The 288,358-nt window shown below is 34.8% G+C and overlaps 1 long non-coding RNA gene and 1 pseudogene across 3 annotated transcripts, besides 1 other annotated feature; both read left to right on the plus strand.

Moving 5' to 3' along the window:
- On the plus strand, positions 2,530-3,063 carry COX6A1P1 (COX6A1 pseudogene 1; annotated as a pseudogene).
- Positions 42,396-153,429, plus strand: LINC01781 (long intergenic non-protein coding RNA 1781). 3 transcript variants are annotated; one of them, NR_125940.1, is made up of 4 exons: positions 42,396-42,583; positions 47,230-47,277; positions 150,866-150,994; positions 153,204-153,429. It is a non-coding gene; the product is annotated as a long intergenic non-protein coding RNA 1781 (long non-coding RNA). The 3 variants fall into 3 exon arrangements; NR_125941.1 differs by lacking the exon at positions 47,230-47,277; NR_125942.1 differs by lacking the exons at positions 42,396-42,583; positions 47,230-47,277 and adding an exon at positions 147,928-148,042.
- Positions 229,517-230,124: an enhancer, noted in NCBI's record as "H3K27ac-H3K4me1 hESC enhancer chr1:81188561-81189168 (GRCh37/hg19 assembly coordinates)". NCBI's record gives its function as "activates a minimal SCP1, AML or CMV promoter by ChIP-STARR-seq in primed H9 embryonic stem cells {active_cell/tissue: H9 hESC(primed)}" and the evidence as "EXISTENCE:reporter gene assay evidence [ECO:0000049][PMID:30033119]".

Below are 288,358 nucleotides of genomic sequence, written 5' to 3' on the forward strand. Positions count from 1 at the left end.
GGCTCCAAGCATTTTAGACAAAGGATACTCAACCTGTATGTGTATACATATATATAAAGGTCTTCAGCACAGACAAGAGCTCTTGAGCCCATGCACAACATTGCTACTTCAGCTTGCTGGAGACTATCTCCACGAAGGCTGAGTGGAAAAGGGAAGGGACCACTTGGAGGGGTGTTGGATCCATTGAGCAAATATCAAAAACAATAGCCAGTTTACAGTGTTTTGTATGATTTCCTCTTACAGAAGATCTTTGACTTGCTACTGACAGCCATTTTAGAAGGTATATTAGGAATTATTTGGACTTGCTCCTTTAGCCAACTAATCTGTAATTCTTATCTGATTTTATGAAAAATATATAATAAGCTATTTCTAACAAATCAAGTGTAAATAAACATCAGTGTCAGTGGCTACTCCACTATAACAAATCAATGAAAATATAGAAGAGTACAAAATTAAGTATTCACTAAACATAATTTCATGTATATGAATAAGATAAAAATGCAAATACAAAGTTATTCTTTGCTTTAAAACTTAATTGGATGTTGATTAAATGTAATATTTTTCTCATTTCAGTCAACAAAAAATGATATCACACTTTTTAAAACAGAGGAATCATTCATAAAATGATAATATACACTTATATATTAAACTGTGGACATAATATCTGAAAACCAAATTCTTTGTAAAAATTTAGTAAAAGAGGGCTGGGCATGGTGGCTCACACCTGTAATCCCAACACGTTGAGAGGCCGAGGCGGGTGGATCACGAGATCAGGAGTTTGAGACCATCTTGGCTAACACGGTGAAACCGTCTCTACTAAAAATCCAAAAAAAAAAAAAAAAAAAAAAAAAATTAGCCAGGTGTGGTGGCAGGCGCCTGTAATCCCAGCTACTTGGGAGGCTGAGGCAGGAGAATGGCGTGAACCCGGGAGGCGGAGCTTGCAGTGGGACGAGATCGAGCCACTGCACTCCAGCCTGGGCGACAGAGTGAGACTCCATCCCAAAAAAAAAAAAAAAAAATTTAGTAAAAGAGTTACTTTAAAAATTTTACAATTATCGTGCTACATTCCAAGAAATAAAATATTTAAGATAAAGTAGTATTCTAATAGTCTTTGAGGTTTCTTTCTATAAATGGTATCAAATATACTGAGTATAAGACAAATAGAATATTTAAAAGTTTATGGTAATGCCTAGTAATTTCAGTTAGAACCAAATCAGAGTTATATAAAGATATATATACATATAATGATATACTTTTATTTTATATCTTCATATAGCAGCCATTTGTATATAACAAATAACACATAATAGTTACACATTCATATATACTATAAATAGAAATAAACAATTGTACATGAGAACTAAGTACAGTGGACTATAGAGGAGAATGAATATTACAGGTATCTGTTAAGATAAGTGAGTCTCTACTAAAAAAGTACAAAAAATTAGCCAGGCGTGGTGGCAGGCACCTGTAGTCCAGGCTACTCGGGAGGCTCAAGCAGGAGAATGGTGTGAACCCGGAAGGTGGAGCTTGCAGTGAGCCGAGATCGTGCCAGTGCACTCCAGCCTGGGCAACAGAGCGAGACTCTGTCTCAAAAAAAAAAAAAAAAAAAAAAAAGATAAATGAACACACACACATTAATTCCTAATAAGAGAAATGTAAACATTTACTTGTTATTATTTTTTTCTTCCAGAATTGGTTTTATTTATTTTCAATTTAATAATAGAGAGTATTCCTTCTTTATATTTAAAATAAAATATTTCAACTCAAGTGGTATTCGGATCATCTATAGGATTAAAAAAAAAAAAAGAAACACAGCCTGTAGTAAGTAGCTCCACATCATCCTTATAAATTTTTATCAACTCTACCATCTCTTTAAAACTAACATGGTATGGGCTAAAGCTGGTAATAAAAAAAAAAATTGCTTTTTTTCTTTCCTTTTTTTTTTTTGAGACAGAGTCTCGCTCTGTCACCCAGGCTGGAGTGCAGTGGCGCGATCTCGGCTCACTGCAAGCTCCATCTCCTGGGTTCACGCCATTCTCCTGCCTCAGCCTCCCAAGTAGCTGGGACTACAGGCGCCCACCACCACGCCTGGCTAATTTTTTGTATTTTTAGTAGAGACGGGGTTTCACCATGTTAGCCAGGATGGTCTCGATCTCCTGACTTCGTGATCCGCCCGCCTCGGCCTCCCAAAGTGCTGGGATTACAGGCATGAGCTACCGCACCCGGCCCAAAAATCTGCTTTTTGTTAAAGCTTTTTTTCTTCTTCAGAACTTAGTTCTGAAAAGCATGAATACTAAAAATAAATAAATAATACTGCTTTTGTTTTTGAACTTCCTTTTTTCACTGTAGTTCACTACAGTTTGTGCCACATCAGTTTCAAAGCATCAGCTATGGCAATGGAGCAACTCTGGTTCAATGGGTTGTTATGCAGCTCTTTCTAGTGGGTTTTTTTCTTATCCATTTTATAAATACATACTGATAGAAACTATTGGGTAGAGATTTAAAATAATACTTTAACAGTTGCAGAGTCCAGGTCGAAAATGGAGGCAGCTGCAGTGTCCTGGGTTTCTTGGCTGCTGGGTCGGTCCCGCCCACAGCTGGGGTGGCCTATGTCGAGTGGCGCCCATGGCGAAGGGGGCTCAGCTCGCATGTGGAAGGCCCTCACCTACTTCGTCGTGCTCCCCGGAGTAGCATACAGCATGCTGAATGTGTTCCTGAAGTCGCACCACGGAGAGCACTAGGGACACGAGTTCATCCCCTACCCCCATCTTAGCATCAGGACCAAGCCGTTTCCCTGGGGAGATGGTAACCCTACTCTATTCCGTAACTCTAAACGTGAATCCGCTTACAACTGGCTGCGAAGATGAATAAAGAGAATCCAGACCACTAGCCGGGCACTGGGGACCACAGCACTGGTTTGGACCGTTGCTTTGCGCACGGACCAGAAAAAGTATACGAGACCTTAAGCTCACTTTCCTTACTTGTATCAGATGATGACTGGTATACTGATCTTCCATCCCTTTGCTTGTGGCAGGAGGTGGCTTAAATAAATCACTTAAACTCAAAAAAAAACAAAAAAACAAACAAAAAAAAAACACAGTTACAATTAGAATGTCACGTACCTGCTTTACTTATACATCTAAAGTATATTTTTCAAACTTTTATTGGCATTTTTACTTGACTTTAGCTATATAGACAACCACTCTTCAACTTTTCTGCAGGATTATTTCATTCTTAAATATAATTCATAACATGAGGCATAATGAAGTCCACCGATTCCAAAAATTATCTGGTTATTTCACTTAGTGGCAATTGTGAAATTGTTTAAAGGGAAGAGCTTTGTTAATATTAAGTTTAAGAAAATCAGTTATAAAAGAGAAGTTTAAAGAGAAGAATGCATTATTTCCACTATTTGAATAATTTCTTTATTCAACTCTTTTCTTATTAAAGTTTCACAAACTGCTAACAAATTTATGTCAGCATCTGAATAATTTCAAGTTTCACAAATATCACTCAATTGTGACACTAGCTCTCCAAATAATAGAATGTTATATTTCTCTTGATCTTTAAGAAATAGATGTGGTCATAAAATGCAGATAGGCAATACAAAAAATAATTTTAAAAATATTGTTATCTGCAATGCTAATAATAAATAAAACAGTAGAATACCTGACATCGTAGTCAGAAAAACAAACTCTTCATTTTGGTAATGCATGAATGAATGTGTGATGGCCTGGAAAATGGTTAGGTGAAATACATATTTTCTATGAATTTTTAAAAGGGCTTCTAAAACATTAAGCCACTAATTCCAGAGTATAAATAACAGCTGTAAGAATTTGTTTTATGTGTCATATTTAATTGAAAATAATGTGAAATAAAGGTTAAAGAATACCTTTATATTAAAAGTCATTAGAAATAAAAGCAAGTCAGTCGGCCAGGTGCTCTGGCTCACACCTGTAATCCCAGCACTTTGGGAGGCCAAGGCAGGCGGATCACTTGAGGTCAGGAGTTTCAGCCTGGCCAGCATGGTGAAACCCTGTCTCTACTAAAAATACAAAAATTAGCTGGGCATGGTGGTATGCACCTGTAATCCCAGCTACGCTGGAGGCTGAGGCAGGAGAATCTCTTGAACCCAGTAGGCAGAGGTTGCAGTGAGCTGAAATCATGCCACTGCATTCTAGCTTGGGCAACAGAATGAGACACCATCTCAAAAATAAAAAAAAAGAAAGAAATAAAAGCAAGTTTATTTGTTTAGAACTAATCCACTGTTTGTTAATTACTTCTAACATTTAATATACACATAAATATAATAAATGTTGATGTTATTTTGCCACCAATAAATATACAATAATCATTTTCATAATGAATTAAGTAAACTAAGTGAAAACTAAATACGTTTCTTAACATAAAAATCACTGTCATTTAGAAATAAAAGCATTTTATACAAAGAGTATGTAAATTGTGTTTTATATGTGATCTTTTGTTGTAAAATACTTATTTGGGATTGCTATAAAATAAATGATTGCAGATATAAAGAAAAACATGCTGAAAAATATCAATTCCTTGAAAAATCAATTTTTATTGAAAGAAGGTAGAGGACATTGTTATGCTGATAATAAAGATAATAGATTTAGTCTCTGAATTCACAGTATCATTTGTACAGAAATTAATGGCTTGATTACTTAAATAGGGCAGGGTAAATAATAGCCTATATTCATTGATGGTGTGAGAAAATGGAAGGCAGGAAGGACACACAATTTACACTCATTATTGTCACTAAAAGAACCAGCATTACCTAGTCATCACTTTAAAAATAACCGTGTTGGGCCAGGCACAGTGGCTCACGCCTGTAATCCCAGCACTTTGGGAGGCTGAGGCAGGTGGATCACAAGGTTAGGAGTTCGAGACCAGCCTGACCAACATGGTGAAACCCCATCTCTACTAAAAATACAAAAATTAGCCAGGTGTGGCGGCACGTGTCTGTAATCCCAGCTACTCAGCAGGCTGAGGCAGGAGAATCGCTTGAATCCAGGAGGCGGAGGTTGCAGTGAGCCGAGATCTTGCCACTGCACTCCAGCCTGGGAGACAGAGTGAGACTCCCTCTCTAAATAAATAAATACATAAATAACCGTGTTATTATTATATTTTTGCTACACTGTGATATAATGATACTCACATATGCAATTTGTGCATTAATGTACCTTTTTCCTGCTTGTGGAAGGCAGTAGTTGTATGTGAAATCCAAGAATGACAGCACTGCTTCTCTGGGGCAGTTCTCTATTAAAGCTTTTTATACAAGCAAAACGCTGTGCATGTTGAAATATCTGTTGCCCACTTTTGCAGCCAAAATTTCTGTATTTGTGATTTGAATGTGGAAATACCCACAGTCACTCTCAAAAGGATTTATTTAATCCATGTCCTGATATCATTAGCACTGACAGCATTTAGGGTAACACTCAGGGAGATAAACACTTTTGATATATTTCTTCAAAGAATGTGTTCTGTCAGTGAATGTGTCCAAAAGCATCAGGGCATATAAACATTCCTCAAGTGGGTTTACTTATCAAGTATGAAATGACTGGGCCAGGAGAGTACTAGGGTTTTGACAGCTTGTGGTTTGAAATTAGCATGACCCTTTGTACTCTTAAAGAGAATTTGTCTATTTTTATCTATCTTGATTCAAAAGGAAGGAGTCAATGCAAGAATTGCAAAGTAAGGGCAATTACAATTATAATTATAAAAATCAATTTTAAATCAAGATCCCAGCACTGCAAAAAACACCTTGGAATAAGGCTCTGATAAATTGCCTTCTTTTCTCATGATTTTTCAGGCACAGCTATAGGAGAAGTCTGAAGATGAATCAAGTGACAAGAAGTTTGAAACAGCTTGCTAATTTATTTTCTGAGCCATATTTCTTGGCTAAGTGAGTATGAATTTCATTACTTCCATGAACATGCTAATCATGAAACTACCTATTATCCTTTAACTAAAGGGTCAATGGTTTTAGGTTTGGGAAGTAAACTGTTACACTGTTTAAAAACACTCTTCTCTAAGGAAAAATAGTATTTTATGGCACATTAAATCATGACTAAATCTATTCTTGAGGAACTTTTCCAGAGAATTAAATGTAAACATTTTATGATAAAACTCCTATGATATAATATGAAATAGGTATCTTTAAGAAAACGAAGCTTTTATCAGCAGATTTTTCCCTCTTTCTGATGCAATGTAGTACATTTGATTAGGTAAGTTCACATTGACAAGCTAAGATAATTAATACAAATAAGTAACTTGTACAATGATAAATATTCTCTTTTTTTTAAAAAAAAGACTATTATTGAAGCAGAATGAACTGCCGAAGTATAATCCTCATAAAATTAAGCAAATATCACAAGTAATGATTGAAGTTTCAAAAAGTCTCTCCGTGTGTGCAAACAACATAGCTTCGCTGATCATTATTTTGTTCTTTTATTTTATTGAAAGTCTATATATTGGATTTTTAAACAAACAGACAACCTAAATTCATAGTAACTCTTCAATTAAGACTGAATGAATAAATGTAGGCCATCATGAGAACAAAATACTAATTTTTATCCTACCGCTTGTAAGCTCAAAATTAAGAGACCATAGACGGGGATCTTATCCTCTTTCAATTTTTTATCCATTAAATTTGGTATGATAAATTTCACTTGCAGGTCCACAGGTCAGAGTCCTAGCTCATAATGGGTTTCTTACATATTTACTATTATACACATGCATATTTATCTCACAAGTGAAAAATCAAACCTTCTCACCTTTTAAAACATTGTGTTTAATTTATTAATGGTGATTAACATTTTTATCTCACTCAATATGTGCTAATTGTCCCTGAAAAGAATATCATCTCTAGTAATGTTTCCCTTTGTCATTGTAATTAGATAGTGACTTTTACCCTCCAACTAATTTGGGCAAAGCTCTTTTCCTTCAGTCAATGAAAAGACTGTAAGAGTGAAGATGAACCCAGTACCTCAGTTGGAAATGCAGAAATCACCAGTCTTCTGCGTCACTCACACTAGGAGCTGTAGACTGGAGCTGTAAAAAGCTTATCCACCATGATCAAGTGGGCTTCATCCCTGGGATGCAAGGCTGGTTCAACATACACAAATCAATAAACGTAATCCAGCATATAAACAGAACCAAAGACAAAACCACATGATGATCTCAATAGATGCAGAAAAGACCTCTGACAAAATTCAACAGCCCTTCATGCTAAAAACTCTCAATAAATTAGGTATCGATGGGACGTACCTCAAAATAATAAGAGCTATTTATGACAAACCCGCAGCCAATATCATACTGAATGGGCAAAAACTGGAAGCATTCCCTTTGAAAACTGGCACAAGACAGGGATGCCCTCTCTCACCACTCCTATTTAACATAGTGTTGGAAGTTCTGGCCAGGGCAATCAGGCAGGAGAAAGAAATAAAGCGTATTCAATTAGGAAGAGAGGAAGTCAAATTGTCCCTGTTTGCAGATGACATGATTGTATACTTAGAAAACCCCATCATCTCAGCCCAAAATCTCCTTAAGCTGATAAGCAACTTCAGCAAAGTCTCAGGATACAAAATCAATGTACAAAAATCACAAGCATTCTTATACACCAATAACAGACAAACAGAGAGCCAAATCATGAGTGAACTCCCATTCACAATTGCTTCAAAGAGAATAAAATACCTAGGAATCCAACTTACAGGGATGTGAAGGACCTCTTCAAGGAGAACTACAAACCACTGCTCAACGAAATAAAAGAGGACACAAACAAATGGAAGAACATTCCATGCTCTTGGGTAGGAAGAATCAATATCGTGAAAATGGCCATACTGCCCAAGGTAATTTATAGATTCAATGCCATCCTCATCAAGCTACCAATGACTTTCTTCACAGAATTGGAAAAAACTACTTAAAGTTCATATGAAACCAAAAAAAAAGCCCACATTGCCAAGTCAATCCTAAGCCAAAAGAAAGCTGGAGGCATCACAGTACCTGACTTCAAACTATATTACAATGCTACAGTAACCAAAACAGCATGGTACTGGTACCAAAACAGAGATATAGACCAATGGAACAGAACAGAGCCCTCAGAACTAATACCACACATCTACAACCATTTGATCATAGACAAACCTGAGAAAAACAAGCAATGGGGAAAGGATTCCCTATTTAACAAATGGTGCTGGGAAAACCAGCTAGCCATATGTAGAAAGCTGAAACTGGATCCTTTCCTTACACCTTATACAAAAATCAATTCAAGATGGATTAAAGACTTCAATAAAACCATAAAAAAACATAAAAACCCTAGAAGAAAACCTAGGCAATACCATTCGGGACACAGGCATGGGCAAGGACTTCATGTCCAAAACACCAAAAGCAATGGCAACAAAAGCAATGGCAACAAAAGCCAAAATTGACAAATGGGATCTAATTAAACTAAAGAGCTTCTGCACAGCAAAAGAAACTACCATCAGAGTGAACAGGCAACCTACAGAATGGGAGAACATTTTTGCAACCTACTCATCTGACAAAGGGCTAATATCCAGAATCTACAAAGAACTCAAACAAATTTACAAGAAAAAAACAAACAACCCCATCAAAAAGTGGGCAAAGGATATGAACAGATACTTCTCTAACGAAGACATTTATGCAGCCAAAAGACACATGAAAAATGCTCATCATCACTGGCCATCAGAGAAATGCAAATCAAAACCACAATGAGATACCATTGCACACCAGTTAGAATGGTGATCATTAAAAAGTCAGGAAACAACAGGTGCTGGAGAGGATGTGGACAAATAGGAACACTTTTACACTGTTGGTGGGACTGTAAACTAGTTCAACCATTGTGGAAGACAGTGTGGCGATTCCTCAAGGATCTAGAACTAGAAATACCATTTGACCCAGCCATCCCATTATTGGGTATATACCCAAAGTATTATAAATCATGCTGCTGTAAAGACACATGCACACGTATATTTATTGCGGCACTATTCACAATAGCAAAGACTTGGAACCAACCCAAATGTCCATCAATGATAGACTGGATTAAGAAAATGTGGCACATATATATCATGGAATACTATGCAGCCATAAAGAAGGGTGAGTTCATGTCCTTTGTAGGGACATGGATGAAGCTGGAAACCATCATTCTCAGCAAACTATTGCAAGGACAAAAAACCAAACACCGCATGTTCTCACTCATAGGTGGGTATTGAACAATGCGAACACTTGGACACAGGAAGGGGAACATCACACACCAGGGCCTGTCGTGGGTGGGGGGATGGGGGAGGGATAGCATTAGGAGACATACCTAATGTAAATGATGAGTTAATGGGTGCAGCACACCAACATGGCACATGTATACACATGTAACAAACCTGTACGTTGTGCACATATACCCTAGAACTTAAAGTATAATTTAAAAAAAAAATAAAAAAAGAGAAGTTTTAGGGTTTGCATTAAATAAACAGGAATAAGAGTTATAAAAGAAAAAAAAAAGAGTGCAGAGTCGTGTAGCCAAATCTTTCAGTTGCTTTTATTATAGTACGCACGTTACCCCAAAAATTTCATTGCCCACCAAACAATGAAAACCAGCTATTTCTCTTTCACGTGCAATTTAAAGAAGAAACCACAAATATTCACACAAACTAAGTACACATTTATCGTGCTCTGACCCTAAACATTTAAAACATTGTCCTTTAAGACAATGTTTTAAAAAAATTACTAGTTTTTCTTAATTTACTATATGTTATCCAGGAAAAGGGTCAAAGCTTTAACTTCATTTTGAAAGAGAAAACACCTTATCATGAGGAGCAGATTGGAAAAGGTCATTTTTCCTAAGGCAAGATAACAAAAGTTTAATGGCTATCAAATTATTTGGAGGGAATGAGAGTTTCTCTAAGAATTTGATAGTCAGGATCCCTAACATTTACCTTTTTCCTTTTCTAGCGTCACTGCCTCGAAAGGAAGATGAAAATGCTCATAAGAAATGTAAGTGATCTTTATTGGTCTGTGACTTTTGTATAACCATAGTCTCTGGCGTGTGACTGCACTAAGCATTTCTTGTCAAAGCAGGTAAGGGAATTGAACACTTGTCTGAAGGAACCTGTGTCTGAAGGAAACTGTGTGTGTGTGTGTGTGTGTATGTGTGTGTGTCTGCACATGCATGCATGTGTCCACATGCACATCTGTTCAGAAAGGTAAGGCATTTGAAGGAAAAGCGGGTAACTTAGGAAAGAAAACTTAGGAAAGAAAAAGGTAATTGTTGTGCTTTTTTTTTTTTCATTTTGAGAAAAATCAAAGTTGTATAGTTTACCTAGATCATTCTTAATGCATAATCATCCTTCCTTAATTTTCCTTCAGATATTCTATTAATTTTTCCTCAAAATAATTTTTCTTCAAAGAAACATGGTTATCAAGTTGGGAATAAATTGAAAAATAGTTTCCAATCTGTAAAGACTTTCTCACATGTGATAGAACACATTGTTGAGGAGAGATAGTTCTTCAATCTGTCATGAAAATGAATGAAATTTTATCTCCGATGTTGCAAAAACACCCCATGAGAATACAGGATATATTTGAGAAGGGGAGTAAGACCCTTCCCTTTACCTGAGCCATAATCTTTTTGAAAAATAGATCGCTTAAAATACAGTCATTAAAAACTTTCTATAAATTACACGTTTTACTCAGAAAGGGAAACAGGATAGAGGAAGATGCATTTTAATGATAGATTCATTTCCCTGTAGAAAACTACTTAAACATAGTAATAAAAGCTGGGAAATTATGTCATCCAAAAAGCTGGGAAATTATTTCATCCATATTTCCTTTAACCTTTCAGGGCATCTACTCAAGTTTGTTCAGGGAGAGTCATCTTACACATACATAAGCAGACACTGTCAAATTTAAAATAAAAGATGAAAGGGAAAATCAACTTGAACATCATCAATACTCCCTGCTGTAAAATCCTACTCAATTTATGTTTTTTTCTTAGTTCACAGAAAAGTTTCATATAAAATATAAAAAAGACAACCTCGCCCTGTGCTTCCACCTGATGGTTGCTCTTTCACATCGATCTCACCTGCCTGTTTCATCCCAGGAGCTGTGGGACCAGACCCCAGCACACATTGTCAGCAGCAGCTGCCTCTCAGCCAGATATGCCTAAGAGGAAACTGTGGGGTGTTTGTGAGCCTAGAGGGGGCTGGTTTGCCCTGGTTCAAAAATTAAGCTTTATAGAGAAGCTGACACCAGCTCTCTATAAAATGTCCTACCTGGCAGCCATCTTGAAGGTGAAAAAGTCTTCCTAGGGAACCTATTTTCTGAGGAAATGAGACCTACATCGACCCCATAAAGAAATGGTAACATGCTGAAGTTAGTTCACATTTGATATTTGATCTTTTCATTTTTGGGGGGAGGGGGTGCTTTGGAAAATCAGAGGAAGGTCACATACCCCAGTCTGATTGGTGGGAAAGGATCCAAAGGCTTCCTGGAGGAGGTGATACCTGAACAGCCTAAAGAACAAGGAGCTTTTGTGTCCATCTGCTCATTCTTGGCAGAGCACTCCTTGAGGAAACAGGTTAATCATAGCTCATATCTAGTCAAATCATTTATTCTTACACATGTTTATTGAGCTCTTTGCTAGGAGAAAAACACTCCCAGAAGCAGCTTGGGAACTAGGAAGTGGCAGTCAGAAGGGAGAGAAGTGGATAAGGGAAATATGAAAGGAAATCAAGGATGAATCTCATATTTCTAGTTTAGGCGAATGGGTGGATAGTGGATCAGGGCAGCCACGTGCAGTTGTGCAGGTTGTAGACTCACAGATGCTGAAGGAGAGGTAAATTCTATGGAGAAGAGCCTTATTCTTGATCCCACAGTACCACCACTTAATATATGATGTTGGAGTGGACTACAATTGAGAAAACTGTTTTGATTTCTTAAAAGCAAGCCTGTTCTTTCTTGAGTAAACCAAGAAATCTACTTGGCTGCTATATTCACTTGGCTCCTTAATTTTCAAACATCAAAAATCTCTACTGTGAATCATTTATGTCTTCTCCCTATCTCTTCTGTCTTTAGAATATTTTGACACCTCTACCAGAGGAGATTTTAGGATTTCCTGCTTAAAGAAAGCTTGAAAATTAGGTATGAAACTGAATTATCAGTTATTAATATTGTTAATTAACAATGGGGTTATTGATATAGTTGTATCAAGAACACCCATTATTATTAAATTCATAAACAAGATTGCCATTAGTTTTTAGAATTATTTCAAGCTACAATTTGATCATCTTATAATAGTGGTAATGCCCTTGTTCCCTTCTTTTTTGAGATGGAGTCTTGCTCTGTTGCCCAGGCTAAAGTGCAGTGGCGCCACCTTAGTTAACTGCAACCTCCACCTCCAAGATTGAAGCAATTCTCCTGCCTCGGCCTCCCAAGTAGCTAGCACTACAGGCGTGAGCCACCATGCCTGGTTAATTTTTTTGCATTTTTAGTAGAGATGAGGTTTCGCCATGTTGCTGAGGCTGGTCTTGAACTCCTGAGCTCAGGCAATCTGTCTGCCTTGGCCTCCCAAAGTGCTAGTATTACAGACCTCAGCCACCATGCCCAACCAGATATTGGATATTTAGGCTACACTTCTACTGTTGTTTTCTAGAAAATATTGCATGGTCTTTAGCGTAGAAAGAGAATTGATTAAAGGTCATTAGCTTCTAACGGCTATTACTTGAACAGATGTGTATAAGCCTAAACAATAACAAACACTCTATATTTTTACCAAAAGCAACTTTATCCACATGTCTAAGGCAAATAAAGTTTGTGCCAGGTGAAAAGCTCTGAATGTTAATTTTAATGTTTGCAGTCCTCCTTAGACAAGGTTAGCGTAAGTAGAAATGGAGAGCAAAAATATTCAGTAAATGGCATGCTTATTAGCAAGACAATATGGTTTTCATGCATTTCTAGTTAAGAGCAAGCATGGGGGTGGGGCAGAATGAGGAGGCACAGATTTAGATTTAAATGTTTTCATTATAAAGTCCAAAGTCACTTTCTTTAGGCATGCAAGCTGTGGATAGCTTCAGTCTCAGCATGCAGGCTGTGGATAGCTCCCTACAGAGTCTTCTTTATTTTCATAAAGATCAACTCGCCATCCTGTGCACCAAATAACTTTGCATTTGATAAGTGCTCAGTAATTTCTTGATACATATGGTCCAGAATGTAAATCCCAAACCAAGGGCTAAATACTGTCACAAATACACAGACTGGTAGAAAAATCTGATTATGACTAAATTTACTGGAATTATATTTGGCTAAGTGAAATAAATGTCTCCATTCAAAAAAAATTTAAAAGGCATTGTTCTGAATGAAACAGAAATGTATTTCTCTCCTTTATAAGGTTCTGGAACTTGGTAGTCTAGGACCAGTATGGTGGCTCTATTCTATCAAGTCCTCAGGAATTTAGGATTCCTTCAAAGTCATTCATTCATCATCTTTTGGGTGCGTCCTTCCTGCTCATGCTCCAAGTTGGTATCCATACAGGCTGCGTATGAAAAGAGAGAGAAATTTTTTTTCTCAAGAGACTAAAGGGCATAGGCTAGCTTAATCTCAACAGAGCTTTCTGGAAGTGTCCCCAGAGCATCCTCATTTAAAACACCTCGTTTAAGTCATCAGTCACTTGACCATATCTAGGGGCCAACTGCCAAGGATTTTTTTAAAGTACAATTCTAATGGAAGGAGGGAGAACAGGTATTGGAGGATTAGAGTTCTTGGAGAATCACCAAGGTGATTCCATCGAATTGATGAAGTAAAATGCATTATTGAAATGATGTTTTTCACTACAAAGTGTTCTCTATTTCTTTTCTCAGCTGAGAGAAGACTATAAGAAAACAACACGCTGGGCGTGGTGGCTCATGCCTGTAATCCCAGCACTTTGGGAAGCCGAGGCAGGTGGATCACGAGGTCAGGAGATGGAGACCATCCTGGCTAACACGGTGAAACCCCGTCTCTACTAAAAATACAAAAAATTAGCCGGGCGTGGTGGTGGGCGCCTGTAGTCCCAGCTACTCGGGAGGCTGAGACAGGAGAATGGCGTGAACCCGGGAGGCGGAGCTTGCAGTGAGCCGAGATCGCGCCACTGCACTCCAGCCTGGGTGACAGAGTGAGACTCCGTCTCAAAAGAAAAGAAAAGAAAAGGAAGCAACACAGTGGGCATGCAAGCAGAGTTCACAAGTAGGCATTTAAAATAAGATTTAAAATCTTAACACCCTGAAATCCTCTGAACACAAGGTAAGGCGTGGAGCTGGGGGGAGAGGAGAAAGATGTGATGGCAGAGCAGTAAATGGACGTTTCAACCAATCACATGTCCTCATCTTGCACAGTGTTCACTGGGGTGCATGTGAAGAGTTCCGGTTTGTAGACAAAAATCTTTTTTCAGAAAGAAATATCTTGACTTTGAAAGTGTTTGAATCCATTTTAGAAATATACTTTAAGTCTCAGGCCAGGTGCCGTGGTACACGCCTGTAATCTCAGCACTTTAGGAGGACGAGGCCGGCAGATCACCTGAGGTCAGAAGTTTGAGACCAGCCTGGCCAACATGGTGAAACCCTGTCTCTACTAAAAGTACAAAAATTAGCCAGGCCTGGTGGCACACGCCTGTGATCCCAACTACTCAGGAGGCTGAGGCAGGAGAGTTGCTTGAACCTGGGAGGCAGAGGTTGCAGTGAGCCGGGATTGCAGCAGTGCACTCTTACCTGGGTGACAGAGCAATACTCCGTCTCAAAAAAAAAAAAAAAAAAAAAAAAAAAAAAAAAAAATATATATATATATATATATATATATATATATATCTTACACCAAATTTATAACCTTTTGAATATCCTGTCCACTTACAGTTGCATAATTAATTGACTAATTATATTCTATTACTTTTGTGGAAAAAATATGTCTGTGCTCAATGTAAGGATTGAGCATCTACCCTGTTATTTCTCTACCCACCCTGACCAAGACTTGTGGACTCTATTTGAAGTTTCCAGTTTATTCCAATAGTTCCATTTTGTTCCAGTTTTAAGTTTCATGTTTTAATATCATTTTAGAAAAAATGGAGTAGGCCTATATTTCAATATGTTAAATAGTATATTCAGCAGGGTACAACCACCGATACATTAGTCTGCAGAGTATATGGTTAGTATCATTAGGGAAAAAAAGTCAAAATCTGGCCTCACATTTCATGAAAGCTGTAAACTAAATCACTTTGATCTTCATTTTCTTCACTTTGATTCTCACAGAGTATTTACATCCTCTTATGTTTAAATGACCCCATGAACCCATGAGAGTTTCAATAGCCAGTTAAAACACACAGTATGTTTTAAAAAACCAAACATAATTTAGTAAGTCTACTAAAAGCTGATAGCATTTCTCAGACTATAACCAGCATTAATTATCCTTCCTCTTTCTTGAGTAAAAAATTAGAAGAAAAGGAAAGGGCATAACCTTAGTCCATCTCTGTAGTAAAGATTGCAACAACAATAAAACATAAGGAAATATGTTTTGTTAAAATATGAAGGTTAAGATTTGAAGACTTCCCCAGATACCTCACACGGCTACAATGTGTTTATACTGATTATAAACAAAATCAATTTAGATACTGATATTTAGCTTGATAAATATTTAAAATAATAAAGTTTAAGATAGAAGTAGATGTAAACACAGAAAAGTTATTTTATGCAAACTTTTAGTTGCAAATTCACCAATTCTTTACATTTTGGGACATTTGAAAGTGTCTCAGTTTGATTTGCTATTTAATCAAAACAATGAAAACCCTTAAGTATAATTTGAATTGGTAACTAGTTAAATTTGGGTACAAATCCTATACTTCATTGGGGTAAAATAATACAAGCATAACCCATGAATTAAGTAGCTACATAGCACTAAGACAATATAAGTGAAATTTAGAAGCTAAAAAAACAAAACAAAACAAAACAAAAAGGAGATCTTTCAGGAAATAAATAATCCAATGCCAATACTGCTATTATCTATCTATCTATCTCTCTATCTCTCTACCTATCATCATTTATCTATCTATCTGTCATCTACCTATCTATTCAAAGCCAGAAATTATTTGAGAGTTTATAAATATTTATGCAGTGGTTAAAGATTTTCTCAAAATTGAGAAAGAAAAATAAAGAGTAGTCTTTTTAGTATTGTGAATTAGATCTTTCACAGAAAGGAACATATAGATTTATCATGTCACAACAAGATTATAACACTGATTTTAGTCAAAATATGTGTAACACAAGTATTATAAATTACATTTTTTAAAATGATAATATTCATAACAACTGCCCAAAAAAGACAAGGCAATAGTTGGATTAATTTGAGTTGAATGCTACTATGTAGGGATCTTGAAGAGTAACCTGCCCTAGATGATGTCCATGTTTGGTATCTTTTGCTGCATAACAAACCACACTAAAATTTAGTGGTTTATAACAGCCATTTATTATCTGTTACTGCTTTTATGTTGACTAACTCTGGATGGTGATTCTACTATTTTACGTCATATTGGATAAGACAGCAGTCATCTGCAGGTTCAGTTAGCCTGGAATATAAAGATGGTTCCTCACATGACTAGCAGTTGATGCTGGCTGTTGAGTGGAAACTCAGCCAGAACTTTGCCCAGTGTCAGTGGGTGGCATCTTAGTGTGGCTTGAGCCTCTCATACCATGACTATTGAGTCGCAAGGAATGTTACAACAGGGAGTATTCCAAGGGATCCAGTCAAAAGCTGCCATTCTCATAGGGCTTGGGTTTGGAATTTAGAGAATGTCACTTGTGCTCATTCCATTGATCAAGTATGTCACTAAGTCACCCAGTTTCTAAGGCACAGAATTAGACTCCACCTGTTGATGAGAAACTAGCAAGATCTCACTGCCAAAGTGCACATGGGATAGGAATTATCGCACATGGGATAGGAATTATCATTGAAGATATTTTGGACAAATGTGATTGGCCATAAGAATGATTCAGAAAATTTAAGATATTACATGTACAATATCTTAAATTTTCTACATGTTGTCTTGCTCACACTGACTTGCTCTCTCCTCACTAGCTATGTGTACCAGAAAAAAAAAAAAAACAGAATACCCACTGAGGGTACTGGTATAGTAGCAATATTGCAAAAAGTTCAGCTAATCTCTCTTAAGAAAAACAGGATTTTTATTCTGACCAAATTATGTCTTTCTAATTTGGCAAGTGGTACTAAGCTGCCATTTCTTGTATTGAAATACAGGAACTGCATTAAAATAATGAAGATATTAGGTGTTTTTAAACTTTTTTCTTCTTGTGTAATAATCCAGATAAGAAAATCTGCTTAAAACAAATGAATGGCTTAATGAATTATCATTAGGTGAACCACCTTGGAAAAACCTTCCAAGAAGTGCCTTCATGCACCCCACCCAATCAGAGCCCCTTCCCTCCCTCAAATTTAACCACCACCTTGCCTTTGTAGTCATAATATTATCATTTCATTATGTTTTAATCACTCAGTACACATCCTTAGATACTACGTCCTAATCTTGTCTAGTTTTTAAAATTGGTTAGTTGGTTAAATCTTTTTAATCTGCAGGCTTCCCTTCCATCCCTTTCTTAATCTGTTGAAGAAGCTAGATTCCCTGTTTATTGCCTAATCACTTTTTAAAAAATATTAAGATAAGTTTATGCTCCATACCTATGTTCGTTAATTTGATATGAATTTCAAATATTGATATTTTGATTCTATAATTTGTTTTATATATTAAACTGAAATGATTATATAAAAAGACGCTTTATCTCATCTACTAGTTTACTTAGTAATACAGTTTATATAAAAATGACTTGATTCTCTCCCCTAAGGTTTGATATATTTACCCAGGTTTTAGATAATGAATTGATTTTCAGTTCATGGAAGGCAACTTCCAAGACGGCCCCCAATAATTCTGCCCTCGTTTAATCTGTGGGCTGGCCCAAATGATTCGCTTTTAGTAAAAAGAATATGGCCAAGTATGGAGGCCATATTTGAGATTAGGTTACCAAAAGCCTGTGTCTTCTGTCATCGTCACATTGTCTTGCTCTCTCCCTCACTAGCCATGATAGAAGTCAGCTACCATGCTATGAATTGCCCTATGGAGAAACCCATGTGGCAAAGAACTGATGTCTTCAACCAACAACTAGTGGCTACCCAAGGCTTGTCAATAGCCACATGAGTAAAATTCAGAGCAGACTCTGTCCCAATATGTCCCAATAGAGCCTTGAAACTGTGAGATAAATAATTACTAAATGGGGGGGGGGTAATTTGTTACTTAATAAGAAGTAACAAATATAATATCCAAAACTGAACTCATGGATTTAAATTGGTTGATGGTTTTAATTTACTAACATGCTTTACTTTATTGAAGCTCAGACTGCCTCATTTGGGAAAAATGGGGATCTTTGTTCATGACTATTAGTTTTTGATAGTCCTGCTCATCACATTGACAAAATTTGTTCTATGCTAATTTTGTATGTTTCCTGACCCAGACTGGATTCAACCATTTTCTAAGAAGCCCTAATTTCCTTCATTCAATGGAAAAATGGCATTTCAAAAACACAATCAAGGTTATAAGTACAATTGACCTTAGAACAACATGGGTTTGAATTGCATGTGTCTACTTACATGCAGATTTTTTTCAATAAATAAAGTTGGTCCTCTGTATCCAGGGTTCTGCATCTACATCCACATATAGAAAGTTCAGTATTCATGGGATGTGAAACCCGCATAGGAAAGGCATACTTTTCTATAGGCAGGTTCTGCAGATCCAGCTGCAGGACTTGAATATTCATGGAGTTGGTACACATGGGGGTCCTGGAACCAATACCCTGAGTATATAGAGTAACTACTCTACAGTCATTGTTACTGAGTTGGTTATTGTTTTTAGGCCCTTTAGATTAGATATATGAAGATAAAATACCTCCTGACTTTACACTTGGCATCCAATTAAAATTCTCAACTACAGGATTTTACTTTCTTTCTTCTATATTACATGTGTTTATTTTCTTCCACATTGAGAATCTGGTTCTCAGGTACAGAAGATATAATATAATTTGATTATCCTAAAATGACTCAGTTTCTTCATCATTTATTTAATGACTGCATATGACAAATACACAACACACAAACTTCAGAGTCTCTAAAGTCAAATGCTTGTGTGGGAATCCTTGGGAAATATTCCATTGTCCTATCCTTGGTAGTACACTTATTTAAAACATTTTCAACCAAGACAATCCATTATTTTAAAAATACATTCAAAGATAAGTATTTAAAAGACATACTAAGATGAATATTCAAATAAAATTTGGTAAAAGCTTAACATTTCTTTTTCAGAGAGTGAATTAAAATGCTTTGGTTTAAACCTTTTTGCCTGTATTTTTATGGACTCAGTGAAAATACAGACTTGTAGTCTTTACATAGTCACTTGCCACTTACAATAAGAAATTTTTAAAAATAGTAGCCTGCATTCTTTTCTTTTCTAGAAAGTGATTATTATTCCCCCTATTATTGCTTGTATATATATCTTTCCAAGCTAGATCTCAGCTTTATATTTCAAAGCAAATTATCCTAGCTTGTTACTGTCCAATCCATCTGTTGATCAATTAACATATCTAGAAAATTTTAGTAATGATAAGAATAACAACAACAAATGAAATATATACTATTTATCTATTGAGCATGTATTATCACTATGCTAAGCATTGTACCTTTATTATCACATTTAAACTATATATGTTAGTCCATTATCATGCTGCTAATAAAGATATACTGGAAACTGGGTAATTTATAAAGGAAAGAGGTTTAATTGACTCACAGTTCAGCATGGCTGGGGTAGGCCTCAGGAAACTTACAATCACAGAAGAAGGGGAAGCAAACACATCCTTCTTCACATGGCAGCAGCAAGGAGAAGAATGAGAGCTGAGCAAAGGGAAAAACCCCTTATAAAACCATCAGATCTCGTGAGAACTTACTGTCATGAGACTAGCATTAGGGAACCACCCCTATGTTTCAATTACTTCCCATGGAGTCCTTCCCACTACACATGGGGATTACGGGAACTACAATTCAAGATGAGATTTGGGTGGGGACACAGCCAAATCATATCATTATATATACAGTCATTTCATTTCTTGTTATTCATGATCATTATATTCTATAAAGTCACTGTGAACACTAAAGAATGCTGAATCATTGCTCACAGATGAAATACAGGGTTAGGTTCTGTGGAGCTCTTATCACAACATTTTTTATCAACCAATCATATATAACCTTATTTTTTATGTATTTCTGTTTAAAGACAACTTAGTTAATATAACTGTTGACTCATTAATACTGATCTCATGGCCAACAGTACTATAACTCATGCCTGAATGTAGCTTATCTAACACATATGTTTTCTTCATAAGACACATCATCATAGCCTTCTTGTGCTAGGAGACTCTAGACAACCCTTTAGCAATACATTTTGGGCCATTTTTTTCTTTTTATTAAAGTTCTAGGGTACATGTGCACAATGTGCAAGATTGTTACATATGTATACATGTGCCATGTTGGTGTGCTGCACCCATTAACTTGTCATTTACATTAGGTATATTTCCTAATGCTGTCCCTCCCCCATCCCCCAACCCCACGACAGGCCCTGGTGTGTGATGTTCCCCTTCCTGTGTCCAAGTGTTCTCATTGTTCAATTCCCACCTATGAGTGAGAACATGCGGTGTTTGGTTTTTTGTCCTTGCAATAGTTTGCTGAGAATGATGGTTTCCAGCTTCATCCATGTCCCTACAAAGGACATGAACTCATCCTTTTTTATGGCTGCATAGTATTCCATGGTGTATATGTGCCACATTTTCTTAATCCAGTCTATCACTGATGGACATTTGGGTTGGTTCCAAGTCTTTGCTATTGTGTATAGTGCCGCAATGAACATAGGTGTGCATGTGTCTTTATAGCAGCATGATTTGTAATCCTTTGGGTATATACCCAATAATGGGATGGCTGGGTCAAATGGTATTTCTAGTTCTAGATCCTTGAGGAATCGCCACACTATCTTCCACAATGGTTGAACTAGTTTACAGTCCCACCAACAGTGTAAAAGTGTTCCTATTTCTCCACATCCTCTCCAGCACCTGTTGTTTCCTGATTTTTTAATGATCGCCATTCTAACTAGTGTGAGATGATATCTCATTGTGGTTTTGATTTGCATTTCTCTGATGGCCAGTGATGATGAGCATTTTTTCATGTGTCTGTTGGCTGCATAAATGTCTTCTTTTGAGAAGTGTCTGTTCATATCCTTCGCCCACTTTTTGATGTTTTTTTTTTTTTTCTTGTAAATTTGGTTGAGTTCTTTGTAGATTCTGGATATTAGCCCTTTGTCAGATGAGTAGATTGCAAAAACGTTCTCCCATTCTGTAGGTTGCCTGTTCACTCTGATGGTAGTTTCTTTTGCTGTGCAGAAGCTCTTTAGTTTAATCAGATCCCATTTGTCAATTTTGGCTTTTGTTGCCATTGCTTTTGGTGTTTTAGACATGAAGTTCTTGACATTTTGGGCCATTTTAAATAGTCTTTAAAAAAATCTCACAAAAATGAGGGAAAACATAACACTACATAGATAGTAAAATGAACATTTATTTGCAATATGAGAGCTGAAAAAAGAAGGCAGAATATCACCTTGTTTGATCTAAACTGGGATTAGATCTAAGCTCAGAACATATGTGTCAGATGACTCAAATTTTTTCTCCTACTATGTGAATGTCCATAAAAAATTGCAAAAGCATCATGAGTATTAATTTTGTGAGTAAAAATAAATTTTGGCAAGTTGAAAAATTTACAAATATGGAACCTGTGAATAATAAGCAGTTCTCTGTGTGTGTGTGTGCATGTGCATATGTGTACATATATTCCAATATAAATACTTATAACTGGAAATTTATTTTACCTTTATGCATAATATACATTTGGAAGAAAACTTGAATATTAATCTTTTAATTAATTATTTTGTCCCAGTTATATTTTTTCTTCTTAATTCCAAGCTCTATTTTATTCTTTATCCAACTTTATTGAATAACTCAATTTTTATTCATCACCACTCCTTCAATTAAAAAAAAAAGTCAATGAGTTTTAGCCTTATCTTTGTGAGAAACTATGGTCTAGAAGACTGGTCAATGAAATTACAATTTCTTAGACTGGGTCTAGGCATCAGAATTTTTAAATACTGATTAAGAAGCCCTTTAGATGGTTCTAACAAGTAGCTAGGGTTAGAAACTAACTTTAGATACCAACACTGATACTGTGCTACCTAGGAATGTTCTAGAATAACTTTTTTAGAGTCACTGTTTTCTTTTTCTTTTTTCTTTATTTCTTCTAAAAAAATGGGATACATGTGCAGAACATCCAGGTTTGTTACATAGGTATATGTGTGCCATGGTGGTTTGCTGCACCTATTGACCCATCCTCTAAGTTCCCTCCCCTCACCCCTCATCCCCCACACAAGCCCTGGTGCGTGTTGTTCCCCTCTCTGTGTCCATGTGTTGTCAATGTTCAACTCGCACTTATGAGTGAGAACATGCAGTGTTTTGTTTTTTTTCCTGTGTTAGTTTGCTGACTATGATGGCTTCCACCTTCATTCATATCCCTGCAAAGGACATGATCTCATTCCTTTTTATGGCTGCATTGTATTCCATGGTGTATATGTACCACATTTTCTTTATCCAGTCTGTCATTGATGGGCATTTGGGTTGGTTCCTTGTCTTTGCTATTGTAAAAGTGCTACGATAAACATACATGTGCATGTCTCTTTATAGTAGAATGATTTATATTCCTTTGGGTATATACCCAGTAATAGGATTGCTGGCTGGGTCAAATGATATTTCTGGTTCTAGATTCTTGGGGAATCACCATACTGTCTTCCACAATGATTACACTAATTTACATTCCCACCAACAGTGTAAAGGGGTTCCTATTTCTCCACAGCCTTGCCAGCATCTATTTGCTTCCTGACTTTTTAATAATCGCCATTCTTAACTGGCGTGAGATGGTATCTTATTGCCATTTTGATTTGCATTTCTATGAGGATCAGTGATGTTGAGCTTTTTTCATATGCTTCTTGGCCACGTAAATGTCTTCTTTTAAGAAGTGTCTGTTCATATCATTTGTCCATTTTGATGGGGTGTTCATATCTTTTGTCCATTTTGATGGGGTGTTCATATCTTTTGTCCATTTTGATGGGGTTGTCTTTTTCTGGTAAATTTGTTTAAGTTTCTTGTAAATTCTGGATATTAGGCCCTTGTCAGATGGGTAGATTGCAAAAATTTTCTCCCAATCTGTAGGTTGCCTGATAGTATAGTCACTGTTTTCATATATCAAACGAACATCTCATCTCTTGCCTCATAAAATGTTGTGAGCATTAAATAAGATGTTATGTATTTAATTTTGGGTCCAGAATGAAGCATTCAATAAATACATATACGTTTTTTCTTTTTGTATTGAAAACCTGACATATCTTTCTTCCTCTGAAAGGAAAAAAGATTTAATTTCCACAATTCTTCGTAATGTGAAAGTATACCAAGCTCACTCCCTGTCTTTACAAAATAATACTCATTTTACTTTAGAGTGATACTTAGGATTTACAGATTATTTTTGCAGCCCTTCCTCCTACTATATTTCTTCAAACATTCTACCCACTACTCAAATTGAACTTACCATAGTTCTCCAAAAGTGCCACATATCTTCTCATATATGAGTATTTGTTCAACATATTTCCACTGCCTGAAATAATCAGGATCCTGTAGCTATTCCTGTAAGACTATATCCATAATTTATGCACAATGCAAAAATACCTTATTCCAAAGCCTATTCCCTTGGTCCACTTTCTGAGCATTCTACAGCCCTAAAACAGTACTAACTCAGTCTCTTTTGCAGTTCAGTGAAGTTCTGTATGTTTCTCTGTTACGGCACTACCAATTCCTCTTTTATATATCAATTATCTGTGTGTGTATAATAACTTCAGGACTAGAACATACACTCATTGAGGGTGGGCACATTTTTTATGCTTAACATTTGTTCCCATCCTGTTTCTGTGACCATGCTGAAAGAGAGGGAAACGCTGATATTGTTTTTTCCATTCTTGGCTAGTTGTTAAAGAGAAGGGTTCAATCTCTGTAGTGGTAGAGATCAATGTAAGAGAACATCAAGGACAATGGATGGCTGAGGGTTAAATTAATCTTCATCCCCTTCTAAGCTCGAGATTGTCTTTCTGAAATAATTTTCCACTCGTATCTTGGAGGGAATCTCTTTTTAATAAGGAAGTCCATTTCCATACATAGATATTCAATATATATTTGTAAAAGGAATTAATGTGTAAATTATGCCCCTTTAACCATAAAAGGATAGTCGCTATAGTGGACATAGCACACCACTTAACGTAATCACTCCTTAATTTTTACACTATCAAACCTGTATTTCTCTATTTAAAGAAAATAATTATTTATAAAATAAAAAATCAAAATCAGATGGATTGTGTCTATTCTTTTTCTTTCATTTATTCAATCTGATGAGTCTTTCGCTCAGTAGAAAATTAATTTAGTTAGCGCTTGATCTTCATGAAACAAGTAATTTTTTCCAAGCTCCTATTATTTTCAAGGATATTATGTATTTAAAATAACACCATGTCCTATTATAATTGCTGAAATATTATGTGTATAAAAACATAAATTCAAAATAGTAATATTAATCACACATATAGCCAGTTTTCTTAGAAATATGTAAGTTTTTAAAGGCCTCCTTTTTCAGCCAGCCCTAAGTGCAAAGGATATGATATATTTTTATGTCAATACTTTATAATCTGGAAAAATCAATAAATGATAAGGAATATGTGGAAAATATTTGAGAGTAAGCCTCCAAAATAATATCCTACATAATTAATTTAAAAGATAATAAAACATGAGAAAAATTAATATCAGTGTCATATTAATAAAATACATATGTGATATTATTTTGCATATTGTGTATATATACAAAATTTTTATAAAATGGCTTGTATAGTTTTTAAGCTTATAATTTAGGACATATGTTGACATAATTAATCTATGAGTGATAACTGATTTTCTTCTTATAGCATCCAAGGCATTAGTCCCACTTGCCATTTAAAAGTTATATTTCTACTAAAAGTAACCATTTTAATATATTGTAATACATTGTTTTTAATGGCATAAATTTAATAAATTTGCTTTTAAATGCCATTTACCAAATATATTCATTTATGTCATATCTTAATCTAAATTATTGAAGTTCAGAATAGTATTGGGTTTAGAAACTGGTTATCTTATTGCCCTTTCTATCCCTTAGCTGGCACACCTCTTCCCTTTAACCTGTTACAGGATGGATTGAGGATTAAATGAGAAAGTTTATGAAAACTGCAAGACTAGTGTCAAATTATTATATGTCAGTATTAAATATGATTAGATATTATGAGTTTATAAATTTAAATTACAGTAAGCAATATTATTTCTCTTAAAAACATTTAATGGCCCAATAATCAAACATAGAATCAAACAACATTCTCTGTGTGTATGTTTTCAACTATGTGCCCTGTAAATAGTAGTTCTCATAATAGAGGAGGTGTTTCAGAGAATGAATCAAGTGAACAGTTGCATCATTATATTGTGACAATCAATAATGTATTTATTTGATGTTTTATACTTCTGCTCAATATCCTGCATCACAATGATCAAGCAGTAAGTGTCAGTGTGTGTTTGCATGTGTGTGCATATATCCATACACAGTGTGCACTTCCATGGTGCTTGGGGTAAATGGATCTGTTTTCATATTCCTTACATTTAATGGGGAAAATAGAGGGAAGATATTTTCAGAATATAGGAGAAAAATAATGAAGTAGATAGTGACTGAGATTTGTGTTACTACTAGTGCCATGGCCTAGGGAGGTCTCATTTAATGGAGAGTATCTGAGATAAGATAATGTAATGAAAAAGAATAAATTATAAATTTATCTAGCCAAAAAAACCAATTGAGGTGAATGCAATGGCAAATAAAAATACTCTGAGGCTGAAATAAGTTTATTTTTTAAATTCAATATGTTTATTTTCCTTTTATTTGTCCTATGGCATGTCATTATATTTTATTTGTAATTTATTTTTCAGTGTTCTCTCTCTTCTTCCATTTACTTCTTTATTTTAATGCTTCATTAATGTTTCCTTTAAGGGTCCTCATAGTTTTTAAACTTGGTTTAGTCAATTTTATACTTCTTAGAACTTTTAAAACTTTAAATAAGTAGGTGCATGCCTAAGCAACATTGACTAAGTAAATAAACGTGCAGAGGAGGTTACAGTTCTTATTGTATGCATTCAGATCAATATAGGTAGCACATGTTTAATATAAGATGACTTAATATAAATTAAGAAAATTTATCAGAAAGGCATAGAATTCCTAAAATTATCATCCACCTGCCTGTCATCTATAAATGCTAACATCTATATGTTAATGAATGACATTTTTATGCAATCATTGTATACTTGCACACTCATTGACTGAAGTTACCATGTACCAACTGCACTTTGAGAAAATATATCTGAGAATTTCATATATTGTATTTCAGGCAGATTTTCCTCCCCATCACTAAGTACCAACCACACTTCAAATTCTGAAATTGTACAAGTGTATATAACCCAGGGAGTTTATACAATTTACTAAAAAACAAAACCAACAACCACAATTCAAAAAAAAAACCCCAAATAATATAAAAATATATGGTGAACAAAAATGGCTCAATATATGACTGATCATGATAACAAACTAGAAGGACTGTTTTGTAGCAACTGTACAAAAGGCAAATCTTTGCCTTTGGCCATCATTCCCTAAAGACCAATAGTTGTATCAAGAAACTCTGCTGTGAAAATTAATTCATTTAAATGTTCCTAAGAGACATTCCAAAAATCAAAAACAGATGGTCAGTGGTAACATTATTATTTTTTTCCTAATTATAAAGTTAGCTAATTAATAACAGTAACAACTTTAGTAAAAACATGACAACTACAATAATAGCTGCTTTCATTGAGCAGTCTCCATGTTCTGGGGACAGTGCTAGGCACTGAGTAAATTGCAAGAATTATCTTATTTAATCTTCATAAAATCTTCATGACATAAAATGCTATGATTCTCATTTTATAGATGTGGCAATTTAGAAATAGAGAGATTAAAATTTTTTCAGAGTAGCAAAGGCAGAGAATATTTGAACCCAGGTTATCTGACCCTAGAACCTTGCCACCTCCTCATCTAGTTCCAAGACATATGTATTCATTTTCAATCAAGAAATAATGAATCCATCAGATAGCTAACTTCTACAGGAATCTTGGCTGTATTACACACATTTTAATGTACATGTAAACAGTCTAAAATGTTTCCTTAACAGGTAAATTGAAAACGAATGAAGAGAAACAATAGAATTGGGGAACATGAAGTTGATAAATAAATGTACAAAAAACAAAGAGAAAGGAAAAAAGGAGGGAAAAGACAAGGGAGGGGAGGACAGGGGAGGGGAGGCGAGGGGAAGGAAGGGTAAGGGGAGGGGAGAGAAAGGGAGGGTTGGGGATGGGAGGGGAGGGGAGGGTTAGAGTAGGGGAGGGGAAGGGAGGGTTTAAGGAGGGGAGAGGAGGGGAAGGAATGGAAAGGAAAATGTAAAGAAAAAATGTGTGTCCTGTGGATGAAAATACAGTGTATTGATATAGTGTATTGACCTGTGACATTGAATTAGCAAACAGTGTTCTACACCAGAGTTTTTCCAAATGTGGGTTTAAAAAAAAAACAAAAAAACTCAGAATATAAAGTCTCACTGAGATGTACTAAATCAGAGTCTTTCAGTGTTAAAATCAGGATTGTACATTTTTAAAAAACACCCCAGCTAATTCTCTACGTCTTGAATTCAGGTTCCCTTCAACTCTCCAAAACAAATTATTTATTCATTATGAAAAAAATACTTATCCCTTTATGTAATACTAGGCCCTAAAAAAATTGGCAATCACCAAAATTTTAATTCCTGCCTCACTTGGTAATTTTAAAAACTATATGATTAAAAAATCAGTTGAAGATGCTGGGAAAACCGGATATCCATATACCAAGATTGAAATTAGACCCCTCTCTTACCACATATAAAAATAAAATCAAATTGATTAAATAATAAAACCTAAGACTTCAAACTATGAAACTGCTCCAAGAAAACATCAGTGAAACTCTCCAAGACATTAGTCTGGGCAAAAATTTCTTGAGTAATACCCCACAAGCACAGGCAACCAAAGCAAAAATGGACAAATGAGATTACATCAAGTTAAAAAGCTTCTGCATAGAAAAGGAAACAATCAGCCAAGTAAAGAGACAACTCACAGGGTGGAAGAAACTATCTGCAAACTAACCATCTGACAATGGATTAATAACCAGAATATATAAGGAGCTCAAACAACCTTATAGGAAAAAATCCAATAATCTGATTACAAAATGAGCAAAAGATTTGAACTGATATTTCTTGAAAGAAGACATACAAGTGGCAGACACATGAAAAGATGTTCAACATCATTGATTACCAGAGAAATGTAAATCAAAACTGCAATGAGATATCATCTCACTGCAGTTAAAATTGCTTGTATCCAAAACACAGGCAATTACAAATGCTGGTTAGGATGTGGAGAAAAGGGAACCCTTGTACACTCTTTGTGGGAATGTAAGTTAGTACAGCCCCTATGGAGAACAGTTTGGAAGTGCCTAAAAAAACTGAAAATAGAGTTACCATATGATGAAGCAATCTCACTGCTGGGTATATACCCAGAAGAATGGAAATCAGTGTAATGAAGAGATAGCTGCACTCCCATGTCTGTTGCAGCTCTGTTCACAATAGCCAAGATTTGGAAGCAACCTAAGTGTCCATCAATAGATTAATAGATATAGATAAAGAAAATGTGGCACATATACACAATAGAATGCTATTCAGCCATAAAAAAAGAATAAGATTTTGTCATTTGCAACAACATGGATGGAACTGAAGGTCATTATGTTAAGTGAAATAAGCCAGGCACAGAAAGACAAACATTGTATGTTCTCACTTATTTGTGGGATCTATAAATCAAAACAATTTAATCCATGAAGATAGAGAGTAGGAGGATGGTTACCAGAGGCTGAGAAGGGTAGTGGGAGGGTATAGGGGATGGTGGGGATGGTTAATGGGTAAAAAAAAAAAAAATCTTTAGAAGAATGAATAAGGTCTAGTATTTAGTAGCACAACTGGGTGATTATAGTTGATAATAATTTAACTGTACTTTTTAAAAATAACTAAAAGAGTATAATTGCATTATTTGTAACACAAAAGATAAATGCCTGAGGAAATGGATAGCCCATTTTCCATGATTGATTATTAACATTGCCTGCCCGTATCAAAGCATCTCATATCCCCCATAAATATATAAACCTATTATGTACCTACGAAAATAACAAATAAAACATAATATATATTAAAAAATTGGCCAGGCATGGTGGCTCACGCCCATAATCCCAGCACTTTGGGAGGCCGAGGTGGGTGGATCACAAGGTCAGGAGTTTGAGACCAGCCTGGCCAACATAGTGAAACACCGTCTCTACTAAAAATACAAAAATTAGCTGGGCCTGGTGGCATGCACCTGTAATCACAGCTACTCAAGAGGCTGAGGCAGGAGAATGGCTTGAACCTGGGAGGCAGAGGTTGCAGTAAGCCAAGGTGGCACTACTGCACTCCAGCCTGGGCAACAGAGGGAGACTCCATCTTGGAAAATAAATAAATAAATAAATAAATAAATAAATAAATAAATAAATAATCAATTGAGGTTATGTGATATAGTAGAAAGAACCCCAAAATTAAGTTAGAAATGTTGTGTTTAAGACATACAGCTTTGCTTTCTGCTAGATGCATGACATCAAGAAAGTTAATGTATGTCTGACATTCAATTTGCTTATATTTGAAGTGACAATAAAATGACACACTGTTATAGGATCATAAGAAGCAATGTGTGTTAATATGCCTGCTAACTTTAAAACATTATTTAAACATGTGTTATTATTAAATGAATTTGGAAGATAAGTTTACCTTGACATGCATACAATTTCATTATTTTGGCAACAATTGTACATTAACATATAGGGTCCAATTCCTTTAGTCAGTTTTCTAACAAGACTAAGGTTTCACTTTCTTTGGCTCCCAAATTTCTCTCCAAAAGAAAAATCTCTTAATTCAAATGGACAGAATATATCCAAAAGGAAAAAGGAAGAAAAAACTGGCACATTAAAATGGGGGAATAAAAAAACCTACACCAATGTTTCACATCAAAAGAATTTATTTCAGTTGAGATACAGAAAAAAATTAAAATTGCCTCTAGTTTTTATGCCACATGAAAAAAAAAAAAGGCAGAAATGGTAGTGTCATTTCTCTTTAGCTCCCAAGAGCAGATCTTGCACAGTGCACAGTTTTTTGCGTCCTCTGAAGTCACCAGGAGTTCTATATAAGGAGTCCTTAGAGGGGAAGCCAGAGACAAGTATCTGACTTTTTGTCACTTCCTGTTCCAAATTTTGTGTACAGTATAATGAAAGTCCATTATAAAGTGGGGGATAAGACACATGATTTACATCCAAATTATACTTGGCTGCACTACCATAAAAAGATGTAGCAATTCAGCTATATTCTGTTGCAATGACTGACAATATTTTTTCTTTATCACAATCCCTTTGATGCTTATTAGAAATAATAATAGATGGTCACAATAACTTTCCTTTTCATTATTTCATTACTTTGGTAAGGATGTCTGAGTGCTTGCATATTTTGTGATAACACACTTTTCCTTCTTCTGATCCATCTTTGTCCCTTCTTTCAGAATACATGGGTATAATTTCTTCATCATTCATTTTGTTGAATATGATTTCAATTGTCATGTCAATAGTAAAATATAAATTCCTTCATCCTGAAAAGAAATGCTTGTTTCAGTAATATATTTTCCCCAAGAAGTTTAATATTAATGAGAGAACCTGAATTTTTCCACACCAAGCTGACAGATTGTGTCATAGATTTCTATGTGAAATTTTCAAGAAATATAGCACTGGAAGACAGCAGTACATAGCTCAGGGCAATAATAAGTCATAAATGGGCAGCAACAATGTTGGTCTAAGGAGTAGATCAGTGTTGTGCTTTGGAAAAACATGACCTTCATTTTTTTGTATCTTGTTGTCAGTCTGAAATGAAGAAAGTAAATGTTGACCAGTGATAAAGCAAAAATAGATAGTCCTCTCCGTTTTCATATATGCCTTTGGAAAATGAGTATATGAAATGATGATAGAAAATAATCAACAATTCATCTAGTCAATTACCTTTATAATTGAGAGTGTTTTATTTATTTTGCCTGCATGAAAAGTAGTTGGGAGATAGAGAGAGAGAGAGAGAGAGAGGTCCACCAACAAATTAATAGTTATTACCCATTCAGTGGCAAAAAATTAAGTAATATTTTTATTAATTTTCAACTAATTTATTTTTCCACATTTTAGTTTGTTTTTATATTAATAATTAATGAAGACTATCATTGTCACTTCTTTACATATTCCTGAATACCTCACCAATAGTATAAAACATTTTGAAATTTTATAGTTTGTTGAGTTCAGAGCTTTAATTTCATGATCGAAGTTGAGTTTGTCACCAAATCTGCCTTTTCACTAAATCACACATTCATTGTTCCTCTAAAAGTTTATGTACAAACACTTTGTACAAGGCTGCTCTATTTTCCTTTCTCAATTACTCTTTTACCATTTACCTGAATCAACAATTATTTAAGTTTCATAATCTACTCTCCAACTATCACATTCTCTGTTGTTGGTTCATTACCATTCCCTTTGTGAATATGATTTTCCTTTTCTACAAATTGCACTAATCATTGTAATCCTTGAAAGGACCTCTTGTTTGACGGGAATATGAAATTTCATTTGTCAAAACCATACTACAAAGGAGCAAGACAACTACCAGGAATATGATCTGGCATCCAGAGATATCGTTAATCTTCCCAGGGTTCCCAGGGCTCCCAGGCTTCTAAACTGCAGACTTACTACACTGAGGGCTGTATTCACGCTATGCTTTAATACAGAATGATTTTTCCATTACCTTTTTGAAGATGTTGCAATAGCATTTAAGTAATTAATAGGTTCTGTGAACTTTGATGGATTTACTACACCTGAGAAGTTTTCACCTGGAAAGTGTAACTACAAGAGGCTTGAGTCATGTGAACTGCACCAAAATAAGACTGAGCTTCATTTAATACTCATTATTACCCCTGAATCAGAGTACTGTTTGTTTTGCAGTGAATGCAACTGTTTAGTAGAGATGGAATTATCTTTAAAATTGAGAAACTTTTCTGCCACAGTGGTAGAATGCAGTATATTCTGACCTTTGTAGATAGAACTGATTTTATTAAATACAACTGGAATAGAGATATGTATAGATATATTGATCACCAGACTTATAAATCTATTTATTTGTATATCATCAATCTTCATGCACTTACCCAAAAAGAATACTCACACTAGTTTATGAAAGCAAGACTAATTATGATAAAGTTTAGTTCTAACTGTCCAGGATGTAAAATTCACTCGTATAAATAATGATTTTAAGAAAATATAAACTGTATTAATATAGGGTTTATTAAATTTGCTATAGCATGTAAAAGTTAGTAACTAATGGACTTAGCGAAAACATTATCTTTACATTCAAAATCAATCCTTAGGCTATTGAATTGGAGGGGAAGGAGAGAAAAGTTCTTTACTGAATAGGTTACACTTCATATTGTTGTTTTCACAAGTATTGTTACCAAAGCTACAAACTCTGATTTCACAACCCCTGTACATATTTATTGATCATCTTGCTTTTGGTAGTTATACAATACATTACATTCAAGTAATTCAGATGTCCAAAACAAAAGCAAATAGGTTTCCAAAAAAGCTTCACCTCAATTAGGAAGCAGAAGGCCTACCAGATTATTTTATTTTTCTTTAGAAATAAATAACAACATAGATAATCCATCTGTGATCTTAGTACTCTGACCATCAGATAGTAGACTTTTTTATCTGTTAATGAGTTAGGAGCTAACTCTGATAACCTTGTTGTTATTAATACCAAAGACCAAAATCCAGTCAGTATAAATATCTGTTTATAGAGGAGAGAGAGAGACTAGCTAAAATATTATCCCTCATAAAAACATAGTTGACAATGAAATCTATGACAAATCAACATGTCTCCTCATTTATAAAGCTTTGCTGCTAAAAGGTGCAAAATATATTGGGTATCTAAAATGTGATAGAAATAATGAAATACAGATTTGGGTCCTGAGGAGGACTAGAAAGATGATTTTTTTTAAGGAGCTGATTGCTAGACTCCTTAGTGATATGCACTATAGACAGATAACAGAAAAAAAAAACAATAATTTTTACCTTCTTTTTAAATAGGAAGATACCTTTTTGTTTATACATATTTTGATGGTATTTTATTTTGCAGTTTCAAGTGTTATGTTTTATTATGAAATATACCATTACACTTTAAAAAGTACATTGTTTGGAGTTCACAGTGAGCCCAGCATTTTCTAGATTAGATCAATGCTGAAACCAAATATAACAAGAATCAGCTAAACCTGGGCATTGATTTGACATCAACCTTAGCTTTTGATATTTCTTTCTGTGATCTGCCTGCTTCTAAAAATTCTGTGCTTTAATCACCAGAGAGCATGGGTTGGAAAGACTCATTTAGATTTAAGGAACTTTGGCTTTTAGCAGTTATATTGGCAAAATAAGTACCAAGATTGCCTGATAATGATTATGTCTATATGTGAACACTATCATCATTTTTTCTCACTTGAGAAATAATTTAACTCCAACTGAAGGATTGAAGGATTTTTTAATAGATTCCTTTATTTCAAAGCTTAAATGAAACAAGGATAAATAAAAAAGATCATTATTTAAACAATGCTTTGATGGAAATAATAGAGAAACATTCTTTCATGTTGGAAAAATAGTTTAGAATTGAGTCCCTTGTAACTCAACATTTATCATTTTCATTTATTTAGTGAGTATCATTTAAGTAATAAGTCCTAATACCTAAAAGGTTCATAAAAATTCAAAACTTTTTTAAACAATAAATAATTTACTTTTTATCACTATGTGTATGGTATTTTTTTTAATTCCCACTAGCTCAACAAAGAAACTAAAACACTGAGTAGCACAATGATGGTTAGAATTCTTTTAAAGAATCAGTGAAGGAAAATAATGTCTTCATTCTCAATTGATAACGCCTAAGTTGTATTTACCTGGGCCCAGCAGAAACTTGTTTGATATGCCTCTGACAACAGTTTATTACCATTTTCTTTAAAAAGATAAACACAATATTAATACCATTACATTAAATAAATATATTTATAATAATGAAAGGAAAATGTTTTACTTATGAATTTACATAATACATTGCTTAATATATTGATATTTGAACACTGTTGTGCCTTACAAAGGTTTCATTTACCCACTGAAATGAAAACGTTCATAATGAGCATAAGCTGATACAAATATTTTACAGAAAGCTAAATATTTTATAGCATCTACATTTGTTGAAATTTAAAGAGGCTATAATAGAAGAACTTTTGGACAAATATAATCTAACTGCTTTATTATCTAAATCTCGGTCTTTGATAAAGCTCATTTCAAATGTATGACTCTAACACATTCAAGTATTCAGTAAATTGAAATGAGGCAACGGACTCATATGAATCCTGCTAGACTCATTATTGATGACAAAAAAGGGAAGTTAGAGATGTAATTATGTAAAGGATTTATCAACAAGATAGCTGCATTATCAACAGTGCAATGATCTTGACCAAGAAGATACACTAGAAGACATTTTTGTTCTCCATGTTCTTATTCTTTAGGTTTCTTGCCAGTTGGTTTGCACTGGAGACATGTTACTAACTGTGTATATATGATGTAGACGAATGTATGAGAAAGTGCAGGGCTTACTAGAGTGGTAACCATCATGCTGTTTCCTGTCAATTCTAGAGCTATGCAATGCATAGAGCCTTAAGGGTATTTTAACTTTATACAATTTTATTTCATTATTTTATAACCTAGCACTACTAAGTAAGAGCAGTACTGTGGCCTCCCTGTTCTGCCTAGCTATTACCATGGTCATATTACAAGGATGATTTTCAAAATGTTTAAAAACTTACAGCACTGACACCAACCAATTGCAACAGATATCAGACTTTTCACCACATGATGCAGATGCTTTACCAAGAGAATATTAGAAGAATATCATAGTGATACAGGTTGCTCTTTATGCAAGAAACTGGGAATTGTAGGTGAGAAAACACGTAAAGGAAACATAGATCTCTCAATTATCTGTCAAAATCAAAAGTCCAAAATAAAGTTGTTTCCTTTTTTGAGACAGAGTTACACTCTTGTTGCCCAGGCTGAAGTGCAATGGCGTGATCTCTGCTCACCGCAACCTCCACCTCCCGGGTTCAAGCAATTCTCCTGCCTCAGCCTCCCTAGTAGCTGGGATTACAGGCATGTGCCACCATGCCTGGCTAATTTTGTGTTTTTAGTAGAGATGGGGTTTCTCCATTTTGGTCAGGCTGGTCTCGAACTCTCGACTTCAGGTGATCCGCCCACCTTGACCTCCCAAAGTGCTGGGATTACAGGCATAAGCCACTGTGCCCGGCCCAAAATAAAGTTTTACTATAAAAAAATCATAGAAAGCAACAACAGAAAGGTATATATTTTCCGGAGAGAAATAACCCCAAGTTATTGCCTTATCTCCTGACTGACTTTACATTCGTGCACTCCATAAAGATAGCACAATGTGCAGATTTTCATAGCCATCGCCAGTGTGATACTTTCTTTGCAAAGTAATAGATTTGCCACTTGGGCCAGGCTCTTTGACTTGGTTACTACAACCATATGTGGAGTCTCTACCTCTAGGGTACATTTTTAAAGTAGCAAGATTCTAATTCTCCATTCCCTTGAAGGCATCGTTTGTTTGGAACATAAGCTAAAACTATTTAAATAAGCAATTTAGAGTTGTAGTTTCAAGTAAAAATGGCAAAATTTGATACAGGGGTGTCAATTTATAATACATATTTCTTAAGTACTCTCCAAATCCCTCAGCAGTGCTCTGTGAATGTTGTAAATTCAAAGCAAAGAATTAAATAGCAATTCTGAAAGCTAATAAGGTATCAGGTAAAACACCAACTAATTATAGAACATGGGGCTGACAACGCAGTATCAGGTGTGGTGTGCTTTTGTAATGTTTAAGTGGCTTTACTGAAACATTATTCAAAGTTCTAACAATAACATTAAAAAATAGTAACCATGCCCTAAATCTATTCGGTTTTTACTTGAAGAATAATGTTTCAATTACAGATTAAACTTTAGTAGATGAATCACATTTCTTGATGCATAAGAACTTTTTAAAATATTAATTCCAAGCATTTCTTCAAGTTTTAGAGTTATACTAGTCAAAATATGCAACCCTAGGTGGCTTAAGGTATTGGTTACTTTCATCTCCTTACATTGCTGGATAAATGTAATCAAGGTTCCCACTCGTCTATTTTCTAAGAGAGACTGACATTGCCGAAGCTTACTTTATATGGTTCGGAAGTCTACACTTGAAATGGCTCATATTTATAATCCTCTGGAAAGAAAAAGGATTAATTTAGAATGCAGGTGTTAATGTGTTTGGACCATGCCTATGTCTCTACTTCTGTGATACTTAACACATTTATTATTAGTCATTTTATGACTGCTCCTATTAATATGCAACAACACTATGCCAAGATCAGCACCTTTCTTTCCATTTCACTCTTGAAAGGACTGAGATATACTGTAAAGAAAGAGGAAACTTACCTATCTGCTATTAATGTTTTCTGTTCTTTTAAAAGAATACTTCAGATGCCTGGAGTATTCTTGCACTTACCACAATCGCTGCCTTAGCTTAATAAAAAAGAATAATTTTATTAGTTTTTTTCATTATTTCCATATATCATGTTGAATATTGATATTACAGCAGTCAAAATAACTGTGAAGTGTTTCCCTTGATATCTTGAATCTCAGTAGAAAGTGATTTAACCCTGCCTTTGCAGACAGACCTGAGTGATAGAGCCTGAATATATCTGGTCAGGCCTCAAACAGCTATATCTACATAACCTAGAAAAATAATTGTTGGAGGCAGAGTATTGTTAATGTCCTATAATTGACTTAGAAGGTTAAGTGACCTCTTAAAAGAATGTGAACTTATGAATTAAGCAGTTCTTTTACTCTCATGGGGCAGTTTATTCGCCAAGAAGAAGTAACTGTTAATGAGCTCCCTAGCTAGCAAAAGCTAGATGTAAAGTATGTACAACTTCAGAATGCCTAGTACTTCATACAGTAACAACAAAAGTTAGGTGTTGAGTTCATTCAGATCTTAATGGATCAAAAGAGAATAAGGGAAGCTTGTTTTAAAAGCTGAATAGCAACAAAATTATTTTGGAGTTTTGTATTCATGATAATTATTATAAATATAAAATTTTTAATGCCTTTAAAGTTTTCACACAAAACATGGAAAATTTTGAACTTTTTAAAGTGGAAATTCATTATTTCTTCTCTACCACAATTTCCCTTGGAATTTGAAGGTACTCAAATCCCATGTTAAAATATTATTAGAATAGAAATTGTCATTCAAGGACGGAATTGGTTTTAATTTAGTAAATAGAAATTTAGCACCCACAATGAGTTAAATTCTGTGCTATGCACTAGGGACACAATGATAAAGAAACTGTGGTTTTGTTTGATGAGGTTTTTTTTCCTCCCATCAAAGAGCTTCCTGTCAAGTGAAAGATTCAATAACTCAGTAGAGTCAATGCCAAGAAGTAAATGCTGTGTTGTGGTTATACCAAGGAAATTATGGAAGTCAGGCCCACTTCTTTTCCTCTACACAGATTGGATCAGCATGAGTGATATCACTCTTAGTTGCTTTTGTTTTAATGTGGACCTTTGGGCTGGGAGTTATAGTCTAACGAGGACTAACTTTTCACTACTCAAGTACAGAGCATATACTTAGCCATGGGTTGGACTGTCATTTCTTCCTGGAGTTCCTAATCATATAAATTACAAAGACAAAGTTTTTTTTTAAAGCCTAATAAATCAAAGAAAGGAGCATGGTTGGCTGAGTCAAAGGTTTGGCAACAGCAACCACTATGAGTAGGAAACTGAATAAAAATATTAAATAGCCATCTGCTAAAAAATAATAAAAATATATTTGTTTCATGCTTAATATGTTTAATAAAAATATATTTGTTTCATGCTTAATATGTTTAAAAACAAGGTCATGAATTAGATATCGTGTTCAAATCCAGAACTGTGGAAGGAATACAAGAGTTGGATGCAGAATTGCTAGCTGTTCTTTTTTTTTTTACTTTTCTATATTTCCTGTAAGAGGTACATTGAAGAGCATCACACTGCTTGATGGCATCCTCTAGGACTAGATGACTGGTCTACTGAGGCTGAGGCATCAGATAGCAGAGAATCAGAAGCATTACTATGACTCTTCTCAATGTCTGATTTCTGAACCTTCCACTGCTCTAATATAGTTTATATATTTCCAATGTAGTTCTATATAGTTCAGTGTTACTTAAAGTATAATCTTGCAGCCTCATGAGAGACCTTGTTAGAAATACAAATAATCAAGTCTCACCCCAGACTTAATCAGAATCTTTCCTATATGGGCCCTGCAACTTGTATTTTAAAAAGCCCCCAAGGTGATTCTGATCCTTAAATTTGAGAAGCATGACTATCAAAGGGTATATGATCCTAAGAATTTATTTGGTAAGAGCTGAATTTGGTAAGAGCAACAGATTTGGGTAAGAGCAATACTTAAATGCTCCAAAACCATTTCTTATGGTGACCTTTTTCTCTCAGGCTAGTGTATACACAAGCACAAGTATTTATTTGGAAGGAATAGGAGCTACAAGAAGTGGTTTTGGAGCACTTTAGTGTTGCTCTTACCCAAATCTGACCCAATTCAGCTCAGGATATTACTATATAAAGCCTATTAAAATAGTGATAGTTTATTTCAAATATAGGAAATTATATAGAGTCTTTTGACATAATGGGATAGCCAGATGAGTAATAGAATTGGAATAATTTGTCCAAAAAAAGTAAAAAGTAAAAAGAAATTTAGGAAATAGAGAAATTGATGATTAATTGTGGAAAGCAAGAACTTTCACAAATGGCAGAATAAATTCTTAGAACCGTATACCCTAAATACTTTTTTGGAACGAACAGAGGATATAACATTATTCATATATATAAACACGCACCTTTAGAAGCAAATGAACATTACCAAGAAGATAAAGCACCAATAAATGCTCAAACTTCTGTATACTTCCTTTAGGAATCAGGAACATAGAAGATATAAATGACACCAAGCAAGAAAACAAAGCCCAATGATAATCTAGTTAGACAAGGCAAATCTATGCATACTTTTCATTCATTTAGGAAAGATCCAGCTGTCTCTTACTATGCACCCAGCACCATGCTAATTTAGAGAGAGAAAGCAGTGAAGCAAACAGGAACAATTCTTTCTCTCTTCAATTTTAGAGCCTTGTCACTGAGGCAGACATTGTAACAAAACAAAATAAAACCAACCCCCCTCCTCCCTATACCTCCAAAGTACACACTAGGTTATAGGCTGACGGCAGGGGGACCAGGGTTTGTATTTTTGCTCTATCATTGACTAGCTCTTTAACCTTGGACAAATCACATCTTTAAGCTTCAGTGTCTATAATGAAAGGTTAATAATAGACCTCAGTATTCGAGTTATTGTGAAGATTAAATGATTCATGATAAATTGCTGACTCATTGACTAGCACATAGTAAGTATTTAATGTTAATATTTTACTGTATAAGTAGATATGCTGTGTTAATTGAAAGAAAAACACAAGGTGTTTTGAGAATATATAACCAAGGAATCTAATTAAGATTCCATACAAATAGTGCAATCTTATACTAAACTAAAACTACCCAGTTTTCTGTATACTTATGCTTTCTGTAAACTATATGGAGTTGAGGCTTCCAGGGACTCTATGTGAGACTGCCAGCTTTGGTTTTTCTAATCTGACATTAGTAAGGTAACACTGAACGATTTACCCTAGTTCTGAAGCAGAATCGTAACATAAAGGACTGCCAGTATGTCCCCTGGTCTTGTTGGCTGGAAATGTTATTTTCATACAACCATTTTCATTTTTAGTCGAGCAGCATTGAAACTTTCCAGATTCCTTGCTGTTTGGCAAATGTTTTAATTGGTTATATTTTGCTACCCTGGGCACACTATTAGACAAAATTGCAACAAAAGACATCAATAAAAAGCAGAAAGCTTCAGATTGTTAAAATCGTGAATGTTATTAATACTATTAAAATGCTAATTGCTGTTTAGAGGAGATTCAGTTGCAATTCTAAAGGAGGAAATGCTTAGGCTGCAGGATCTGAGGCATGGATTGTTTGTTCCCTAAAGGGGAGAAAATTCACTTTTGTTTAATTTATAGGAACAAGAAGGCATTCCAAGGAGGTACACTGAAGTGACTGTAGACCTCCTAGGGTCAGAGCCACCTTCAGCTTCACCCCCACCCTAGGTGGTCCTTAATTGCCACTACAGACTGCCTGGCTGGAACTTATTGTTTGCACTGCACATGACCTTGGATGAAAACTAGAGCGCTATGAATTAATCCCTGTAATATTTTGTGTTTAACATCTGTGTTGTCACCAGCTATTATTCAGAGGACAAGAAAAAAAAATAGCCAGATCTATCTCCTATTACATTTTTTTTTAAGTCTACACTATTGTTTCCCAAGGACTCCCTAAATGGATCACCTATAAATGAGTGAATCCATTCATTTTCTTTATTTTCTGAAACAAAAGTCTACAGAATTTAGGGGATAATACCAAAACCAAATAAGACTATTTTTTCAATAATAGGAATCCCCCAGATATCTGTTTCCTCTATCTATATTGCTATCATCTGTCTTTTCTTTTCCAGTATCTGTTTTAAAATAGGGGAGGATTCCAAAGCACATATATCAAAATAAAATGATTTCATGTATCAGTTACGGCTTTATTCATTGATGAAATGTAGTCACCACAGGGAGAAATGTAGCAACAACTTAGCATCCAGAAATAATACAGAACACTGTGCTGCATTAAATGAAAAATACCTGCAAGAGGAAGTGAGTTAATAAAAATTCAATTACTCAAATGGGAACTTTTCCAAGACCCCAGGGTTAACACCTAGATTAAACTCTCACTCTCACTCTCTCTCTCTCTACACACACACACACACACACACACATGCACACACACACACCTGGCTTTATTAGTTGTCAGAAGTGTTTAAAATACTCCTTTTCCTTTTATATAAATACAAGAGATACATTTATGGCTAAAATAGTTTTTATATCATCAAGCTGAGAACTAGTTTTACATAGGAAGCTAACAATAACAACAATAATAATCACAAGGATTAGAAAGAAAATGACAAAGTGTGTTGGACACGACACAGAACATTTGAAGGCAGACCCCAACACTAGGCTGTAAAATTAAGTAATGAACAGTCACTGTAGAGGGCAGAGTGACTCACAGAAGAGTCAGATCTTTGGTCTTTGATTTCATAGCTCCTTCTTAGATCTTCTCTTAGAGGTTATGGAAAGGAATGATCATCTTGTGAGGCTATTTAGGGAATCTGAACATAAAAGAAAATAGAGTTACAGATGGGTGTTAAGAGACCATTTTACTCTACTTCAATAATGTGAAAAACAGAGTAATTAGCATGGAGAAAAAAATAAGTAAATATGAGCCTAGAATACATCCTATACAGAACTTGAAATATTTTTATAGCCCTAATGTGTACTGAACTTATGTGGAGAGAATAATTTCAGAATGATATATTTAGTTGGGGAGCCACACAAACTGGGCTCTCTTAGATGCTAACTGATTATGGGAAGCAAGAAGTGAGCAGCATGGAAAAGAAATGGTAAGAATTTAGTTGGAGGAGGAAGACATCTGGAGGTTCGGCCCCAGTTAAAAATTCATAGGCAAATCCTGCTGGAAAGGGAGTTAGCAGTTTAATGAATAAGTTATTATCTAAACCCCAGGAGGTTAAATGTTAACAGAAAGGACTTCAACAATGATGTCTTAAGTGCTCCTAACTAGACACATAATGTTTAGTGTGCTGCCATTTTTTCTGAGTGTTAGTTTTAAATAGACTATTGACAAATTACAGATTTTTTTCACGTATTGAAATTATATTCCAGATGATTTTGAGATTTACTGGTATAATATTCTCCTCATGAGGTAGGATGGAAGGGAAGAAATAGAGAAAAAATGTTCTGCTCTGAAATAAATGTGGTGTTTCCTGACAGCGTTTGTCAAGGTAAGGTGTTGTCTTTAAAATGGGACATCTAGTTTCAATTTACATTATGCTTATTTCTAAGACTTCTATTTTTTGAGTTTTATGAGTAGATTCTGCTTTTCTCTATCATTTATTCAGATTATGACCACATGTGGCACTTTCTTGTATGGAGTGGTGAAAGTGGGGAAGGAAGAGAAAAGATATTTTACAGTAATGTCATATAGTAATCCTGTTAAGATTGGAGTTTATGAAAAAAAACACGAGATAAAACATTATTGTGATATTTCTTATATCAAAGTAGAATTTTCTTTCCCTCAATTATTTTTATGTTTTAAAAATGTTTTTCCCTCTTTTTGTCAAAGGCAGCCTCAATAATAGTTATCATATCTCAGTGTTTATGTTCTTAAGGCTTTCAATATTATTAATCAATCTTTCTATTTTTTTAGTAGATCACAAGTTTTAAAGAGTGTATTTTAATATAATACTCCTATTATAGGCCTATAAAATATTTAATTAAGAGAATATAATTTTCTTACTACGTTTCTGTGATTATTCATACCCCGCTCCCTCTTCCCAGAACACTTACTTGCTCCATTAGATTCTTACACAGGACCCTTTCTTTTTCCTATCGTAATTCCCAGCATAATGTGTTATCTCGCAGCCACTTTTTCAAAGTATATTTCCTTAGACTTAATTAGATTAAGAAAAGAGCAGTAACTAAGGCTTCTACCTCTTAATGAAAGCTTCCTTAGCTTTACAAATACCAGGCCAGATCTCTGAAGTTACTGTTTGAAAAGGCCCGATTCTAAAGCACTTTTATCCACATTTGACTCTCTTGAGGCATTTGTTTTTTCCACTTCAACTCACTTAATTGCACATGTCCCCAGTCAGACTGCCTAAAGAGAATGACTGTGTCTATCTTGGTCAGTTTTTACCCCAGCACTTAACACAGAGTCTCAAATAATGCAGGCAAACAACAAATATTTGTTATATTAATTCAGATTCTATATAACGTAGAAAGCAGAATCAATCATCAACGTAATAGATTCTGCTTAATTATAAAGAAATAATTTAAAATAACAATAATAATGATGATGATAGTTAACATTTATCAAATCTTCCCTAAGTGCCTCAGACTTTTCTAACCATTTTGTACAGATTAAGTATCACAAGTCCAAGAGGTAAATGCTATTTTAAACTTTACTTTATAGAGGAGAAAACTGATCACAGCAAGTTTGAGGACATAGTCTTTAGTCAAACACCCAGTAAGGGGTAGAGGTGATACTGACACTGTGTTAACACTTTTAAGCCTCTGACATTTTATTTGTAAAGCAGCTGCTTAATATATCTAAATAACTAAACCTCCCTTGCATTCCTTTTACTACCTATCATGCAGTTACTAATTCAATAAGATCTTTATTATGCCTTAATATTCTATATTTCTCTTCCTAATTTTCTTTTAGAGAAGTGAACTGTATACAAATGAACTATCCTAATCATTTTCAAGTTATTATGCATGCCCCTACTCATTTGTTAGAAAACTCTTTTCTCTTAATTATCTTTTCTCACAATAAATTGATTAAAGCTCATATTATACATATTAGTTTCTTAATTTCTTCCTGCTAAGATTAACCCATGATTATTTGAGAAACCTTCAGATTTGTCCTTGCAAACTTGAACTGCCTCTGGTTAATTGGTTCCTTCTACAGTTCTTCCTTTCTACCACTGACTTGCAGTTACCTCCAGTTATTGAGCAGCTACTTACAAAGTTATTTGATATTTGAATCCCTCTTTTCTAGAAGACATGCAATCTGTTACGCTTTAATTAGCAGGATTATCCTAGGCTATACCTGTCTTCTTCACTAACAGAATTTCTACCTCATATTACTTCTGATTATCAACAACTGGCTTTCTTAGCATCTAACACACTGGAAATTCTGTGTGCTTGATCCCATTTTTAACAGTGCCAAATTTAAATCAAATGTGGTTCATGTGGCAAGGATATTTATTTTTTCTATTTTTTAATTAGTTTTATGCTTTCAGTAACTAGTAGATCAAGATGCATTTCATACCCCTTAGAAACCTGTAGTTTCTGTATGGTAGAAGATTTAAATAACATTGTTATTTAGGGAGATGTGTTTTTGTTTTCTGACTGATTTTTTCTCCTCCAAATCATAAAGGCTTTGTAAATCACTCTCAACATTTTATGAAAGTGACTTGCAAAATAAGATACTTAAATGTAAAATCTTAGTTGTCAGCCATCAGTAAAATAGGCTGTATTGGCTGGGGTCACTCAGTTGCACAGTGTCATCTGGAAGTGAAGAATCCTTGGAAAGTTTTCTCTACTATCACCAAAAATTTTGGAAATCCATATACACATTCCTGATATTGATACAGATGGTCTTCCCAATAGTAAGGTATTTTACTTGAGACATTGAAGATTTATCTTGTTCTTTATAACAGTATAGATTGCTTAATTCAGCCAAGATATTTCAAAAGTTGGAAATTATATTTCCTCTATACCTGACCCAACAATATATTTGTAATTTTGAGTGACATTTTGTTTCTTACACATGAACTGACAATGCATCTTCTGATCAGTAAAGAATGCTAAATTGTGTTAACCAAATGCCCTACATGTTAAATCTATTTCTAATTTTCAAAACAATTTACAGTGTCTACTACTTTTAATTCTAAATATGTAAAATGCTCTAAAAATGTACGTTAAACACTCATCACTGCTTCTAAAACCTGCCTCCATTGATAGCAACCTGATCCATTTCACTATCATTGTTTTCCCATATTACTAGTATGATAACTAGTTGCCTTATTATACCCATGATGTATTCCCTGCAGTCTGTTCTCAACATAGAAGTCAAGTGAGTTCATCCCTTCTTTGCTCAAAACCCTAAGGGCTTCCTATCTGAGTAAAAGAGACAAATTCCTTTTGATGACAAGATTATTTTTAATCTATTCTTCCATAACTTCTTTGACTTCACCTTCTTCTAATTTCCTACTTACTCTTCTCCAGTGCCATTGGCTTACCTGTGCTATTTTTTTTATTCCTTTTCTTTTCTTTTTCTTCTTCCTCTTTTTTCTTTAATAAAAATAAATACAGACAAAATTATTTTCCCTTGTTTTTATTTCTGTCTAGAATGTTGCTCCCCTCAGGGGGCTCACTTCCTCTCCCACGATAAGAGAGAAAAACAGGAAGGGTAACTTGGAAATAAGTTAGTTTTAGAAGCTGTGAACATCTAATTTTTAATAATCTAGGATTGAATTACGATAGATATTTCTTAATACACAGGATTATTTTCAATATCAGTCAACATGAACATTTGAAAATAAATGCTTGATGTGATGTATAATACAGACCATCCTGCTTAATATGCACACTAATCCCCTTCTAGTATGTTTTCTTCTGCTGAAAAGACTGGAAAGATTTTTTTATTTTTATATTTTTTTTGAGACAGAGTCTCGCTCTATTGCCCAGGTTGGAGTGCAGTGGCGCAATCTCGGCTCATTGCAGCTCACTGCAACCTCTTCCTCCAGGGTTCAAGCTATTCTCCTGTCTCAGCCTGGCTAATTTTTAAATTTTTGTTATTTTTTTTTAGATGAAGTCTCGCTCTGTTGCCCACATTGGAGTGCGGTGGTGCAATCTCAGCTCACCACAACCTCCGCCTCCTGGGTTCAAGCGTTTCTCCTGCCTCAGCCTCCCGAGTAGCTAGTATTACAGGCACACACCATCATGTGCAGCTAATTTTTTTATTTTTTGATAGAGACAGGGTTTCACCACGTTCGCCAGGCTGGTCTCGAACCCCTGGCCTCAAGTGATCCACCCACCTCGGCCTCCCAAAGTGCTGGGATTATAGGCGTGAGCCACTGCGCCTGGCCACTAATTTTTGTGTTTTCAAGTAGAGATGGGGTTTCTCCATATTGGCCAAGCTGGTCTTGAACTCCTGACCTCAAGTGATCCACCCCCCCTCAGCCTCCCAAAGCGCTGGATTACAGGCGTGAGCCACCGTGCCTGGCCAAGATTTTTTTTTTAATGCAATGTATAGTTTCCCTTATAATTATGGTTTTGGAAGTAAGACTTCGATTTAGAGCTTCATGGAATGAGAGGCAGGACAGAAAGTGTCCATTTTTGCTGCTGGAGAGTGTAATATTGGTGTGCAGTTCTGGACTAGCAAATATAGTTGAAATGTCCCAATTCTATAGTTAGCCTTCTGATTCCACATCTTGCCTAATCATGGTTGGCTGAGGCAGCAGTCTCCTTGATGGTCAAGTTCTAAAGTGTGCCTTTGTGACTAATTGCCTGTGATAAGTCCCTTTGTCTTTAAAGTAGAACAGATTTTGTTCTCTGTGACACTGCGGACTGAAACAGTTGGTGTGTTTTTTAAATTTTTTTTCTTAAAGTGCAGAAGATTGCATTATCTGTTAAAATATGCCTTAATCTTTGTGATCTGAACATGATACAGAACTTTGGGAATATGCCAGCATACAAAAACATTTTTGTTTAATCATGACATTTAAACTAACCCTCTACCAAGATAAAAGGAGAAAGTGATGTACTAGTAGAGCAGAAATCCACTAGATTGGTTCAAGTTTATATAGCATAAAGGAGTACTACCTTTTGTAACCTCTTTGATTTTTTTCTGCTTTTGAAGAAGGAAAGGTCGAAAATAAAGCACTGATGGAAATACATGATAAATAAGGTAGGTCTCATGGCTACACATCATGAAAAACTAAGCACAACATTAGAAAGAGGAAAATGTGTCAAATATATTCAGTTAACTATACTATGTTAAGATTAAGATATACTACTGTGCTGGAAACACAAAACATCAAGTATTTCACAATATGATAAAATCTTTCATCCCTGCTAGTGACTCAAATAAGTATGTGTTCCTTGCCATTTACAGAAAGGGCATGTCTTATTATTTCTCAATATTATGAGTATGTCAAATGCATCTTCACATATATGTTAATAAAATCTTGAGCAGGTCATCCTTTGGACAGTGATTCTATGTATTTTCACAATGGATATGCAAATGTAGTTATACATACATATATATGAACAATAAATACATATAAACAAATCATCATTTCATTATCATCATCATCATCATATCTTAGGTGTTTAATGGGCACCTATTTGCTTTGAAGTTCATTATGTAATGGAATTCAGGTAAAAAAGCAAATGGCTTCTCATTGTAAGCAGCTTGAAGTATATTTAAGAAAAGAAAACATAACATTTTTATTTTATGGTTTACTGGCTTACTCTCTACTACTCACCATCAGAAGTAACAGAACATAATTTAGCATCCTGGAAATTATATCTAAAAAAGATATTGCAGTAATCTATGGTGGGTATATATGATTTAGCAGAATCACCTGAGACTAAGACATGTGGATTTAATATAAAGTAAGATAAACTTGATATGATCATCAACAATGTAATGAAGTTTGAGGCTGAAATGCCAGAATTATAATATTTAAAACAAAAGATAATCATTTTATTGTAGTTAAATAATACATTTAGTTCTAAATATAAGACACACACATACACACACAGACAGATAGATGGATGGATGGATGGATAGACAGATAGATAGATAGATAGATAGATAGATAGGTAGATAGATAGATAGATATTCTCCTGGAATATTTTTAGGCAAGAAAAATAAGTATAACTAAAATACCTGAAACTCTGAAAGCTTGCTTTGCCCAGAAAAAGGAAGACGATGGTAGAAAGGATCAGGAAATAGTTGCCAGGTATGAAAGCAATTTGACATATTTAGTCTCAATTAAAAACAAATAACTTTCTCTTAGAGATGTCAAGAAGTAAAATATACTTAATCAAAGGATACCAAGCTATCTGTCAGAGGAGCTGTTCAAGCAAAATTTATTTGACAAGTGGGTTGAAATGATTCAAAGGAAAGCCCGACCTCTGAAATCTATCGGACCAAACTTTAATTTCCCTTTCAACATCAAAATACTATGCTTTTGAAACACACATTAAAATAAGCATACAAGTCAATAAATGCCAGTCACAGATAATTTGTAAGTGCTAAGAGAGTTTAGAGATGGTAGAGAAAATAACTTCTATGGTGGAAAAAAAGCCTCAAAAAAGTAATGGGATTTTAATTGGACCTTTAGGGGAAAAAAAGGAGTACATGTTGCAAACATTCCAATAAAGGGAAGACATCTGATCAAAGATAAGAAAAACCCAAATATGTGTAGAATTTTCAGGGGAAAAAAATGATAAAATATTCCATTTGTATAGTTTATACCAATTTTCAAAATTCAAAACAAACATTACACATTTTATTCTCATAGTGTCCCTGTAAGGAGATAATGTTACCTACACTGCAAAAAGAAATGAAAACTTAGGCTGGTCACAGTAAAACTGCAACTAGGACCTGTACTTTCTAACTTGCTTACAAGTGTTCATTCATTCTACTCTATCTTAAATGACATTCCATGGAGCAGAGTGTAATCTTCTTTTCATAGTAGATGTATATATGAGTCACATCTTGGAACTCGCAAAGAAGTTCTAAATTTTGAGCACTGTGTAATACATATTTATTGTCCCACAATTGAATATGTGTTTGCATGGGAAATATGTTTCTTTGAAGGTATTCTTTGAATCCAGTTATTTCAAAGACAAATAAATTATATGCCATTATGGCTTCCTTCATGTTGCATGTACAGCTATTATAAAATCCTCTTGTGTTAAAGTTAAAGCAATTCATATAGTAGTAGTTATTGTTGAACTTTTAAGATGCTATGCTTATTTTTGCTATGTGGAGGGAGAAAGTCCAAGCCTTCTATTTATGTTCCATCTCCCTGGAGCACCCATCCCCTTGTTCTTTTTGCCTGAATAACTATTATTCATCAAATCTTAGTTTAAATGTTACTTCTTCAGGGGAGTCTTTCTGAGCCCCTCTTAGAGATCTAGTAAGTTTCCCTTTTGTATGTTTTACAGCACTCTGTATTTCCCATTTGTAACATAAATCATAATTGTAACTAAATATTTTGCAGAGTTATGATTTGTTTAATATCCAATGTCCTGAAAGACTGAGTTCTAAGAGAGCAGGGACTTCTTTCCTCTACATCCCCAGCAACAAACACAACAACGTGCACCTGTAGACACCTAACTATTTTTGAAGCAAATGAACAAATGAATGAGTGCTAAAATTGAGTGAACCATTAAAAAAAAAGTGCTGATGATCTTTTAATTAGTAATTATTGTTAAGTGATAAGTTTCATTGCAGCATAATTTCTTATTTTTTTCTTAGAAGCTGTTTCTGTTGAAATTTAGTAAGATCCTCTTTTCAAAACAATAACAAAAATGAATATATTTCCCTTAGCACACTTTTCATAAGGTGACTCAAGAAATTGGGATATCCTGTAGAATATCAGGTACAGCAAGTGTTGGAATTATGCAGCAATCACAGGATGGAATTTTTGAAACATTTTTAGATGAGTGTAAAGAAAAGAAACTGAATGTGTGCTCCTGACACAGGAATAGGTATTTAATAAAATAAACATAGTTTATAGATCACATGAGGCCTTTCTGTGACTGAAAGTAGAAGCATTGGCTGATTTTAAAAAAAAAAAGTGAAAGTAATTGTGTTTATTTTCATTAGTTTAGTCACTCTTAGTTAAGACTTTGGTGTAGGCTACCTCTCCACAGGATGAGCTTCAGTGAAATCATATTTAAATGCAATCGCAGCACTTCATTAATTTACATACATAAATTATAAAATATACACATATACACAGTCCCATCTCTAACAACCTTTTTACAAAATGCTACTTGAAAAAATTTTAATAACGTTAACCTTTCCAATGACAAATGCTTTTTCTTCTTATATGTACACAAGTCATCAGACAAATTTACCAGGGGTGTTCCACAAATAATGAGGAAGGATACCATTTGTGTTCATAAATTTAGTCAGTTTGTCTAGGTGGAAGGATCATATATCATAAGTCTATAATTTTATTTAAGGTATGTGGTTTACAGACTTCTAATAAACTTGATATGCATTAAAGTAGAGAAGAGTAAGCAAAAAAAAGTTTTCCTAAAGATCCAAGTAGTTTTTGATAACTGTTTAGATGAATAATAATCTCACTAGAGGTGATATTTCACATATAAAGATATTGAGATACATGTTCAAAATATCAATATGTTGCATAATATTTAAAGCATATTCAGTAACAACAGTTTAAAAAAATTCTAATGAGATACATCTCACTAAGTACATTTATAAATGGAAAAGCAAAATTTAAATGGCGTTTGAGATTGATTTCATGCATTCTATCTAGTATTATCATTTTATCTCAATACACAGATTTCCACAGAGATATATAACTAGGTCATAATACAATCTCCACACTTATTACTAATTAATTATGTGCAAATGGAAAGAGCACTGATGGCAAAAATTTGCCAACCCAACAACACTTGAACCATGGAGGGTTACATTGCCAAGTGTTGAATTTGTCAGTTCTCAAATTATAAAAGATTAAGTCACAGACAGTATTCATATTACTGCATCATATCTGTAAAAAACTTATTATGATTTATTAATGTGTTAGTCGTTGGTCATCATTAACCCTATAGAAAGTCAAAAGTGTCAGTCAATTAATCCCTATTAGAGGACTAGCCATGGAAAAAACCCTTGGATGTCTCAATCACCTAACATAATAAATTTTTATGGCCGCATTTACTTACAGTAAAATACACTCTACCAATATGTAGCTAAAATATTATTGAAATATAATGCTACTACATGAGATATGGATGGCAGACTAATTCATTGAGACATCAAAATTATAGTGGCAAAGCATTTTATGTGTTGTATAATTCTTGCACTGTAGCAGCTTCTTTTTTTTTTTTTTTTTTTTTTTTTTTTTAAGATGGAGTCTCACTCTGTCACCCAGGCTGGAGTGCAGTGGCACAATCTCCGCTCACTGCAACCTCCACCTCCCAGGTACAAGCAATTTTCATGTCTCGGCCTCCCGATTAGATGTGATTACAGGTGCCTGCCACACCATGCCTGACTAATTTTTGTATTTTTAGTAGAGATGGGGTTTCTCCATGTTGGCCAGGCTGGTCTTGAACTCCTGACCTCAGGTGATCTGCCCGCCTTGTCCTCCCAAAGTGCTGGGGTTAAGGCGTGAGCCACCACGCCAGGCCTGATGTAGCAGTTTCACTTGGTTATTAAATCAGTAAAAGTCTAGGAAAATGGTGACTTTTCTTAATAAAATCTCTCTGCTATGCGCCCATGAGGATGAACAGTGAGCAACTGAATTTATTTTGTAATGTCATAATTTGTCTTGTGTTGAGAAGACAATATAAAACAAAGGTGCTTCTGAGCTCAATACTACATTGTTTATGATGAAACCAAATATTACCTCTTCTAGTTCAGGCAGTTGTTATCTTGGTAATACCCATCCTAAGTCATTAAAACAGTAATTGAAAAATACTTGTTAACTACTATAATTGTAGGTTTTATTATTCATCAAAATAAAGGACTGCTCACAAAGTACATCTTGTGTCATTTATGACCAATAATTACTACACTACAAAGCAATTGAAAATACCTATTTCCATGAAAAATAATTGTAAATATATTTATTAATATAGTTCTAATGGATTTTAAATGAAATAGCACAATATGCAAGAAACTCATATTTGCCTAATTCATCCCCTGAAAGAGCTAATTGGAATTCCTTGAGCAAACATTATTTTTAAAAATATCAAACCCAAAGTAAGTACTTCTGTGAAAATAAAAGAAAATCAAAATAAATGGCTTTCCCGGAAGACAAAGAAATATGTTCTAATATTTGAAAAATAAATATCAAAAACACATTACATTGCTCCTGGCTGTAATATATAAAATGTGATCTCAATGTACTATGAAAACTAAGAAGGTGATTGGCTATTGTAGAGTTTGTAAACTACAGTAGGATCTGTGTTTCCTGTAAGTTAATGTCATACATTCTAAATTGAGATTTTTTTAAGGATTGTACAATGTAACATAATTAACTTCCATATGCTATGAATAGCTCAATATTATACGACAAATCCAAGAATTACAGAGTCAAGAGATTTAATGTAAAAGTTAAGGGTATTTTCTAATTAATTGATACTTTAAAAGTAAACCTATTTCAACAAAACAAATAAAATGACAAAATAAATGCAAAAGCAGTTTTTAAATTAAAAACAATTTAAAGTTTGAAAAAGTAGTATTCAACTCTTTCTCACTTTCTTTGCCCACGTTTAATTATGAACTATTAGAATATGAAAGCATTATTAACCACTATAAATCAGTGTAAAAACCAGTGGTATAGGTTAGGAGCTACATTTTTGAATTATGTTTAAAGCAGTTGAAAAGGGTGAAGGATTGTGTGGGAAGTGGTGAGGGGCTGATGGAATCAGGCCAGGTTTTGCTGGACTCTTGCCTACAGTTATAATTAGATGAGTTAAACCTTATTACTGGTACAGAATGTATCTCTTTTAGAAGGAATTAAGAATGTCCTTAAAATTTTACTCAACTCAACATTTTACCTATTAAAAGCATCTAAGTTACTCCTATCAAGTAGATACAACTTTATGTCCACACCTAGAGATAGGTGTTGATATGGGCCACTTTATTTGTAATGTAATGGGCATTTTTAATGTAATTATTAATTCAAGGAATGGTTATGATCTTAAGTGCAGCAGAGTAGAACAAGACACGATGAATCAAATATATCTTAGTTCAAATTCTCACTCTATCATTAATGTGTGGAGTGGCCTTGAAAGTTCTATAACATGCAATACATTATTCATCAGCATGTCTGTTTTATTCACAGCTGATAATGCCTACAACGTAGGTTAGTGTCTGACACATGCTAGGTTCTCACTGAAAACTTATTCCTGGCATGCAATAACATGAAATCTTATCCTTTAAATCATGCATCAGCTCTATTAATGTTTAATATGAAGCAAAAATGACAGAAGTCTTTGGGAAATAGTCTTCTGTAATTCGGTACTTGACATTTGGCCCCTTAAGAGGCTTCAGGGAATCTCTAACACTTTTATGTAAAATTTACATGTTATGTAAATTTGTATATTCTGTGTAAATTTTCTAGAGTTTTATGACTTCATTGTTTATTGAGATACCTGTTTCAAACCTCTTCCATTAACTTGCTGAACTTCTTTGTGCTTCAGTTACATAAACTTGAAAATTATAGAATGAATGAGAAATTAAATGAAGTAATATATGTAAAGTACTTAAAGAATGACTGGTATATAGTAAAGGTGTCAGAGGCATGTGAACAAAAACAACTTCATCTTGAGTAGGAGCTGGGTAAAATGAGGCTGAAACCTACTGGGATGCACTCCCAGATAGTTAAGGCATCCTATATCACAGGATGAGACAGAAGGTCAGCACAAGCACGGTGGCTCATGCCTGTAATCCCAGCACACTGGGAGGCCGAGGCGGGTGGATCATGAGGTCAGGAGATCGAGACCATCCTGACTAACACGGTGAAACCCAGTCTGTACTAAAAAATACAAAAAATTAACCGAGCAGAAATCAATGTACTTTACGTTCTTAGCTCCCACAATTTAGCCTAAATATTTGCCCTAGCATTCTTATACTAGTCCAAGCAGGCATTAGGTCATAGCCTGTTCCTCTTCCTTATCTGAAGATGTTTCTACCTTTCTCAGCATTCCACAAATTACTTCCTCCTTCCTTTGTTCTCCTCTGCCTTTGCCTCGTTTAAAAAGTTCTAAGTTGCTAGACAATCAGAACAAACAGAAAATGTAAAGTCCCGTTCCAGCCAATAAAAACCAGACATGGCAGTAAGGTGGACACATCAGGTTATAAATGACCCTGTCTCCTTTGTTCAGTGTACTCTCATGACAAAACTGCTAGCAAGTGTACCTTTTCTGCAGAAAGTAAAAAAAAAAAAAAAAATAGCCTTGCTGAAAAAAATAAATTTATGTTCAAGTGCTATTTCTTTGTGACATCAAAGAACAAACATTTCTAACATGGACCAAACCAATGTATTTCTCAAATGTATTTGATGTCTCATGCCTATTTAAAATGTATAAAAGCAAGGTGCATCACAACCACCTTGAGCACATGTTCTCAGGACCTCCTGAGGGCTGTGTCATGGGCCACAGTCACCCATATTTGGCTCAGAATAAATCTCTTCAAATATTTTACAGAGTTTGACTCTTTTTGTCTACACAACAAAGGTTAAAAACCACTGTTATGAGTAATAAGAATGGAAATTGTAGGAAAAAGATCTCTAAGATCTCCCAAATTTTTCTGTTTCATAAAAACAATGAAAGCACTGGCAAAAAACATTTTACTAGAACTCTAGAAAATAATCTAACATGTGCAACAATCCAAGGATCATTTAATGAAGAAAAGCAGTTTAATCTTGTTTAAAATAGTGAATTTTGTGGTATTTTAACTTACCTTATTTTTATCCTCCTCTTTCCAACTTCATGGTACTCTTGAAAGTCAACAGCTCACAATTACGGTGACAATGAGCAGCCTAGCAGCCACTGGAGATGACTTAACAGATTTGTAGCTCTCCTAAATTCCCTGGAAAACCCAAATCTCAGTATTTGCTTTTATTTGGCCTGTCTTATAGATGTGCTAATATAATCAGTCCTTTCCCAAGGGACAAGTGTCAAAAAAAAAAAAAAAAAAATCAGTAGCAGTTGTTTAACATCACACATGCCTGGGGCAGTGATAGCAGTTGAGGCTAACAAGAAGCTGAACAAAAACTTAAAAGGAAAAGAAGAGAATGAGATTGCCATAAGAGGATTTAAAAAGTTCTGACAAATTCCTGGGAATGCTGAAAGACACATTAATTCATACGGCTGTTCACACACCAAAGAAACACCTGAAAAGTTTTGAAGATTTCACCTCTGGCTGACCTTGGCGCTTTATGAAAGCAAATAGTACAGGTTAAGGAAGAGTTTAAACAGCCTACCTGAGTGTTGAAGGCATATCCTAAATCACTGGATCCCCTTGCCAAAGGCTAGGACACTTGTTGGCTTTCAGTCATTTAAGAAAATCTCTGTCTAATTATTAGCCAACCACTAAGCTAATTAAACAGAAGCTTCAATGGCAACATATTACAAACAATACAAACCATAAAGATTTAGCTCAGGAAAGTCATGAAACAAATAGCAACATCAGCAAGCTCTGGGTCAAAGAGAAAACTTGACTTCCAGAGATGCCACACAATATTAATTAAGATGTCCAGTTTTTTAAAATACAAGACATAGAAATAAAGAAGTATGGCCTGTACAGGAAAAAAATAAATAAAAATAAAAAGGAGTCTCATGTTAAAAGAACTAAAGGAAATTATAAAACAGTACCTCATCAGCTAGCATATAGAAAATACTATTATAATAAAATGATTTTTTAACAAGAATCAAGTACAGATTCTGGTGTTGAGAAGTATAATAATTGGAATAAAATATTACTAGAGAGGCTCAACAGAGCATTTGAGCTGGCTGAGGAAAGAATCGTAGACTTTAAGATAGGTCAGTAACTATTATCCAGTCATGGGAAAAGAAAGAAAAATAATTAAGAAAAATGGGTACAGCCTCAGAGACCTATGACATATAACATTAAGTATACCAACACACACACAATAGGAGTTTCAGAAGTTGAGGAGAGAGAGCAAAAAGCAGGAAATATAATTGAAGAAATAATGACCCCAAAACTCCTACACTTGATGAAACATTTTAATCTAGAAATCCAAAAAGCTCAATAAACTAGAATAAACTTAAAGAGATCCATATCTAGACATGTCATAATCAATCTGTCAAAAGCAAAACACAAAGGTTGAATTTTAAAAGCAGTAAGAGAGAAGATGCTCATCATGTATAAGAAACCATTAGTAAAATTGCAGGTGATTTCTAATTAGAAAAAAAAAAAAAAATCCAGAAGGCAGCGGGATAACACATCTGAAGCATCAAATGAAGATATCAGCCAAGAATTCTATATCCAGCAATGTTATTCAGTGAAAAACAAGAAGCAATTAAGACATTCTAAATAAACAAAAACTGAGAGAATTTATCAGTAGTAGGCCTTCCCTAGAAAAAAATATTAAAGAGAATCCTTCAGGCTGAAATGAAAGACTACTAGATGGTAACTCTAATTCACATGAAGAAACAAAAGAACACAAAGTTAACCACGTGGGATAAATATAAAGATAGCATTAATGTGCTTTTATCTGTAACTTTTACATCTGATTTAAAATACAACTTGTAGAAGAATAGTTATAATTCTGGATTGATGGACATATGTATAAAGTTGTAATTTATAAAATTAATTCCATAGACTAGAGTAGAGGGATTTTGGCTATATATAAAAATATTTAACAAACTAAAAATAGATGAAAACTTCCTCAACCAAGTAAGGTCGTCTATGAAAAACTCGCAACTAACATCCTACTTAATGGTGAAACACAAGCTTTCACTCTAAAGCAAGGAACAAGCCAAGGATATACACTCTTGACACTTCGGTGTTGTACTGGGGTTTCTAACCAGGGCAATTGGGCAACAGAAATAAATTTAAAGTATCAGATTGAAAAGGAAAAAGTACAGCTATCTCTATTTTTAGAGGACATGATCTTGCAAATTTGAAAATGCTAAGAAATCCACAAAAATACTATTTATTGGCCAGGCGCAGTGGCTCAAGCCTGTAATCCCAGCACTTTGGGAGGCTGAGGCAGGGAGATCACCACATCAGGAGTTCGAGACCAGCCTGGCCAACATGGTGAAACCCCATAATTACTAAAAATACCAAAATATTATCTGCACGCCTGTAATCTCAGCTACTTAGGAGGCTGAGGCAGGAGAATCGCTTGAACCCAGGAGGCAGAGGTTGCAGTGAGCTGAGATCACACCACTGCACTACAGCTTGGGTGACAGAGCGAGACTCTGCCCAATGAACAAAAAAACAAAACAAAACAAACAAACAAAAAACCTATTTATTATAGCTAATGAACAAATTCAGCAATAATGCAGGGTAGAAGACAAATACAGAAAAATAAATTATATTTTCAATAATTAGCAGTGAATAATCCAAAAACCAAAATAAGAAAACAGTTTCATCTACAATTGCAATAAAAAATAAAATACTTAGAAATAAATTGAACAACATAAGTGCAAATATTATAGGGTGAAAATGACAAACATTATTGAAATAAATTTTATAAAAACCCTAAGGTAATGAAAAGACATTTTTGAGTTCATGAATTGGAAGACTTGTTATTATGATGATGCCAATATTCCCCAAATTTATCTACAGATTTAATGCAATCTCTATAAATATCCCAACTGCCATTTTGCAGACATTGACAACCTGATTCCAACATTCATATGAAAAGGCAAGAGATCCAGAATAGTCAAAACTGTCTTGGAGAAAAAAAAATAAATAAATAAAACAAAACAAAGTTGCAGGATTCACACTTTCGAAATTAAATTTGTAATAACTCTTGAATTCACATTTCAAAATTTAATGAAGACATTGTGGTACTGGCATAAGAAGAGGCATATATAACAATGAAGTAGAACTGAACATTCAGAAATAAATCTTTACATTTATGGTGAAAGAATTTTCAATAAGGGTGCCATAATTCAATAAGAAAAAAAATAGTCTTTCCAATAAATGAGTTGGAGACAACCGAATATTCACATACAAAAGAATGAAATAGGAACCTTACCTCACACTATATATAAAGATTTACTCAAAATATACCAACTACCTAAATGAAAGAGGCAAAACTGTAAAACTTTTATTAGAAAACACAGTCATAAATCTCAGTGACTTTAGATTAAGCAACGGTTTCTCAGATATGACACCAAAAGCACATACAACAAAAAGAAAAATAAGGAATAAATTGAACGTGGTCAAAATTAAAGCTGTTGTAGAGAATACTATCAAGAAAAAGATATGGAAAGACATCTCACAGAATGGAATAAAATATTTGTAAATATTATTCTGATAAGGTTGTAGTATTGAGATTGTATATGAAGAACTGTTACAATTCAACAACAAAAAAGACAAGTAATCAAATTTAAAATGGGTGAGAAATTTAAACAGACATTTTTCCAAATAAGATACAAAGAGCCAAAGACCCCGGAACGATGTTCACTATAAATCATCTTTAGAGAAATGCCAATTAAAATCACAATGCAATAACACTTCATACCAGCTAATAATGTTGCTACAATTAAAGAGATGAGGATGTTGTCAAGGATGTAGAAAAGTGGAACACTCCTACATTGTTTCTGGGAACATAAAATGGTGCAGCTGCTTTGGAAAATAGTTTGTCAATTCCTCAAAAAAGTAAAAAAGTTGTGTCACCTCAAAACTCCACTGCTAGATATGTATCCAACAGAAATAAAAACATATGTGCACCCAAGAATTGTACGCAATTGTTTGTAACAACATTATTCACAGTTGCCAAAATCTAGAAACAACACAAATTGTTTAATTGATGAAAGAATAAACAAAATGTGGTATATCTATACCATAAAATATTATTTAGCCATAAAAAGAATAAAGTACAGATACATGCTACAACATGGATGAACATTGAAGCATTATGTATTCTATGTCAAAGAAGCCAAACAGAAAAGCCATGTACTATATTATTGATACTATATGAAATGCACAGAATAGGTGAGTTTATACACACAGAAAGTAGATTATTATTTTCAAGGAGCTAGAGGGAGGATGCAATGAGGAGTGACTGCCAGTGAGTGTTTCTCTGAGGGGTATCTAATTCCAGAAATTAGATAGTGATGATGGCTGCAGAATTATTTCAAAATAAAATAAAAAAATAAAAACACTTCTATAAGAAGTGCTAATATTTTTGTGGCTTCATTACAATAAGAAAAATATTCAATGCTTAATAAGTGCCAGGAATGAGATATGCGATGGATAAAGATACACATTTTTTAACCCTCAGTGTATAGTGTAATGTAAAAGACAGACATATGTGAGAGAATTATATTAAAATGTATCAATAAAAATACTGGTATTATGAAGCAAAGGTACAAGGGACTGTAGGAGCCGATGCTAGGGATGACTAAAAGGGGCATAACTGTTTCAAGAAACTTAAGAAAATAAATTCTGAGCACACAGAATGACACACTGAATAAAGAGAGATGAATCTATAGAATCAGAAAGGCCTTGAAGAACCTTGTGAAGATTTTCATATTTATCTGTTGAGCAAAGGGAAAGAAAGCCATTCTAGAATTTTAAGTAGAAGAGATGAAGTACTATGATCATATCCGTATGAACAGAAGGAAGGTGTAAGAAATGCAGGAGAGAAAAGCAACAGTGAAAAGAAGAAAGCCAAGTAGGAAAACACTGTAGTAATCCTGAAGATAAATGATGCGGACTTGAACTGCTACAATTACGACGACACTGGAATAGTGGAAAGGTAAATGAATCCAGGAACAATTTAGGGGGCAAAAGGGACAAGACTTAGTGATGGATTACGCATGGTGTTTGGGAAATGATACAAAGTTCCTGGAAATGTGTCTTGACTTCACAACTGGGTTTGTGGGAAAAGATTTGGGTTCATTTTTAGGATGTGATAATGTTATGGAGACATATAAATGGCATTAATAGGTGCTCAAAAAATATTTATTAAAGGCTAGTATTGAATGAATAACAAAAAGCCAATTGGTTGTAGCAGTCTGGATCTAGGCCTTGATGTAATAATTTTGGCTGGGGTCAAAGATCCTTTTTTAGTACTTGATAATAATAACAAAAATATTAAGAAAGCGGGAATCCTAATACAGAAGGAAAACCCTTTACAACTAAATAGTTAAGTAAGGAATAAATACACATTTTTTTTAAAAAGCTGGAGTGTTGTTGTAAAATTAGTTTCCAAATCCTTCTCACCAACTAATGGGTGGATATCTTACCCAAGTATAACTATGAAAAATGTCTCCATCCTGTTCTTAGGATTTCTTACTGATCTTGTTGATGTCTCATGATTGTATCATAATAAAAATGTCTCCATATATAGTTGTTTAGTACTAATTGCAGAGAACATCTAATATTTCTGTCTAGAAATTTTTAAAGATCGCTTGTTAATGGAACAGTATTTTCAAATAAGCAGTTTGCTTTTATTGTGCTCTGCGTAATGCTGGCTGATGTGGCTTTTATTCAGTGAATGGTACTTATGTTCAGAACTGTGGCTCTCTGCTTTGTGTAATTATCCTAATACTCCAATGCGCCCCTGGCTGCATTAGTTAGATGAGTTATCCTCAAGTAAGTTTTAGTTTTCCTCTCCCCCTTAAGAAAAAGCTATTTCTTTCTTTCTTTGTTCCCTTTTTCTTATTTGAATACAGTAATGAAGTAGAAGAAAATAGTAAACAATCCCACAATAAATAATGACATGTAAGATTTTGGGATATATGCTTCCAAACAGTACACTTAGTATATTATAAATCATTTAATGTAACACGTACCAGTTGGTTTCTAAAAATACATATTTTCATTTTCAATAGCTATCAAACCTCAGTTATTAAAACCTGACTTGAAATTACTAATATAAATTATATAACACTGCATATCATTAATGTATTATAATTACACATTTAATGTATTTTTCATATTTTGCTTTTATAAACTAAGCTGTAATAAGCATATGTGTGCATCAGTTCTAGCATATTTGTGTCAATATTTCATTATTATAAATTCCTAGGAGACAGTTTGCTAATTCAAAAGATATGTGCATGTGCAATTTAAGCCTTTTGATACATATTAAGAAATTTGTTTACAGGATAATGCATACATTTAGTCTCTCCCTGATAATACGTGTCTTCAATCTTTTTTTTGTAACTAGATGCTGTGCTGAATATTTGTGTTGATGATAAACATTTTAATTTTTTTTGTTTTCCTAGTAAAGTCCTACAAAATATATTTTATACTTTATATTTCATTTTAGTTTTATAGGTAATGAAGAATGCCAAATAAATTAGTAATATTGGGCATCATTCATTTCTTTTAGTAATTTATATTAGCAGTCTAGTATTTCAAAACTAAGAGCAATGATGTCTACTGATTTGTGATCTGTCCCTTGAAGAACTTGCTCACAAAATTTCCTGAAACCATCTATTTGGGAGTTAGCATTTTAAAAATTTGTCAATTTTTGGACAAGTTTTTCAATTATTATATGTCTTAAAATTAACATTGACCAATAAGATAATTATTTAAAAATTTTAAAATTTATTACCATAAAATCATATATTTTAACCGTCATATATTTAACAATTTTTGTACTATCATCTTTAGCATTTGTCATATTCTGTATTTATTTTATCTTTTGACATCAGCTTGCATTTTGTATTTGTTTCTTCAAATAAATAAATTTTGCATTTTTACTAAGTAGAATTTTTATAATTTATTATTTTATATTTTATCTTTTTTAGGACTTTTTTAAGCAAAATGTGCTTATTACTCATTTTTCTTGTTTTAGTTTTTTCTAAACACTTTATGCTATGTTTTTTCTAATGTATCTTTGATATCAGTCAATGTTTTGATAGATACACTTGTTAAGTGAGTATAGCAATAAGTTTCTATTTGTCTTTGGCTCAAGAATAACTAAAAAGTACTTTTTATTTTCCAAGTGGTTTGATTTTTACTTTCTCTTTTGATTGATATTATTTTCTTATTTGTTATTCATTTGAGATTCTATTTTAAAAATACTTGCTGTACCTATTTTTCTCTTGCAAAGATACATATTTTTTGAGTAAAGAAAGGGAAGTTTTTCTCCCAACTCCTTTAGTTTATTACATAATTGAAAGTTAATGTTGAACCATTATGTCTTTTATTCCAAATTTTATTCATGAATTTAAAAAATTACAGCATACAGTGGAAAGGAAAGAAAGACATTTAACAAAACAACTTTACGTGATACTGAGATGGCATTTTTTCAACTGGTGTCTAATTCTTGAAATTGAAGCATCAAGAAAAAATCATTTAAAAATGTTTTAATCTCTCTCGTTCAGTAGTAGCTTCAAATTAGTTTGTGATGTAGGAGAGGTATAAATGACAAATTAATGAATTCTCAAACTGATATCGAATAATATGCACAATTTTATGCATACTAAAAATAATCTCTTAAAATCTGTACGTCTGTGCCATGAAATCACTGTTCACCAAAAGCAAGACATTTGGAATTTTATATTAGGTTTATATTATCCATGGTTTTTTTTTTTGGTATATGAGGAATGAAAAAGTGAAATAAATGTTTTGATAAAGTTATCAAAAGTCATTCTATTCACACAACAAACACATTTAATGATTAAATTATCTCCTTTTAATCTGCCAATTTTCTAAATCATCTTAGAAGTTTCAATTAAAATGTTACCAAATATATATTGCCACTTTCTGGCCTTCATTTTTAGAGAAATATATCACTTTAAATAACACTGTAATGAAATGGTAAAACTTTTACTTTATCTTAGAAATATTTTTGAGGGCATTTTTATATATTTTACTGATATAGGTTAACATTTTCACATTAAAATAGGTTATAATTAGAAGTATGAAACTAAACTCTCTTGTTAAAGATAATTAAGTCTTTCTTTAAATTTTCTGACATTGTGATCATCCACCACTTTGAAGAGATAGTGATAGAGTGGAATTATGTACAGCATGGAGCATATCAGAGTGATGCAAAGCAGGAACTTAGACACTTTTGTGGCACAGTACCATATCTGGCGCCCTCATTCATTTGCAGCAGTTTTATAAGGAACAATTTCAATGCATCATTGCCAATATCCTAGACCAAGCAATTAAGAATACAACTTAGCATATCTTAGTTCAGTTTCCTCAAAGCAGCAGTAGGCAACAAACTGTGGGGAAGTTAATATCGCTCAGGGTAATCAACCTATGGGACATGGAATTGTGAATAAAAACCTCAGCCTTTACATACACTAACGAGGAAATTCGAAGTACATTCTACATATTTCCTTAGAAGGTCCCCAGCAGGATTGAGCTCCCGTAACCCTCAGCAGTAAACAGTTCATTAAAACACTCTTTCCTGGTTTTACTTCTTTCTCTGTCCCATCTTCCTCAATGCCTCCCTTCTATTTCTTGGCATCAATCACATTCTCAATAAAATACAGGTCACCAAGTTTTTATTTTGGGGTCTGTTTCAGGTGAAAACCAAACTTTTATTTCACTCAAATATTTTAATGCTTTTGAACTTTAATTGGTGATTTGAGAAAGAAAGAAAAGTACTCGACTTGTATTAGAAAAATATATACATTTGTATATGCTAATAATTGTGAGTAAAATATTATAAATAATTTTACTGATGGACTCACAGAGCCAAATTCAAATAAGTGCTTTTGGAAAATGAGGCACTTCCAGATTCTATTTTCTAAATGACAGAGTATAAATTGTAGTCTAAAAGGTTTATCAGTTTTGTTGATATTTTCAAAGAACCAGCTCTTTTCTATTTTGCGCTTCATTTATCTTTGTTATAATGTTTATTATTTTATTCCTTCTGTTAGCTTCAGGTTTAGTTTGTTCTTCTTCTAGTTCCTCCAGATACAAAGTTAGGTTGTTTATTTGAGATTTTGCTTTTTTATACTGTAAACAGTTGCAGCTATAATTTTCCCTCTCAGCACTGCTTTCCCTGCATTTAATAAGTTTTGATATGCTGTATTTTCACTTTCATTTGTCTAAGGTATTTTCTAATTTCCTGTAACTTCTTGTCTGACTTATTGGTTTAATATTGTGTTGTTTAGTTTGCACATACTTGATCTTTTCAGTTTTCTTTCTGCTACTGATTTCTAATTTCATTCCATTATGATCAGAAAAGATACTTTGTATAATTCCACTCTTAACGAAATTCACTAAGACTTGTTTTATGGCCTACCCTATGGCCTAGTCTCAAGAGTGTTTCATGGGCACTTGAGAATATATATTCTGCTTTTGTTTGGTGAAGTGTGCTGTATATATTTGCTATGTCTATTGGATCTATAGCATTGTTCAAACTTTTTATTTACCTATTGATATGATGTCTAGTGTTCTATTCCTTATTGAAAATGGAATATTGAAGTCTCCTAATATTTTATATCTGTCTGTTTCTACTTTCAATTCTATCAATGTTTGCATTATATATTTAGGAGCTCTGTTATTTGGTGCATATATAATTGTTATATTTTCTTGGTGAATTGATTTTTATCATTATATATTGTTTTTCGTTGTCTTCTGTAACAGTTTTTGACTGAAAGTCTATTTTATCTTGTATTGTTATAGTCACTGATGCTCTCTTTGGTCACAATTTTTTGTTTGAATAAAATATATTTTTCCATCTCTCACTTTTGTCTTACGTGTTTCCTATGATCCAAAGTACATAACTTATAGAAATTATGTAATTGAATATAAGCATGTTCAATAAGCTTGCTTTCAATAGTTCCACTAGAACAATCAGTTTTTTGCAGAAATAACTGCAAAGCAATCTTTGCCTCAACATCTACCTTTGTTCAATGTCGAGAATTTGACCAAGATTCATTAATAGTGCTGTTTCTGTTATTTTAGCTATCACTATTACACTGCTACCACAGAAATCTATGCAGGTGTATAACAATGGCTTTTTTTTTTTTCATTAGATTCCCTACATAATTCATCCTTCAAGTGGTAATGTTTTAGAAAAATAGCTTAGGGAATGAATTATCTCTATTTACGCTATTACTCTGGGTTTTTATAGGTCTATTTTGTTGGTTCTATCTCAGTTATAAAATTCACTTGAGTTTTCAAATGGTTTTACTTATCCACACTGAATTTTTATGAAACAGGAGCATTTGTCAGAATTACCATAATCTGTAAATGTTTTCTCTCTCTCCCTCAACTTAGATATATTTTGATTCTATAACTTCTCTTGTTTAACACTATAAATCATCTCAACTGAATATAAGATACACCCTTTTGATTTAGTCCTAATCTCCTGAGATTTGGTCATTTATTTATTTCTAGCTACTACTGGCTACACAATCACATGCAAATCGTAGGGAAATTCTAAAGTATATCACAAGGGCTTTTTAGCAAAAACAAATCTACATATCTTAAATAAATAAAAGCTTTAATGTAAAAAATGTTTGAATGCTGACTTCTCCAAGTACCACTGACATAAACTGTTAATAACACAAGCCTTAATTTATTTGTTATTACAGTAAAAATGAGAAGACCACCTCTTTTAAGCTATAGCCATGTTCTAGAGGAGGGGCGGTAAGGTCAGAATTTATTAAGAAAGAATTTAAGATGAGTCTTTCAATGCAGGGATAGATTAAGAATTGGTAAGAATTTCCTACCAAATGGTAAGGGTGAGTGGGAACAGCAGAGTGAGTTTTGAGGTGATATAATCCTATAACACAACTCTCTTAATGCTTTCCATTGAAGAGCTGATGGATCTTTCAGAAAGTTCCTATAATGAAAAACCAAATCCTTTGCCTAGGCAGGAAACTCATGAAAAAGCAAAGTACTGTTAGAAAAGACAGTGGAAAGGCAAAGCCATATTACTGTAGACAGTAGGTATTATTATTTGCAGTGTTCAGAATAAATGAGGGAGTAAATGATTTTAGTCCTCACAAAAATGCTGTGTGCCTATCAAACTTATTTTGTTTTTCCCTTGCACACTAGCAATACAGACAAATTACAATTCTCGGCTTTCTCTCCAGTAAGGTAAGTCTCAGTAATTAAGTTCTGGCCAATATAATGAGACAGAAATGTACACTGGCCTATAAAATATCTATTGTTCCTCATCTAGTGGCTGAATAAGAAGGCCTACTGCAACATTTGGAGATATAAGTACAATGTGGCAGAGCTCTGAAATTGAAGAAGCTTGAATCCTTGAGTGAATGTATACAGCTCAGAGTTCCTACCTCTGCCCCACTCCCTCCCCTAACAATGCCACAACATCTGTCAATCACATATAGTATTCTGATACCAAAAAATAATATTTAATTACATTAAGTTGCTGAATTGGGGGATTTATCTGATTTACTGTTATTGTTTGAATATGGTTTGTTTGTCCCACCAAAACTCATGTTGAAATTTGATTTTCAACATGATGGTGTTGCAAGGTGGGGACTAAGGAGAAGTGTTTGGATTATGAGGAATAATCCCTCATAAATAGCTTGGTGCTGTGTTCATAGTAGTAAGTGAGTTCTCACTCTCAAGACACTGAATAAATTCTCATGAGGATGGATTTTTTCTCTTGAGAAAGTAGGTCGTTATAAACCCAGAACATCCCTTAGGTTTTCCCCTCTTCATACGTGTTTATTTCTGCTTTGACCTTTTCCATCATGTTTTGATGTAACATGAAAGTCCTCACCAGAAGACAGGGCGGTGCCTTTAAACCTCTCAGCTTGCAGAACTGTAAGTTAAATAAACATCTTCTCTTTATAAATTACTTGATCTCAGGTATTCTTTTATGGCAACAAAAATGGAATAAGACTCTTACTCACCCTAACTTACTATGATCTTTGTATTAAATTAAAATTCTTAAATTGGCTATAATTTTCTCCATAATCCAGCCTCTTCCCTCATTCTCGATAACTTCCCGGTTATTGTTCCTAGCTATTCTGAGAATATTTTTTGTTCATTTATTTTGTTGTTGTTGTTGTTGTTTTGTCTTGTTTTTACCTCAATAGCCTTGCCTTGGTCCTTTGACTGAAAGTCAATTTTTTCCTCTTCATTCGGCTATCAGAATTCAAATTATTGAATAGATCACAGTGTAAACTTTACCTCCTCAGAAAACATTTTTTCTGATCAAATCCATCTGCAGTCCAAAATGTTAGATTTCTATCAGACCTTTTGTCATGCTGTAGTCTGTAGTCTTAAAAATAAGTAAATTTTAATAGTGTAATTTTTAATTAAACACATGCCTCACCCACTAAAATGTGAATTGCATTAAGACAAGGACTAAATACATATTTATTATTGTTATATCCCCCAGAGCCTGTGACAACCGAAATTACTGACTGAGACAAAAAGTCTCAGCTAATCAAGGTTTATTAAGCCAACTTTAGGAAGTGTCTGGAAAAAACACAAGCCACAGACACATTCGAGGCTATTTTTCTGAAGAGGTTTTTCAGGAGATTTAGTATTTATTTATTTCCTTAAAGGTGGGGGAAGGCATATAGGAAGAGAGCAGGTAGGCAGTAAGGTGAATCAATACATTTCTTAAATTGAGACTTTAGTTAGTGCCCCCCAGTAAATCTACATTTTACATAACCTAACATGAATGTTTGAAGAGAAAAAAGGAGTAAAGAAAAATTCAGTTATGGAGATGTCTCCAGGTAGGTGGAGGAATGATTGGTCCATCTTGTCTTTGTTCTGCTCCTGGGAAGATAAGCTTGTAATGGACATCATCAGTGTGGAATAAAACAGACTCTAGTTTTAGGAGCTAGATTTACAGTGTAGACCTAAAGTTACAATTGTCAGGCCCTTGTCTATGAGAGGCCAGCAAAGAATTTATTTAGGAATGATCTGTGAGGGCAGTCCTTTGTAGATGCCCAAGGCCTTTTACCTTGACAGAATCTGGCTGACACATAATCCTAGTGACAGTTATTCATTTGGAGGAAGGCATTACATGACTCAGCTTCCAAGCCTGACCTTCTCCTTTGCATAAGGAGTTTGGAGGTCCTGAGATTTTTTAACTTTCCTTTATATCTACATAACAAATAATTTTGGAAGAAAGGAAGAAAACTGAAAGGCAGCTGTATGGCCAACTAGCTACTTATTCTACAACACTGAATATACCATTTTTCCATTCTACACTCATATTCTTATCATTATCAATAAACTTCATTAAGATAAGAAAATTTATCCACATGATCTTAGTATCGCTCTCCAAATATCTGCCCTGAGAAATACACACATTTGCACACCCAGTTTGATCTGGTAATCTTATTATCAAAAATTTCTAATATCTTTGGTAATCATAAGTCTCATTTTGCCTCAAAAAATTCTTTATTTCTTTTGATAGGTATTAATAGCATTCTTTTCACTCCAAACAGTGGCCGGTTTTGATAAATTATATGCTCATTCTACTGAGGTTTGATTTATCATGTTACAGGTATTTTGAAAAAATTATTATCTTCTATCAGCTATCTGATATAAACTATGCATTTAGAACCTGCAATGAGCCATAAAATACAGTGAATATATTATTAGCTGATGTAGTTAAGCCTTTGGAAAACATTATAAAAATGTCCAAGCCACATTATTATCAATCAGTTTCTTAAACCAATAATTATGAAGCATATATTTTAAAGAGTTGATAAAACTTCCCAAAGGACTAATTTACCCCTCAGTTCTGATATATATACTGAGAGGATATGGAACAACAATCATGATGACAATCAATCCAACGAAGAATTGAGCATTTGTTCTAATATTACTCCTTTGCTGATGTAAGACTTATCTCAAAACAATACATTTTCAAACGCAAATGTAACATGAAACACACAACCACTTCTACTTTAAATATCCCATTGTATTTCATAGATATAAAAGACAATCATAATGAAAAACCAAATGAGTATAACTGAATTTGGAAGGTTTTAGAATATCACAAAATTGGTATCCTATATCTAACAGTAAACAAAGCATATAATTAATACTTGAGTAAAGCTGTCATACTTTAAGAATTTTTGGGAAAGTGACCTGAATTCATAGGGATTCCAGTGAAATGATTATATATGAGTATGCTTAAGGTTGAATTTTTAGATTTGCTTATTGTGTGTTTTTTCTTTTATTTGTTAACATATTTCACTAATCAAAAGTAAGTATGTATATTTTATGTCCAATAGGTACAACACTATTGAAGATATAAAGAAGAATGCAATCCTATTCTCAAGTTATTGTCATTAAATAACATAGAAGAAAACCCATTAAATGTGTATAGGAAATATTGAGGAGGAGTAAGACTTAAAAGACATAAAATCTAGTTACAAGATCAATACCATAATTAAAGTAGGAGTTAGAAGATTTTGCATAAGAGTGGTAATGTTAGAAACAACGGCAGAAACACATGGTTTCACATTCAGAGGAAAACTAGTAACAACTAGATGTAGGGGGTAATGCATTGTTGGCCAAAGTTCTATCAACATTCTACCTATACAAATGCCTAAGCTCACTGCCATTTGACTTTGTAGCTATTTCCATGAAGAAGTGGTGTCCCCTTTTCCAAATTAACTCTAGCATTAGCCATATGACTTATTTTGCCCACTATGACAATAACAAACTTGACACGAGTAAAAATTTGAGAAGTGCTTTCAAATTACCATTTTCTTTCCTGAATCACTGCAACCAACATGAAAACAAGCTCAAGCCAGCTTACTCTAGGATAAAAAATGGTAAGAAGCAAGGGTGAATGGTCCCAGTTAAGGCCATAATAAGCCAGTCAGCCCCTAGCCAAACTGTCGCCTTCTTGTAGCCACATGTGTGAGCCCATAACAGATCAGTCAAGCCTGACCCAAGGCAATAGAACGATTCTGATGACCCACTCGCTCCCTACAAATAATAAATAGATGTTTTATGCCAGTGAGAATTTTGTGTGTGTGTGTGTGCATATGTGTGTGTGTGTGGTGTGCTGTGTGTGTGCATTTGTTTACAGTATTATTTTATCAATAGATAACTGATACATTGGGGAGGAGTCAAAGATAAATGAGAGGTTTTCACATTTGGTAAATATCGATAACTTCAATCTCTTTATTAGTTTATCCATAAATATTTTCTAACATGCAAGGAAATACACTGTTCATTATCTCTAGAATGTAAATACAATATTAAAGTTGGATTAATGAATTTAAAGCCAGAATTTTGTTCTCGTAGTTTAAATGAGAGATCTATCATCACATAAACATTCTTTTTTTGAGAATAATTTTGTTTATTTATGACCTACTTGTAAAAAAAAAAAAGAATAATCAAGGAAATTTAACTTATTTCTGAAAATAATTTATTTTTATTAACTGGAATGTCATATGACATCAATTATGTAGCTAAAATCATAGTCAAACAGGATGCCCCACGAATCCAAAGAATTTTGTCAATACAAATTTTTTAAAAAAGTAATTACCAAATGTTAAGCTCTGCAGTAGTATGGCTCTCTCAAGCAATTATATTTAAAATCATCAATAAAGATAAGAATTTTTTATGGAATGTGTTTTTAATTATGTATTATAAGTAAATGGAGTTCTCAAAATAATAGTGTAAGAATCATAGCGTCTAAAAAATTATTTATGGGACAGAAGTATTTGGTACCTATTTTTGTTGTTGTTGTTCTATTTAGCAGTGAAATAATTCAGAGAAAACATTTTCTTATTTTCCAATCTATTTGTATGACTAGATATAGCATATACATCTTTGTAATTTAATAACCATTATAGGCCCCCATTTGGCCAATAAATTGTTTTGTGCTTAATTTCCACAACCGAATTCATAAAGTATTACAGTGTCATTCTTTGGCTGTTACGATGCTGAAGTATAAATTGGGTATTGGGAGCATTGAGAAATATCAAATGTAATATAATTCCTTCATAATCAACATAGGTAACCTCTAACCTTAAGTATTAATCTTCTTTTATATTGTAATCTTACTCCTAGACCTAAAAACCCTGGTGGAAAGCAATTAACAAAATTCTAGACTAAAGATTAATAATCCTAACTTCCCTTTAATTTTATATACCTATGGCAAAAGAAGAAGAATCCTGATACTTCAATTATTATTTCCCCAAAGATGGCATAATTAATTTTTATGTTAGCTCATGATATTTTAGACAATAATTTTTTTAAAAAATTACTGAGCCCTAGAAAGTTAAATAAATGGAAATAAAGGTCCTCTCCCACTATAGAAAAGTGTCGTTTCTTTCTTGCTCTTTCTTTTTGAAACAATTTTATTTATTTGAATTTAACAATTTCAAATTTGTTTTAAATTTAGGTTTTCAGTTTTAAGAGGATTTGGAAACCTTTGGCTTAAAACGTAGTGGATAGTGTTAGTAGATAAACTTTCTTCGCTTTGCACTTGGAGAAATTGTTAATAAAACTATGAAAGACTGAATATTAATGATGTCCCAAGTTATCAATGAATGGATAGTCTATTCTAGATATTAGAATAGATTTATTATTAAAAAGTCTTTGAAAATTTGAGGAAATTTTATAATATATTGCTCTCCACTTGAGATTTTTAAAATAATATGGTTAGGACCCTGATTCAAATTAAGATCAGTTACTAGCATGAACAGATAAGAAATTTATGAAAAAGTAACCTTATCTACTCTCCAAAGATTACTGGACTATGAGCTATGAAGCAAGACAACAACTATAACAGTTACACTGCACCCTGAAAAGTTTTCACTTAGGTACAATGTTTGAGTTGAAACTTCTGAGAAACCTGCCATGAAGGTTACATTATAGATTGAGAAAAAGTATGTTTGGATATTGTTATTATTAAAAATAATACTAAACAAAATGAAGGGCATTATATTTGCTATATTGTGCAAGCAAACAGAACACATAAAATTCAAAACACCTTCTAGGATAATTGACAGATTTGTTAATGTTCTCTCACCACATTCAACACATTCCAGCTCCTTGTAAAAAGTCAGTTCTCTTCCCCAGTGTAATTTGTGGTTCATTAACTTTCAGTTGGCTAGAAGTAAAAAATTACTGGAGGGTCAGGTAGGTTTATACCAGTTTAACAGAAACAATTATTAAGGAGGAATGGTCCTTAAGGATTTAAGTTTGTATTGTTCAGTAAACCTCCTTGAATTAACTTTCAGTGCAGTTTTAGAATGCACCACGTGTCTGTTGAAGGGGGAAAAATAAAGAAATATATTGATAAAAATGTTTTATGTGAAATCATAGAAACAACCAAATATTGTACCTGAACCATTGCCATATTTTTACTTATTAATGACTTTCTATTTTCTTCCTGTAAATGTACCTCAGCCTCAAAATCCCAAGGCAGATAAAGTAGTTACAACAAGAGATAACTAATTGTGCAAATTTTTTCCGTTGTTACATCAATAAAATCAAATTGTAATTTTGCCTCACAGTTAATAGAATGGTATTGAATAGATATATATGATTACAGGCCTGATAATGTTTCGCACTTGATTTTCACACCTACGGCTTAGAGTGTTAATGTTGACTGCTGATAGTTAAAAGATAAATCAAAGTCAAATTATAGAAAAAGGGCAATGGAAGTACTGAATTCAATGAAGTTATAGCTGTGGGAGATAGGATCAAATGCAGCCTAGCTAAGATTTAAAGGTCAAATCTGTGTTGCTTCAGTTAAGATCCAGCTGTGAAAAGTGTGATGAATTAGTGGTGAACAAAGGAATAGGGTCTTTTCTTATTGTTGCATTTATCTCCTGGATTACATTGATTGGCAGAAATACATAAGAGCAAAGGTTTCTGAAGCTTTCTCTTTTTTCCCTATTGACAAGAATGTGATAAGGAAGAGTAAGACCTCTGCACCTACAAGAGAACTGATAGGGACAAAAACAAAATTACCTAATTTTGATAAAACAAATCTTTCCAATGGTCTACAACAATTTAGACTTCAACAATTACTGAATTCTTTAAAACAGTCATTTGACTATTGGCAAGTTCCACGTGAATATGTCAGTGATCAGCAGTGACAGTGTCAATGAATTAATGCAATCTAACTTTTTCTTTCTAGTTACTAATTTGAACATATTAATAAGTATATAATTCAAGAAATAAGATTGTAAAAAGAAACTTTCTGTGAAAAAATAAAAACTATTTTGAAATTGAAATTTTAATATGATTCAATTAGGAAATCAATATTGACACAGAAGGTTAAGTTGATGATGTTCCTTCTTTTACATTAACAGATAACAATATTCAGTGAATAAATGCACTTAACTCACTAATGTGGTTAACTCATTTCTAGACCCCTTGAAACAAATGTTAACACCTCCGGGTACTTTAGTTAGAATTACTCTTGGTCAGATAGCTTTGATAAGTGTGTTAACACATTGAATAAGTGGTTTAAAGAAGTAAAGCTTTGTTTGTTTTCCCTTTTCAAAGTTTCCCTTGGTTTGCTAGATAAGTTTACATAGCTGTACTCTGCCCAGGGAAGCTGGAGTTTGAAGGAAAGGCTTAGCAAAATAAGGTATAATAAGCACACTTAAAAACTGACTATAACAACGTCACTTTCTATTATTGGATTAGCAGTTTGTTGCAATTATTCATACATATTACTACTACTAAAATTGGAAGCTATAAATGAGCAGTTTACATTTAGTCATTTAGCACTGCCCAATAAGAAAAATAAACCCAAAACTTGCAAATCACTCTTTTAGAAATAATAAAACAAAATAAAAACTTCAAGTTATAAAGAAAGTTAAAAGCCTGTTACCGAATATGTAAATTATCTTTTGTTTTCGACTCAGAATTTATGAAGTAATTGGATGTAATTGAAAGGTAGAGCTTATACTCAAACAATAATTAATTTTTAAAAGTGCTTATTATATGCTAGACACTGAGCTATATTAGTCTCACAGCAAAGCTAAGAGTCTGATACTGTTATTATTGCCATATACAACTGGGATTGAGTAATTTATAAAAAGTCACATAACAAATACATGTTTGAGTTGTATTTGTTTTTCACGTTTGTCATTGCGCACGAGCTCTGTTTTGAACCTAGGTTGTTGGATTTCTTGATTCCTTGTCTCCATTACACTGCAGAAAACTACCCTATACTAAGATACTAGCATTTGTTTGGTCTTTTAAATATTAAAGATGTTAAGAGTATAAAAAACTTTTTTTGGCATTTGTCTTCTGTTCTACTCATATGGCAATATTACACTTGATCTTAGGCCAATAACTGAGAAGCAATATTGTAATAATAGTTTCATTGCAAATCAGCAATGAATTTAGATTATTACTGACAGTATTATTTCTTATATTATCACACATTCATTTATTGAATAAAGATGTATTTAGCTTTCACTAGGTAAAATTCTATCACCGTAATAAAATGTAGTCCACTTCTAGTACAAGATACAATAGTGAAAAAGACAGACACATTTCTTACCTTTGAGGAGTTAACACTGTATGGAAAATAGACCAAAAACAACGAAATAAAGAAACTTGCCTAGCAATCTGATAGAAAATGTTGATTTTATGCCAGCACATACAAAGATGCTCCATGTTTTCTCATTCAGCACATTGAACCAAGGTCAACCCTTCTTTAGTTAATCTTCTATATAGCAATAGATGCAATATAGTAGTAGTTAAGAATTGCAATTGGAGATAGTCCTCAGTTTATATCTGAGGTTCATTAGCACCTACTTATGAGCTTTACAGACTTGAAAAAATTACATAACCTCTTTAAACCTAAGTTTTCTCATTTGGATAACATAAATCCAAAATTATCAGTTCCATAGGGTTAATGATGATGATAATATTAAGGATTTTAATAACTAAATTTAAATACTTAACACCATGAAACACTTAAATTTTTCTCCTTTATATTAAACTTTTTCATTACATTCAAATAATTTTTCTATCACTTGTGGTTGCTAGGCTTGTTCAAATAGCATTTAATATGCAATTATTGTATGTCATGCTCTGTACTATGCACTGGAGATAAAGCTGAAAAAATAATAGTAGGGGAAAGAGAGATGTGAAACAAACAATTTCAGTATAATGTAGTAATTTGCTTTCTTAATACAGAAAATGAAATAATTATGTTTTTCTCATTCTTTTCTAGGATCCCACATATAATAGTAATCAACTAGTAACTTGAACTAACTGATTCTTGTAAAAAAAAAAAACAAAAACAAAAACAAAAAGCAGCCAGGTCTTAGTAAGAGAAATGATCTCTGTACAAATACATTAACTGGAAGGCAGGCTATATTGAGCTATATCCAGAATATAAAATGATTCAATTAAATAAATATTTTGCTCAGAAAAAAATTTTTAAGAAAAGTTTCTGGCTATGTAGATAGGTTCCAAGTCTGTATTTTATCAAAATATTTAAGTTAGAAACACATCAGCATTTTTACTCTTGAGGTGTTTGGAAGACCTCAAAAGAAGACAATGCCCAACAATGAAATGTACCCTTGATATTTAATTGTTCATGAGAAAGAAAGACCATTATGGCTAAAAGGCTTCTTGCCTTTTTTATACATAGATACTTTTAAATAGCAAAAAAATGAATACTTCAAAATCTGAGCTTATTGCTTAAATTCTTTCTCAGCTTTTATTTTGAGGTTTGCAGGATATGAAAAATATGAGAATGACTTCTTTAGATCAAATTTCTTCCTGTTTAATACATTTATCAGATATCACAGGCAGTTTTTAGCACTAGAACCTCAAAATTATAGTAAATATATTGTATAACAATAGAAAAGAAGTTGCATTATGTTTTCATCATGTTAATCAACATTTCTTACCTAGATAATTCTTTTGGTTCTACTATTTCTTATTCGAACATATGTCATGTTAGTTGACTAAAAATTATTTTATTATGTCAAAATACATGAATTTTATGAATCTAATAGCTTGCATTTATTTTTTAAGGTACAAAGAGCTGCAATATAATATAAGGCCATGGATGAAATAAAACTATGAGAATAAGTGTGCAGTTTAGATCATTATATATAGCTAAGGGCATGCTTTAAAGCTACATTAGGAAATAAAGAATGATCCCAATTTTTTCACAAGGACAATAAATAAACTGAAAAGCAATCCAGATCACATATTTTGAATGTATTAGTTAATTAATACTGCCATTGTGTATAAACAGGAGCACTTCAACACATTGAGCTTCATACAATATAGCTTCACGTTCCTTTTTCTGATATGGACTTATTTCTTAAGTTTAAATGGACTGAGTCCCTTAAATCTAAGTGGGTGGTAGTAGTTTTTGTCTAATTTACATTTGAAAGGCACATTTTCATTTCAAGTCTAAGTGGTTAGATTCTACTCACAGTATTAATTAAATACTTGTTGGGTAGAGCGTGAATATTGAAATTTTCAATAGCGGGAAAAATGACACCAACACCACCGAGCATATCCTTGAATCTGAAGATTGACAGTTCACTGAATTTTGATCCAAATTATCCCTACCTGTGCAGGGGTATCAAGAGGTTAGTAAGAGGTTTAGGTTTCTGGGGAAGAACAGAATTCGGAGCAAGGGACTATTAAATTAAAGAGCATACCCTCTTAAATCTAAATGAAAAATAAGAGTTAAGATAAATGCCAAACCAGAATGAGTGTGGCAAGTTGAATTTGGAAAAAAGAAATTTAAAAATTCATGGCTGGAGAATCAAAGTGGAAATATGTTAGGATCAAATCAGTTTGGGAATTAGGTGCCACTAAATTTTGAGATTATCTTCAAATACATTTGAATATATTTGTTTAGATCTATAATTTCTTATGCTTATAGGGCAGGTAGAGATTTTGAACCATTTTTCATTTCCAGGTAATAATAGCTATTCTTGGTGCCCTATTTTCTGTTAATGACACTGTCACCTTGATGTGGATTCGTAGTCTTCAAGTCATTCATTCATTTTAATAACAATATATGGTGTCCTATGTGTCAAAACTATTTTAGGTTAGGGTTACTGTGCTGAACAAAAAAGACAATGTCACTGTCTTTATAGTTTCTCCATTCATAATGGGAAGACAAAGAAAGCAAGTTAAATATATAAATAGGCAACAGTAAGTGCTATGAAGAAGAATAAAGGAAAGTAAAAGAGTAACTGAGGTCTTGTATTTCAAGAAGGAGATAAGTAATCAGGAAGAACCTTTCTGAGGAGGTGGAAATTGAGAAAAAATTGGAATCCAATTAGAAAGCCAGTCATGTGAAGATCTAGAGAATGAGTGTTCAATTCGTGTTATGTAATATGTGTTGGTCTTCAATAAATCTTTCAGATGTTTTTGTCATCTTTCAAACACACTTCATTCAATCCATTCTGCACACCTCTGATGAATGAATTGCACTAAAACACATCTCTGATTGTGTCGCTCACCTGCTCAAAAGCTCTCAGGGCTCCTCATTGCCTGAAGAGGGAAGTCAAAGTCATCTTAACTGGTGCTTGTGGCTTCTGTGATCCATCATCAACACCAATTCTGCCCTTCTTTTCTATTCTGACCCTTCACATGGGTTCACAGCCACAAAGGGTTATTGACCACTTCTCAATATCTCCCTTTTTCTTACTTTTGTAGAATTTTCATAGCTTTTCCTCCACAAATCAAAATAACAAAACTTATCTAAGGTTTAGTTCAAATGCCTTTTATTTTATGAAACTCACAGATACTCAAAGTAGTGAATAGTCTCTTTGTTCCCTGAACTCTGTCATTTTATATCTGCCTTATTGCTTTTATCATATAAAAGAAGAGAAAGTATCTTAGCATTTTTTATAGTAAGAGAGAGTGAATAACTCTGTAAAGTTAATTTACTTAATAATCTCTTTGGCATTGTTTGTATATTTGTCTTCATCTCCAAACTGGATTATGAGTGTGTCAAAGAGTATATAAGAGTTATCATGCTATCTATCAGGTACTGAACATCCACTGGGTGGTGGCGAAAATCATAGGCATAACTTAGATTTATTGAAATCAAAGAGGTTCTGATTTTCTGGCTTATATTGGGGCATATGGTAAGTGGGTGTATATAAATTATGTGGAGGATAGCAACATGGCTATTCTCTCAGTGTCCAGGGCACTGAGCCTCTGGCTTAGAGAAGCATACTTTCTTCACTGATATGTGCAAGTGGGATATAGGTTTCATATAATGTGGGAATTATGGTTCAAGCGACAAGAATGATCCCAAATTTGGAAATCAATTAAACAATTTAACATATACTTTGGGGCAATTACATAAATTATTATCTTCATAGCATGAAAGTTTGTTGTGGCCAGGAATATCATAAATAAAAATCATAAAATAAATCATTAAGTATACTGCTGTTCCTGCTAATGGAGACAGCAGCATTTGTTCATACCAAGAATTATCTCTAGTTCAAGATTGCCTGAATTTGAATTTTACCTTTTATGACTTACTAACTTCATGATTTTAGGTAGGTTATTTAATCAGTTTTCTTCAGTTACTGTATCTATAAAAGATAATAATAGTACTTATTATTAAGCACTTGTTTTAGTTCAGGGTGGTATAACAGAATACCACAGACTGGATGGTTTATAAACAATGGGAATTTCTCAGAGACCTGGAGGCTAAGAAGACTAAGATCAATGTGCCAGCAGATTTGGTGTCTGGTGAGGGCCTGCTCCTTGGTTCATAGATGGCCACTTTCTTGCTGTGTCCTCACATGTTGAAAGAATGAGGGAGCTCTCTGAGGTCCCTTTGATAAAGGCACAATCCCATTCATCAGGGCCCCACCCTCATGACCTAATCAAGTGTGAAGGCCCCACCTGCTAACACCATCACATTGCATTGGAGATTAGGATTGCAACACATGAATTTTGGAAGTATACATGCATTCATCTATAGCAGTAGAAGGTAGTAGTGTGAATTAAGATTAGTCCTATGAAGTAGTACAAATAATGATAGCAAATGGTCAATAAACATTTGCTTTTATTCTTATGCATTCAAATAATAATTTTAGCACTCATACCATTGCGTAGTTTGTTCACTATTCATACACCAGTTAGAAAACGCTGTCAAATACAATTATGTCATAGGGTAAGGCATGGACAGTTGAGAAAAGAGTCAAAGGCAGCAAATAAGCAACTGAAGATATAAAAACTCCTTATTTTTGAAAATGTTAAAGGATTTATTATTCAGAAGAACAATGAATAAAATAAGACAGTAGCAAAATTCTTAACATGGTGCCTGTCATGTAGTAATTGCTCAATACAGGTTAGATATTGTGGTGGGTAGAAAAATACTTTCCCAGAAATATTTCTATCCTCATCTACAGACCCTGTGAATATAATATGTAATAGAGTGAGAGGGATTTAATGTTGCAAAATGGAATTAAGTTTACTGATCAGTTGTCCTTGCAATGAGGAGATTATTCTGGATTATCCATGTGGGCCCAGTGCAATCACAAGTGCCCGAACATGTGAAAGAGGGAGGCAGAATAGAGAATAGAAATTCTCTCAGTGGTATAGAGAAATGTAAAAATGCTAAGCTACTGACTTTGAAGATTGAGGAAGAGACTACAAGCTAATGAATGTAGATGACACCTATGAGCTAGAAAAGGCAAGGAAACAAATGCTTCTCCAGAGCCTCTAGAAGGAATGTTACCCTGCTGACATCTTGATTTTAGAACCTGATCTCCAGAGCCATAATGTGTGTTGTTTTTTAAGCCACTGAGTTTGTAGTAATTTGTTATAGCAGCAATAGGAAACTAATACAGATATTGCCATCATCGGTGTTGCTATTATAATCATTACAGTGGTAAGCATGCTAAGGGTGCAGAGATTGTCTAGTGATTCTTTGTAATTGAAAAATAATAAAAAAGGAAATATGTTTTTTTTTTTAAAAAAAAAAAAACCAGAAGCCTTTATAGGCTTTAAGGTTTTATAAGGGGGAAAACTTTCCCAAAGGACCATTAGATGCAGAATTTTGAGAATAAGATCATGCAGAAACTCTTAGCCTAGAGGGATATGCAACACAGAATAATATGTGCAACAATTTCACCTTGGTATATTGTAATATTCTTCTGAGGAAGAGGATGGGTTAGACCTCATTTAAAACTCTAATTCTTTGCTTAATGTAGTTGAAGATAATGATGATTAACTAGAAGAAACTTGAATGAATTCTCCACTGATAATTTCTTCCGGGAAAAAGCACTGGAGTCAGAACTCTGCCAAACAAACCCGTAAATATAGATAGAGCACTCAGTACGCTGATGGGGTCTATATGTAAACTAACTCTAACAGCAAAAACGGGAGGTGGGCTGTAAGCAATGCAGTGGATTCATGCAGCTATATATAGTCTCTCCCTCCACTTCCCAGCTGCCAGCTCCTCTGCTATGGCTTTTTTTTTCTTTCTCCTCCTCTCAATACTCTTTCTCCTTCCCTCTTTCTCTCTCCTGTGTATATCTTCTTGTTATTCTGTTGATCAATGTTGTATTGGGGTTTGACTAAATTAGTTACTTGTATCTGCATTCTTTCTGAACTTTATCTGTAGTAATTAGATAGAGCCATGTCAGGCAAGACCTACCAATGCTTTCTGACAAGAAAGTAGTTTCTGAGTGCCTAGGTGGCACCTGGGACTGTGGAAGAAGTAGCTAGAATATTAGGCAGAGAGCTACAGAATTTAATCAGAGTGTTTAGGGCAGAATATCATCAGGTTTAAAACAGTTCTTGATTTCATTCACTGGGCAATCCAACAAATACATTGATTATAATCATCAATACTTTTGGAATGAATTTAGATTAGATCCTACCATTATTCAATGGTACAAGCATCAAATTTTATAAAGTATTTCATTATAATATTTATAATGGAGGCCAGAAGACTTAGACAATCTAGTCCTTCCATGTTCCTCTGCCTGCTTTTATCCTAGCCACACTGGCAGCTGATCAGATGGTGCCCACCCAGTTTGAGGGTGAGTCTGCCTCTCCCAGTTCACTGACTTAAATGTTAATCTTCTTTGGTGACACCTTCAGAGACACACCCAGGAAAAATACTTTGTATCCTTCAATCTAATCAAGTTGACAGTATTAACCATCACAAGTCCATCTCTTGTCAACTTGAACCCATACACATCTGAGATCATACATAATCTTTAAATAAAGACAATAATAAGGTCATAACTATGCCTAATGTAATACAGCTATCATTCTTACAACTGGAAATGCATCAATCCTCAACTCAAATGCTATTACATAAAGTTAACGACACTTAAATGTTGATACGAATTCAATAAATTTTATGTCACATGATAAAGGAAAAATAAAAAAATGAAGATATTTTCCTAGTACAAATGTATGAATGCACCAACATGTTCTTAACAAAATACGGAGGAAATACTCATGACAATTACAATCCTCATTTCTGCAACTGGTCACATGGCTGTAGCTGGTATTGATGACTACTTTCTTCTACTACTCATTCTGCATTCCCCTTCCCTTCAGCAAGCACCTCAGCAGGTTGTAGTTTTTTACCTGCTGGGGTGACTAAAACCTTCATTCCTGAGGAGTCTGGGCCATTTGCAGTCTTTCCTGGATTGGGTTGTTGTAGTTTCCCATTGACATTAATCACAGGGCATGGTAATACTAAGAGATGCCCTAAGGGATCTCTTATATTCCACACAGACTCTTCCTTACCTCCATTGTAAAGTAGTATACGATTTCATCTGACAGTCAAGGTCAATCACCCCAGCCAACACTGTAACTTCCTTCTTACCCTGTTGGCTTACAGGTAGAAGGAGCCCAAAGTGGCCAGGGGGCAATCTTAACTTCCAGTTAAATGGAATCATTGTTGTGTTTCCTGGTGGTGGTGTTCCTCCCTCTGGAACTAAGACCTCTAGGCTAGCAAAACATGATCTCACAGGAACAGGAAGCAAAAATTTTGCTAGTGGGTCACTAGGGGTGATGGTGAGTGGTGCCACTTCCACTTCCACTTTCACCCCTTGATTCCTGGAACCATGAATAATCCTGGTTATGGAAGAAACAGTTACATATATCGGACGTTAATTCTGAGCATATACGACTTCTGGAAAACTTTGCCCCAGCCCTGCAAAGTATTGTCACCTAGTTGGCATTGTAATTGTAACTTCAAAAGGCCATTCCACCATTCTGTCAATCCAGGTGCTTCAGGATGCTGGGGAACATGGTAAGATCAGTGAATTCCATGAGCATGAGCACACTCCTGCTCTTCTTTAGCCATAAAGTGAGTGCCTTGGTCAGAGGCAATGCTATGTGGAATACCATGACAGTTGATAAGACATTCTGTGAGTCCACAGATGGTAGTCTTGGCAGAAGCATTGCATGCAGGATAGGCAAACCCATATTCAGAGTGTCTATTCCAGTGAGGATAAACCGCTGCCTTTTCCATGTTGGAAGAGGTCCAATATAATCAACCTGCCACCAAGTAGCTGCCTGATCATCCCAAGGAATGGTGCCATATCAAGAGATCAGTGTTGGTTTCTGCTGCTGGCAAATTGGGCATTCAGCAGTAGCCGTAGTCAGGCCAGCCTTGGTTAGTGGAAGTCCATGCCACTGAGCCCATGTGTTACCTCCAGCCCCTGCCACCATGGCCACTTCGTTCATAGGCCCATTGGGCAAATACAGGGGTGGCTGGGGAAAGAGGCTGAGTGGTGTCTACAAAATAAGTCACTGTCACAGACACACCCAGGAAAAATATTTTGCATCCTTCAATCCAATCAAGTTGACACTCAATATTAATCATCACATGCTGATACTCATGTTTTATAACTACCATTTTTCCCTTCTCTATCAAGTTGTGTGTATTCTCTTCATTATTTTTTCTTGTTCTTTACTTAAGCATCCCATGTGGCTTTAAAAATAAACTATTTTTAATTGAGTGTAATTAGACGAGTAAGAACTTTCTGGAAAATTGCCATTTAATGCATATGCATAAGGCCAAGATATTCTTTACTAATTCTCAGTGAAGCATCTTTCTTAATCAAACTAAATTTGCTCCTCAGAGATTAATTTGTATACCTAGCGAAATTTTATTTCAATCAAATGGAGAGCCTTTCAATAAAATTAATTGATTGATTTATTTTATTTGTAAGGTATATTTTAGCTCAGAATATATGTGGCTAATATTATTTCTTTGATTCTGTGAAATGATTTCATTTAAAAGTATTACAGGTAAGAGCCTACGACCTTCTGCCTCAGAATATACCTTAGGCATATAATAATGGACCAATAAATACAGCCTATTGTGTCTTAATGCCATATTTCCAATTCATTGTAAACAATTCCTTTCCAAAGATTTGCTATGAGCAATTTAGTATTTTATCTTTCTCTATCACTAACTTAATCTCAGTTAGACTTCTTTCTCTAGCAGAATGTCAACCAGTAGTTTAGCCCTTACATTTTGTTTTGCTTTGTTTTTTGTTTTGTTTTAATATTTCCTCTATAGTAGATTGCAATAATTTCTGACAGTGAATGTTCCTGATTCTTATTCTTTTATTGGGTTTCCTTTAAAACCCAGGCTAAAATACTTATTATTTATCATATGATTGGATTTTTGCTGTACTGTTTGTTACTTTACAAATGATGGTAGGTGATTAATTTTGATTTGTTTATATCTAAATTATTCTAGAAAAAGAAAGATTATGTATGACTGAAAACCTTAACATTTTTATGAAAAAATATTTTAATCAGATTTATTTTAAAATTTAATTTTGATTTTTATTTTGTTTTAATCAAATTTGCTTATTCATATTAATCAGATAGAATTATATAAACACACATAAAATTGTATGTTTGCAATGCATTTGAGTTCACAAATGCTTTGTAAGAAGTTGCTCATCCAAAAGATATTTATTGATAATATCCCATTTTTCAAACATGAATTCTGTCTTGAGTAAGCTTACAGTTCACTAAGAAAGATAAATTAGCATTGTTATTTTTCCATTTGGGTAACCACATATAGGTAGCTTAGGGTATGGAGTCAGACTGCCTGTGTTTATATTCCTGCCTTATTTGTTTCTAGATACACCACCTAAGGCAACTTTTAGTAGTTTAGTTATCTATAAAAGGGAGAATAATTATGGTACTTGCCTTATAGAGTTATTTGGGCAACAAAATATATTATTAATAATAATAGTCAAAGTAATAATGATAGAAAGCACTTATTTATTTCTCATTAAGTACTAGGCAGTGTTTTAAAGACTTTACTCAAAGTGAGAAATTAAGTAGATTGTTCCAACTCATGCAAATACTTCAAGATGCAGAGCAGAAGATTGAACCTCAAATTACCTACTTCCAAGGGCACTTGAACATCTCTCATATTATATATATATAGATAGATAGATCTATTTTATATGTATCTACACATACATGATAAATTTATTGTTATATAATTTTTGTTATTTGAGTATATACATATACATAATATATACATATATAAATTCTCTAAAGGGAATTGCTTTCGCTTTGAATGATGATGATGTTAATGGTATTATAATGATATATAGTTAAAAATGACATTCTCAACTCTATTTTCTAACTTTATCAACTGCATAAGTAAATATATAGCAAAAGTACTTTCTGTTAAATTTTGCTTTTGTTGTTTTACCTTTTCCTTTCAGTTTTGAAACATTAACTACTAGAATGAATGCATACTGTAAGGCACCTACTCCTTATTTTTCAAATTAAAACTTTAATTGAATTTGGTCCTTGATTGACTATCGCTAAACATTTGTTCTGACTAGCAATATTATGTTTACAAGTCTAATAAAAAGAGCAAAATGTCACATAAAGATATTTGTTTTGTAAAATAGTAATTATTTTTCTGCCAAGTTATATTTTTCTATGTCACTGGGCAAATTGTAGGTGGCTTGGTATAATAGAAAGTGAATTTTTTATAAAATATTGTTATAAGGAACTTTTGAAACTTTATGATAATTTCAAAAAAAAAAAGACTGAAACAGTTTTTAAGCAACCCATATTTTTAGACTGTGTGTTGAGTAAGTTGGTTATACAGTTGTTCCTTAGTACCTGTGGGGAACTGATTCCAGGACTCTGCTTGGGTTCCAAAATTCAAGGATGCTCAAGTCCCCTATATAAAATGGTATATTATTTGCATATAACCTATTCATATTCACATACTTTAGATCATCTCTAGATTATTTATAAGATAAAGTACAATGTAAATACCATGTAAATAGCTGTTATACTATATTTCTTTTGCATTCTATTTATTGTTCACTTGTTAATTTTATTATTATTCCTAATATTTTTGAACCATTGTTGATTGAATCCATGTATACAAAGGCCTGACTATTTAGATATATTAAGTTACATTTTGCCTAAAGCTGCCTCCATAAACAGGAAACTTTAACTTAATATGTAAACAAACAGCATCCTACCTTAAGTAACTACTTGTAACAAGTAGTTGAGTCTCAGCCAATCATAGGAGCCAAACTTGCAGCCAATCACAGGCTGCAAACTGCTCAGACATGTCCAAATATAGCAAAAACCAGCTCTAACCAAAAAGACTGTTTCTGTCTGTCACTTTCTTTTTCTATCTGTAAATATGCTCTGTCCTCATTGCTGGGTAGAGCTCTCTGAACCATCACTAATCAAGGGTGCTGCCCAATTCATGAATCGTTCCTTTGCTGAAATAATCTTCACCAAATTTAATTTGTCTAAAGTTTTCCTTGTAACATTTTGAATGAAAAGAAGGTGTATCTACATTCAACAAAAACCAGAGAGGTTGAGTTTTTAGAGCATTTCTTTTTTTCACTTCCTCCTCAGAAGACAATAAAAAAGGATAAGTGAACATTTCATACAAAAGCCATCATTTATTCCCTAAATTCAACACTACTGAAGTATAAAACCTATTGCAATAGGCTTTGCCAAAGACATTCAGAAAGTCTAAAACCTTCTTTTTCTATAAAAGATATTATTACTTCTGTAACATCTTCAAAGAAACAAAATGTTATTTATTTCTTCTCTTAGAGACCCTACACTTGTAGAATATATACTGGGCAAAAAAAGCAATAAGACAACGAGAGTCTCACTGCTGAAAGAGAGAGAAAAAAATAGCCAAAGATTACATATGAAAGAGACAGAGGGAAATACAGGAAGAATACATAGGTATTAAAAGTTTATACATCCATATATCTAATAGATATTCATAGATATAGATAAGGTCATAATGTGATTAATTTTTTACTAAAATATGTGAATGTGTCCATCTATTTTATATAGCTCCATTCTGGAATGCAAATATTGTTTTAATTTTTACTCAATACTGAGGCATAAAATGCTATAAAATTTTTACAAAGTTGTTTTGAAGTTTTAAAAAGTATCAATAGCACTATTCAAATGTTTAATGTGCATTAAATAGTACTTCTATGCAATCATTTTGTATTTCTAGTAGATTTAACATGTAGTATGCTTAGAGTTATGATTCTTCCAGACATACTATTTTCTTGAAGCAATTCCTTTGGTTTTAAAACATTGTTTTCCAATAATAAAAATGGAAAACTTTTTTTTTGTTTCCCAAAAGAAGTGACATTTTGAAATGAGGAATGAATATAAGCTTTAAATAAATTGCATATAATTTACAATTTCCAATCTGGCATTTAAATAGGGATACACAATTCAAAATATGTTCTCATTACATGGTTTAGGTTTCAAGTATAAGCCGTTGTTCATAATCTTGCATCTCCATTAAAATGTCTTGTTTCCATCCTAAATATTACAACAGATCCTTAAGATACAATGTAAAACATATGTCGTTAATTAGCTAAGCAATAATGGTGCATTGTTTAGTCAAAATGAAGGTGTATTTCATTTTGGAAATGCTGAAATTCTCTCTTAAAATATTGCAGCATGTATTTTATAATGATTACTAAATATGCATTTCTCTGGTATAGATTTTTCTTTATAAAGATAATTTTATCAAATATTGTTAATATATGACATTTATAAACTGTGGGCCACCAACTGCCTTGGATTGTTAATTAAAACTCTTCGTTACTCAAATGTGTTGTTCATATTCCATGTTCCTATGCTCTTAAAAATACTTATTTTTTACATATTTCTATGTTGGTTAAACAAAAAAAAAATTATTGAAAGGCCCATGGCACAAAAGATCATATGACTTAAAAGGTAGTCAGTGATTTATGACACTGTTACCACCCATCATTGAGTAAATGAGGCTTGAAACTGACTAATGTTTCTCTTCAGTTTGTTGGAAACATTTATAACTTTCTCCAGGGATTTTTCATTGCTATATTGTAAAGTAGTGAAGAAAAAAAAATATTGAACTGTTACTTAGTTTTAATTACATTTGAGAAATACTTTTGACTTAATATTATTGAGAATACTTTTGATTTAGTGAACTTCTTTTGCATATTTTAGACAACATATGTATTGATAAAGGCAAACAGCATCAATAATAATATTCATTTTAAACCATCAACATTTCTTCAAATTATTAGTTTATTGTTTACTATTTTGCTATGCCTGTGTCAAATAATAAAAAATAAGTTAGATTCTCCAAATTTCTTTAGAAACAGTTCAAGCCTACTGAAATAAAGACACGTAGATGACATTATAGTTTTAGCTGTTCCACAAAGTGGCAAATAGGATGGACATTAACTTTTAAAAGTTGTGTTACTTCTAAAGGAAAAAAAATGTATGTGAAATAACTGATATTTTTGCTATGATATTAAGAGATATCTCAATGCACATTCTCAACTTCTATTTTGTTTTGTTTAAGTATTATGCTAAAGAGCAGGACTTCATATTATCTTTTCCAAAACTGATCCTAAACTGTGGTCATGCCTCAATCTTAATGTTCAGTGCAATGGAAATTCATTTACATTAATTTCTGAGGCAAATAATTTATTCTTTGCAAAACTTACAAAGGACAAAAATTCCAGTTCAAGGACTAAGGGTAAGAAGAAGTAAGGAAGATCAATTCTAAATACAGCACCAATGCTTATCTCTCAGCTTCAGTCTTTTAGGAGTCTGAAATAAAATACAAATGATAATGCACAAAATTTACTTAAAATTGAGCAAGTCGTTGAGAATTCAAAGCACTATTATTCTGGAGAATATGTAGCAGAACAGTGGTTATGACTGAAAAATCCCGACAGATTTTGATTTGAATCAACCTCTGTTACTTTAGGTATGTGATCATGAGTCAGTTACTGTTTCTGAGGCTGAGTTCAGTATCTAAATTAGGATTATAATAATAGCTATGTTTTTGTTTACCCTCCAGGAAAAATAAAATACAATATATAAAGGATTAGCACAGTGGCAGGCACAATTAAGTTATTAATAAACTAGTTATCTAAATGTATACTATAGTATATTGTTTAAGAGCTTGAGCTCTACTTTCAGGTAAAATTTATTTTTGATCTACGCTGTGTTACTGGCTAAGAGACCTTGGGAAAGTTTTTTGAGATTTTCTTATTTAACTTTCCTCATAACAGAAAAACAGATAAGTAATAGTACCTACATTAAAGATATGTTTGGATGCAATAATGTAAGTAATGCACTTCTATGCCTGACACATATTAAGTTCTTAACAAAATGTTACTTAAATTATTCCTGCTGCTGCTGTAAGCTATTGAAATGTATGTTTCTTATTTGAGGATACAATAAACTGTGTTAGAGCACAAAATATGTTTAACAGGTTTAGCTAAAAGTTGGAGTTGCCTACATCTGGAATACTACAGAAGAAAAAGAGGATATTCTGTGTTGGCTTATTCTTTTCTTTTTTTTCTTTTTTTTTTTTTTTTTTTTGACAGAATCTTGCTCTGTTGTCCAGGCTGGAGTGCAGAGGTGCAATCTCGGCTCACTGCAAGCTCTGCCTCCCGGGTTCATGCTATTCTCCTGCCTCAGCCTCCTGAGTAGCTGGGACTACAGGCTCCTGCCACCACGCCCGGCTAATTTTTTTGTATTTTTAGTAGAGGTCAGGTTTCACCATGTTAGCCAGGATGGTCTTGATCTTCTGACCTCGTGATCCGCCCACCTCGACCTCCCAAAGTGCTGGGATTACAGGCGTGAGCCATCGCGCCTGGCTTATTCTTATGCCTTCAGTGGGCCTTGATGACACTGGTGGTTTCAGCACCAGCACAACACAGAGATATCAAAACACCATGTCACCCCCACAAAAAAAAAAAAAATGCTAGAAATCATGTGGCCATCAAGGAAAACAGCTCAATGGTGCATGTTAATACCCTTTAAGAAATCTGCCAACTATCTACGGAGAAATGGTTGGAAGTCACGCAATAGTCACAACAGGCCAAATCAGAGAAACACTGTTTTGTGTTCATTTTAACCCTAGAATAGCCTAGTACACATGAATTAAATTGCTTTTCAAAATTATTATTTCTTCCACTCTCCTTTCCTTCCATAAATCTTATAGTCATTTCATATTTGTTTCTAAAACTAGTCCTCATTTCCTCCTCACGATTATTCACATGAGATGTTCTATGTGGGAAGAGCTGAATGTGTTCCAGACCAAAACACTTCATCACCTTTAAGAACGCCAGCAGTGGTACCAACATTTCTGGTTTGCTGCCATGTGGCACAGATGTCTATAAAAGCACTAGCAACTCAGGGTGACGACATGCCACAGTCAGCTTTCCTCCTAAATAAACAATTCAAAGTGGGTGAACAAATAGCATGCTCTTTTAAAAAATAGATTGTCTCCATTATTCCATCGTTTGCCTGAGAAAAGCATGAAAATGATGATATGAAAAACCAGCTCACAATCTGACTCAAAATGATTCAATTCCAGACCCAATACATAAGAATAATGGATTAAATGCATACCTCAACTTAAATCAAAGAAAATATTAAGTGCTAGTAAGAGGTGAAGCCGGCTGTACTTCCTGGGTTGACTGGGGACTTGGAGATCTTTTCTGTCTAGATAGAGGATTGTAAATGCACCAATCAGCACTCTGTGTCTAGCTAAAGGATTGTAAATGCACCAATCAGCACACTGTGTCTAGTTAAAGGATTGTAAACAAACCAATCAGCACTCTGTTATCAGCGCTCTCTGTCTCGCTAAAGGACTGTAAACGCACCAATCAGCACTCTGTAAAAACACACCAATCAGCGCTCTGTGTCTAGCTAAAGGATTGTAAACATACCAATCAGCACTCTCAAAAAACACACCCATCGGTGCTCTCTGTCTAGCTAAAGGATTGTAAATGTACCAATCAGCAGTCTGTAAAATGGACCAATCAGCACTTTGTAAAATGGACCAATCAGCACTCTGTAAAATGGACCAATCAGCAGGACGTGGGTGGGGCCAAATAAGGGAATAAAAGCTGACCACCCCAGGCAACAGTGACAACTCGCTCAGGTCCCTTTCCATGCTGTGGAAGCTTTATTCTTTTGTTCTTCACAATAAATCTTGCTGCTGCTCACTCTTTGGGTTTGTGCTACCTTTATGAGCTGTAACACTCAGCGCGAGGGTCTGCAGCTTCATTCCTGAAGTCAGTGAGACCATGAACCCACTGGGAGGAACAAACAACTCCAGACGCACTACCTTTAAGAGCTGTAACACTCACTGTGAGGGTGTGCGGCTTCACTCCTGAAGTCAGTGAGACCATGAACCCACTGGGAGGAACAAATAACTCTGGACACGCCACCTTTAAGAGCTGTGACACTCACTGCGAGGGTATGCGGCTTCACTCCTGAAGTCAGCAAGACTACGAATCCACCAGAAGGAATAGATTCCAGACACACTAGAAATAAAAGGAAATGCAAAATTAGAAGAATAAACAAAGGATGACTCTGAGGGATCCCAGTGATGCCTAAATCGCACATCAACTTTAATGGTTAGTCTGAAGATTTAACATTTGCTTCTGGAATTGGTTCAGACTATAGACTCTAGACATAAGCCTTGGGCAGCAGTGAGGACAGTTTTCATCTACCTGCATTGGTGAGAAAAAAAATACAAAAAATTAAGACCTTTTTTACTCATGTGTAGGATATACATTACTCCGGAAGGACGATGCAGAAACCCAAAGTCAAATTAAAATGTAGTTTGGAAACAATGAAAGACATAGGACCCTGGGCAGGGCACTGACTAAATATACCTCATACGGACAATTTCACAACAAAGGGTACTGACGGAAAACAATGCTACTGCAAATGAACTTATATGACATTTCATAAACCACAGTAGAAAATGAAGTAGACTTAAAAAAAGACTTTCAGAAAAGTATGCTTAAAATCACCTAGAAGTAAAAGAAAGAAATGAAAAGTATAAGATTAGCTGCACATAGAAAATATAGGGCAACTTAATACAGAATAAAAAAAGAAACTCTAGAAATGGAAAACACAATTAAATTTAGAATAATGGAATTATATTTAAAAAGCAAAAAAGAACACAGTTGAAGGGTTTATTTAATATGATATAAAGCAGCTGAGAAGAATGTTGAGTAACTTAAATGTAGACCTGAGAAAATCATCTGGAATGCAATGAAGAGAAATAAAGAGATGCAAAATATGAAAGATAAAATGAACGTGGTATATATAATGAGAAGGGCTTCCATGTCAATAGGCATTTCAGAAGGAAAAAGTGAAGAAAATGGTAAAGAAGTAGAGTTTAAAGGGATGATAATAGAGGACTATTTCCTTTTCAAGAGTTAAAAAAAAATGCATGAGTTCTCACTCATGGACATAGAGGGTAGAAGAATGATTTCCAGAAGCTGGAAAGGGGAGTCGTTGGGGAGGGATGGGAGGAAGGTGGGGATGGTTAATGGATACCAAAAAAAAAAAAAAAAAAAATAGAACGAATACTACCTACTATCTAATAGCACAATAGGGTGACTATAGTCAATAATAACTGTTTACTTTAAAATAACATAAATAATGTAATTGGATTATTTTTAACTCAAAGGATGACTGCTTGAGGGGATGGATATCCTATTTTCCATGATGGGCTTATCTCACTTTGCATGCCTTATCAAAACATCTCATGTACCCCATAAATATATACACCTAGTACGTACTCACAAAAATTTTCCAAATTTTTTTTAAATTTAAAAAAGAAATCTATGAATTATCAGACTGAAAAATTCTACCAAATCCTGACCATAATTGAAAATGTCAAAAATATTCTACTTCTTAAAATATAAAGGTGAAATTGCAAGACCTCAAAAACTTTGAAAATCTACCAAAAGATAAAAAAGATTTCTTATAGAAAAACAATAATTAGAATTATAGCATAGATCTCATTTGGAAAACAAAAATCAGAATATGGTAGATAACTTTAACATACTGAGGTGAAGGAAATGTCCATTTTAAATGAATGATCACAGACCATCCCTTAGAAAATTACTGAAGAATTTATTTGAGAAATAGTTGAATTCAAAAGAAAGTAGTTTTATGCAACAAGTAGTAGTAAACAAGGAAATTATTAAAATACAGGTATGTTTAAATAAAAAGTAACTGAAAATTTTGTAATAATGATGAATGGGGTGCTTAAAAACAAAGTGAAACTAAATTTAGATTACAGGAAAAATTAGATGGGGGAGGAGGGAGATTTAAAGTGACTAATATCCTAATATTATTCAAAAAGAAGTTAAAAGATATTTTGTTAAGCATATATATTAAAATTTAAGAGTAACCACTAAAAGATTAGAAATAAAATTCAAATCTTTTAAAGTTCAATAGAGCAGAACGGAGAAAATTAAAACTAGGTGAGTCCAAGAACAGCAGCAAAATAATCAGGAGGATCAAATATCTCGTTTATCATCATAAACTAAAATTAATGTAACCATTCTAATATGCATTGGAAATATCTAATAATGTTTAAAATGTGCATAGTTAATGACTCAATACAGTAATTCTCTATATGTATTACAGAAACCTTTGGTTTGAATACTAACAGACATAAAGATATTTATTCCTACATTGTTTGTTATATATATTTTTGTTTGTATTTTTATTTTTTTGAGTTGGAGTCTCATTCTGTCACCTGGGCTGGAGTGCAGTGACATGATCTCTGCTCACTGCAACCTCCGCCTCCCAGGTTCAAGCAATTCCCCTGCCTCAGCACCACCACTCCCTACTAATTTTTTGTATTTTTAGTAGAGATGGAGTTTTGTCATGTTGGCTAGCCTGGTCTCAAACTCCTGACCTCAAGTGATCTGCCCGCCCCGGCCTCCCGAAGTACTGGGATTACAGGCGTGAGGCACCACACCTGGCCATTGTTTCTTATAGAAAGAAATGGAAACAACATAAATATTTGTCAGGACAGAAATAGCAATTAAAATGAACAAATTTAATCTGTGAATATAAACCTATATTGTATCTGAAAATATAAGGTTGAGTTAGCCATAGTGTATTGGTTTTCTATGCTGTCATAAAACTTAAGGTAAACTTAGGTGGTAAATGAGATAAATGTATTGTGTTATAGTTCTTTGGGTCAGGATTTGACATAGATCCCATCAGGCTAAGATTAACATGGTGTTAAGGTGTCTTCCTTTCTTTAGGTTCTAGAGGAGAATCTCCTTCTTGCTCACTTAGGCACTGAAAAACTTCAGCTCCATGTAGTCATAGGTCTGAGTTGTCTAATTCCTTGCTGCCTACAGCCTGGGGGCTCTCGTGGGTGTTTAGTGGTCTCTATCTGGTCTTCGCACATAGTGTCCACATTGCAGAACCAGCAAAACACTGCCGAATCCTTCTCACATTACTACATCAATCTTATTCTTTTGCCTTCTATCACTGCATCTCTCAGACTGCAGCCAGTAACATCCTCTAAATGTAAGGACTCATATGATTAGATTGTGACCACCAAAATGAGCCTGCATAATATCCCCATTTTAAAGTCTATAACCTTCATCACCACTGCAAAATCCCTTTGGTGCTACATAGTAACATATCCATAGGTTCCAATAAATAGGACATGGACATCTTTGGGGGCCATTATTCTGTCTACCCAAGTTCAACCTCTGGCCCCCAAAGATTCATGTCCATCCCAAATATAATTACCCCATTCCAAGTTTCCCCACATGTCAACCCATTATAGCATCGATGAAAACTCCAACAATCTCAATGAAATTTTGTCACCTAAAATCCTGAAATCTCATCATCTAAGTTAAGTATGGGTGAGTTGCAGTATAATCTATCATTAGGCACAATTTCTTTCCACGTGTGGGCCTGTGAAACTGCAGAAACATATCAAACAATTTAGAAATTGCCTGAGCCACACAAATTCCATTAAGAATAATCCTCTGCAGCTTATATGTCTGCCCTCTGGTTTTAAGGATCTGCCTTCAGAATCACCCTTTTTTCATAAAAAGGTAGCAGGTCTTTGCAGCTGAGTAGTTTTATCAACCCGTTCCTTGCTGTAAGAATTTTGGGAATTTAATTCCCTTGATTTATTTGATATTTCTTTGTTTCTTTCATTCCAAGTTGGCCGTGTTCCTGCTGATATAAAATTTTCAAGAACCCTGTAGCTCTCCCATGTATGTCACAAAGGTTCATTCCATTAGATGCGAGACTTATTCATAGATCTGCCTTAGATAATCTAGTATAATAGCATCTGTGAAAAAGTTAATATACCCATTAATGTTGTTAATAATGTTATATTATTCCTGGATAATAGATATGCAGTGAAATAAAAACATTGGCCAGAAGTATACACATTGAATTTATAATAGAATTATATTTGTGGTAAATGTTTGGATGGGAAATAAAAAAAGGGATGGTATTTTTTTTAAAGGTCTTTACTTTTATCTGAGTCTTTTAAAAAATTTACTATTCAGGGCCAGGTGCAATGGCTTATACCTATAATCCCAGCACTTTGGGAGGCTGAGGTGGGCGGATCACCTAAGGTCAGGAGTTCAAGACAAGCCTGGACAACATGGTGAAACCCTATCTCCACTAAAAATACAAAAAATTAGTCAGGCTTGGTGGCGGGTGCCTGTAATATCAGCTACTCGGCAGACTGAGGCAGGAGAATCTCTTGAACCCGGGAGGTAGAGGTTGCAGTGAGCTGAGGTCATGCCATTGCACTCCAGCCTGAGTTACACGGGAAAAACCCATCTCAAAAAAAAAAAATTACTGTTCATTCGGAGGCAAAAACATCATATGTGTTAGCATTTGTTAATTCTGAATGGTAGATATCCGGGTGTTTGTTACTTTTGGTCTTTTACATCCTGTAATTTAAAAAAATTACAACTAAATAATTGAAAAAACAATAATACTTCAGGGAGTTGTTTTGATAAATGGATTTTAGGTCAACAGCCCTACAAACATTCTCAGCTGAACATTCAGCAGCTTAACAGTGGGCTTTCTGGAGCAAGCCAAGGCCCCTAAAGATGCCATTTTGCAGAAGCAGATGGGCAGATATGTACTGCCCAAACATTTAGCATATGCTTCTCTGCGGAGATCAGAAAATGCTCTTCAGGTGTCATTTTTGCATGGCCTTAGTTAAAGAAGTAGGCGATGGTTATTAATCTCCCAGAGTATCATCATTTGTCCTATATGAATTTGTCTACTGTAGCTGTTCCAGTACTCTCTTAAACTTTTTAAGAAGCCAGATACACTAACTCTTGAACGTGCTCTTAATTAGGTTTAATTATTCATATTTTCCTTTTTAGATAGGCGATATTAATTGTAAAAATTTAATTCATAAATCAATTAAAATGATATCTATTACTGAATGTGCAAATTATATTAACACAATATCTTTATTTCTATTTATGGAAAAAATTGATTTAAAGAAACCCCACATGTTGCTAACGTTGTCATGATGATATACTCTCCCTATTACTGGTGATGATAATGATGGCGTTCACTCTCACAGTCTCCATGATTTTTGTTTGAGAAAAGAGAAGTACCAAATGTGTACCAACAGCAGTTTTCAGTTAAGGAAACGTTCCTCTCATTAGCCCAAATCTGAGAGGAGTTGGGAAGAGGCATTTTCAGGGAACAGGATAGTGTAATTCTCATTTAGTTAAAAAAATAACATAAACCATAATTCTTCATGGTGTTTCCCTATCTATCCTTTCTATTTTGCTGTTCCCTCATTAATGTTGACTGTGAAATGTATTGACTCTGCTAATTAAAAGGGAAAGGAATTGTAGGCTTACTTAATATAATTTAAGAATGTATCATTCATTTTAATTATATAGAGATCTATTAAATGTATATAGAGATGTGTTCTTTGATAGGAAAGTTATATAGAATGTATTTTATTAAACCAGCATCACCCAATTCCTCAAACAAAATGAAATTCCTTAATGCTTTTTCAGTTCACAGAAATTCCGAGAAACAGGTCATGAATGGCAGTCCAGCACAATCCTACACAAAAATAACATTGTACTATTTAACAAGCTAATCCCATTAACATTTTGGCTTCTTAAACAGTTCCAAATGTGAAAAACCTAGGCAGAAGTCCACAGAATGAAAAGACAAATGCAGGTGAAATTGCATAGAAACTGGAAGGCATAATGTGGCAAGTTTATACTAATAATTTATGACTTTGCCTCCTTAGAAAATACATATTAGAAAATTTTTAAGACAAATGAGTTTCTTGCAATTATTGTTGTCCAACTATTCTACATTTGCAACTTTGTGATATTTTTGTTAGATAAATATTTGAAATCATTTTTCAAAATTTTAATTGGTTGAGTTTTGTTCATACTTTTAATGATTTCCAGTTGTATGACAATATGCTTAGATACGTAATTTTCTGCTTTTTAAAAATTCTTATTCCGTGATTTTCATCATTTCTAATTCTAGGAGATTAGTAAATCACACTTTCATTAAGAGCTCATTTGTAGTATCTAGAAATGCTGGAATTTAACTAGAAAGTTCTACAGTATTTGGAAACCTTAGTTAAATAATCCAGCAAAGAAACAATATCAACAATATTTATAATATACATTTAAACAAACATTTCAATTATGCTACACCCCAACTACTAAATACATCTTATATAAAAAGACACTATAACCAGTATTAATCCACATTAATTCTATTCATTGAGAATTCTATAAATAAAACTTATTTTAGTAACACCTGAAAATATAACTAAAATTCTATAAGAGAAAATCATATTACAGGAGTCAAGGAGTTTTCCAGATATGCACTATCACAATATTTAAGATTATATTTGGATTTGATTTTCACTTCAAATTTAAGAACAAATTATCACCAAAGGCCTAAATTTAACTAAGGTTATATATATCAAGCATCAATTGTTTCCTTTGATAGATGTTTTCTGATTGCCAATTGTCCTACTAAACAAATCAGTTTTTCGCTCAGTGAAAACACCACTTACTACTTTGTTGTGAGTGGGACACACTGATTTTGCTTTTAGACTATTCACGGTTTCAATTACTCCTAACATATAATAATAATAATCATAATAAATAGTAATATTACTAATACTACTACTAATATTTGTCAGCTGTAGTAACAAGCTCCAAATATCAATGACTTAAGACAACAGAGATTTATGTCTTTCTCATGTTATATTCATCATGGTTGGCTACTGGTCTTCTTCAATTACTTTAATTCTGACTCTCACAGTAAGAAATTCTTATCTAGAACATTCCACCCTCAAGTTTAAGGAAAGGAAGCATTTGCTGGAAAGGGTGACGGCATGAAGATTCCAATATATGCCTTTTGGAGAACATATGCATGTAATTTTGTGGGACATATACTATGGGGTAGAATTGTTGAATCATAGAGTAGCTATATAGGCTCAGTCTTAATAGATACTGCCAAATAGTTGTATGAGTGGCTGTAATATTTTATACCCTACTGACTCTGAATGAGTTTCCAAATTCTCACCTACATGTTATATTTTTCATCTTTCTAAATTGTTGTCATGGAAGCATAATATCACATTCTGATTTTATTTTGCATTGCCCTAAAGATGATTAATGTGAGGTCGCTTTTCAGATATTTATTGGCATAACCTCTTTTGTGAAGTGTATATTCAAATATTTTACACTTAAAAGATTGTGTTGGATGATTTTAGCTTATTGATTCATAGTAGTTTTAGTACATTATTTGTCTTTTGTTGTACATGTGCATTGATAATGTTTTCTCATATTCAGTGAATTGCCTTTTCATTCTTGCAAGGATGTGCTTTAATAAACAGAGGTTTCCAATTTTAAAGCAGTCTCATTTACCAATTTTTAGTCATATTTATCAATCTCATGTCATGATTAAAAAATATTTGCTTTTCCTATCACAAAGATGTTTTTCAGTGTTTCCTTCTACAACTTTGTTTTACTTTGCATATTTGCATCTGAAATATATCTGGAATTGATTTTTGTGTATGGTATGAGGTAGGGGTAAAAAGATTCCATATGGATATCTAATTTATCATGTACAATTCCTTGAGAAGATCATTATTTTCCCTACTTCAGTGGAATAGTCTTTTTCTCTCAAATTAGGTGACTACATATAATCTGTTTTTGGATTCTCCATTTGTTCTAGTGATCTATTTTTCTATTTTAAAAACTGACTCCATACTGCATTATTAATCATAAATATGTTTGATATGTCTTCTTGTTACCGGGGGTCCTTGCTCCCAGAGCTCCTAACATGGTGGTGGGCCACTTCCAAAATGGCGGCAGGCCACTTCCAAGATGGTGGCAAGCCTCGTGTTCTCTGACCTGGGGTTCTTGGCCTTGTGGATTCCAAGGAATGGAATCTTGGGCCATGCGGTGAGTGTTATAGCTCTATTAGAAGTTGTGGGTCATGGAAGAGAACCGTGGAACCCAGTGACTAGTGTTCAGCTTGATTAGGACGAACCCAGGCACTTAGCCATGCAGGAACAATGGCAAGCCTTTAGCCTGATCGGGAGCGGCAATGGGTGCCTCGCTGGATCAGGAGCACAGCAGACACCTTGCTGGATCCGGAGGGATGGAAGTCAGCAATGGGTCTGCGACGGCGGCAAAACAGCAGTGGTGGACAGCGAGCAAAAGCTCAGCTTGAGCCGTAACAAACATGGACCAGACGAGTGCAGTTGCAAGATTTAATAGAGTGAAATAGGGTGAAAACAGAGCTCCCATACAAGCGGAGGGGACCCAAAGGGGGTTGTTGTTGCCGGCTCGAATGCCTGGGTTTATATCTCGATCCTTGTCCCTCCTGCTGTGCTCTCAGGCAATAGATGATTGGCTATTTCTTTACCTCCTGTTTTTTCCTCATTAGCATTTTAGTGAGCTCTCTGATTGGTCAGGTGTGAGCTAAGTTGCAAGCCCTGTGTTTAAAGGTGGATGCGGTCACCTTCCCAGCTAGGCTTAGGGATTCTTAGTCAGCCTAGGAAATCCAGCTAGTCCTGTCTCTCATTCTTATATAGTATTTTAAATATTTCCTGTATAAATTTCCTGTTGCTGCTGTAACAAAGTGCCACAAATGTAGTAGCTTAAAATAACACAAGTTTGAGAGGGACATCAGCAAGATGACAGAGCAAAAAATTGCAGCCCTTTTCCCTCATAGAAATACTGATTTAACAACAACATATGAACCAAAATACCTTGATGAGAATTCCATAACCTAGTTAAGAATTTGCAGTACTGTAGGCGAGAACAAATCGAAAACAACAGAACTAAAATGGGTAGAAGAGCAATTTCACATTACCACCACAGCCCATTCCCCAAGGTGAAACACCTCAGTGCTGAGAGAGAAAGCCCTACCAGTAACTACTCCTCAGGGTGGGGGTTGGGAGGGTCATGTGTCCAACCTCCTGCCTATTAGAGTGCTGCCTTAGAAACTAGTTTTTGTCTCACCTCACTTGAAGCACTAACCAAACTGGAATAGTTCAGATGCCTGGGTACCACTGAGAACAAAAGGAAGCAAAAGCGGCTTACTGTGGTTGGCAGAGCTTTGTGCAACCGAGAGAAGGAACAACACGGGAGGAGTCTACCCAAGAGTACGAGGAGTAGAGTTTGCATCCAATATTTCACTTTTGTCAGAGAATTTTCCTTGGGATGAAAAGGTGGTTCAACATACAAAAATAAATCAATGTGAGAATTGGAGAAAACGACAGATAGGAGGCAAGACTAACTTGCAGCTCCTATTTGGATAAACAGAGCAGCCTGTGGAGACTCACATCATGAACTTTTGCTCCAAGAACTACCATAGGAACATACCAGGAAAGCTGAGAGAATCCACAGATACTTTGAAGGAAGTGGATTGCTGCTGCAGCCTCCAGGAGACAGCTGAAAAGCTGTGAGTGCTCAAAGTGTGGAAAGTATGAAAGGGGGATTATCTACCCCTGAACACACATTGTCACTAGGGAACCTGAAAGTCCAGATCATGGAAGAAGGATTTGATCTTACCTGCAGCTGAGATAAATTTAGAGAGCCAAGTGAAATACAGGCGTAGAGAAAGCAGTTGGGAAGCAGTGCAGACATTCCTAGTCCCCAGGGAAGCTATTTCTGACTTTGTCTCAAGACAGGTCCTTTGGGGAAGGCTGCAAGTGGAATTGGAGAAAGACCACAGGGAGAAGGAAACTTCCAGTTGAACTTTGTAACAATTTCAATGGAACGTGACGTTTCCTGGACAGAACTCAGAAAAGAGGGCAAACCAGTTTTGTAGACATGAGCACAGAAGCTGTGGGAGATGTGCAACCAGAAATTCCTGATTGCTTTCCCAGTGGGGAGGCTGGTAGCCTAAAGCAAGGTCTCAGCCCTGCTCACTGGCTGCCTTGAAATAAATTCTGTGCTGCTGGGGAGTGTCGGTGGGGGGTGGGCACAGGGGGAGGTGGGTATGATGAGAGTGAGACCAGTCTTTACAGCTGCATGGGAGCTGGGTGAGGCCTGGCTTTTTCCCATTTCCCTAGTGACAGGCATGATGCAGCAGAGGCAGCCATAATCCCCCTGGGAAGATAACTCAATTGACCTGAGAACCACACCCCTATCCCCCACAGGAGCCACGGCAAGCCCCACCCAAGAAGAGTCTGAGCTCAGACACACTTAAGCCTGCCCTGACCTGATGGTCCTTCTCTAGCAGCCCTGGTAGCTGAAGACAAAAGAAACAATCTCTTGGAAGCTCTATGGCCCTGCCTGCCACTTGAGAAACCCGAGGTCTTCCCAGATCTTCCCTCTGACATAGTCTACCCGAATGAGAAGGAACCAGAAAAGCAATTCTGGTAATATAACAAAACAACATTCTTTCATTCTTTAATACCCCAAAACATACTAGCTCACCAGCAATGCATCGAACCAGGAAGAAATCTCTGAATTCCCAGAAAAAGAATTCAGAAGGTCAATTATTAAGCTACTTAAGGAAGCACCAGAGAAAGGTGAATATGAACTTAAAGAAATTTTTTAAATGTTACAGAGTACGGATGGAAAATTCTTCAGAGAAATAGATAGCATAAATAAAAAACAATCACAACTTGTGGAAATAAAAGATACACTTAGAGAAACACAAAATACACTAGAAAGTTTCAGCAATGGAATTAAATGAGTAGAAGAAAATAATTCAGAGCCTGAAAACAGAGCTTTTGAATTAACCCAATCCAACAAAGACAAAGAAAAAAGAACAACAAAAAAATGAACAAAGCCTCCAAGAAGTCTGGAATTATGTTAAATGACCAAACTCTAAGAATCACTGGTGTTCCCAAGGAAGAAGATAAATCCAACACTTTGGAAAACATATTTGAGGGAATTATTGAGGAAAACTTCCCTGGCCTTGCTAGAGATCTGGACATCCAAATACAAGAAGTTCAAAGAACTCCTGGGAAATTCATCACAAAACTATCATTGCCTATGCACACAGTCATCAGGTTATCTAAAGTCAAGACAAAGGAAAGAATCCTAAAAGCTATGAGACAAAAGCACTATGTGACCTATAAAAAAAATTTATCAGATTAGGTTTAGTAGATTTCTTGGCAGAAACCCTACAAGCTAGAAGGGATAGGGGTTCTATCTTTAGCCTCATTAAAACAAAACAATTATCAGCCAAGAATTTTGTATTCAGCAAAACTAAGCTTCATAAATGAAGGAAAAATACAGTCTTTTTCAGACAAACAAATGCTGACAGAATTTGCCATCACTAAGCCAGCACTAAAAGAACTGCTAAAAGGACCTCTAAATCTAGAAACAAATCCTCAAAATACACCAAAATAAAAGCTTCTTAAAGCACAAATCTCACAGGACCTATAAAACAAATACACAATGGAAAAAAAAAAACAAGGTATTCAGGCAACAAATAGCACAATGAACAGAATAGTACCTCACATCTCAATACTAACATTGAATGTAAGTAGCCTAAATTCTCCACTTAAAAAATACAGAATCGCAAAATTGATAAGAATTCACCAACCAAGTATCTGTTGTCTTCAAGAGACTCACCTGACACTTAAGGAGTCACGTAAACTTAAGGTAAAGGGGTGGAAAAAGATATTCCATGCAAATGAACATCAAAACCAAGCAGGAATAGCTCTTCCTATATTAGACAAAACAAACTTTAAAGCAGCAACAGTTAAAAAAGATAAAGAGGGACATTATAAAATGATAAAAGGACTTGTTCAACAGGAAAATATCACAATCCTGAATATGTATGCACCTAACACTGGAGCTCCCAAATTTATAAAACAATTACTACTAGACCTAAGAAATGAGATAGACAGCAACACAATAATAATGGGGGATTTCAATTCTCCACTGACAGCACTAGACAGGTCATCAAGACAGAAAGTCAACAGAGAAACAATGAACTATACCCTAGAACAAAAGGACTTAATACAAATTTACAGAACATTCTACACAACTAAGAATATACATTCTATTCATTAGCACATGGAACATTCTCCAAGGTAGACTGTATGAAAGACCACAGAACAAGTCTTAATAAATTAAAGAAAATAAAAATTATATCAGGTACTCTCTCAGACCACATTGGAATAAAATTGGAAATCATCTCCATAAGGGAACCTCAAAACCATGCAAATACATGAAAATAAAATAACCTGCTCCTGAATAATTGTTGGGCCAACCATTAGATCAAGATTGAAATTAAAAAATGCTTTGAACTGAAAGATAATACTGACACAAACTATCAAAACCTCTGGGATACAGCAAGGGTGGTGCTAATAGGAAAGTTGACAGAGTTAAATGCCTATATCAAAAAGCCTGAAAGAGAACAAATAGGCAAACTAATGTCACACCTCAAGGAACTAGAGAAACAAGAAGAAACCAAACGCAAACCCAGTAGAAAAAAAGAAATAACAAAGATTAGAGCAGAACTAAATGAAATTGAAACAAACAAAACAATACAAAATAGAAATGAAACAAAAAGCTGGGACTTTGAAAAGATAAGTAAAATTGATACACCATTAGTGAGATTAACTAAGAAGAGGGAAGATATCCAAATAAGCTCAATTATAAATGAAATGGGAGATATCACAACTGATACCACAGAAATACAAAAGATTATTCAAGTTATTCAAGGCCAGTATGAACACCTTTACATGCAAAAACTAGAAAACCTAGAGGAGATAAATAAATTCCTAGATATATACAACATTCCTAAATTAAACCAGAAAGAAATAGAACCTCTGAACAAGGACCGGTGCCATGGCTGACACCTGTAATCCCAGCATTTTGAGAGGCAGAGGTGGGAGGATCACTAGAGTTCAGGAGTTTGACACCAGCCTGTGCAACATGGTGAAACCCCATCTCTACTAAAAATACAAAAATTAGCTGTGCATGGTGGTGCATGCCTGCAGTCCCAGCCACTCAGGAGGCTGAGGCAGGAGGGTCACTTGAACCCAGGGAGCAGAGGTTGCAGTGAGCAGAGATCACACTATTGAACTCCAGCCTGGGCTTCACAGTGAGACTCTGAAAAAAAAAAAAAAAAAAGAAAGAAAAGAAAAGAAACTCTGAATAGTGCAATAACAAGCAGTGAGATTGAAATGGTGACTAAAACATTGTCAACAACAAAAAAAGCCCAGGACCAGATGGATTCACAGCTGAATTCTTTCAGACATTCAAAGAATTGGTACCTATCCTATTGACACTATTCCAAAAGACAGAGGAAGAGGGAATACGCCCTAAATTATTCTATGAAGCCAGTATCACCCTAATACCAAAACCGGGAAAGCACATAACAACAACAACAACAAAAGAATACTGCAGACCAAGATCCCTGATGAACATAAATGCAAAAATCCTCAACAAAATACTAGCTAACTAAATCCAACAGTGTATCAAAAAGATAATCCACCACGATCAAGTGGGTTTCATACCAGGGATACAGGGATGGTTTAATATACACAAGTCAATAAATGTGATATGCCACATAAACAGAATTAAAAACAAAAATTACATGTTCATCTCAACAGCCACAGAAAAAGCGTTTGATAAAATTCAGTATCCCTTTATGATTAAAACTCTCTGCAAAATCAGCATAGAAGGGGCATATATTTATAAAAGCCATCCATGAAAAACCTACATCCAACATTATACTGAACTGGAAAAAGATGAAAGCATTCTCCATGAGAACTGGACCAAGACAAGGATGCCCACGTTCACCACTTCTATTCAATTTACTACTAGAAGTCTTAGCCAGAGCAATCAGACAAGAGAAAGAATAAATTGCACTCGTATTGGTAAAGAGGAAGTCAAACTGTCACTGTTTGCTGATGATATGACTATATATCTAGAAAACTCTAAAGACTCATCAAAAAAGCTTCTAGAACTGATGAATAAATTCAGCAAAGTTTCAGGATACAAAATTCATGTACACAAATGAGTAGCACTGCCTTGCACCAACAATGACCAAGCTGACAATCAAATCAAGAACTCAGACCCTTTAACAATACCTCCAAAAAAATAAAATACTTAGGAATATATCTAACCGAGGAGGTGAAAGAACTCTACAAGGAAAACTGCAAAACACTGCTGAAGGAAATCATACAAGACACAAACAAATGGAAACACATCCCATGCTCATGGATGGGTAGAATCAATATTGTGAAAATGAACATACTTCCAAAAGCAATCTACAAATTCAATGCAATTATCATCAAAATACCACCATTTTTCACAGAATTAGAAAAAATTATCCTACAATTCATATGGAACCAAAAGAGAACCCACATAGCCAAAGCAACACTAAGCAAAAAGAGCAAATCTGGAAGCATCACATTACCTGACTTCAAACTATACTATAAGGCCATAATCACCCAAATAGCATAGTACTGATATAAAAATAGGCACATAGACCAATGGAACAGAACACTTAAATAAAGCCAAATATTTACTGCCAACTGAACTTCAACAAAGCAAACAAAAGCATAAAGTGGGGAAAGGACACCCTATTCAACAAATGGTACTGGGATAATTGGCAAGCCACATGTTGAAAAATAAAACTGGATGTTCATCTCTCACCTTATATAAAAATCAACTCAAGATTGATAAAAGACTTAAGTCTAAGACCTAAAACCATAAAAATTCTATAAGATAATATCGGAAAACACTTTTGTAGTCATTGGCTTAGGTAAAGACTTCATGACCAAGAACCTAAAAGCAAATGCAACAAAAACAAAGATAAATAGATGGGACTTAACTAAACTAAAAAGCTTCTGCACAGCAAAAGAAACACAGCAGAGTAAACAGACAACCCACAGAATGGGAGAAAATCTTCACAATCTATACATCCAACAAAGGACAAATATCCAGAATCTACAACAAACTCAAACAAATCAGCAAGAAAAAATACAAACAATCCCATAAAAAAGTGGGCTAAGGACATGAATAGACAATTCTCAAAGAAGATATACAAACAGCCAACAAACACATGGAAAAACGCTCAACATCACTAATAATCAGGGAAATGCAAATCAAAACCACAATGTGACACCACCTTACTGCTCCAAGAATGGCCATAATCAAAAAAATCAGAAATAATAGATGTTGTTGTGGATGTGGTGAAAAGAGGATACTTTTACACTGCTGGTGGGAATGTAAACTAGTTCAACCACTGTGGAAAACAGCGTGGAGATTTCTTAAAGAACTAAAAGTAGATCTACCATTTGATTAGTAGTAGCAATTCTACTACTGGGTATCTACCCAGAGGAAAAGAAGTCATTATACAAAAAAGATGTTAGGTTGGTGCAAAAGTAATTATGGTTTTGACCACTACTTTTAATGGCAAAAACCACAATTACTTTTGCACCACCCTAATACTTGCACATGCATGTTTATAGCAGCACAATTTGCAGTTGCAAAAATATGGAACCAGCCCAAATACCTATCAATCAATGAGTGGATAAGGAATATGTGATACACACACACACACACACACACACACACACACACACACACCATGGAATACTATTCAGTCATAAAAAGGAATGAAATAGTGGTATTCACATCTGAACAGTTGGAGACCATTATTCTAAGTGAAGTAACTTGGGAATGGAAAACCAAACACCATATTTTCTCATTCATAAGTGGGAGATAAGCTATGAGGATGCAAAGACATAAGAATAATACAATAGACTTTGGGGACTTGAGGGAAAGGGTGGGAGTGGGGTGAAGGATAAAAGACTACACTGCTCAGGTGATGGGTGCACCAAAATCTCAGCAATCACCAGTGAAGAAATTACTCATGTAACCAAACACCACCTGTTCCCCCAAAACCTACTGAAATTAAAAAAAAAAAAACTTCAGACCAAAACTAAATAAAAATCAACTTCCAATAAATAAATAAATAAATGTGATACATCATATTAAGAGAATGAAGGATAAATATCACATGGTCATTCCAATAGATGCAGAAAAGTTGTTTGACAAGATTCAATGCCCATTATGATAAAAACACTCAACAAAGTAGAAATAGAAGGAAACTACTTCAACCTAATAAAGTCTATGAAAAATTCATAGCTAGTGTCAAAAGTGAAAAACCAAAAGCTTTTCTTCTAAGACCAGAAACAAAGCAAAAATGTCTACTGTAGCAACTTCTATTCAACATAGTACTGAAAGTCCTGACCAGAGCAATAGTAAATAAAAGAAAATAAAAGACATACAAATCAGAAAGGAACAAATAAAATAATATGTTTACCCATGATATAATATTATGCATAGAACACCTAATGATTTCATTAAAATTAACTTGTTAGAACTAATAAGTAAATTCAGTAAAATTGTCATATCCACAATCAACTCACAAAAAAGTTTTGTTTGTATACACTTGCAACTATCTGAAAAGACAATAGAGAAAACTATCCCATTCACAATAATATAAAACAGTTAGGAATAAAAATAGGGAGATGAAAGAGTTGAAAACAACAAAACATTGCATAAAAAAACAAGACACAGATAAATGCAAAGGTATCCCATGTTCATATCACTGTTTTATAGAAATATTAAAAAGTTCTAAACTTTACATAGAACACAAAGGACTCTGAATAGACAAAACGATCTTGAGAAAGAAAAAAAAAGCTGAATTATTCACACTTCCTGATTTCCAAATATGTCAGAAAGCTACAGTAATCAAAACAGTATGGTACTGGCATAAAGGCAAGCATATAGACCAATGGAGCAGAAGAAAGTCCAAAAATAAACCCATGCATAAATGGTCAATTGATCTTCAACAGGTTTGCCAAAAATACACAGTAGGAAAAGGATTGTCTCTTCAAAAAATTGTGTTGAAAAACTGGATGTACAAATGCAAAGAAATTAAATAGAATTATTATCTTACACTATATTAAAAATTAACTCAAAATGAATTAAATACTCAAACCTAATACCTGAAACTGTAGAACTAAAAGAAAATATATGGGAAAAGTTTCATTTAATTGTTCTTGGCAATGATTTCCTGAATGTGACACCAAAAGTAAAGGCAACACAATTAAATATAAACAAGTGCAACTATATTTAACTAAAAATCTTCTTTATGTACAGCAAGGAAAACAATCATGAGAGTTAAAAGGCAACCTACAGAATGGGAAAAATATTTGCAGACCACATATCTGATAAAGGATTAATATCCAAAATATATAAGAAACTCTTACAACTCAATAGCAAAAACAAATAATCAAATTAACAAATGAACATAGAACTTCAAAAGAGTTTTCTTCAAAGACAACATACAAATGGCCAGGCTGGGTGCAGTGGCTCACAGAAAGTTTGTAATCCCAGCACTTTGGGAGGCCGAGGCAGGTGGATTACCTGAGGTCAGGAGTTCAAGAGCAGCCTGGTCAACATGGTGAAACCCTGTCTCTACTAAAAATACAAAAATTAGCTGGATGTGGTGGTGGACACCTGTAATCCCAGCTACTTGGGAGGCTGAGGCAGGAGATTCACTTGAACCTGGGAGGTGGAGGTTGCAGTGAACTGAGATCACACCATTGCACTCCAGCCTGGGCAACCAGAGTGAAACTCCATTCTCAAAAACAAACAAACAAACAAACAAACAAACGGCCAATAGTTATGTAAAAATGATCAACATCACAGTGTTAGTCCATTCTTGCATTGCTATAAAGATATACTTGAGGCTGGGTAGTTCATTAAGAAAAGAGGTTTAATTGGGTCATGGTTTTGCAGGGTGTACAGGAAGCATGGCTCTGGCATCTTCTGATGAGGACTCCAGGAGTGTTTACTCATGGGGAAGCTGAAGTGAGAGCTGGAATGTCATATGGCAAGAGAGGTACCACAATATAGATAAGTGGGAGGTCCGAAACTCTTTTAAACAATCTGATTGTGCATGAACTAACTGAGCAAGAACTCACTTATCACCAAGGGGATGGGGCTAAACCATTCATAAAATATCTGCCCCCATGATCCAAGCACCTTCCACTAGGCCCCATATCCAACATCGAAAATCACATTTCAGCATGAGATTTGGAAGGGATGAACATTCAAACCATACCAATCACTAATAAACAAGGAAATGAAAATTAAAACCGCAATGAGATATCATCTCACACCTGTTATGGTGGTCATTACCAAAAACAAAAAAAGGAAATATACAATGTTGGCAAGACTGTGAAGAAAAGTGAAACCTGTGTCCTCTTGGTAGAAATTAAAATGGTGCAGCCATTATGGAAAACAGTATGGAGGTTCCTCCAACACTTAAAAGTAGAACCACCATATTGTTCCAGCATTCCCACATCTAGGTATTTATCGTAAAAAAAAAATGAAGTCAGTGTCTCAAAGAGGTATTTACAGTCTCATGTTCATTGCACTATTATTCACAATTGCTAAGATATGGAAACAACATAAATGTCCATTGAGAGATGAATGAATAAAATTTGATACACACATAAAATGTAATATTTTCAGCCTTAGAAGATAAATAAATACTGTCATATGTGACAACATGGATGAACCTTGGCAACATTATGCTATGTGAAATAGGCAAGTCACAGAAGGACAAATTCTGTATGATTTCACTTATATTTGAGGTGTCTAAAGTACTCAAACTCATAGAAGCAGAAAATAAATTGCAGTTTCCAAGGCCTAGGGAGAGAAGGCAATGGAGTGTTGGTGTTTTATAGATACAAAGTTTCAGTTATGCAAAGTAAAAGAAAGTCATAAATACCTGCTGTGCAACATTGTGCTTACAGTTAATAGTGTATTCTACACTTAAAAGCTTGTTAAGAGAGGAGATTTCATGTTATGCATTGTGATAGTTAATTTTAGGTGTCAACTTGATTGGATTAAGAAACATCTAGATAGCTGGTAAAGCATTACTTTCCGGTATGTCTGTGAGAGTATTTCTGGAGGAGAATAGCATGTGAGTCGGCAGTAGAGAAGATTCACCATCAATGTAGATGGACAGCACTCAATTGACCGGGGGCCTGGATGAAACAACAAGACAAAGTCATGGCAAATTCTCTTTCTTTCTCTTATAGTTAGGATGTCCTTCTCCTGCCCTTGGACATCAGAACTCCAGATTCTCTGGCTTTTGAACTTCGGGACTTGGAGGAGCATCCTCATTTCCTTCCCTGAGTTCTTTGGCTTTTGGCCGCAGACTGAGAACTACACCATTAGCTGCCTGGTTCTGACACTTTTAGACTTGGACTGAGTTCTCCAGTTTGCAGACACTCTGTCATGGGCCTTCTCAGACTCCATAATTGTGTAAGCCAATTACTCTAATAAATCTACTATCTTTCTCTCTGTCTGTCTGTCTGTCTGTCTATCTATCTATCTATCTATCTATCTATCTATTGATTCTGTCTCTCTAGAGAGCCCTGACAAATATATGTTTTTCACCATAATAAAAAATTAACAAACATAAAGTTATTATTATATAGTTATGAGAGTCAGAAGTCTGTAATAGGGTTCACTGAATTAAAATCAACACATCAGCAGAACTGTGTTCCATGTGGAAGCTCTTGGGCAGGACCTGTTTTCTTATCTTTTTCAGCTTCTAGAGGGTACCTGCATTATATGGTTTGTGGCCCCTTTCTCCATCTTCAACTCAAGCATCCTTAGATCTCTCTCTCTTTCTCTGACTCTCTTGCTTCCCTGTTAGATCCGTTGTGATTACATTGGATCTACACGGACATAATTTGCTCATCTCAAAATCCTTAATATCTTCATAGTCTCTACTGCATGCAAGATAACATATTAAAAGGCTTCAAGGATTAAGAGATAAAGAGCTTTGGGGAGAGGGCATTATTTGGTTTACCTCAGTCTACTCTCTAACCTTCAAATAATCTGTTCATCAGAATATTAATATTAATACTTTAATCCCACGCCAACATACCCAATGTCTCAAAATATTACAACATCAACTAGAAGTCCATGATTTTATATAAATCAGCTAAAAAGAACTTATCAATTTGAAATAATCAAAAGGATCAGAATCCAGTTTTAAAGAGTTTATTCAAGCAAAAGGTTGGGAATGGACAATCCAGGAGACACAGACTCCAGAAAAAATGGTTCAGTGTCCTGATGTTAAAAGTTAAGTTCTTGCTTATATAGGCAGAAAAAATAATTAATAATGATAAGATTGCAACATTTTCTATACAAGGCTAGTTTATGTGTTACAATAAGTTATTTAGATACAGCTTATTTTCTCTTTCATACAGCTTGTTTTCTTTTCTTTACAGCTAATTTTCATTTCCTTTCTGATTTAAAAGACTGTATTTAACATTCCATTGTAAGGCAATATAATAGCCATGATGTCATTGTGTGAACAAGGTAAGACGGAATTTAATCTATAATAAAGATCAACAATGAAGTGTGAAGGGGTCTTCCCTGGTGCCCTTTAGTTATTTATATTTTATAAAACAAAGTAAGTAAGGAAGAAGGCTAATCTATAACAGAGAAACAAAGTTTACAGCTACCTACATTACTGCTGCCTAGGTTACAGGTGGCTGTCACGTAACCCAAGCACCATAATCACATTCCTTTAAGGCTCAAAATAATTTAGAGTTCCAACAGCTTGGGTTATGAATTACTTATTTTTACAACCCACGTTTCATCATATAAATTAGGTGTTGTGAGTATTCGAATGAATCCATCCTGGGGAAATTTTTCTTTACTTGTGGACTTATTAACCTCAAGAAACAAATTATCTTTTCCCCAAAATACAATAATGAGATCAGCATAAAATCACAGTTGTAAACATTCATTCAAAAGGGGAGAAAATTGAAGAAAAAGTAATTCACTGGTTCCAAACAATTTTAAAATCTAGTCAGGCATCAGGTTTCAAGGCCAGGGGAAAAATCTTTTGTGGCTTGTGGCTCTGTCCTCTAAGATTGCATTGAATCTACAGATTAACAAGGTAAAATTTGACATGACATCTTTACTATATTTACTTCTTTATTTTCTTTCAATAATTTTCAGTTTTCCAGGTAGAGGCCTTGCACATATTTTGTTAGATTTATTTCTTGGTGTGTGGTGGGTTTTAATTCAATTATAAGTAATATATTTTAACATTTTTATTTCCTAGGTATTGCAGTTACAGAAATAAACAATTTTGCTTTCATAGTGACCAGTGTGCTTAATAAACTTACTTAACAAATCTAGTAGTTTTTCTGTAGATATTTTTACATTTTCTACATTACTATGGTTTGAATGTCTCTTCCCAAACTCATGTTGAAATGTCATGGTAAGAGTATTAAGAACTAGGACTTTTATATGATATTCAGGTCATATGGGTACTTCCTTCATGAATAGATTAATGTTATTTGTCACTGAAGGAGTAGGTTCCTTATGAAAGGATGAGTTTGAGCCCCCTCTTGCTCTTCTTCTCTATTGCCCTCTCTTTGCCCTTCCACTCTTTCATCATAAGATGATGCATCAAGAAGGTCCTTTCTAGATGCTGGCACCTTGATATTGTAATTTCTGTCTTTCAGAACTGTCATTCAATAAATTTCTATTCATTATAAATTAATAAATTCATATTTATTTAATATAGTCTATGATATTTTGCTGTAACAGCACAAAATGGGCTAAGACAGTAAAATGGTATCAGAGGAATGAGTGTTGCTATAAAAAGTACCTGAAAATTTGGAAGCATCTTTGGAACTGAGTAGTGGGCAGAGGCTGGAAGAGTTTGGAGGAGCAGTCTAGAAAAAGCCTGATGCCATGAACAAAGAAGTGTTATGGGTGATTTTGGTGAAGGCTCAGAAGAAGAGAGGAACTGAAAAGAAAGATGGAACTTCCTACAGATAACTTAAGTGATTATGATCGGAATGCTGACAGAAATATAGATGTTAAAGGCCATTGGGATGAGGTCTTAGATGAAAATGAGGAATATTTTATTGGACACTGAAGTAAAGGCCAACCTTGTTATGAAGTGGCAAAAACTTGACTGAACTGTGTCCACGACCTAGGGCTTTAAGGAAGGCAGAACTTAAGGGCAATGAACAAGCATATCTGGTGGGAAAATTCTTAAGCAAAATATTGAGGAAACCACATAGCTCTTTTGTCTGCATACAGTGCAATAAGAGAATACCAAAATGACTTAAATACAGAATTTATAACTAAAAGGGACACAGAATGTAAACATACAGAATATTCCCAGTCTGGCCATGTAAAGAAATAAAAACGCATTTTGAGAGAAAATATCAGTGGTGTGGCCTAGTGACTATTTGTTAAGGAGATTAGCATGGCTAGAAGAAACCAGGTGCTATTCATCAAAATAACGAGAGAATAGCCCTGAAGGCATTTCAGAGATCTTCAAGGCTGTCCCTCCCATCACAGGCACAGAATGTTAGAACCTTGAGGGTAGAAAGGGCTCACTGCCCAGTACGGCTTGGAGTCTCTACTCCCTGCATTTCAGTGCAGCACCTCCAGCCACCCCAGCCATGGCTCAAGCTGGCCCAGATGCTGCTCATGCTGCTGCACTGGAAGGCAAAAGCAATAAGTCTTGGCAGCATCCACATGGTTCTAATTCTGCAGATGGACAGAATGCTTGGGCTGTGGGGCCATGGCAGCCTTCACCTGAATTTCAAACAATGTATTGAACAGCCTGGGGATCCAGGCAGAAATCTTTCATAGGGATTGAGCCACCACAGAGAGTGCTCACTAGAGCAAACCTACTGGAGCCATAAGAGTAGGGCTGTCCCCACAACCCCATAACTGTAGATATACCAGGGTGTAGCCCCAGCCTAGAAGAGCTGCAGGCAGGAGACTCCTACCTATGAGAGCTGCTGCATGGGCTAAGCCCAGTAAAGCCATGGGGTAGAACTGTCTGAGGCCTAATGGGCCCACCCTCCTTCACCCCAGGGTATCCAGAAGGTGGCACATGGAGCCAAAGAGTATTCTGAAGTCTTAAGATTTAATGTTGCTTGTTCTGTTAGCTTTTGTATTTACTTGGGACCTGTTAATTCTTTATTTCCAGTTGTTCCCTTTTTAAATGGGAATGTTCATTCTATGCCTGTCCCAATGTTGTATTTGTGAAGTAGATAACTTGTTTTGATTTCATAGACTTAGAACTGAAGAATAATTTATTTCAGATGAGTTCTGCCTTGAGACTCATCCCTATAGGATTTAGATGAGACTTTGGGCTTTGGACTTTTGAGTTGGTGCTGGAACAAGTTAAGATTTCTGAGGCTATAGGAATGAAATTAATTTATTTGTTATGTGAGAAGACTAAGACTTTTAGGGGGCCAGAGTCAGAATGCTATGATTTGTTGAATGCCTACTCCCAAACTTATGTTAAAATGTAATTGCCATTGTGAAAGTATTAAGAGATAAGACCTTTAAGAAGTGTTTGGGTTATGGGGCCAATGCCCTCATAAATTGATTAATACTGTAATTGTGGAAGTGGGATTATTATAATGGAAGTAGGTTTCTTACGAAAAGTTGAGTTTGGCTTCCTCTTACCCTCTTTTTATCCTTTTACTGTTTGGATTTTACTCTTTGCATTTTACCATTGGATAATGCAACAAGAAGGCCCTTGCCAAATGTTGGCATCTTGATATTGGACTTCCTCATCCCCAGAACTGTCTACCAACAAATTTGTGTTCCTTATAAATTATACAGACTTTGGTGTTTATTATAGCAGCACAAACTGACTAAGATATATACACACAACCAGATTATCTGTGGAAAATGACAATATTTTCCTTAAAAATCTTTGTTTTTATTTTATTTTCTTGCATAATTTCACTAAGACTATGAGTATAATATTGAGTAGGAGTGGTGATAGCAAGTATCCAGTTTCTAAGGGAAACACATATTAAGAAAGTTATTTGCTGTAGATATATGTAGATATTTGTTACTGATTAACGACTTACATTCTGCTACTAGTTTGCTAAGAATTACTTTCATAAATGATTTTTAACTTTATCAAGTGCTTTATATCTATCAAAATAATCAACTATTTCTCTTTTATTCCACCAATGTGATTAGTTACACTAATTAAATATGAATATTAAACTACTCTTGAATTCTTGGAACAATCTCCACCTGGTTTTATGTATCTTCATTTTTTATGTGTTACCAGATCCATTTTGCTAGTATTTTGTTTACAATTGTTCACTAGCGTGACTGGTGTGTAACTTTTTTATTCCATTTTTTGTTGTTGTTTTGTTTTGTTTTTTGACGAAGTCTCGCTTGGTCGCCCAGGCTGGAGTGTAGTGGCGTGATCTCGGCTTACTGCAAGCTCCGCCTCCCGGGTTCACGCCATTCTCCTGCCTCAGCCTCCAGAGTAACTGGGACTACAGGCACCCGTCACCACGCCTGGCTAATTTTTTGTATTTTTAGTAGAGACGGGGTTTCACCATGTTAGCCAGGATGGTCTCAGTCTCCTGACCTCGTGATCCACCCGCCTTGGCCTCCCAAAGTGCTGGGATTACAGGCATGAGCCACCGCACCCGGCCAATTTTTTAATTCTTAAAATGCTCTTATGATGGCTTTGGGTCTGTCTCATAATACACTGAAAAGTTTTTGTTGTTTTTCTGTTACACAGAAAAGTATAGGTAAAGCTGGTCATTTATTTCTTAAGTATTTTTAAAGAATTTATTAATAAATTTCCCTGGTCCTAGGGTCTTTGTGAAAAACTTTTTCAATAAAAACTTCAAATTTTTAATACACATTAAACTATTCAGATGTGTAATGATTTTTAATTTTGATAAAATGTATTTCTGAAAAATTTATCCATTGTATATCATTTATCAAATTTATAGTTGTAAATTAGTTTATAGTATCTTCTGAATACCTAAATATATAAAGTTTTTCATATTATATTTTTGATGTCTATAGAATCTATAGTGATATGCTTCTTTCAACTTCTGGCATTGCGAATTTATGTTTTCTCCCTTTTTTATTATTTAGTCTTGCTTTGAGCTAACCAATTTTATTAATCTTTAAAAAAAATCTTTTAGATCTGTTGATTTTCTGCATTGCATATTTGGTTTCTATTTTATTCATTTCTCTTATAATAGTTATAAAATAAACTTGGCTGTCTACTAATTCCTGATTTAATCTTAGACATTGTATATTACAAGGGTATAGATCGTTGAGATGATACTTTGTCCACTACAGCAAGTTGCTTTCTTCTTTATTAGGGTATTTAGGGTAGAAGACTTATTTCCACAATCCAATCAGTGATTGAAGTTTGCTGGACTTGGGCTGCAGATTGTATAAAACTTAGTCAACCTCTACTTTACATTTTTTTCCTAGAGATTGATCCTTTAGGTCTTTTAATTGTGGGCCTTTTGAGTCTCTGGTTTCTTATTTTATTATTATTATTATTATACTTTAAGTTCTGGGATACATGAGCGGAATGTGCTGGTTTGTTACATATGTATGCATGTGCCATGGTGGTTTGCTGCACCCATCAACTCGTCATCTAGGTTTTAAGCCCCGCATGCATTAGGTATTTATTCCTAACGCTATCCCTCCCCTTGCCCTCCACCCCACCGGCGTGTGATCTTCCCCTCCCTGTGTCCAGGTGTTCTCATTGTTCAACTCCCATTTATGAATGAGAACATGCAGTGTTTGGTTTTCTGTTCCTGCGTTAGTTTGCTGAGAATGATAGTTTCCAGCTTCATCCATGTCCCTTGAAAGGATATAAACTCATTCTTTTTTATGGCTGCCTAGTATTCCATGATGTATATGTGCCACATTTTCTTTATCCAGTCTATCATTGATGAGCATCTGGGTTGGTTCCAGGTCTTTACTATTGTAAATACTGCTGCAATAAACATACGTGTGCATGTGTCTTTATAGTAGAATGATTTACAAACCTTTGGGTATATACCCAGTAATGGGATTGCTAGGTCAAATGGTATTTCTGGTTCTAGGTCCTTGAGGAATTGCCACACTGTCTTCCACAATGGTTGAATCAAACTAACTTACACTTCCACCAACAGTGTAAAAGCATTCCTATTTCTCCATATCCTCTCCAGCATCTGTTGTTTCCTGACTTTTTAATGATTGCCATTCTAATGGGCATGAGATGATGGTAACTCACTGTGGTTTTGATTTGCATTTCTCTAATGACCAGTGATGATGAGCTTTTTTCATATGTTTCTTGGCTGCATAAATGTCTTCTTTTGAGAAGTGTCTATTCATATCCTTTGCCCACTTTTTGATTTTTTTTTCCTGTAAATTTGTTTAAGTTCCTTGTAGTTTCTGGATATTAGCCCTTTGTCAGATGGATAGATTGCAAAAATTTTCTCCCATTCTGTAGGTTTCCTGTTCACTCTGATGATAGTTTATTTTGCTGTGCAGAAGCTCTTTAATTAGGTCCCATTTGTCAATTTTGGCTTTTGTTGCAATTGCTTTTTATGTTTTAGTCACGAAGTTTTTGCCCATGCCTATGTCCTGAATGGTATTGCCTAGGTTTTCTTCTAGTGTTTTTATGGTTTTAGGTCTTACATTTAAGTCTTTAATCCATCTTGAGTTAATTTTTGTATAAGGTGGAAGGAAGAGCTGAGTCTTTGGCTTCTTAGTCCCAAATAACTATAGAATATTAAGTTTTATTTTTTCAGAGGCATTATGGCTAGCTCAACTCTTTATAATTCTTCCTCATGTATCTTCAAACTTTGGAGATGTATTGATAAGGAGATAAGTCATATGATTTAAGCCATTTCAAGGTCACTCCAGCCTTGTGTGAATGCCAAAGTCATTATTCGTTTATCTGTCTCCAAAAAGGCCTTTGATTAGAGTCAAGCCTGGATATTTACCCCGAGTTGCACCAGATGTTGTAAGTGTCTTAGTAAAAAGTGGTTACAGATCTTAGTTGAAATTCATCACTTTCACCAGGGCTTTAATTATTTGCCTGTTTTATTTAGAAGGCTATTGCTTCAGGGTGAGTATTTGTTTCTTAATAGCATGAAACTTTGGGACATATTTTTCTCACTTTTGAACATTTCAACCTGACTCTTTAGCCTCTTCAATCTCAGATTTCCGCAAATGTGCTAAAGGGAAAATTAGCCAGGTGCCCAAAGCCCTCTCAGCTTTCCAAACTTGTTCTACCAGCCTTGTAGGACTGTGTATTAGTCTGTTCTCACACTGCTATAAATAAATACCTAAAACTGGGTACTTTATAAAGAAAAGAGGTTTAATTGGCTCACAGTTCCACAGGCTGTGCAGAAAGCATGGCAGCATTAGCTCAGCTTTTGATGAGTGCTCAGGAAACTTACAATCATGGAAGAAGGCAAATGAGGAGCAGCACTTCACAAGTCTGGAGCAGGAGGAAGGTGGGGAGGTGCTATACACTTTTAAACAACCAGATCTCATGATAACTCATTCACTTACTATCAAGAGAATAGTACCAAGAGGATGGTGTTAACCCATTCATAAGAACTTGGCCATATGATCCAATCACCTCCCACCAGGCCCCATTTTCAATACTGGGGATTATAATTTAAATTGAGGTTCGGGTAGGGACACAGATCCAAACCATATCAGACCGGTAAAACTCATCTGATTTTTCAATATTCCCCTCTACTAACTCCCACTATCTTGCCACACACACCATAGCAGTCTTCTGCATGATCATTGAAATAGGTCATTGTTATTGAGAAATTTAGCTATCCTTTTCTCACTGTCTCAACAGATATCTAAAGATTTTAAATATATGATTTTTAAAATTGATCTGAACGTTTTAGCTATTGCCGGCTTCAGTATTGGTCTCTTATCATTTACTACCCATTAGGTATCAGATAATGAATTGAAAATGTGCCATGAGCCTAGCGGAGTGGCTCACGCCTGTAATCCCAGCACTTTGGGAGGCCGAGGCAGGCAGATCACTTCAGGTTAGGTGTTTGAGATCAGCCTGGCCAACATGGCGAAACCCCTTCTCTACTAAAAATACAAAAATTAGCTGGGCATGGTGGCACACACCTGTAATTCCAGCTACTTGGGAGGCTGAGGCAGGAGAATTGCTTGAACCCAGGAGAAGGTTGCAGTATGCCAAGATCTTGCCACTTACTGCAAGCCTGGGCAACAGAGTGCCCATCTCAAAAAAAAAAAAAAAAAGGAAAAGAAAAGAAAAAGAAAGAAAGAAAGAGAGACAGAGAGAGAAGAAGAAAGAAAAAGAAAGAAAGAGAGAGAGAAAGAAAGAAAGAAAAGAAAGGAAAAAACAAAGAAAGAAAAAGAAAAGGAAGGAAGGAAAGAAAGAAAGAAAATGGGGCATGAGAGTAAGAGTATAGCTGTATGAATGGAGTTATCACTTTATGGAATAGAAAATACTAGAGTAGAACTAGTTTTGTTGGGGTAAGGGGAATTACAAGTTTGGTTTGAGTCATATTAATTTGAGATCACTGTTAAGCCTTCCACTGGAGAAGTAAAGAAAATAGCTGGATATAAAGCAATTTTTAAAAATGTTTGACATTTGAGAAATATGTCTGGTGACCACCAACATGGAAATGTAGTCAGTTCTCTGGAAGTACATGGTGTTACCTAAGAAAGGAATGCAAAAAGAAAAGAGAAGAGGTTCTTAGAGGCAGACCTGAGGCATTTAGCATTCAGAAACAAGAAAGATGAGAAAGATTCAATTTAAAACCTGAAGAGATCAATAACTGAAATAAATCAGAAAGTTGACAATTACCTCCCCAAAGGCTTTGAATTATAATGATTTTATGGATAATTCTTTCCATATTTTTGAGAAGCAAAGGAAGTATTCAACTTCCAAATACGCAGAAACAAATATTATAAAATGGTTTATATGTAAATATTAGATTGCCAAAATAAAATTGCCACTGATAATATGTGTCATAATATTTACTTCAGAGTAACTCCTAGACTCTCGACTTACTCTGTATTAACAATAGGAGAGATGAAGTTTAATTATAGTTAATGCTGAACCTCAAACTTAAGCAATTGGTGGTAGATCCAGATTTAGAATCTAGCAATTCTGTCACTCAGTCTAGCATTGTTTTCACCATACCATCCAAGCTACATTTCTAAATTTAAAATGTTTCAATAAAAATGTTTCCTTTGTGCTAAAAATATCAGATAATATTTAATCTACCCATTAGGAAATTTGTTAGAAAGTTTAAAAACTGTCTTCAGTTGATTTAGGCATTTGTTTTGATATTTTTGTAACACAAAAGGAACTACCACTTGTTAGAACTAATGAGTTCCTTTAATCATATTCACTGATAACTCATAGAAGACTTGAAAGTAAGCCTGATCCAGATTTCACAGAGAATACCCAGAATTATTTTAAAGCTAAAATTGTATTCCCTATGGTTAAATTAGGAATCTGGCTGTCATTCTTAGAATAGTTTTAGTAAGATAGGTACCAGCTTTCCTTTGCACTTCTGGTAAAATTTGACTGTGAATGAAACTAGCCCTGAGCATTTTTTTTGTTGAAAGATTTTAAATTACTAATTCAATTTTATTACTCATTATTGGTCTGTTCAGGATTTCTATTTCTTCCTTATCCAATATTGGGAGGTTTTATTTTTCCAGGAATGTATTTATTTTCTCTAGGTTTTCTAGTTTGTACTGTGTACATAGACATGTTCATAGTAATATCCGATGATCATTTGCATTTCTGTGGTATCAGTTGTAATGTCACTTTTTAACATTTCTAACTGTGCTTATTGAATATTCTCTCTTTTTTATCTTGGTTAAACTAGCTAGAAGTCTATTTGTTAATCTTGTCAAATAACCAACTTTTGTTTTATTGATCCTTTGTTTCATTTGTTGGTCTCAATTTTATTTAGCTTTGCTCTGATCTTTGTTATAGGTTTTCTTCTCTTGGCTTTTGGGTACGGTTTGTTCTTGATTTTCTGGTTTCTTGAGATGTGACATTTGGTTGTTATATTATGAGACCTTTCTGCCTTTTTTTATGTAGGCACTTAATGCTATTAATTTTCCTCTTAACACTACTTTTGTTGTATACCAGAGGTTTAGGTATGCTGTATCTCTATTTTTATTTATTTCAAAGACATGTAGATTTCTGCCTTAATTTTCTTACCAAAAATTAAAAATGGTTACTTTTTTACCATAAAAAGTCATTAAATAGCAATTTGTTTAGTTTCCATGAGCTTGTGTTGTTCTAAGAGTTTCTCTTGGTACTGATTTCTAATTTTATTCCACTGTGGTCTGAGAAGACATTCAATATGATTTCAATTTTTTAAAAAAATCTATTGAGATTTGCTTTCTGGCCAAGCATATGATCAATTTTGGAAAATGTTCCGTGTAGAGATGAGAAAAAATGTATATTCTGTAGTTTCTGGGTGGAATGTTCTATAAATATCTATTAGGTCCATTTGGTCTAAAGTCCAGTTTAAGTCTAGAGTTTCTTTTTTAAGTCCTACTTTAATGACCTGTCTAGTGTTACTGTTGGAGTTTTGAAGTCTCCCACTCTTATTGCATTGCCATCAATTTCGTTTTGTAGGTCTAGTAGTATTTGTTTTATGAATCTGGGTGTTCCAGTGTTGGGTGCACATACATTTAGAATAGTTAAAACTTCTTGTTGTATTGAACCTTTTATCATTATATAATGCCATTCTTTGTCTCTCTTTTTTTTTTCCTGCTGTTGGTTTAAAATTTCTTTTATCTGATAAAGCAATGGCTACTTATGCTCATTTTTGCTTTCCATTCACATGATGTTTTTGCAACCCCTTACTCTGAGTCTGTAGGTATCATTAAACATAGGTGGGTCTCTTGTAGGCAGCAGATGGTTGTCTTGTTTTTTAATCCAATTTGACAGTCTATATCTTTTAAGTGGAATATTTAGGCCTTTGCAGTCAAAGTCAGTTTTGCTATTTGAGGCTTTGTTCCTGTCATAGTTTTGTTAGATAGTTGCCCTGGAGTCTCAATAATTGAATTGCTTTATAGGATTTGTGAGCTATCTACTTATGCATGCATTTATGATAGAGTGTGTTGTCCCCCTTCATTTCCATGCTTAGAATTCTTTTGAACGTTTTCTGTAGGACGAGTCTAGTGGTGACAAATTCCTTTGGTGTTTGCTAGTCTGGAAAATACTTTATTTCTCCTTCATTTATGAATCTGTGTTTGGTAGGATATAAAATTCCTGACTGCCATGTTTTTCCTTTAAGAAGGGTAAAAATCGGCTCTGATTCTTCTTTGGTTTGTAAAGTTTCTACTGATAGTCTGATGGAGTTTTCTTTGTAGTTGAGTTGATGTTTCTCTCTAGCTGCCTTTAAGACTTGCTCTTTCATATTGACCTTGGATAGTCTCATGACTATATGCCTTGGTGATCTTCATCTTGTGTAGCATCTTCCAGGTGTTCTCCAAATTTTTTATATCTGTATGTCTATATCAACAGTAATATTGGGGAAATTGTTCTCAGTTATTCCCTCAAATATATTTTCCAAACTTCTTACTTTTCCTTCTTTTCCCTTAGGAATGCCTATATGTTAAAGTTTTGCTGGCTTTATATAAAGTTTTGCTGGCTTTATATAAATTTTTTATATAATCCCATATTTCCTGAAAGCTTCATTTATTTTTTAGGATTTTTGTCGTTGTTGTTGTTGCATGACCATGTTAATTCAAAAGACCAATCTTTAAGTTCCCAAATTCTTTCTTTTCCTTACCCTAGTCTATTGTTGAAGCTTTCAGCTGTGTTTTAAAATTCCTTCAGTTAATTTTTTATTTATAGAAGATATCTTTGTTTTCATTAAATATATCTATCTCATCTTTCATCTCCTGAATTGATTTTATGGTTTCTTTGTGTTGGCTTTCAACTTTCTTTTGGATCTCACTGCTCTTCCTTACAATCCATATAGGAAGGATTCCTCCCTAACTCATTATATGAAACTAGTATTACTTGATACCAAAATCAGGCAAGGACACAACAACAACAACAGAAAATAAAACTATAGGCCAATATTCCTGATGAACATAGATGCAAAAGTTCTTAACAAAATCTTGCAAACAAAATACAACAGAACATCACAAATATAATTAATCATGATCAAGTGCATTTTATTTCAGGGATGCAAAGATGTTTCTACATTTGGAAATTAGTAAATGTGATTCACCACATCAACAGAATTAAAAATAAAAACCATAAATGATAAATGCAGAAAAAGCATTTGATAAAATTCCACATCTCTTCATGGTAAAACCATCAACAAATGAAGCATTGAAGGAACTGGCCTCAAAATAGTAAAAGCCATATATGACAAACCCATAGCCAGCATCATACTGAATAGGGAAAAGTTGAAAGCATTCCCTCTAAGAACAAGACAAGGATGTCAACTCTGACCACTCCTATTTAACATAGTACTGTAAGTTCCAGCCAGAGCAATAGGCAAGATAGAAATAAAAGACATCCAATTCAGAAAAGAGGGAATCAAATTATCTCTGTTGGCTGATGACATAATCTTAGACCTAGAAAATTCTAAAGACTCCTCTGAAAGGCTCCTAGACTTGATAAATGGCTTCAGTAAAGTTGCAAGATACAAAACTAACATATGAAAAGCAGAAGCATTTCTATACAATGATAGTGTTCAAGTTGAGAACCAAATGAAGAACTCAATCCCATTTACAATAGCCACACAAAAATAAAATCTCTAGGAATACATTTAACTAAGGAGGTGAAGGATCTCTACAAGGAGAACTACAAAACATTGATGAAAGAAATCACGGATGACACAAACAAATGGAAAAACAACCCATGTTCATGGACTGGAAGAATCAATATCATTATAATGACCACACTAACCAAAGCAATCTACAAATTCAACAGAATTTCTATCAGTGTGCCAGCATCATTCTTCACAAAATTAGTTTATATAGATCTAAAGGTCTTAAGGAATAATAATAATAAAAAAGAGCCTGAATAGTGAAAGAAAACCTAAGCAAAAAGAGTAAAACTGGAGACATCATCTTACCTGACTTCAAATTACACTACAAATTATAGCAAGGTACTGGTACAAATATATATACATAGATCAATGGAACAGAATGAAGAACCAATAAATAAAGCCATATACCTAAAATCAACTGATCTTTCATAAAGTCAGTAAAATTAAACAATGGGGAAAGGACACTTTATACAATAAATGATGTTTGGAAAATTGGCTAGCCATACGTAGAAGACTAAAACTGGATTTCTATTTTTCATTATATACAAAAATTAGCCCAAGATGGATTAGAGTCCCAAATGTAATACCTGAAATCATAAAAATATTAGAAGAAAACCTAGGAAAACCTCTTCTGGTTATTGGCCTAGGCAAAGAGTTTATAGCTAAGACACAAAAAGCAAATGCAACAAAACCAAATATAGACAAAGGGACTTAATTAACCTAAAAAGTTTTTGAAGAAGAAAACAAATAATCAATAAAGTAAATAACCTACAAAATGGGAGAAAAGATTTTCAATTTATGTCTCTGACAAAGGACTAATATTTAGAATCTACAATGAACTCAAATAACTAACAAGAAAAAAACATACATCCTGTTAAAAAGTGGGAAAAGGACATATAACATAATTCTCAAAAGAAGTTACACAAGTGGACAAAAACATGAAAAAATGCCCAATATCACTAATCATCAGATAAATGCAATACCATTTTACACCCATCAGAATGGTTATCATTAAAAAGTCACAAAATAACAGATCTTGGCAAGGATGCAAAGAAAAGAAAATGTTTATACACTGTTGATGGGAATGTATGTTAATATAAACTGTATGAAAAATAGCATTGAGATTTCCCAAATAAGTAAAAGATAGAACTAACATTGAATCCAACAATCTCACTACTGCATATCTACCCAAATGAAAATAAATCATTGTATAAAGAAAACACCTGCAGTCATATGTTTATCGCAGCACTATTCACAGTAGCAAAGTCATGGAATCAACTTAAGTGTCCATCAACAGTTGACTGGATAAAGAAAATGTGGTATATATACACTGTGGAATACTACATAGCCATTAAAAATTAAATTATGTCCTTTCCAGGAACATACATACAAATGGAGGCCATCATCCTATGTGAAATCACTCAGAAAGAGAAAATCTAACATTGCATGTTCCCACTTATAAGTAGTGCTAAACAATGGGTACACATGGACATAAAGATAAAAATAATAGACACTGAGGACTCTGAAAGTGAGGAGGGTGGGCGAGAGTGAGGGTTAAAAAATTACATATTGGATACACTGTTCACTATTTGGGTTATGGCTACCAAAGTCCAAACCTCACCATTATGCAATATATCCATGTAACAAATCTGCATATATACCCCCCTGACTCTAACATAAAATTAAAATAATAAAGTGTAATTTTTAAGGGGAAGTGAAATAGTTGTCTTAGCTTTGAACGAAATTTAGAATAAAAAGAGATTTTCTGCAATGCCAAAATGCTTACAGAATGAATTACTGAGAAGTCAGTGGGGGAAAGAATGAATTCACTCTTCCATTTAAATTAATCTAAAATAATTTCCATCTTATCAAGTCAATCTTTTTATAAAGATATGTGATATGGTAGATATCCCAGTACTATAGTTAAGACACTTAAACTTTCTTATTATTTAATGAATAATAAGTTGACCTTGGCACTATGGATGCACATAAAAATAACTATGCTCACATACTGAAAGGCATAGGAATAATGGATTAAAATCACAACATAAGCCATTGATATTTCTTCAGATGAGCACCATTTTATTCAAAAACATATTTAACATTAAAAATACCTTTAGTTATAAATATACCAGTGTTTCTAGTCCAAGAAAGTCTCTGATTAATGCACCAATTGCTATGGTCTTAGATGTGTGTATGGTGTTTTTTTTTTTAATTTTCCACAAAAATTTGAAGGCTTATTTGAACCTTTTATTTAATGCTATTGCTTCTTTATGCTCCAGAGAGATTTAAAATACAATCAAGTCCCTTATTCAATTCAAGTTATTGTAGGAACCACAGAAGCTCAATTAAAACATCAGCTTTCTATTAATCAGTTGTCTAGTAATTACCACACCTTGTCTATTGTATCCTGTTCACTTTCACAACTTTATCTCAATAGATTCAAATACTTGTAAGTACCCCTTCTAATAGAAAGAGCCTGGATGTACTTTGCAGGAAGGAGTATGCTGAAGTGGAGCTGTTTTAAAAGGAAAGAGTAACACTTTGAAGTAATGACCTGGCTAATTAATGCTGAATTCCAGTAGAGATCCTATTCCTACTGAAGTACTTATGACATTCACATTAATACTAAATGAGCACATCAGAATTAATGTCTTTGCAATAAATACCAAAGGAGTTGAGAATGATTAGCCTATTATTGTAAAGTGTTACATAGAAGACAAAAAAGACGGAGGCTTAAAAGAGCAGTGATTTGTTTCTGAGATTGGAGCTAATGGCATTCATATTTATCAAATAAAATAAAGACATGGAAATACATAGAATATTTCATGCACAATTCAGTACAATTTTAAATGTAAAATAAATTGGTCTAAAAGGGGTAATGTCTAAATTTCATAAAAACTGTTAATACCCTACTTCTGCTATCAACCTTATGTGTTACATCTGTATACACATACATAAGGAAAATCTGTAGAAACAGATTTCTCTTGCATACACCTTTAAGTTTCCATTCTTAAAACAATGCTGCTGTGATCACCTTAATTTATGATCCACATAATAATCTAAATAAAATCTTAAAATACCTACAGAATGTTCTAATTTAGTGATTTTCACACTCTTTCAAAACCCTGGAGTTTTCTAAAGAGCCATGCCAGGATACAAAATGAAAAGAAGTCCATGAGGAGAGAGGATTTCCTCTATCTCTTACCACACCCACTTGGAGCAGAGTGGCTCCAGTGTTATCTGTTGTAACTTTTATGATTCTGTATAAAACTTTATTGGGAAATAAGGGGTTTGAAAACAAATTTTTAAATAAGTATGAAAAGCATTTTTTAAATAGAAGGTCCTTAGGTAAATTATTTGTTATTTTATCTTCTTGCAGACACAGACATTCTCACAATCTTATGTTGGGTCTCGGTAAAAATTGAGTCATGGCATTCAGATATGTTTAAACTGCTCTTGTCTAGATTACTCAGCACTTAACTAAGCCACCTCTTTACCTTCCAGTGAATCTTCTTCCATTCTTTTGCCAGTGAACTTAAGGAAATACAGCCCGGATGATATTAGTACATTGTAATGTTCCAATTCTTCAATTGTTTCTAATGTAAACAGGACGAATCTAAACTTCTTATGACATTTTTTAACTTTTACCCCAATTCAAATTAAAAACCCACAATACATGTTTAATGACTATATTATACTAATGTATATTTCCATGTTTTTGGTCATGCTGGTTACATTGTTTAGAATATTTTTCATGTTGACCATCAGTATGGATATGCGTATAAAAACAAGCAAGGGAATCACTTCTGAGATAGCACTGAGCATAATTGGTAATGCCCTCCTTTTGTTCCTCCTGATATAGATTGTATATATTTCTACTCATACTATTCACATACTTCTACATACATATTTCTATAGAATCGCATTCTACAGCACCTAGACTATGTATGTGTGCTCTCCATTCTAGTTACCCAAGGCAGAATCTGAGCCTTATTTGTCCTCATCTTCAGTCAGTGCTTTCTGTAGATAACCTCTATTGAAATCAGCTGGGTATTAAAAATAAACAATTGTGGGTACCACTCTGACCTATCAATCACAATTTTGGATCAGCAAAATAGTGTTTATACCATAATCCTGAATTTTCAAGAAGCGAAGCAGGTGTTTTTCCACCAACAAAAGTTTGAGAATTACTGCTAATTGCCTATAAGAGTCTTTGGAATATAACAAGTGTTTAATTAGGGAATGTGCATTGATTAAATTATCAGAAGCAACCTCTGCAATTGGCCTTGACTATTCACTCTTAGTGCCAAATGGCCTTGTTCTTGTTGAAACTGAATTTCATATGCCTAGTTCTAGATAAAAAGATCTAAGATTGCTGAATAACATATTCTGCTATTACTGGTAGGTAGCCCACTACTGCACAACTACCATCTCATCTAGTAGAGCTTATCAAGTTTCCAAAAATAAAAATAGATTAATTAATTTATAGCTTTGATTATACCAATTTTTATGATGGTTCAAATTTGTTTCAAAATAAGCCAATCGTTTGATTTCTCTTTCTCATTAAAAAATGCAGAATATCCCTCACTCTAAAGCGATACTAATATTAAATTTAGTTTCCTTGGCTAAAGATTGATAGTGTCCTCCACTGAAAACTCACTGGACTTGACCAGTAGAACGTCTTGTCATTGGAAATATAACTTTCCTCTCATGTTCAGTGACAAAGGATTTTATAAGACTATCTCTATCAAAGAATGGGATATATTAGTCTGTTTTCTTGCTGCTGATAAAGACATACCAGAGACTCGACAATTTACAAAGAAAGAGGTTTAATTGGATTTACAGTTCTTTTTGGCTGGGGAAGCCTCACAATCATGGCAGAAGGCAAGGAGAAGCAAGTCACATCTTACATGGCTATCAGTAGGCAAAGAGAGAGCTTGTGCAGGCCAACTCCTCTTTTTAAAACCATCAGGTCTCATGAGACTTATTCACTATCACAGTAACAGCATGGGAAAGACTTACCCCCCGTGATTCAATTACCTCCCACCAGGTCACTCCCACAATATGTGGGAATTGAAGATGCAATTTGGGTGGGGACATAAACAAAATATATTATGGAACAAAGAGATGTTTTGCTCCCTAAACAAAGGCATTTCCCAAAGAGTTTCTTTTCTTTCCTTCTACTCTTTTCCTTAACAAATTTCCCCTTGTTCCTATATTAATAATTAGTTCTTAACTAATGTTTATTGTGTTTGTAAGCTAGCCCAAACATTCTATTTTCTGATTGTCCTTATCTTTAGAGGCTATTGAAACACTTACATTTGATATTTTACCACCACAATAAAGGCTGTGGATACTAAAACCAGACGTAATCATTTACTTATGAAAATAGTTTTGACTTTCTGATTCTTTTTTTATAGAGCCACTGTATTCTCAGCAACTCAGTCTTAAAAACCAGAAGTCATTAGAAATTATTCTCTCCTTTTGCCTTCATCTAAGAATTTCCACATTCCAGAGCATCTGTCATCCCTTAATTTCCATTTTCACTACCATCACTACTCTGCCCTTCCAGCTGGACAAGTCTGACTGACTGCCAAAGGGTCTTCTTGCTTCCTGTTTTATTCTAGATAAACTCATGCAACAGTAAACTGCCAAATTAAGTTTCTCAAATCCAACTCTTTTTAAAACACTTGACTGCTCAAAATCTTACAGTTATTCTTCAGGTCCTACTTCATTTTTACTTGTCTAGGATACTTCCATGAGATAATATTCTAAATTTATCTTCTACCACTCTTTTAAACATACCCTAAACTCTGGTCAAGATATGTAAATTATTATACCTACCCTAACCCCTCCATTATTCCCTTTAGCCACAACCAGCATATTCTGTTTCTCTTCAGGTTTGAATTCAACTGCCTAACAAAACACACCAATAGATGAGTAGGAACATCGCTTTCAATGTGGAATATGGAGGTTTCATCAGAAGTGGGTAGGAGGAGGGGCTTAGCTCTTTGTAAAACATACTGATTTACAGAAAACAATGCTGGACCTTAATATTTAAACTTGCCTATCTCTAAAATTCCAGTAAGTGCTATAATATTCTGTAATATTACAAATAAGCAACCACCCAGCAGTATCCTTTGCAGCACAGTCCAACCTTCAGACCTCACTGCTTTTGAGAGAACTGCTGTAAGATTACACCTAAGAAGTAAAAATCCTAAAAACTCCCCTGAGCAATATCAATAGATCAATAGATATGATTTATATACACATCCATTCTGATGCCAAACAATGTAGCTTTAGAGTGAACAAAGCTGAATACAAATATACTTGCCTGAGAAGTTCCCCAAAGTAAGCTGGCCCCAACATTTGTTGCTAGTTAAGTTCCTTCTGTCCATTGTTAGTTCATTTCTTTTTTTTTTTTTTTTTTTTTTTTGCTTTATTTGTGGGGGAGGTTGATTTAAATGTACAATAAATATATTGTGATGATTGTACAACAATCCTGTAAATATACTAAAAATACTTAATCGTATATTAAAATGAGTACATTTTATGATATTTAAATTATACCTCGATGAAAAGAAAAAATGATAAAAAGAATACCTATACATTTATTAAATAACATAAACATAAATAAAGGTTAAAAAACTAGGTTTGCAGTTTTGTATTAAAATACTAATTCATGATTGCCTAGTCTGACTACATCTCAAATGCTAAAACTCAAGAATTTACAGTTAACTTTTTCTAACAGAGGAAATTTGGAATGTGTTAGTGATTATTGTTCTTTTTTTTTTTTTTTGCTGCTTAATTAAACATTTATTTTTTAACTGAAGATGTGTTACATGTTCAGTATGAAAAATATAGAATATATAAGGAAGCAAAAAGAAGAACATTTAAAAGACCTGTATTCTTTTCTCTTGTAACTCATTTCACCTTTTTGTTTTCAGTTTACAGTAGTCCTCCATTATCCACAATTTTGCTTTCTTTTTTTTTTTTTTTTGAGTGTCTTTAATTTTTTTTTTTTTATTATACTTTAAGTTTTAGGGTACATGTGCACATTGTGCAGGTTAGTTCATTTCTATTAAATAGCCAGTCTTTACTATCAGTGATAGTACTACAATTCAAGAAAATGGAAATGGCTTAAGGGAATCACATTTCTCTCTGGTTCCCTAGTTCTTCTTGCAAGAGGGAATGGCTGCTTCTATAGGAGTTGACCAAACCAAAGGAGAACAGAGATCCAACCCAAGCAGTTGTTGTAGAATACTGCTCCTTGTCTGTTTCAAGCCAACTGAATGTGTTTTATTTTTCCTTTTAATGAATGGTTCTTGTTATTAGGGACTAATAATCATTTCAAGATACAGGGTTGTACAATCTAATAAGTGATATTGCAGTACTCTCCCTGCCCTCCAGCCCCCCGAAAAAATTCTGCCTAGGTGAAAAGTGACATTTAAGTTAGATCCAAAGGATAATATAGGCCAAGTACATTCTGGGCAGAGTTATTAAATGAGACATATTCAGAGAAGAAAGATCTTTAATGTGTTTTCTAGCAGCGTATGAAAATGTGATCAGGTTAGGGTCTTAAAGAAATGGATGCCTCCCTATTGTAACAGTTTATAATTTGATACTTTTGATTACATTTAGACAAAAATTTTAGAACACCAAGAGACAAACGCAAACCGAACCATTGCATGTAGTTATCCTGTAACAAAGATGTGTAAACCAATACTGATATTATCTGCATCGTCCCAGACTTGGCATATTCTACTTACTCATGGTTGAAGGGAGACCTTAGGAATTTTACCTACAGTCTGAAGCCAAGGCTTCATGAGAAGATTTGCAAAAAGTTTTAGGATCTTTTGTAATACTTTCACTGAGTCATCAATTATGATACGTCCATAGAAATATTCAGTCAAAAATGATTTTGCCTTACTTTATAAGAAAGAGACAAATTTGTGTCTAATATATTTATCAAGTCAAATAAACTAAGGATGGTTTCTAAACAAATAAATGTAGGAATAAGTTGAAGCTAGGTATTTGCATACATTATTTATTAAAATATTGAGATCATAATATTAAGATATTAAGAACAAATGTGCACTGAAGAATGACCTGCCACCAAAACTCTACCTACACATGAGTAAACCTGAACAATTTAATTTTCTTTTTTGTTTTTAAATTTAAAACGAAATAAAGATGGGGTCTTGTTATGTTGCCCAGTGTGTTCTTGAACTCCTGGTTTCAAGCCATCCTCCCACATTGGCCTCCCAAATACTGGGATTACAGACATGAGCCACCATGCCCAGTCTAATTTTCAGTTACAGAAATTTGAATGCACATTATGGAGAAAACCGTACAATCTGCAGAAGCAGCTATAGTCTAAGGGATGCATATAGAATTATATTTAAAAATCTTTAGGACTAAAAGATAAGTATGGAATGTTTTAAACATCAAAAGCAAAACCAGAAGGCAACACTATTATTATTATTATTTTGCTTTCAACTTTTATTTTAGGTTCATGTGCAGGTTTGATACAATGGTAAATTGTGTGTCACTGGGGTTTCATGTACAAATGATTCTGTCACCCAGGTAGTGAGCATATACCCAAGTTTTTCAACCCTCTCCCTCCTACCATCCTCTGCCATCTAGTAGGCCCCATTGTATATTCTCTTTGTATCCTTGTGTACTCACTGTTTAGCTCCCACTTATAAGTGAAAAGATGCTGTATTTAATTTTCTGTTCTTGTAATTTGCTTACGATAATGGCCTCCAGCTGCATCCATGTTACTGCAACAGACATGATTTTGTTCTTTTTTTATGGCTACTTAGTATTTCACAGTATATATTTACCACATTTTTTTAAACCAGTCCACCATTGATGGGCATCTAGGTTGATTCCTTATTTTTGCTATTGTGAACAGTGCTGCAATCAACATATGAGTGCATGTATCTTTTTGGTGGAATGATTTATTTTCTTTTGGGCTTATACTTAGGAATGAAATTCCTGGGTCAAATGATAGTTCTTTTTTCAGTTCCTTGAGAAATTTTCCAACTGCTTTCCACAGTGGCTGAACTAATTTACATACTTACTAACACTGTATAAGCATTCCTTTTTCTCCTCAACGTTGCCAGCATATTTTCTGACTTTTTAATAATAATCATTCTGACTGGTGTGAGATAGTATTTCATTGTGGTTTTGATTTGCATTTCTGTAATTACTACTGATGTTGAGCATTATTTTATATTTTTGTTGACCATAAGTTTGTATTCTTTGAGAAGTGACTGTTCACGTCCTTTGCACATTTTTAATAGGTTTATTTGCATTTTTCTTGACTTGTTTAATTTTCTTACAGATTCTGAATATTAAATTTTATTAGATGCATAGTTTGAAAATATCTTCACTCATTCCATAGTTTGTCTGTTACTCTGTTGATAGTTCCTTTTGCTGTGCAGAAGTGCTTTAGTTTAATCAGATCCCACTTGTCAATTTTTGTTTCAGTTGCAATTGCTTTTGGGGACTTAGTCATACCTTTATTTTTTTTTTTTTTGTCAAGGCTGATGTCCAGAATGGTATTTTCTACATTTTCTTCTAGGATTTTTATAGTTGTAGGTCTTCATTTAAGTCTTTATCTATCTTGAGTTAATTTTTGTATACAGTGAAAGGTAGGAGCCAGGTTTCAATCTTCTGCACTTATCTTAGCACCATTTATTGAATAAGGAGTCCTTTCTCCATTGCTTGTTATTGTTGACTTTAATCAGATGGTTTTAAGTGTGAAGCTTTTTTCTCTGGATCTTCTATCCTGTTTAATTTGTCTCTGTGTCTATATTTGTACCAGTACTATACTGTTTCGGTTATTGCAGTCTTACAGTATAGTTTAAAATTGGGTAGTGTGATGCCTCCAGCTTTGTTCTTTTTGCTTAAGATTTCTTTATTTGGACTCTTTTTTGGTTCTCTATAAATTTTAGAGTAGTTTTTTCTAAATCTGTGAAAAATAACATTGGTAGTTTGATAGAAATAGCATTGAATCTGTAAGTTGCTCTGGTAAGTATGGCCATTTTAACAATATTGATTCTTCCTATCCATGAGCATGGAATGTTTTGCCATTTATTTATGTTGTCTCTGATTTCTCAGCAGTGTTTTGTAGTGTTTGTTGTAGAGATCTTTCACCTCCTTGGTTAGCTGTAGTTGTAGACATTTTATTCTTTTTGTGACTATTTTAAATTGGATTGTGTTCTTGATTTGGCTCTCAGTTTAAACATTAGTGGTGTATAGAAATGCTATTACTTTTTGTATGTTAATTTTTGAATCCTGAAATTTTACTGAAGTCATTTATCAGTTCTAGGTGTCTTTTGGTGTAGTCGTTAGGGTTTTTTATATATACTATCCTATCATTTGTGAAGAGAGATAATTTGATTTTCTCTTTTCTTCTTTGGGTGCCTTTTATTTCTTTCTATTGCCAGATTGCTCTGGCTAAGACTTTCAGTACCATGTTGAATAGGAGTGGTGAAAGTGGGCATCCTTGTCTGTTCCAGTTCTCAAGAGGAATGCTTCCAGCTTTCCCACATCAGTATGATGTTGGCTATGAGTTTGTCATTGATGTCTCATTATTTCAAGGTATGTTCCTTTGATGCCTAATTTATTGAGAGCTTTTAACATGCAGGGAAGTTGAATTTTATTGAAAGTCTTTTTTGCATCTATTGAGATGACTGGACGGTTTTTATTTTTAATTCTATTTATGTGGTGAGTCACATTTATTGATTTGTGTATGTTGAACCAATGTTGTATCTTAGGAATAAAGCCTACTTGATTGTGGTGAATTAACTTTTTGGTGTTTGCTGGCTTCAGTTTGCTAGCATTTTGTTGACAATTTTTGCATCTATGTTCATGAAGGATATTGGCCTGAAGTTTTCTTTTCTCATGTGCCTTTGACAAATTTTCATATCAGAATGATGCTAGATTTGTAGAATGAGTAAGGAGGAGTAACTCCTCCTCAATTTTTTGGAAGAATTTCAGTAGGATTGGTACTACTGTTGTAGTAGTACTAATGTTGTACTAATGTTGTAGAATTTGGCTGTGAATCCATCTGTTCAGGGTTGTTTTGTTTTGTTTTGGTTGCTAGGCCCAGAAAGCAAAATTATTGAATTATATCTTAATTAATGTCATACATCTAAAATTAAGGATATGAACAGCAGACAATTTAGTGATTCTAAGATATTTGAAAATTTTAAAATATACAAGATATTAATACCAAAAAGATATTTTAAATTTCTAAAAGTAAAAGCAGAAGAGATAAAAATTTATAAGAACATGAGAAAAAGATGTGTGTAGGCAATTTACAGAGTTAACTTGAAAACCTAAGAAACAGATGAAGAGATGCTCAAATTTATTGGCATAATTCTCATTAATAATAAGAAATGCAAATTGAGCTAAAATGATATATAGCTTTACAGTTGTTATATTGGCAAAAAATTGAAAACAAAATACCAAAGGTTGAAGGTGATATGTACATGAATTGCAGGTGGGTGTATGGACTGATGCAGCCCTTCTGGAAAGCAATCTGGCACCAGTACACACATTAAGTGTATGTATATTTATAGCACTCCTACTCTTGGATATGTTACACCCCCCATCAAACAAGCAATTATTCTCTCACAAATTCATACAGAGACATATATGAAGTGGTTCATACAGTGTTATTTGTCAAGGAATTGAAAAAGACCTGGGTGTTCATTACTGAGAGACTTCAGGAGTAAACTGTAGGGGAGGTACACCATGAGCTATTATGCAACCATTGGAAATAATGAATTGGGCATATACATGGCAACATAAGAAAACCACACTGGGAGTGTCTGCCATTTTGTCCTATTTTCAAATTAACAGGTTAGTTTGCCACAGTTTCCTGTAAGCTGGCAGAAAATATGAGACTCCTCAGTAAGAGACAAAGGATTTGTCCACAATGATAAAGCAAGTTGCATGACTTTCATGTTCACGCCTATTTCCTCTGCTCTACAGTCCCTCAGAGGTGATACTGATGGGACTAGATGGAAGCTGCATATCCAGTGTGTCTGTATTAAAATCCAGCAATCCAAAGGTAAAGAAGTCTCAATCTTTCATAATGGGTTGCAAGAAATCCTGCCCCAATTTTGCCCTGGAAGAAAATATTATCTTTATTATACTGGACAGAAATTAAGTCTGCTATTTCAGAAGGAGACAATATAATTTTTTAAAGTCTATTCAAACATCTTTGACAAGATGGGTCCACACTTGGAGACATAATCTTGAGGTTGGGGGTTACTACTTCTTTCAGGAAGAGCCTCCTGCAGCAGCTGCCAAGTCAGGAGAAGGCCTTAGAGTTCTCACCAGCCGAGCCCCTGAAGGTGTCTCAAATAAGACGGGGTCCTTGCTGCTTTTGTGATCTTCCACAGATATGTGCATTTTCAATTTCTCAACCACCTTTCACTTTCTGTTGGTTTGTTTCAGGTCTCGGGTCATATGGGCAATAGCAGGTGTATCTTATCACCTCAATCTATTACATATATGTTTATTGCTTTGAGGAGAAAAAGAACTTCACTGTGGGCTCAATGCTACTTGACATGAGTGACTCCATTTTGAGGCATAAGGATAACAAAACATTATGATATATCAAAAGATACAGATGAGGAGATATGTAGGACTAGGTATGGGGGAAGGGGCACAAAACTTCCATGTGCTCTCCAGGGTTGCCACTCTTGAAAAACCTCCACATGTTTAGCTTTTTGTAAACTCTCTCAACCAGTCCTGTTGAACATGTTATGGAGACTTCATTGGATAAGCATAATTGAATCATGGACAACCATGTAGAAATGTGATTGGATCAAATGAGTATGATCTAATACTGATAGATTGAGTGAAGGAACTTAACAAGGCCTGTCTGTTCAGACTCTTCTCAGTCTCTCTGTGCAGTATTCCTTCCTCCTGGGTATGGGGAAGAACTCCTTCTGAAATTGTATCTGAAATCTTATGACCTACAATCAGACAAGGTAGGTCAGAGAATTTCTTTATGGCCAGCTCCAAGACAGAAAGGCAGGAGAAAATCAGAGAACATTTTTAGTTTCTATGGTCTGCCTTGGGGAGAAAAAGGAGCAGGTGAAAGGAGGGCAGGAGATTTGCTTCCGAGGTCTAAACCATCCTGACATTATAACAAAATACTGTCTTTCATCTTTATCATTCTGAAGCTGTTCCAGATCTGCTTCAGGTACCAATGACACAAGGACAAATACTTTAACAAAAGATACACTCATTGTTTTAGTCACGTAGGAAGTAGCAAGGGCTATAGGAGTTGTAAGCCAGGAACTGTGGGTGAAAACATATATATCTGTGTATCTATATAATAACATATATGTGTATACATAAAATATCACAATAATAGAGCTCAAAAAGCAGGAATATATAAAAAAAGAAAGAGTAAATAGAAAGATTTAACTCATCTAAAATTAATTATTACAATAACGTAAATGATCTAAATATTTCAATTGAAGGGCAGAGAACTCAGACTGGATGGCGTCATACTGGATAATCTCAGACTATATTCTGTGTAGAAGAAATCCATTACAGTTCATGCATGAGCTTCAAGTCAGCAGGACCTTCATTTCAGTATCTCAGCCTCTCACTACATTAGTGAGATCATATAGCATAGTGAAGAGCAAGAGTTGAATTAAAGCCATGTTAATAAACAGAAGAGGCTATTATGTCAATGTACTATGAATAGGGTCATTTTATCTCAGAGTATTAATTTACTTCTATATTCATTTGTACCCTTATCTATTTGTGCTAGGCTGAATAAAGATCCTCCAAAGACGTTCAAATCGTAATGCCTAGAACCTATGACAATGTTACCTTACTTGGTGGAAGAGCCTTTTCAGATGTTATCAAATACAGGATTTTGAGATGGGAAGATTATCCTGGATTATTTGCTTGGGCTCAATGTAATCACCAGTGTTTTTATGAAAGGAAAGCAGGAGAATCAGAGTTAGTAGTAGGAGACACGATGATGAAAGCAAGAGATTGGAGTGATCAGGACAGTGATCATGAACCAAGGAATACAAACGGCCTCAAGAAACTGCAAAAGGCAAATAAATGGATTCTCCCATCACAGCCTACAGAAGAAAATATCTCTACTGACACTTTGGTTTCCACTCAGTAAATCTTCTTTTGGACTTTTGACCTCCAGGAATGTAAAATAATAAATTTGTGTTGTTTCAAGTAACTAAGCATAATCCAGTGACTGCTTTCAAGGAAGTCACAGTTTAATATTTCTCCTTGTTTAGCTTTAAGCGTTTGTAGAATTTTATACCCAACACCATTTCTTTGCAAACAAAACAATCAATAAAGTATTCGGTCAGTATCTCTAATTGGATATAGAAAAAACAGTAGAGTTAAAATGGCACAGAAAGAATTAGATTTGTCTTTTTTTTTTTTGGCTATATACTAGTGTTGCAAAATTAACTAACTCCTTAAGTATTAATATACTTATCTGTTATTTCAGAATAAACATATCTGTTTCACCATGTAAATAATTTTTAAAAAGCCACTACAACATATTCCAGATTATAGTTTCATGTTCATCTAATCTTTGATCTGAGACTTTGACGGTTATTATGCAAGCTATAATGTATAAGTTAATAGTGTTTTCAACTGCATGTTACACAAACTCCCAAAAAGGTAGATGAAATAAATTGGAGTTTATGTTTCTCACATAGTAAAAATTGTAGAAGTAGGTAGGTCTTAGCATTACTTTGACTGATCACAGATACAATCAAGGAACCAGGCCCTTTCTATTTTTCTGCTAGACTGTCATTAATTCATTGGTTTTCTCATGCTTGTCACCTTGTGGTTGTGAAATAAGTGCTCTATTGTCAGACAGCACATTGTCATATCTAGATTTAATATAGAATTATATTAGGAAGCACAGTGCCAGCAGCAACCATCCCCTTTTATTAGTAAAGTAAAAGCTTCATGGAAAAATATGCCATTACCCCTCTTTAGAGATACTTGGTAAAATAGACAGCAAAGTTGACAAATTGGTAATGCAATTGTCATTTTGGTTTAGCCCACTTAGGCATGGACATATGCTATGTAGAATAACGGAATCTTGTTAGCAAGGAAGAAGCTATTAATACTCAAAGGATAGGTAGTTTACAAGTCCTGCCACATATATCAATGATGTTAATTCAAGAACTGTGGGGAAAGATACAGACCAGATGTGGAGTTGAGTAATATCGATACAGAAGGGGAGAAGGGAAGTGCTGGGAAGGCAATGGTGTGATGCTCCACCCCCAGCCTGTGCCCATGAACCTAGGTGAGGAGAGGCACTCCTGCCTTCACGCCCAAATGTTGCATTTCTCAAAGCCACCCTGGCCTGCCACGCTCCCATCCTGTGTCTATAAAAACCCCGAGACCCTAGTAGGCAGACACACAAGTGGCTGGACATCGAGAGGACGTCAAAAGGTGCACGCCTGTGGAAGACCACATGGCAGATGCTGGCATCCCGGCAGGCAGGCCATAGACTAGCGGAATGAGGCGGAGTTTGGCCAGGCAGTTGGAGGAGAGCCAGGGCTGCCTAGCGGCCTGACTCCAGGGGAAACCATCTCCCCTCTGGCTCCCCATCTCCTGAGAGCTACTTCCACTCAATAAAACCTTGCACTCATTCTCCAAACCCACATGTGATCTGATTCTTCTGGTATATCAAGGCAAGAACCTCATGATACATAAAGCCCTCTGTCCTTGCTATAAGGCAGGGTCTAATTGAGCCAACACAAGCCACCTATGGATGGCTAAACTAAAAGAGCACCCTGCAACACATGCCCACTGGGTTTCAGCTATAAATATTCATCCCTAGACACTGCCGTGGGGTTGGAGCCCCACAGCCGGCTCGTCTGTTATCTTCCCCTAGAGGTTTAAGCAATGGGGCACTGAAGAAGCGAGCCACACCCCCATCACATGCCCTGCAAGGGGGACAAGGGAACCTCTCCCATTTCAATATAGATTAAATAAACAATGTAAAGAATTCTGCCAAATGTGTGTGTGTGTGTGTGTATGTGTGTGTGTGTGTGTGTGCATGAGAAAGAGAGAGAAAGAGAAGAATAAAATATTGGTGAATGTCACAGGCCTACTAGTGACCTTTCATTTTCTCTTCCCAAAACGTCTTTCTTTCTTAATCTCGTGACTGCATTACTACCGCCTTCTAGTTGAAATTAGTCAGTCATCCTACAACAACAGGTAAGTCCTCAATGTATCTGCTCTCTGAAGAAATGTGAGAAAAAGCATCCAACTTTGAACTGTGTACATCTGAGACAGCCAGGTGGGAGGGGGTCCCTGGAGAAACTCCAACCAGTCTGCCCACTGAGGTGGAGCCCTGGGAAGTTCATGACTTTTGCAGCAGGGAGGAGCCTGGCCCCTCCTCTTCCCACGTGGGACCTGGGATTCAAGGTGCGAGCTTCACAGAAAAATATGCCATTACCCCTCTTTAGAGATACTTGGTAAAACAGACAGCAAAGCTGACAAGTTGGTAATGTGATTGTCATTTTTGTTTAGACCATTTTAACCAGACATGGACATAATGCTACATAGAACAATAATGGAATCTTGTTAGCAAGGGAGAAGCTATTAATAATCAAAGGATAGGTAGTTTACTAGGCCTGCCACATATATCAGTGAAGTTAATTCAAGAACTGTGGGAAAAGACACAGTCATTTTGATTTGCGGAGACTCCCTGTTTCCCCCTTTTCTTCTTTTTCATCCAATAAAACCCTGCTTTACTCACCCTCTCTAATCGTCTGCAAGCCTAAATTTTCATGGCTATGGGACAGACAAGAACTCCACCTTTAACTGAACTAAGGAAAATTCCTGCAACATTTTTGGTGCACAAAGTGGGAGCTCAAGAAGCGGTGAGTGAAATGGAGATTCAAAACCTCTCACTGTCGCTTCTAAGCCTTTTCATCCTCGGACTTCTGAGGGTGGGGGGAAACCATTTTCCCAACTCCTGTTGCTCCCCGGCCTTTTCATGGCCTTTTCCTTCCTTTTTCAGGACTGACCTGTGAGCAGCAGTTCCCAGCCGCTCCTCCCTCTCTGCCGGGGCTGGGATGTATGGCTCAAGAATCCTGCACTGCCACGTGGCTGGTTCCCAGCCAGGCACTGCTGCAACCTTCCCTTTCTCCCACCAAGGGGTTCAGCTCCATTGGACAATAATTAAGATTTTCTCCTGGTGGAGGAACCACTTGCCTAAGAATTAGAGGTTCTTCCCTAGGCATTTTTAAACTGTTCTTTTTTCTTTCCCCTTCTCCACCTTGTCGGGAGCTAACTTTTAAAGTTTTTTCCTTCATAAGATGTTTTACCAGGCCAGCCCTCCCCAACAAGTATCACTGTTTGTATTCTCTGCAAAGTTTTGGTTGTGAAATCAAGCCTCCATCTTGTTTTATATCCTGAGGGCGTGGGTGGTAACCCTTGGCAAGGCTTTGTTGGGCAACCCTGCCTTAGGGGATGAGCCCTCTCAGGCTCCATATCTGCACTTTTTCCTAGCCCTGTCTCTTAAAGCTTCCCACCCAGCGACTGTGTTTTCCTCTGCCTGTCTGTGTGTATACTGTGTGTAATGTCTGTCAAAATAGCTCTAATTAATTTGGCCTAAAGAAAGACAAACACTTGGATCTATTATTTTTTAAAGGGAAGTTAAAAGCTGTGGAAGCTTTCAGTTCATGTGACTTTAATCTTTAAGAAATAAAAACAGCCTTAAAGATTATTAGTAAAATGCAGGTCAGATACAAGGTTTGGTAAGTGTTTTGAGGGTGCAAACTGCTTTTGGGGTTTTGAGAACTATTTGATTTGCCAGCTTCACAACTGGTAGAGCCTGGGGCCATTTGGAACTAACCACACCCTTAATTAAGAAGGCAAACCTTGGCTGCACTTATCACACAACTAAAACAACTTACCAAGTTTTCCTTAAAGTTAAAAATTGCTAGGAGTTAACTGAAACTACTAGAAATAGATTTACTCGAAAGGTGTGTAAGAACAGTAAAGTGCGTTTTTTAGTAAAAGTTTGTAAGAAGGCATGGAAATGTAAACTTTTGTCTGGGGTTAAAGGATTGTTTTGAGTTAAATTAGGAAAAAGCTGAAAGTTCAAAGAAGCAGTGGAAGAATTGTGGAAATTCTTCTTGCAGAAGAGGTCATCTAGGTGAACATACTAACTAAATTCCAAAAGGAGTATTATATGGTTTTTCTGTAAATTGAACATTGAAATAAAAACATAACAAAGTTTCCTTAAGGTGCTAATCTGCTCATTCACAAAATTTGTAAAGGGTTATAAAAGCTTTTTGCTTCTTAAAAATTTCCAAGTCATCATTTTGGCAAAATAAATAACTTATGGTAATCCGGAATTCTATTTCATAATATCAAGTGTTTATGAAACGTATTTGACAGCCTTCCCCACATCAAACTTCAGTTTCAAAATTGTCTTCCCTGGCACCTGGCTTTTCAAATACTTCAGAGGGCCCCTGAAATGTCCAGAAAGGAGAGATAAACAGAATTATTTCACATATTTAGGTACATGGGATTGCCAACATGATGCTCAATCTTCTTTAGGTTATATCTTGGTGAATAATGCTAATATATGTTCCAAAATTTATGGGATTCCTCAAATTCTAATGTCTGAGTATGTGCTATCAATCATAATTAAGGTTGTTATGTTTAAGTTATTGTAAACCACAGAGATAACCAAACTTCTTTCTCAATTGTGTTTCTAACTGTAACTACCCTGGATATTTTGCTATTCACAGAAAATTGTTGTCTTATTTTAATGCTTTTCAAAAAAATGGTTTATAATAAGCTGTAGGACTGAAACAGGTGCTCTCAAATACAGGCTTCTGGTAACATTGGAGATTGTGATGTTAAAGGAAAATGTACAGGACTCATGAAGAGCCAAAATGTCCATGAATATCAAGCAAAACAAGAGTTAACCAATGGACTGAACTCAGAAAACTGAAGCAACCTTTTTAACCTTTGCCTGGAATATTGCTGATCCTTTTTTTTGTTTTTCAGACTCAAGGAAATTTAAACTATTTACTTAAACTATTTAAATTATTTATGGCCTTTAATAATTAAGTAAGGTTTATTCTTGGGATCAAAATTTGGAGCATGTTTGTTTTTCTCTACCTGGTTCCTCTAAAATTTGGAAACTGTCTGTGAGTATTCTTATGGCAATATAGTTGTTTGCATCAGTGCAAGAAGAATTCATTTTTCTTTTGCTACAAGACACAGTTGGAGAATCTGGTAATTTTACCAAGGCTTTGACTGGAAGGGTGTGCTTCCCTTTAAGGAGTCAATCTCTCCTTGCAAAGTCAATAAAAGCCCAGTGGGCAAACTGGCCTCATACCCTTGCCTACATGGTCTCTGTAGAGGGTTCCTGACCTGTATTCAGTTAAGAATGTCACTTTCTAACAGGTCTAGGACCTCCACGTTTATCTTGGGACCTTAAGAGGAGAGGATCACCCAACTCACAGGTGTTTGAGGATACTAACCCATGGCTGGGCTCAGCTTTAAAAGGTCTTATCTGAGACTCCTTGTGGAACAGAATTCCATCAAAGCCAATCCAAAAGGCCTATGTAGAAATAATTATTCTTGCTGCACTTAATGCAAATAATCAGGCCAAGTATAAAACGAAAGTCTATTTTGCAAACAACTCAGTCCTACAATGATTTATTTTTTAACAAACATGAGGACTGGAGAGTGAGAAATTATGTTCAAAATGTATATCTTTGTCATTAAATTCTAAACTCACTAGTTCTTTTTAAGTTTTCATCTACATTTTAGACTAATCCTGCTTGATTCTGTGAACCAACCGGCAATCCCTGGCTGTAGCTCAGAAAGAACAAAAGGGATGGGTAATGTAGAAATCCGGATAGATACTCTAGTTCTGAGCAATTATCCTGCAAATCCTGCCAAGTGATAGAATAAATAGGGAATAAATACAGTGCCCATCACCCGGAGGTTTCCTTTTTGGGAATGTAAAACCAAGGGAACTAACCAAAGCCAGGCACCATGCACCGAAATTCTAGCAAGCATAACTCTAGCTACCAGTTATCTGGATGGGTCACAAGACATTCTTTCCTCTTCCTTGTTGGAGGACTCAATTCCACAGTTTCACTTTAGCATTCAGCTTATAATGAGTCCATGTAAACCCTCAAGACACATATTTGTCCCAAACTCAATTCCATGCTTCAGGTCAAAGCCCTAGGGAGGAAAACTGGATCTGAGGGATCCAGAGGCAAATGACAACAGAGGTTAAAAGGCACAGCACAGGTGATGACAGAGGTTAAAAGGCACAGCACAGCACTGCCGATTAAGCCAACCCCAAGCCTCTTGTTTCATGGATAAAGACCACATTAATACTGATGGCATAAATGAGGTCTAGGGAACTCTAAGGCTACTGATAGTAGATGGGAAAGAGACATAGGTGAGAACAGATAATTCCTATTCTCTAGGCCCCCCTGCTTCATGGATGCAAGTCGCTTTGACACCTATGGCGACACCTACCAAGGTCGCCGGAACTGGGGGATGGAAGGACAGAAGAGGGAAAAAGGATGCTCTCTCTCCCACTCCCTTACACCTGGGTATCTGCTAGGAAGAGAAGGGAACCAGGGATGCCTGCTCCCCTCTTTCTCATCTTGAGTCTGTACCCCTTTTGAATGCATCCTCAACCCATTGAACTCCTTTGAAAAAATGCCTTCTTTTTATTCCTTTCTCCTCCTCTGTTCTCTCTTCACTAATAGGTAACTGACTCAGTACTATGGGACACTCCCCTCAGATACATCTTCCATACTGGAAAGAGTTAATTTCCCAAACCTTAAACTGGTTGGCTTAGGATAGGGTTCAGGGGAAAGGAACCCAGAAGCCTGACATGCCAGCAAAAAGGTAAAGTTTTGTTAACCAGTTGGGCTTTTGGCCTCCCTCTCCCAGTGCAAACTGGTAAAAGGCTTCAGAATTTTTGAGCTGTCCTTGCCCCTGCCCTTGTTTCATTTTGACACATGTTTCCTAATAACCCCCTCTCTGTTCTTACCCTCAAGTCATCAAACTCCAAACAGTCATGCAACGGGAGCCTCTGAGGATGGCCCCTTCTGCTGGGAACCCTTAGATCGGCCTCTGAAAGAGCTCTGACTGCTGTTTCCCCAAAACAACACCCCCTGGCAGCAGGAAGAAATTAATATTGGTCTTCGTCCTTATCCTCATGCTAACGGCAGTTAGATGTACTTCTTTAGAGGGGCGAATGAGACAGCCAGATGGGCGGGGGTCCCTGGAGAAACTCCGTCCAGCCTGCTCACTGAGGTGGAGCCTCAGGAAGATTCCACCTGTGCAGCAGGGAGGATCCTGGCCCCTCCTCTTCCTGTGTGGAACTTGGATTCAAGCTGAGGGTGGGAAGCACTCAAGCTTGATACTCTAGCCTTGCAGAGATTCCCTGCTTAGCCCTTTTTTTCTTTTTCACCCAAAAAAATCCTGCTTTACTCACGCTCTGCAACGTCTGTGAGCCTAAATTTTCGTGGCCGTGGGATGGACAGGAACCCTGCCTGCTTTAGCTGAACTAAGGAAAAGCCGTGCAACACATCCAGTAGGATCTACCTTCTATGAAGGTGAGGGTCTACTGAGGATGAGTTAAAAACTAATGTTGATTTTATAATTTTATGAGAGGTTATATTTGGTTTTCTTAACATGGTGAGTTTCATAAGTTTTGTCCTTTTTGGAGCATCCATTTTTTTATTATGTCTTTGTTCTCCAAAAGTAAAATTCAAAGAAATTTCTGAAATTTCCTCTGATAATGCTGTCATATTCCAAGAAACATTATGGCTGTTTTGTTTTTGTTTTGTTTTGTTTTTTGAAATGGAGTCTTGCTCTGTTGCCAGGCTGGAGTGCAGTGGTGGCATCTCGATTCACTGCAGCCTCTGTCTCCTGGGTTCAAGCTATTCTGCCTCAGCCTCCTGAGTGGCTGTGATTACAGGCGCCTGCCACCACGCCCAGCTAATTTTTGTATTTTTAGTAGAAATGGGGTTTCACCATGTTAATCAGGCTGATCTTGAACTCCTGACCTCGTGATCTGCTTGCCTTGGCCTCCCAAAGTGCTGGGATTACAGGCATGAGATTACGGCTGTTTTTTAAAATCAACTTGCACTCTGCTTACTAGCAGTTTGGTGGTCACTGTGAAAGTAAGTTTTTGCTTCATTTAAACATATATGATACACAGTAATTATCTTATTTGTTAAATCCCAAATAATTGTTCCCCAAATTTAGATATCTATTCAAATCCATCAGACAATAGTCTATCAACCAAAACTAAATGAAAGCAATTTGAATTTTTATTTTCTTCTCTCTTGAAAAAATTCAAATATGAGTTGATTACAAAATATTTTTAACTCCCGTCTTAAGACTCTATCTAAAAATCTCAAAAACTCTACTGTTTACTAAATCCACTTTACCTTTTGGTACTCCTGACCCATTTCTCTACTGTTTCTAGATCTATGTTTCCTAATTGTCCTTTTCAGTTGCAATTAATAGACTTTCATCTCTTCTGGTTTTTGTTCCCACACATTAACCTTGAACTTCATAATAATATTCAGGAGAAACAGGGCTTGACAAATCCTTCATAGAATAACGGTGGCAATAGCAGGGATTGGATTTGGAAGGTAAAGGAAATACCTACTACATGAGAAGATGCTGTGACCACCTGTACATTAATATCTAAGGATCTTACAATACATGATAACACTGTGTTTTCTTAATTATGTTAAACAAATCAGCAGTGGTGTATAAGCATTGAAAGACTGAAGATACAAAAAGTACTGAAAGACCTAATGGGAAATGACAGTAGAAGAAAAAAGTAAAGAAGAGGACATAAAAGGGAAACCAATAGTGAGGAAGTGAAACTGAAGAGATGCAGTTTAATGGGCGTAAAGTTTCAGTCATGCAAAATAAAAACAGTTCTAGAGATCTACAGTACAATATGATGCTTATAGTTGACAATACTCTATTATACACTTAAAAATTTGCTAAGAGGGTAGTTCTCATGCTGTGTGTTTTCTTAACCACAATAAAAAAAATCACTGTGGCATGAAAAGGGTTCAGGGGAATAAAGATTTGGATCAGCTATTTACACACCATTTCAAAACAATGGAAATAAAAACTTAAGCAAAAAGATGGAAATCACTAGTCAAAGAAGCTAAGTTAGTTCCTTTGGTGAAAGCTTGTTTGCCTGCAGCAAACAAGGAAATAAACCCTGGATATCAGTGAAAGCTAGATATTTTGTTTGGGGCAATGATGTTTAATGTATTAAGGGTGACTGATCAAAGAAACCAGTGTAAACGTCCACAGCCTGAGGTTTCCCAGAATTGTTCAGTGCCTATGGTATTCTCTCTGTTTAACAATGATTGTGCATGTGATACATTATGGCTTTTTTGTTGTTGTTGTTAAATCTCAACATAACTTTTTGGGAATAATACTTGATAAAATTCCGGGTATTCCAAGGAGTTCTAGTTTGAGTAATATTAGTTTCATAAAACTATCTAGGAGGATATATAAAAGGTGTCTCTATTATTATTCTATATATAGCATCATGATATCAGAGAATATCAGAGTTGAAAGTGACTCTGAAGGTAATTGAGGATAACCCCCTGTCTGATGCTTGAACAATCTCTACAATATCACAGACAAGGTTATGGAAACAAGTTTTTGCTATCAAGTAAGAAAGAAAACTTCATGTAAATACAAATTAAATTCTAATTTATATGTGGAATTTTCTCATAACCTGAATTATGTAAGTGCAAATTAGTTCTAATTGTTAAACAAGTAAACAAAAATAAGTAAAAGTGAATGTGAAGTCTCAACAAGAATTCATATCTGATGATATAATTACTCACAAAATGCAGCTACCATTTGGATGGAGAATATTAAAAATTCAACTAAAAATAATGTATTCTATCATATTTCAGTTTTCATTGATAATAATAAAATGTTTGATAAAAATTAAAATAGTAAGCTCATAAGTAATATAATTATTTGATATGCCAAAAATAGAGTCTCATAACGAAATAACAAGAGTGAGGGAGTACAAATGTTTCAGTGATGCTGATTAAAGTGTAACTGCTTTTCAGGGAGGAGGAAATGAAACCAGGATGTTTTGAAGAAACAATGTTGAGTTTTGCATAAATAAAGAAGTAGAATGAAATTGAAAATAATTGGGTATGTTTATTGCCGGAGAGTTTCTGCAATATGCTACTGCAGTCCATATGCTTATCAATTATGAGGATTTTTGGCTTTCGGCTCTGGAAAATATGAGAAATATGGGCAATTACTCTCTGAAGAAAGGTACTCTTTTATCATCCATATGTTATTAATGCCCAGCAAGGCAAGGCAACTTCTATTAAATGAGCAGCCAATAATGCTTTATTAACATATCTTTACTAAAGATCAATCTTTGGAAATATTGTCGCATATAGCATTAACCCACAACTGTATGCTTCATTTTATTTTTCACTTAAATAGAAATTATATTAAGCTTATTCATTACTATATGTTAATCAGTTTGCAAAGACATCTTCCTGCTTGTCCATAAGCAATAAGCAAAATTAATGATTTAATTTTTATTTTAAAATTCTTCATTGTTGACAACTACCATATGTTTTAAGCAAAGTCATTGGGGTGTGTGTGTGTGTGTGTGTGTGTGTGTGTGTGTGTGTGTGTATTTGAGAGGGATTGAGGAAAATAATGCAATTATTATATAAAGTGATAATGTATAGATTGAGGCATAAAGATTAAGTAGCTTAAGATAATGTATTCATTCTATATGTGCTTTTCTCTAATCATCGCTCTGTAGTTGTTCTACATGTAAGCACTTGAACTTGCAACAAAGTTGTGAAATAATAAATGTACTATTAGCAAAGAATAAACCTCATAGATATTTTTCAGAAACATTAATTAGGCCTAATAACATCGAGCAATAGTGATATTCTACTACTGTAGGATTTTTTTTGCCTCCCCTCTACTCCCGTTTTTTTGAAGACAAAGAAATTTCTTCAGTTTTTTAGAGTATGCTTTTGGCAGGAAAATTAAAGATATTTGTTTTGTTCCCAGGCCTGCCACCGGCATGCTGTGTGATGCTCTTATACTCTCTTTGCCTCAGTTTCTCCCATTACTGAAATAAAATTGTAATGGTTGCCACTTTAAAATCTCATAGGGTTGCTCTGAGAAATAATGAGAATAGCGTGGAGAAGTTTGACAGAATGAGGCAAGAATTCTTGAACATTAAAGAGAATTCAATATAGATGTTTTAATAAGAAAAATGTTTCTCTTAAGCAGTTGCATAGCAGCGTACTGTCTGATTTTATTAGCTATTTCTCACTAAAGCCTATTAGGGAAATTTGGTTATTCAGGCCATTTTAGAAAATAAAGGAAATTTAAATATTCATGGAAAAAGACTGTATATGACCCTTGAAAATAAAGCATTATGAACCAAATGGAAATTTTCAAATGGTTTAGGCTGTTACCTTTTTAATTCAAGCTTGCTTTATTATCAAACATTTTAGCAACTTGAAATTTTACTGTAATATCTAAAATTCTTCAGAGAAATTCCATGAAGCTCAGAAATTTCTCAGTATCATATGTAAATGTAAATGTAAAGAGCAAGAAATAATCAATTTATAACAAAGTATTTTTTGTCTCAAATTCTGAGTACCAAAGTTGGCTCTTGTTAATGGAATGTTTAGATAGAATGATTATAGGAATGAATATTGGAAATTCTTGTCCTGTTTTCTTCATTTTTTTTTTTCTATTTCTTCCCAGAACCATGAGTGAGTGATTGGGCATATATTCATTTCATGTCATATAGTGTAACAGAGAGTTTTTTTTTATTTTATTTTTCTGGAGAACTACTTAGTACATAGTAAACTATTCTCTCCCTAGACAAATATAAAACCTAGGTTACAGTAGAACCTTGAAAAGATGTCAACTGAAATAACATATATGTTTGTCTTGGATTTTTAAATTGAAAGAGAAATTGCTGCTTTACCAATCACATAATTTTGTTTTATGACTAAAGCTACTTTAAAAACTAGACTATTACTTATTTTCACAAACTGTAACCTGAGATAGTTTTAGGTACTTGAGTCAGGTATATCTTGGTTATACCTCCTCCACTACTTACCCCAATTTTTTGCTTAAAATTTTCCAAAGAGGTTCAAGAATGATAGAGGCTATAAGGTGCTTCCAAGGGATGTGTAAAAACTGAGTAAGGTATACAAAATAACTTGTGCAACATTTCTTATTGTATTCAATTTTTTCAAAGATATTTATACATGACACTTTGTAATATTGTGATCACTTTCCAAAATAGATATGACCTATAGAAAGAAGTTTTAAAATGTTTCTCATACATTACTTCTCTCTGAGATTTCAAATGCAACTTCATGATGACCTTCATAGAATAAAAGTGTTCCTATTTGTACTCTACTGTTTTTATTGTTGTAGTAATGATGGTGGCATATTGCTTTCTAAAAGACACATAGTAAAACAGGTTAAAAAAAAAGTCTCATCAACATAAAACTTTCTTTTCCTGCAAGTATACTTCCAGGCAACTAAAAATAATAGTTCCAAACTAATTTGAAATACCTATGGAGAGACAGAGAGTACAAATGAATTTGTCATAATTTGAGAGGGAAATGGAGCATTGTTTGCTATCATCTGGTGACAGAAGTGAACAGGGCTAATGTTCTTCCCATAATGAAATGGAAATGTTTGTCAATAGGTTTGATGTACACCTACTACCTATAGGAGCATTACCTTGATATTTTGCTTAAAAAAATGCTGTTTTTAACAGCATCCCCAACGACTGATGGTTTCATATCTTTCTACAGTGTGCTGGGTTGGTATTCTGGAGCCAATGCACATTTAATAATGAATGTTTTTTCTTTTATTTCTTTTCTTTCTCTCTTTCTCTCTCTTTTTTTTTTTTTTTTTTTTTTTTTTGACAAGGTCTGACTCTATTGCCCAGGCTGAAGTGCAGCGGCACCATCTCAGCTCACTGCAACCTCCACCTCCTCAGCTCACGTCATTTTCCCACCTCAGTCTCCACAGTAGCTGGAACTACAGGCATACACCACGTGTGTTAGGCTAATTTTTGTATTTTTTTTGTAGAGATGGGGTTCCACCATGTAGCCCCGGCTGGTCTTGAGCTCATGAGCTCAAGCGATTCACCTGCCTCAGCCTCCCAAAGTGCTGGGATTACAAGTGTGAGCCACCATTCCTGCCTCTATACCTCTAAAGGTATTAGTTTTCCCTCAGTTGCAAAAAATCATAAATGTAAAATCATGTTGGCTAGTTTCTCTAACTCTTCTATAAAATCAATTACTAAGTATCGTAGACTCTTCTCAGATAAGTCATCTTCCAAATATCTCATCTTTTCCATTCTCCCTGCCATTGTTCTAGTTCAGAGCCTTATTACCTTTTATGTAGAATACTTTCATAGACTTTCCTACTATCATAGTCTTGCCTTCACATGTGTCCTCCGGAAGATTAATCTTGTGAGGCAAAATATTTGACCAGGCTCAAAATAATTAAATGCTCTCCTTTGTTTATAAGAAAAGTCAAATGCTATAAACTGATGTTCAGTTCCTGCCATAATCAGGCTTCAGTGAACTACTCATTTATTACTAGAATAAAAAATGTATCTCAAATAATTTATGTGCTCCTTACCACCTCCCCCTACATCCTTACACTTAATCATTCTCAGGGGGCAATTATATCCACCATCCAAAACACAGCTCAAATCCCATTTCCCAGTGAACCGTCACTCCAACAACTGATCTGTAAGTTAGTTCTTTTAAGTCTTCACTGTTCTTACCACTCATTTGGCACTTACAGTTTCCATTTGGTGGGCTGTTACTTAAAATTCAGTAAACCTTCTTAATCTCCCTGAGGAGACTTTAAGGTCCTGGAGAAGAATACTCCTTTCTTTTGTATATTAAATTCTACAAAGTACCACTGGTAGGTTTCAATAAATATTTTTATAAAACATTTAAAAGAGCAGGAATAAAAGCAACAACAAGAAAAGTGGCAACAGATGACAAACCTTGGCCACTTTCTAAATCTGCTCTGATGAACCCTAATAACAATCAATTAACTCACTATGAGGTTTGTCTTCATGCTGATGTACTAATTCCTGATAGTGAGCTGAAAATACACACTTGAAATAGAAATTTACTTTTCCAGATATAATTCCATTGTTGTAGTTCATTTCATCACAGATCTTCTACGTGGCTCATTCTCCTTTCTTACCCTAGAAAGACTGACCCATTAAATCCCACAAAGTTCTCAAGTTAATTTGATAGCATATATGTAATAACTTCCATCTGAAAAGCTCAAAACATAACATCTAATTCTTGTTAGAACAAAAAACTAACAATTAAAAATCCGAAGTTAAAACCAGATGAGAGAATATTTAACAGAATGACCCTAGATTGCCTAGTAATATGCTGCAGAGGAAAAAAAAAAAAAAAAGAGGAGGGGAGGGGAGGTCACCTATCTATGTAGAGCTTTGCATTATAATGATAGATTTAACTTCTTTTAACAATGGAAACTTTTTGAGTTTACATTTGGAACAAAAATAGTAAACTACTCTTAAGAAGTATAGTGTGAACAAAATACAAGGGAAATCAGTAACAGAGCCATAACAGAGCCTTCCACTTTAAATAGTTTGGTAAAGTTACATACTCCAGTTTCCACTAACTAACATGTGTGAAGTCTAGCTCTCATTATCATAAATGTTTTGAAAGTATAATGCTACCTTTGTAGAGGCAACTCTGCTTATGAGATACTGGAACAAGTTGATTCATAAGGTACTGAAAATGATAATCCAACCCTCTAGAATAAAACATACAAAACATCCCCCAATATTATGCAAAACTATTTCTGATGAGAATGACTCTTCATTCCTGTCTTATATTACTCTCCTGCTCTATTCCATTTAGAGATAAGAAAATAGACCTTCTATAAAAATGTCTCCTCAGGGCTTATGAAACGTTTGTGAGAGTGAGAGAGGGAAGAAGAAATTGTTCAGAAACATAATGGAGATCACTTGGCAATTACTATTTCTACTTGTCCAGTATCCAGTTGTTCTAATTTTAGAATTGCCAAGTCGATATCTACTTCAGATAAGAATTGGAAACAAGTGAAAACCACATAGTTATGATCCTGCTTTCTTTGCCCTTTCTCCCTGCTCCCCTACATGTAACCTTTCACATATTTATTTTGCTATCCACATTATTTTTGAAGTATGTTGTTAAACCTAAGACCTCATAAAGTAAATCCTTAGAGTTGTGAAAAAAGAAAGTGAGGTCATTTTAAAGTTGTGTGGCTAATTTACAATCTGAACGTTTTTGCATTTTTCTCATGTTAAAGAAATTTTAAAAACTTATCAATAGATTTCTTTGTGGCTTTTACTAATGAAGTTGTATTTTTTTTCTACCCATGTTAGGTGTTGAATAATTTGAATGGGAATTTGAAGGTCCATGGCTTCCAAACCAGCAGGAGTTAAGGCTTAATTGCTTGGAAATACATTTTCATGGCTGATACCAGTAACAGAAAAATGTCTGTATGTCAAGAGGCTCTGTACTAATCAGTTAACCATAACATGTGCCACCCCATACCTTGGGCCAATGTAACTGTTAACAGCTTGAAGCTATTAAAAATGTACCAATGGAGAACTTTCTTATACTTTTTTCACTAATGTGCTTCTTCACTCTAAATAAAGGAATAGATAAATTTTATACTTAACTACTGTCAGAGAAAAGGAAAGTACCTTCGCTTAGTTTGAGCTTCAAAACATTACATCCAATGGTGTTCATTAAGGTAACACTTTGAAAGTCACTCAATTGCTAATATGCTCTCTCTGCGTCAACTCAGAGGCTGCCTATTAGATCTAGTTACACTCCAGAGACAGGGATTTGCTTTCCAGCTCTAGAGATCAGGTCAAGAATTGCAATAACAATTAGTAATTAGTAGTTAGATCTCAATTTACCACATTAGAAGGTCACTCCTCTGAAGCATTTGGTCTCATGAGAGGAAAGGAATACAGGAGACCATCAACTGTTGACACTTTGAAATCAAGAAAAGAATCTAAGATTCTCCTTGAAATTCTTAGGCACTTTAAGTGTAAATTTCTTAAGATCTCATTTTTATAGAATTAATTAATGGATTTAGGTCTAAATCCTAGGTATTACAGCAACTCATACTGTGTAACAAAACAATACTCTTATATTTAATAAGATATAAATTTGTCATCTTTAAAGTGGTGATCTCCCTGTGAACCTGGATAAAAGATAAAATGTGAATACTATTTTAAACACCTCCTACTATCCTCCTAAAATATTATTAAACAATTGAAAATTTAAAATAGTATAATATCAAATAGAGTCATGTTTTATGGTATGAACGTGACTAACGTATGAAAGTTTGCAGACAAAAATCTCAGTTCACAAACTAAGATATGTGGAAAATGCATTTTCTTGATTTTTTAAAGTAAGTTGTCTTCTGCTGTGTAGTCTGTGTCCCTAAGAATATAATTAACCTTAATTATTGTTTGAACTTCTATCCAGTCCTCCACTTGACAACATGTTCAAGGTTCTTGGATCTTACACAGCATCAAAACAATTGGATCATGTGTCGCAGTCTCTGTTCATCAGTTAGCAGTTTACCAACTTGGCCATGAAAATCTACCATTCACCTATTTGTGCCTGTTCATCAGGTCTGGGAGACTTGCTGACTTCATACAGTGTCCTTTAGGATATGATGACAATATATGAGACGGAATCATTGATGCTTCTGTTACTACAGCCTGAGATGTCTTTTGGAGTGTATCTTTCTGGGATCTTACTGCCTTCACCAGAACATTGTCAGAAAATAGGACCTCAGCTTCTATCACTCCAGAGCATATATAACTCTCTCCTCTTGACAGCTAAGAGAATGTCTTTTGAGCCTGAGGGAACCCTTTCTCCTTCCTTTTTCACCAAAGATGTCTATCTGTGTAATATACTAAAATTATTAGAAGACAAATTACAGGACATTTTATAGATTACTACTCCATTCAGATTCACCACATACCTCTTTTGAGGCACTAAAGCACAGAGCTAACCAACTATCTTAGTGGAGTGAAGGGAAAAAAATATTACAAGCAGAAGAATTAAACATAAGTTAATACCCCAAAGTATTATCCAGGTATATTTATAGAATCAATATTTTGAGAAGACACAGGTTTTATGAAATGTTTTGATGATTATTTTGAAAATGTTAAAAACAACATGAATTATTTCTAGTATCAGCTAAGTACTAGAAATTTTAAAGGCAAACATTAACCTTATATGTATAAAATGTAGGTATTATTAATGATATAAGGAAGAATTTTACTACTAGAATCTTTCCCAGCAAGTCTACAGGTTTCATAAAAGAATAGTAAAATTCTAGCAGGAAAGGACAGTGTATCTTTCTGGAATTAAAAATTGCATTGGTTAAGAGCTTTGGGGTGCAAGAAACAAAAGCTTTCCTTAGGTAACTTAAGTAATGGAGTTTTAATACTCCATTTTAAAGATCACCAGAATTTCCATATTGCAGGAGCTTGTGATGGGATATCTTGTTGGAAAGAAGAGCTAAGTAAGTGGTCTCATATTTGCCTTCTATAACATAGACATTGCTTTTACTTATATTGTATGAATTCTTTAATCCCACTGATAGAGCAGAAAATTAATAATAACATATATTAGTATGTTAACATCTAATATGGTTTGGCTGTGTCCCCACCCAAATCTCAACTTGAATTGTATCTCCCAGAATTCCCATGTGTTGTGAGAGAAACCTAGGGATGGGTAATTGAATCATGGGGGCCTGTCTTTCTCAAGCTATTCTCGTGATAGTGAGTAAATCTCACAAGATCTGATGGGTTTATCAGAGGTTTCTGCTTTTGCTTCTTTCTCACTTTTCCCTTGCTGCCACCATGTAAGAAGTGCCTTTCACCTTCCACCATGATTCCAAGGGCTCCCCAGCCATCTGGAACTGTAAGTCCAATTAAACCTCTTTTTCTTCCCAGTCTTAGGTATTTCTTTATCAGCAGCATGAATACGGGCTAATACAACACCCAAATAGAATAAGAGAAATAAGTAGATGACTTTTTGAAGAAAAACAGGTGTAAAACTGAAACAGAACCAATAGCACAAAGATAACAAGAGAAAAAAATAGTTCATTTTAATTTCAGTTGTTCTCATAACATATAATTGAAAGTAAAAATTTGCTTCTTTACAAAAAGAATGTTATGATTTGCATATATTTGAAAATAAAGTCAATTAGCTTTAGAATTAGCATTAAGGAAGTACCATATAAGCCATGTCAAACAAGGTGACCCAGGACACTCCTTCACCTCCTACATTGTGATGCCACGTATATAATATGTATAGGCCTAATTTTGATATGGAAATAATGAGCAATGTGGGCCACACAAAGATGGTACTGAGAAGGCACACAGAGAGGCACTAAAAAAAAAGCTAGATGTAGTTAAAAGTAGAAATAAAGGCATGGGTTTGAGTTTTACATAAATATCTAAATTCAAATATATACATTTGACAACTCTGGAGATATCTACAAATGGCTTGCTTCGATGGCTGGATTTGGACAAGTCAATATGTTTATAATTCATGTCATTATAATTCCATTTTGCCTTACATATCTGCTTAGTTGCATAAAAGAAACTATAGACTGGGAAAATAGGCATCGCCTTTTCTTTCTTATTTCCAGGAATTACAGTGATCCAAATAGTCATAGCACTTCCCTGGCTATAGGCCCTGGAGTTTAGGCCTGTTCAGATAGAAGAAGTTTAATAGTAAATAGTGTCATCAGGACACAGCAATGGTTCTGGAAATCCAATAGCAGCTTAATATATTGACAATTTTCTGTTAGTATATCAGCCAGAATATTACATTCTCAAGCAATTAAACCTTATCTCCTGCTGTTTTTGAAGTCATGAACCATCAAATTTCCTATTTTTGTTAATCAGCCTCTATTCTTGATTATGAGTGCAGACAGCTATGAGTGCAGACAGGGTGATTTGGTAGAGAAAGTATGTAAAGAGCCGACTAGAGAAGTTATTCAAATCCTCATGACTTTAGGCAAGACCATTTTCCTCAGAAGCAGTTCAGGACATTTCTAGGACCTGGAGCATAGTGGATTCCTTTGCTGTATGTGAATCTATAGAAAAGAAAGCTTAAAGGCATATCAGTTGAGAAAGAAATCTTATTATATAATAATCATTGCAAAGTGATCTTAGCATTTATGAACCAACTTTAAAACAAAAAAAAGTGTAAAATGCATAAAACAAAAAATTAAATTTTAATATCCAATTACTTTTGGAGGTATATAATGTCTATTTTATATATTATTGATCAATGTGCAAAGTATGTAGAAATTGTATATTAAACTTTTAATATGTATAATTTGTGCACTGAATAAATACTGGGCCTTAGACACTACCAAGGGTTATCTTTAACACTGAGACTGTAGCACTGCCAAAAGTATATTCTTTTTCTTCAGTGAAAAGCATACCCGATCCAAAAAAAATCCATAATAGCTACCTTATTGTGGTTATGGTAGACAATTAGAACTTTCTTTAATAAACACATTATTATATTCTCTTCCATTATGTTTCAATTTGTGATTCTCCATGGTATTTTCTGTTGGCTCCAACTTCTATCAGTGGGCACATGTTGGCGATGACTGACAGAGGCTGCTTTCAATAGTCTTATTCGCAACAACACCTCTTAGTTGAAGTCCCACATGTAGTTTAGCCATTAGTCAGCTCTTGGCAGCCTCAGATGCCTTTGAGACAACAATTCTCATTCATTGCTCTGTCAGTTTACTCAGGTAGGTTTATTCATGTCTTAATGTATATTTTTAAATTATCCTTGAGATTTCCTCTTTAACCCATGGATTGTTTAGAAGTGTGTTGTTTAGCTCCCAAGTATATAGAAGATGGAGTAGACACACTTTTTTCCTATTCCTCCATCTAAGTATAACTTAAAATCAAGACATTATATATATACAAAACAAACATAAGAAAGATCTACAGAGTGAAGATAAGAAGGCAGATTGGCTGTGGACTTTGGGACCAAGGCAACAGCAGAGTGGTGATTTTGGTGTTTTCCTCTTCCTTCCTATATCCTAGGCTTAAAGCAGAAGTTGGCAACCCAGAAACACCAACGCGTGCAGAGCAAAAAGAAAAAACAAACAAAAAAGTGCACACTTAATAAACAAACAAAAAACTCACCATCACCATCAAAAGTATGTTCTTTCTCTATCTAACCAAATAACTAGGAACTGGGCAACCCAGAATGACATAACTTTTAGACCACTCTACTTCAGTCAAATACCACAGAAAAAAATATGGCTCCCTCATCACCCATGACAGCAAAGGCTGAGTGGTGAGCTGAGATTTTGATACTCTTCAGGCTATAATGAGGTACCCCAGTACCCTCTCCAGTGTGGTGTTATATAAAGGTTTGAAGTATTACTGGAGGCTGACTGAGGAACCTAGACTTTCACACATACAGGGAAGAAATGAGGGAATATACCCACTGCTTCTACTGGGGTGGTGTCAATGAAAGCCAGCTAAAATGCTGAAGACACAGCAATAAGCAAGATAGGTTATGACTTTTTCTCTCTCCTGAATATTCTAGTGGAGATCAGGGTCCAAATGTTTGTAATATTAAACACTGTAATATTAGGTTATGTATGTTACAGAATGACTGTGTCTCTTGCTACAGACGTATAAACCAAAGGTAGTGCCTATAGCTAAAAACAGACAACTGAACAAAAATGTCGTATGTGCCAAGATGAAGAAGCAAGGCAAGAGGCAAGTACTAGAAACCAAAGCAACTTAGATGACCATGAGGTGTCCACATGTCTTGATAAAGAGTGATGACTATCTGTCCACATAGAAAATATTTCATTTAATTATGCCTAGGAAAATATATGTTTATGGAGTACTTACATAGCATAAGGCAAAAGAAAACACACCTTTTAAAGATGCAGAGCAGCTGAACAATGAATAGGTGATATTGATGACTGATATATTCTGATTTATAGTTAATTTAGATGAGCCTACTCTCCCCATAATTCTAACAGCTTTAACTATGCCACAGATTTTCTTGTGGATGAGGTTTATGTTAACCATGGCTGGTCAATGGTGGAAAGTAAGGATAAACAGGACCAAATATCTTAAAATTTTGAACTGTAGAAAAATCATAATACATTCTTTCATTAAATTTTGATATAAGATGTGTGTCTTTAAGATCCCAGTCATGAGGATTTATTATAAAATGAGCTCAAATGTAAAGCAGAACTAGCATATGGATTATGAGCATGATATTAAACGAAGATATCAAGAACATGTAATTAGTTTTCAAGTAATTAAAAAACAAGAATAAAAGTTATTTTACGTTCTGATATAATTTTTTAAAAAACTCATCTATGTCAAAGGTAGACATTCGGAGCTACACATATGACCCATTTTTAGAATATCTCACTTCCCTAGTTTTCTCTTTAGTCTTTTTTACTTGTAATAAGAAAAGCTTCAAACCCTTTGGCTAGTATTAATTGTACACAGCAAGTTGGAAAACACCTCTTATAGTATTCTTGAAAGTAAGAAAGTCTGTTTATTTTTGATGGAACATTTATTAGTTATGTTGATCCTGCAAATGTTAATGTCAAAGAGATAAACTATATGAATAATAATATTTTCTGTGAACTTGAAAAAAGAAATGGTTTTAACATTATAAAGAGAGATGCATATTATTATCGCAACATTTAAAAAGTTTTGTAAACAGTATGAATTAAAAGTCAGATATTCACAATTAAAAATAGAAGACAAATGATCAGATTTGGAAAGGTTGTTGAACGGCCGTGGCCATTTTTGTAGTGCACAGAAAGGCTAATGTTTAATCTGGTACTGTACCTTGGCACACTTATATTCATTAACAAACATTGAGGAGAATGGATTCTCATTACAAATTTTTCAAATTATGTGACATAACGGGAAAACAACATTCAATTATTATGCTAGGTCCTGACACTCCAACATTTTTGCTTTTTTATATTTCTCACAGCTGGTGAAGAATGCCTATCTTGTCATCTTTTCAATGCTGGCTGATATATATTTGTTTCTAAATCAGTTGACATTTGTACTGGAAAGGGTTCAAGTACCTTCATCCTGTTCATTGTTACCTTATGCCTGTGGAATTTTACTGTACCACTCTGTAATAAAACTCTAGTCTCTTGGCTATTTTGTTCAGAAACCTGCGGTGATTTCCTAATTGCCTTCAAAATGAAGTTCTTTAACTTTGGCCAAGCAGTCAAGCACATGGTATTTCTTTTTTTTTTTTGAGACGGAGTCTCGCTCTGTCGCCCAGGCTGGAGTGCAGTGGTGTGATCTTGGCTCACTGCAAGCTCCGCCTCCCGGGTTCACGCCATTCTCCTGCCTCAGCCTCCCAAGTAGCTTGGACTACAGGCGCCCGCCACTACGCCCGGCTAATTTTTTGTATTTTTAGTAGAGACGGGGTTTCACCATTTTAGCCGGGATGGTCTCGATCTCCTGACCTCGTGATCCGCCCGCCTCGGCCTCCCAAAGTGCTGGGATTACAGGCGTGAGCCACCGCGCCCGGACCACATGGTATTTCTAGTGGCCATCTTCTTTTTTTTTTGAGATGGAGTCTCGCGGTGTCTCCCAGGCTGGAGTGCAGTGGCGCGATCTCGGCTCACTGCAAGCTCCCCCTCCCAGGTTCATGCCATTCTCCTGCCTCAGCCTCCCTAGTCGCTGGGACTACAGGCGCCCGCCACCACGCCCCGCTAAGTTTTTGTACTTTTTAGTAGAGACGGGGTTTCACCATGTTAGCTAGGATCTCCTGACCTCGTGATCCACCCACCTCTGCCTCCCAAAGTGCTGGGATTACAGGAGTGAGCCACCGTGCCCAACCTCTACTGGCCATCTTCTTAACACAGTTATCTTCTACTATCCTCCACCTACCTCCTCGTCAACATCTGATTCTCCTAACTTTCAAGTATATCTTGCACGTGTGCCTTTCTCCACATGTATCCAGCTGTATTAGTCTGTTCTCATGCTGCTAATAAAGATATATCTGAGGCTGGGTAATTTATAAAGAAAAAGAGGTTTAATGGACTCACAGTTCCACATGGCTGGGGAGGCCTCACAATCATGGTGGAAGGCGAAGGCAAACAAAGGCATGTGTTACATGGCAGCAGGCAAGAGAGCGTGTGCAGGGGAACTGCCCTTTATAAAACCATCAAACCTCATGAGATTTATTTACTATCAGGATAACAGCAAGGGAAAAACACGCCTCCATGATTCAATTACCTCCTATTGGGCCCCTCCCACCAAACGTGGGGATTATGGGAGCTACAATTCAAGATGAGATTTGGGTGAGGGCACAGCCAAACCACATCACCAGCTGTTCCCATTCCCCTTCTGTATTGTCTTCTCCAAATTAACACCACTTTTCAAGGCCTGGCTCAAATGTCACTGTCTCCAGGTGCCTTCCCAGGTTTTTCTCATGAGTTTTTTCCTCTGTGCTTCCAGTGTTCTTGTTCCCATTACTATTTTATCTCAGTATATTTAGCCTTGTATTCAAATTTTATTTTAAACTTGCCCGTCTCCTCATTATTATTAGGGCTTGTGTTGTTTTATATTTCTATAAATTGTATTACCTTTCATATTGTGTTTTTCCTATTGTACTTCTGAACAAAATAATGTTTCACTGTTGGTCAAAATTAATAATTCATTGAAATATACCAAATGAACGCATACAAAATACGCTTGTAGGTTTAATTAGATCTCTGAATATAGCAGACCCAGACCCAGTCACAGTGTGATTTTTGCAATATGAATTGCAGTTCTTATTGCATAGATCATTCACTATCAGAGCAAGTCTGTTGATTTATGTTGAATTTTAGAATCCATGAATATGCATATATTACATATTGAGGTTAAAACAAAAATCCTTAATAGGGAATTAAGACAGGATATTTGTGAATGTTTCATGGCTAAACGGGACTATGATAAGCTATGCCAATATATATTTTCAAAGTAAGCAGAAAAACAGGAAAAGAAACCTAATATACAGGCATTTTAGACACATAATTTAGCCTTAGGACAAGGTTCTGAAGCAAACAACACAAAGTTAAATGCCTCTAAGAGGTACATAGATAACAGAGATGTGGTATGCAATTTGAGTTATGATGGGTAACCTGCTAATAAAGGGAATAAATTGAGTTTTGCCATGAGCTAATGTGGGCCAATAATACCAAACTTAATCTTTTTTTTTTTTTTTTTGCATTATTTGTCAATTTTTATATGAGTTGTCACACAAAACTCTGGGTTTTTACCTTCTCTTGAAAAAATCTAAAGATTAAAAGAATCTCATAATTAGCAGTCTGTGACTTCTGTTCAAAGGCTCTTATAAAAGGTGATTGAAAAGAGAGAGACAAGCAAAATTAAATGTAGCAGTTGGAGAGAAGTGGAAAATCCAGTATACCTGTTTTGAAGTACAGGTTGAAGATCACGAGTGATTTGTGAAAATTTAAATACAGAATAATAGCAGATATAGTCTAAGTAATGACATAACTATATTGATATGAAAGGTTGATTTCTGACTTTTGAGAGTTGATCTAATTATAACTTTTGAGAGTTGATTTTTGTTAGCATTGAGAACATTGTACAAACATTTTCTCAGTCTTCTATATAAAACCTAATGGTATCATTATTTCAGATGAAGAAACTGAGACACAAAATTAAGCAACTTCTCTGAGATCCTTGCATAGCAGGAAATTAAACCCAGCTCTTTTGTACTAGAATGTTAGTGTTCCTAGCAAACACGCTAATCTGTCTCCAATTATTTGGATCTAAAATCAGGTATATATATGTTTAGCTAGCATCTGCCCTTCACAGAGTTCATTATCTCTTGGGATTTATGATTAACTTCTTTCTGGGATTGAGAAACTAGTGACTAGCAGCTAGATGCTGGCAACTCAGCTGAAGTGGTTTGAAGAAGCTTACCAGGAACTAGCCAGTGCCCTAGTGGCCATCTCTGAAATATCCCTAGAACACCTGCCAGGCAACAGACTGGAGGGTTTATTCGTGTGCTGTTTGTACAGTTGAGAAAAAAGATACTGCCAAAAGCCCAGCCTGAAACAGCCTAAGGATTAAAAAAGAAGGAGCAAACTTGAAAGATGTAGATTGAGTAAATATGTAGGACTGATTTGGCACTCAGTCCAATGTGTACAATAAAAGAAAAAGCATGAGTCAGTAATTTGCATGAGGTTTCTCTCTTAGGATTTTACTGAGTAGAATAGAAAGGATGATTAGAAGGGAATATGAAAAGAGGTAGTATTTTTGTGTCAACAGAAATAGGTCAATAAAATATATAATATGTAGTTTGGTTATATGGGGTGATGGTTCTGGCCATATTGATGCTAATTGAATAAAAATCATTGTTATCAATTTCTAGTATAATTGAAGAGCTTTCCAAAAAATTATTCATCTATCATATTTTATTTTTAATCATTAAATTTACGTTTTTTTTAATCTGAAGGCTAAAGTTTGTCTTTTATTCTCTTGACAAAACATTGACAAGCTGAGAAAAACACACACGGAGTGCTTTTGATGGGCAAATATGAGTCATGCTGCGTTGGATGAGTAACCTATGAGTGAATTTTGGCCATTTTGTTTTGAGCTGTCAGATAAATTTCTCTTGGGCATCTTTCCTATTGCTGTGCATCTGAGCAAAATAATATTTTATTGTTGGTCATAATTAATAATTCATTGAAACATACCAAATGAATGCACTCAAAATATAGATGTAAATCTTATTAGATCTCTGAATATAGCAGTTCCAGTCACAGTATGATTTTTGCAATATGAATTGCAGTTGTATGTTAGATCCTTTTCTCTCAGAACAAGTTGAGAATTATAATATTAAAAAATTGACAAATTACTTTCTGCTTATAAATGAGAAAACAGATTTGTAAAATGTGAAATGAGCCATTCTAGCAAAGTAGACTTTGAGCTTCAAGTGTAAACAGTTCAGTTAATGGCTGGGGTTTCTCAATCTCAGAAGCTCTGGTGCATGGGGAGGGTGAAGCAGAGGTTATGGGAGCTCTTCAGCATTTTACTGAGAACATCCTTATAGGATTTAATTAGGCAGATTACCTGTTATGCATGGTGTAGTGTGCTGAACAGTTTTAAACTGGTATATCCTCGAGGCAAATGGAAGGCAAAGTCATAAGGAATTACATTCTACACAAATAACTCAGAGTATTTTATTAGTGGGCCTCATAGAAATAAAATCTTCCTTGCCAATGCACCATTTAATGTTTAACTCAATTGAGTACCAAAGAATTGGTTAAATGTTCAACGGCCATCTAGATTTATGGATCCAACCTGACCACCCTTTCAGTATTTTTTTTTTCTAGTAACAGCGTTGGAGCTTTGAAATAAAACAAAATACCTTTAGTTTATAACAGCATGTGCTTTATTCTACATTACCAGATAATAGCACCAGTATAATTGTTTACAAGAAAGATAAATCTGGTTTTTGAAAAACAGTAATATTTTATAATTAGAACTTCAAAAAGTAAAATTGCTTAAAATACCCCAATGAACAGTACTGTTTACTAATCACTTCAGGATGCAAATGTTAACTTGCTACGTATATGCTAAATTCCTGAATCTACTTAATCACTTTATTCACCTAACCACCTACAGGGAAGGGTCACTGTGTCAAGCAATCCTGAATGGTATTTTGTGTGAATTGGGAACAAAGCTTTTAAAGGCCAGAGGTTTAGGAACATAAACCAGATGTGCTCATTTTAAAAAGTCTACTTAGTTTGTGGAGGAGAAAGGTCAGCCTCTTAGATCTTTTAAAAATCTTACTGTCAAACACATTCCATGGAAACTAAGCATTTTAATATTCTTAGAGGGCTGCTTCACTGACTTTTTTTTTGATAAAATGTTTGCTCTGATCTGTGTTGTACATGAGTCTATTCTACATTTAGAGTACAATAAGATTTCCTTAACCTTTTAAAAACCCCCAAAATAAGTTAGAATATTTATTTAGACTTTTATTCCACAGAAATGATGTTGAATTATTTTTTAAAATTGTAATTCTAAACACAAATGTCTGATTTAAATGCCAATTCTCAATTATTTGCCAAGTACAAATCTAGGTCACAAATTGGCTATTAAAAGGAATAATTTATAAAGATATATTTATATAAAAGTGAATGACTTTCCTCTTTAGGGTGACGATACACATGATGTCTAGTGCTCACTTTCACTATAATTCTGTTTTAAAAGAATTTATTGAAATTCATGCTTCAATACTTCTGCAGCATATAAATTACATTGAATTTTTGTTTAGACTATTTTTATACTATTCATCCAATTATTCATGAGAAATAGGTATTTCTTTATGATAATAGTTCAGATTTACATTCTCCTAACTCTTAAGTTATTCCAGTATTTCAGCTGTTACTGGTGCCATCTAATCTCACCTCTGAAAGCAGAGTTGTGTGTATTTAGCAATACATACTCTGATATCCTATGGCCTTGGGATGAGTCCCGCATATTAGCTATATGATCTTGGGTAAAGTTAAATTTTTAAATTATTTAATTTCAATATCTGTTTCATTTGGTCAATATGACTAAATGAGAAAATACATGATATGCTAACACAGTGCCTGGCACCACAGTACTGAGTACATTGCAAACTTTTACAAAATTTTACCTACTCTATCCAATCACATAACAAGTCAAGCAGTATCTCAGCCTAAGAAACGGCTGTAGAGTTTGAAAAGTGTTGGGCTTATCTTCTCGTTCTGACCCTCTGATCTCAGGCAACATCCTTAAAATATCTTAGTCTTTTAAAGGCCTATATTAAAGCAAATATTTTAAATGCTTATATTAAAATAGGTTCTTTGAATTATTATAAAAATATGAGATAACGTTTGAAATGACCTAGTACCATTTCTCAATAAAGTTATTTAAAATTTAATTTGTAATGCTTTATCAATGTTATGTCTAGCCTCAGTTTAAATGCAGGTTATTTTTAAACTATAGTAAATAACAATTTAAAAATAACCTGAATTTAAACTGAGACAAGACTCACATCTGCATCAGTGGATTCGGTGTTTTGGCAGAGCCTATGAATTTCTTCCTGACATCTGTTTCTCCCTTTCTTAGTAATAGAATTCCTGATTTTTAGCTAGCCACATGGACATCTGGAATAAATGTTACATTTCATGGCCTAAGTACCCTGTTTACTAGCAGAGAAACGAATGTTGAACCTCTAATATAACACCATAACTTGGAGAAAACACCTACCTCCCGGTAAAATGTCGCTTACGTGTATTTTTCTTTTTTTGATAATAGAATAAGTAACAATTTGCCCATAGTGAAATACACACTTATTCTGAATGCAGATTTGTCTTCTTTGCCCACAGTGATTCTACAAACAACATTCCTAAGTTTACTGCATTCATTCTTCACTCTAAAATATCCGCATATGATTCCTTCTGACCAAGAATTTTGCTTTACAGCAAAAAAAGCAGAGCAAGGGGATAATTGCCACAGCACTAAAGAGTCATATCATGTACTCCATCATCCAGAGTCAGAGAGCCTTTTAAGAGAGTGGAAGACTATATGTACTGCTCAGTAATGTTACCAACTAGAAAATAATTTCATATGATTTGTTGATGTGTACATATGGATTATCTTCTTAACCAACAAGCATAATGGTGTTTTTTGTTTGTTTGTTTTTGTCACAGCTGAAATACATGAGTCTGGGAGGTAAGAATGGGGGTAGGAGGGTCACCTCTCACTGTTTCACTTTATGACCCATTTACAAAATGCTGCTTTCAATTCCTGTGATCTTGACCTCTCCTGGCTTGGAGATCTTAGTACTCAAGGAAGAAATTCTTCCATCAGGGAACACAACGATAGCTCAATTGGAGTCAGACTTGAGCTTGCCACCTGGCCATTCCAGGTTTCTCATGATATTTATTCAGTATTTACACAGAATGTTACAAGGTGGGTGAGTGTGATTGATCCTCATTAATCAGGGGAAATAAGGTGACCATTGTGCATTAGGGACACAGGAAATATTTGGAAACCAGTGCATTCTTTTGTGTGCCTGATAGAACTGTCATATCCATTGCAAATAATAATAATAATGGCAAAACTGTAGCATTTCAATATAAGGAAGTCTTCTAAGAACTCAGACCATTCAGATGTGAATGTTTGAATTACCCATCCAAACTCCTGTTAGGCACTGGATGAGAAGCAAGTAGAAAACGGACTTGAAGGAGCAGGACCAAAATTATAAATACCAACTATGATATCACTACCAGCTGTACAAATGAGGTCTTCAGTGGCTAACATATTGTTCCTTGTTCTGTTATGTGTATATTTTTATTAGCTAACTTTACTTTTTTCCTTCATCTCTTCCTTTCTCCTATAATTTTATATTCAGTGTGGGTGGTGGTTAACTTTATAATTTTATCCTTGGTTCAGGGTTGTGACAGAATTAGAGGAGAAATGATCACACAGAGATGAAATCAGTGCTTGCTAGAACTCATTTTAATTTATAGAGAGATATTGCATCATGTTAGCTGGCATCATATTGTGTTTCCAAATGCTCCTGTTTGGAAGCTTAAATTTGGGATGAAGGGTATGTACGGATGACAAATATTTCCAGCAGAAGTTTTGTAGGTACTGTGCCTTGGCTCCCACACAACCTCCATTCCAATCACTTTTTGGTGTGCTATCCTGTACTGAAAAGGCTAGATAATCCAAACTGTATTTCCCAATCTTCTCATCTCGGGAGTTCTGTTGTAATTTAGTGTCTGCCAAACACATTTTGTAAGTTTTAGATTTGAAACTGAGTTATGGCAAGAGAAGAAGAACCTAATGCAATCATTTCTGATGATAAAGTTTGTAGCAGAAGCATCAAGGATCCTAACTAGATGACTCTCTGCCATGATGTGGGAAGAATTCCCCATTGGGGCAAAGACAGTGGGGCTCTGTGTTCTGCCCCTTCCTGATTCAGTGGCTTCTTATAGTCGTGGGAACAGCTTTCCTGCTAATATCAGAGGCACTGTGATCAAAAGGTCTGGGGGGAATATTTGTCCTCTCTGAGCTTGATCCACTCACTCAATCTTACAATAATTCTATTTGGTCAATCTATAATTTAATTAACTTCATCATAACAATTATTCATTCTGAATCTGCCCCCACGAAATTGAAATATTAGTACAAAGATGAAGATGATGTGATGCCTTTGTTGAAGGAACTCACACTCATAGGAAGAGAGATAGTCACTATGATGCAAATCAGACTGCAATATAATAGAATTAAAAATTACATGCTATAGGAACATTGCAAGTAATTCTATTTGTTGTTGGATAAGGTTCCATACTCTTTGGGCCCTAATTAGAGTAAACTGAGCAGAATTTTAATAAAGAATTTAGGTGGTACAGGAATGGTTCCTCAGCATTTCAGGCTGAGGTATTGGAATTCTGTGGTTGGGCTAAGTGACTGTCAGATGAATACAGATGAAGAGTGAGTTTTTCCATTACTGGAAAACCCAAAGTGTGAGTGTGAATGGGAGATCTAGGGGAATAAATCTAGAAAAATAGGCTGGAGATCAGGTTGCATTGAGACCTAAATGCAATGGGAGTTTACATTTTGTTTTGTGGGGGTGGGTTTTTTTTTTGGTTTATTTTGTAGGCAACAAAAATTACAAAGCTCAGTTGAAGAAAGGAAATTATGGAGCTACCATATAGATTAAATTAAATGTGAAAACGAGAGGAGTATGAGGAGGCTAATTAGGACGTTATCACAATAGGAAAGGATATAACCTAAGGCAATAATGTGGGAATGAAGACTAGCAGATAGACTTTATAAATACCATGGAACAAAAATGAACAGGGCTTGGCTTCCTATTAAATGTGAAAGTTGATTAAATATTTGGACTTGAAAATGGCTTTTGAATCCCTGAAGGCATGAAGATGCTGGTGGCTTCAACAGGGGCAGGGCCATGAGGGGCAGGGCCATGTGGGTGTGACTGGAAATTTATAGAGTTCTCTTCTGATTTGTTGCACTAGAAATTTGTATGGTTTATAAGATCTAGCTGGAGATGCCCTGCAGATTGTTAAAGTCTAGAAGTTAAAATAGAAGCCAAGATTATAGATGCAGATTTCAGAGCCATATTTAGGAATTCGAGGTGGTATTAAATAATGCCAATCCCCACCATTGCTGTTTGTCACAGTGGGCCTCATACTGCACCAGCAATTTTTGCAACAGTTAGGAATGACATCTATGTAGCTAATAAAATGGTAAAAATTAATGAAGAGAAGTTGATAAGTATGAACAAAGTATTTTTTTTAGCTCATTGAGATGCTCCTGGGGACTCCTACTCTATATTGGTTGAGATTTGGGAGGAAGTCAGAAAAAATTTAGTTATTCCTGTTATTATAAACCTCTTTTTACTTAATACTTGATGAGGTTTGGAAAACTCAAAGTATGAAATATCAAAAAGTTTTATTTAAAAATTTTTATGGGCAATTTTTTCTCCTAAACATGTTCCTCATTCTGAATGAGTCAATGGATTTCAGCAAGCTTACAAAATTGATAGGATTTTTGAAGTGGTAGTAAAAACTCACATTGCCGTATACATTTAAATCACTTCTTCCAATTTGGTTATGCTAGAAAGTAAATCTTGTTACAACCCATCCTCTTCAGAGATACCCATCTTTTTTTCTCTTTCCTAAGATATATCTGCTCTTTTGTCTCTTCCTCTTTGTTTCTTGATAAAATAGACTGAGATTCTGTTTCTCAGTTGCTCCTTCATAAACATTCCAAAGAAAATACAAACAACCACCAAAATTTTGAAGACAAAATTGTCTGATGGTATACTCACATATGAGTTAACAATAAGCATTGAAATTTTTATTCAAAAAGAAATTTGATCTACATAACTTACTGTGAAAAGAAAAATCATAGTTCCAAACTGTTGACTTTTCCATCATTGAAGATTTTGATAGTTTTTTGTGTGTATGTAGCAGTTCAATAGATAAACACGCACACACACACACCTACAACTGCTACCTGTGATATAATTCCAATCAAAAGAAATTGCAAAGAAAGGAAAACAGTTAACAAGTGTTATCAAAAAGTAAAATATGATAATACGAATCAGTGTCGTGGGTGTACTTTTAATTAAATGGCAATATGTAGTAAATACCAGTATGTACAGAATATTAGCAAAGTACTTTGTGTTAGAGGAACAAAGTCAAAGAAATCTATCTACTTAGTGTCCTGAAAACATAGACTTTTAGAGCTGGAACTTTTCTCAGAGGCAACATAGCTCAATCCCCTCATTTCATTCATGAGGAAACTTAATGCTAGACAGGCAAAGTGATTGCCCTTGCTTTTATGGCTATTAATGTCAGATGGAAGAAATAAGAGTGGATCTACTACTTAACTGAGAACTTATAATAACCTATACAGGTATTTATTGCCTGCTTTTTTCTCTTAATTTCAAAGAAAACAACTGAGAGTTAGAAATTTGTGATAAAGATTTAATGACTTTTTTTCTCTCAGCCATAATTGGAAATATCTATATATAAAAACATCAATTGCTGAATATTCTCTGCCAATACGGAAAAAGGTTCCCATATAAATAATATGCTTTGTAGGCCAGCACAAAATGTATAGCCCCATGGTTTCCAAACTCTCTGTTAGGTGCCTTGGGTGCTACAAGAAACTCACAGAACCACTGTAAGAAATTTTTAAATTTTGAAATATTCTTCTACTCAATCTCTGTCAAATACCATCCAAATTGCTAGTTAGAGGTAGTTCAAAATTTCATCATTAGATTGTTACATTATTTGTAGTGGTGTCATATATTTGCAAAGCTAGGATTTTGGCAATTCCTGTGATAAAAAAACAAGTCTCATGCAAAAAACAATGTGTCACAGGAAATTAAGATGGTGGTATTTGATCAAATTATGCTGTTTGAGTGTGCAGTACTCAGTAGACATAGGCATCCCATCTGTATGGAATTGTATTTATCTAAAATAAAATAACATTTTTTCTTTTAATTTCTGTGCATTTTTTCAAATGCTTATTAAATTTTTTGAACTTAATTACTTAATAAATGAAACAAATATCTATTCTGGCCTCAGGGTACATGAAATAGTTATTGAAACATCAACAGTACTATCAATCTAGAAAGTCTAGAGACCACATAGGTACCATTCTTTTCTAATTTGGACAGATCAAGTGACCACCTGCAAGTGAAGATGGAGAAAATTTTACCTAAAAACAGGGTTCTGTGAAGAAATACAGAGAAAGAAGGAAGGTTTCTTAACGCTGAAAGTGGACTTGTATCCTAAACACATATTTTCATAGGATAATTTAAAATAACTTTTGCTAGCTTTTATTGCATATTTTTGCAACCCACTTCTGCTATGTGCAAGTTAACCACAATTTTCTCATCTATATCATAACAGCTTACTTCATAGGATTGTTGACAGAGAGATGATTAAAAAATAATCTACATAAAATGCTGAATATTGTGCGTGACACCTAGAAAACACTAAAATATTGTTAGTTACTACATTATGGTTCACAGAGACATGTTTCTTAACTGAGATAATGATGTACCTTATAAACAATACAGTAGAAGAAACTACAAAGATTCTTTCACTCAGTTAAATTTGTTTCCTCTTACTGTGATTTAATTAAAATTTACTAAGAAGTCAGAAAACCTGGTACTGTTCTTGGCATAAAGGGAGGTGGACCAATAAATATAATATTCTTTGACATGAATAAGTTTCAAGATACACACAGCCAACTCCCATTCTTCCATTACCTGCATCCTGCGGCATTTTATTGCCTCGTCCTGGCTCCACTCATTGTATAGCAACAGTTATGCAGAAGCATCCCCTATAGCAACTTTCTCCATTTTTTTCTAAGTTAACTTAGTTGTCATTTCAAAGAATGAATTATCCTTTGGAATTTTTGTTTTGTAATCTGTTAAAAAAATTCTGCTGAACATTAAAAATTTCTAAAGCCAAAATCATCTAGCTTATGACTATAAGGCCACATCAAAACATGGGTTTCTTCATAAAGGTTTCCAGAAAGCAACAAAAACTTTGGGGAATATGGAGCTCCATTACCTGCAACTTATGTCTAGAAAGATACTTTACAAGCTAAAGCTAAAGAAATGAGCATCAAGTTAATGTTTAGAATTCTCAAATCTGCTTGTCTATACTTCTTGCTATTTTTTTTTGGCTTTTTCTATTGCTTTGTTTTAATGCTCAGAGAAGTAATGGTCTCTAAAATCACGGAAGATAAAATCAGTAGTAAATTAAGAAAAAGATCTCTTTAGCCATTCTTTCCTGCGGTCAGGACATTACTTTAGAGGCCTTAATCTTTCTTTGGTTTCAAATGCCTGCCAATTCATAAGATAATCCTTGAAACAATCAATTCACCCATCAGCATGTTTCAGTGCCTGCTGAGAATGTAGAAAGTATTGACAATTTTAGTCCATACTTACTTGTAAACACCTGTATATTTTCAATTTTCATCATGTTTTAATGTAAAATAAATGTGATCTCATGTCTGCCTTTGAGTATTTGAGTAGCTTACTTTTCAGAAGAAGCTGGAGGTTAGATCACAGGGAACTGATCTACCACAAAACATGTTAACACACACACACACACGCACAGAGAGAGAGAGAGAGCAAGCAATAAGAAAATCCTGAGCAAAGTGTTTAGTAAACTCAACTAATATTTTATGAGGAAGATGCATCTTCAATGAGAAGCAGAAGTCTGGCAAGTATGATGAACTGTTCAGGTTACCTATGTAATTGTAAAATGGGTATATGGGACAGAACTATTGGCCAGCATACCTCCAAGTATTTCTGATGTGGAAATATGCTTTATTTATTCATGTGAGTAACCATGCATAGTAATAAGAGCTTTTTATTTGTAATATGGAAAGCAACACAAGTTTACCAGAGGATTTCCAGATGCAGGACCAGCACAATGTATGCTGTATATGATACAGTAACACATAGTCATTTCCTGAAAACCCTCTCTAAATCTGAGAAGCACAATTTATGTCAATACAGAAACAGGAAAGAGCATCACTTCAAAATGACAGCATGTGACATGAGTGTGGCCCCTTCATATATGGCTTGAAAATAATGTGGTGACTTCTCTAGAAATTAATTTGTCAAACTGTTGCAGAAGAATTTAAATAGCTGCTTCTGTTGACTCAATAATTCCACATCTATGAATCTTTTCTTATGGAAACAACAAGAAATTTAGAAAAATAAAAAAAGATGCCTTCAGATGTTCATTGCAGCATGATTTATAATATAAAAACATATAGCCTTTTAAATATTATGAAAAGCATTATAAGGAAGACTAGCTTATCCTTATATAGCATTAATTATGTAAGAACTGAGTACTTTACATTTATTATTTCATTTAATTTTTACAATTCAGAGAAGTAGGCACTTGTATTATTCAGGGTTCTCCAGAGAAACCGAATCATTAAGATACACATATACACACACATACACACACACGCACGCACACACACATGGAGATTGACTATAAACAATTAACTTTCACAATTATGAAGGCTGACAACTCTAAAATCTGCAGTGAGAGCCAGTAGGCTGAAGACACAGGAGAGCCAACATTGCAGACCCAGTCCAAAGATATTCTATGGGGGGATTCCCTCTTGCTTGGGGTGGCCTGTTTGTTTTTTTTGTTGTTGTTGTTTCTTTTCAGTTCTCCAGCTGATTAGATGAGGCCTATTCACATCTTGGAGGGCAGTTTGATTTCTCAAAGTTCACTGATATGAATGTTAATGTCATCCAAAATGCCCTTCAAGTGGACACATAAAATTAGCCATCATAGCCTTATAATTACTACCATTGAATATATATGTAAGAACAGAGGTTCATAGAACTTGAGTTTGTGCAAGGTTATGCCCCTAAAAGGAGCAAAGCCAGTAATGAAGTTTAAGTTGGTAGCCTCCAGAGTCTAAATTCTAAATATTACATAAAATATCTATGTAGAATGTAAAGAAGTGCCCGTGATATAAAACTACATGAATAAAAATAAAATTTTTAAAGGCAAGATACTAGCTTGTATATTCAGCATTACCTTATGATACAAAAAATACATAAAAGAAAAACTGAAAAGAAGTGTGTAAATAGGTACTAATATATTACAAATTATCCTTTTTCTGTTTCCTTATAGCTTTTCTACTCAAGCTTTTAATCACTCTCGTGAATAATTTTTAGTATTTTAGAAAGCCCATCTAAACTTTAAAATTACAGTAAAGTATGAATCTGATACTTAAAAAAACCTCAGCTGGACACCCATTGCTGTGTACTATAGATTTGACATACCTCAAACACTCATGGTGTCTCTAATTTTAAACACTGCTATAATCCTACATTGGCTATAGATGTGATAGACTAGTCCAATCTGTTTAAAGTAAAGCAAAATTAATTTAGACTTTTTGAAATAAATGGAACTAAAATGTCAGAAACTTTATATGCAATATTGAAATGTTAAGCATAGCAATAAGAGTCCTAATAGAAAACTTGGAAATTTTCATGTTTATTACTAAATTTGATGGTTTGAAGGGCCAGAAACAAGAGCAGGGTAGGTTCCCTGCATGTATATCTGATCTTCTGGATGACATATTATGCAGAATATAACTTTGGATATTCTGGAGGAATAGAGATAAGATGGAAATAACAGAGATGGAAACAGCCAGGCAAAGGCGCATGTTTGGGGCATGCCTAGGAATTGGAACTGAGACAGAAAGATACTGGAAAAAGAAAAGTTGGAAAGGAAGTCAGCGGAAATCAGTAGGAAATAGCATGTGCTTTGGAGGTACATTGGAACCTAATATGATAAATAAATTCCAGGTTAGCCCTATCTAGTGGTTATCAAAGTGAAAGAGGCCAAAACAGTCAGAAAGCAAAGCCCATTTTTATGACCATAGTAAATTTACTTTCCTAAAGTCTACACAGTCCCACAGGCATTCATTACAATGATCATCTATCAGCAGCAAATCTTCAAACATATATGATAATGTAAGATTTTAAAATGTTAGGTACAAATTAATATAATGGCATAGTATTTTTCATAGGTAAAGTTTTTTCCTGAATAATTTTAATTAGCAATACCCAATCATTCTCCTATAAACATTTTTTTAAAGAGCAGAGGCAGCAGTTAAACATGCCATTTTAAAAAATTGACAGTAACTTGTGAAAAGAAAACGAAGTTTTTTTGCATGTGAAACCTAAATGCTTACTTTAATCAGTATGGCATGTTTAGCTGATTCAGCAATAGCTTTACAATCTGTCAGTTTAGTCTCAGAATACATCTTTTCTTAGACATTTCAGCTGGATGTTGCAAAAACATTACTGTGACAATATTTATTTATGAATAATTAATGGCATAATAGAGAAGGCTGGATTTAATTATACAGTCATTGAATATATAAGAACAAAGAAAATTAGCTGTAATACAATTTGATTTTAAAAACCATTAATTTGATCAATGGCTTTATGGAAAATGCTTCTTTTAATTTTTTGTGCTATCTAATTTAATTGTTATGCTGAAGTAGCTGAAAGACAAAAACCTCATAGAATATCCTTCATGAAACCATATGATTTAATTTAAACTCAGGTTTTATATACTATGAATTACATGGTTGCGATTAAGCTCACAGGTAATTATTAAAAATCCTTACTTAGCACTGATTTTGTCTTTATGTAATTGTGATTGAATAGAACTTAGACAACTTATATTCTGAGAGGAGCAAGGGTAAAATATGAAAAGAAAATCCAAATGAAATCATAAAGTACTCTGAGACAAGAAGCATAGGAAGCAAAGCCTTGGTGATTGGTCATTTTGTTGGCTGGACTGGTATTTCACAAGCATGACAACCACTGAGTAGCCTGAAAATGTTTAAATGGATTCACTTTTATAATCATGTAACTTGCCTTCCTAACTGCATTATATTTACTTTCATTTCCTTTCTAAGGAATAAAGTTTGGATATTTGAATACCAGCAACTTAAATTTTGTATATTATGTGCAGTAAGTGTTCAATATCATTTACTTTATTTAACTTTCGTGTGTGTGTGTGTGTTTTTTTTTTTGGGGGGTGGTCACTCCTCTCACACTCTGGCATTCTTTTTACTGATTTTATCATTCTAAAAGCATTGCCTGTGGCTGTAACACATCTTACATATCCTGATAATGGTGTCGGTTGTCCTATTATGAGGTATCAGTAACTGAGAGAAAAAAAAATCAGAGCAACATTAACAACAATCAAGAAAAGAAAATCAAACTCTTACTGAGTATGTGTCCCAGCAGAAGGAAAAGGATCTAACAAATTAAATGCATAAGTTCATGCAAAATGTGTGGTTCAACAAGAAGGAATTTTATTTCCCTCTGAAATGAAATATACAAAATTTGAAATCAAGCTGCCAGTCATTTCTGATAAACTATTTAAAGTTACATGCTGAAAAGAACAAAAAAGCTGAATTCAATTTTATTTTGGAAAGACATTTTTTTTTAATTAATGTAGTGTGAAACACTACCTTGAAAAGTGAAGACACAGCTACTATGTAAGCATCCAAAGCAATCCCTGCAGACACTTTAGGTATACTGTTGAATATGGGCTAATCCTGTGATCTAAAACTATCAAAAATTCCTGTTGAAAATTAGACTTTCCTTAGTGATTTGGACTGATGTCAATGCTTTATCTAAAGCAAAGGAATGTTGTAGTCCTGCACATAGACACAAAAAAATTACCAATAAGATTGTTTTAAACTTCCCTTCAAGCATCAGAGAATATTATGCATCTCTCTTTTTATCTATCTAAATTGTGGATTATTTGCTCACTGTAAAATAATAGTGTCCTCAAAGATAAGTGTTTATTTGCAAGACGATAATAGCCTATGGCATCCACTTCTAAGTTCACATCAATTTTAGAGCTTTATTTTTAAGAGATACTCTACTGCCCATTTGGAATTGGCTCTAACCACCCCCTCTTCAGAGTCTTGAAGCCTCTTAGTGAGCTAGGCTGTTTCCATCCACCATTACTTTGTTGCTGAGATTTCCCTGTCACATAAAAATCCACAAACTCTATAACTGCAAACACAGAACTTGCCAATGCTACAAGTATAAGGCTGCTGTTTTTTAAACTTTATTCTAGAATTTATCAATAATATTGTTGTACCATAAAATTTAACTCAAGACAGCATTTCTTAGAATTTGAGCAATATATGTGCTTTTTAGTGGACATGGTTTACAGAGATATTCCATTCTATTTACTCAATATGTTCCTCTGCTTTCCAGGCCTAAATTCTAGATGCAATGTTATTAACAACTTCATAAAAAACTCTCAAGAGTGGAAATGACATTTGTGATTGAAACATAAACGAGAAGGTTTATGATTACATGGTGACAAATATAGCTTATAATTGAGCTCTGACTACTTCTATTTTCTTTCTTTTTTACAGACATGTAGAAAGATTCTAAACATATCATTCTGGAAAATCCATTTGTAAAATTAAAATGGCTAAATGTCTTCTAATTAGGTACAATTATCATAAGTTAAATTGTTTTCTGACATCTGAGTAAAAAATACTCTTGGGTAAAACTCAGATCCCAAACCTTAAAAGTAATTTTAAAGTACCTTTATGAAGAGCAATTATAATGTAAGTTTAGACCATACTAGTGTGTCAAGTTCTTCTTACATCTTTTCATATCCGTCCCAAATTCATTTCTGACCACAAGTTATTATCAGGGATAAAAAAGCTTGTGAATTTTAACGTATCATTTTAACCTGGCCTATATTTTAAAGCTTCTTGGAGGGAACAAGATTAGAAAACAATATCAGAAGACTAGAAAAAGAGAAAAGTATACAAAATTTCTTACTGTTACAATTTTCTTAAACATAATTTGAACATTCTATCACTTCAGAATGAATAAGTCATAAAGATGGACTAATTTGATAAATCCACACAATACATCTCTTTTGGGAGTTAGGCAAAGCTAGTGAAAGCACTACTAAATTCTTAACTAGAATTAATAAATATGTTTTGAATTAATAATGACATGAAAAGTGTTAACCCTCTGGAAATATACCATAAACCAGAACATAATAATATGCTAGGAAATAGATTTCCAAATGACATTCAGTAATAAACAACCAGTAGAGTTTGGGTTTAGCTTAGAATGACTGAACAGTTTCAGACTGGCCACCCTAATGAATGAAGGTGCAGAAAATTCTTATTGTTTTTATGTAATGCATAAGACTGTGCATAGACATGAAATGTCTGCTCATAAGTTCCTGCTACATTTCTAGATTTTTTGAAAATATATTAATTCATTTAGCTAGTATCTTCAGAGATTGTTGCTTTCTGATATTATATATTAATCCATATGAATTAATAGCCAACTCATAGATTTATTTATACATTTCTACTTCAGTCCTAAGACAGACATGAATTAATGCAATTTTCCCACACTCTTCCCCTTTTGCACAGTTGTTATCCAATTCCACCCACTAGCCTTCTGATTAATACAATGCAGTTGACTTACCAAAGCATAGCCAAGGAATAGATGGATTAATATGTCAACTAAAATTGATGATCAGATGTCTTGTGCCAGTTTGATATAATTCCATCGGGTTCTAGGATTGCTAGGTGAATTATTTTAGTCAGTAAAAAAATGCTTCGCTAAAGATATATAATTGCTTTCTATTTTGAAGATTCCTGCATACTGATAAAATGCTTATGGTAAAGGCTAAAAAGTTTGGTATTATCCCGATGTGTTATTTACATATTTTTCAACCTATTACTGTGTAGTGAATCTACTGTATTCCTACATGTGTTCATTTTCCAGTATGGAAAGAGACAAGGGAAGGGAAATACTATAAATATATCACTATAAAATGCCAGTTATAGAGTATTACAAATTTAAGTGGGCCATATGTCTTTAAGCAGACATAGAGGATTCTGACTGCTTTTTTTTTTTTTTAGACGGAGTCTCGCTCTGTGGCCCAGGCTGGAGTGCAGTGGTGCGATCTCGGCTCACTGCAAGCTCCTCCTCCCGGGTTCACGCCATTCTCCGGCCTCAGCCTCCCGAGTAGCTGGGACTACAGGCGACCGCCACCACGCCCGGCTAATTTTTTGTATTTTTAGCAGAGACGGGAATTCACCGTGCTAGCCAGGATAGTCCCGATCTCCTGACCTCGTGATCCGCCCGCCTCTGCCTCCCAAAGTGCTGGGATTACAGGCGTCAGCCACCGCGCCCGGCCTCTGACTGTCTTTTACTCAAAATTATTATGTTGGGGAAATGATTCAAAATAAAAAATAAAACATTAGTAGCCATCTGGACAAAGAAATCATAAAAGAAACTTACCTATAATATTTTCTACCTAATTGATTTGGAGGTTATTGTTTCCATTTCTACAGTTTACTTACCCCAAAACTTAGATCAAGAAAGCATACTATAAAAAAGTATTATGAAAGTAAATTAATTTGTGATTGTATGAAACCATACAAATAGCTACTTATACATTTAATGGAAAATGTTAAAATATACAAGGTAATCAGAGAGTGTTTTCCAAAGGTCAGTAGATATGTATAGAATTCGTATGTAGTACAAACTACTACTGGTGACCAGAAATAAATTCTGGAAAGTTAAATATGGATTATTCTCAAACTTATTCAGGAGACTGAATTCAGAGGAAACTTCATTTGCTAGTTTCTACGCTCGTTAAAGAGATCCATCAGCACTTTCAAGCTCTGAAGTTAAGGCATTGTATACATGGCTTCAGAAATCATTTCCAGTCACATTTTTCAAAGAGTACATTTAAAGAAAGAATCTAGGAGCAATGACAGTCAAAATTGTTCCTACAGAGAAATATAATTATTTGCAGAAGGATGGCTGAGGAAACTAGCACAAATGAAAATAAAGGATTTGAACAGGCTTCATGGTTTGCTGCCTCCATTATGTGTTCATTCTATCATCAGATGGTCAACATATTCACAGAGAACATGGCTGAACAGTTGGTTTTGACAAAATTGTAGATTGCCCCTTCTAGTTGCCTTCTAATTTGTCTTCTGAGTTAAAGATGAAGAACATAAGTAAAGAATAAGCTCTAATTATGAGGAGGGAAATTATTCCTCAACTTGAAGCATAAGAATAAAAAGTCTTTTTTCCAAATAAGCATTATTTTCTCCAAATATTAATCTGCCTGTAACTTTTTTTCATGCACGTCTTTTTTCTTCTTTCAGAAAATAAAATCTTGCTTCTGTGCAAGAGGTTAAAAAATCTGCCCTTGGATTTTCAGTAGTATATCATTGCAAGAAGTTTTTCTCCTTTCTTCTCTTCCTTATTTTTCTTACTTTTCTTTCTTCTCTTTTTTATTCTTAAAAAAGACACACCCCCAAAAAAGGTTGTTCAGTGATTATGAGTAAACTTTAAACACTGTATTGTATATTAAAAATTCTGAGCTGTGGTTACTGTTTTCTTGCCAAATAACACATACAATTCCAACTGAATCAATCTTATCGATACCTCTAACACAAAAATGCACCGTGTTTAAAATTCCATCCTCAATAAAAATTAACTCTATTCATTTGTATATACATTTTTTCTTTCATCAAAGAATGATTGAATAATTTGAGTCAGATATTCTGCCCAGGAGAGGGGAACAATGATGAATTCACCGTTTCTACAAGTAGCTCACATTTCTGCTGGGGAGAAAGACGAGTTCACATAGATACAATACATTCTGATATATGTCACATTAAAGCCTACATAGGGTGGTAAGAAATGGTTAAATAGTAAAAACAGAGACTGCTGTAGCCAGAGGGGTGTAGCATAGTGTTTCTCCACAAGGATCTGCCTCATGGAGAATCCGCACTCTGGGAGTTTTTCTTTTCTCTGAAAAATAGCAGGATTTTCTCTGCCCAAAGAGTGGCAAATATCAGCAAAAAAGAAACTAAAGTAGCTGTCCACCCAAAGAAACAACTGTTTAGAGACATAAATACAGCTAAAAACCAAAGCAAAATGCCTCAGAGTCCTGCAAATGGTTACAACCTTTGTAATCTGAGGAAAAGAAACTAGCATTTTGCAATGCAGCATAGGAAGGTAACTCCTGTTACAGGCAGTGACTGGAAACTATGCATTTAGCCCCTGGCAGTAGAGATGCAGGAACTGGGAAAAATCTTTAATTAGTAATAACCTAAATTTTTTATAAAGATTATCCCAGTTTAGATGGATGTGGAATAAGTATCTCATGGAATTTAAAACAAAACAAAACAGGAAGACTGAGGGAGACTATTGATTGTTGATTGTTAAGGAAAAGAAATGCTCCAAATTAGATCAAAGACAGTTGCTTCAGTCACACAGGCAAAGAGTTTCAAAGATTAAGTGAGGGGGAATTGGAAAATAGAATGAGAACTCTGCTACTTAATATTTTTGGTTAGCTACATGCAATCATGCTTAAGTGAATAAGTCATATATGCAACTTTTGTTTCATATTATATGATTAATCAATCCCCTTTTACACTTATTTTTTTTCTGATGCATGACTCTTATTATTCTTATGGATAGGGAGCTCAACAAGACGGACCCCAGGTTTTGGTGTCCCAAATAGGGAAAGACATATATCCAAGTAAGTACACTGAAGCATTTTTTGGCTATTGAAAACAGTCTAAATGTCAATAACAAACAATAAATAAGTAATCAATAGCTCACCTATGCAGACATTAGAAGTATAAGATATAAGGTATAAGATAAGCTATAAAGATATAGGGCAGATCTGGCTGTTCTGATGTACAAAAAGTATTACAAGTAGAGAAAATAAAGCTGTATATTAAAAAAATACGATTTTTCTAAAAAATTCCAACTGGCTTTCTATATCTGAGACTATGTGTAGCAAAAAGAGCTCTGACAGAATGTACATCAAGCTGTTTAAAATGTTTACTTCTGAACTAGGAAACTAGGGGAATTGAATAATTTTTACTTTACATATTTTCTACATATCTTTATCATGTACAACTTTAATATTTAAATTCTTTCTACAAAAACATATGGTTTCTGAAATTTAAAAGCTATTTACCAAAAACATCAGTAAAATGAAGTATTTAGAATGAGTCAAATAGATCTGAAGAATCTCCTAAAGAATGTTACTTAACCATGGTTATTCTTGTTGCCTGAGCTATTCCCCACACTCAATAAAGATAAGCCACAGGGAGTGTGAACATTCAAATAAGAGAGTCACCATGTTGGAAAAGTTAGCTGAGAGGTGAAGTAGGACAGGGCAGAGAAAGGTCAGGAAATATAGGAAGGATTCTCAGAGGAGAAAACTTTTAGAAGGGAATAGGAGTTTGAGTCGGGTTTACCATGCAGATTTGGTTGGAAAACACATTCCAGGATGATTACGTCATACTAAAAAAGAGCATGGAAGTGTGAAACTTCATGATGTGTTCAGAGAACGATGAACAATATAGCTGTTTAATAGGGTGGGTGGGAGCATAGTGAAAAACAAGACAGAAAAAGCATATTAGGATCAGACTGTAAATGTGTGAAGGGTCCCGGGTGCCATGCTGTAGATTATAAAGTTTTTAAGCAAGGCAGGCAATCTCAGACTTACGTGTTTGAAGGTTACATTATTGGCAAGCAGGAAGAAGAACTAGAGCAGGGGAATGTTCCTAGATTTTAAAACATTTTTATTTCAAGATGAGAAGGCCTTTTTGGAGGAGATGTTCAGTAAAGGACGGAGGCAATATGTCCCAGGCTTGGATAAAAATGTTTTTAAACATATGCTTTATCATTAATATCATAAAGCATATGTTCAAATCCTATATACAGCACATTCTTGGCTTGTCATAAAAAATTATTTATTAAGCACCACCTGCATATGAAATTATAGTAGAACTTATATATAGAAATTATATATAGAACTAAATCCCCTGCAAATGTCAAATATGTGTTTTAATTTGAATGTTGCATGATACGCATAAAGCATTGAACTTCCCTTCCACCCCCACCAATACTGTCTGCATCCCAGTAATTCAACTCCATTATACATTCAAAGAAACAGTCTATTTTTAAGAATTTGCTATACAATTCAATTCACTTAAGAATGCATCTTGTGGAGGCAGGGATGGGAAGATGTGTAATAAGTGGAGAATACATATCTTAGTTTGAGGAAAGTTAGAATGTAAGTGATGACGGGGAAAGAACTTATATAAGTAAAATCACTGCTTCCTAAGGCAAGATTTCAGCATACGTGTAATGAAGAAGTGCAAACTGTGAAAACACTAAAGAGATTCTTGGTTAGGAAAAGATCACCAGGAGGTGGTTAGTTAGAGAAGGTGGTGAGTTTCTTTTATGCTTTCACTGATAAAATGTGTCTAAAAGTTTTAACAATTTTCAAAAGCAGAACATCTAGAATATCCTTTCAATTACTATCCAGTTATGTAGCTCAATGTGACCTTACAGAATCACTAAGCTTTAGCATTGAATACTTCATCTCATTTAGAAACAGAAAAAAACTGTTGAACCTTATGTGGCTTGGCTTAAACTTAATGAATTTTCTGTATTTAAAACACAGTGTAATTCCAAATGAGTTTCATTTGATTCTCTTTCACTGTCCTTTTATCAACATGCCTTAAGATTTTTTAAAAATTATTTTTCTCAAAATCATGGCAGAATGAGAGCTAGAATGGTGGCAGACATGAAATACACGATGCAGGGAGGTATAGACAAGCATTATTTCCAATTGTACCGTGCCACTTACTGTCTTATCTCCTCTTTCACCTATTTTATTGAGTACTCTTCACTTTGTTGACCTGGTATTCATGATTAATGTATAATGTTAAACATACGTTTAAGAAATACACTGTTATGGTCCCAAAATACACCTGTGCCTACAAGGTTCCTGCAGGTTAATGTCTTCTGCTAGAGAAAATGGCCTCATCTGCATTGACTTTCAATAAGCTCCTGCAGGCAAACACCTGAAGCCAATCATCTGCATATACCTGCCTGCAGGCATAGGTGTGCTACCAGAGACTGTAGACTCTATATCTTCAGTGTTTAGTCATATACGTGGTGTATAACATAAAGCATGATTCACTGATTCAATGGACTGTGACTGCAAGTCCTTAATGGAAACTGGTCTTTATTTGCAATGGATGAATTTTTATCACACTCAGTGATAGAAATAAAGTTGATGATGGAAAAGAAGCATGGTCTCTAAAAAAATAATTAGTAACAGGATATGAAGGAATTATAAATACAGAATCAATGAGATAAAAGCAAATCCAAAGATAGTTGAGCTGTCTATAGTAAATAGAGGTAATTTAGAGAAAAGAAACAAAATATCTTATTTGCAGAAGAATACACTATCATTGTTTTCCAAGAATACTAGTAAATTTAAGTGTTGCCTTGTACCATTTATATTTTTTCCTTATTTCAAAATTTTCTTGGCCAAGTTACAAAAAAATTTATTCAAGTATATATTAATTCCACAAATATGTTTGAGTGTTACTATGTGTTAAACCCAGGGAGGGACATTTTTGATAGAAAAATAAATAATTAAGAAACCTATTAGGTGGATGTGAGTAATAAAAGTAAAATAAACACAGTGTGATGTGGCTGGCTACTATAATAGACCTATTTTTGGGGTAGGTCGGTGGAGGAAGTGATTGCTTCTATGCCAGCTCCTTTTCTTGCCAATCTCTAGATGATTTAGGGCTCAATGATTTAGTCCTTGAACTTCCCCTCTTCTCAATATTCTCTTTATAGGCCCTCAATTTATTCCTTGGCTTCTCAGGGTCATCAATACATTGATGACTCTCAACCTCCAAATGTGTGTGTTCAACCAGCAACTTGACATTTCCTCCTGTATGCTTAGTAGGTGTCTCAAGCTTTTCATAACTAAAACAACTTTCAATATATGAACCCCACCCCCACACTACCACACACACGCAACCTGCTCCTTTCTTAATCGGCTTCATTCACCTGGTTTCTCAGGCCAAAAATTTAAGAGATTTTCTTTGCTGCTTTTTTTCCCTCACATGTTCATGTTCAATATATCAGCAAATACTGTAGCCTATACCTTTAAAATTGATCTTGAACTTGACCAGTTTTTATAACATCGACTGCTCTCACTTTGGTTAAGCTTTCATCATCTTTCACCCATCCACTTCAATAACCTTCCAACTGGTCTCAGGCTTCTTTTCCCGACCCTTTAATCTAGCCCCAACTTGGCAGTCAAGTAATCTAAAAACAGATCTTGTGACTTGCCTTTTCAACATTTGCGATGCTTTCTGTTTACACAAAGTTAAACTCAACACTATGGCCCTACAGTGCCCTCTTCATCTGGCTTCTGGCTCACTCTCTAAACTCCTCTCTCTCACTTCTGTCCTCTTCACCACTTCTAACTTTTACAGCTCTCGTGTGTATGCGCGAACTTGAAGTGAAGGCTTAAGTTTTGCTCTTCCATTTTTCAGGCATGCTCTGTTCATGGCTGCCATAGAGCTCACTCCCTCATTCCATTGAGAAATTTCCCTAAGTGTCCTCTCCTCTCCACAGAGATGCATCCCTGACTGCCTATCTAAGATAACCTACTCACATTCTATATCCTGTATTAGTTTTCTTCATATAACACAGTCTTGGCTTTAATAGTATATATTTATATTTTTATTGCCTCTTGCAGAGACATTAAGCTTCATAAGGGCAAGGATTTTTTTCTTTCTTATTTTCATTGCTGTTTCCTCAAGACTAGAAATTTTCTTGGGACACAATGAGCGCCCAATAAACATTTTTGGGATATACGAATGAAAGAGGAGTTGATTCCTGAGTTTATCATGAAGGAGGAATAAAAAATATTGAGTGGGTGAATGACATTCTGGAAATGTACTGTAGGTAAGTGCATGGAGGTGTAAACAGCACAGAGCATTCATGAATGGTTAATAAGTCTCAGTGGATAGAGCGTTTCTGGAGTCATCACAAAGATTCAGATAATTATGCACATTTTATTTATACATGGACTTTGGATCGACTAAAAAGAAGCAACTGAGCAGAATTAAAACTTAATTGTGACCCTTCATAATGTTCTACATTATTTCCACAATCTATAAAATAACCGTAATTAAATGACAAGAAAAATGATTCTATCAAATCACTAATTAAGTGCACTTTCTTTCAAGTGTTCATAAGTTGTCTCTAAATGTCATTGACAGTATCATGATGCATATATAAAGGGGAACTAAAATCCTCGGGTGTTTCAGATAATCCTTGTGCCAACAAATAGAAGCTTAGCTAGACACTCATACTTAAGACTCGTCACATTCTGTGGCTTAGTCTCTTCATCTCTCTGACTGCATGGAGGCTTACCTCAAAAAGAGCCACCTGATGTTGTCTTGTTACATGCCAGGTGAATTTGTCTATTGCTGTCAAATTTGGGACTGTGGATAGTTATGTTGCAACATGTTAACATTTCTTCTGTCTACTCGGTTGGAGTCTTCTTCACAGCAATTCTTCTGTCCTCAATTATTTGGAATTCTACAGTCATCCAATACTCAGTGTCAAAACAAACAAGATAGGGAGTACAGAGTGCCCTGTTTGTCACAAGGTGTGAATCATTTTATCTTCCTTCTTGGTTTTATATATGGCTTATAAATAAAATGTATATAAGAGTTTGGAAACAGAGAACAAGATCTATTAAGAGAATTATAGCTTGATAATTATCTGGATACTTGTGGTTTTTTATGTTTAGAGGAATACCCTTAACAGACTAATGTGGCTATGTAGAATCCTATCCACAAACCCACAGTTTAACAAGATTAAAATTAATGTGTCATAATGAATTCTAAGGAAGAAACATTCCGAAAAGACTCAGATGTTTAGAAAAACTTAAGTTTGAGAATTGTGAACACAGAAAGAGCAGAAAACTTACCTTTCTCATTTTCTCCTAGAAATCTAGCACCTACTCTGTCTTAAAGTTTTTCATAAATATTTTAGTTAATTGGTTAATCCCAGCTCTCCCTATTAGGCAGTCAACAAGTAGGGCTTTGTCTAAAATAAAGTTTACACAATCATAGCACTATTTAATATAACTCTTTGTGATGATATAAATATTGTATAAATTCTGTTGTCCTGTATAGTAGCCACTAGATTTGTATGGCTAGTGTGGGCATGAAATGTAGCTAGTGCAATAGAGGGTCTAAATTTTTAATTTTAAAAAACGGCATTTCAACTTAAATAGCCACATATGACTAGTGGTTTACTGTACTGGGCAGCACAGATCTACAGTATTCAAAGTAATATAATCTTTTATCTTTTAGTGTGGAATGTATGTATTTTAAATTATCACTAAATCCTTTTATTTGAAATATGCACACACAAAAAAACAGCACCGAGGCCCTTTGTAATTGGAAAAAATTTTAATTTTCCCAAAGGTTTTGGTTAAATTTCCTGTTAACAATATTCCTTGGTACTCATAGAACCAATTTAAATGAAAATCATAAATTTTTAAGTTAGTACAGAATGAAGTCATTAATAAAATCATTAAACTGTCAAAACTCCTAAGTTATAAAGCATTGAGCAAAACAGCATACGTCTAATATCGTCTCTTTTTATTGTGTGTATGAAGCGGATGGCAGGAAAGATTGTCTATGTTTTTCCTTCATGACCAAAAGAGAAAATTCTCACAGATATGCGAATAGAAGAGATGTGTTACTATTTTCTTCCATAAATTGATTCATTTTAGGAAGAAGAGAATGAGGAAAGGAATGTTTTTAAACTATGTTCCAATTTTCATTAAACTGTGTATGAAGACAGTATGTTTATTAAGTTGCTAGAGACTTTCTCACAGTGTCCATTACAGCTGTATAAACTGGCCCCCTCCTCTTCCCATTGACAAGTTCATTTTAAACAAAGTTATGACCTGCTCTCCCTGAGCTCTCTCTGCCCTTTGCTGTAAAATTCCAGTTTACCTCCCTTTTAAACCCAGGGTCACAAAGAATTTTTATTGGAAAGCTAAGTAAAACCAAAAGTGCCCATGAACTTCTTTGAATGCCACTTTGCACAAAGTACTAATCAAGATTTTCTGAGATCACGCTGGGGAGTTTTTTTTCATGTATGTGGCAATAGTTTGGTGAATTTCATCTTAATCGATAAAAGACAAAGAACGTATAAGCCATGTGTAAGAAGAGGTGGCAGACTATTTACTTTATTATTGTTTAACCAGATATTTAATAGTCACACAATATACAACATTCCTGAAGTGTGTAACACTCATCAACACCCTTTATGAATAAATGTTAATCAGGACCGTGGATTTTTGTTTTATTTTGCTAAGGGTGAAATCTCTACATTGACCTCTAAATACAGTTGTTTGGAATCTTTTTATTAGACAAAAATAGTTAATTTAAAAAAAGTTTTAGGTATACACACATACACTTTTTATGCAGTAAAAATTACTGTGGATCAGTGACATGTAAAATAGTTAAACTAATTATTCTCCCATATTTCCTCCTGATACTTTGTTCATTGCCAAACATATAATTTCCAAGAACACCTTAATGTGTAAGAGCCCCTAAACTCTAGCACTGGCCTTGTCACTGAGTTATATTCTAACATTTCACCAGACTAGGATGTCCTTGAGTACAGGATGAATGCTTATTCATTTAGTTCATTTGTAAGGCCCCAGTAGAATGCTTATGATTAGGGATCAGTGCATACAAGAATTATTGACTGAATTTTCAATTGACTTCTGCAAAACTACAACTGTAATCATCACCTTCTTACATCTTTTCATTTTTCATTTGCTTCTTTCGCTTTTTAATATTTGTTAGTGTGTTACTTTCCTCTTGTCACCTATGTGAGCTAGATTCTACATCTGTCTTTGTCTCTGCCAAACAGATGTCAAATTCTGTCCGTCTTTAATAGAATTGACTCACAAATTCCGTTGATCCTTTCATGTCATTCTCATGGTCGATATCCTATTTTAGGCCTTCATTAATGCTATGTACTGAATTGTGTTCCCCCAAAATTCGTATGTTGAAACTCTAACCCCCAGTGTGATTATATCTGGAGATGAGGCCTATAGAAGGTAATTAAGGTTAAATGAGGTCATAAGATTAGGGTCTGATATGATAGGATTAATGTTCTTATAAGAAGAAACATGAGAGAGCTCACTTGCCTTCTTTCCTCCTCCACTCTTGTGTGCACAAAAAAAAAAGAGATCATGTGAACACACAGGGAGATTGTGGCTGCCTGCAAGCCAGGGAGAATGACCACACCAGAAACCAACCATGTTGGCATTTTGATCTCAGACTCCCAGCCTCCAGAATTATGAGAAAATGAATGTCTGCCACTTAGGCCACCCAGCCTGTGGTGCTTTGTTATGGCAGCCCTAAGTAAGACAATTACCTTTTGCATAGAGCTTAACTACTGAGATTGTAATTAGGCCTCTTTATACCAATCTATTTAGGATATTGGGATCAGATATTCCAAGGCACAGCACTGACTATGTTACTCTTCTACTCATATGTGCTTATTATATTCTCATTTTCATATGATATAGTAATGATAGTGAATAAATCATTGATTATTACATGCCATGCATGAAGCACTCAACTTGCATCATGACATTTAATATTCATAATTATATGACATATGCAATATACTTAACCCTCCATTTGCAGATATTATGTAATTTGCCTGATACCACAGGACTAACTAATGATAGATCCAGAATATAAACTCAGGCTTTTCTAATCCAAAGGTCACAATTTAAGCACTAATTGCATATAGTTTTTCTTGACTTGGCATTCAAGGGATGGGAAAACTCAATAGAAGACTCTTGCAATAGCCCAGATAACGTGTAGATAGTTAGCAGAGGGAATGAACAGTAGTGAACAAAACCCAAAGACACATCACAGGCAAAAATCAATTGGGTCTGGAAATACATTTAAGTTATGGAATATAACGTGGTCTACCACAATTTTAATGAAAATTTAAACTTCATAAGAACTTACAAGTGTATATTTATTTGATTTGTCAAATATATCAAGTAGTATGTTATCTTTTTAAGAAATTATAAAGCCATACTTTATATGATAGATACCCTGATTTCTTTAAGATTCATCTAAAAAATGTGACTGTGTGTTTTTTAAATATCTACCCTCACTTTACCCTTTCTTTGTTATAAGTAAGCACCTACCACTTTTGGTTTTATTTAATTAGTATTTTAATGTTTAGAAGATTTGCTTTTCTAGTTAGGTAGTTAGAATCTTATTCATCTACTTTCCATTGAATATCAACAAGTGTCTTTCTTATAACCAGTGCTTGATGACTGTTGATGTGACTCACAGAAGATAATAAAAATCTTTGGTTTTATTTGCAAAATTTATTACTTGAAAACTGTATATGGAGGTAGGACCTATAAAGGAGGAAATTAAATTTTAAATGAGGTCAAAAGAGTAGTACCCTGATATGATAGGATTAATATTCTTACAAGAAAAGACACTAGAGAGCTTGTGTTTATCATAAATTTGTTTATAAAGTCATGGAAAGATGCTTTAATACATACTTTTAAAATCAGAATTATTAATTTGGTCTTAAATAAAAGGTTTCCCATAAGGAATTTACTAGAGTTGAGGTGTTTATTCTTTCAACTTGTTTAATCTTAGAAACATCCTACTATTAACATGTTTAACAAAGTCCTTCCAAAATTTTCAAAGAAAAGCTGTTTCCAACTGAAATTCAAACTATCACAATATTATGGTGAAATATCATTGAAATGAAAAGATATATACACAATTTAGACATCCTACCTTTCATATACCTTTACGGGTATAGGAGATAATGAACAGTCATGTAGAAATAGAAACAAAGCTAGTGGCATTTTTTTGTTCTTTTGTAAAAGAATTTATTCATGTTTTCAGTAATTTTCTGAAACTAAGACTTCAAGTTTTACTCTATTTTATAGCACAAATATTGCTAAATGAGAATTGTAAAATGACTGATCAAAAAGTCAAAATAAACAGCTAATTTCTTCTAGGAATGCTTATAAACAATTCTTAATTCACAATGTATGCTCACCTTTCAAGAAAAGTAATTTTCCCCCAATGAACTCTATTATTGATAAAACTCAGAACTGATAAACTTTAAATTAGATGGGAGAGAAATAGCCACATTTCTTTTTGATTGGTATTACTTCTAGCTGCTGAAACTTATAGCAGAGATTTGTGTTTTAAACAATGACTAAAAGATATCCACTTGTAGTTGTGTTACTAGAAAATCTACAATGTTGACTAGAAAACTCTTTATTTATATTCAGAATGTTGAAGTATTGTACATGGATATTGAGGAAACTTTTCTGAAGCCAGAAATAATAGTCCATATCTCCCATTGCTGGCAGTAAGTGACACCGCTATTAGAAGACATATCAAGTTCATTAAACAGTCTAATTCTGCTAAAAGCTGTAGACAGAGAGCAAGCTTAACACACAGTCTTAAAATAAGAAAACTAATTTGGACTTGAAGAGCTCAAAAGAACTAGTGAGATCTCCCAGTCCACTTTCTCTCCTCAGAGCCAAAAATATATCTTTATTTGGATTAGAATTATATGGATTTTGCATGCCTATGTACCTTCAGCCCTAGCATGGTGCCTAGAGCCTCATGGATTTAAAAGAAAAAAAAGCTAAACGAACGAAAGAAACTAATGAGATGATATTAGAAGAAGAGAGAGAAATAGAGGGGCTCATAATCAAATAAGTTTCCCAAAACACCTCCACTCCCAATTGCACATTAACCATACTTAGAATATTACAATCTCCTAGAAGTCCTCTGGTAAGTAATAATAACAGTAAAAATAACATTTGATTGAGTGCAGCCATTCTTTTGCTGGCAATAGGAAATAAAATAATGCCCATATCAAGGCCCATATAGGCCTTGATTCATCTGGTCCCCCACTGTATTAGTTCATTTTCACACTGCTATAAAGAACCACCTGAGACTGGGTAATTTAGAAAGAAAAGAGGTTTAATTGATTCACAGTTCCACATATCTGGGGAGGCCTCAGGAAACTTACAATGACAGAAGGCAAAGGGGAAGTAAGGCATATCTTACGTGGCAGCAGGAGAGAGAGAGAGAGCACAGAGGGGGGTGCTACACTTTTAAACCATCAGATCTCATGAGAACTCACTCACTATCACAAGAACAGCATGGGGGAAGTCTGTCCCCATGATCTAATCACTTCCCTCCAAGCCTCAACCCCTGACACGTGGGGATTATAATTTGACATGACACATGACATTTGGGAGACACAGAGCCAAACATATCAATCCTTCCAGGTCCCTCCCAAATCTTTTATCCTTTTCACATTGCAAAACCAAACATGCCTTCTCAACAGTCCCCCAAAGTCTTAACTCAATGCAGTATTAACTGAAAAGTCTAAGTCCAAAGTCTCATCTGAGACAAGTCCCTTCTACCTATGAGCCTGTAAAATAAAAAACAAGTTAATTACTTCCAAGATACAATGGAGGTACAGGCATTGGGTAAATGCTTCCATTCCAAAAGGGAGAAATTGGCCAAAACAAAGAGGCTACAGACCCCATGCAAGTCCAAAACCTGGCAGGGCAGCCATTAAATCTTAAATTTAAAATCTTAAACCCGGCAGGGCAGCTATTAAATCTGGATGTCTCACATCCAGAGAATACTGATGCAAGGGGTGGGCTCCCACAGGCTTGGGCAGCTCTGTCCCTGTGGCTGTGCAGGATACAGCCCCTGTAGCTACTTTCACTGGATGGCATTGTGTGCCTCCAGCTTTTCCAGGTGCACAGTGTAAGCTGTCAGGGGATCTACCATTCTGGGGTCTGGAGGATAGCATCCCTCTTCTCACAGCTCCACTAGGCAGTGCCCCAGTGGGGACTCTGTGTGGTAGCTCCAAATCCACATTTCCCCTTTGCACTACCCTTGCAGAGGTTCTCCATGAGGGTTCCACCCCTGCAGCAGACTTCTGCCTGGACATCCAGGCATTTCCATACATCCTCTAAGATCTAGGTGAAGGTTCCCAAACCTCAATTCTAGCCTTCTGTGCACCTGTAGACCCAGGACCATGTGGAAGCTGCCAGGCTTGGGGTTTGCATCCTCTGAAGCAACAGCTCAAGCTGTATCTTGGCCCCTTTTAGCCATAGCTGGAACTGGAGTGGCTAGGATGCAGGACACCAAATCCTGAGGCTGCACAGACCAGCAGGGCCCTGGGCCCAGCCCATGAAACCATTTTTCCCTCTTAGGCCTCCAGACCTGTGATGGGAGGGACTGCTGTGAAGATCTGTGACATGGCCTGGAGACATTTTCCCCATTGTCCTGGTGATTAACATTCAGCTCCTTGTTACTTGTGCAAATTTCTGCAGCTGGCCTGACTTTCTCCCCAGAAAATGTTTGTTTGTTTGTTTGTTTGTTTTTCCTATCACAGGGTCAGGCTGCAAATTTTCCAAACTTTTATGCCTGCTTCCCTTTTAAACATAAGTTCCAATTTTGGACCATCTCTTTCTTCACACATGAGCCTACACTTTCACAAAAACCCCTGTCACTTCTTGAATGCTTTGCTGCTTAGAAATTTCTTCTGCCAGATACTCTAAATCATCTCTGTCAAGTTCAAAGTCCCAGAGATCTATAGGGGAGGGGCAAAATGCTGCTAGTCCCTTTGCTAAAACATAGCAAAAGTGGCCTTTACTCCAGTTTCCAATAACTTCCTCATTTCCATCTGAGACCACCCCTGCCTGGACTTCATTGTTTATATCACTGTTAGCATTTTGGTCAAAACCACTCAACAAGTCTCTAGGAAGTTCCAAACTTTCCCACATCTCCCTGTCTCCTCCTGAGCCCTCCAAATTGTTCCAACTCTGCCTGTTACCCAGTTCCAAAGTTACTCTCACATTTTCAGGTATCTTTATAGCAGTGCCCCACTATGAGTACCAATTTTCTGTTTTAGTCTTTTTTCACACTGCTATAAAGAACTACTTGAAACTGGGTAATTTATTTAAAAAAATAAGTTTAACTGACTCACAATTTCACATGGCTGGGGAGGCCGCAGGAAACTTACAATCATGGTAGAAGGAAAAAGGAAGAAATTCATCTCTTACATGGCAGCAGGGGAGAGAGAGCAAAGGGGAAAGTGCCACATTTTTAAACTATCAGCTCTCATAACTCACTCACTATGATGAGAACAGCATGAAGAAAATCTGCCCCCATCATCCAATCACCTCACTGCAGCTCCCTCCCCTGACACGTGGGATTGCAATTCAACATGATATCTGAGTGGGGACACAGAGCCAAACCATATCACCCCCCTCCCAAGTCCTTTTCTTTGTCTTCCCCACTCATATAAATCCAACTCATTTTTCAGGTTCAGGTCTTGGTTTTTAAGCTAAATCTTTACTGTTTATTCTATTGTAATCTTTCTTTCTTATGAAATTAAGGAAATGACATTTTTAGGACAACATTAGCATATTAATCTGTACAAGCACCTGAATATGCATTATCATTTATCATTCAAGAATTTTGTGTACTAGAACAATTATCTTGTTAAAGATATAAGTCTGAGGGTTTCCAGGGTCTATGGGTTTCTGAGGTTTGCTCAGAAGAACATACCTAACAACAACAGCAAAACAGCTATCCTTTATTGAGTGTTTACAACTTGACAAGAAGTTACATATATTAAGAATTCTGCAGATATTATACTATTTAATCCAGATATCAACTCTGTGAGATAGTATGTTAATTTTCTACTGCTGCACAACATATTTGGTGTTTAATAATACTCATTTACTATCTGACACGTTGAAGGATCAGAAGTCTTGGCTGGCTCATCTAGAAACTTTACTTAGGGCCTCACAAGGCCAAAATCAAGTATCAGCCAGGCTAGGCTCTTACCTGGGGTTCTGGGGAAGAATTCACTTCTGAGATCATTCAAGTCTGAACAAATTCAGTTTCTTGTGGTTGATTCCCTTTTCTTGCTGGCTGTCAGCTTGGGGCTACTCCCACCTCTCACATTCCTTTAAATGTGGCTTCATCCATCTTCAAAACCAGCAGAGGTGCATCAAATCCCTCCATGCTTAGAATCTCTGATTTCCTTTTCTGTCATCAGCTGGATAAAACTGCATTTATTATCTCATGTGAATAGATTAAGCCCAACCAAATAATCTTTCTTTTGCCATATAACTCAACATAATCATAAGAGTGATATTTTGTCATATTCACAAGTTCCACTCACATGCAGAGAAGATATTATACAAGGGTGAGAGTCATCAGGGATTATTCTTAGAATTTTGGCCAACATAGATAGGTTCTGTCATTACTGCCATTTTTCAGATAAGGAAACTGAGGCACAAGATGGAGCCAGAACTTGAACACTTGTTTAAATACTGTTTTGTGCTATTTCAATTAAATCATGCTTTAATTTTGCTGTTTAAGCTCTACTTCTATAAATATTGCCTTATATATCCCTATACTTACAAGTTTCCCTAGATCATTATAAAGGTCTCTGGAACATCTGTTGAAGTGAACGACCCTTGTTACCTAGGATAAATGTGTTAATTTCCTCTTTAACATCTTTCTGCTATTCTAAACGCCAAAGATAGAATCAACTCTTAGACCATCCTGCTTGTTTGATGAAACTATAAGCATTTACAGATGTTTTCAGAACAACTTTTATCTCCTGCATATTTAAACAAAGTCTGTTATAAAAAAGGAAGAAGAAAAGTTAAACTAACTTTACTCTGAGCTAGATTATAGAGATCACTGTATAACTCAGGCAGTATAATTTCAATCCCAAAGAATTCATTTTTGCCAATAGCTCTTCTGATTTCTTTGAAAATGTCACTTACTCGAACAAAATTCAAATGCAATCAAAATTTATTTGGAGTTTATCTGATAAATATTAGTCAGGCTCAGTATAGCATGTAGAGTTAAAACATAGAGTAAGGCATGATGTTGACTGCGAGGGATTTACAGTAATTAATGTGACACATGAACGTATGCTCTGTGCCTGTTTTCTCCTTATTCTTCACATATATTCATGAACTATGTCTGAGTTAAAGGCTCTGAATCTTGTGTAACTGGCTAGGAGATGTGAGTAAAGCATTTAACCTCTGTAGGTCTTGTTTTTTCTTACCTATAATTTAAAAATGGATAGAATAGAGGTTATCCTCACAAATTTCCAATCTATGGCCATAAATATGATAAATTCCAGGTGAGAATTGAGAAAAAAGAGAGCTGAGAAATATTGTATTAAGCAAACATCTCATATTTTAATTAAAGCATTATAATAGAACATATAACATTTCTTCAAGTGCATGAATAATAAGAAATAGCTATTCAGAGCTTCGTCAGCTTTTAAATCTCGCATAAACAGTTCTCATAGACATAAGGGGTAAAAATATGGTGACCCCCCACCCCGGTCACAACTAAACCCCTAGATTGATTCTGTTTGGCCACCTAGGGTTTCTTTTTTTCTGTTTTTTTTTTGTTTTGTTTTGTTTTGTTTGTTTTTTTGTTTTTTTTCTTAAAAATCAATTCAGTTTATTTTGGGTAAGACATGGTTTTGGGATCTCTATACTCCCCAGCATGTCTAGTCTGCTCTGCTCATTTAAGTAACCTGTATGGCCATCATTGAGTTTGGAATGCATGGTTACATTAAAACAACTTTGGTTAGAGATTAGGAAGACTTTATTATTGTTGACAATATAAGTATTAAAAAGGCATTCTTTTAAAAAAAAAGTTTTTTAGAGATGAGGTCTCACTATGTTGCCCAGGCTGGTCTTGAACTCCTGAGCTCAAGTGATCCTTCCATCTCAGCCTCCCAAAATGTTAGGATTACAGGCATAAGCCACCATGCCTGGCCTGAGATTTTTAAAGAAAATAATAGCATTGGATTTTCTGGAGTATTTCCAGTAAGGACAGATTCTAAATGAAAAATGATTTCCAGAAGAAAAAATTAAATTAATGCTTTAAAGCTTTCAGCTTAACATTCAATAATGAACACTAAATGCACCTTTATATAAACTACCAAAATGTGTTTCATGGGTAATTTCAAAACCTTCTACTTTACTCGAGTGACAGTCCAACAAGTGATTATGGTGGAAGCTATTGCAAAATAGTACTACTCAATATAAATTTGATAAGATACGCTTAAAACAGAAGTGTTCAGTTCATTGAAATTGTAAAGAATAATCATGATCTTCGAAGTTATAAAATAAGATACACATTTATATTTTATTTGCTTAGTTTCATCATCTGCTCTTCAAAATCTTTTTCATTATACTGTTTCTTTACTTTGAAGTGGGGTTTGTGACCCACATGAAGTAATCATTACCATGGCAAGTGTCCAGATTGCTAAATATTGGAAACCAAAACCTCATGTATGAGAGGAGCAGTCCCTAAAGCCCTTTATTATTCATGTCGAAATCAATGATATACTCTTTAGCTACTGTCATTTGTAAAACCATCTGGTTTGATCTGTTTTGAACAAAGAAACTCTTTTTTTCTTCCTAGTTTCTCCCTTGCAACAACAGAGTTTTTCTTAAGATCATGTCAACACATCCTTTATAAATTCATTACAGAAATAGATAGATCCCCAGCAAAAGACTCAAAAGGCAGAGTGGTGCTACAAATAGATTGGGATTTACAGGTGGTTAGGAGGGAAGAAGGCCAGAGTAGTGAAGTGTTAGCAAAGATCACTGATGATTCCTTTAGCTATGAGGTAATTGTACCCATCAGGGTCTTTGCCCAAATCTTCTGAGCGATATTGACAATGTTAGAGAGTTTTATTTGAAACTGAAAAGATAAATTACACAGAAAAGCAGTACAAAGTGGTTTTGGTTGATACTATTTCTTTAGATTCATTATAAGTCTGAGTTTGCACACCTATATATAAGAAGAATATTGTGAACAGTATGATGGTAACACAATTCAGAATACAGTGACATGAGTCAATATGACATGTCCTTGACCAAATGTACTGTGTTTTTTTTTTTTAATTTTACTTTTAAGCAAAGATACAATACTAAAGATTATTTTGATAACTGCAGTTTCATAGCATCTACTAATGTGGATATAGTTACAACCAGATCTATAATACTGAACTTTAGTGAAGACAATATTGGCCTTCTGTTATGCCTAAAACTATTCTAAAGTAATGTATAGATGATTGTCACATTAAAAAATTCTTTACACATTTTTAATAATATTTAGAATATATATATATATAGAGAGAGAGAGAGAGAGAACAAAATCTCTTTTACAGTTTCACTAAAAAATCTCTCATTTCTACAAGACACATGTCTAAAAAGCATCTGTTTTATGAACCTTTTGTTTGTTCCTCAAATTCTTCACACATATATCTTAGGGCATTTTTGTGTTTGTTTTAATTGTAGTCGATTATACTTTCTATGGAATCTTGTTCTTAAATTATTTGTTAGCTTATTTCAGTCTACTTAAATAACATATTTTTAAATGCAGCATATACGAACTTTTTTTAAGTTTCTACAAATACTAAACCTGAGATGGAGTAGAATATTCTTCCTCAATGGAATACTTGTTATAAATGTATACAAACAAATTTTAATAAGTATTTAAAATACAAACACATTTAACACTTGAATGAAATATTGATTTTATTTTCTGTGCAAAAAAGTCACTACTAAAAGTAGATACATGCTTCATTCATTGGACATATTGTTCACTCAACTTATATGATTGAGTGAATTTTTAATTTTACCATGTTATAAATGATATGTGGTGATAAACATGGGGAGACAAGTATTGCCAAAGCAATCTTTGTTTTACTCTATAGGTTAAACATATTATCAATTGGAGTCTGAATCAATTTAAGATATCATTATAACATCATGAATTTTATAATATTCTTAATTGTTCATGCAGAATTGTAATAATGTCAAAATGTTGTGGGCTAGAAGAAAAGGTAAGAAACTATCATTGATGCTAGTGTTTTTGACTAAACAGCAGACTGTGGGATAATTTTTTAAATGGCCTGTTTTTCTTTATACATTGAGCACAGAGAAATGACTTTGCAACTCAGGAAATATTAAAGTCAGTCCGCCATGTCATATTACATGTCACATCATAGTACCCAGCAGAACTCTTTCAGTCACACTGAAGAATCCATTACAGAACTAGAGGCACAACTTAATTCCATTTAACAAATGTGTGCTGAGATTTTAATATGAACAAATTAAGGGAATTGTTGCGCTGTTGGGAACAAGTTGTAGACAGCTTGGGTTCCACTTAGGTGGGATGGAGAGCAAAAAGTTTATGCCTTTTCTGTGGTTTCCAAGGTGATTGATTATCTGACCATATTTTCCAGTATTCTCAAGGTGCTGGATTACCGGCTCTAAAACCACTCAAAATAACCTATTTCCTTCTCTCCTTATTTTGTTTGAAGAGTCTTTTCTAATCCCCCCAAAACTCTCTATGATACACTTATTAAATGTAAACACAAAGAATAAACCCTACAGAGTGCTTTGTTATCTGAATTTGCCTTGGACCTTTGCCCTTCAGAATATTAAAAAGGATTCCAATCAAGATCATAATGTTTCAAGTCATATTTAGAGACAATTTGGTAGGGTGGCTTTGAAGAGAATAGATAGGCTGATCAGCTGTTTGCCAAATATTCATACCAATTGCTTATTAAATTAAAACCTAATGTATCAATTTTGTATTTAAGATCTTGTCTCCCAATATTCTTCCTTCTGTCAAACTCTTTACAAACCCAGGAAGAGACTTTCTCCTTTCCAAACCTCTGTCATATTATTTCCTTCACGAAAATTTTCGCCTACCACCGTGTCTTCTAAAATCTAGATATCCACATTTATAAAGTGTGGCCTAATTTCTATCTTTTATGCCAAACCACCCTTATCTTTGATGAGAGCCCTTTGGTGCCAGGCTAAGTTGGCACATATCTTAGCGCTTCTTTTCTGAGTCCAAAATGCAGATCTGATCATGTCATTTCCCTTGACATACTTTATAAGTTTTACATTAATTTGCTCTTGTTTGTTTTGGAAGCCGTGTCTTATGCTTCTAATTTGTGACAATGAGTGCAGACATTAATGGAACATCAAAACTATCACATAAAAATTACTACATGTAGAATTAACATAGTATGATATAAGCAGTGAGTGAGCGGTTATAGCTGACCCTGAGTGAGTATCTCTAAGATGTCTCCCAATGATCCCCACCTCATAGTATTCATGCCCTTATACAATGCCCCTCCTTGAATGTGAGCTGGACTTATGGACTTTTAATAAACAGAGTACGGCAAAAATGATGGGATACCACTTCTGAGATTAGGTTACAAAAAGACTGTGGCTCTGTCTTAGGCTATCTCTCTTGCTCTTTTTCTATGCTCACTTTTAGGAGAGCCAGTTATGGAGAGGCATACATGGTAAGGTCTCTGGCCAACCACCAGTGAGGACCTGAAACCTGACAATAGCCACATGAGTGAGCTTGTAAGAGGATTCTTCTCTAGCCAGATACTGAGATGACTGCAGTCCTGACCAACAGCTTGGTTGTAGTTTTGAGAGACAGTGACCCAGAGGCATCCAGTTAGCTGTGCCTGGATTCCTGATTCACAGAAACTACAGATAGTGTTTGTTATTTTAAGCTACTATGTTTTTCAGTGTTTGTTATATAACAATAGATAACTAATTCATATTTGGGTACCTGATGTTGGAATGCTAACATAACAAATATCAAAAATGTAAGAGTACCTTTGGACTGAGGGGAGAGTATTGAGAAGTGTTTTAATAAAAGCTTCAAATGTCTTGAACACACTATTCATAGAATTTTAGGCATTAAGAATGCTGCAGGTGAGGGCTTGCATAAAAGTGAGGAAAATCTTATTGAAAAGTTAAGGGAAGCAGATACTTGGTATGTGTTGGCAGAATATTTAGCAACATTGCTGTAAGAAGTTATACATAATGTAGAAAGTATGCCTAAAGAACTGTGATGAGTGATGTGGTTAAGGACATTTTGAAAATACATGTTGAAGATGCCACCTGGTTTCTTCTTGCTACTTACAGTAATATGCAAGATGAGAGAGCTAGAGGGGAGGACTAGTAAACAAAAAAGAGCTGGGACTTGGCTGGGCACAGTGGCTCACGCCTGTAATCCCAGCACTTTGGGAGGCCAAGGCGGGCGGATCACAAGGCCAGATCAAGACCATCCTGGCTAACAAGATGAAACCCCGTCTCTACTAAAAATACAAAAAAATTAGCCTGGCATGGTGGTGGGCGCTTGTAATCCCAGCTACTTGGGAGGCTGAGGCAGGAGAATTGCTTGAACCCAGGAAGTGAGGTTGCAGTGAGCTGAGATCATGCCACTGCACTCCAGCCTGGGCAACAGAGCAAGACTCCGTCTCAAAAAAAATAAAATAAAAAAAAGCCAGGACTTGATGGCTATGAGGATTCTTAGCCTCTCTACACAGCAAATGATGTTAAAAATAAAGAAATGGCTTCTGAGCTAACATGAAATCCATGGTTCTGACAGAAAATGGTGATGTAACAATGAAGCTGATAATGTGACTCTGAAACTTTTGTTAAGACCTCAGAAAGATCAAAGGTTTTGCTCAGTGTACTACTCAGTCACACAAAAGGCCATTAGAGAGACTAAATATGTGCCTCACAGATTCTTTCAATTAAACAACAGGGTCACCAGGAATTTTTTTAAATTTTACTTTAACTTCTAGGTTATGTGTGCTGAACGTGCAGGTTTGTTACAAAGGTATACTTGTGCCATGGTGGTTTGCTGCACCTATTAACCCATCATCTATGTTTCAATCCCCACATGCATTACGTATTTGTCCTAATGCTCTCCCTCCCCTTTTCCCCGATCCCCTGACAGGCCCCGGTGTGTGATGTCCCCCTCCCTGTGTCCCTGTGTCCATGTGTTCTCATTGTTCAGTTATGAGTGAGACCACATGGTGTTTGGTTTTCTGTTCCTGTGTTAGTTTGCTCTGTTAGTTTGATGGTTTCCAGCTTCATCCATGTCCCTGCAAAGGACATGAACTCATTCTTTTTTTATGGCTGTGTAGTATTCCATTGTGTATATAAGCCACATTTTCTTTATCCAGTCTATCATTGATGGGCATTTAAATTGGTTCCAAGTCTTTGCGATTGCAAATAGCAATAAACATACATCTGCATGTGTCTTTCTAGTAGAATGATTTATAATCCTTTGGGTATATACCCAGTAATGGGATTGCTGAGTCAAATGGAATTTCTGGTTCTAGATCCTTGAAGAATTGCCACACTGTCTTCCACAATGATTGAACTAAGTTTAAGGGCATTGTCCTTCAGTCATCTTAGGAGGAGCCCAAGGTACAAGAGGGCTCACCTAGAAGGGATCTGCAGGAGTGATTTTTGAGTAAACTCCAATGAAATACACAAGTGGCTCACAAAGTTTTTCAAAGAATTACAGCAGCAGAAAAACTACTAGCATGGAGTGACAGAGACAGACAGTACACAAGGAAAAGAGGCAGTTAGACTTTCACAAGTCTACTGGCCAGAAGAGGACTGAGTAAGCTACTCATCTGAAAACATTCTACCTTTCATGAAAAAGGAGGAATACTCACAGGATAGAGCCAAGAACCTGAAGAATTATTTTTCAGGCCTTGAAATTAATTAATCAAGAAACTTTCAACATTTATACCTAGCTGGATTTTAGAAGTACTATATCAATGACTTATCTATGTCTCAGTTTTAAAGATTATCTGTAGTGATTATCCTATGCCTGTCTCATCACTGCATTTTAAATGTGTGTGGATGGGGGAAGCAGATATTGCCTCCATAGGTTCATATTTCTATGGATCAAGGAGAAGCATACTTACTTAGCTATACTTAACGAACTATGCTCAAGGGGCCTCATCCACATCTAGACCTGACTTAAATGATGAAATTCTAGATTTTCAACTCCCATTATGGTAGGATTAGACTTCTGAAAAACTTTGAGATGGTGTGTGTTTTGCACAGGGAGGGGACATGAATCACTGGAGATCTTTGGATAGACTGATATTGGCAGTCTTTAAGATGGTTGATCCCCACCTTCTGGTGTTCCCATCCTTATGTAATTCCTTCTTATTGTGTATTCCTTAAACTTATTGACTAGTTTCTAATGAATAAAATACAAAAGAAGTCCTGAGTTGTCGCTTCTGAAATGTGTTTATAAAAAGACCGTGATTTCTATCTCAGGCAGCCTTTCTCCCTCTTTTGCTGGTTCACTCTGAAGATAACCAATTGCCATGTTGTAAGCAGCCCTATGAAGAGGCCCAAGTGTCAAAAAACAATATTTATCAGTGCCTAAAGGTTGTCAACAGACATATAAGTGAGCTGGGAAGTGAATCCTCCCCCAGTGGAGCTTTGAGATCACTGTGGCATTGGCTGATACTTTGATTGTAATCTTGTAGGAGACCTTGAGCCAGAGGTATTCGGCTAAGTCATTCTAAGTTATTCCTGACCCACAGAACTTGTGATGTAATAAATGTTTGTTGTTTTAAGTCACTGAGTTATGGAATAATTTGTTGCACAGCAATATATTAATAATGCAGCTTACCTGAGAAAATGTTTAAGCTGAGATATACTTTATAAGGAGACATCCAAGCACACATCAAGTGAAGAGCATTCTAGACAGTGCTTAGAGCTGATGGAAATATACTCAAATACTCACAGCACATGGTATTCAGAACCAGAAAGAAGGCCTATGTGTTTTATACACAGTGGAAGAAAGTAAAAATGGTATAAAGTGAAATTGAATAGTAGAGAGAGGACAATTTATTTAAAGTTGCAAAGGTTGTGGTCACAAATTTGGATTTATTCCAAGTTTGATGGAAAGTCAGTGATGGATTTTCTGCAGTCAAGGAATTTGTCTTAAAAATTTTACTCTTGCTGTTTTTAGAGAATACATTCTGCAGAGAGGGACGCAAGAAGGGGGACAGTTGATATAGAGATCCTTTAGAAAGCTATTACATTAGTCCTGGAGAAAGTGATGGAAACTCAGAGTGAAGTATTGGCAAAGATATTAAAAGATTTGAAATGGATTTTGGAGGTCATGCCAAGAGATCTTACCTATAGAGTGGATACGCAGAATGAATAGATAAAATGGTTGGCTAGAACTATTAGATGAAGGACTCATTTGATCTCATATACTCAACAGAATTGCAAGCACTTTATAGTTGCAAGCTTTGTATTATGCTCCCTTCAAAGTCACACAATTCCTAGTATAGAATGTTTTGTTGGTTATACAATAATACTTACATATGGATTAAATATATCTCATTTATTCTGATAGTCCTGGGTTTAAAGAAAAGAAACCTTCTCCGAGCTTCTGTGAGCTAATATTTCTGCCCTCAAAATAAAAATAGCTAAAAACAGAACAATTACTAAAGCACTTTTTTAACTTAAGGAATTAAAAAGTAAATAGAGATACATAAGGATAACAAAGGTAGCTAAAGGAAAAACTGATTATGTGTATATTGGTTGGCTCCCTTAGTGAGAGTTTGGTTATAATAATTTCTTTTGACACTGCCTGGCTTCTCAAATTTGATATTTCACCCATATGTGCTGATTGGTTCTATTAATATATTGTTAGGGCTGCAGTTTCACAAAGATGCCAGGTGTTATGAGCCTGGATAAAATAAAATTAATAAGGTCCCCCAAAGGACCATTGACTTTGTCTTAATAATCTCCATATACAGCAATTTATTTCCTCATGGTTTTCTTCAACTATTTTCAATCAAATACAGAATCTGTATTTTATAGCTTTCAGAAATTTCCACTTAAATCCATGTGTGACATTTGCCCATAATAATAATTAGCATGAGGATATCAACATGGACTATAGGAGGGGAAAACATTTGCTACTGTGCTGGTTGAGCACTTAATCATAAGCTTTCAAGGATTCCAGTAGAATTTACATATGCACCTTGCGGTGTGAGCCTGAGTATTTTCATACGTTTCCATTTCATTTGGTGTCATCTCTTCCTAGTAATCATCACTCAGATGCTTCTCATCAAGCCTTAGATTGCAGGTTAGAGACACGATTTAGCCTGATTCATTTCTTTGGATTTTGCAACTTTTGACAAATCAGAAGCAAATTTTGTTTTCTGTCTCATCTTTAAAATAGTTATCCAAAATTCTAACGTTTATTTCTTAAATGGTGTCGTTTGAAACTTGTAATTTATTATTTCTAGTATAAGAGCAAATTATAACATCAAACTCCTTTAGAAAACCAATCTACTTACTAACCAGAGATGACTTTCTAGTCTTTCTATTGCAGTTAGTGATCAACTTTTAATATCTCAATTAGGTTTCCAAATATGCAGTAGGTGTCCATACAGAAATTCCATTACTTTTTGTTTCAAAATGTCGTTTAGTATAGTTTTCAGCATTTTATTAACTAACTGTATGAAATCATGCTAAAAAGGTGAAATTCAATTATTTCTGTGAATATTTTTAAGTAATCACAAAGGCTTTAGACATTCAAGTAGTGTCAAAAAACTAGAGCAGTATCATGGCAATAAAATTATTGAGAAACATTAAATGTAAAGTTCAAATTAACATCATGATGATACACCTAAGTAGTGTTTTGCCAGAAGGTAAAGTTAGGGTACTCTTAATGAGTTTTAAATGCTGCATCCTCACACCACTGTAGTATTCACCAAAGAAGAATCCAGAATTAGGTGAGTTCTTGGATCGATTGTAAGGGAATTTAATTATTGCAGCTATTCCTAATTCATTAATTTTTCATTCAATAAGCATTTGGAAACATCTATGATATATTAAGTAGTTTTGAAATACACTGAGGGATATAAATATGCATGAGCTTTAAAAACTTATATTAATAAACATAATAGATAAAAATATAAGTCCTCAACAATGAAAATGTGAAATTGTGATGAACCACAGAAAGCGGAGAGAAGCTGCTATGGTGGGATAGATAGGGTACTTAGTTATAAATTGGGGAGATAGATTTCGATATCAGGCATTTTCTCTTGCCATTTTTATCATATTTCATCTAAGTCGCCATTAACATACCTGTAAAATTAATGTTAAAATACATAAGTTATCAATGAGCAGTGCTATCTTTATTGGCCAGATATTTTATTCACAATATATTTGATAACCCTACCAAAAACGTGTGTATTACTATCCACATTTTGCATATATATGAAGAGACAGTAGGCTATATCACCTTCTTAACTGACCACCAATAAGTGTATAAAGTAGGATTAGCAATCAAATTTATCTGATGCTTAACCCACGCATCACCCCACACTGCAAAATATACATTAAAGTTGATAACTGCTACTGTTTTTATTTATTACGACTTTGCTTCTCTAGTTCATCTAATTTTCCACTATCAAATAGATCATTAAAGCTTTGGTTGATTGACTTGCCCATACGTTAGATTATCAAGCATTCTCACTTGTGAAGGGTCCTAAATAACTTTTTAAAATAGCACTTTGTGTAAGGAAATCCTAATTTCCATATATATATATATGTGGAATAAATTATATGTATAATATATACAATTTCATATATATAATTTCTTCATATTTAAAAAAGAGAATGCTATATCATTTCAATGTTATATATTATAAAAATATAATATATAATTATATATATTTTACATAATTTCATATAATTTCTTCATATTTAAAAAAACAGAACAGTATAAAATTTCAATGTTTTATATACAAATATGTAATATGTAATTATATATAATATATAATATACAATTTTATAATATAAAAAAAGAATGATATATAATTTCAATGTTATATATACATAATGTAATATATAATTATATATCATATATCATATATAATTTCATATAGCTTCTTCATATTTAAAAAATAGAATGGTATTTCAATGTTATATATGTATTATATAATTTCATATATATAAAATTTATTCATATTTTAAAAACAGAATAGTATATCATTTTAATGTGATATATAATATATATAATTTCATATATAATTTATTCATATTTAAAAAAGAATGGTATTTCAATGTTATATAATATATGTATTATATAATTTCATATATAAAATTTATTCATATTTTAAAAACAGAATAGTATATCATTTTAATGTGATATATAATATATATAATTTCATATATAATTTATTCATATTTAAAAAGAGAACTGTATATAATTTCAATGTAATAAATAATTGCTTTCCATGTCTTAAGCTTTTGATTAAGTAAAAGTTCATGGTATTCTTTTCTATCAAAAAAAAAATTTTCCCAAGCTGTATTCTTACTGTTTTAACAGTGTTGGTAATGGTTATATTTCTAGTTCCTTAACATGACTGTTAAACTCATTCTGCAGATACTCTACCTTGATTCTTTTGTTCCCAAAGTTAATTAACTATGATATCTTAATCTTTTGTTGTTAGGTTTTATTTTCAAACTTTTAACCTATGAATTATTTAGTACCAACATCCCCGTATCTTTTTAACTTTGAAATATCTAACTAAAACCAGTTCCTTAATTCTAATATTTCCCATGGAAAATTCATCATGACAGTTGTATTTTACCCTGAATACAAAAGACTCCAGCTCACATTTATACATGTTCACTTTTAGGCCACAAGACCTCTTTTACTTTATGATATTTTATTCAATTTGTCATTTTTTTTTTCAGGAGAATAGTATACTTATTGAATTCTTATTGTTCATTTTGACAACTTTTACAAGAGAGTAAGAAATATAGTGAATGTTGATTATACCATCATTTATCATTTTCATTACTTTCTTGTGGATCTCACCCATAATTCAGACTCTCTTTCCAAACTAAAATATACTTTAAATATATCAAAACTCATTTATTTAATTATAATAAAAATATGATTTATATTTTGTAAATAAAATAGAGAATGTAAAATATTTACCTTCAATTTTATGGCCTTTCTATGAAAAATTAAAATTTAATAAAGCTACTTATTAGATCCTTTTAGATCTAATGATAGGATCTAATAAACATTAATGAAATGCATTTTCCTCTGAGTTGTATCCCTATTAGTATGGATTGATTAAAATATTCCTATGGCTGAGCTTTAATTTAGTCACAGAAGCTCACTACAACTACTAAAACAGCTACAACAGCTACTACAACAGCTACAACTACTACAACTGCTACAACTACTACAACTGCTACAACAGCAAATCCTTAATTGTTTTTTTCTTAGGGAGATTCTACTAATTTGACTGAAAAATAGATCCCACAGGCAAATACGTTTGGCAAATGCTGCCTGTTCTGCAGCTCCCTCTAGGAGATTTATAACGTGTATTTGAACAGCCCAGGCTCTAAGACATTCTGGAGTATAGAAACTTGTCTCATGCTAAAAACTCTCAATAAATTAGGTATTGATGGGACGTATCTCAAAATAATAAGAGCTATCTATGACAAACCCACACCCAATATCATACTGAATGGGCAAAAACTGGAAGCATTCCCTTTGAAAGCTGGCACAAGACAGGTATGCCCTCTCTCACCACTCCTATTCAACATAGTGTTGGAAGTTCTGGCCAGGGCAATTAGGCAGGAGAAGGAAGTAAAGGGTATTCAATTAGGAAAAGAAGAAGTCAAATTGTCCCTGTTTGCAGATGACATGATTGCATATCTAGAAAACCCCACTGTCGCAGCCCAAAATCTCCTTACGCTGATAAGCAACTTCAGCAAAGTCTCAGGATACAAAATCAATGTACAAAAATCACAAGCATTCTTATACACCAATAACAGACAAACAGAGAGCCAAATCATGAGTGAACTCCCATTCACAAATGCTTCAAAGAGAATAAAATACTTAGGAATCCAACTTACAAGGGACGTGAAGGACCTCTTCAAGGAGAACTACAAACCACTGCTCAAGGAAATAAAAGAGGATACAAACAAATGGAAGAACATTCCATGCTCATGGGTAGGAAGAACGAATATCATGAAAATGGCCATACTGCCCAAGGTAATTTATAGATCCAATGCCATCCCCATCAAGCTACCAATGACTTTCTTCACAGAATTGGAAAAAACTACTTTAAAGTTCATATGGAACCAAAAAAGAGCCCACATCGCCAAGTCAATCCTAAGCCAAAAGAACAAAGCTGGAGGCATCATGCTACCTGACTTCAAACTATACTACAAGGCTACAGAAACCAAAACAGCATGGTACTGGTACCAAAACAGAGATATAGACCAATGGAACAGAACAGAGCCCTCAGAAATAACGCCGCATATCTACAACTATCTGATCTTTGACAAACCTGAGGAAAACAAGCAATGGTGCTTTAATAAATGGTGCTGGGAGAACTGGCTAGCCATATGTAGAAAGCTGAAACTGGATCCCTTCCTTACACCTTCTACAAAAATTAATTCAAGATGGATTAAAGACTTCAACGTTAGACCTAAAACCATAAAAACCCTAGAAGAAAACCTAGGCATTACCATTCAGGACATAGGCATGGGCAAGGACTTCATGTCTAAAACACCAAAAGCAATGGCAACAAAAGCCAAAATTGACAAATGGGATCTAATTAAACTAAAGAGCTTCTGCACAGCAAAAGAAACTACCATCAGACTGAACAGGCAACCTACAAAATGGGAGAACATTTTTGCAACCTACTCATATGACAAAGGGCTAATATCCAGAATCTACAATGAACTCAAACAAATCTACAAGAAAAAAACAAATGACCCCATCAAAAAGTGGGTGAAGGATATGAACAGACACTTCTCAAAAGAAGACATTTATGCAGCCAAAAGACACATGAAAAAATGCTCATCATCACTGGTCATCAGAGAAATGCAAATCAAAACCACAATGAGATACCATCTCACACCAGTTAGAATGGCAATCATTAAAAAGTCAGGAAACAACAGGTGCTGGAGAGGATGTGGAGAAATAGGAACACTTTTACACTGTTGATGGGACTGTAAACTAGTTCAACCATTGGGGAAGTCAGTGTGGTGATTCCTCAGGGATCTAGAACTGGAAATACCATTTGACCCAACCATCCCATGACTGGGTATATACCCAAAGGACTATAAATCATGCTTCTATAAAGACACATGCACACGTATGTTTATTGCGGCAGTATTCACAATAGCAAAGACTTGGAACCAACCCAAATGTCCAACAATGATAGACTGGATTAAGAAAATGTGGCACATATACAGCATGGAATACTATGCAGCCATAAAAAATGATGAGTTCATGTCCTTTCTAGGGACATGGATGAAATTGGAAATCATCATTCTCAGTAAACTATCGCAAGGACAAAAAAACCAAACACCACATGTTCTCACTCATAGATGGGAATTGAACATTGAGAACAGATGGACACAGGAAGGGGAACATCACACTCTGGGGACTGTTGTGGGGTGGGGGGGAGGGGGAGGGATAGCATTAGGAGATATACCTAATGCTAAATGACGTGTTAATGGGTGCAGCACACCAGCATGGCACATGTATACATATGTAACTAACTGGCACATTATGCACATGTACCCTAAAACTTAAAGTATAATAATAATAAAAAAATAAAAATAAATTAAAAAAACCAAAATCACTGAATATCTTATTGGTTATTTTAAATATTCCATTTGAAAACTTTAAAATTGTGGATATTTAAATAAAAGATTTTTAAATGAAAAAAAAAAAAGAAACTTGTTTTGTTTTGTTTAACACACCAATCTGAATTTGAACATAGAACACTGCTTTTATACTCCACCATGCCAACACGGTGAACTAACAGTCCATCAGACACATGTACTGAGAACCTGAATACCTCATTTCCTGCATGCATGCTATGTGATTTAGAGAGACTTAATTTTCAGAGGAATTGTTTTAAACAACGTGATGGGGTGTTTTTCAGAAAATAGTCTCAAATATGTTATAACACTGTGATATGAAGGACTGTGGTAAACAGTAAATAAATTTGAATAATGAAATCTCTATGCTTTTTAGAGAAATAATGTTAGAGATTGAAGATGTGACTAGTAATCCTTTCTATAATACATTGGGAAGTCTTTCGTCATTTGTCCCTAAGCTTTATGGGTAAACAGTGGCACAAATCTTTCCACTTGGCTACAAGAAGAATGACATTTTTCTAGTGGCCATGTGTCTTGTCTAGTTCTGAAAGGAGTGTTTTTCAGGGAACATGAAATTGAAGGTTTCACAAAATTGAGAAACTGCAGATTAACAGTTGTGTGAAGTGCTAAACTGACAAAAATCTCATTTAGGAAAAGTAGATAATAATAATAATTGCTACCATTTCCTCAGTGTTAACCATGTGCTAGACAGTGTCCCAACCAGGTACTAGTCAAGGAAAAAAGGAGAAACTTTCATTTGAGTTGACATTGATAAAATACCACACTGTGTTTGCTTCATGCCCTCTGAAACATGGCCCTTATTTGTAACTAGCGCTTCAAAATAATAACCTTACCTTAAATAAAATTAAAAATATTATGTAACTCAGTACCCATCACCGTTTGAAGATATAATGATTGGGGTGAGGGGGAGAAGCATTCATAACTTTTAAACCAATTTTTTTTCTGCCTTAGACAATTCTTCCATTTACTTCAAACCACACATTATGTAGCTTTGATATATTGCTTTTTTTTTAAGAGAAAAAATATCCAGTGTCACAGTGGCATTATAGGAACTAAAGAGGATTTATCTTTTTTTCTCTCTGCCAAGAACTGAGTTTGAAGTCTACAACCATCTTAAACTAATAACTAAAAGAAGATTCCTCTAGGATATCTCATTATTCCTTCCATCTTCTCCTATTTGTATCACTAACCATTTGTTATATTTGTTCATTGCTAATGGGATTTCTTTCAGAAAATTTTCTGAAATAGAGTTGTTCTAAAATACTACAATTTTTATTATTTTCAGCTATTTTAAAGTTTTTTGAAACTTCACCACATCAGTCATAAGGGGCTGAAGTCTTATTTCTGGTACACATCTATCTGCGTGAGACCACAGTTCCAATATTCTGAAAAAAAATCTGCCTTTCTGGTCTTAAATTAATATGCTAAATATTATTGAGTTTACTTTGAATGATGTTCTTAATGTCAGATGAAGAATAATAGGCTCCTTTCACATTAAACATTAAACCTTAAGTCTAGATTTGTAGCTATACAAACCATCAATTGGCCACTTTAACCAGAAGATAAACATTAATTAAGAAGTTGATGGTCTACTCCTAAGACCTGAGCATGGTCTCAGTTATAACCTGACCTCACCACTTTTTAATGGGGTTGCCAGAGACAGTCATTTATTGTCTGTCAGTTTCTGTTCTCTTATCTGGAAAATGAAGCTGTTACTTGCCATGTATATTTGAGAGTTGATGTGAAGGTTGATTTGACACGGCTTTGTGAACTCTCAGCGCTTTGTTAACTCAAAAGAAGTTTACACAAAGGTATTGGCTATAATGAATGGCCATCTTTCTTCAAATAATGATTTTTAAACATAACAGTAGTATGAAGTGCCAGAGGACTTTATAAAGTTTTAGTCCCAAGGACTCTAACGCAGCTCCAGCAGAAGGTCCAAATACTTCATATGGTCTATAAAAAGAAAAAAAAATCCTAGATTTTCTTGAAATAAACAAAAGCAATAGGCAAGTTCAAACATTATCAATAATTTACATGAATTTTCTTAGGATATATGTCTTTAATGTTAAAATAAAAGTTTCAAACATCTCAATCTGCATAGAATTGAGAAGCATATAGCAAACTATCTTTACCTTAAGTCAAAACCACAAAAACTTCCATCTGTTGGATATCATCCATGATTACGCTCTTTCCTATAATTTCTGATATAGGGTTCCAGAAATTTGGGAATATCAACTGGAAATGAGCACTATGTAAAATGCTACTACTCTGGACAGCTTTTGTCATTCTATGAAAGACTCCTTTTGAAAAAAAAACTAAAATACATTTTTCTCCAAGGTGATTTAACTTAAATAAGAAAAGGTGACTATTAGAGGGAAGACCATAAAAAATTGTTCCGGAGAATTGTGTTTTCATTAGTTGTAGTCTTTAAAAACTTGTAAAGATTCTCAATAACTTAGGTGATTTCCAGTTGTATTTTTTAAATTTATCTATACAGTTTAGATAGAATATTTGTCTGCTCCAGCTGCCATAATAAAATATTATAGACTGGGTCACCTAAACAATAGAAATTTATTTTCTCAATGCTCTGGAGGCTGAAACTCCAAGATCAGGGTATCGACATGGTTGATTTCTGGTGAGGACTCTCTTTCTGTCTTGTAGGCAGCCACCTTATCCCTCTGTGTTCACATGATTTCTTTTATGTGCACACATTGAGAGAGAGAAAGAGTATGCTCTTGGTGTCTCTTCTCACCAGGACACTAATCCTATCAGATCAAGGCTTCACCTTTATGACCTCAATTAACCTAATTACTTCTTGGAGGCCAGGTTCCTAAATACAGTCACACTGTGGGCTAGGGTTTTGACATGTAAATTTGGATAGAAGACAAACATTCAGTTCATAACAGATGTACATTCAACACTACACTCTACTTTTTATTTTCATCTTAACATGTTTCATTTGGCTTTCTATTCATCTAGGCCATCAATCAATCTACCATATTCTAGGCATTTTGCTAGCTCCTAGGGACAAAAACAAAAAACCAAGTCATGAATCGTTAAGAAATCCATCTTCAATGATAATGACTTGTACACAAAGCTGAAAGCTATGAAAATTCTCTCCCTTGAATTGAAAATTGAAAACATAATTCATCACATAGGTATATTCTATGATGAGACAGAATTAAATCATCCACAGTGGGGTTTATAAAATTAATGCAGACTTATACTTCTATCCAGGATAGAGTAATACAGTCTCCTGCCTGAAACAAACAAAAATCAAGGAAAATATATCAAACAATGGTTTGACAGGCAATACAAGACAGTGATCCCAGAGAAATGGGAAAAAAGTCAGGTGAGCCTAAGATTTCCCACTGTATTGCTTCAAGAGAATGTCCACATCATGCACAGGGAGGAAAAACTCAGGCAGAACCTGGTAGACTGTCTGGATTCTATCGATGCAGCTGAGAATCTGGAAAGGACAAGGTAGCTAGAGATCACAGAACAAACTACTGAGGGAGAGACTGCTGCAGAGAGCAAGAAGGCCAGAGAATTACAGAAGATTTCCCTTGTGTATTCAGCAGAATACTGATTAGCTCATGTGTGTGAGGAAATTATCCAATGTTGGAGAAAAACAATCCAAAAGGATTACATGGAATATCCAATGCTCACGGGGGGTGTTGAAAATAGCCCCTGTTTCTGTCAGGCAAACTAGAAAACCTCATAATTCACAGGGCATCATACAGGATAGTCAGGAGTGTGCACATAGAATACTCAGTAGTGGACATAATTAGCTCTACGTATTAGGTGGGACATAGCTCTGAAGTAATCTAACAAATTTTGAAAGTGAAACCCTAGAGTATTGAACAGTTTCCAAATAATTTAACTGTATCCTAAAACAATACTCAAGAATATTTATAGGAATTCAGAAATATTCAGCACTCAAAATTGTACAATTGTACAATGACTGCAATCCAGTGAAATGTTGCCAGGTATGCAAAGCAAGAAAACATGACCTTCTATGATGAGGAGAAAATCAATCAATCAAATGACTCAGAACAGACACAGTTGCTCAAATTAGTAGACAATGAAATTAAGTCATTATACTATATTCCACATGTTAAAAAATTTAGGTAGAGAATAAATGATATTTTAAAAGATCTAAATCAAACTTCTACAGAAAATTATTAAAATGAATGAGAGAAAAAATAAACCAGATGAGATTAATGACTGCTATGGTTTGAATGTATCCCTTAAATTCATGTGTTAGAAACTTAATTTCCAATGCAACAATGTGGAGACGTGGGACTTTTAAGAGGTGTCTAGATCACTTTTTAATGAATAGATTAATGTCATTATTGCAAGAGTGGGCTTCTGATAATAAGGATGAGTTTGGCCCCCTACCTCTGTTTTATGCACACTCTCTTGTTCTTTCACCATCTGCCATGGGATGATGCATCAACAAAGCCATCATCAGATGCTGGCATCTTGATGTTGGACTTCCCATCCTCCAGAACCATGAGAAATAAATTTATTTTCTTTATAATTTCTCAGTCTGCGTTATTCTGTTATGGCAACACTAAGTAGATTAAGGTCATTTCAGATTAAACATTGACTAGAGAAAGAGTAATAAGCCTGGTGTAACAATAGAATCTATCCAAATGAAACACACGGAGGAAAAAAAATAGCTTAAAACAATGAAAAGAGGGTCAATGAGCTGTAGAACAATTTCATATAGCCTAATTTTGCATAATCGTAAATTCTGAAGGAAGGAGGTTAAAGAAATAATGGCCTAAAATATTTTGATTTCAAAAATTAGAAAACCCATATATCCAAGAAGCCCAATGAACTTCAAGAACACACACAGAAATACACACACACACACACACACACACACACACACACACACACCCTAAAGGAAACTACACTAAGATATATCTATAATCTAATTTGTCAAAAACAGTGATAACAAGAAAACCTTAAAAGTAAAGAGGCAAAGAGGACATACTATCTACAGAGGATGACTTAAGATTTATCTTCTTGTGGACATGATGTAAATAAGAAAATAGTAAAGAAACATCCTTCAAATATGAAAAGAAAACTATATCAATGTAGAATTGTATACCAAAAAAATTCTCTTCAAAATAAAGGCAAAATATGGACTTTTTGACATACAAAAGCTGAAAGAATTCATGGCCAGAAGACTAAAACAAGAAATGTAAAGCAAGTCCTTCAGGAGAAGAAAAATGATTCCAGATAGAAAGTGTATCTATACAAAGGATGTAACCCATATTTCAAAACAGAAATCAAAGAGAAAGTTAAAATATTTTGAATAGAATTAAAATGAAAATACCAGGTATCAAAATTTGAATGGTGCTAATAAAGCAGTACCTGGTGAGAGGGGTGGATTTATCGCCTTTAATTTATATATTAGGAGAGAATAGAAGTCCCTAGACTTCTATTAGAATAGAAGAATCAATGAACTGATTCTACCTTTAAAACTAAAGAAAGAACAGCAAATCAAAATCAAAGTAAGGGGAAGAAAGAAGAAAAATGAAAGAAATACAACAGAAAACAATAAAGAATATCAATGAAAACAAACTCATTCTTTGAGAAAAGCAAAAAGTCAACAAATCTTCAGCCAGGCTGACCAAGAAAAATAGAGAGAATCCACAAATTGCTAATGTGTGGATTGAGATAAGTGATGCTACTACAGATTCTACAGATATTAAAAGGTCACTAACTAAATATTATTTAAAAATTTTATGCTAATAGATTTGATAACTTAGATAAAATGGCTAGATTTCTTGAAAGACACAGTTTACAAACTTACTCTTAGAAAAATAGGTAGTCTAAATAACCCTCCACCTATGAAAGAAACTGAATATGCAGTTATAATCTTTCCATAAAGAAAACTCTAGGCCCCAGTGGTTTAATTGGAAAATGCTACAAAATACAGAATAAACAAATTTTATCAGTTATCTAAAAACTCTTCCAGAAAACTGAATGTATATAATACTTTCCAGTTTTTTCTATTAGGCCAGCATTATCCTAATAGCAAAACCTGACAAACACATTGTAACGATGCATTGCATGAACAGAGAATCCAAGAATTATAAACAACATATTAGCAAAGCAAACGCAATATATTAAAGGGATAATTCATCATAACAAAGTGGGATTTATCCCAGGAATGAAAGATTCATTCAGCATTCAGAAATCACCATACCAACAAACTAAAATTTTACATCAGATGATCATCTCAATAGAAGCAGAGAAAGCATCTGACAAAATCTAATTATATGCATTATACAAACTTAAAAAACTAGGAATATAAGGGAACTTCCTAAACCTGAAAAAAGGCATCTATGAAAAACCTGCAGTTACATCATATTTAATAGAAAGGGACTGTGTTTGTTTTCATATTGTTGAGTATTGAGGGTTCTTTATACATTCTAGAAATGAGTTCTTTTTTTTTCACCCTGTGCATTATGGCAAGAAATAAAGAAATAAAATACATCCAGTATAGAAAAGAAATTAAAATTTCTTTATTCAAGGATAACATGATCATCCATAGAGAAAATTTAAAAGACTACAGAAAAGCTAACAGAATTAATAAATGAGTTTAGCAAGGCTTCAGGGTACAAAATCAATATAAAAATTAATTCTATTTTTATATCTTAGGAATAAATAATCAAAAAATGTTTAAATGTCATTTGCCCTAATATAAAATACTTAAACATAAATCGGACAAAATATGTGCAAGATCTGAACAATGAAACTTTCAGAACAGTATAGAGAAATTAAGGAAGGCCTAAACAAATGAAGTTATATACTGTTTTTATGGGTTAAAAAGACTCTTTATTGTTAAGATGTTAATTTCCCCTAATTTAATTATGTGTGATACCAGTGAAAAACCCAGCAGGTTGTTCTTTTTGTTGTTGTTGTTGTTGTTTATGTCAAACTTGACATCATCTCATGCTAAAGTTTATATGGGAATTCAAATGAACGAGAAAAATCCAAACAACTTTGAAAGAGGAATGAACAAAATAGGGGAACTAATACACTCTGATTTTAAGGCTCATTATAAAGCTAAAATAAGTGTAGTACTGGCTTTAGACAGATAAATAGAACAATGGTGTAAAACAGTGTCCAGAAATAGACCCACATGTATATGGAAATCCTTTTTGGACACAAGTGCAAAAGAAATTCAGTAGAGAAAGGATAATCATTTCAAAACATATTTCTGCAAATATTGGACATCTATATGTAAAAAGAAGAAAATTGAACTTTGATCACTGCTTTGTAATATCATATACAAAACTCAATTCAAAATGGATCATAGATCTAAATGTAAAACCTAAAACCCTAACACTTTCAGAAAAAAAAGAGAAAAAAATTTACTTTGAATTATGCACATATTTCTTAGATATGTTATCAAAAGTACATTCCAGAAAAAAAGATAAATTAGTGTTCATAAAAAAAAATCACTATTTCAAAAGTCACTAGTAAAGAGAATGAAAAGACAAGCCATGGACTGAAAGAAAACATTTGCAAATTATGTATCTGATAAAGAACTCATTTCTAGAATATACTCAAAACTCTCTATGTTCAACAAGAAAACAAACAACGCAATATAAATGATTAAAATGTTTGAATAGACCCTTCACCAAAGATATACAGATGAAAAGCCCATGAGATGATGCTCAACCTTGTTAATCATTAGGGAAATGCAAATTAGAAGCACAATTAGAAATTACTACACAGTCATTAGAATAGCTAAAATTAAAGACTGGCCATGCCAAGTGTTGGTAAGGATGTAGAGGAACCATGATTCTCTTAAAGCTGGTGCAACTGGAAAATAGTACAATTGCTTCGGAAAATGGTTTTGCAGTTTCTTGCTGCAAACCTACACGATCAGATATCCAGCCATTCCACATCTGAGTAATTATCCCAGGGAAATGAAAATGTACATCAACACACCAGTGAATGTTCATAACTCTATTTGTAATAGCCAAAAAATGGAAACAACCCAAATTTTCATCAGAATGAGTTATTCCCATGTTATTCCCATACAAATCGCGTTTCTATGCAATAAAGCACTTCTTTGCAACAGAAAGAAACGAACAGATGATGTGTATGAGGACATGGATGAGTCTCAAAATAATTATGCTGAGTGAAAGAAGCTATCAAAAATGAGTACATACTGAATGATTCCAATTTCATTACATTTTAGAAAATGCAGACAAACACATATTGGCAGAAATAATATCAGTGGTTGCTTGGGGATGGGATGGAGAGGAAAGGAGTTAGATAAAAGGATTAGATAGACACAAGAAAACTGGGATCTTACCTTGATTATAGAAATGATTTCATGGGTATATACCTATGTCATAACATCAAATTGTACCCTATATATATATATACATTTTATTGACTTTCAACTATGTGGTAATAAAGTTATTAAATTTAAAAATCATAAAATCCTATTTGTTTATATATTTTTGCTTTGATTTAACAAATTTCATTTCTTCTATTTGTTCTATAAATAAGATGTTCAACCAATATCTAGAGTTATACTCATTTCACTGCAGCTACGCTTTTCTTAGAATAGTTATTTCTATTTTAGTTTTCAGAAAATCAAAAAAATGGAACACTAAATATTATGCATTTAAAATCCTTAAATATGGATTTAACTTAATATTTTTAAAATATTGGTAATTTTTCCAGGTTTCTTTTATGTAGTAATTTTACTTCATCTTCAATAGCTATTTTTGACTTACCAGTATACCCAACCACCACCTTATTTTGCTGTAAAACATTTCAAATATTGAATTCAGCTATTTGCCTTTTATAAATCTCACCATTGCAGGGCTAGCAATTTCCGGTTTGACAACAATGCCCAAAGCTCCTTGATGGCAGTATCTATGGTTTACTTGTCACATGGCCTTAATATCTACATAGTCCTACTGTGTAATCAGTATGTATTTGTTAAGTAAGTGAATAATTTAATATATATGGCCTTATAGTCACTGCATGATTCACAAAACTCTTTTAGGATATGGAGTAATAAACAATTACAGCAACTTAAAATATGGCACCTGTTAAAGGGCATCTACCAAATATGGTCTGACTGAAGCAACATCAGTAAAATACCCATTTATCCAAAGCAGCCTGAGATCTGAATGGATATATAATAGTTATACAATCTAAAAACTGGTCTTGTGATATGTGTTGGCGTTTTTTGTTTAGTTACTTCAGACATCATATTGTTTACTTAGCTTTTGCTACTTTCTGATTAAAGAAGAGTTTGTGATCTAGAAAAAATATTCCTTATATGAAGCTTCAAATTATTGGTTATAGTATATAGAATTTTATTTGTTTCAAGATAGAAACATCTAAAAATTTTTAAAACATTTACAAAATTTAAAGTTTCCATGTTGCAATGAAATTTACTGTTAACTAAGCAACATAGAAAATAAAGGTGCCCCCCAAAAGAGGATTATTTGTTCTTAATACTAACCGTGGCATTTTATCCATCTCCAGTGTCCTCAGCTCTTATTTGTGTAGCTGTCTTAGCATTTGAAATGAACACTTTGAAGTAGTGGAATACAAAAGTGAGGACTAAGGTGAAAGGTAAATTAGATGGAGCAGTTAGACTGTGGATTACTGTTACTCCCAGATGGGGAGCTGACTCGTACCCCATGCAAGCTTTCACAGGGTGTTGTTTCGATGGGCAGTGCCCTTGAGCTGCCCTATAACAGCAGTAAGAAAGAGGAGAGTTACGTCTAGCTTAGGCTTACAGGGATGAGCTGGAGTCTAGAGAACAGGACCCAAAGAAGTGGCTGTGATCACATTTCTTTTGGGGATTCTCTTTTTTTGTTGTTGTTTGACATTTCAGACATAGAATTATATTGCAAGTCCCAAGTTTATATCAATGAATGAGGAGATAAGAATTCACGAATGATGTTGAACAGAAAATGTATGAAAATGGAAATGATAATGTTGTGTTGATATCTTGTCAAAACTGAGCTTTAGTGCTTTGTTGTAAAGGTAGATTACTGGAGAAGTAATGAAATGAAATATTTATTATTCTGCCCAGAGAGAAAGATTTGAAATATTTTAACCCACCAAATTAAGACTTGTTATAGAAGAATAAAGCAATTCAGCCCAAACTATAGTACTGCAACCTCAACATTTGATTAAAACTTAGATCTGTGGTAGATGTAAAGATGATAATAAAGAGGGTAATGGTATATGAAAATATTTAAGCACAGCAATGAGCATAGCGATCCTAGAGAATACAGGAATATACAACAGAAATGAAGATATAATGTTTCTTGCAGCTTAGGAACTTGTCTCTTACATTGTCCATTTTATGTTCACTCAGTGATGGGTGCAGTATAGCAAGCAGCCAAGTTGAAAACAATGTAAACTTACATAGTAATGTGACAGAAGGGTCCATTTAAAAAGGGAAGAAACCTGAATTTGTCACAAACTATATGTCTGTATTTAGAAGAAATTGACACTTACAGAGAAAAATGTGCCACTATCACTTCTCTACCAGTTCAAAATGCAATTCATTTCATTTCATGGACAAGGCAACCAGAGGCTAAACAAAATAGCTTGTATTCATGTCCATGATAACATGTGAAATCTTCCTTAATACTTAATTCAATTCTTAATTTCCAAAATACATTTCTATGAGGAGGCATTAAATATAATTATATATAATCTATATGTACCTACATATTTAATTGCATATGAAATACTAATGTGTTAATTCTTTTGTTAATATTAATTCAAAGTGTAGACAGGACTGAATTCCTTTCTGGAGGTTCTGTGGGAGGATTCCTCTCCTTGTTCATGCAGGTGGTTAGCAGAATTCAGTATTTTTTTTTTTCTAATAGAACTGGGATCCTGTTTTCTTTCTGGCTGTCAGAGGGCTTTTACTGGCTTCTAAAGGCCACCTGCAATCCTTGGCTCATGGTCCAGTTCCTTCAGTGGAGCCAGCAGGTAAGTACCTCTCATATGTCCAATTGCTCTTTCTTTTCTCCCATCTCTCTGATCCACTCTTCTGCTTTCCTGTTTCACTTTTAAGGTCCGATGTGATTATGTTGGACCTGACTGGATAATCCAGAATAATCTTCCTATTTTAAGATCAACTCATTATCAACCTTAATTCTATCTCTAAAATAAATTCTTCATGCATATATGTATGTATATATGTAAGGGTTCGTGTACGTATGACCACTTGGTAAGGATTAAATGAGATGCTATGAGCAAAAATATTGAGTGTATAAAATGAGGATTCCAATCTTTCTTCATTGTACTGAAAAGGGTAACCAAACCTCTTTTGTATTTTTACTAAAGGCACTGAAAAATAGCTCAAGCCACAGCATAAAGTCCAGTGTTTTGACTTTCCATAAAATGTTTTTAATTTGGATGAATTGCTGAAAGTGTAAATGCTATCTCTTTTTCTGAATAACTTTAAACAGCTGGCAGAATGACATTTTGCCCCTTTGGAAATTTTAAATGTAAACTCTGTGTTTAGTATATTGTCGAAATATAATTCAGCATCATTTAAAAGCTTAAAATTCTGTTACTGTGATATTAATTATCTGTCATTTAATTTTTTTGTAATATTGCAGATTGTGTCTTTTTCTTCCTAGAACACAATTTTTAATTCACAAATAAAACAGACTACTAAATATGAGACTTCATGTATAGAAATATTGTCATTTCATTATTAAATCTACTCTAAAAAGGAAATACAGTTAAAGGAATTTTAAAATGCTTTCATTATTTTCCATTTATCTGAGAGTCTTCAATCTTCTTTCCTTAAGAAAGCTAAGCATTTGGATGGAGTAGCTAACTTCAGTCCATATTTAAGTTCAAGTCTGAAACTTATCAGGAAAATTCTTAGCAAAGATTTTTAGTTGTAACATATCAGGCAGACATTTGACATTTTGTAACCAATTTTTAAGCTTTGGGTGTTTTTGGTATTTCTCAAATCTCAATCAGTCTAACAACTCCTCCTTCTTTTTGTGTTCACATTGTTCTTTTTCTTTTCCTCCTCCAATTTCTTGTTGTTTTGTTGGTTTTCTGAGTTTAAGAGCTGTTTCCTGAATAAAGTCTGAAGCTTGACCACATTTTGTGTTATCTAAACATATCACAGAGAATATTTTATATTTGCATTTCTCTATCAAAATGAAAAAATGATGCAGTGACTGTCTTAATTTAATTCATGGTGATACACAATGTATTTGTAAATAAACATTTTTGAAATAATACAAATGAAGACATAATGTCATAGTACAATGGATGTATTCGAATACAATTAAATATGATGTTTAAAAATTGAACAAAGTGAATATTTGCTCATAATTGTGCTGGAAGTATTAAACATTAAATATGATGCTCTCGGGTAATTTGGTGGAAATATTTTTTTCAGATCTTCACAAACCACCTTATTAAGATAAATGATCATGCCAGGTCTTATATTTATGACAGTATAGATATTCCTGATGTAAGACAAACGAAATCCAACTAAAACTTTTTGGATTATTGGCAATAATGTTGTACTCAGTTTTAGGGTTAAAAAATAAAAGTTAAAAAGTTCATAACATTGCTTCAGACTATTATAAAGATTTCTCAAAGAGAAGTTCATACAATTTATTGTTATTTTAAACATTGCTATTTATAAGTTATGATGTAATTAAGCAATTGTAATGAATTAGCTGCAGCATGATCAATTTAACATTTTGATAAACGGTAGTAGAACATTTTGGAATGACATCTATAGAATTACAAATTCAGTGGCATAGAATCATAGAATAGCCTATGGTGTTTTTAAAAGTCCAACCAACATTTTTTAAAAGAAAGCTGAATATTTCACTTTATTTTCCCAAACTTCTGTCATCAGATGCTAGTTACCTTCAGTCATATACTTTTTCATCTTCTACTTTGAATCACTTTTAACTCTCTTAATTTTCCAGGATATAATGTAATTGCAGGATGGTTGGAATAATGTCGTTGACCTTGCTACAGTGGTTATTTTATTTTTCAGGACAGATAAGATACTCTTGTGCTATTACTATAACATAGTTGATTCTAAGTCACTTTTATTTCATATTTCAGTATGTTTGAAATTAGGAGGTATATTACAAGGACTGTAAAGCAGGTGAATGCCATGATGTTGTAGCTGTCATTTTTTTGTGCATGTGCCTCAAAGCTTACAGAACGGGGATTAGTAACTTGGAAGAAAATTCTGGCAATAACACTAGAGCTGTACTTAAGAGAAACACAAAGAATGACATTATGTAGACAAACAAAAATTTTGAACCTCCAAGTTAAAAAGTAAATCAGGAGTGTCAGATTTTGAATGTGAAGAAATTTTAGAAATATTTTAATTTTTGTCTTGTGCCTATGTTTGATATACAGCTTCCACTTGGAAATAACTATAATTCACCGAATTTTATTTTTTATTGTATGTTCTTTTTCTTTCTTAGAGATGCAGTCTCACTCTGTCGGCCAGACTGCAGTGCAGTGGCACCATCTTGGGTCACTGCAACCTCTGCCTCCCAGGTTCAAGTGATTCTCCTGCCTCAGCCTCCCGAGTAGCTGGGACTACAGGTGCGTGCCATCACGCTCGGCTAATTATTTGTATTTTTAGTAGAGACGGGGTTTCACTGTGTTAGCCAGGATGGTCTTAATCTCCTGACCTCATGATCTGCCCACCTTGGCCTCCCAAAGTGCTAGGATTACAGGCGTGAGCCACGGAATCCGGCCAATTCACTGAATTTTAAAGTGTGAAGTGCCTTGGCTTTTTAAGGTTTTATAATTGATCATAATAATTGTACATATTTATGGGGTATATAGTGATGTTGTGATACATACAATGTATAGTGATCAGATCAGGGTTGTTACCATATCTATCATTCAAATACGTATTATTTCTTTGTGTTGGAAACATTCAATATCCTCCTTCTACCTATTTGAAACTATATTATCAACTATAGTCATTCTATATTGCTATAGAAGAATATAATTTATTTTTCCTATCTAGCTGTAATTTTGTATCCCTTAACAAATCTCTCCCCGTCTCCCCTTTTCCCCTATCCTCCCTGGCCTCTCATATCCTCCATTCTACTTTTGACTTCCATGAGATCAACTTTTTTTAGCTTCCACATATGAGTGAGAACATGCATTGTTTAGCTTTCTCTTTCTGGCTTATTTCATTCAACATAATGCCCTCCAGTTCCATCCATGTTGCCATGAATGATATGATTTAATCTTTTGTATGGCTGAATAGTATTCAATTTTGTATTTATGACACAGTTTCTTTCTTTATTCATCTGTTGTTGGACACCTAGGTTGATTCCATATCTTGGCTATTGTGAATAGTGCTTCAATGCACATGAGAGTGCAAATGTCTCTTTGATATACTGATTTCCTTTCCTTTGGATAAATGCCCTGTAATGGGAGTGCTGGATCATATGGTAGTTCTATATGTAGTTTTTTTGAGAAACCCCCATACTCCTCTCCATAGTAACTGTGCTAGTTTATATTCCCACCAACAGGGTGAAAGAGTTCTCTTTTCTCTGCATCTTCACCAGCATTTGTTATGTTTTATATTGTTAACAGGCATTCTAACTGGGGTAACATAATACCTCATTGTGGTTTTGATTTGCATTTCCCTGATAATTAGTAATGGGCATTTTTTTCACTCATTTCTTGGACACTTGTATATATTCTTTTGATATTTGTCGTTTTTTTTTTTTTGTTTTTTTTTGTTTTTTTTTTTTACCCCGAGACAGAGTCTCACTCTGTTGCCAAGGCCGGAGTGCAATGGCATGATCTCAGCTCACTGCAATCTCCTCCTCCCAGGTTCAAGCGATTCTTGTGTCTCAGCCTCCTTAGTAGCTGGGATTACAGGGGTGTGCCACCATACCCGGCTAATTTTTGTATTTTTAGTAGAAATGGGGTTTCACCATGTTGGCCAGGCTGGTCTAGAACCCCTGACCTCAAGTGATTTGCCAGCCTCAGCCTCCCAAAGTGTTGGGATTACACGTGTTAGTCACCACCCCTGGCCTGCCCATTTTTAAAATAAATAGTTTCTCCTTTCCCTTTCCCTTTCATTTCCTTTCCTTTCCTTCTCTCCCTCCCTCCCTCCCTCCCTTCCATTCTTCCTCCTTCCTCCTTCCTTCCTTCTTTATTTTCTGTTGAGATGGTCAAATTTCTTGTATATTCTGCATATTAATCACGTGTTGGATGAATTGTTTGCATATATTTTCTTCCATTCTGTTGGCTTTCTTTTCACTCTTTTGATTATTTCACTTGCTGTGCAGAAGCTTTTAGGTTTGATGTAATCCCATTTGTTTATTTTTGCTTTTGTTGCCTATGCTTTTGAGGTCTTATTCATATAATCTTTTCCCATACCAATGTCTGAAAATGTTTTCCCTGTATTTCCTTCTGGTAGCTTAATAGTCTTGGGTCTTACCTTTAATTCATTTTGAGTTAATTTTTGTGTAGGGTGAGATGTCCAGTTTTTTCCCAGATCATTTATTGAAGAGTCTCTCCTTTCCCCCAATATATGTTCTTGGTGCCTTTGTCAAAAATCAGTTGGCTGTAGATGTATGAATTTATTTCTGCATTCTCTATTCTGTTCCATCGGTGTGCATGACCATTTTTATGCCAGCACTATGATGTTTCTGTTACTAGAGTTTTGTAGTATATGTCAAAGTCTGATAGTGTTATGACCCCAGGTTTGTTTTTTCATTTAAGATTGTTTTGACTATTCAGGGCCTTTTGTGGTAACATACAAATTTTAGAATTTTTTTTTTATTTTTCTATAAAGAATATCATTGTTATTTTGATAAGGATTGCATTGAATCTATAGATTGCTTGGCTAGTGTGGTTATTTTAACAATATTAATTCTTTTGATTAATGAGCATGGGATTTTTTTCATTTATTTGTATCTTCAATTACTTTCATAAGATTTTTTTGGTTTATTTTGTAGCGGTTTTTCACCTCCTTGGTTAAATTTATTTCTAGGTATTTTTTTGTAGCTATTGTAAGTGAGATTGACTTCTTAATTTCTTTTTCAGGTAGTTTGTGGTTTGGGTAGAGGAACACTATTGATTTTTTATGTTAATGTTGTATCCTGCAGCTTTACTGCATTTTGTCTATCAGTTTTGATGGTTTATTGGTGGAGACCTTAGGTTTTTCTATATGTAAGATCATGTCATCAGCAAATAGGAACAATTTGAGCTTTTTGCTTTCCCATTTAAATTCCCTTCATTTTCTTGTTTTGCTTAATTTCTCTAGCTAGGACTTCCAGTACTGTGTTGAATAAGAGTGGTGAGAGTGGGCATCCTTGTCTTCTTTCAGTTCTCAGAACTAAAAGCTTTTCCCAGTTCAGTATATTAGCTGTGACTTTGTCACATATAACCTTTATTGTGTCAAGGTACTTTCCCTCTATACCTAATTTATTGACAGTTTGTATCATAAAGGGATATTAAATTTTATCAAATGCTTTCTTCTCTATCTATTGAGAAGATCATATGGTTTTTGTTCTTCATTCTGTGATGTGATGTATTATGTTTATTGATTTGTGTGGGTTAAGTCATACTTGTGTTTCTGACATATATCCCACTTGATCACAGTGTACTAACTTTTGATGTGCTGTTGGATTCAGTATGTTAGTATCTTATTAAGGATTTTTGCATCTATGTTAATCAGGGATATTGGCCTACAGTTTCCTTGTGTGTGTTTTCTTTGTCTGGATTTGCTATCAGGATAATACTGGCCTCATAAAATAAGTTATAAAAATACCTTCACCTTCAATGTTTTGGAATAGTTTAAGAAAAAATGGCATTAATTTTTCTTTTAAGGTTCAGTAGAATTCAGTGGTGAAGCCATCTGCTTCTGGACATTTAATTGTTGAGAAACTTATATTGCTGATTCAATCTCATTACTTGTTATTATTCTGTTGACGTTTTCTATTTCTTTTTGTTCATTCTTGGTAAGTGATATGTTTTCAGGAATTTACTCATTTCCTCTAAGTTGTCAAATTTGTTTCCTTATAGCTGTTCATAGCAGTCTCGAATGATCCTTTGTAATCCTGGGGTATCCATTATGATGACTCCTTTTCTGTTTCCCATTTTATTTATTGGAACCTTCTCTCTTATTCTTAGTGACAGTTTGTTGATTTTGTCTATTTTTTATTCATCTTCTTGTTTTGTTAATCTTTAATATATGTTTTTGTCTCAATTACATTTCTTTCTGCTCTGATCTTTATGATTTCATTCTATTAATTTTGGGATTGGCTTTTCCTTGCTCTTCTAGTTCGTTAAGATGCATTGTTATGTTGCTCATTTGAAATCTTTCTAGATTTTTGATGTAGGCACATATTGCTATAAAATTCCCTCTTAATACTGCTTATGCAATAACCCATAGGTTTTGGTATTTTGTGTTTCTACTTGTTTCAAGGAATTTTTTGAACTTCAATTTCTTTTACCAGTTGGTCATTCAGGAGCATGTTGTTTAACTTCCATGCATTCGTATAGTTTCAAACGTTTCTTTTGTTACTAATTTTTTGTTTAATTCCATTATTTTTGAGATGTGTTTTGCCCATCTCTCTCATAACCTGGGAAGTTCACAGCAATTTAATTAAATATTTTTCTACAATTTTCTCCCTTCTCTTCTTCTGGAATGCTCATAATGTGAACATTTATTTATTTAATAATATCCCACAAATTCTTTAGGTTTTCTTTATTAATTTTTATTATTCTCTTATTCTTTTTTACTTTTTAAATTGTTTGTCAGCTTGTGTTATTTCAAATGATCTTTCCTGAAGTTCAGGAATTCTTTTTTCTGCTTGGTCTATGTTATGAAACTATTTTTTTTTTTATTTCATTCATTGAATTCTTCAGCTGTTAGATATTACAAAAAAAGAACCAAACAGAAATCCTATTTCTTTGTTGAATTTTTCATTCAAATCATGAATTATATTACTGATTTCATTCAATTATCTATCTGTATTCTCTTCTACCTAACTGAATTTCATTAAGATTATTATTTTAAATTCTTTTTCTGGCATTTTGTATATTTTCTCATTATTGATGTCTGTTGCTGGATAATAATTGTGTTCCTTTGGAGTTGTCACATTTCCTTGCTTTTTCAGGTTTGATGTGTCCTTACACTGATTTCTAAACATCTGGTGTAACAGTCATCTCTTCTAGTTTTATGAAGTAGGTTTCGTAGGGAAATACATTTCTAAGAATGGCTCTTGGAGTGCCAGTTTGCTGGGGTGCATTGGCTTTGGTTATAAGTGGATGAAGTAGTATCGTCTCTATGTCATTTCTTCAGCTGTCATCTATGCTAGTGATGTTTGCAAGTATCTCAAAGACATAGGCTATAGTGGCCATGGTGTGGCTTTGCTGTGGGTAGGTTCATCAGGCGGTTTTTCAGGTCAGAGGCATGTACCTGCCCCAGGTCGACCGACTTGGGGCTGCTATTAGGGCTATAGGTCTGTTCCTCTGGCTAAGATCACATACACATGGTTGCTTGAATGGTCTGGGGCATACCTGCCAGGGACAGCCCACGGGGATGTTTCTCAGACCCAGGACATGGGCACATAGCTGCTTACCCGGCCTGGGAGTGTGTCTGCTGGGGTGGCCCATATGGATGTTTCTCAGGAGCAGGAGGTGGGTGCAGTACTACTCAGTTGGCCTGGAGGCTGACAAGCCAGGGGCAGCTCTAGGGCTGTTTCTTGGGCCCAGCAGACACACAGCTGCTTGACTGGCTGTGGGCTTGCCTTCCAGGGGCAGCTTGTGGAGCTGTTTCTCACTCCAAGGTTGTGGGTGCACAGATGCTTGGTTGGCCTGGGGTGGTCAGCCAAGGGGGCCTGCACAGCTGTTTCTCAAGCCCTAAAGCAGGTACAGGGCCACTGGGCAGGCCAGGGGCTTATCTGTAGTGGGATGGGTACCATGGGGCTGTTTCTTAGGCCCTGGGTAAAAGTACGTTGCCACTCCACCAGCTGAGGACCATGTCAGCTGCTCAGATACTTGAGGGCCTCCACCACATAGAGGAGAGTATGAAGTGGTTTGGTTGCTAAGGGCAGTTTCACAATGGGCAGGACTACCAGACTGTTCCTCTGGCTGGAAGTAAGGGGAATAGTAGTTGGTTTCCCTACTATGCACAACTCAAAGTCACAGCTGATCCTGGGCCCAAGCTCTGCAGTGCTGAGGTTGTGGCATTCGACTACCAATGTGGGCTTGGCATAATGAAGATGGTGCCCCAGTGCTGGGAAGGTGCAGTGGCTCCTGCCCCCACCCCAAGGAGGGCACACTTTTTTCTCCCAACAGGAAGTAACTCATGATGCCAGGCAAATTCAATCCATGTGGGGAAGATGGTACTGCAGAGGCTGCATGTCCTCCTGAACTTCCAGTCACCAGAGGTGCCTCTCCACTCCCCAAATACATTCTAACAATCCCCCTTTGATACTGCAGATAAATCTTTCCTGTTTATTCATTACCTTGGTCCTTTCTTGTTGGGGGATAGATGTCAGGTGTCTCTAGGTGTCATTTTGCTGACATTTTCCTTTATCGGTATGCATAGTTTTGACACGATTAAAATGTCAACATAAGACTTGATGATCTTGATTTCAAAATATATTATTTTGTTATATGTTATATATATGGCATAAAAATTAAATGTTATAATTATATATGTTATAAGAAATGTTATGATTTAATTGACAACGATTTTAAAATAGTACATAAAATAAATTTTGACTCAATGGTTATAACAGTTTGGTCAGAAAATTTAAGGGAAGGTCCACACTGTTCCTCATTTATGAAAGTTTTGTGAAGTGACATTTATCTATTCAAAAATTGAATATCCCATATAGAGTTAGCAAATACATTGTTTTGCTTTATTTCTCCTGTAGTCTTCTTACTCCCTAACAAGGAGTAAATTTAAAACTTTAGGTAACTATTTACAAGGCAATTTACGAATGCTTTTGACATTGAAATTGAACTACAAGGTTATTTTAAAACTACCCTCTCTGTAAGAATAAATTAGACTACAGAGAGGAAAAGGTTAATGAGACAAATGTAAGATGCATTTAAACTTCGATTTCACTTGTCAGTTCATTTGTTCCATCTCATCAGACCTGCTGGTATGACAATTTTGAAATTCTCATTTTGATGGAGAAAAAGTTACAAAGGAGTAATAACAAATTTCTTTACACAGAAATAAAACATATTTTCCTGATGTCATGATATTCAAGAATTCAGTGAAAATGTGCAGAAATTACAAAGAGAAATAAAATGCATATCTTTTTGTAGTGACCCATATATAAATCACATATCTCAAACTGGTCTAACATAAAATCAGTTTTCGTGTTTTCATTGTATTTCAAATTAAAGAAAAAACAAACAGCTACCCTAGTTTTCAATTGTGTAATGTAAAGTAGCAACAGAAATTCTCTGGAATAAAAAAAAAAAAAAGAAAGAAAAGAAAAATCTGGAGGAATAAATAGCAACCAACATCCAAACCCAAAAAGCAGCAGATAAACTGGCATTTCAATTATCCATGTATTACACATCTTTTTTCTTCATTGTACATCACCAATAGCTGTGAGGCTGGAGTACTCCTAAGTTTGGTTTTGACAGTAGCTCATCAACTCTTCCAGTGTAAAAATATGCTTATTTGCTGAAGTTTCACTGTTGTTTTTATTTGTTTAAAAGAAATGTTATGTATGCATTATGAAGTACCTGCAGGTGTAATTTCCTTATGTGGTTGCAGAGGTTGCCAAAACGGAAGACAATGAACAACTCATTATCTATTGGAGTAGGTGAAAAATTGATAAGCTTTCAATCAACATGTCTCACTATATTTCTTGCAACAGTATGCTTACTTCCAAGCAGAGTATAGGAAAAAATCTTCAGAACACGGTAACCTTAGAACAAATCCAATTTACCACATTAGCTGAAAGAGACACCAGGACTACAATATCCAGAAAGGAAGTACTTAAAATTACTTGAGGCATATACATATGACTTACAGTTTCATAGCTGATTATAGGCAGTGACACCTACACCATATTTACTTGTATACATACAGCACATTACCATATGCTGCTCTGGATACCTGGAGAAGGCAGAGTAAGAGAGAAGCTTCTGGTTTTAGTTAATATGGATAATAGTAACAGTTACATTAATTTTCAATTTCAGTAAACTTAATCCAGGATTCAGACACTCAAGAAATACTTTTTTTTTTTTTTTTTTTTTGAGACGGAGTCTTGCTCTGTTGCCCAGGCTGGAGTGCAGTGGCGCCATCTCAGCTCACTGCAAGCTCCGCCCCCCGAGTTCACGCCATTCTACTGCCTCAGCCTCCCGAGTAGCGGGGACTACAGGCACCCGCCACCACGCCTGGCTAATTTTTTTGTATTTTTAGTAGCGACGGGGTTTCACCGTGTTAGCCAAGATAGTCTTGATCTCTTGACCTCATGATCCGCCCGCCTCGGCCTCCCAAAGTGCTGGGATTACAGGCGTGAGCCACCATGCCCAGCCAATAAATCCTTTTTAAATGTATTATACATGCTAAGTTTTAAGATATACATTTATTTTAGAAATATGTTCTATTTTCAGTTTTTTTCAATATTCTACTACTTTATGAGTACTTCTTAAATTAGATCATCATAGAGCATTTTTAAGAAGAAAAAAAGAACTCCCCTAGAAACAATGTCCTTCTCTTAATTTTTTAGGATAAATTTATATATGCAAATTTGACTCATAACATAATTTTGAATCAAAATAGCTCATTATATCTGCTGTCCAAAATGTATGTAGTGAATTACTAGAGTTACAGTCATAGCTTAGAATGGGAACAGATCAGATCAGGGGTTTAATAGAATTAAGGACAGCTCAGTCAATGTCTTTAAAGTATTTATGAGAATTTCTCTTGAGCCCTTAATTGTTCAATTTTAAACTGCCTTCAGCATTTAGCTAGGGCATTTACAACTGGGAGTATGCCTTGGAAAACAGTTTTGCTCCAGGCTTAGAAGTAGCTAGGAATAGTCACAGCAGCGAAATCTGTGTTGGAACTGTATGGGCATTTCTAGGATACCATTGCTTATAGCCATTGTCTCATTTTTTTTTCTGTTTACCTTCAACTGATGAATATTAAAAAATTATCCATTGCATCAAAAGCTTTGCATTAGAACTTAAAACTATTTATAAACAAAACATATAACTCAAGAAGTTTTCAAAATCTTTTATTGTACAGCTGTCCTTGCACTTACTAGCACCATCCCAATATCCTGAGGCCTACCTTGGTAAATCACCTTCCAATATCTCCCAATGTCATGCTGTGCCCTTTTCCTTCTGTTCTCTTATTGACACTTTAACAAGTATTCTTGAGAACCTACTAAATGCCAGGTATTGTGTGTATAGCTTATAATACAAATATAAATAAAACAAGATCATCAGTCTTGGGGAAGAGAGAACTTCATAGGCTGGTGGTTACGATATATTATATTTAGAACAATGACCTTGATATATACAAAAATAAAATGAAAGTACAAAAGAAGAGTAGCAAGAATGACTTGAACAGTCAGGGAAGGTTTCTTTGAAAAGGCTACATGTGAACTTACTCTGATGGATGATTTTCCAAGGCAAAAGAAGAAAGAAAATTTCAGATATTATATAAATAGGCACAGAGAATACATAGCATGTCTGTAGAATGCTAGACACTTTCAAAAGTGGAAATAGGAGGTGGTGGAATGCCAAATGAAACTCCTGACCCCACTTTCCTGCCTCTGACTGCTACGCTGTCAAGGCTTTCCATTGGTTATTTCCAATTAGTACCAAAGGTTATGGGAGCCCTGTCCACACAGGCAAGGCTCCTAGGGTCAACAGGCAGTGAGGAGGGATGCAAAACCAATGTTAATAGCAATAGGGTTCTGTTAACTATTGAATGGAAATGGTGAAAATGGAAGACAAATGACAGTCTACCTCTTTGTCCTTCAGCTCCTATTCTTGTCTTTCTTCCCCATGTTCCCCAAAGAAGGAATGAACAAAATACCCTCAGCTTTCCTATCAGGTTGGCATATCATGGTATCAATTCAGTCACACTCGTACTTCAAACCTAAAATGTTAGCTAATGTTTTTGTTCCTTTTTTTTTTAAAGATATCAAGAAAAAATGAGGAGAAAATTGATAACATATATTTATTTTTTTTACTTCTTGTCTCTGTAGCTGACCATAGGCAAGCCTCAGTAGGAATCATACCTGTCTTTGTCCTCCAATTCTATGTCCCTTTTACTCTCTACCAGTATCCCAAATGGATGGATTTATTTACTGGTGGGATTATGCAATTTTTAATTCTCACAAAATCTAAGTGCTTTGTGATCTTGCCTTTATTTTTATTTTTTTTCCATTGACCTAATTGTTACACAATGAAGTACTAAAACTTCAGTAAACCCAGTAACCCCCTTCAATTCTGTGTTTTTCTTGCTTACATTCTATAGAAGCAACTCATTTTCACTATGTAATTGAGCTCAACCAGGCTAACAATATAATGAACTCTTTCTCTCCCTGTTCAGCAGCTTGCAGCATCAAAAATGATTATGGAGAAGTCTCAGCTTCCAATTTAATCAAACAAGTACTGTGTTCTACCACGAACACTAAAACCTCTAAGTGCATATAGTATAAGATTATGAGATGGAAGCAAAAACTCCTTGTCTTAGTTTGCTTGGGCTGTCATAAAAATAAATACCAAGACTGGGTGGCTTCAACAACAGAAATTTATTTTCTCACAGTTATGAAAGCTGGATGTCTAAGATCAGGATACCAGCATTGTTGGGTTCTGGTGAGGACTCTCTTTCTGGCTTGCACAAAGCTGACCTCTTGCTTTGTGCTCACATGGCCTTTCCTCAGTGTGTGTGTGTGTGTGTGTGTGTGTGTGTGTGTGTGGTGTAAACAGAGAGCGATATCTTTCTCTTTGTCTTCCTACAAAACCACCAATCATATCAAATTAGAACCCCACCCTATGCACTCACTTAACATTAATTACCTCCTAAAACCCTATCTCCAAATACAGTCACATTAGGGGTTAGGGCTTCAAAATATGAATTTTGGGGGGACACAAGTCATAGTGCCCCTTAATATAGTTATTGTATATAATAGTGAGATAGAGACTGCTTTACCTCTGCTCATTAATTCCTAAATTCATGAATTATGAGGAAGGAGACACCATATCTTGGTCCTTGATTTCATGCATATGTAGGAAAGCTCCATAGTATTTCAGGGCATTATCTCTCAAGTGGTACCTTAACTGAGCCTTCAGCAGGCCATTCCAATGTTCTATCTAGCTACATGCTACTGAAGGTAAAGCATATTTAACGTGAAAGTATATATTTTTTATGAGGACAAATTGCTCTCTCCTTCATTATGGAAAGATTAACACTTCCATCTGATGGCTGCGTGGTCAGCCAGGAAACCAGTTCTATTTCAGAGGCTCAATATTGGTCTGTGCTGTTGGCAGATTGGGCAATAAGCGGTGGTGGTATTCCAACCAGCCATTTTAAGAAGTCTATATGGTTGAACTAAATGCATAGCCACCATCTTTACCAATTTGTAAATGTGCCTATTGAGCAAGCAAGGGGCTAGGGAATGAAAGGAGAAAACTGGCTGGTGGCCGGGCGCGGTGGCTCACGCCTGTAGTCCCAGCACTTTGGGAGGCCGAGGCGGGCGGATCACGAGGTCAGGAGATCGAGACCATCCCGGCTAAAACGGTGAAACCCCGTCTCTACTAAAAATACAAAAAATTAGCCGGGCGTAGTGGCGGGCGCCTGTAGTCCCAGCTACTAGGGAGGCTGAGGCAGGAGAATGGTGTGAACCCGGGAGGCGGAGCTTGCAGTGAGCCGAGATCGCGCCACTGCACTCCAGCCTGGGCGACAGAGCGAGACTCCGTCTCAAAAAAAAAAAAAAAAAAAAAAAAAAAAAAAAAAAAACTGGCTGGCATCCAGAGGAAGGGCTGTGACATCAAACGAATTACTGAAAAGTTCCCCTGCAATAGACATTTCATGAGACTATTTTCATGGGAATATCTTCACATTCTGTTGATTCAGAAAGGTTCATTCACATTTTCATAATTTCAACCTCCTTGTTACAATTCTTCTAGTCCTGTTCTTTTTAGGCAATCTGTCTTAGTCTGTTTGATATGCTATAATAAAATACTATGGACTGTATAGCTTTTAAACAACAGAAAATTATTTTATACAGTCCAGAGGCTAAGAGGTCCAATCTGCACTAACAGATTTGTTGTCAAGTGAGGGCCTGTTCCTCCTAAATGGCACCTTCTAGCTGTGTTCTCACATAGTGGAAGGGTCAAGACAGCTGCCTGAGGCCTCTTTTACAAGGGCACTAATGCCATTCATGAGGGCTCTGCCCTCATTATCTAATCACCTCCTGTCTTAGTTCATTTTGTGCTGCTCTAACAGAATACCTGAAACTGGGTAATTTACAAGGAATAGAAATTTATTTCTCACAGTTCTGGAGGCCAGAAAGTTGATGATCAATATGCCAGCATCTGGTGCCTGATGAGGGCCTTCTTGTTGCATCTTCACATGATGGATGATAGAGGGGTGAGCAGCAAGCTAGTCAAACATTGAATGAAGTCTTTTCCTTAATCCCATTAATGAGGGAGAAGCCCTCATTAATTAGTATGGCCTAATCGCCTCTTAAAAGCCCTACCTCTTACCATCACATTGGCAACACCTGAATTTTGGAGGAGAAATATTCAAAACATAGCACCTCTCGAAGGTCCCACCTCCTAATGCCATCAGATTGGCGATTAGGTTTTCAACATAGAAAAAATTATTCGTTCACCACTGGCTTCTTCCTTCGCTTCCCTTCCCTCCCCTTCTTTTCCTTTACTCCTAAATAAAGATGTAGGAATACAGAACACATTCCAGGGAAGTCTGAGCCATCTGGTTATAAAACTATACTTTACAGACATGCTTGACACAGCATGAAATGCTGTCATGCACATTCACTTTTTTGATTCTTTACATTAAATAGCCTCCTTTTTAATGGGAAGTTCAAGTCACATAGTAACGTGATGCCCCATGTTCAAGTGTTCAGACTCAATCAGGTAGAATAAATCTAAAGTCTACTTTTGAAATGGAGAATTGTTGTTGCCATAAGAGAATCCCCCGTGGGAATCTGTCAGAAGATCCATTCAGTATTTTAATCTGCTACAGATATGTTCTATTTTATTTGGTTTGCTGAGTATGAGGTCCAAGTGGAGGGCTAACTTGTATGGCAGGTTTAGAGTAGTACAGACCTTTTATTTCTTTGTGTCCAATTTAAAACTGTCTTTTAGGTTACATAGCAAAATATTTGAAGCTGCATACTTAGATGTGATGTGTATTATCTCCAACATTCAGAGTTTCTTCAAGTATGTGTCACTTGTTTTGTGGGCTGTAAATGGCTCCACAACTTATCTCTTATTTTTCAGGGGCTCTTTTAACATGGCCAAAAGCACTGTGTTCCCAGAAATCGCACTGATTTGGCAGGTGGTGTTTGGAGTTAATTTCCCAGCATCTACCAATCATGTGTTTAAGTCGATTAGAACTTTTTTCTGTGTCCTGCCTGGCATATCCTGCTAGCATAATATCATCAAAATAATAAAGCCAAATGTGATATTTCATATAATCACAAAAATATCAAGATTTTGCTTGTCTATTATGACATTAGGCAGGAAATCAGAAAAAAAATCCTCATGTAAGATAGTAAAAATGTACTTTTGCCCTTGCTATAAAAAATAAAATAGCTTCTAATTATGTTTACTAATAGAAATTAAAGAGAAAAATGCTCTATCAAAAGCTGCAGAGCAAGATAGCTGAATAGAACTCTCCAGGAATTTCCCCCCACGCACACAAAGGAACACCAAATTGAACAACTATCCACACAAAAATACTTTCATAGAACCAAAAATTAGGTTGAGCAATCACAGTAGCTGGTTTTAATCTTATATCAAAGAAAGAGGCATCGAAGAAGGTAGAGAAGGCAGTCTTAAATTGCCTATGCCACCCCTCCTCCATCCACTAGCTGCAGCCATGTGTATTGAGAGAGGATCTCAGTGGATAAGGTAGGAAGAGCAAAGTGATTGTGGGACTTTGCATTGGAACTCAGTGGTGCTCTGTCATAGTGAAAAGCAAAACAGGCCAGAATTCCACTGACATCCATTTGGTAGGAGCATTTAAACGAGACTCTGCCAGAGGAGAATCGTCCATACCAAAATTGGGACCTGAGATCTGCAAAGCCTTGTTACCAAGGGCTAAAGTGCTCTGAGGTCCTAAAGGAACTTGAAAGGCAGGGTAGTCCACAAGGCCTGCAATTTCTTGGCAAACCCAGGTGCTGTGCTGGGCTCAGAGCCAGTGGACTTGGCATGCACATGACCCAGTGAAACATGAGCTAGGGCATACAAAGGAGTGCTTAGCTCCTGGTTAACATTTATAGACTCACCATGGGCTAGAAGGGAACCCATTGCCCTAAAGAGAAAGACTCAATTCTTGCAGAATTCATCATCTGCTGACTAAAGAACACTTGGGTCTTGAAAAAGCATCAGCAGTAGCCAGAAAATAGTCACCATAGACTTTGGGCAAGACCAAGTACTGTGCTGGATTCAGGTGTGACCCAGCACAGTTCCAGTGGTGGTGGCCGCAGGAGTGCTTGCATCACCCCTTCTCTAACTCCAGGCAGCTCAGCACAGAGACATGCTGTTTGCTTGGGGAAAAGTAAAGTGTGAGAACAAGAGTCCCTGCCTCTTAATCCAAGGAATTTTCCCTGATCTTACCCAAAACCACCAAGGCAATGCCTCTATGAGTCTGCTAGAGTCATAGTGTTACTGAGATTGAAGTGCCTCCTAATGCACATACGGCTGCTGTGACCAAATACTTAGGTCACAATACTCAATTTCGTTGGACAGGTACAAACAAGCCCAGACTGTGAAGATTAGAATACCTAACTCTTTGATACCCAGACACTGACTAACATCCAAGAGCATCAAGACCACCCAGGAAAACATTACCTCAACCAAATGAACTAAATAAGGCAAGAGTGACCAATTACAGAGTGACAGATATAACTGAACTTTCACATAGAAATTTCAAAATAGCTGTTTGAAGCAAGTTCAATAAAATCCAAGATAACACAGAGAGGGAATTCAGAATCCTGTCAGAGAAATATAACAAAGACATTCAAATAACTTAAAAGAATCAGGGAGAAATTTTGGAGGTAAAAAATTCAACTGACAAACTAAGAATGCATCAGAGTCTTTTAACAGCAGAATTGATCAACAAGAAAAAAGAATTAGTGAGCCTGAAGAAGGCTACTTGAAAATACACAGTCAGAAGAGACAAAAGCAAAAAGAACAAAAAACAATGAAGCATACTTACAGATCTAGAAAATACCCTCAATTCTAAGAGTTATTGGCCTTAAAGAGGAAGTAGAGAATGAGAAAGAGGTAGAAAGTTTATTCAAAGGGATAACAGAGAAATTCCCACACTTAGAGCAAGATACCAGTATCCAAGTGTAAGAAGGTCCTAGAACATCAAGCAGATTAAACCCATAGAACACATCCTCAAAGCATTCAATAATCAAACTCCTAAGGGTCAAGGATAAAGAAAGGATCTTAAGAACAGCAACAGAAAAAACAAAACAAAACAAACAAACCAACAAAAAAACGCAAACATACACTGAAGCTCCAATACATCTGGCAGCAGACTTCTCAGTGGAAACCTTGCAGGTCAGGAGAGAATGGGATGATATCAAGTGCTCAAAGAAAAAAAGCTCTCCTCAGCAAATGTAAAAGAACAGAAATTATAACAAACTGTCTCTCAGACCACAGTGCAATCAAACTAGAACTCAGGATTAAGAAACACTCAAAACTGCTCAACTACATGGAAACTGAACAACCTGCTCCTGAATGACTACTGGGTACGTAACGAAATGAAGGCAGAAATAAAGATGTTCTTTGAAACCAACGAGAACAAAGACACACCATACCAGAATCTCTGGGACACATTCAAAGCAGTGTGTAGAGGGAAATTTATAGCACTAAATGCCCACAACAGAAAGCAAGAAAGATCCAAAATTGACACTCTAACATCACAATTAAAAGAACTAGAAAAGCAAGAGCAAACACATTCAAAAGCTAGCAGAAGGCAAGAAATAACTAAAATCAGAGCAGAACTGAAGGAAATAGAGACACAAAAAACCCTTCAAAAAATTAATGAATCCAGGAGCTGGTTTTTTGAAAGGATCAACAAAATTGATAGACTGCTAGCAAGACTAATAAAGAAAAAAAGAGAGAAGAATCAAATAGACGCAATAAAAAAAATGATAAAGGGGATATCACCACCGATCCCACAGAAATACAAACTACCATCAGAGAATACTACAAACACCTCTACACAAATAAACTAGAAAATCTACAACAAATGGATAAATTCCTCGACACATACACCCTCCCAACACTGAACCAGGAAGAAGTTGAATCTCTGAATAGACCAATAACAGGCTCTGAAATTGTGGCAATAATCAATAGCTTACCAACCAAAAAGAGTCCAGGACCAGATGGATTCACAGCCGAATTCTACCAGAGGTACAAGGAGGAACTGGTGCCATTCCTTCTGAAACTATTCCAATCAATAGAAAAAGAGGGAATCCTCCCTAACTCATTTTATGAGGCCAGCATCATCCTCATACCAAAGCCTGGCAGAGACACAACCAAAAAAGAGAATTTTAGACCAATATCCTTTATGAATATTGATGCAAAAATCCTCAAGAAAATACTGGCAAACGGAATCCAGCAGCACATCAAAAAGTTTATCCACCATGATCAAGTGGGCCTCATCCCTGGGATGCAAGGCTGGTTCAATATATGCAAATCAATAAATGTAATCCAGCCTATAAACAGAACCAAAGACAAAAACCACATGATTATCTCAATAGATGCAGAAAAGGCTCTGACAAAATTCAACAACCCTTCATGCTAAAAACTCTCAATAATTAGGTATCGATGGGACGTAACTCAAAATAATAAGAGCTATCTATGACAAACCCACAGCCAATTTCATACTGAATGGGCAAAAACTGGAAGCATTCCCTTTGAAAACTGGCACAACACAGGGATGCCCTCTCTCACCACTCCTATTCAACATAGTGTTGGAAGTTCTGGCCAGGGCAATTAGGCAGGAGAAGGAAATAAAGGGTATTCAATTAGGAAAAGAGGAAGTCAAATTGTCCCTGTTTGCAGATGACATGATTGTATATCTAGAAAACCCCATTGTCTCAGCCCAAAATCTCCTTACGCTGATAAGCAACTTCAGCAAAGTCTCAGGATACAAAATCAATGTACAAAAATCACAAGCATTCTTATACACCAATAACAGACAAACAGAGAGCCAAATCATGAGTGAACTCCCATTCACAATTGCTTCAAAGAGAATAAGATACTTAGGAATCCAACTTACAAGGGACGTGAAGGACCTCTTCAAGGAGAACTACAAACCACTGCTCAAGGAAATAAAAGAGGATACAAACAAATGGAAGAACATTCCATGCTCATGGGTAGGAAGAATCAATATTGTGAAAATGGCCATACTGTCCAAGGTAATTTATAGAGTCAATGCCATCCCCATCAAGCTACCAATGACTTTCTTCACAGAATTGGAAAAAACTACTTTAAAGTTCATATGGAACCAAAAAAGAGCCCACATCGCCAAGTCAATCCTAAGCCAAAAGAACAAAGCTGGAGGCATCACACTACCTGACTTCAAACTATACTACAAGGCTACAGTAACCAAAACAGCATGGTACTGGTACCAAAACAGAGATATAGACCAATGGAACAGACCAGAGCCCTCAGAAATAACGCCGCATATCTACAACTATCTGATCTTTGACAAACCTGAGGAAAACAAGCAATGGAGAAAGGATTCCCTCTTTAATAAATGGTGCTGGGAAAACTGGCTAGCCATATGTAGAAAGCTGAAACTGGATCCCTTCCTTACACCTTCTACAAAAATTAATTCAAGATGGATTAAAGACTTCAACGTTAGACCTAAAACCATAAAAACCCTAGAAGAAAACCTAGGCATTACCATTCAGGACATAGGCATGGGCAAGGACTTCATGTCTAAAACACCAAAAGCAATGGCAACAAAAGCCAAAATTGACAAATGGGATCTAATTAAACTAAAGAGCTTCTGCACAGCAAAAGAAACTACCATCAGAGTGAACAGGCAACCCACAAAATGGGAGAACATTTTTGCAACCTACTCATCTGACAAAGGGCTAATATCCAGAATCTACAATGAACTCAAACAAATCTACAAGAAAAAAACAAACAACCCCATCAAAAACTGGGTGAAGGACATGAACAGACACTTCTCAAAAGAAGACATTTATGCAGCCAATAAACACATGAAAAAATGCTCACCATCACTGGCCATCAGAGAAATGCAAATCAAAACCACAATGAGATACCATCTCACACCAGTTAGAATGGCAATCATTAAAAAGTCCGGAAACAACAGGTGCTGGAGAGGATGTGGAGAAATAGGAACACTTTTACACTGTTGGTGGGACTGTAAACTAGTTCAACCATTGTGGATGTCAGTGTGGCGATTCCTCAGGGATCTAGAACTAGAAATACCATTTGACCCAGCCATCCCATTACTGGATATATACCCAAAGGACTATAAATCATGCTGCTATAAAGACACATGCACACGTATGTTTATTGTGGCATTATTCACAATAGCAAAGACTTGGAACCAACCCAAATGTCCAACAATGATAGACTGGATTAAGAAAATGTGGCACATATACACCATGGGATACTATGCAACCATAAAAAACGATGAGTTCATGTCCTTTCTAGGGACATGGATGAAATTGGAAATCATCATTCTCAGTAAACTATCGCAAGAACAAAAAACCAAACACCACATATTCTCACTCATAGGTGGAAATTGAACAATGAGAACACATGGCCACAGGAAGGGGAACATCACACTCTGGGGACTGTTGTGGGGTGGGGGGAGGGGGAAGGGATAGCATTAGGAGATATACCTAATGCTAAATGACAAGTTAATGGGTGCAGCACAGCAACATGGCACATGTATACATATGTAACTAACCTGCACATTGTGCACATGTACCCTAAAACTTAAAGTATAATAATAATAAAATTAAAAAAAAAGAAAAATACTTTTACCCTAGAGTATTACATCCAGCACAAATATCCTTCAAACACGAAAGATAAATACTTTCCCAGGCAAACAAAAGCTGAGGAATATTGTCACCACCATAACTGTCCTACAAGAAATGCTAAAGGGAATTCTTAAATCTGAAAGAAAAAGAACTTAAGAAGCAATAAAAAAAATCATTTGAATGTACAAAACTCACTGGTAATAGTAAATACACAGACAAAATACAGAATAGTATAACACAGTAATTGTGGTGTGTAAACTACTCATAACTTGCGTAGAAAGATTAAAATATGAATCTATCAGAACTAATAACTATAAAACTTTCTAAGACATAAACAACATATAATAACATAAATAGATATAATTTTAATTTTCTTGAATTTTTTAAGTCTTGTTTTGTGGTCTAACATATGGTCTGCCCTTGAGAATGATCCATGTGCTGAGAAGAAGAATGGTATTTTTCAGCCATTGCATGAAATGCTTTGTAAATATTTAATAGGTTCATTTGTTCTATAGTTCACATTAAGTCTAAAGTTTCTGTGTTGATTTTCTGTCTGGGTGTTTCTTTGTTGATTTTCTGTCTGGGTGATCTGTCTAATACTGAAAGTGGGGTGTTGACATCTCCAGTTATTGTATTAGGGTCTATATATCTCAATAGCTCTAATATTTGTTTTACACATCTGGATGCTCCAGTGTTGGATATATATGTATTTAAAATTGTTGTATCCTCTTGCTGACTTGACACTATTATTATTATTATTAAGATAGGGTGTCACTCTGTCACCCAGGCTGGAGTGCAGTGGTATGATCTCAGCTCACTGCAGCCCTGACCTCTCAGCCTTAAGCAATCCTCCCACCTCTGCCTCCTGAGTAGCTGAAACTACAGGTGTGTGCCACCACACCCTGCTAACTTTTGCATTTTTAGTATAGATGGAGTTTTGCTATGTTGCCCAGGCTGATCTTTAACTCCTGGGCTCAACTGATTTACCTGCCTTGGCCTCCCAAAGTGCTAGAAATACAGGTGTGAGCCTTGACACCTGGCCAGTTTTAAGCATCTTGAGATTGAGATGCTTATGGGACATCCATTCAGTAGTGTCCATTAAACGAGATTTTTTTTCAGAAATGACATTCTTTATATCTTTTTATATTTTTTGTCTTAAAATCGACTTTGTCTGACATAAGTATAGCTACTCCTGTTCTTTTTTGGCTTCCATTTACATGAAATTATATCAAGTATCTTCTCTGAGCATAATGGAATAAAACTCGAGATCAATAACAAGAGAAAATTTGGAAACTATATGAAAATTAATCAATGTGCTCATGAATGACCAGTAGGTAAATGAAGAAACTAGGAAAATTGAAAATTTTCTTGAAACAAACAATAATAAAAACACAACATACCAAAACCCATGGAATACAGTGAAAACAGTACTAAGAGTAAAGTTTATAGCAGTAAGCACTTACATAAAAAAAAAAAAACAGAAAAAACCTTCAAATAAACAACCCAGTAATACATGCTAAGGAACTAGAAAAGCAAGAGCAAACCAAATCCAAAATTTGTTAAATAAATAATAAAGGGTAGAGCAGAAATAAATGAAATTGAAATTTTAAAAATACAAAGATCAATAAAATGAAAAGGTGGTTTCTGAAAAGATAAACAAAACCAACAACTCTTTAGCCAGGTTAACTAAGTAAGAAAGAGAACTCAAATAAATAAAATAAAAGATGAAAAAGGAGGCATTACAACTGTTACTGCAGAAATTTAAAGGATCATTAGAGGCTACTATTAGCAACTATATGCCAATAAATTGGAAAATCTAGAAGAAATGAATTCCTAGATACATACAACCTACCAATATTGAACCATGAAGAAATTTAAAAATGAACAGACTAATAACAAGTAACTAGATCAAAACATAATAAAGTCTCCCAGCAAACAAAAGTCTGGGAATCTGTGCCTTCACTACTGTATTCTACCTAATATTTAAAGAAGAATTAATACCAATCCTACTCAAATAATTTCTAAAAATAGAGGAGAGAGGAACACTTCCAAACCCATTTTATGAGGCCAATATTACCCTGATCCCCAAACTGGACAAAGATACAACAAAAAAGAAAACTATCTCTGATAAATATTGATACACAAATCCTCAAGAAAATAATAGCAAACCGAACTCAACAACTCATTAAAAACATTTCCACCAAGCGGGATTCACTGCAGGGATGCAAGGATGGTTTGACCTATGCAAATCAGTCAATGTGATACATCATATCAACAGAATTAGAGGCAAAAACCATATGATCATGTCAATTGATGCTAAAAAAAATTTGATAAAATCCAATATGCATTCATGGTAAAAACCCTAAAAAATTGGTATAGAAGAAATATGTAACACAATAAAACACTCATAGCTTTTAAACTGTGAATAGGGAAAAAGTGACAGCCTTTCATCTAAGATCAGAAACAAAATCTTACTTGGAAAATAATGCTCACTCTGAAAGTGAGCATCTGCACTTTTTTTGAAAGTAAGAATGCTTGCATTTGTCACTGCTATTTAACATAGTACTGGAAGTTCTAGCTAGAACAATCAGACAAAAAAAAAGAAATAAAAGACATGCAAATTAAACACAAGTCAAATTACCCTTGTTTGCAGATAATATTATCTTATATTTGGAAAAACCTAAAGACTCCACAAGAAAACTGTTAGAACTGATAAATTCAGAAAAGGTGCAGGGTACAAAATCAACAACAAAAATCAGTAGCATTTCCATTTATTTGCCAACAGCAAACAACCTGAAAAAGAAATCAAGAGACTAATGTCATTTACAATAGCTACAAATAAAATAAAATACCTAGGAATAAACTTAATCAAAGAAGTGAAAAATCTCTGAAATAGAAACTATAAAACACTAATATAAAAAATTGAAGTGGACACCAAAAAAGGTATTCCATGTTCATGGATTGGGCAAATTAATATTGTTAAAATGGCCATACTACCCAAAGCAATCTTCAGGTCCAATGTAATCCCCTTCAAAACACCAATGACATTCTTCACTGAAATGGAAAAAGAGAATCCTAAAATTTATATGGAATCACAAAAACCCCAGAATACTCAAAGCCATCCTGAACAAAAAGAACAAAACTGAAGGAATAACATTACCTAACTTTAGGTACTATACTATACCTATAGAGCTATAGTAATCAAAACAGCAAGGTACTGGCATAAAATCATACATATGGAACAATGGAATAGATTGAAGTATCTTGAAATAATTTCATACATCTACAGTATATTAGTCTGTTCTCATACTGCTAATAAAGACATATCTGAGACTGACTAATTTATAAGGGAAAGAGGTTTAATGGACTTATAGTTCCACATGGCTGGGAGGCCTCACAATCATGGCCGAAGGTGAAGGAAGAACAAGGAAAGTCTTACATAGCATCAGGCAAGAGAGTGTATGCAGGGGAACTCCCCTTTATAAAACCATCAGAACTTGTGAGACTTATTCACTATCATGAGAACAACATGGGAAAAACTCGCCCCCACAATTCAATTACCTCCCACTGGGTCCCTCTCATGACACATGGGAATTATGGGAGCTACAATTCAAGATGAGATTTGGGTGGGAACACAGCCAAACCATATCATACAATGATCTCATTTTCAACAAAGGTGTCAAGAATATATATTGGAGGAAAAAACACTCTCTTCAATAAATTGTACTGAGAAAACTAGATATTCATATGCAGAAGAAAGAGACTATAACATTGGTTTTCGCAAATATTTCTTGAGTAATACCCCAAAAGCATAGGCAACCAAAACAAAAAAAAAAATGGACAAATAGGAATCACATCGAAATAAAAACTTCTGCACAGCAAAGGAAATAATAACAAAGTGAAAAGAAAACTCACAGAATGGGAGAAAAATATTTGCAAATTATTCATCTGACAAGGGATTTATAACCAGTATATATTTAAGGAGCTCAAACCACTCAATAGGAAAAAGCTAGTAACCCAATTTAAAAATGGGCAAAACATCTGGATAGACATTTCTCAAAAGAAGACATACAAATGGCAAATAGGTTTGTGAAAATGTATTTAACATCACTCATCATCAGAGAAATGCAAATAAAAACTACAATGAGATATTATCTCACCCCAGTAAAAATGGCTTTTATCCAAAAGACAGGCAATAATGAATGCTAACATGGATGTGGATAAAAAAAGGAATCCACTTACATTGTTAGGGGGAATGTGAATTGCCATTTCCACTATGAAGAACAGTATGGAGGTTCCTCAAAAAACTAAAGACAGAACAACCATATGATCCAGAAATTTCATGAATGTTCCTGTATCTAAAGGAAATGAAGTCAGTATTTTGAAGAGGTATCTGTACTCCCATGTTTGATGCAGCACTGTTCACAATAGGCAAGATTTGGAAGCAACCTAAGTGTTCATAAACAGATGATTGGATAAAGAAAACGTGGTACATATACACAATGAAGTACTATTTGGCCATAAAAAAGAATGAGATGCTGTCATCTGCAATATCATGGATGTAACTGGAAGAAATTATGTTAAAGGAAATAAGCCAGGCACAGAAAGACAAACTTTGCATGTTCTCACCTGTTGGTGAGATCTAAAAATTAAAACAATTGAATTCATGGAGATAGAGAGTGGAATGATTTTTCATCTCCATGAACTCATGGAGAGAGAGTGGATTGAGCCTGGGAAAGGTAATGGGGGGTCTGATGGGGGAGTGGAAATGGTTAATGGATACAAAAATATATTAGATGGAATGAATAAGATCTAGTATTTGATAGCACAACAGAGCAACTACAGTCAACAATAATTTATTGTACATCTAAAAATAGCTGAAGGACTATGATTGGAAAGTTTGTAAAACAAAGAAATGATGAATGCTTAAGTGATAAATATCCCATTTTTCCTGATGTGATTATTACACATTTTATGTCTGTATCGAAGTATCTAATGTACCCCATAAATACATATACCTACTATGTACCTGTAAAAATTAAAATGAAAAAGAAAGAAAAAGCTGCATGGTAGGGCCAGTTGCCATACTGACTTGCTTCAATCAGATACAATAATTATATTTAGCTATTTTTGGCTTTGCTCTTTAAATATACAAATATTCAATCACGCTTCAAGATGCATCTATCTGGCTTTTGTGCTGGCCAAATGGGAGGGTTAAATGGGAATGTACTAAGAATCATTATTCCTGTTTTTTTCAAATCTTTGATGATGAAGCTAATCTCTAACATTTCCTTAGGATTATAATATTGCCTTCAGTATGTAAGGGGGAGGTAGGATGTTCCAGTCGATTCTACTAGGTTATTTCTACCATAGTAGTCCACATTCTACTAGTCATGGAAATAATATATTTTGTTATTTATTAAATATAACTATTTTCACTGTTTAATCTGTGACTGAGAAAATAATCACCATGAGTTTGGCTTGGGGCAAGATTCCATTTGTCTTCTGATCTTGATAAGCCGCAATCTCCAGTTTATCTCAAGTCTCTGAGCATTAGTATCAGTCTAAAGCCAGCGTATAAAAAATCCAAGGGCTGAGTTTTACTCTTTCTCTGCTATACACTTACTCTCATAAATGCTGCTAGTCTCTCTGAGAGAAATTATTTTAAAAAAATTCACTTGTGGCTGCATTGAGGAATGTTTCTTGAAGAGAGCTGGCTTTCTCCATAAACAAATAGCTTGAATTCTGTGAAATGAATTTTATCTAGAACTTGAGTAAGAGACCATAAATACCCTACATCAACTTGAACTGTGCTTTCTGCTAACCGGACCTAGAATTTTCCCACTTACATATTTTAAACAGCCTCTTAATAGTCCCCTCACCTATTTAATTTCTAGAGATCCTGTAGTCAATTAACTGTATTTCTGCTTGGGAGAGTACTCTGATTGTGACGTCTCTCTAAAGTGTATTATGATAATTGTGCTTATCTTTGTCCTCACAGGTAAGTACCTTTATTACTCTAGGATCTAAGGTTCCACTGCTCTCATGGAAATTGGGGAGCTCAATTCCATGGCAGAATTTATCTCTAGCTTGCAAAAAGACAGTCACCACACTTTCTAAGAAGGCTTAGAGAAACATGTATCCCTCAGGCTTCCCTAGAGTTTAAGTTAGGAACTGGTTAAGCAGATTGCACATAAGACATTCATTCCAACATTTTCTAAGCCTTCAGGCAACTCTCCTATTCAATATGCTCTGTAAATTCCAGCATCTCAATTTCATTGACTATAGGTCTGCCTTCAATTCTCCAACCAAGCAAACTATTACTGTTTACTTTCAGTGTGTTCAAACCAACACAAATCCTGGATGCTGAGTAAGTGGATTCATTTCAATAAATTAAACCCATGTTGGTCTTATATTCCATGCTCCTGGACCTAACAATCTTAGAATCCCTCTCATTCATGCTCTCTGGACTCTTACTGATACTGATCGGCAAGATACTACATTTATTTCAGCAGATAGGCTATTTCATTTTAGGTTAATATTTGTACTTCTCCATTTGAACTCTGCCTCTGCTGGCATCGAAGTCTTCTTACAGACCTACAGGACACATAGGCTGGTGGAGTGAGTCCTGAGAACAACTGAAATTCCATTGAGAGGCAACTGTTCCAGTTTATATATAAAGAAGCTGCATCCATTAACAAAGTTTTAGGTGTATATGGGAATTCAAATTCCTCAGCTTTATGTTTCTTCTCTAATGTGCTCATGCCACGCCCCATTCTTCCATTCTTTCCCAACCAGGACCTTTTCTTAGAATAAAGATCTAGTAGAATTGTACATTGCATTAGTTTTGTTCTGTAATTCTACCGTGATTACAATCAGGCCCTGTGCTTGACTCTACGTCTATAGGACGTAAGAAACTCTGTTATAATTGCCTTTTAAAAACAAATTTCCGGTCGGGCTCAGTGGCTCACGCCTGTAATCCCAGCACTTTGGGACGCTGAGGCGGGCAGATCACGAGGTCAGGAGATCGAGTCCATCCTGGCTAACACGGTGAAACCCCTTCTCTACTAAAAATACAAAACATTAGCTGGGTGTGGTGGCGGGCGCCTGTAGTCCCAGCTACTCGGGAGGCTGAGGCAGGAGAATGGCGTGAACCCGGGAGATGGAGCTTGCAGTAAGCCCAGATCGCGCCACTGAACTCCAGCCTGGGAGATGCGAGACTCCATCTCAAATAAATAAACAAATAAATAAATATAAATATAAATAAATAAATAAATAAACAAATTTCCATCTGAACATTGCAATTGGCATCCACGACAATCAGCATTTTGTTTCCTCATTACTCTCTAGGACCCTCAGAGGAGCTATCCCTGTTTCAAACTTTGTAAGCACTATTGTTACTATATAGACACTTGGTCACAAAAGCATGTCTTCTGTCAGCACTTTCTCATGTGTCTTTGCTGGTGGTCATTTTTTGAAACTAAGATGGCAACATTTGTCCATTACCATCCCCACCCTGGATGAGGCTATAAAGTTATACATGTGCTTCTAAAACATGTAAACAACCGAATCCTGGAATCTTAATTTTATGGTTCTTCCTGGGAGGGCTACTCCTGGTATCAATCAGTCTTTTAGTCAAAAAACAGATAGCACACCCTAATGGGGTAATTAAGGAAAGATTAATGTGGACACTATTTTTAGCAAGTAAACCAACAGGGACTATGAAGCACCCCAGGGCTACCAGGCAGTGGTAACTTGTTATCATGTTTAGGCTTAAAGTGGCGAGAGAAAGGAACAATTACTATATTTTGGAGAGTGTCGTGGTTTTAGGAAAAGACTACCCACTAGAAACATAATCCCTGCCAACCTGCAGCCTGGCAGAAGTCAGTTGGTGGACTAAAACTTCAGCCCTCTCTCTTCTGCCACCGATCTCCTGCTGGTGCCTCCCATTGGCTGTGACCCAGTATATTATAAGAACGTAGTCCACAACCTTTTCCAGTATTATTGTTGAGTAGTATTTGATGTTTTCTTCCTCTTCATACTCTACATTCTCCCCTTTTTCCTTACACAGCTGATGACCCTTGATTTCACTGAGAAAACCAAAGCTTTTGGAAAACAATTTTCACAGAGTCCCAAGACCATATTGACATGTTTAGCAGTATCTGTACCCACATCACAGGCCTCCATTCCTGTTGCCCATAGATTAATTTCCATGTTTCTCTATAATCCACAACTCCTGAACTGGATGCCTTTCATCTACTCAAGCATATCTCTCTAGCTCTTCTCCCTCATTTCTTCCACATCATCAATGTTTCTTTGCTATTGTATTATTGTCACCAACCCATTGACATACTGTTATTTTTCCCATCATAAAAGTTCTTTATCACCCTTCTCTTTCTAGCTACTGTCACATTTCTTTTCTCCTTTTTATAGGAAATCTCCATGTGATTGTAATCTTACTTTTAGAAATTCAACTCTTCTTATCTTTTAAACCCTCCTAAGTCAGGCCTTCACTCTGAACTTGTTCTTGTAAAGGGCACTAATGACCCACCTTGTTGAATGTAATGGTTAATTTCAGTCAACTTGTCCCATCAGCAACAGTTAACATAGTCGGTCACACACTCCTTAAATATTTTAACTTGGATACCAAGTTGGTTTTCTAACTTTCTATGGCTATTCCTTTTCAGTGTCCTTTGCTTCTTTTTCATCTAGGTCAGGTGCCACCCAAAGGAGTTTTATTAATAAAAGACATAAATTAACATGACATACATGTGAAATTTAGGCTAAAACTCTATCCCAAATATCCTCAATATTATCTAGTCTCTAAAGAAAGATTGTGTTTGGGCAAGGAGGTATTAATTACTTAAAATCTAATGTAGCATTTTATGTGAAATTTGCCATACCACCTCCCATTCCGCTAGATGACATTTCTAAAACACAATTTGCAACACTGTCATGGTCAAAATCCTGTGTATGAAACTTAGGCATTACTCTCAATTAATGCTTGGTTCTCACTTGTGACTTTATGTTACTTGATAAATCTAGTGATGTGCTAAAGTCAACTCAAATTGATTTGAGAGAGCCAATTTTTAAATTTTTGGATATCTTATCAGCAAGTTGTTAAAGCACTGGTTGCACAAAATTGGCTATTGGGAGAGAATTTACACTATGGGAATTGGAAAATGCTACAAATTAGGAATTTTGTCTCCATAGATGCAGATGTTAAATATTTACTAGTACACAATTGCTTGAATTATTTGCGACAGTGTTTTGACAAAATCTTGAAATTAAATTACATTATGATGTCTGTGCTATCAAATAAGCTCCATGTGAATAGAAAGCTGGTACGTTTTCTTTATCTTTATATTCCCATAGACCATCACAGTATTTTGTACATATTTGAATACATATTTTTGTATTAATGAATGTACATACACCTTTGTATTATATCATAATATAACCCATGGGTTATACAACAATAACCAAAAAATGTTGTGTTTTTCTAATAAATATACAGTATCTAAGTTGCTGTCTAATTATTCTAAGCCCTGAAAATATTTTTTAAAGTCTCAAGACATTAATACATGCCTTAATAAAGCTTTTAGGGAGATGAATAGAAGTGATATTATAAATAAATAGGGGATTTAGAGAATGATCTCACTTTGTAACAGACACCAACTATTTAAAATACACCGTCTCTTTACTGTGCATTAAACTGCTCCACTGTAATTTTTAGTAACAATTATAGAAGCCATTTCAAAAGCATTTTAGATATGGGGAAGTCATATAACCAGGTTTTCTTTGTTATTTTCTTTTACGCATCCTAACACCACAGTTACGAGAGGATGTCAGCTTTCCAGAACTCTCATATTTAAATTGTTTTTCTTCTTTCCTGTTTTCTTTAAATATTTTTATTCTCTAGACAGGCAGAATAAGGACCAGTGAAAGAAACCATTATAATTCCTTTGTCCATTTTCTCCAGAATTGCTATTGCTTCACTCTCTCCAACTTTGTCTAATGGATCTACTGAATATTTAAATATATCCTAGTGGAGTAAAAATACTAAGCAAAAGAAATTGAAATTACAGAAAATATAAATTCAATCATCACACTCAATTATTGTAAGCTTTCCTCCCTGGCATTTGAAATGAAACAAGGATGTATATTATCATCACTCCTATTCAACATTTTATTTGTTCTATAACTAGCCAGGACAATAAAGCAAGGGCGAAAAAGACAGGGACAGCATAAGGTTTAGAAAAAAGAAATAAAACTTGCATTATCTGAATACATGAAGAAGAATATAAAGTTAAATTTTAGAATCAATAAAGATTTTAGCAAGGAGACTGTACATAGAGCCAAACGTAATTAAATTATATTTATGTATATTAGCAGAACAGATAAAATTGGAGTTAAAAATACATTAATTACAGTGACAGCAAAATATATCAAATGTTTAAATATGTATAACAGAAGGTATGCAATAACTCTAGTTTAAAAAGTAGAAAAGAGTAGGAGAGAGATTTAAAAAAAAGATTTAAAATAAATGTCCATGGTTTGGAAATTCAAAATTATAAAGATGTCAATTCCTCCTAAATTGATTTATAGATTAAGTGCATTTTCAATTAAAATACCAGCAAAGGAGTGTGTGTGCATGTGTGTGTGTTTGTAAATGGACAGATCCTAACATCCATATGAAAACAAAAGGTGATAAAAATACTCAAAGCAATCCTGAAGAAAGCAAACAAAGTTAAACTCACTTCACATATCAATATCTAAAATAAAGTTGTAGTAATTTGATCAGTGGGATACTGACACAACAATAGACTAGTTTACCATGAGAATAGAATAAAAAGTTAAGAAATAGACCCACTTATAAATGTTCACCTGATTTATGACAAAGGTGACACTGTGGTTCTCTGAAGAATGAATAATCTTTTCAATAAATGGTGCTGAGTCCATTATAAGGCAAAACAAAACGTATATGGATTCCTACCTCGTACATTATGAAAAATCAATTAAAGATTGATAGCAGATCAAAATGTGAAAGGTAAATCAATAAAGCTTTTAGAGAGATGAATAGAAGAAAATTTTATAAGGTGAATTGGAAAAAAATTCTCAAATTGGACACAAAACGTCTCAATCATAAAAGAAAAAATAAATTAAATGATGTTAAATTAAGAACTGCTTATCTGAAGCCATCTTTCTTTTTGAAGTCATCTTTAACAACAAAGAATTTCATAGATTGAAAGAAGATATTCACTAAATATAACTGACTAAGGACAAATTTCTGAATACCGCAAATTCTTCAATACGTCAATAAGAAAAACATAGTATCCAATAGATATGGGGAAATTTGGACAAACATTTCAGAAAAAAAAGATATACAAATTACCAATAAATACACGGAAATATGTTTACCTTCATTATCTATTAAGAAAATTTAAATCAAATAACAATGTGATACCATAAAATACCCAAAAGAATAGTTAAAGTAAAAATGATGGAAAAGGTATAGTGTTAGAAAGGAGGTGGAGTTCTTGAGACTTATAAACTACTGGTGGGGGCACAAATTGGTGAAACCACTTCTTAAGTCTGCATGACAGAATCAACCAAAGTTAAAACTACATATACCTGATAAGAGCAATACCAATTCCAGGTGTATACCTACACAATATGCATTTGCCTTCCAAAGATATGTATTGGAATGTTCATTGCAGCACTTAATGATAATTCCTTATAAATAGCAATCACCCAAATGCCTAACATCAGATAAAGTGTATTATATCCACACAATGAAATGCCATCCTACAAAAATGAAAATGGATGATTTTCAACTACATAGAAAAACATGGGTAAATCTAACAAACATAATGTGGAGCAGAAGAAGTCAGAAAGAAAGGAAGGCACGCAGGTAAAAGTCATACATATAAAATACAAAAGCATGCAAACATATACACACCAAATAAAATAACACAATCCTAATTGTGTGTCTATGCTGTTAGAAGTCAGAGTAAGGCATTACTCTCATAGAAGTGGTGACTGAAAGGAAAAGAATTGGGGCTTCTGTGGTGTTGGATGATCTGAGGAATTTGTTTTGTTTTTTTATTTATCTCAGAGCTGATCAGACCAGGGTGTTTATCTGTGAAAATTTTTCAACATGTACACTCATGACATGTGATGCTTTCTACATGTTTATTAAACTTCAATGAAAAGGTTTTAAAAAGAGTATGGTGGGAGAGGTTTTATTTTTCTCACCAACATTCATAATTTTTATTGTATACCATATCTCTCTTTTATGCTATTTTGTTGTTTCTCTTTGAATAAGAAGGCTTTGTTTTTATTGACAAACAAAATTCCAATCCAAGCTGTGCCCCATTATACACATCTTGTATTATATAACATGAGGGAAGGAGTACAGCTATTTAATTTCTGATATTTCCATTTCTGGAATAAAAACCAGAAGGTTCAGGTTTAAAATTTCCTAATTTGAACCACCCATAGCAAGAAAAGCAGGCCCAACATGTGTACCCCAAATCAATCCAGTCACCAGTATTTTCAGCATAGTAAGAACATAATCTTTTATTTTAACGATAAAATGCATTAATTTTTCTAATTCTATAGCCTTTAAAAATCTTCTTAAATATTTAAAGCAAAGCCCCATCTTGGAAAACACTATGCATATTTCTTTAATGGAAATTTTATGCTAAATTTCTCATAACAACCAAGTGAACCTTCTTTGAAAGAAAGGAAAAACTGTTGTATTCAAAAGAGAGAGGCAATATAAACATATCAGTACAGATAGTCCCCAACTTATGACAGTTTAATGATTTTTTTAGCTTTATGATGGTACAAAATCATCTAAATACTTTGAATTTTGATCTTTTGCCGTGTTAGTTATATGTAGCACATGAGATATTCAACATTTTATTATAAAATCGGCTTTGTGTTAAATAATTTTGACTAACTATAGGCTAATGTAACCATTATGGTAATGTTTAAGGCAGGCTAAGTTAAACTATGATGTACAGCAGTTTACATGTATTAAATGCATTTTTGATTTACCGTATTTTCAACTTATGATGGGTTTTCCAACATGCAATCCCATTGTAAATGCAGGATCCCCTATATATGCTGCATTATGAATACTCAGATTAGGATTTTCATAGTGATTTTTATTTAAAATTCTCAGCAGCTCTTGTTCATGGACTACAAGTGTTCAATGCTTACTGTACTGAAATCTCACTTTTTGTATTTATAAGGAAATTATTGTTCTGATATGTAAACTAGGAGCTTTGTTAGGTTAGATGACAGGGAATCATTGAGTTGCCTCTCTTTAATAATAAAGACATACCACTATGTTCTTACTTTATAAATGTATCAATATTTTCTATACTTCATATTACATTTTAAACACATATACTTCTTTACATATACACACATAAATATATACACACCAAATGAAATAACACAATCCTAATTGTCTTAACATGTTTTTTTTTTAACACAGATTCACCCAAATTTCTAACTCATATTATATTACTTGTAATTACAAAACTGTGTGTGATAGTTCACATATGAGTATAGAAACTTGGGATGCTTCAGACACAAGAGGAATTGACACCTTCTTGGAGGCTCTTTTCCAGGGACTTTATTGTGTCATAAGAAAGACTGGTTGCAGGACAAGTGTCTGGAGAAAGCATTATTTGTAATGCAAGTCTGGGAGAAGAGAATAATAGCCAATGTGGAAAAGACATAAATCACCATCTGGTTCCTCCTTTCAGATTCCTCATGGAAAAAAAGACTAAAGCTTCCAGAGGAACGGCAACAAAAACGATCATCCTTGGACCATAGATAAAAACCCATTAAGGCTAAAGGAAGAGAACCTGAAAAACACCCTCTACTCCTGAGATAAGGGCAGAAATACATTTTGAGCCCACGTCGTAAGAGTTTCCTACAGCTTGATGAGGGACAGGATCACTGAAAAGTCCCCATTCCTGAGAACCAGGTATGTAACACCTGCCTAACACAGGCTGAACCAGAACAGCTGAGATTTTCTCCACCATTCACTACTACCAGCCTAACAAGCGTCATGCAATGAGTAATAGCCATTTAATCTGGAAAAAATATCAAAGGAGAAGAGACTGCCACTGAAGTATAGGTGCAATGGGAAGACCCAAAGCTAAAGGTAGAATAAGCAATGTAAAATTTCCTGGAAGATAAGTTGTCTACCTAAACACAAGGAAATTCAGGAGGCAGTTGTCACCTGTAGTGCACTAAAGGCAGTCATACCAACAACAAACCAAGCCTAGAAAACCTAGTTCAATTTCTAATTAACTTTACTCAGTCTCAGACACTAAAGACTTAGAAAAAAGACATGTGCATTTCTAGGAATAAATGTTATTTGTCTCAGTTTCTGCTAGTCTAATAAGATGTCTGACTTTTATTCAAATTTTAAAAGACATAAAGCAGCAAGAAAAACAAGGCATGTTCCAAATGAGACAAAGCAATCAACAGAACCAGATTTAGAGATGAGAAAGCTTCGGGAGCTACCAGGCGTGGAATTTAAAATAGATATAGTTAATAAATTGAAGCTTTCAGAGGAAATGGTAAGCAGCATACATTATCAGATGGTCAACTACAAGAAAGGATATAATGGTAATGCTACAGATGAAATACAGTAACAGAAGTGAAGGATGTCTCTGATGGTCTTCTCAGTAGGTGACACAAACAAGAAAAGAAGCACTGAATTGGAGATACATCAATAGAAATTTCACAAATAGCAAAAGAAAAGTTAGATTGGAAAACAAAAATAAAAACCAAACAAACAAAATATCTAGGACAATACAGAGCAGTCAAGGACTGTGGGGCAATATGAGTCTAATGCAAATGGATCAATTGAAGGAGAAGAGTGAAAGAATGGGGCAAAAGAAATATTCAAAAATGAGAATGTACAATAAGTTTGTGAAATTAATAAAAAATAAAAGCACAGTTTCAATAAGCTTGGAGGACACCATGTAGGACAAACAAAAACAAACAGAAAAACAAAAGCAGTATATATCTTATCAAATAGCTACAAATGTAAGACAAAATCTCGAAGGCAGCCACAAACACAACACATTACATACAAGGGAACAAAGGTAAGATTCACATCTGAATTTTTGTCGGAAACTATGAAAGTGAAAATGCAGAAGAGTAACATCTTGATATCATAAAAATAAATTAAAAATTGTCAACTCAAAATTCTAGACCTGTGAACATAACTTTCAAAAATGAAACAGAATAAAACATTTTATTCCATACATGGAGAAGCAGAGTTCTTTACCTGCAAATCTAAATACAAGAAATTTTAATGGAAGTTCTTCAGACATAAAAAATGTAATATCAGGCAAAACCCTGTATCTACACAAAGAAATGAAGAATATTAAAAATAGAATAATAAAGATAAATATATAATATTTTCTTCTTGTAATTGCTCCAGTAAATGACTGCTTAGAATGAAAATTACAGCAATGTACCATGCATTTATGGCATACCTAGGAGCTACATGCATAATAAAATTGCACAAAAAATAGAATAGAGAAATTGGGAAGATACTGTGGTAAAACACTTTCTCAAAAGAAACATGCAAATGGCTTAGAAACAAGTTTATGAAGAAATGCTCGACATCACTAATCATCAGATAAGTGCACATTAAAATCACAATGAGATACCATATCACACTAGTTAAAATAGTTTGTATCAAAAAGATAGGCAATAACAGATGCTGGCGAAGATGTGGGGAAAGGGGAAGCCAGACACAGAAAGACAAATATCGTATATTCTCACTCCTATGTGAAAGCTGAAAAAAGTGGATTTCATGAAAATAGACAGTAGGTTGGTGATTACCGGAGTCTAGGAAGGGGAGGAGGAAGGGGGAGATGAAAGGAAAAACAGAATATAAATGTATTTATTACCACTGAACTGCAAATTTTCAAATGCTGAAGATGGTAAGTTTTATATATAGATTTTACCACAATGAAAAAATTAGAAAGTTAAATCATAAAATATTTAATCAAATGATAATTAATATACTATATATAAAAATTTGGGTCTGGGAGCAGTAGCTCATGCCTGTAATTCCAGTGCTTGGGAAGCTGAGGTGGAAGGAAGCTTGAGGCCAGGAGTTTAAGACCAGCCTGGGCAACATAGTAAGACCTGTCTCTACAAAAAAATTAAATAAAAAAAAATTAGTCATGGTGGCATGCACCTGTAGTCCTATCTACTTGGGAGGCTGAGGCAGGAGGATCCCTTGAGCACAAGAGTTTGAGGATAGAGTGAGCTGTGGTTATGTCACTGCAATTCAGCCTGGACAATAGAGCGAGGCCCTTTCTCTATAAAAAACAAAATGAAATAAAATAAAATCCAGGGTTGCTACGAAAGCAATGTTAACAAAAAACATTTATGTTGACACAACCAAGTGTTGATTAATGAGGGGGATATATTCTGAGAAATGCACCTGTATTAGCCTGTACTCACACTGCTAATGAAGACATATTTGAGACTCAGTAATTTATAAAGGAAAGAGGTTTACTGGACTCACAGTTCCACATGTCTGGGGAGGCCTCACAATCATGGTGGAAGGAGAAGGAGGAGCAAAAGCATGACTTACATGGTGGCAGGCAAGAGAGCATGTGCAGGGGAACTGCCCTTTATAAAACCATCAGATTTTCTGAGACTTATTCACAATCATGAGAACAGCACAGGAAAAACCCACGCCCATTATTCGATTACCTCCCACTGGGACCCTCCCACGACACATGGGGATTATGGGAGCTACAGTTGAAGATAAGGTTTGGGTGGCGACACAGCCAAACTATATCAACATCATTAGGTGATTTTGTCATTGTGCAAACATCATAGAATTTACTTAAGCTTGGTGGCTACCTGGTATAGCCTATTCTTAGGTTACAAACCTGTACTCCATGTACTGTACTGAATACTGTAGATAATTATAATACGATGGTATTATTTGTGTATCTAAACACATCTAAGCACGTAAAATGATACAGTCAAAATATGGAATAAAAGATAAAAAATGGTACACTTATATAGGGCATTTTTCGTGAATGGAGCTATCAGGATTGGAAATTGCTCTGGGTGAGTCAAGTGACTAAGTAGTGAGTGAATGTGGAGGCCTAGGACATTACTGCACACTACTATGGACTTTTAAAACACTGTATGCTTAGGCTATACTAAATTTATTTATAAATGTCTAATTTCTTCAGTAATTAGCTTTAGCTTATTGCAACTTTTTTATTTTATAAACTTTTAATTTTGAAATTTTTGATTCTTTTGCAATAACACTTAGAATACACATTGTACAAACACATTGCTTTTTTATATCTTCATTTCCTAAGCTTTTTCTGTTTTTGAAATTTTATTTTTTTTTTACTTTTTAAACTTCTTTGTCCTAAACTAAGACATAAACATATACATTAGCCTAGGCCTACACGGGTTCAGGGTCATCAATTTCACTTTCTACCTCCACTTCTTATCTCACTAGAAAGTCCTCAGGGGCAATAACATACATGGAGTTGTCATCTTCTATGACAACAATGCCTTCTAAAATACTTCCTGAAATGCCTGCTTGTGACTGTTTTATGATTAAATTTTTTATGTGCAGAAGCAGTACACTCCAAAATAATGATTAAAAGTATAGTATAGTATAGTATAGTATAGTATAGTATAGTATAGTATAGTATAGTATAGTATAGTAAATACATAAACTGGTAACATAGTAGTTTATCAAGTATTATGTACTATGTATATGCTATACTGTTACAGGACTAGCAGCCCAGTAGGTCTGCTTACACCAGCATCACCACAAACACATGAGGAATACATTGTGCTGTGATGTTACAACAGATATGACATCACTAATCAATGGGAATTTTTTAGTTTTATTATAATCTTTGGGACCACTGATGTATTATATCCAATCTGCTGTTGACCACAAACATCATTATGTGGCACAGGACTGTATTCAAAAAGAAGGCAGATAACAAATAAAATAGCTGAGGTTTAGAAACAAGAAAAAAAGAGCAATTCAATCCAAAGCAAACAGAAGGTAAAAAATTACAATAATCAGAAATTAGAGAAATTAAGAACAAAAAAATAAAATTAACCAAGTGAAAAGTTGGTTCTTCGTGAAGATCAATAAGATTGATGAAATTCTAGCTAGACTGAACAAAATTAAAAGGAGGTATGTGGGTGGGAGAAAGGGGACAGGGGAGGAGACACAAATTCCAAATTTCAGAAAAGAAAAAGGGGACATCACTTCATCACACAGACCCTACGAAAAGCAAAATGGATGATGGAATTCTACAGCAACTTTACACCCACAAAATTGACAGTTTATATAAAACAGACAAATTTCTTGAAAAATGCAAACTGCTAAATCTCAGTTTAGAAGAAATAGACAATCTAACTATTTTTGTATCTATTAAAAACATTGTATTTACAATTGGAAACACTACAAAAATAAAATTTTCTGATCCAAGTGAATTGTAGCAAATATTTAAGGATAAAATTCCAACTGTATACAAATTCTCCCAGAATATAAAGAGGAGTTAATACTTCTCAACTCATTTTATGGGGCCAGCATTACTCCAATACCTAAACCAAAGGCATTAAAGACAAAGATGTTAAAGACAAAAATGTTAAAGACAAACAGAAGTCACATATCTCTCATGTACATGAGGAAAAAAAATCACAAAGAAAATATTAGCAAATTGAATACAACAATCTTTAAAAAGAATAAAACATTATGACTGCATAAGGTTTACCCCAGGAATGCAAGATTCATTTAACTTAGTAATCAGGATAATTCACCATATGAACAAACAAAAGATGAAAAAAATCATGTAATCATTTCAACGTAGGCAATTAGGAAAAAGCACTAGATAAATTTCAGCACACATACATAATAAAAAGTCTAAGTGAACTAGGAGGAGAAGCAAACATCTCCAAATCAATAAAGGTGATCTATAAAACAATGTACAAGCTGACATCATACTTAATGCTCAGTGACCCAAGATCAAAAACAAAGCAAGAATATTTGCTGTACCATTCTTATTCAACATCACATCAGAGGCTGTATGAGTTCAAGAAACCAGTAAAAATAACTAGAATGCATATAAATTAGAATGGAAGACTGCCTATGTAGAAATTTCTAGGGAGTCTACAAAAATAAATGAATGAAATGTACATTAGAGCTAGTAGTGGGTTTAGCAAGGCTACAGCATATAAGGTCAATACACAAAATAAATATATTTCTTATTTTTTATTTGCATAAATGTAATGGGTACAAGTGAAGTTTTTTTTTACATGGTTATATTGTGTAGTGGCGAAGTCTGGGCTTTTAGTGCAACCATCATCTAAATAACGTACATTGTACCGTTGAGTAACTCCTAATCCCTCACCCCCTATCCCCCCAACCTCCTGAGTCTCCAATGTCTATTATTCCACACTCTATGTCCATGCATACACATTATTTAGCTACCACTTACAAGTAAGAATATGTGATATTTGATTTTCTGTTTCTGAGTTGTTCCACTTTAGGTAATAACTTCCAGTCCCATTCATGTTGCTGCAAAAGACACAATTTCATTCTTTTTTATGGCTGAATAGTATAGGAATATATTTTATATATAGCACATTTTCTTCATCTAGTCATTCTCTCATAGACACGGGTTGATTCCATATTTGTTATTGTGAATAGTGCTGTGTAAAATAAATGATCAATTGAAAATTCAAATTTAAAAGTACCATTTACAATAGGAACAAAATACAGGAAATACTGATGCATAAGACTAATAAAATATATGTCTGATCTATCTGCTGATTAAGCAAAATACTGATTAAATAAATAAGAAAGACCTAATGGAGGGATTTACTATATTTATGGATTAGAAGACTTGATATATTTAATATGTGAGTTATTAAACTGTTCTATAGATTTGGCACAATTCCAATCCAAATTTGAACAGGTTTTTTGCATAGAAATTGATAAGCTGTTCTGAATTATATACGAAAACACAGAGGACCTAGAAAAACAAAACATAAGAACAAAGTTGGAGGACTCATACTACTAAAAATTTGGACCTGTTATAAGGTTACAGAAATCAGGACAGTATTTTATTGGAGAAAGGATAAACCCATAGATCAATGGAACAGAATTGAGAGCCTAAAAATGAAGCCACACATGTATGGTCAATTTTTTGACAAAGTTACAACAGCAATTCAATGGAGAAAGGGTAGTCTTCAGTGAAAAATGATAAAAAAGTATGCGTTCATATACAACAAAGTACTCATTGTTCCTACCTCACGTCATATACAAAACTTAACTCAAAGTCTATCACTGACCTAAACACAATACATAAAACTGTAAAACATCTAGAAGAAGACAAAGAAGAATACATTTATGAGCCCAGTTAAGGTGAGATCTTCTTGGATACACCACCAAAATAATGAATCAAAACAAAAAATATGAATAAGTTGGACTTTGTAAAAATTAAGAACATTTGCTCTTTGAAAGACAATATTGAAAGAATTAAAAGTGACAGACTAGGAGAAAATAAGTTCAAAGCACATATAAAACAAATCACATATCTAGAATATATAAGCGTCTTCTAAAATTTAATAAGAAAGCTAACAACTAAAAAATAAATAAGTAAATAAAAATTTGAACTCACCCACAAAAGAATGGCAAATCAGGACATGAAAAGATGCTCAACACCATTAGCCATTAGGGAAGTGCAAATTAACATTGCAACTAGATACCACAACACACCTATTTGAGATCACCAAGAGCTCACAAGAGGTAGAACAATTTGAATTCTCACATATTATTTGTATGAAATGACAAATTGTACAGCCACTGTGGAAACAGTTTGACATTTTCTTATAAAATTAAACTTACCCTTACTATGTGACTCAACAGTCATACTCGTAGGTATTCACTCAAGTAAAGAAAAACCTATGTTCCCACAAAAACCTTTGTGTGAATATTTAGAGCAGATTTATTCAGAATTATTCCAACCTAGAACAAGCTAAATGTCTCTCAGTTGAGGAATAGATGAACAAACCACAGTACATCTAGAAAATGGAATTCTACTGAGCTGTAAAAAGGAACAAACTACTGATAAACCCAACAATATAGGTGATTCTGAAGTGCATTATGCAATTTGCAAGAAGTAAGACTCCAAATGCTACATACTAAATAATTTCCTTTATAATACTATCTGGAAGAGGCTAAACCGTAGGGACAGATTATAGATTAGTGTTGCCCAGGGGCTAAGGATTAGATAGGAGGTTGACTACAAAGTGACTCAGGGAAAATTTTGTGGTGCAATGGAAATATTCTATATCTTTATCTTGGTGATAGTGACACAAGCATATGCATTTGTCAAAACTTGCACAAGTGGACATTAAAAAAGGTTATTTTCCTATGTTTAAACTATATTTTAATTTTTTTACATGGGGGATAAAGCCTTCCACTCAACAAGCCATTTCCTGACATATCACCATTTCAATTACTCTCCCACAAAAAATAGCTTAATCAAATTAAGAGTAAAACACTTTGGGGGTATAAATCAAATCTAGGATATTTTTCATCTATTTCTTTGCTAAGTGAGATATTTTCTAAGTATAAAGCTTGGGTTTTTTTCAATAAAATATATTAGATGAAGTCAGTATAAATAAAAATAAGGAAATGCTGTTATAGAGTAAAAACTTCAATAATATATCATGTAATTGGAGTATCTTACAAGTACAAATAATGTTCCCTCACTACATGTTTGCATTCATGTAACTGTTTCACAAGAATGAAAGCAAAGGGCTTATTTTTAACTTGCTAAATATATCCACTTTTTCAGTGACACTATGACAATTAAAAGTGTATTAAAATCCCATGACTGTAGCCTTTACAAAAATTACAATAAACATACTGAAATTTTGCATAGTTATGTATTTATCTGACCATAATTTGGATCAGCTGTATTACTATAGATAATACAGAAACAAGAAAGGAAAACATCTCTGGTTTCTTTTTCTAAGAATGAAATTTTATAAATTAAAGTGTTATGTTTCAATTAGAGAATAAATTGCACATTATAATCCAAGATATTGGAAGATTAGGATGAAAAAGAAAAAAAGTAATAATAAAATACAACTGAGAACTTTTAAGCCATGAATATTTTCAAATTCCTCAAAGAGGTATAGAAAAGATGATGCCTTTAAATAAAAGCTTTCATTATTAAAAAAAAAAAAAAACACTGGGAGCGGTTGGAAGACGCCGCACACATCTTACTTAACGATCCTTTAGGAACTAACATATTTGTATCTCCTTTTTGGTTTCTCTACCTGATTCATCAGTACATGGTTGGCTATGTATTGTAGCTATCTTTTTACATCAGCTATTCAAAACACTTTGCTTGTCACAAATTCACCAGATAATTGGTCTTTCTGCCTTAATTGATTTGAAATACATGTCATTTAAAAATTAAAGGACAATGGACTCAATTTTCTAATGACAAAAAAGAATACGTTTTCAAAGGTTGAGTTGATGGGGTTTTGACTAGACAAATGAGCTATTAAAGTCCTTTAAACAATTCATTAGTCGCTAACGGTTTTAGGGACATCTGTTGATGACACTGAAATTGATCAATTTTAGGTGCAACTTTACTGTTGGGAAATTCAACCACCAAATCATTCAGAAATTTAAATGAGGTTAATGCTTGCATGTCTACCTCTTTGTAGAACACAACTCCTGATTTTTCGTCTCTACACCGGAAGAACAAAACGGTAAGGCAAAGAGAAGAAAATATGTAATCTTTCATTTTAATTGAAGCTTTGAATTTGCAAATTTTAACATGTACAAGTTAATTTTGCAAAATTTTTCTGTAAAGACTGTATATAGACACTTTTTTTATAATGCATTGCTATAACACATAAAGGGGAAAATATAAGAATTCTATCCTTCTAAACCTATGGGTAAAAATAACGCATGTTTCATTTCTTATCTAAATGACATTAATTTAGACTGAGTCCCCATCCCATAGTGCTGGAGAAAATTTAGCCTTAGCCATTTTAAAAGTGCCCATCCTCTAGTGAAGGCAAAGCACTTGGGCCACATCCAAAGCCAACATACTGGGGAAGCCCTCTCTTCATCTGTCATCCATTCTCTATACTGTCTGGGTTTCATGAATATTATTATCCCAGTTGATACATTCCCTTCAGGTCTGATAGCAATGAATTTATCATGCCACACTACTAGGGCTCTTCTCCCTGAAGCTTTGCTGTCTCCTTGACAAGTTGCTAGGAAGTAAAATTCTGGAGTCAGCCAGACCTGGGTTTGACCCTTCGCTCTGCTGCTTATTAGTGGCCAGACCTTGTGCAAGTGGCTTAATCATTCTGAGCCTCAATTTCTTCAGCTCTAATATAGATAATAAAGAAAATTACCAGACTGACTGAGCCCTGAATAAGATAATGTTGTGACACTAAAATAAGATAATGTATACAAATGACCTAACATGCCATCAAGCACATTGATATGAATTTTAGCTATTTGGTAGCGCCATGTATATTTGCTGACAAATACTCTCTCCTTGATCAGACCTTAGTCAGACTCCTCCAAGCCCTCTTCTCAACTACGTTTCAATCTTGGGCTTTACTGTGCATCCTTATCTGGCCTTCATTGCCCAATTTCAGTAAGAATTCTGCCAAGTCAGTTTAGAGAGAATTCCCCACTTCTGATATGTGATCCTCTCAATATCTAATGAAATTCCACATCCCTTACCCTCAATATCTGATCACCCTGACCTGCCTTCAGCAAATATTCCACCCTCATCTCCCATGTTCCCTCTTAATCATTTTCCATCCACCACTTCTACCACTACCACAAACTTGCTCCTTTGTTATTTATCCCCACTTTTCCTTGTTGAATTTGGAATTGAGCCCAATTCTATATTGAGATATCTCTTCCTCTACTGCAATAACTCCTGAATAAAATATATTTTTACTGTTTTAACTACTATGCAGCTCCTGCTTTTCTTAACATTTTCAGCATTAGTTCTTAGAAGATATTGACATAGATCATTACAAAATAAGTAAAAACACAAAGCTTGCTACAAAACTTTATTTTACAATGAGTAATTTTCTTCATCATGAGCATATAGCATCTTTATATGGCCTGTAATGTAAAACTAATGAGGAATTATAATGGGATAACTGGAGTAGAGATATTGTCTATTCTCACAAAGATTTTATAATGTAAGCAGAGGCAAACATACATACACTAAAAAATTGTGTGTGGATGTGCATTTTAAATATCGTATATAAAGTGCTAACAGGATATTCTTGTAGGAATTTCAAGCATAACGTTCAAAATGGTAATATGATCTCAGATTAGAGCTCAGACATAAAAGCAATAATTGAAGTCCATAGAGCAAGAAAATAAAGGTTTTCCTCATTTTTCAGACTGTGAGCTTGGTAAACATTCACAAGACAGATTTCAGAAGAACAAATAGAATTAGCAAAGTAGGTAATGAGTGGTCACAAATATAGAAGGGCAACACAGACAATAAAAGGGGTAAGAATACAGTTTAATCAAGTATTAAACACATCATAGAGGTCACATATAATAAATACAGAAAGAAAAAGCAACTGCGGATTTGGGGTTGAGTTGCTTAGAGAGCCAAGACTCCTTTTTCCTTCAGTGTTGTTAGCTCCAGGCTGATAAATGGGTTAATTTTATGGACTGAGTTCCTACTTAGGCTAATAAAATATGGCAATAATAATGAGACAATAGTAGTAGCTTATCTGCTCCCCAAAGCCCTCAGAGACAATGTTTCATGGAGTAAGTGAAACTAGAGATTCAAAGGTCTCATTCTCTTTCAGAAATTCAAATCTCCTAACCTAGATTCAATGAACATGCTTCTAAGAAGCTACTCCATTTTGGAAGAACAACAGATATTATCACCACTGAAAGAAAAGATCGTTTGGATTTGACCGAACGTTCTGTGTCTCAATACCCATCATAAGGGGAAGAAGATTCTACTACAGCTACAAAATTCAGCCTTTGGGGTGCTGCTTTGTTGGAGGTTATACCAAGATACTCACTCATTTCCTGGAAGGATCCCTAAATACAGAAAGCTAGACGGCTTTTAAGTTTTTCTAAACTCGGTAGATTAAACAGCCACTCAACTGATTCTTTGGAGCAGCTATTATGGAAATTAAAATGCCCTTTTAAAAACCAGATAAGTCCCTACTAGAGCTACGTTTCATCCCCTATGCCATCTTGCTTCTCTATGCATACACACACACACACACACACACAAAAGAAGCTTATGGATAATGTTCATTGCACTGGGAATATCCAAAGCAATGAATGGCTTTTAGAGTTGATTAAATGCTAAAGTGAAGCTTTTTGATAACCATGAGAGCTGACTATTGTAAGTGTACTCCAGTGTCATGAATATTACTGCTAATACATGATAAGATTTTTAAGGACATAATAAAGTGTAATAAAGAATAGATCACTTTCTTCCCTTTTGAGGTCTGGAAAGAGCTATCTTCTTTTCCTTGGGCCTTTACGATTGATGGCAAAAGGGAAGTCCTTTTAAAGTGAGTGACTTGGTCAGGGAGGTTACATAATGAGATTAATAGCTTAAAGGAATGGACTGTGTAACAGGCCGTGATGAGATTAAAGATATTTTAATATCAAAAAGGGCTTTGTGGCTTGTTAAAGAGAATACAATTTAGCATTTGAGTGCTGAGACTGACAGAAACTTTTGTTGATTAATAAGAATGTATGCCTCTTGCTGTACATTACTTAGCCGGGGAAATTGTGAGAACAGTACTTTATAGTACTGACAGTGCACTAAAATAAAAATGCAATAACTAGAAGGTGGAGTTATTAGAGTGAAATGAACTATTGCACTTTGAACAAATGTTTCAAATTATATTTCAGTTATTTGGTTCTTTAAAAATTCAACTGCATTTATTAAAAAGTTAATTCTATATATTTAAACAAATATGTATTGAAAGATATTGGGTTTACAATAGCAATGGGTTATTTTTAAAAATTGGGTAATAAGCTACTATATAATCAAAAATAAATTGTGAATGTTTTCCTTTCTTTATATAGATATAAACTTCCTGTGTCATATTTATATTGGCAATATTGATAATCATTATCTATGTCTACCAAACACTATTCAAGCATTGTATTTATATTTTATATATCCTATATTATATATTATACACACACATACACACATATATATGTATTTTACATATTTTTAAACATATATATATAATGTATATTTGTAAAGGACTGATAATTTAATTGAGAAGAAGACACTATTTACAAAAGGTTACGGTAGTATTTGGTAAGTTTTTATTAGTCCAGCATTTGTTCTTCTTCTTTAATAACTTTCTTTTCTACTGGAAGTGACATGTTCTTTATTTGTATTGTTGAAGGTGACCAGGAGAGCCTGATATCTCTGTTCTATACTCCAGAGGAGCTCAGGCAAAGATTCCCTCCCAGAATTTTTGAAGTTGACCTAGCCAAAATAGGACAAGCAAGTACCCTTCAAAGTATTTATTATAGCTCAGCAGCAGCAGCAGCAGCAGTCGTGGGAAAGGCCCAATTAACTTCAGGATATTTGTTGAGCTCCCTGCTGTCTGAGTCTTCTTCCCATCAGAGCCCCTTTGATTCCTGCTCATCCCCCAAGATTTGTCTCCCAGGTGGCTGCCAATTATGTAAGAGTCCATAATATTCTTTCATTAAATTTCCCCTTGCTAAGATGAGCTCAACAAAAAGGATCTCAAACCAAGGTAAACACAAACATGATTACATCACTGAAGGTAAAGCTCTTTATAATATTGTTTATGTTTTATTTTTCTTATATTGATAAAATGGATAGCAGGGACTGTTTTTGGCAGTAGCGGTGATATTGAAGATAATAATCTACATATATTGAAGTTGCATTAATATATCATATTTCATAATAATCGTAAGAGGCCAATAATAATTTTATCCTCTTTTTAGAAAGAGAAAAACTGTGATATGAAATTTACTGTTGTATTTAAATTTCAGGGAGGGGACCCATTACTAAGAACTGAAGCTTTCAGAAAACTGTAAATCTTTACAGAAAAATGAAGGGAAAAAAGATGTGGTAGACTAGGAAAGGTGCAGAGTATTCATAAAATATTAAAAGAACCAGGTTTCTGGAGCACAAGTCATGTAGAGTAGTTGGATATGTCCTTGGGAGTTAGACAGATGAGAAAACTTAATTGACAAAAAATGAGTTAAATTATTACAATGAAGACATATAGATCTGGCCTAACTCTTCAGAAAGATCACTACAAAGAATGCATTCTACTAGAAGTTATTTAGAAAACAGTGACATCAGAGGAGACGAGAAAGTAACTGAAGTTTCTCATCAATCAACAAATTAACATGTTCCCACAGTTATGATTTAAGCTATAGTTTCTCTCTGCCCAGAACCCCGTATCACTAGGTGGATGTAAATACTCAGGCATGTTAGACATAACCTGCCCAAGGGAGGTTTCCTATTTACCTCACTTTGATTCCCACCAAGTCTTCTCTCTTTCCCAATACTCCCCACTCTCAACAAGAAGAGCAACCATCCATTTGGTTGCTTAAAAAAATAATACTTTAAGTTCGTCTTTTTCTATACCAGCCAGCAGAAAGCTCTGTGGACTTTGCCATCTGAGATGTATGCAGATCATACCACTTCTCCCCATCACAAATTTTTCCACCCCACATGATCTCTTTGAGTAAACTGCTGCCACAGGTCTCAAAGTGAACTAATCTCCTGATTCCATTCTTGCCCTATCTGACCCATTCCCATGCAACAGCAAGAGCAACATTGCCATAATCATGTGAATCGGGTCATGGCAATCCCGTTTAAAATCCCCCAACAACTTCCTGTTGCATTTAGAATAAAATACAACCTTTTCATCAGGTTCAGGAAGACCTTTCTGATTTGGCCTCTGCATACATTGCCAATGTCACTTGATACCACCTCTCCTTTTCTATTCTGCTCCTGCTGCATTGGCTGTCCTTCAGTTCCTAGAGCACGGTGAGCTCATTCCCCTTTTAGGATTTTTCTCCTTTAGTTATAAGAGGATGGCATAGTTTTGAGATTCACAGCTCAGCCTCGAAATCGTATTCTCACAGGCATCTACTCTGTACCTTACAGCAGAGCAGCTGCTCACTAGCATAACAACACAATTAAATCTCTCCATAAGACATATCCCTATCTGATATTGTGGGTGTTTATTGTTTTTTGTTATCTAAGTCATCTTTCAAGATATTAGCTTCATTAAAATAATCCCCTGGTTTATCCTGTTTACCCTTATATATATCAGTACCTAGTATATTTCCTGACACATGGTTGGTGCTCAGTGAATATCTGTCAAGTCAATGAATAAATGAAGGAAGAAAGAAAAAACTAATATTTATTAAGTGCCAGGAATAGTCAAGTAAGCTAAATAACTCTGAGTGGCAAAGTACAAGACAACCTCTATACCCATATTGTTAGAGATTATCTGAGATACGTCAGTGCTCTTTTAATATTAATAATAAAAAATTATTATCCATATTTAAGATTGTTACCTAAAGCTTTTTAACTCTTTTCTGAAAACCAATAAGACCCTTTTATTTTTCAGACACATATAAGCTTTATACAGTAGGTGGGGTATAAGTAAGCTATCCAGTTGGCAGAGGAAAGTACTATTCCCTCTTTCTCATCAACAAACTGGGGTGTTTTGCACACAAAGCAAAACAACTTTCTCAAAGGACCACACTGCTTAATAGCGGAAGGGAATGTATGGAGTTGCTGCAGGAGGTTAAAAAATGTGGCCCAAAAAGTGTTTGGTTTTTGATCTTTCTCTACAGATAATGTAGGAAGCTGAATGCCAGGAGTGTGAGGGCAAAGACAAAAAATAGAGTTTTGCTGTCTGATCCCTGGCCCTGAAGACAGGTTTCTAGGTTCTGAAACAATGGCCCAAACACTGACTGTAAATGTGCAAGCTTCTGCAGCTGGTATATAACACCTTATTGCTGCTTCATGCAGACAGTGGGTCTTAGATTTACTATTATTGCATTCTTTAGCTTTTACGTTTTTATCCTTTAGCTTTTTTCTTCTTTGCATTCAATATTTTTTTATTTCCATTTTATTATCTTGGTTACTTTTGCCATTATGTTTTTTTTTAATCTCTTAGTCATTCTGTGTTTTTTTAATAACATTTTATTGCCTTAACTGTTCTGCCATATCTTAAAACTTCTTAGCCTGCTTTGTCTTTTCTCAGTAACTTATTTTTCCATTTATCTTTTTTTCCTTATACTTAGCTTTGCAAAAATCATTTACCTAATTTTTTCCCTAAAACTTTCACCAGTATAAGTTTTATCTTGTGGTGTTTACTTATACTTTTAGCTCTTTTCCTGTTTCTCATTCTTAATAAATTTGTCTTTTTTTACAATTTGTACTATTTTTATTCTCTTAAAAAATGTATTTTGTCAAATTTTCTTAATTTGTGTCTATGTATTTTAATTGGATTTCTTTTAATTACTCTTAAATATATTTAAATGTGAGCAGAAGTTGCCCATATGCCATTCAATTAAGGAAACTCTCTGCTCTAGGCAAGGTCAATCAGTCATTTTTCACTTTTCATTTACCCTTTAATGGGTCCTCCTGGCCCCTGTGAAACTGAACCTTCATTTACAACACTGAACATGTGATTCTAAATCATCATATTGAATAACAATAAGGCAGAATTTTGCAAATTTCATTGCCAATATTAACACTAATACCTTGGAATAACGTATCCACATTTGAAACAAGTTCTTTCTCCCTCAGAATGACCTGGGGAATGAGAAGGGAGGGATTGATTATTAACAATGCAATGTACTGGGCCTCACTCCATAATACCATACTAGAATATTGGGAATGTAAGCCTTGAACTTGCCTTTAACATTTCATTTAACAAGCTACCCTGGTTGATTTTTTTTTAATTACACTGAACTTTGACAACCAGTGTCCTGAATCGTTCAACCCCTTTATGTAAAAATGTCAATATAAAACCTATCATTTCTATCCTAAATAACCACTGGACACCAGGCAAATCATTAAAACAGAATAAGAACATATTTAATAAATCACTCTCCAGATTGAATGGTATTATTAAACAATTAATTAGTTCTTTTAAGGTTCTAGTACTGTGACTGAAAAGAAGAATGAGGATCTGTAGCTGTTGTCCTGGAGCCTGCTTTATTACAAACTGTACCACTATTACTTAACTGGTTCACTTTAGTTCCAGAAAGTGTCATGTCCATGGTACTCCCTCTGTAGGTTTGCAGTTATACATAACATTATCAGTATCACTATAGCGAAGTTAAACTTACATCACGAGGTTGTGCTCGCTCATATATTGCCTCCTGATATAGACTGTGGTCTGCTCCAGGGCAACTTTTATGTTTATGTTCTTATGATTCTGGTACTAGTAACAGTATCTGGCATTGAGTAGATGCTCAAAGAAAATTTTTTTGAATAAATAATTTTTTATTTAAACAGAAATGTGTTTTCCCATACTCTCCAATATGATGGAGATAGTAAATATTAGTTTGTATTCTTTCTTCAAATGTAAAACCTGTTTACATATGGAGCCTCTGACTGATACTCTTCTGGCCTTTACATAACGATTAGGTATCTAAAATAAATAGTTCTGGAGAATCAACAACAGAATCAGAAATGGCAAGATGGAAACTCTATTTAAAGATAATCTACATAGAGTGAGGGATAATTTTATCCCATTCTATAGATAATTCCTGTGATCATTTAAATTTTTGCTTAATAAGTATTTACACTCCTCTGTAGATGGTGTATATTTCCCCATCCCATGTTGTTAGGCCAGACTATGTAACTGGTTTAAACCAATGAATTTTTAGTGGACATGACACAAGTAGAAGCTTTAAATACATGTGTGTGGTTTTGTTCACTCTATTCCAGTGCCTTGCCTTGAAAATAACATGCCCAAGGTAGCTACTGTGCCTCTGGGTCACAGAACGAGCAAACATAGATGAGACCTGAATTGAACCACAGCCTGGATCCAAGTGTAACCAATACACAACCTGAAGCAGAACTGTCCAGGCAAGCCCTATCGACATCGGCTGAACCACTGTCACTCCACAGACTTTGTGGCAATGAAAACACATTCTGGTTTCAAAGACTGAGTTTTGGGGTGATTTTCTTATGTAACAAGTCGTGGCACCAGGTTTTTATATGCCTTTTTGGGGGTGAATTCACTGAATACAAAAAGAAACATTTTGAAAAACTTATTTAGAGTTATGATATAGTGTTAGAAGATATTAATCTGTTTTCTCACTTAAGTCCAACGTATTTTCAACCATGGACAATAATCCACTTTTCTTCTATTACTGTCACCTTTCATATCTATTCATAACCCTTTTGTGGTCTAGTGGAATTATTAATCAGGCTGTGGAAATAAAAAAAGAGGTTAAGAGTATTCAATCAATGCTACTTAAATTTTAGCTTGTCTCTGTGTATTAATCCAGATTGCTATACTCAGCAAAATTCACTTTTGTTTTCCTGCATGAATTCTTTCCACAGGGAACTTTCCTCTATTGATATTAAAACAGTACTTTTAGAAAGTACTGTATGTTTAGCAGTTAGTCATATCCTCTTTTAGATCATCTTTTAGATATACCATTGGTACACATTTTGCTTCTCTAACAACACGGTCAAATTTTGAGGTCATCCTTTAATTTATGTCCTTCTACAATCCCTACAATAAACCTAAACACAAAATAGGCATTTCATAAACAGAATGACCGTATACCACGGTTTTCCTGGGACATTCTCATTTATGGCTTTTGTTCCAGAATACTATTAACAGCCTTGTTAATTCTTAAAATGTCCCAGCTTGGACAGTAAATTATTTGGTCAATCCATTAATAAATCACTGCCAAATGACAAAAATGACCCTTAGAAAAAGTTATGTATATACTATCTACCATCCCAACAGAATTAAATTTGTAGATGTAAACCAACAAGTGTTAATATCAACGTATCATTTTGTCATGAATTCTAATATTCGGCCTAATAATGTAAGAAAAGTGGTGGCTAAACATCCATTTGCCTTCTGCCTTTTAAAGGACAGAGTCTGATCTGATATTCATGTCTGGTTTTTCTTATAATGTGATATGCTGATATTCTGAATCTTTGTTTGTATAGCAGGGACTCACAGCATATTTCAAGTCTATTTATACTTTATTTATATTTCAAAGACATCAGCCCAAGTACAGTGAGTTCAGCACAGTATACAAAATAAAATGCTTGTGGTTAAGCATTTATCAATGCCTTTGGAGTCAAAGAAGTCAATGAAAAGTGCTGTAAGCAGAGATGTATTAAAACCTGAAGAAAAGCATAGTAATAAAATGTAAATTTTTATTTTTCTTTCCCTATGGTTTATAGTACTTATATTTTTCATGGATTTAGGACTATGAGTTTTAATACACCATTGGGTATAGTGAGCACAGACTTTGAAATCATGAAGATCTGAGTTTAAAACCATGTGAGCTATTTGCCGACTAGATAACCTTGAAAATCTCTGGCAATGACAGCCTTTTTATTTGTATCATGGAGAAGGTATGTCCACTTCATTAGACTATTGCAAATAGTTAATGGAAAAAATAGAAAACACAGTGATTGACACAAGTGATTGTTCAAAAATTAGCATTTTTCTCAATGACTAACCCTTATTCCTAACATCTAAGAATTATTGGAAGCCTGAAGGTTTATTTTAGGAGTTTCTCTGTTACTGCTTTCACTCCGGATTTCGCATTTCCAAAGGGCTGTTGCTCTGTTGGTGCTATAAGTTTGGGGTTTTTTTTGCTTCTATTTGTATATTCATTGGGAAAAAATTCACTGGTCTGAACTCTTTAATGGCTTAAGAAGTCTGTGTTGATAAATGCGAAATGCAGCAAGGGTGGAACTGAAAGTCCTATGTTAAGGCTAGCTCCTGCCCAGAGTGCACATCATATCTTGCTTTTGTGTGCTGCTGTTCCTACTGCTGCTGAAGGGAACTATAACTATAGATCAGGATAGTCTATGACAGACTGTCTGAGGGAACTGAGTGCTGAGCTCATACTTATATAACTTAATGCATTCAACGAAACCTGGAAAAATCACAACAGGACAGCTGCATACATGACAAACAAACACACATGCTGTGCTGACTCCTCCACCAGGACCCCGGGCCTCTTCAGTATGTTTTGACAGATCAATTTGAGGCCTCTTATAAAACAATTCTCCCCATCAAGCTAAAAGCAAATGACCAAGATCTTTAAGATTTTGAAGGAAGACAGGCATGCCTTCATTCCTTATTTCTTAGTCCTATGAGGAATGTGATAAATAAGCAATTGCTGTCATAATGTTTAAGCAGTAGTTTGTTCTTTCTGCAATCTTTGAAGGGCTTTTGTTTAAAACCATTGAAGGAATGCTTCCACATGCAATGAAAATGCAGTAAGAAATCTATGAATTATACCAGCCCACAGACAAATTTTTATCTCTGTAAGAATTATTTTTATGTGAAATAATTGTAGCATAAATATATCTACTCAGGGTTTACAAAAATATCCAGCTAATTTAATATATAACTTAATCTTTCCCTAGCTTTGAGTCGCTTACTCTGGATTTGTAGCAATGGTGAGACTTGTGGAAATCCAACATTAATTGGACTGCACTCGAAATGTGTGAGTTTCAAAATTCAGCAATGTGCTAGAACTAGAAAATAGTGATAAACTATCCCCCAAAAAAGATATAGAAGACATCTTTCATCACAAAATATCTAAATGAAAAGGAAATAATTATTTTCAAACTTTAAATCAAATGTTCTTCCAGGTCAAATAAAATATGTTGGATTTTTTTTTAGATGAAGCTTAGGTTTATGAATAGATCTAAAATATTTTTAAGAAGCACAGCTTAGACTCATACAGTTATTGAATACTTAAATTTCTTCATAAATCTTAAGGACATCAGTTGTCAGAATGTCTGTGCTAGTCTATGGGTTTTCAGTTTTTGTTCCCTTTAATAGCTTAGAAAGGAAGATACGAACTATGAGAATTGTTAAAGCAACAAAAAAGTCTCTCTGTGTTTTCTTTTGAGGGGAAAGGTAATTTGTTAAGAAACCTCCTTGACAGGATGATGGAACATACTTCTTTTGTTTTTTTCCCACTGTGTAGAGCCATGAGAATCAAATGAAAGCTAGGCTTACTGTAACACATTGACTGACAATTAGATTTAAAAACCCCAGGAAATAGGATCTCATAATGGTACCTAATGGGATTCTGAAATAAAGTCTACTGCTCTCAGGTATCATCAGGTAGTGAAATTAAAAGAAAAGCACAGAAACTCAATTATTGCTAGAATCGGCTCGTTAAGTTGGTTGCTGTCACAACTAGAAGATTCTTTAACTCCATGGCAATACTGCATATTTTTGGTTTCTTGTACCATTAGAGGTTATTATGCCTCATAAAGTTAATAAATGTGAATCAAATTCTTTTCACGTCAAAATCTTTTGAGGCTTATTTTATATATATCCTTCTCACAAAGCAGAGTAATTTTATTAATATATCAAGCTAACAGAATTTGATGCAGCAGTAAATATCTGGAATGTGATGGCTTAATTATACTACTATTATTAGAACATCATATTTTTAAGTATTCCAGTAATGCCCCTTTTTATAAATTTCATCCCAATTGCATCTAATGAGACAATACTCAGATATTGATAAAAGAGTACAGAAAAGTAATCACTGTGAGTGAAACGTAGACATTCAATAACAAAAATGTAAACGTAAATAATAAAAACTATGGCTTATTTTACTATTAAATCTAATGCTATGAGATCAAAAAATAATGTTTGACTTTTGGTGTTTGATTAAAAACTTTCCCTTAGCATTTCATTTCTGAATTTTCCCATAGTCCATTATTAACGATGATCCAAAAACTAATTAGAGGAATAAAAAATGTATTATTTGGAATGTGAATCCAGCCACTAGAGATAAAAACGTTAGCAGCTCATTACTCTAAAGTCTTTTCAAATATATTTTTAAGTGAAAGTAACTTTATTAATCATAATATCCTAATAATCATTTTATACATACATACACACACACACACACACACACACACACACACACATATACACAGAGACGGAGCGAGAGAGATGGAGAAAGACACACAGAGAGTTTTTCTTTTGAAGTTGTAAAAATATAATGTCAAAAGAAAAGCTGATTCTTTCTACAAAGGAAAGAAGGCAAGACTGATTATTGATAAACATAAAAGGACATGTCCGTTGGGACCCCTGTAGTAGCGTTTCATTCCTTATGTCTGTCTGTGCTTGGTTTGTTCCTCAGTAGTAGCTGAATTTCCTTTAGTTGCAGAAAGAGCTACATTGGACAAACTCCCTCAAAAGACGTACTCATTCTTTTTCACAGAAGCAAGTGAATGTAAATAGAGAGGATAAGAAAAAACTCAGTGGATTTAGGAGAATCAAGTTGCACCCATGACACATGCCCTAACTTTAAAATATAGATCATTTGAGCCTATTTAATTTCAAGTTATTATTAATTCTTTATTCAAGAGACCAAAACTTAATGAGATTTTACTGAATTCTGGGAAGCAGAGAATTCAAAAAGATATGTTTTTTCCAGACATGAGAATAGAAAATCAAAAGAATTAATTGAGACAATTTGGTTTTATTATTAAAAGTCAGAAATGCTAAGCACAGAAAAAGAATGACAAAGAATAGCATAAAATTAAGAATGTTAGTATTTATGTAAAGAATTTTGTCATTTTCAAAATACTACGTGGTTATATCAAATGGAAGTACAAAAAATTTTAAACATGTTAAATTTTAGTCACAGCCAAACATTTTTTATTCTAGCAGAAAAAAAAGGCATAACAAAGCAAACAGCACAAAACAAAGGGATTAGCAGTACAATTAAACTCTGCCGGTTGGATTCTACCATCATCATATTGATAATAAAAAGCAATAAAGACTACTTTACGAGTATTAATTAAAGAGAGACTCGAGAGCAAGAGAAAGGGGAGAAAAAAAGTTCATAAAAAAGCTGCAATCAAAAAAAGCTTTTTATTTCAGGTTGGATGGTGAAGATACTAAAGGCAGTAGAGTGTGATGGTTATTCACAAGAACTTTGGAGTCAGACAGACCTGAGTTTGGGCGGTGCCTTTGCTACTTACAGTTTAAGCGGTCACTGAAAATCTCATTTTCTTCATTTGTAAAATAAAGTTAATAGCAATACTTCTTTTATACAGTTGTTTTGACGATAAAATTAAATAGTGCTTGGCACATAGCGTATGCTAAATAAATTATAGCTATAGCTATTAATAAGTCACAGGGACACAGAAAGTGAAAATTACATGGCTCCTGCTTGAGACTGTGTGGTTTCTGTGATCTTCCCTATGATGCTCAGTTTCTCAGCTGAGAAACTGAGTGAAGGCTGAAATCACCAAGATTTGCTTACACAGTTATCACACTCTGAGCCCTGGAGCAGCACTGTGTGCCTGCACAAAGGCACCTTCAGCAATTCAAAGTGGTAAGCTGCATCTGCCTAGGTAGGTAGAGTTCTAATTCACACAAAGGTTCCATACTGTCTCAGTCCTGATCACCAGCCGTCCTTCCCAATTGCAGCGTTGATTATAGCAATGTTTCTTAACCTGGTAAACATTTCTGCATCTTAAGTCAAAGAAGTTGCCCTATCTCTGATTTATAAATTACCATGGGTTTCCATGTACTATTTTTATTTACTAGCACACAGCTGAGACTTTAGTTTCCTCTTAAATCATTTAGTTTTGTAGTTCTCAATCCAACACTTACCTGATCACCTGCTCTTGTATAGCAGCAACTGACTGCAGTTAGTTTTTAGTATCTCACTCTTTATGGATGAAATAAAATCTGGGTTAATCACAGAGCAGGAGTGGAGTGATAAGAAGGTATTAGGAAGTTTGGAAATTTTGTTCCAAGAAATCATTTTATTTCATAGCCAATGGGGGTCTATTATTTGTGTCAAACATGGCAAAAGGTCTCAGATTTTAACCCAAATTGCATGTTACAAAGTTGACCTGCCATAGTTTCATGGATACTGGTCAAAAAAACAAGATTCCTAGGGCAGAGATAAAACATGCAATTTATTACATCAATAGCAGTAACAAGGTTAACAGCATTTTTGTGTTGGTTCCTGGAGCCCCAGTTCTCACAGGGAGGTGTAAAGATGGACAGATGTTTACCTGCACATACAGTAGATCTTATTACAGGAGAAGAATACTAAGCATAGGGAACCCAGATGTTTTATAATGAGCAGTAAGAATTCCTAACCTCCTTTTGCACCATAGGAAGATACTGTCTCTGTCATCTAAGGATTTAATTTGTACAAACATTCTTGAAAAGATAGTTCAGAATAAAGGACCATAAATGCCTCTACTCGCCAGATATGCAGAAACAGGAGATACCCATGGATAATTATCTCTCAATGATGTAGAAGACTTTGGAAGACTTCCCCAAGGGAAATATCACTATTATTCATTAGATATAGAGCTTATTTATATAAACCTGAGGAGTTAAAATGTGATTGTAATAAGGGATTGACAATCTTTCTAAAAATAAGTTCAGAGTGTTTATATATCCTTTCAGAGAAAAGAAGCATTAAATAAACTTGTTCTAAAGATGAGAAGTAACCTGAAATTTTAAGCAAGCCCAACTCTTCGCATCCCCTTTTTATCCTCTGCTTCTTTACGCAGATAAAAAATAAACAAACATTTTGCATATAACTTTTGGCACAGATATTGTGGGCTGATTTCCTTTTGATTATTCTTTTTTAAAATAATCATTTTTAAAACAACTTCAAAATAGCTAGAGATATTGCCTTTAAAACTAATAGCAAAAATATTATATTTTAAAATAAAGAGAAAATCAAAACCAATACTTTTTAACTTAATCTCCACAGTTAAAACATAACCAAAAATCGATAAGATAAATGAGATAATTAAAGTTGAAGTTAATTAAAATTGAATGATTTTCACGAATATATAGAACAAAAAGCAAAAAGCAAAGAGAAAATAAATTCTATAATAAGAAGTAGAGAAATAAGATTAATGATGCTGTAACACACTTGAGATATTGATTTTTTCCCTTTATCAGACTTCAACAGAAAAAAAATGGAGAAAAGAAATGTAAACAGTCAAGAGACAATGAAGAATGCAAAAAAACAAAAACAAAAACAAAAACAAAAAAAAGTCCCAGCCCTTTTCCTTGCTGAGCAGGTATGAGAAATTTCGAAAATCATTTATAAGTGAGCAGACTTACTGTACTTCAATCCATGAACACTGAAGAATGTTGAGCATAATTAATGAACTACCGTCTTTTAAATAATCATGAAGAAGTTAATAGACACCAATGATTAGGAGGGATAAGTAATATGCAGTAAAGAACTTTTAAAAGGGAGGTGAATAATTGACAGGTCAAGTAGATTTTTCTCTGGTGTGTAACTGACAAAAAGGAAAGAAGTGTTTGATGACAAATAAATAACCTGGAGAAAGTGAGCACTCAAGAGTTTGAAATAAGACAAAATTAAAAATAAGTCATTTTAAATATAACTAATTAATACTGAAATAGATAGGATGTACTTTAAATTGTAGGTAAATAGATATTGAAGGAGAGGACACGTAACCAAAGACAAATTTTTAAAATGACATAAATGACACAAAATTGTACAATAGTATGAGGAAAGTTAAGTCTACCAGGAAAAAAGCTTTTGATATAGAAAGAAAGCAACCAAAATAATCCTCATTTAGCTCAACAAACCTGACAGAACATCAAATGTGACTGAGCAAACCGCTGGAGCTGGCTTGCACTGCCTGGGAGGGCCAATTGTTAAACATCAGATAATTTGGAAAGACGAGTGTTAAAATGTTGGGGGTTTCATTTCCGCCACAGTGAGACCATTTACAACATGAAAAATCAGCAAATGATACAAGTCAGGATCATTTTTTTTTTTTCTTTCTTACAAGACACCATTGCAGCTGCTACAAGAGAGGACTTATTTTGGACAGATTCTGAAGTATTAACCAACAACAAATTCAAGGCTAAACTTACCACATCTTTTGGCTTTTGTCTTCTCTATTTAAAAACAAGTTTTAGAATTGAAATGGATTAACAATATTTTGTTAAATAGAGAATTACAGACTAAGATAATAAAGCTTAATGTAAAGGAATTTTAAAACATTTTTTTTCTTGATTATATAAGCAATGCATTCTCAGTGTAGTGAATACAAAACAAAAAGTTATAACAGAGATAAACGTTGTTAATATTTTAATGTATTATATTGGTCTTGAAAAATTTACACACACACATTTATGTATATATATTGTTTTCCAACCTGCTTTTTATAATATTATACTTTAGCTGCATAGAATTGTATTGAGATTTTAACCATTCCTCTATGGTAGGTTATTTATAATATTTTATATATTTAGTTATAATTATAAATAAAACTCCAATGAGCATCTTTGAACATTTATCACTGCATTCCTGCTTATTACCATAAGATAGATTTCCAGAAGAGGAATTACTGTGACTAAGGGAATGAACATTATTGTTAAGTATCTTCCATATATTAAACCACTGCTTTGCAGAAAGTTGGTTTGAATGTTTACTTCCTTCATCAGTGTACATGAATGCTCATATCCCCACAGCTGTCTAGCATGGATTATTATCATTTTTAGGAAATGGGGTCAAGGAGTCAGCATTTATAAAGGTTTTCCGAGACTGAGGCCAGGAATACTCTACCACTAAAAGTTGTCTGTCCCTGGGAGTAATACATCATGTAACCAGGTCTCAAACTGTCTGAAGACCATTAGAAAATAATAAGTTGGAAATTCCTCCCAGATGCTCCAGATGAGCCAGAGATCTCTTCTCTTCAATGGCATTTATATTTTTAGTCCAATTTGTCTCTAGCTGATGCAGCTTGTCTAGACTCTGCACTGCAGTTAATCTCAAACTCAGCGTGAACTTAACAAATGTTTGGCAGTAGGTATAGTGGCGGTGTTATCTATCTTTTACAGGTAATTAAAGAGGTCATGTTTACTGATCAGCCCAGGTATTTCCTGTTTCTTACCTTTATATTGTCATCTGCAAGTTGAGATTTGACCAGATTCCAGTACTTGCTGAACTCTCACAGCTGGAAAAATTGGTATCTTGTTTTAATTTGCACTTATTATTATTAAAATTAAGCTTAAACATAATGAGTGAATTTAATTAATAGCTATGTGTGTTTACTCTTCTTGGAGTTGCCTATTAACAACTTTTTCCTATTTTTCTTCCTGGGGAAAGGGGAAAATTAAGTATAACTCTCACTTGGTATATAATTAGTCAAGTCCTGCAGATTTTGCTTTTTTATTACTCTCAGATTTGTCTCTACTTCTCCTTCTCCACTGTAACTTGCTCCATCATCTGTCTCAGACTGCAGACTGCTTGCAAGACTGTTGCCCATGGCTCCAAGAGTCATTGTTCTAAAATACTTTTTAAAAAAGAAAATACTAATCATGTCATTCTGATCTGGTTTCTATTTTCCCCTAGGCCCATCCATGAGTTTTATGCTACAAAATTTTTAAACCCTGTTCAGTTCTGCAATGGCCAAGTTTCTCTTCTGCTCTGCACCTTTCTTTCTTTTTAAAGTATACAGAACCAAACATGATACTACAGTGAATATTACCGAAAAAAAAAACAAAATGAAATATTCATCTACTTCCCACTTCTATTTGATTATTTATTCCTACTGATTCACACTGATTTATATTGACCTTTTAATAAACTAAACCCTTACCTATTTTTTACAGAAGTTACTGTGATTTTTTTTTTATCCTTTACTTGTATGATTGGCTTTAGGGTCCATTTGCAGAGTATTTGATTCACTACTGTTAAATTTCCCCTTAAAAAACACGGACTGAAAAAAGCAAAAGGACTTGGTACTATATAAAGTAATCAAGAACTAATAGCCAACTAAGACCAAAAGTGTGCTATATTATGATACAAACTATAAATAGGAATGCTATCTCCTAAAACAAAGTTGGTCCATGGACCATGTGTAACTTGACCACAATAAGATAAATAAAGACATTGAGAGCAAGTATTTAGAGTCTTTTGTGATAATTTGGCATTCATATGACATCTAATTCAATATATAATTTTGTGTTACTTAAACCTAATAATAAAAAGTTGTGATTTGTAAAAACTATATATACAACCTGCTGTGATTTATTTTCGGATCTTGGATTTGACATCATTTTAATATGTGTGTCAGTTACAAACTTGGTGAGGATGCCCTCTAAATACTCACCAACTTCATTAATGAACAAAAGAGAAAGAGGGGACCAAGATGTCTGACTAGAAGCCGCTAGTATGTGCCGCTGTCGTGGAGAGGAGAAAGAGTTGTGAGTAAACATCAACTCTTCAACTGGATCTTCCAACTTGACACATTGGGATTCACCAAGGTAGCAATGTGACCCATGGAAAACAGAGTAGAATGAGACAGGACAACCACCTACCCAGGACTGGTGTGGGTCAGGAGTCTTCCCACTGCAGGGAAATGATGAGTGACTGAAAGCCCCCAGGAACCCATACTCTGGCACTCTGCCAAGAACCTTTGCAACCCTGGCCTCAGGAGATCCCCTGTAGTACTCTGGTTGCTTCCAGACTGACGAAGAGAGCTACAAAAAGTCTGGGCAGAGCTACTGTCAGGCACACACTGAATCTGGGGGTCCTTGGACCCCTGGGCATCCTGGCACCAACGGCTGCAGCTCCGGCAATAGATGAGGCCAGGGTCTTTCACACACCCCCAGGATAGAGGCTGAATCCACGGGGCTGAGGAGCAGATGGACTACAGGCAGGCCTCACCTACACTGCACCTCACCAGACAAGGCCCACTGGCCTGGGACCCTAGCCTGGTCATCCCAGGCCTTCCTGAGCTCTCCACCATAGCAGCCCTGTATTTCCTTGGGATGGAGCTCCCAGAGGGAGGAGACAGGCTTGCCAGTTTTGCTGCTTTGCAGCTCCCACCCCTATTGCTCTCAGGCTCGGGAGGGAGCAAAACGATTAATGACTAACATGGGTCCCCAGCACAGAGCAGCTGCCTTACGAGAAAGCAGCCAGACTGTTTTCCACGCAGGTTCACGTCCCCGCCACTTCTCTCTAAACAAGGCCTCCCAGCCCGACAGCCCAGCCACCCACTGCTACCTGGGCTATCTGGCCGGCAGCAGCTCTGCACTTCCCTGGGACTGAGCTCCCAGTGGTGGCAGGTAGGACTGCCATTTTTGCTACTCTGCAGCTTTGCCCCCTACTGCCCTGAGTCTTGGGAGGGAGAAAAGTGATTAAGAACTAAAGTGGGCCCTCAGCAAGCATAGCTACCTTACAGAAAGGCAGCCAGACAGTATTCCATGTATATCCCTGCCCCTGTTAACTTCACTGGGCAGGGCCTCTTGTCCTGGGCCCCCAGCACAACCATCGTGCCACTACCTAAACACTTCAGTTGGTAGAGGCTCTGCATTTCTCTGCAAAGGAAATGCCAGAGAAAACCTACAGCCACTCTCCCATTGCAGTTGCATGGAACCACTCTTACTGCCCATATGCTGGAAAAGGAACAAATGGCCTGGTTGTGTCACCGGCACCTCCAACACACCACAGCAACAATACAGAGAGGAGGCCAGTCTCTCTTCCCTGTGAGACTCCATCCCCTTACTCTTCACCAGGTAGGGCTCCTGGCTCAGGACCACAGAACAGCTGCCCCACCCCCATCTGAGTATTCCCACTGGTAGTAGCTCCGTGCTTCCCTGGGGTGGAGTTTCCAGAGGCAACCAACAAACCCTCTACCACCGCCACTTCAGCAGTTCTTCCCTTGCTATCCTTGAACTGGAGTAGGAAGAAAAGAGCCTGAGGGTTCCACTCAGGCCTCCAGCACACCACAGTTGCATATGGAAAGGAGTCCAGTCTCTCCTCCCTGTGAGCCTTTGACTCCCTGCTCTTCACCAAGGAGGGCCCCTGGCTCAGGCCTGCAGAGCAACCACCACACCCCCTGGTGGAACTTTCTCCCTGGTAGCAGCTCTGCATTTCTCTGGGGTGGAGCTCCCAAAGGCAACTGAAAGCCCCTTGTCATTGCCACTGCACTGAGACTGCCCTTGCTGCCCCCGGACTGGGTAAGGAACAAAGACCCTGAGTGCTTTACTCAGAACACCATCACACTGAAGTCACCCTAAGTAGAAGAGGCCAGCCTTTTTTCCCTGTGAGCCCCCGACTACCCTACTTATCACCAAGCAGGCCATCTCAGCTTGAGCCCACAATGCAGTCACCCCAGCCCAGGCTGATCATTCTGATTGGTAGTGGCTCTGTGTTTCTATGGGGTGGAGCCCCAATAAACAAGTGAAAGGCCCTCTGCCATTGCCACTGCCAAGGTCATGGCCCCTGCAGCCCCCAAAGTGGAGAGGAAACAAAAAGCCTGAGTTCCCCCCAGGGGTGTTGTGTGTAGACCAGGAGTGCCAAGCTGAGATCTGTAGTAAGAACTCCAGTGGGAGAGGAGCCCACACCATCAGACAACTGAGAGGAAGCATGACTGCAATTGTGAGGAAATACTGAAGAACCACATGGCTGAACAAGAGTCTACTTACTGGCCATTACACCTAAGAAGCATCTACTGAATCACAGCCCAAATATCAATACCAAAACTACTTTGCTAATATACCTCCCGAGTGAAACCAAGGGTAATAATTCAGCTACAAATAGAGACCCTGCACAAAGCCTCAGCCTTCTGAAAACATCCAGAAATGAAATCAACTGACTATACTCAAAACACACCACAGTTAAAGGAACATCAGCCCACATAGATGAGAAAGAATCAGCAAAATCTCTGGCAACTCAGAAAACCAGAATGTCTTCTTTTTTCCAAATAACTGAACTGGTTCCCCAACAATGGTTCTTAACCAGGCTGAAATGGCTGGAATGACAAACATAGAATTCAAAATATGAAAAGGAATGAAGGTCATTGAGAGTCTGAAGAAAGTTGAAACCCAATTCAAGGAATCTAAGTACTAAAATAAAATGATATAGGAGCTGAAAGATGAAATAGCCACTTCAAGAAAAATCCAAGCTCATCTGATATAGTTGAAAAACTCAGTGTAAGAATTTCATAGTGCAATGACAAGTATTAAGAGCAAAATTGACCAAGCTGAGGAAAGAATCTCAGAGCTTAAAGACTGGTTTGCCAAACTAAATCAGTCAGACAAAAAATAAAATAAAAGAATAAACAAAACCTCTGAGAAATATGGGATTATATAAAGAGCCCAAATCTAAGACTCACTGGTATCCTTGGAAGACAGGGAGAGAAAATGAGCAACTTGTAAAACATATCTGAGGATATCATTTATGAAAATTTCCCCAACCTTTTTCCAGAGGCCAACATTCAAACCCAGGAAATGAAGCGAACCCCTGCAAGATACTGTACAAGATGACCATCCCCAAGACGCATAGTCATCAGATTCTCCAAGGTTATCATGAAAGAAAAATGTTAAAGACAGCTAGAGAGAAGGGGCAGGTCACCTACAAAGGAAACCCCACCAGGCAACAGCAGACGTTTCAGCAGAAACGGTACAATACAGAAGAGTTTGCAGGCCTATTTCAGTATTCATAAATAAAATACCAACAAAGCATTTTATATCCACCCAAACTAAGCTTAATAAGTGAAGGAGAAATAAGATCCTTTTCAGACAAACAAGTACTAAGGAAACTCATTACCACCAGACCTGCTTTACGAGAGGTTCTTAATGGAGTGTTGAATATGGAAATGAAAGATTGTTACTGGCCACCAAAAAAAAAAAAATAATAATTAGGCGCATAAACTATTGACACTATAAAGTAACCATACAATCAAGTCTGCATAATAACCAGTTAACAACACAATGACAGGATCAATATTAACTGTGAATGTAAACAGGCTAAACGCCCCAATTAAAAGAAACAAAGTGGAAAGCTGGTTTGAGAAATAGGAGCCAACTCTATGCTGTCTTCAAGTGACCCATCTCACGTGCAATGACACCCAGAGTCTCAAAATAAAGAAATGTAGAAAACTCTACCAGGCAGACAGAAAACAAAAAAAACAGGGGTTGCTATTCTAATTTTAGGTAAAACAGACATTAAACCAGCAATGATCAAAAAAGACAAAGAAAGGCATTACATAATAGTAAAGGGTTCAATTCAACAAGATTTAACTATCCTAAATATATATGCACCCAGGAGAAT

Source organism: Homo sapiens, chromosome 1, assembly GCF_000001405.40.
Source record: "Homo sapiens chromosome 1, GRCh38.p14 Primary Assembly".
Taxonomy (NCBI): Eukaryota; Metazoa; Chordata; class Mammalia; order Primates; family Hominidae; genus Homo; species Homo sapiens.